This window comes from Lampetra fluviatilis, chromosome 24 (genome assembly GCF_964198595.1).
Source record: "Lampetra fluviatilis chromosome 24, kcLamFluv1.1, whole genome shotgun sequence".
NCBI lineage: Eukaryota > Metazoa > Chordata > Hyperoartia > Petromyzontiformes > Petromyzontidae > Lampetra > Lampetra fluviatilis.
The window spans coordinates 4649258-4937615 of NC_136298.1; the positions used below are offsets into that span (position 1 = coordinate 4649258).

General features: G+C 47.8%; 2 protein-coding genes across 4 annotated transcripts; one reads left to right on the top strand and one right to left on the bottom strand.

Moving 5' to 3' along the window:
• Positions 1–320: 320 nt before the first annotated feature.
• Positions 321–36869, top strand: TMEM38A (transmembrane protein 38A). Its single transcript, XM_078867551.1, has 6 exons — positions 321–792; positions 12365–12521; positions 31643–31827; positions 33204–33291; positions 34437–34554; positions 35433–36869. The coding sequence occupies exons 1-6, from the start codon at positions 669–671 to the stop codon at positions 35637–35639; spliced, it is 879 nt and encodes a 292-aa protein (XP_078723677.1). The 5' UTR covers positions 321–668; the 3' UTR covers positions 35640–36869.
• A 10737-nt stretch (positions 36870–47606) lies between these two features.
• LOC144941090 (multiple PDZ domain protein-like) lies at positions 47607–219218 on the bottom strand. Of its 3 annotated transcripts, none has more exons than XM_078867554.1 (42): positions 218913–219218; positions 213915–213979; positions 211007–211218; positions 209782–209952; positions 208501–208637; positions 206305–206470; positions 202147–202272; positions 200912–200986; positions 198421–198630; positions 197098–197200; positions 196442–196521; positions 192895–193102; positions 192048–192133; positions 181303–181395; positions 177404–177683; positions 176668–176819; positions 174211–174295; positions 170788–170836; positions 166533–166619; positions 165445–165628; positions 156676–156786; positions 152221–152301; positions 150314–150584; positions 103569–103771; positions 99490–99581; positions 92025–92130; positions 89154–89249; positions 88215–88310; positions 84980–85054; positions 81438–81579; positions 77478–77617; positions 72466–72549; positions 60799–60998; positions 59680–59827; positions 58953–59039; positions 56802–56982; positions 55789–55841; positions 54980–55102; positions 53676–53780; positions 52602–52714; positions 49405–49528; positions 47607–48433 (listed from the first exon to the last, which is right to left on the bottom strand). In XM_078867554.1, exons 2-42 carry the CDS (start codon positions 213928–213930, stop codon positions 48287–48289), a joined length of 5298 nt encoding a protein of 1765 aa, XP_078723680.1. In that variant the 5' UTR covers positions 213931–213979; positions 218913–219218; the 3' UTR covers positions 47607–48286. The 3 variants fall into 3 exon arrangements, with proteins under 3 accessions (XP_078723680.1, XP_078723679.1, XP_078723681.1); XM_078867553.1 differs by having other exon boundaries at positions 150299–150584; XM_078867555.1 differs by lacking the exon at positions 152221–152301 and having other exon boundaries at positions 150299–150584; positions 218913–219217.
• Positions 219219–288358: the final 69140 nt, after the last annotated feature.

The window sequence follows — 288358 nt, forward strand, 5'->3', positions numbered from 1 at the left end:
TCATTTAGCAGCTTTAACTACAGCGTGACGTCACGACGACTGTCACTCCTCGGACAGGCGACATAATATCCTGCAACGCCCCGAACTTGTACGCTGTGTAATGACGTCATTTCGTATCACGATTGATGGCGCGCGCGCGATGAGAGCAACGTCAACCGGGGGGCGGGAGAGGGGGGGTAATGACATCACGCGGCGACGCGATGACGTCATCCGGACGCAAGGGCGACGTTGCAAGCACAATCCCTGTACGCGTTGACGTCACCCCCCCCCCCACTACGGAAAGCGCGGTGGGGTGCACTGGCACGCGCGAGCGAGCGATCGGCTTTGCCAATTTACGAATCGCGGAAAACCTGTGGCCGGTCGCGACTGGGGGCTGCTGTTGCGTGGATAGCGAGACAGAGACACAGACGTCTTAGCTACTCGTAGAGACAGGGACACAGATACGTCTTAGCTACTCGTAGAGACAGGGAAACACAGACGTCTTAGCTACTCGTAGAGACAGAGACACAGATACGTCTTAGCTACTCGTAGAGACAGGGACACAGATACGTCTTAGCTACTCGTAGCCGGCTGCAGGAGTTTAATTTTGTTGTGTTGGTCGAACGACCCCTTCACTTGAACGGCGCCCGAGTGAATTTCGCGATTTCAAGAGAACAAACAAGAGAGCGATGGGGCTGATGTCGGATTTCGGGTTGGAGGACGTGGCTGGGCAGTTCGCGAGGTTGCCGATGTTCCCGATATTCGACCTGATGCACTACACCCTCTCCATCATGTACCTCAAGCACGAAGCAGGTCCGCCGCCTAAATTAGTTCACCACTCCGGCGATGCCCATAATTGGGCCTCTGTTTGTGTGATGTGTCTCTGTGTGTGTGCGAGGGAGTGTTGTTGCTGCTTGCTTGCGAAGCCTTGTTTGTTAATTGCACGCGTTAAGATGAGAGAAGTTTGTTACGTTGGTTTGCAAGTTTGTTGCATTGGTGACGGACGAACGCACTTTGGTGATGGGTTTAGTGGTGGATGGGGGTGTAGTTGCGTGGTTTTAAATGTCTAATCTATTTTGTTTACAAACGAGTCGAGAGAAAAGTTGCTACGTGTGTTTGATGAGTGTGTTTGGTTGTGTTACTTACAATCGTGATGTTTGTCATTTCACGTTTGGACTGAGGAGATTTAGCGTGAAGTTGTGCGTGGAAGTATGTGTGTAGCGTGTGTGTATGTTTCACATTTAAAGTTACATTTGTTTAAAGTTGAGAGAAAAGTTGCTACGTTTGATAAATGAGTGTACGTTGTATGACTAAATATGTTGTGTTATTTAGAATCGTAACATTTGTTACAACTTGTAATGCACACGTACAACACAACTTGAAACTATATATCCCCAGCACTTGAGGTCAATTGTTTTAAGTGTATATTGTTTATAAACCACGAACAATCGAGGGAAGCAAGAAAACCAGGAGAAAGTCTTTGCAAGTGTGACATGTGGGTCACCAATATTACAAAAGCTAAAATAAGTTAAAGTATAGGAATGAAGTTAATATAATTCTGAGCTATTTGACATGTGGTATGCAAGGTTAGATGTATATTTAAATAAGCTGGGTCTTTTAGGATAATGCAAAGTAGATGAACTGTTTTTGGGTAAAAAAAATGATGTCCAGTATTTAAATAATGTGTTTGTTTCTTGAGCGGTCTGTTGTGTTGTTTAAAATCCTAACATTTGTGGCATCTTGCATTGTTGAGAGTTTGAGGAAATTAAGATTGGAGTTGTGGAGTTGTGTAAGTGTGTGATGGTATTCAAGTAGATGCAAAGCAGGATATTTGCATTTTAATCAACCAGGTTCTGTGTATATAAAATAAGAAAAGTTTTTTAGCTGCTGTTGGGTAAACGTGTGCTTAATTGGAATACCCTTAAGCACAAGTTTCCCGAATAGTTTTCGTTTAAATTATTAGTTGTGTGTGGTGCGTGTGTGTTGTAAATTATGGTGTTGATGGGCAAGGCTGACCTGCGTGGACATTTTAACAAGCCAAGATCTTGTCTTTAAAAAATCGAATCATGAATCCTAATAAATAAAAATATAAAATAAAGCATTGGTTGGAGAGGCATTCATCCAGCAGTGGGTGATGGATGTTGATGAACATGTATTTTTACCCAAGTTTATTCCAGAAACCTTTTCGGGGTTAATGTTGAAATATTTCTAACCAGCAAGTGAATTTACTAATGCCTTTCAAAGTATTCATAGAAATAATGTGAAACATATTAACTTTTTCGTGGTTAATATACTAAATTCAAATCTAAGTATTGATGGGTTCAACTTAGTTTTTAAAATGTTTTCGTGTTAATATTTAACTTTTCGTCGATTCTTTTTTAAAAGGTTAATGAACTTTGAAATGTGCATCGTTGTTCAATGTAGAAGTTGTGTGTTTTGTGACTCTTACATTGTGTCACTACCATCGCAGAGATGGAGCCGTGAAATCAGCTCGTGTGCATGGCGATTTTGTTCACATCGCAGTGACCATGAGAGATAGTGACATGGTGCTTTTATCCAGCAGTGGATTGATCATGGCTGCTGCTGATGGTGATGGTGATTAAGTGTGCCATTAATACGTTAATAATGAATGGCTTGTGCCTTGCAATCACTTTCTCCTGCCGTGGGAATGTGGAATGTGAAGTCTCCACCATCGGCTTAGGGCCGTAAATATGAGCTGAGTGCCGCCACCCCCAGCCCATAATCGTTTCAGCAGGAGGACAAGCGTTTCACTTTTGTACAGAGGATTTACTCTAGTACACGCTACTTTATATGCTGCCACGATGTTTTCCCTTCTTCTCAAAACCACCCCAATGACCCTCATCCAACACTTTCATTGACGAAGCGCTGTAACGTGTACATTTAAAGCCACGTAATGTACCCGAATGTGCACCAACGAAATCATGCCTTTTAACACCGCGACACGGTGTGCTGTGGATTGCAACTTGTGGGTGACATGGGTGGCGCGTGAAATCTGAACCCTTTCTGGGCCACCCTCCCACCCCGTTTTACTAACCTGGACTGACCAGTTTTGGTTAAAGTAAGATCAAACAACCTTCGTGATCGACAGAGAAGAGGCCTACATCCATCATATTGCATATGAATGTGTATGGCGTTTTTCAGCCCTTTACGATTACATGAGTTAAAGGGCAAAAAATTCGACGAAAGAAAAGTTAGTTCCGCTTGCAGTGGATGGACTATATTCCGATATTGAATTATATACAGGGTGTGTCTTATATAAGTATATGCTTTTAAAGGGCTACACCCAGTGTTGAGCTTTAATACAATACAGTATTCGACTGATGAATAATGAATTCCGCACGCAAAGATATGCCCTGTAAATGATCACGGCACATACAGTGGAGAGATTAGCTCAGCAAATCGCGGCGTGACCGGTGTGTGTAGTTTTGCAAGTTACACTCATCTGGGTGTGAGGTTGGTGGTTATTGTCATCCTGCGGACTGATGACTGTCACTTAGATGCCCTCTCATTTTTGTTTATCTCGCCACCGTGACGTGAGTGAGATGTTAACTACCTCGCCTTGTATGCGGGAGGTTGTGGGTTCGATCCCGACCCTGACCCCTCTATATTTGTCTCTCTCACCGTGGCCGCGTGGATTTTTCTCCGGGTCCTCCGGGTTTTCCCTTCCACATTTAGAAACACGCGTTTCTCGTATTTGGCTCCGTTAACTGTCGAGAAGCAACTTCACTGAGCTATCATTTGTGATCGACAGGTCGCCTTATAGCTCAATGGGCCTTACCCGGTAAAGTAAAAATAGTAAGAGATACAGAACTCTGTAGGGTTCCAAACCAGTATGCGTACCCAGCAGTGGTACCTGAACAATCTGCTAGGAACAGGCCAAATAGTATACAGGGTTATGCTGCATGTGCTGGAATGTGTTCATCGGTGGGTCTATCTGTGTATGCGCTTGCATCTGTGCATGTACGTATGGCATTTTATGTATTCGTGTACTGTATTATGTTACCATTTGCACTTGGAAAGGCATGAGTTGCGTTTGTGTATGTACATATGTACAATATGTATGCACGCATTTTACGTTTAGAATTTTGTATAGTAAATTTTTATATTATTCGGTCAAATGTGTATATAAGCACGCCTTATATACTGTGTATATAATGCCTGATCATGTATCCATTTACAGTACAGGAATTGTGCTTAGTAACTAAAATATTGCCTCTGTTCATGTGAAAAAATCGCAGGTTACTAATAAGATTACACGTAAAAAAAATATGTGGTAATGTACGTGAAAAAGTTAACTTTTCTAATATTGAATTTGGGGAAAATGCACAGCTTTTTCCACTTGTGTGCTCTAGACCCAACAACTCTCGGTTCATTTTAATGCTGCACATTCAACAACCACATTGAAAACAATTACTCGTCGTTTTCGGCCTCTTGTCAATCCACTGCTGAAGGACAGCTTTTTCCCTACCCTGCGTTCGTATTTTGGGTGTTGTTTGACCATGCTTGACCATGCTGTGTAAAAAGAACATGTGCTTTGGGAATTCCGATGACTATGATGGTGAAGCGACAGGTTAAAGATGTGGGAGCATAGAAGTGCAGGACAGAAATGGATTTTACTGCCCTGCCCTCTGTTACCCATCACGAAGCCCAACAGCCTAAAACATTCTGCTGTGCATAGTGATTGCCCATCCAAGCACATATCAAGTCTCAACTCTGCTTAGTTTCCGAGATATAATATGATAAGGGAGCATTCTGGGTTACTTGTTCGGAGGCATTGATAATAATCGTTATGTTGTATATGCACAAAATATATCAGCAATAACGTCTGCACTGGCTTCCTGCAGGGACTGCCTTGCGCGTGGTTAAAGTTAGTCTTTTCGGTGACTCGTGTGCAACGACGCATATTTTGGGCAGCTCCCATGTCCTACGCAGCAGTCATCTGCTCTGCAGCTGTTCACTCCGGCTCCAGACCGGCATTTTCAAGAACTGGACCCGCCAATGCTCTGGGAGGGGGGGGCAGGTTGCCAGCATCTTAAATATCAGTTTTACAGTTCTCTTTTAACAACGCAACAACTTTAGATCGGTAATGCACGGTAAAAAGTTGATTTCTAGACAGCGTGACGGCATAATTGTGACCAAAGGATTGGTCCTCGTGTACCGTACCGACCTTCATAGGTGCTCGCTAACAGCACTTTCCCCAACAGTCTTCAGGCCACACAGAGTGTATATATGTACGCAGCTTTTTGTTAGATCACCAACTGAAAAAGTAAAAATGTAGCCTTAAAAAATTATAAGTTTTTTTAAAATACATATCGCGTTGTTCAAGCAAATTGCATCGTTCATTGCTGAGGAACCACAGACAAGCAGGAAGGCAGCCATGCCACAATTTTGACTCGTTAGAGTTGGTGGACTAAATCAAGACTAGAGTACGGTTGTGTCATGTGACATGCAAGGCATGATGGGGGAAGTCATCCTATGGTTACAAGTAGGGCTTTTTGCTGCCTAGAAATCAACTTTGATCTGTGTGTGTGTGTGTGTTATGAGGCTTATTTACGTCCTGCCTGTACGTAATTAGCTGTTTGATGAGTTTAGACGAAGTGTTAGATTTGGTTCATCGCAAAAACGTACGCACCAGCGTAAGATGAACTTGAATATCGACTACGTTGACGTTTGGAGCACATGGCAACAGCACATGGAGGAGGTGTTATTTTTAATGTGCGTTTGTTTTTAGCACTGTTAGAGCAGCGTCAATGATGCTTTTAAATGAATGGTAGGTCCCCTACAAACTCGCATTGCTGCAAAGGCTCAATGAGAACGTTTGCTTTTATTTAGATAAACCTTTAAAACTTAGTAGAAGCTGTGGAGTCATATTAGCAGTGTACGCCAATACTCATGCGAACCCTCTAGTTTTTTGTGTGTTATATAGAGACTTATATTCACAAGCCAAAAAGTGTGCAAAGAAGCATGCTTGGAATTACACCGAGAGACGGGCAGAGCAATACGTGGATCGGGAGATCATTTACAGGAGACATAGTGTGGGCGGTGGAAAAAGAGTGAGCGAGATCAGGACCAGACATGTCGCTAGAAGGGACGCTTGGCCAGTGGTCGAGGCTAGCGATGGAGTGGCAGCCGAAGGAGGGAACGCGGCGTGCAAACCTGCTTGTCACTCCCCACACCATGCGGTTCTGTGACCTGCACCGCCCTGGTCAGTGCAGGGTTGGTGAAGGCAGGAGAGCATACACACGGAAGTGCAGAAGTACGGTACAATAATGGGTTTTGCTGCGCTGTCCAGTGTTACTCTGACGGCCACCACGTGGCATAGCGACGCAGCGGCCTCTTCACAATCTTCTTTGCATGGCGGTCACACATCCAAGCTTCATACAGCCTCAAATCTGCTTAGCTCCTGAGATCTGATGAGATCGAGCACATTCCAGTTGAATTAGTCAAAAGCGGATTTTAAAATATAACAATGTTAATAAGAAGTACAGTAACTCCAAAGACACAATGTGATTTTTGTTACTAAATTGAGCTTCAGCTGCTTAAGAAAACTATCACGTGCCCAAGCTGCATATTTACATCATGGGTCCTGATATTATTATTGTGAGGTATTATTTTCGAATTAATGCTTTCGTGACTGCAGGGATTCATATTCTTGGTTCTTTCGGTAAAGTCCTTTATTATTTCCCTTCTACGTAACTTTACCGAAAGAACCAAGAATGTGAGATAGTCATTCGGTAATCAATAGATTGTCCGCCTCCCCAAGTTGAATGTGTGTGGTGTGCCACTAAGTTGAACGCGAAGCGTGTTCACATGGATGAAATGTCGCTGCAGCAAGACAGCTGTGGCACGATTCATTTGACCCCTTAAGGCTTCTCTGCGATGCGAAAGCATTGGCCGAAACGCTCGGGTGTCTACTCTTGTGAATTACATCACAGGCTCTGCAGTGTAATGTTTAAAAGTGGACACCAGTCAGTGCAGAATTCTCCATGGAAAATGGCTCCGGCTCTTGTGGCAATCAAGAAAACTGTCTCGTGGTGTCCAGTGCCCGGACCATCAAGGCCCCCCGGCTGTCCACTTCAATCAAAACAAAACCTCTGTTGCCATTTGCCATTCAGTTTCACTGTAACGTCGCATACGCAGATTCGTATTCCACTGCTCTCCAAGAACTATACATCCATCCACCGATGAAACATTTTGTTGACGCACATAATAGAAAGATTGGTTGGTTGGAGGAAATGTACTTATAGCATTGCTATTTTATATATTTATAGTTGTAATAATGTGTTAATCCACTTCTGGATGAAAGCCTCCGCACAGCAACTCGGTTATGAAGCTTCGTATGATTGTTCCTCACCATGCTAGTGAGTGCGGCTTGGTGAAGGCCAGTGCGGGTTCGGGTATCACTCGCCACTGATGTTAGGGGTGGCCAGGTATCAAACTCAGGTCACCAGGTTCAAAACTATCGCATCAACTGCTGTGCCACCACTCTGCTTTATTGATACACTTAGTTAATGCTATAATATTTAAATATTACAATAAATATTTCGAGGACAATTATTTAACATGGTGCAAACAGTTGACCGTTCTTTCCTACGTTTAAAAATCCGCCGCTCGAAATAGCAAATGGATTTTGGCGACATTTTGACAACTGCAATAGTGCAATGATGATTATTATGATGATGGTGTACATCTGAGCATACTCTGTCCCCCGTGTTAAAAATAGTCACGGAGCAATGAAAATGCTCATGTTGGCTGTAAGTTTAATTGCGAAATAGCTCTCTGGAATTAGTTTAATGTGGCAATTGAAATCAAATTAAAATAAAAAGGCAATCACTGAGAGAGTAATAGACAGCCTTAATATTCATATTCACATAACACAGCCTCGCTTGTGATGCAAGTCAGAGCGACAACCGAAAGCCAAGCTCACAGTCGTTGCACTCATTTAAATCTGAGTCCTTCGGTGTTGCAATTAACTTTGTTCCTTAGACGATCAAGCTCGTGGCTCAGATGTATGCAACCACAGTGCTTCAGATGAGTGAATTTGACCTTCAGAATATCAATTCATATTTGGATATGAATTGAGGAGCAACTATAACATCGATATCTCACAATCAGAATATTTAGAGTGAAAGAATCCAATGAGCTGTGAAGGTTGCACACCCGTAGACAAACAAAGAAACCTTCCTGATGGCTTTCTGATGTTATTTGTTTCTTTCGGTTAAGTCACGTCTAAAGATAAAATAATAAATTAAATTAAATAATAGAATACGACGTTTCGATTTCAACACAAGCAATCATCATCAGGTATAATGAAATAGCGACATAAAATCTAACCAGAAAACTATAGACAGACATATTAGCAGACAGATATCACCAAGATACATAGCGAGAGCAACACAGGTAAGAATACATTTCAAGGGGTGATATGCAACACGTGGGAGCCAAGCTGCTGTGGTTAATGCACTTCTGAATTTGATTCCCGGCCATGGCTTAGATTAAGTGGTGAACCGGTTCTGCCCTCCATCTCCTTGACCAACCCACACTGACCAGCGTGATGAAGTATGGTCAAACTAATCCTGTGACCAGCACAATATGTGGAGACCATCCAACAAGTGTATTTGAAAAGGGCTATTTTTTGTTATTGTTATGAAATGCAACGTTACCTTGAAGTCGAGAGTCCTATGCAGTTTATATGCTAACTTAAAGTTATGCAGTCCTGTATTTCAACTAGAGCCTTACATTTTAATTGCGATGTTTCCTTGAACGACTGCACAACACCCTTGGTTTTATCATAACAGTAAAACAAATTCTTCTCAAAGACGACAGCTAAAAAAAAAATCCTGTTAAGTATCCCAACGATAGTCTTTAACAAGCGATTTTACTCCAAATTAAAGGGAAATGGCATCTCCCTCATGAGCACTTGAGGGGCACGTGACCGCTCCTCTAACCACGCACCGCGTCCAGTTCCCCCCCTGTCGTGTGAAACTCGGGCTGTCCAGCAAGATTGCTTTCTGTGCTGTTGCACACTCGGCCGGAATTTGTCATACACGATTAATATTTTATATTGCTTAAAATGCCCGGTGCGCCACAGGTTTTCTGCTAGAGCGCTGCACGGGCAATGCACGTGTTTGCCAAACTGTGCGGTATCTGTGCTGTCCAGGAGGCAAACTCCACTCGCGAGAGCAAAGTTCGTCGGCGTGTGTGGCTTTTCTTCATTGACACCGTGTCATTGTAGCGATGGCACCTTCTTTATGCTGTAATTGGTGTTTTTGTCGTTGCCTATATGCTACCCGTGTGTCAATCGACGCCCTGGTGGACATGCTTGCAAACGAGATTATACATCTCAAGGGAATTTACAGGTGAAATATTAAAATTGAATAAAATGAAAAAAAGTATGACGTGACCGTCGTGATGTAGAGCTCCTCTCACACGTATTGCTTTTGAACCGAAATTGGCTGGACACGTATTGTTGCGGTGTCCTAAGAATCTTGATGTTTGTGTGCATCCTCGTGTGTGTGTGTGCGCACGCATGTTGGTGTGTCTGTATATGGGGGTTGTAGTGGTTATCACTGCGCTATGAACCCGACTGCCCGAGTTCGATTCCCGCTCATGGCCAACACCAGCGACGATTATGTGAATCAGTTCTGGGCCTCCCCTAGGTCGACTCAACCTAACATGAGTACCTGGTGCGGTGTATAGACACCACCACTGGAGATACAAAGGCGGCCGGGCGTGTTGGCCACCCACCCCGTGAGCTGTGCCGGCCTTCATAGGTGCTCGCTAACAGCACTTGCCCCAACAGTCCATTCAGACTATAGGGGCGACCTTTGTGTTTGGGAGGTTCCTATAAGTCGTCTAAATGCACGAGGGGGCAAGGGCCTTCCATTGGCATGCTCCCTGCCTTGGGAGCCTCGATTACAAGTCATTTCAGGGAAGTTGGCACAATCAACTGTTTGACTTTCAAATTTTTATTTTGGAGTTTAGATGAACAAATTATTTGCTGTGTTGGCAGTGGTGCACACGCACACTAACAAACAAAACTCAACACGTTCATCAATAACGCTGCCTTAAGATGTATAATATATAGATGTGACGATGTTTTGGGTAATGGCGCTTCTTCATATCACAATTATCCCCTATGAAAAAAGGGACCATACCAAAAACGGTGCCTATTATATATATCTTTTTTATTTTAAGGTAGTGTTATTGACGAATGTGAGGGGGTGGGTTTTATTGGTTGGTCTATGCATTGTAAAGTACCCTGGGATGCTGCGCATGAAGAGTGCTCTGTCGACATCAAACCTTATTGTGCTGCCTTGGTATGTGTGTGTGTGGAGGGGTGGCGCAGTGGTTTGTGCAACGCACACTTTCCTGAGTTCAGTCACCCGAGCGTGAGTGACATCACTGGCAAAATGTTATCTGAAGTTGCCCCAGGCTTGCCCTCGGTTAACTTGGCCACAACTGATTCGTGATTGCCCTGTGTAAAAACATCGCTGCTGAACGCACGACCTTACTCTGTGAGTTACGCCTTCTGCCACAGTGCCACCTGAGTGGAAACGGACAGATTCATTTCTATATGTTCATGAGGATTTATTATTATTTTGCACTGTTATGAAGTACTCCATGCAATGGCGGAGCCAGGATTTTCAGGAATACGGGGGGGCAACCCCTCCAGCAATGAAAAATGATAAGAGTTGTGAGTAAGTAAGGACTTGTCCCTTGATTTTTATTTGACGAGTGTGCGGCGATGGCACAGCCATCGATCGAGGGTCGAATTCGAACCGTGTGTGATCAGCATCGTGCTCACTGAAGGTGAATGCCTTCTGTGAATCACCTATAACTGCTTGGCCGTTACTTATTGCCAATTATGGACTCAGAATTTTGTCCTATCATCTCATAGAGTCCCTGGCACGTAATAATATGCTACACAGTGGCAGTGGGGGTCGCAAAATGCCGATTTATTACTAATAAACCCCAATGATCTGATCGAAATTAGGGATTTCGATCAGATCATTGGGGTGGCACGTGCCACCCCCCCCACTGGCTCCACCAGTGACTCCATGCAATAAAATAAATAAAGATCCATCAATTTCTCACTCAATATTTGCTTGCTTAAACTAATACGACTGGATAACATTTGTCTCACAGGCCCATAGGCTAATGGGCTGAAACAAATATTTTATTTTATATGGAGAGATGAATAGAAATCTGACTTAAAAATCCAAGAGTTTTCATAGAATGAGAATGATACAGCTATCGTGCTGTGACGGTTCCACCTGAAGACGGAAGCTTGTGTTGCCTCCGAAACGTCGTGATTTTTATTTTATTTTTAATTTTACTTTTATTAATTTAAAATTTTTACCTATGTGACTTTACCGAAAACCTTAGAATATGAATCCTTGCAGTAACGAAAGCTTCAAATCTAGAATGAGAATGTCCCTTATTTTTTAAGTTTGCGTGATCATTGTGGTATCGTGACGCTCAACTGTATTGTGATGCTCACCTCTGGAGGCGAGGGTTGGTGGGTCACTCGGATTTGTGAATCTCCCAAACCCGCTGGGCCGTGTGCTTGGCCAGGAGACGGTGGCGGCAGCAAGTGGGTTCACGATCCCATCTGTGTGGACCATTGAATGTTACTCCCTCATGTGAATCGTGGGCTTTCTCCGGGTTCTGCAGTGTCGTCCTTTGTAAAGTAAATCTGAGAATATATATGCAGCAGCGTTGAGGGCCTGAATAACAGTGTTTTTATATGTGACCACCAATGCACCCAGGTTGTCATAGGGTCGGCAGACGGCAGTGCAGCAAAATCCATTGTTCTACCGTATGCCTATCGCCCTCGCCACCCAGCACCGACTGGTGTGGTGAAGTATGGTCACGCAATCCCTGTGACCAACACATTGGCGCGTCCTAAATTCATCAATTGATTGAGAATGGCTGTACAGGTTTGACGATGTGTTTGTATTTTGTCGTGTAAATTGTCACGTGTTGTGTGCGTATGCTTGACGCGTGCTTGTATGTGTTGATGTGCTATGAAGAAGAGGCCATTGCCTAAGGCCACAGTTTCGATTTAAAGCTTTCGTGACTGCAGGGATTCATCTTCTTGGTTCTTTTGGTAAAGTCACGTAGAAGGGAAGTAATAAAATAATAAAAATAAAACTTAATAAAATAATTCTCACGACGTTTCGGCCACAACGCAAGCAGCCGTCCTTCTACGTGACTTTACCGATAGAACCAAGAATATAAGGCCACAGTGTTATTGACGGACGCGGTACGTTTTTTTTTGTTCGCCTAGTTATTTCTGCCAAACGCAGCAGCAGCAGCAAGCAGCATCACCAAATTATGTGTGTGTGTGTGTTGTGTGTAGGCGTGGTGGACCTGTCCCGCAGGAGTCCCATCACCTGCTGGGTGTGCAGCATGTTGTGCTGCTTCGGAGGGGGGATGCTGGCGGCCGCGATGCTCGGGGAGCCCATCCTAGACCCCTTTGAGAGCAATATCAACGTCTTCCTCGCCTCCGTCATCTGGTCAGTCCCCGTCCGCCTCTCTACTCCCAACCCTTGCCCACCCCCGCCGTCTTTTAGCCACCCAAGGGTGAACGTTGCCACTGTTTCTCGCTGACCTGCCTAATCTAGGGGCGGTGTGACATGGCCTGGCAGCAGCGTGTTCGCCACTGGTGGTTCTAATCTGGCAGGCCACCCTGGTTATTGTTGCGGGTGTGTAATCGTAAAATACGGGCCATCTGTTTGACAGTGAGCGTTAATGGTCTCTGGACAAAATACGAAATGAGAAGGCTATTAAGTGCTGGCGTCGTGATCCAAATAATATCAAAATACCTGTAAGATACTCTGGATTACGATTACATAAAGCACTTGAACTGCTGTAAATTCTGTGAAACAGATCCTTTCTTTTTGATAGCCTTGTGCTATGTGAATGTCGCAAATACCAAATGGACTCAATCATTATCATCATGAGTATTAAAGCAGGGTTTACCAAACACAAATACGCGCGTGTGCAAACATCAGCACTGGTCGGATAAAAGCGGTCGGTGTGGAGTGTTGTTGGCCACCCACCCCTTCATTTACTATGCCCACCTTTATAGGTGTTCACAAACAGCATTTACCCCGACAGCCTGTTTAAGTCTGTATGGGAGATCTTTATCTTTGTAACTGTGTGTCGCGTGTAACGCGGAGAGCATTGATTCAAATTAATAAAGAGATCTTGTGTATGTGTGTCCCCCATGTGTGTCCCACGTGACGTAGATAACGCTAATTCAAATTAAGATAGAGGTTCTTGTGCGCATTTGTGTGTGTGCGTGCGTGTGTGTCTGAGGAGCGGTATTGTAGTAGTCAGCACGCTGCCCTATGAAACAAGTGAGCTGAGTACGATTCCCACTTCCAGCCAACGTCGTTGAATATCTGAACCAGTCCTGGGCCTCTAGGTTGATTCAGATTTAATTGAGTACCTGGTACAGTGTGTGAACATCAACACTGGGTAGACAAAGGGGGCTGGGCATGGTGCTGGCCACCCACTTGGGAGTCTTTCTCTTTGTCCCATGTGACTTAAAGAGCCAGATTGATATTGATATAGTTATTGTGTGTGTGCGTCTCACGTGCTGATTTAAATTAAGATAGAGATCTCTGGTGAGTGTGTGTGCATTTGTGTGTGTTCCATGCTTTGGTTCATAGAGGCAGTGCAAATGTAGACCTGGGTGTAATACATATAGAAGTGATTGTGGGCTTCGAAGCTGGAAATGATTTTGCTACGAGGTAGGAGATGCGAGTGAGAAAGGAAAAAAGACCAAGGATGGAACCTTGTGGAACACCATAGCATAGAACAAGGGATCTCTGAGAGGAAGATGGTCCTTGTATGGAAACGTAGGAGCAGCAGCAGAGGAGGGTATGGAGGGAATCGTGGTCTAAACAGAGATAATTGGGGGGAGGCCTTTTACCACGCGTATAAGAGCAGTCTCGGTGAAATGTACTTGGTGGACACCAGATTGTACTGGAGATTGTGGAGACTGTGGAGAGGGGGAGGTGCTTGGAGAGGCGGAAGAAGATGACCTTTTTTAGGACATTTCTAAGGCAGGAGAGGTTTAGACAGAGCTTTGCAGGGGACTAGTTTAGATTTATTTTCAGGGTCGGATTCACAAGTTGAGGGATCTGGGGGGGGAATAGTACCGTATGTATGTTGAACTTCTTTTGTACCGTACGTAGCCAACCGTGCTAATCGGAGGTGCGGGAAATTGAGGCGTTGACGAAGTTGGCGTGGGTAGACTGTGAGGGATGCGTTTGGTGGATGGAATTTGCCTTTTTTTACGTTAAAGATGATTGTAGTGCTGTCGGTTATGGTGGGTGGTGGGGGAGAGACAGAAGGAGAGGCAACAGGAGGAGCAGAGGCAGACACCAGAATGTCACGTGTCATGCAGTATTCTCACCGTTTTCAGTGATGTCGGACGTTAATTCACGCACGGCAACTGACGGGGATTGAGGATGGAACCGGTTTTAGGAGCTGTGGGAGCTAAGTTTACAGTATTATAATCGAGAGCTGAAATTTTTCACTTTCAAGATAATCCGTTAATCTGGGGTGGGGGGCAGTGAAACTCTTTTTGAACATGGGGCTCAAATTTGGAATTTTCCGATCTCCATGCAGATTGCTGGAGAACGTTTCGTCACGTTAGCGAGAGAGCTGTGCCTCTCGTTAGCGACATTGGTGACACGTTTGCTTACGACAGCGGGCGTGGTAGCATGATCGCGCGACATGCTGATGCTGTTCAAACCCCACCCTGCGGGCCTGCAATTTGCTGTCGATTACAGCTCAAATGACTGGAATAAAAAGCACAGAATTAAATTTGCATGGAATTTACATGAATAGATTTCCTAGGATTTGGGTGCCGGTTAATTGATTACGAAACATAAGTGGTTCTTAATTTTAATAATCGATTAATAGTTTCCAGCATTACTAAAAAAAATGCATTGTTTTAAATATCACTTCAGCCCTTGGTCTTTCCTCTTTCTTCTCCCTCCCCATATAAATCCTCACGTCCCTACGCACGGTCCCTACTTGGCTGGGGCAGCGAGCCCAATTGCACCCCCCCCCCCCCCACTTTGTACAGTTCCGCCGCGCCGAATTCGAGTCGCCGCTGGCGTAGTTTCAGTTTCCCTCCAACGGCGGTCGGCGTATCGTACTGGGCTCGCGTTGTGTCGCAATAAAAACATTAGGAAACAAAAATGCAAACTGACGTCGTTGCTCCAAAAAAAAATAACACATGGGCTTTTTCTCGACCAATATTAACCTAATTCTTGGTTCTTTCGGTAAAGTCGCATAGAAGGGAAAAAATATATGAAATATATATTGTTTTACATTTTTTTTTTATTTCCCTTCTACGTGACTTTACCGAAAGAACCAAGAATATGAATCCCTGCAGTCACGAAAGCTTTAAATCAAAATATTAACCTTAATAGAGGCTTTTATTTTGGGTTACATTGCGTAAATGTTAATGTGTCGTCAAACCCGCCACCACCCGACACAGCCAATTAGTAAGTTTGTCACATAAACAAAACGTGCCAATTCGTCACTAGTTCAGCACACTGGTGTGTTGGAGAATTAACCCGCAGCATTTACAATTCGAGTAGGACTTTTCGCCGGTAATTACAGCCAGCCTCATCAGCGACAGCCAGAATTTGCTTCTTGTAGGCTGAGCCACCACACACACACAATCATGGAGAGCATCCCTATCACTGGGCATGCGTTGTAAACGTCCTGCAGCACGCACGTGCACATGTACGGCCCTTAGCCACCTCCCCCACTGGATGAAGCTCTCTCTGCCACAGCACATGGGTCGTGGGTCTTATTTGACCATACTTCACCACGCTGGTCAATAAGGGTTGGCGAAAATGGGGAACGCGTATCTGACGATCGGGCGCATTCCGAGGGATTTGGTCATAAGCTTGCGTAATTAACTTCTGCGCTTTTGGGAGTTCAGACAATGTAATTATAAGAGTAACGGCCTGTATTTATAACTGCACAACATTCGAGAATGGATGACGTATCCGAGTGCAATTAATTTGGAGGAATGCCAGTCTAAAATTAAGAAACTAAAATATTTTTTATTTATTTACCAGGTAAGGCCCACTGAGCTATGTAGCTGTCTTTCAGAACCGACCTGACCACAAATGATAGCTCAACGAAGTGGCTTATGTGGAAATTTATAGCAGTTAAAAAAATACTTTAAACTCGTGTTTTTATGTGGATGAAAAAAACTGGAGGACTCGGAGAAAAGACCACGGGGAGAGAGAGACATACAAACTCCAAATATACAGCAGGCTTCAAGGTTGGGATCGAACCCACGACCTCCTGCATACCAGACGAGGTAGTTAACATCTCGCCACTGTGACGCCCAAATGACATGATACATTTACATTTTAAAACTGTCAATAGCACCCATCTTCAACCACACTCCTCTGTTGACCTTTCTGCCAGCCATTGTGGCTATTCAAAGCGTGTGCATGCGTGTGTGCCTTGTCTCTATTGTGGGACCGTTTCTTGAAAAGTCACGTTTCTGCTGGACACTGCTTTTGCTTGTAAGCAAGCAGCGTGTACGTGTCCTCATTTGCAAACGTGACCCAGGTCACTCGTGCAAATTAGACTCACCCTGGATCTCCTTCAGAACTCACCGAGTCAAACAAAATAGTTTGAAACGGTTTTGTCGACGCTTCGGCCGAGAATGGATGGAAGACAATTGGCAACTATATCAGGTCTGGATGAGTTAATTTTTTATGAATGCTAAAGGGAAACCTGTGACCAAACCACCTGTGGAACACGTCCCGGTCTCATCAGATCTTGAAAGCTAAGCAAAGTTGAGCCTGAATAAGTGTTTGCATGGCTGATCGCCATGCATGACAGATGTTATAGGCTGCTGAAGTGCTACATGATGGGCAACAGAGGGCAGTGTGGAAAAAGAAACCTTGGTGTACCATAAAATTAAATGAATTTGATGAAAAAATTACATGCAATTTGCATACGCTTTTAATCAATAAATTTCATTCTGCACAGAAGGCTAAATAAAAATTTCAACCCAGGATTTGGCTGCCTATTAATTTATTACAAAGCATAAGTGGTTCTTCAGTGTAATCATTAATTGATTATAAATAAATAAACTTCATAATTGCTTAATCATTTCGGAATTACTGCAAACACTTTTGCACGTGCGTCTATGCTCTCCGCCTTTTAACAACCAGGCTGGCCATCGTGGCGACGTACGGTCCATAAACCGCCACAGCACGACACGGCATGCTGGGGGGGGAGGGAATCCCTGCATCGACAAACTGGGGGGGCTCTTAAGTAATTTACGTGCGAGATTGGCTGCCGCGCTCTTCGCACACACGTGCACTTCAATTCAGTCGTCACTTGGAGGGAATATAACGTTGCGCTCTCTCCCATGTGGCGTTCCCCCACGAGCGCTGCGTGTGAATGCCCGTGTAAATTGCCAGGACCGCCGCGTGTATACGTTAAAAACGCCATTGTGGATTTAAATGGGTTCCCAGAGCTGGCTGGGAGAGAGAGAGGGGGGGGGGCATTTCGCTTGGGAATGAGGCCAAGAGAAGGCAGTGCATGCCACTTTCCCAGAGCAGATACGGGGTGGGCGGGGAGGGGGGGCAGCAGAGGCTGGGTAGTGTGGGGAGTGGCGCTCGCTATCTGCGTTTTTTAACCCAGAAGTTCAAACTCATTTTCTCCATTTAAAAAACACTTAAGCAACAGGGTTCCGCGTGACATGCCGGACATCCCCTAAGGCCCCCCCCCACACCCAGCAGTTGCCCCGGGAACGGCTGGAAGGGGGCGTCGATTTAGGAGCCCCGTGGGGGCTGTTGTATCCTAACCCTTCTTCCAAACTTGATATTTTTATATATTATCATCATTGATATATAATGAATGAAAACACCCCAAAAAGCAGCAAACTGCAAAACACCAGGTGTTGTTAAGTAATGAACTGGAGGAGGGCTAGGATGACAGAATTTGCAACCTTGCTTCAAGGAAGGAGGGGGCCTGATGAACGGGCATATGTCACCCGTGCAGGCGGCAGAGACAGTGGGAGAGTCAGCCAGACATAATTAAGGAAAAAAGCCAACCATCCTGCATGGTTTTAAGGAATTAAATTATTAAATCCAGGGTGAGTGGTCAAATGAAGTGGGTCAGCAACGCTGTGTGCACAGGGGAGGGAGCTGATTAACAACCCTGCGCGGCTGAACCGTGAGGGGGCCTTTGACCTGAAATTAAGAATAACACTCCCAGAGCAGAAGGTTGGATGACCACAGTGAGACGAATAAGAGCGTTGTATATCAAGGATGCAGACTCAGCTGAATAACAAGGCTGCGGAGGTCACCAAAAGTTCGTGTTCGCCTAGTTAAGTCGAAAAGCTCAATTATTCTGTATTGCTATTAAAGCAACGTTAAAATCAGAATTTAACAACAGGGTAGGCTAAAGTTATTGATATTCACACCCACTCCAATTAAACCAGGCCACAAGTTACGCCTACTGAACCATCACCATCATTAAGTCAATATGAAATGTTATTTCCATACTTTAAAATACAACTCGACCCAAAGCATATGACAATCAGAACCTTCCTAAGTCAAAATTGAATCGCACCCAGACAGGAGCGAATAGTCGATATAAGGTTGAAGAGGGAAGGAAATTAAGAGCACGGCGAACTGCAAACGTAAGCGAAAAGCCGGGAACAACACACAGCCAGCAACAGCGAGTCGGGCTTCGACAGGCCATAAAGTAGGAATGACAACTCCCGGGGTCAGGGGACATCAGAAAAAGCAAGCAGACAAAAACCAGAACTGACTCCAAGGTACAACCGCCCTCACCTACAAGGAGTGACGGAAATTAATGAGGCCTTGAGTTAACGGCGTCAGCTGGACAGCAACAACAACGGCGAGCAGAGACAGAGTGAGGCAAAAACCTGCGAGGCTATGAAATGCAACTTCATGTCAGTGAAGCCTGACCAACAAGTTAAGTTAAAGACATCACAATACATAATATCGTACATAACATCAATGTTAACGCTATTCACCGTCAACTATATTCCGCTTATATAACCATGCAGACACCAAGGAATACGAATTCCTAGGATCAAGAAACTTACCCCTTAACCTAAGATATCGGAAATAAATTAATAATAATAAGCCTATGCATGAAAGACAAAAGTAAAACTTATGAAAAGCCAGGATAGCGGGATAAATCACCACCAGGTCGAAATAAAGTACATAATAAAGAGCGATGTTAAACCCAGGGTCGGAGAGAAAGGGAGATCCCGGCCGTCTTTGTATCCCCGCAGCACGGGATGGGAGTGTGTATGTGCTCGGGGAGGCACCTCCACTTGAGTCAAGCACCACGATGGGAAACGACACACCTGAGGTTACATACAGAATCATAACTGGGAAATGGTAAGGGACAAATGTTAATTTAAAACTTTTTAACCATGTCTTTGTGTGCTGTGAGGATCGGAGGGAGTGTGCCCCTCCCTCCAGGTCGTGCAACACGAACAGAGGTGCCTATGAGACGATTTGTAACGTCTGTGTTTTGGTTCATGAAGGAGGCCAGACAGAGAGACGACTTCGAGGCAATTTGTAACATCTGATTGTTTGCTCATGGATTTTATGGAGGGAGTATGACAACGGAAGATGCCGTGGGTGATGCACACAAGCACACGGACGTACGGACACACACATGAACACACCTACACACGGACAGATCCTGACACAGTAAATCAAAAGAAAACCCCGCCTTGTGGGCAGGACCCAAAGGGATTTTTCGGCATAAAAGAAAGGACCCTGAGCATTGGAAACCAGTTGGACCAGGAGAGTCAACTCATCACGAGGGCGACCAACGGGTCGACTCATGAGCGAGCTCGACCGGAAGGGTCGGCTCGACTCATCAGCCGAGTTCGACCAAGAGGGTCGAACTCACCAGCCGAGCTGCGACTAACGGGTCGGCTCGACTCTTCAGCTTCTGGGACTCAGCCGAGTTCAGACGGCTCTCGGGGCTCGACTCAAGCAGCTCCCCGTCTCCTCTGCAGGCGGGCAAGACCCGCTTGACAGCTCAACCTGCCGCGTCAGAGGCCCCTGCTGGCAGCCAGGGTCGCGGTTGGAGACGAGAGGACGACTGTGTGCTGCGAGCGAGCTGCGGGCGCCACCTACCGACCGGGTTCCGAATTACGACAGCGTGTCAACGGACATCCGAACCAAATTCACCACGGCGACAGAGGAGCGACTAATACGTATGACGCGCACCGCCCCCTCACCACACGACCACCTGGCGTCTGTTTGACATAAAGAACCGACTCCGAACACTGACTATTGAAGACAACTCTTACCACTCAAACCCACTCGAACCCATAAGCCATCCGTGGCTGTGAAGAAAAACTCGAGACCGAGTGATGGCCATCCGTCATTTGTAAGAGTATTATCTTTAATATTTAGTGGACTGTACTCTTAATCGCTTAAATTCCCAGCAGATCTTCGGAAAAGGAGCGCCGTTGCAGGCCTTTACTCCGAGCATTCTGTTGTCAGATAACCTGCCGATGTATCTGTTGAGATTGGTGCCTTTAAGAATAATAACTGTTTTTGATTGTGTTTTATCGCCGTATAATCTTTCAAGTATAATCATTCATTAACGTTAAGGTTTTCTTAGCATAGTATTTGCATGTTTTAACGACTCTCTCTCACTAACAACCATCGCGTTACGCGGGATCCATGTGCCGTTGTCAAGTGAAATCAGACAATCATTGATGATACTGTATTGATGCCGTGTTGACGTTCCGGGATTGAGAGTTCGCATACTATATCATAGTTGAGGTTGAATTAGTAATAAATTGATTAATACAGAAGTGGTTGTGTGATTCTTTCCTGAACTATGCATAAGATCTGCTTCTGCGTTGAGATCTGAACTTGGTGACCTTAATAAACACACTAACACATACTCAGTAAATGTTAAAGCGATAACGGGGCGAACCGGGGACCTAAATAAGCGAGAATGAGACGAACCTAGACAACGAGGCCGAGTTAATCTAAGTTAATCTTGTATACTTACACCACACCTGCATAACTGCATACGATTAATTGCCTTATTCCGATCGATAACCCACCCTCGTCACCGAGGCGGGGTCTGGTTATCATAACGACTTGCATTATCATAATTACACCCACTCGCATAATTACTACAATTACCTCTCGAATTGGCATAATTAAATGTGCGTAATTACATGGATTAAAGTATTTCCGGATAATTACACCTTTGGCCAAATTTCGATTGATTATTATTATTTTCACTGAATATTCATAACCCACATATACAACATAATAATTTCACCCACGCACGCATACAACACATCAAAATTTTCACACCCAACATATACAACATAATGGGGGCGTCGCCCGGGATTTCTCGCAGACAGTTTATGCATGAATTCAGGAACGAATCACTGTTGTGTTAATCAAAGTGTTGTGAACTGACGTTGCCTTGTGATTGTAAACGGGCGTAAAACAAAAAAACGCGCTCTGAAGGGAAATACCAGAGTAGCGGAGTATAACAAAGACAGCTGGGCTGAAATTATTTGCTCGAGTTGAACTGACGCATCCTGTGATACAATTGTGTATAAGTACTCTGAAAAGGAATGTCAAAGTAACTCCTGCCACTTGAGATGATAGGATTAAGAATAATTTTTGAATGGGTGACGGGGTACGGGGAACTCGTATTAAAACGTACCGACCAATCTGTTACAAAACAGTACAGTCAGAGAGACATATGGGGAGGGAGCTGTATCGATAACACGAACACACCTCGGAGGAAACTAATTGACTGGATAAAATGTAACAAAGGCGAACACGATGCAAAAGCTGCAGAGAAGGCAGGACAGGACTCATTCCTCCTCACACAGGCATACAGTCAGGGATGGTGGAATAAAGGAAAATTCGGAAAGGAAACAGGAGAGAAATCGTCTCTAATAAACGAGGGAAAATGTCCTCACACCATCGTAAGGGAGGAGAAATCAGGGCTCGCGACACCAGCGAAACTCACAGACGTGTATCCACAGAATAAATATGGAAGTAACATTAAATCACACTCATTCGAGAGAAGGGATGGAGAGATACATATGCAAACAAAAACATGTGAGATTGACAACTTCACAGATAGAGGGAAGCAAAATGTTAAAGTAAAGTTGACAGGACGTGCTCCGCTAAGGGCAGAGGCAAAAACTGAAGGGAAATGGCAACACGAGCGACATGGCATTGGGCACGCACACAGGAAATGCACACCGCTTAATCACGCCCCACGCAGAACAGATAAAAGTGACAGATTGCCTGATGATAACTTGTTTGATGATGACGCTGACGGCGATCAACTTTCGGAATACTTTTTCAACAGTAAAACCCTTAAATTGATGGACAAGGCTCTAGTCAGAATTCCCGATTTTGACCCCCACAATAAGACTATGGATATCCACACACATATCGCAACAGTGGAAGAGGAGGCAATGATTAGAGGGTTGATGAGACGGGATGAAAAAGCGAGTTTGTTGAAACGAAGCTTAAATAAAGATTCTATTACATGGGTAAAGTCACTACCACACAAGGTTAGAAATGATTTTAAACAACTGAGCCTGGCAGTGATTCGGAAGTTTGGAGAATATTCGACACTCACTGAGGGGTTTTATGCTGTAAAATCGATGACCCAGGGCATGGACCAAGATCCACGTGACTACCTCGTACAATTTAAAAGAGCGTATTACGCAGGCGATGTGAATCAATACCACGAAGGAGATAAAATGTTCAAAATTATGTTTTTTGAATCCTTGAGCCCAGAGATTACAGAAAGGGTGAGAATGGTTTTGAATCCAGAAACCGCATCCTTACGCCGCATAGAGAGCAAGGCGTACATGGCGTGGTTATACAGAGCTAAGAATCATAATTCGGATCCAGAACACAGGGAGAGGGATAAGGAACCCAGCCTCTCAGAGAGGAATAAAAATCACCGAGCAGTCCCACAATGCAGGACGGAGCAAACAAACACGCACACATGGCAAAATAACCCAGAGAGAGGTTGGCACGAGGATGAGAGCGGCACAAAGCCGGACATTCAGAGGAATCGCAGGAGGGGGAGGTTCGGAACAGAACCATACCAACACCCCATGCCACGACACACACGAGGCCAAAATTACGCACAGAGATGGCGAGATAACCACCTAGCGGGAAGGTGTTACACAGACCGCGGAGGTATGGATGCGAACATTCAGAGTAATCGCAGGATGGGAGGTCAAACACAATTGATCCAATTCCGACCAATTCCTCCACCGGCTATACCAGGAGGGAATAGAGGAATAACACAGAATGCGGTCCAAAGACATGATGAACTACCCACAGTGAGCGCGAGCAAGCGGCCAACACGCGTCCCACCCGCCGAGGTATTAAACCCGAAACTCAATGAGAAATACAGGCAGGCTGCAGGTGACAGGGCGGGCAAAGGCGTGGACAGTACTCCCGTAAATGACGCGCGGATCGAATACAAGGACAGGGTTGCATTGAAGCGTGATCGGACAGTACAAAAACCGACAGCAGGGACACGCCCTGAGGAGCGCAGGCATGAGCCTTTGAATGGAAAATATCCAAGGGAAACCAAAATTTATGTGGATCGGAGTGCTAAAATGGAGACGAATGTCCATGACGTATCGGGAATGGTGTTGGAATCCAACACACTCGTAAAAACAAAGAGGGCAACATTACGAGGGACAGAATTAAATCGACACACTGACTCGGCAAATGTGCATGTAATCGCAGAGAGAGCGAATGCCAGTGATGACGGAGTAGAGAAGTTGGTTGTGTGCGCGAATTCTGATTATGTGCAGCACAATTTTACACCCCACACTCCCACGACGCGAGAGAGTGAGAGGGGAAATTACAAAAACGAACCGGAAAACCGTGATCGAATGATCAAAGTGATAAGTGGTAAACCAGACACTCAGAACTTGGTAAAAAGATTGCCAGGATGTAACAGGAGGGAAATAACGCAAAAATGCGTTCGAAACCGCTACATAGCGTTTCCCAGGATTTAACAAAAACAGGGAAAAATTAATATCCGTCGGAGTTATGAGGGATGAGAACCATGTAACTGGTGATATCGATGTTAAAGTTTTGTGGTATTTTTTTTTTTTTGCTTATTTCAAATGTAACCTTGTTAAGATTGTGATACATGCGCGCTTTGGAAGGAATGCGTTATGGATTAGTACCGATGTTTAACGTGGTGTTTTATTTTTTTTTGCGCTTATTTCAAAGTAACCATGTTACGATGGTGATGCATATGCGCGCGTCGTAAGAATAACCGCCGAGAGTGAGGGCGGCTTATAGATTCATAACACAAAAGAAAGGGGCATTTACGTGGTTTGAAAATTCGCCAGTGGCCAAATCGACCCCTGATGATAATTTTCAAACGGGCGGATTGTTGTGTCTATTTTTTTTTTATTAAGAACAATTCAAAAAAATATAATAATTTTTTTTTAATTTTTATATATATACCTTTTTTAATTAATTAATGAAAACAACTCACTTCTCCTCACAAGAACACCAGGAATCCATGAAACATGGAGGGCGGTTAAAGTGTTGAGAGTTCAGTCACAAAGAGGTCATGGACATCCAAATGGACAAAAGATGTATGGACTAGCCTCCCAAGACATCTAGAGATACAGATAAGGGCAGAATAAATAACGGTTGAAACTTCGCGTTTTCTTAACGTTTTCCGTACCGAAAAGTAGAAACTTAACAAAGATAATTAACCAACAAACAATAATTTTTATTATTATATGTTTCCTACCTACACGACCTTCCAAAAAAATAAAAATAAAAACTAAAGAGTACGAATTCCAGGAAGCTTAAGTGCATAGTACACTTAACCTTAGGACATAAAAAATTAACTCAGAATAAAACACCAATCTCTGGGGAACTAAACTAATGGGCATATCACCCTACGATAATATGTAACATGTTTTCCAGGAAATGGCAGCCCTCCTGCTCACGCTCCTGCTAACGTACCTTGCCAAGCTAGAAGAGAGCCAAGGCCTGATGATGCCACCCAAGAATAACCGTAGAAACTATATTTTTAACGATATCTCCTATAACACGTAGTCAATAGAATAATTTCTCCCTCCCTTATCGTGTTACCTTCCTTTAGAATTTTTTTTTTCCTCCTCTCTCTTGTCACATATAACCATGTTAAGTTGTGACACGTACGCGCGCGTTGTAAGGAAATAGCAGCAAAACTTGAGGACAATCGATGGTTCATGATGGAAGAAGGGTATACATTTTTTTAAAAATAACCCGTGGCCATTTGACCACTGGCCATTTTTAAAAGGGCGGAATGTTGTATCCTAACCCTTCTTCCAAACTTGATATTTTTATATATTATCATCATTGATATATAATGAATGAAAACACCCCAAAAAGCAGCAAACTGCAAAACACCAGGTGTTGTTAAGTAATGAACTGGAGGAGGGCTAGGATGACAGAATTTGCAACCTTGCTTCAAGGAAGGAGGGGGCCTGATGAACGGGCATATGTCACCCGTGCAGGCGGCAGAGACAGTGGGAGAGTCAGCCAGACATAATTAAGGAAAAAAGCCAACCATCCTGCATGGTTTTAAGGAATTAAATTATTAAATCCAGGGTGAGTGGTCAAATGAAGTGGGTCAGCAACGCTGTGTGCACAGGGGAGGGAGCTGATTAACAACCCTGCGCGGCTGAACCGTGAGGGGGCCTTTGACCTGAAATTAAGAATAACACTCCCAGAGCAGAAGGTTGGATGACCACAGTGAGACGAATAAGAGCGTTGTATATCAAGGATGCAGACTCAGCTGAATAACAAGGCTGCGGAGGTCACCAAAAGTTCGTGTTCGCCTAGTTAAGTCGAAAAGCTCAATTATTCTGTATTGCTATTAAAGCAACGTTAAAATCAGAATTTAACAACAGGGTAGGCTAAAGTTATTGATATTCACACCCACTCCAATTAAACCAGGCCACAAGTTACGCCTACTGAACCATCACCATCATTAAGTCAATATGAAATGTTATTTCCATACTTTAAAATACAACTCGACCCAAAGCATATGACAATCAGAACCTTCCTAAGTCAAAATTGAATCGCACCCAGACAGGAGCGAATAGTCGATATAAGGTTGAAGAGGGAAGGAAATTAAGAGCACGGCGAACTGCAAACGTAAGCGAAAAGCCGGGAACAACACACAGCCAGCAACAGCGAGTCGGGCTTCGACAGGCCATAAAGTAGGAATGACAACTCCCGGGGTCAGGGGACATCAGAAAAAGCAAGCAGACAAAAACCAGAACTGACTCCAAGGTACAACCGCCCTCACCTACAAGGAGTGACGGAAATTAATGAGGCCTTGAGTTAACGGCGTCAGCTGGACAGCAACAACAACGGCGAGCAGAGACAGAGTGAGGCAAAAACCTGCGAGGCTATGAAATGCAACTTCATGTCAGTGAAGCCTGACCAACAAGTTAAGTTAAAGACATCACAATACATAATATCGTACATAACATCAATGTTAACGCTATTCACCGTCAACTATATTCCGCTTATATAACCATGCAGACACCAAGGAATACGAATTCCTAGGATCAAGAAACTTACCCCTTAACCTAAGATATCGGAAATAAATTAATAATAATAAGCCTATGCATGAAAGACAAAAGTAAAACTTATGAAAAGCCAGGATAGCGGGATAAATCACCACCAGGTCGAAATAAAGTACATAATAAAGAGCGATGTTAAACCCAGGGTCGGAGAGAAAGGGAGATCCCGGCCGTCTTTGTATCCCCGCAGCACGGGATGGGAGTGTGTATGTGCTCGGGGAGGCACCTCCACTTGAGTCAAGCACCACGATGGGAAACGACACACCTGAGGTTACATACAGAATCATAACTGGGAAATGGTAAGGGACAAATGTTAATTTAAAACTTTTTAACCATGTCTTTGTGTGCTGTGAGGATCGGAGGGAGTGTGCCCCTCCCTCCAGGTCGTGCAACACGAACAGAGGTGCCTATGAGACGATTTGTAACGTCTGTGTTTTGGTTCATGAAGGAGGCCAGACAGAGAGACGACTTCGAGGCAATTTGTAACATCTGATTGTTTGCTCATGGATTTTATGGAGGGAGTATGACAACGGAAGATGCCGTGGGTGATGCACACAAGCACACGGACGTACGGACACACACATGAACACACCTACACACGGACAGATCCTGACACAGTAAATCAAAAGAAAACCCCGCCTTGTGGGCAGGACCCAAAGGGATTTTTCGGCATAAAAGAAAGGACCCTGAGCATTGGAAACCAGTTGGACCAGGAGAGTCAACTCATCACGAGGGCGACCAACGGGTCGACTCATGAGCGAGCTCGACCGGAAGGGTCGGCTCGACTCATCAGCCGAGTTCGACCAAGAGGGTCGAACTCACCAGCCGAGCTGCGACTAACGGGTCGGCTCGACTCTTCAGCTTCTGGGACTCAGCCGAGTTCAGACGGCTCTCGGGGCTCGACTCAAGCAGCTCCCCGTCTCCTCTGCAGGCGGGCAAGACCCGCTTGACAGCTCAACCTGCCGCGTCAGAGGCCCCTGCTGGCAGCCAGGGTCGCGGTTGGAGACGAGAGGACGACTGTGTGCTGCGAGCGAGCTGCGGGCGCCACCTACCGACCGGGTTCCGAATTACGACAGCGTGTCAACGGACATCCGAACCAAATTCACCACGGCGACAGAGGAGCGACTAATACGTATGACGCGCACCGCCCCCTCACCACACGACCACCTGGCGTCTGTTTGACATAAAGAACCGACTCCGAACACTGACTATTGAAGACAACTCTTACCACTCAAACCCACTCGAACCCATAAGCCATCCGTGGCTGTGAAGAAAAACTCGAGACCGAGTGATGGCCATCCGTCATTTGTAAGAGTATTATCTTTAATATTTAGTGGACTGTACTCTTAATCGCTTAAATTCCCAGCAGATCTTCGGAAAAGGAGCGCCGTTGCAGGCCTTTACTCCGAGCATTCTGTTGTCAGATAACCTGCCGATGTATCTGTTGAGATTGGTGCCTTTAAGAATAATAACTGTTTTTGATTGTGTTTTATCGCCGTATAATCTTTCAAGTATAATCATTCATTAACGTTAAGGTTTTCTTAGCATAGTATTTGCATGTTTTAACGACTCTCTCTCACTAACAACCATCGCGTTACGCGGGATCCATGTGCCGTTGTCAAGTGAAATCAGACAATCATTGATGATACTGTATTGATGCCGTGTTGACGTTCCGGGATTGAGAGTTCGCATACTATATCATAGTTGAGGTTGAATTAGTAATAAATTGATTAATACAGAAGTGGTTGTGTGATTCTTTCCTGAACTATGCATAAGATCTGCTTCTGCGTTGAGATCTGAACTTGGTGACCTTAATAAACACACTAACACATACTCAGTAAATGTTAAAGCGATAACGGGGCGAACCGGGGACCTAAATAAGCGAGAATGAGACGAACCTAGACAACGAGGCCGAGTTAATCTAAGTTAATCTTGTATACTTACACCACACCTGCATAACTGCATACGATTAATTGCCTTATTCCGATCGATAACCCACCCTCGTCACCGAGGCGGGGTCTGGTTATCATAACGACTTGCATTATCATAATTACACCCACTCGCATAATTACTACAATTACCTCTCGAATTGGCATAATTAAATGTGCGTAATTACATGGATTAAAGTATTTCCGGATAATTACACCTTTGGCCAAATTTCGATTGATTATTATTATTTTCACTGAATATTCATAACCCACATATACAACATAATAATTTCACCCACGCACGCATACAACACATCAAAATTTTCACACCCAACATATACAACAGGGCAAGCCTGCTTGCCTTTGTGCGCGATAACGACCGCGGGTGGCCGGTGGGAAGGTGCGCAATAGATCGGTCTCATCGCCGAAAACCCGGCCCGTGAGAAAATCCCAGCGTGCGTTTATTGGTACAGTATCATTGACGTGTGTGTGTGTGGAGAGCGATGGGGTTGTGATTTGTGCACTGCCCATCCGATACCAGTGTATGTATAATTATAGAGGGTGAAGCGGAGGTGCAGTGGTTTCTGCACTGCACGAGCAACCCATTTGGCCGGCGACCTCTAAACCCCTCCTGTGCCTCGCCCCGGTCGACTTGGCCTGAAAACGAGCATCTGGTGCAAGTGTGTAAAATATCAGCAGCGCAGAGACAAAGGCGTCCTTGGCATGGCGTTGGCCACATCACCTGTCCTGCGCGATGCTGACCTTAATAGGTACTTGCGAACAGAACCTGCCTCCAGCAGCCTGTCAGGCTAAGTGGAGGGCATTTGTCATTGTGGACACACGCACAAAGATCCCCCGTGTAGCCTGAACAGACTGTTGGGGCAAGTGCTGTTAGCAAGCACCTATGAAGGCCAGGACAGCACATGGAAGTGTGGGTAGCCAGCACCACGCCCGCCTTTGTCTCCCCATTGGCGACGTTTACACACCGCACCAGGTACTCATTTGAGGCTGATTTGACCTAGGGGAGGCCCAGGACCGTTACAGATAATCGTCACTGGTGTTGACCGTGAGCGGGAATTGAACCCAGGTCCCCGAATTCGTAGCGCAGCACTACGCACACACGTGCGCACGGGTCTTCCTTTCTTTTGCTCATTACCAGATCAGTGCATGGTGCGATACAAAAGTTTATCCGACCGATTGCCCAATTGACGTTTATCACCCTTCCTTGATCTTGGTGCCATCTCATCATCAATACCATTCACCACCCGCCCTCCCCCACTTCGCCCTTCCCTCTTGGGTACACTCAGAACACCACTTTTTAAATTTAGCCGAAAGATTGTGTCAGGACTTTGAATGTGCAAAAAATAGCGGCGCGGGAGCACGGGGGACAGCTTTTCCGCGCAGTGTCGTGTGTCCGAGGAATCCGAGAGCTCGTCGCGGCCTGCGCCGTAAAGGGATTGGTGCCGTCGACGGCATGCGCAGCCCTCCCCCGCTCGCCCGACTCTGCGCTCGGTTAATTTTAAGCAGGCGCCGAAAATGTATTACGTAACACGGTCATTGTTGAACGCGCACGCACGCAGTGGTTACGCAAAGCACCGTGCATTTTATTTTCTCGAACTGGGGTTAAATGCAAAGTTTGTGGTGTTTTTTAAAGGCTTTAAAATACATCATCTCTGCCCCATACATTTCGTCTGTCCATCCATCCTTAACAGCGGTTGGGGGGGGGGGCACTATGATTCTAGATTTAAAGCTTTCACTTCATACAGTAAATTTAGCTGTGACGGTCCCACCTGAAGACGGAGACTTGTGTTGCCTCCGAAACGTCGTGATTTAATTGAGTTATTTTCATTTATTATGATTTTTTTTCTATTATTTTTTACCTACGTGACTTTACCAAAAAAACCTAAGAGTATGGGGCACTATAACTTTCGTAAATATAATCCAATATTAACAAACCCGCAGAATAAAGGACTTGAAAATCGGCTAAATTGATCAACGGGTTATTGCCTAAAACTTGCATACACACAACAAAGCAAAACGGACTCGCGTATTTCCAAATATGCAAACACAGTTTCTTTGATGACCTCCCGTCGGCTTATCCTCTTCTATTCCCCCATCTGATTGAGCGGTGAGAGCGTGGTTGTTTCTTTCGCACTTGCCTGTCGCTGTGCTGTGTCTTTTAACCGAGACGGTTGCCATCGACGTCCATTCCCATCGTGGTCTTCCTCCAGTGTCCCCTCTTGTCACCATCCTTTGCAGCCTGTCACCATTCATCCTGCAGCCTTGTCTGACATATTGCAGTTTTATATACCTGCCATGACTTAGGGGGTTTCCTTCTGCTCCACTCGTGAAATATACCTCACCAGACAAACACGTTTTGAAAAGCGTTATGTAACCCGTGCACGATTTACACAACTAGTGTTTTTATCTTAAGGACCTCCGTTGATGTGTCTGGCCATGTGTTCATCGCCACATAGCTGAAATATGTTTAGCGCCGTATGGAATCTTCCATACTCCCATTGACGTGAGCCAAGATTCAGTTTGCAAACTTGAACTTCTAGTTAGACTGGATTTCATAAATTAATATTTTTTCTTCACTTAATTTTGGCGAGCCTAGCTCCAAGGACTTAAATATATATATACCGCATGACTGCAGGGCTACTTTGTGAGCAGCAGAGGGGCAGTGGTGCAACATCCAACATTGTGCAGAACTATGCTCCGGTGCCTATACACCCCTGCGTTCACTTGCCGTACGCGGAGCGAAACAGTTCCTGAAAAGCTCCAAATGCAACGAAAAGCGAAAAACGTCAGGCAATGTTCCCAACAGCCCGATCACATATGCCATACAGCGCAACCGCAAACACCTATGCAGCGATGTATATATGTTGAACTTCTTTCGCATCGTTCGTAGCCACCCATGCTAATCGGAGGGTGCGGGGGAAGGACAACAATGTCGAGAAATACATTTTCAATCGAGATGTTACAAACGTACTCGCTCTCCGCCCCGGTCCGGGTGCAGGTACATGATCTTCTACTTCCCCAAAGACCTCTACTACCGCCTGTGCTCGCTGCTGCCCGTCAAGCTGTTTGTGGTGGCCGGCAAGGAGGTGACGCGCGTGCGCAAGATCGCCGCCGGCGTGGCGCACGCCCACCACGTCTACAAGCGCGGCTACGTCGTCATGGTCGCCGTCGGCATCGCCAAGGGTGGGTGGCGGTGCCACGCGCGCGTCTATTTGCGATCGTTTCCGTCCCGAGCCAGTCGCCTAAGAGTCCCCACATTACTTGCGGCGGGTCGTCGTTGCTCGCGTAAATATACCACGGGGGGAGAGGTGAGAGGGATGATGGGCCTGTGACTGCGATTTGAACGCCCCACCTTGTGATTTATGAGTTTGAGTTTTCTCAATTCTTTGCCACCTGCCTGAATATTTTCATTATCAGCAGCAAGTGGCATAGCGGGATTGGCTTGGCAAAGAATGAAATGGGGTCCCATATCCACCTTTCCCCCCCTGACCCCTCCGAGGCTCTTGGTTCCGCGAGCTCTCGCGCAGTTGCACCGTCTGCACACCCCATAGCTACACCACTGATGATAGTGATAGCTATTTTGTCCCGATTGTGCAATCAGTGTCATGTCATGCGATGAATCCCATTGGGATCTCTCGCACAACCCTTAGTGTTAGAGAACGGCCCACGGAAGCAGATGTCAGAGGGCTACCTTCAGAACTACCTCTCCTGGTCTGCACAGTAGGGGGCAGCACTTTTCCACCTGCCCTTCTGCATAGTGTAACGTTTGTCGCACGACAGCAAGAACGATATTTTACATTCTCAACGCATGATATTCTGTGCGGTCAACGATGGCCGGGCTGAGACCAACAACTTGCTACACTTGAGAATCGTATTTAATCACAGGTGGTCATCTGGATTTGAAACTCATGATCTTAGCGGTGCCCTGACCTCTGAGCTACCAGGCTTCCGGCAGAGGCTTAACTTTTCATCCTATGACGTCGCGGTGGTGAGAAGTTAATCTCCCACGCCTGGTATGCTGGAGGTTGTGGGTTCGATCGAGACTAACGCCTGCATATTTGGAGTTTGCATGTTCTCCCCGTGGTCACGTGGATTTGTCTCCGGGTCCTCCGGTTTTTCTCTCCACATTTAGAAACATGCGTCCTGGGCATTTGTGGCCAGATCACTTCTGAAAAAGAACTGTCGAGCTCAATGGGCCTTCGCTGGTGAAAATAAAGTTTTGTTTAGATTCCGATAGCACAATCAGGTTAACTTAGGAGTAAAGGGTAACAAAAACAACTAAAAAGGTGAAGAATCTTCCAGTTCCAATGAGCATGTGGCGTTCGCCACCACGAATCGTTTCCGCTCAAGAGTGAACAAGAGACCAATGATGTTGCACATTGTGCACATTCACAGTGCGTGTAAGGCGACTTCATTTAGCGATGGGTCCAAACTTTCACCTGACAGCACCGCCCCACCCTCCATCGTATTTTCTCCGGCCACTCGCTACCACTCCCTGCCTCCCGGGCCGTTCAGTGGTGCGCGTGTCCGCCCTGGTGCGTGTTGATGCTTGTCTGCAGGTGCCGGGAGCGGACTTCTGGCGAACCTGGAACAACTGCTGCGCGGAGTCTGGAAACCCAATACCAACGAGCTGCTCAACATGTCCTTGTGAGCGCCGTGTGTGTGCGCACGCTCGTGCGCACACGCCGCACGCACACACACTCAAACGGACACGCACGTACTCTGGGAAACGTGTGACTGTGCACGGGTCCACACGCGGGCGCGCACGAACGTTCGCACACACACACACGTGCATGCATGTACATACACTAGCGAATGCACACGCGTGTGCACAAACATCGCTACTATGACCACATACACCCGTGCGCGCACACACATACACTTGGACATGTGCACACATACCATGGCTAACCAAACAAAGACAAAGATCTACCTGTAGGCTTAACAAATCATTGGGACAAGATATGTTAGCGAGCACCTATGAAGGCCAACATACGCACTCATGTACACGCACGTATGCATTCCCAGCACTTATTAAAATAGACCAAATATTCCAATGCATAATCGTACTGAAGAAGTGTATTGAGACACAGTGAGTAAATGAAGAGATTACTATATATTTTTTTATATAGACCAGAAAATTTTTAATGTCTTTGTATTTGCAAAGGCATGCAATGTCAAACCTAGTAGCGCTCAGCTCTAGCGGTAGACAGCGAGCGTCTTGCCATGCGAACGCCAAGCAGAGGTCAGAGCTGACACCGCTGAGATCCTGGGTTCACATGCAGGCAACCGACTGATAAACCAGGCAATCGAGTGTAATGACTCACCAATGACTGCACAGCAACAACAAAAAAGCTATTGCCTTGAAATTTGGTTCGGAAATTTTCTGTTTAAATTCCAGCTCTGAGAATTAAAAATATTGGTTGTGACTGCCGTGCAACGAACGTTGACTCTCATATGGCAGGACGGGTGGGAGAGTGCTGCCCCCTACTGTGTGGACCAGAAGGCACTTGGGGGGGGTGGGGGGATCTCAGAGGTGGTGGCCTTGTGGTGGCATTCTCCAAGACAAAGGGGGTGGACTGCTCTGCGAGAGATCTGAATGGGACACTTCCTCTCATGCCATGATAACTACTGCACAAATGTGATAAAATGGGGGATTTTTTTTATATATATGTCAAAAAAGTATGCCACTGAGATTTCTGGCGATGTGAGTGGCAGGGGGCTGCATAGATCGTCTGTGTTGTGTAAATAACGACTGTCGCTGCCCCCCCCCCCGCCTCCCGACCTCATAGTCCCACTAAGGCGACGCTGCTGGGAGCCGTTCTCTTCACAGTAGAGGCCGCCGGATGGCTGCCACTCTCCGAGGAGTTCCTCATCCTGATCGTCACCATCTTCCTCGTCACCACAAAGGTCAGGGAGGACGCCGGTGACGTTTTATGTTCAGGGGGCGGTTGTGTGCGGTTGAGTTCCGAGGTCATTAAAGGCCAAGTGTCGCCCCATACTTAATGATGTTTAACGCGGGCTATTGGCCATGAGTTATTGAGAAAGTCTTTGAATCGCAGTGAGGTCTGCTGCTGCTATAGCGCTTTAGTGACATCACTCTGTCGATGTTGTGTTGAAATTTACATGAATGATGTCACTGGGGTGTAAATCTCTTTGCCATGGTAATGGCGCCGGTGATTGTACATATCCAAGTGGGATGTGGGGGCGCGCCTTGGTTTTCATGCATTATGCCACCTTACCATATATGACGGAGGTAAAATTCCTGGTCATTAAAATAATTGGAAAATTGTACGCGAATCCCTCCTGGTCCTCCCCTCCGCGTAAAATAAATGCCTGGCCCTGCGCGCGTGAAGGGGCCTGATGTTGGCCATGCCGCCCTTTTACAAGCGTAGGCTTGCGGGGTTAGGCCGCGAGCATTTTTTATCTCAAACTTGCACCACGACCGACTGCAGGCTGGTCTGCTTCAGTTTTAGACAGGCAGCTGTCTTCAAGTCCTCGTCAGGGATGAAGAGTTGAAGGTGCCCGCAAATAGTGCGTGATGAAAGCCCGAGAGAAGAAATGCTCAAAACGTTGCCCAACCCCGAAAAGGGCACTTGAATTACGAACAGCTGCGAAAAGCTACGCGTTAAGCACACCGCTTACCCATCGTTGCTCGTGGCCTGCTCCATAGAACAGCTGATCCGTATAAGAGCGCTCGCTGTGACAGACCAACACAGACTAATAAGACAAAGCCCCTCTGTGTTTCCTCTCGTCCTGCCCGTGCGTGCGCTCGTGGCATGCGACAGGTGATGCTCACGGCCATGCACTCGCACGCCTCGCCCTTCGACCCCATCGAGACGCCGCTGTGCGGCTTCCTCTTCGGCGCGGCGCCACCTGACTCGGAAGGCCACGGCCACGGGCCGTCGTCGGGCCCCGCCGCGCCGGCCCAGCAGGGCAAGGCAGAGCCGACGGAGCCGGCGCTGCGCAAGCGCAAGAGCAAGAAGGCGGAGTGAGGTGGTGCCGTGCGCCAGCTCGCGGAGAAACATTGCCTCCGCCGCCGCCACCGCCGTCGTCGTTTTTTGTTGTTGAGCGACGAGGTCGGTCGTTCAGGTAGCGCGGTTCAAACCCCCCCCCTCCCCCCCCCCCGTCCCTCCTGCGCAAACAACTCCAGCGTCAGTGGAAAGTTAGGGTTGCCGCGATGTGGCGATGCTACGGTACGTTACACGATATAGGATTCACGATAGTCGAACCGTCAATTGGGAAAAATGTTGCCCAATCGTGATGATCGTGGCTCACTTAATTTACGCTAAAAGTTTACATTTCCTGACAATTTATGTGAAATAACGATAATCAAAAGTTCACGATCATAATAACAGAAAAGCACTAATTACCTGTTAGGTTAGCGCTTTGTGAAATGCTTTCCACAATAATTAACGGCACGGCAGTTATGAGCGTTGCGCAGTAGATTGTAGAGTTCCAACGATTTGAGGAGATGTATGGCAGGAATATGTTGAGTGAACTACTGTTTAGTAATTATCAATGGACATTTATTCGTACTTGAAGTACATACAAACACGAGACGGTAAAATATTTGAAATGCATTTACCCAATTAATGGAAACTGATAAACATAAATAATTGTGAAGTTGAATGCCGTATCAAAAAGTGTAGGATGATATCGCGGCAACCCTGATAAAAAAAAACCTTGTCTGTTTGCATGAATGATTAATGTTCCTTTGTTTTTCTTAAGATCACCACTACAGCACAGGCAGCAAAGGAGTTGTGTGCAACGTTTGTTTTTCGTTCACCTGTTGTGCCATGTGAACAGGGCTACGTTGAAAGTAACGATCCGTCGATTAAAATATTCTCTTACACTTAACGGCACGCGGTCAGGCACACACACGGAATCATGCGTGTTAGAATCGGTAATTCATGGGCCCGATGAAATTCTAGACAGAATTGTCCAAAAAAATTGCCGACAAAAAGGATTGACTGTTATGTTGAATCGCGACAATTAATGATTAGAGGCCACAGAGTATTATGAGTTGTTACCTGCCTATGAGTTGTGTTGTCTCCCAGCACCACTGTAGGTGCGTGCGGCAGCAGTAAGGTGGCACCGGCTGCCTCTGTGGCTCCATGCTTATTCTTACACTTTGCAGAACTCGTGTTGTAGTGCAGCTACCTCTGCAGGCGGATTATATGTCCACAATTGAGGGGGAGGGGAGAATCGGGGGGGAATCACATGAATCGTCATATTGAGTGGGGGCAGTTCAATGAATTGTGGGCTGGAGTGTGATTCTAAACTTGTCGAGAGCTGAGATTTAACACACAGGAGTGCAAATATATATTGGCCAATTCCATATAGGTGGTGGCATCGGTGAAGTTAACGTGCTAAGTTTAAATGTTTAAGCACAATGGTTTCTGTGCATCGCTGTCTTGCATAGTTAACAAAGCGTATAATTCATAAAATCACTGACGTTGAGTTTGTTTGTTGAAAGGCATTCAGCTGGCAAAGGGGAAGTGAGTTTTGAGTGGTAAAGTGTCGCCACCGGGTATGTGACTGGCATGTCGTGGAGTTTAACCCGGTAGCTCAGAGGTCAGGGGACACGAGACAAACGGGTTCCAGTCCGTGTTTAAGTCAGCCGTGGTTTTTAACTGTTTTTTCAAGGGTAGAGAGTTGATGGTCTACTCCCAGCCACAAATTACTGAACAAAGCAATATATATATTTTTCACCTGGTATGGCACATTTGAGCTCTTAAAAATTCAACATTTTGGTTGAAATGCCATTGTGACTTAACGCTCTTTTGGAGGGCATATAAAGGGTTTGTTTTAGATAAGACGCCTAGGCAAGTGACTGAAGTGACTTCAAAAGTAGTTGCGATGTACTCCGGGGGCTGTTCTGCGATGACACAATGTGATTTGACTCGTCTCTCTTGTGAGCTTTCCTGATGGAGATCTCTGCATTCTCATGGCATGAATAGCTCAATTGTAAAATAATCATAATTTACAGTCTGTTGTCAATCCACTGCTGTATGAAGGCCTTCTTCCATGCTGCATCCTGTCAGTTATGGAGGTTGTTTGATCATATTTCACCATGCTGCTCAGTGCAGGCTGGTGAAGGTGTGTGGGGAAGGGCAGAAATGGTTCGGATATCTCTGGCCACTGATAGCGCTGTCCGTGGCCGGGAAATGACCTCAATTTGACTGGGTTCATAGCGCGTCGCTCCAACCAGGGCGCACCGACGCTGTACCCAATTTAAATGTAATTTGGATTCAGAATATTAATTGAGTGAAATGTTGATGCCCGTCTATTATAGGTCTTGTGGGATGAACACATTTTCATCTTGAATTATTCTGGGAAATTTCCTTTACGGGGTTCCTCTGTGCCTTTTAAGCTTCATCTCTTTCAACTTGGAACGACACTTAAAGGACGTAACGTAGAAACATAATTGCCGTTTTTTTTCTACCGTGAGGCAGACTCACGAATTAAGTATTTGTAAAGGTTTGCAGCGGGGACCTATGATGTTTTAGAAAGGCAAAATTAATGACATAATTCAGGGGGAAAAAAGTATTGAAGCTGTGTTTAAACGTTGTCATCTTTTCATGGATAAGATATATTTTTTGCACTGATAAAATATTTTGTAGGAACAGTACTTAAGCAATCTATGCACATTTTTAAATTCACTAATGTCATGGCCAGAGAAATTGAAATGTTTCATCAGGATTTCGTTTTTTTCTAATGTAGACGTTTATAAGCCATCGTTTGTAAGTAGATATTTTTACTAAACGTTTAAATCTTGGCACGCTGACAACTCTTCGGGACAAAACGTTGAATGTGTTATTTCGTGCAATCCTGTGTCATTTTTAACAACAAAATATCTGCGAAACGTAAGCAAGGTGCCCTCTATACCTTCGCAGTGGCTTTAACTGAGATTAGCAAATGCAGGTGATCAAAATTCTGAACTATTATTTTTTTGACAGAGATCAATATGTATATGAAACTGCACAAGTAGTTGGCGATGATTAAAACACCCGGGGCGGTCAACAGGCATTGTAGTATTTGTTGCCTGGTGTTTGGCCTTGCAAAACTACTTTAGTTATTTTTCGATTTAAAGCTTTCGCGACTGCAGGGATTCATCTTCTTGGTTCTTTCGGTAAAGTCACATAAAAGGGAAATAATAAAATAATAAAAATAAAACGTCGTGAGAATTGTATTTTATTATGTTTTATTTTTATTATTTTATTATATCCCTTCTACGTGACTTTACCGAAAGAACCAAGAAGATACTTTAGTTATTTTTTGTGATTTGTTTATCAAAAAGAGGGGAGGGTGGTGGTGGGGGGGGGGGGGTGACCCCCTGTTGACCCCCCCCCCTTCCTCTGGAGCACGGCAGAGGCAGCCGGCTTGTGAACCTGGCGCAGGCCTGCGGCTTACGACGACGCCGTGGATGACGCTCCGTGCTCACGTGTTTTGCGTGTTTGGAAAACATTTTGTGCAGCTTTATTCGGGTTGGGGTTTGCGGGGCTTGTAGGGCTTGTTGTATACGGCACTCACGCGCGCGTTAACGTGGCAAGTGTGAAAGTGCAACCGAGGCCCACCCCAACTGGTGTCGACTACGGTTGTACAAAAACCACGTGGGCTTTGTAGCGTGTCCGGTCGCCAAGTCAAGTCCGGTTTGTCCCTCCCCCCCCCACAACCTCCCCAAGCTCAAAACGAACGTCGTTGGGTGGTGCTATTAATGTCTGCTGGCGGTCCCGAAGCAGTGATGGAGAATAACATTCCTATCTTCAGGGCCCACCCAGATTCTCCACACAGAGAGACGGACACCGTGTTGGAATGTCGAAATTACATGTGGCGGGGGGGGGACCGTAGAAAATCTTGACTGAAATGAGACAACGTTAGATTTTGAAGCAAATTTTTATTCGTAGTCTCTGTAAAATGAGCTTGGTATCCTGCTTATTGGCTAACCCTAGACCAGGGGTCGGCAACCAAAATAACAAGAAGAGCCATTTCTTTCCAATTCGGTACAAAATTCAGTATTTCAAGAGCCGCAATGCATCTATGTACATACTGTACATACGTACATATCGTCAAGAAGCAGCCCGTAAAGAGCCGCATGCGGCTCCGGAGCCGTAGGTTGCCGACCCCTGCCCTAGACCTATGGCTAATCATAGCCCTATCTCTAAGCCCTCATCAAGCCCGAGTTCTATGCCACTGATAGGCCCAATCCCATGCGAATCGTAGTGTCTGATTTGGAGAGCGAGTGACTTCTTTGTTAACACACAATGTCGAGATTCGCTTAGCCTCACCCGCTCTCATGGACAGGGTGATCCACGTATAGACACCCCAACAATGTTCAATGTACCTTTTAGTTGAAATTGCCATTGAAGCTGTAAGCAAATCGCACCGGCTACAAGGCCTATCTCGAGAGGGTTAACACATGTGTAATAAGTCTCCATACTGAGTTTGGTGGGAGACACGCAGAGGCTTTGAAAATAAAAATGCTGGCGTCTTACATGTTTTTTTTTTCCATTCTAGTGGGGTGTCTCTAAATGGATCGCCCTCTGTAGAGTATCCGACTTTTAATTGCCACGCTCATGGCCACGTGTAGTGACTGCACTCGATCTTGTCTCACCCTTGAGGCGCATTGCATTCGACGCGACCGACGTGCACCCTCGTGACCTGTGCCGCCTGCCACTTAGGCCTTAATGGATTTAATTTTTATGCTCGGTGATGGCGTTGATTATTGGTATGCTGGCACGCGAAATGCATGTGCGCAGGTTTTTTTTGGCTTTGGTGTGAATTTATGTGTTTTGCCTGTTCGGGTTAATTGCTGAATGTGAATGTTTCATGTAGATTGTAGTAAGTTAACTAGAGGAGTTGACATTTTATTTATTGAAATTTAAATAAAAAAGGTGCATTTTTGAAATTGTCAAGTCAGAAAATAAAAAAAGGATTGTCTTGGTGTGTCTTTGAAATGACTGGGTTCTGATAAGGTACGGCAGAACAGCCCATGAGGTTATTATTTTCTTGAACTCATGCTGATTTAAAGCTTTCGTGACTGCAGGGATTCATATTCTTGGTTCTTTCGGTAAAGTCACGTAGAAGGGAAACAAAATTAAAAAAAATATAAAACAATAAAATTATCCCACCTGATGATGATTGCTTGTGTTGCAGTTGAAACGTCGTGAGAATTTTATTGTTTTATATTTTTATTATTTTATTGTTTCCCTTCTACGTGACTACCGAAAGAACCAAGAATATGAACTCATGCTGTAATTGTTATCGTCTCCAGATCATAAAACACATTCCCCCCCCCCCCCCTGCATAATACAGCAAGGGTTGTGGTGTGTTTGTGTGTCTTAATCTGGTAGATGTGTGTTGTGACCAGATTGTGTCGCTTGGTGCCGGGCACATGTTTGGGCGTGTCCTAATCTCCAGAGCGTCTTATAACCTGGGGAATGCAGTGCAGACGACAATCACACGAGTATTTTATACCACAGCGTAGACAAGGCTACATGTACTCCCTACCATTGCATTTTCAATGTATCGTGTTCCTTGTCAGTAATAAAGGTGTTTGGAAAATCAATATAGTAGGACAGAAAAAAAATATTTTCCTTATTTTTTTACCTACGTGACTTTACCAAAAATTAACCCGTAAAAACAACGTTTTTCACTCTAAATCCTTTATATGCGTGGCGGCTAGAGTCATCTCGTCCTCTGGCTTGAGATGGCTGCCACCTATGGGTCAGATGATTGTCTGCCACCATTAAGCAATTGGTAATTAAATATTTAAAAAAATTTCCCTAAACAGTGTAAAATTTTGGAAAGAAAATTTTCACGAAAATTAATTGTCACGCACAACGAGTCTGTGTGGAAAATGTCAGCTCGATTGGATCACGGGAAGTGGGTTAAAAAACGACCGAAAGATTTGCACGGTCGTAAGCAAGCAAGCAAGCACGCAAGCAAGCAAGCGAACTTAATATAAAGGATTTTAAAAAAACCAAAGAGTACTTCAGGATATATTTAACTCAAGACGATATATTACTGTAAAGATCCTGCCGGGTGGTGGCTATGCGTGTCTGTAATCCAGCACCACAGCCCACTGCAGTGAATGTGCAGCAGCAGCAGCACCATCGTTCAATCCAAGCGGACTTTTAATAGACATTTTAATCTCCACGGCCACGAGTTTATTAAAGTCTCGCCTCTTGCGCACCACAGTCTTGCGCGTGTTGTAAACTGCATTATTGTTGTTTGAAGGTGCAGCGGTGTGACTGTTCACATACATCCAAGTTACCATCACGAGGGGGTTGTGGGTGGGTGGCCAGCACCACGCCCACCCTGCCTTTGTATCCCCAGTGGCGATATTCACACACCGTACCAGGTACTCGTTTGAGGCTGAGTCGACCTAGGGGAGGCCCAGGCCCGGTTCAAATCATCGCCACTGATGGTGGCCGTGAGCGGGAATCGAACTCGGGTCACTGGGTTTGTAGTGCGGCGCGCTAACCGCTGCACTGCAGCTCCCCACACATCCCGTTAGTTACATTGCCGCTATACGGCTTGCACACGACCCGTAGACCTATACATATGCACCCGTATACAGAGATCCATGGACTTAACATCGATGCCAGAAGTTCCACTACGGCATGGGGTCAGCTGCCCAGATGTGTTTTCCTCTCGTCACATCCACTGCATCTTCTGGATGAAACTCACCCTCCCTCCTCGCAAGAGAGGCAATGCTTCTGTCGTCTCGTGCAAAGAGCTCGTAACCACACCCCGGCTTCGATATTTAAACGACCCAATGTCAGATTCACAAGCACGAAGGGGGCATGAACCACACAATACCTCGCTGATCTTGGCAAGGAGCATCAACCACCACGCGAAGTCCGGTCGTCCTCACGGCGACTTCTGACTTGCCTTCGAACAAAGGCGGGCACCGCATCGCGTGCTTTCAGGTGCGCTCCTGCGGCCGTCTGGAACGTTCTTCCGATATTCGGAAGCTTCCTGGAGCTATGCACATTTTAAATCTAGATGGATAACATTCATTTCGAACAGATTTTTTTTGTGGTTTTTCTCCCGCACACCTGATTCGCACGGTTAGCTACGTACGGTGCGGAGGAAGTTCAGCATACACGGACATAAATCACGGCAAACCACTCCGCTGCCCCCGATTGCAATGATCTGGCTCAACCACTGCGATCTAAAATAGCGGGCGTTTCTCCACTGCGTCGACATCAGCCACACGAAGAGGGGTTCACGTCGTCCCCTGGATAGATGACGGAAGCAACAAGGGGATTTTGGTCGCAACAAAACGTCGCACTCGAATTGTAAACGTTGTGGGTTTGTTTTGTTTAAGCACACCCGTGTGCTGAAGTAGTCACTAATTGGAACCTTTTTGTTTACGTGAGAAAACTCATTTGCTGTATCGGAGTGGTGGCGGCGGGTTTAACGACACCGCATTTATATGTTCGCGATCGAACTCCCCAAAACAACCTCTTGTGAACAAAAATCTGGGGGCTGTGCAGTTCCCAAATCTAGCCACTGGGTGGCAGAATGACAACACGAACAACCTCAAACCCAACGCATTCGTCAATAAGCGTGACCTTTCGATTTAAAGCTTTCGTGACTGCAGGGATTCATCTTGGTTCTTTCGGTAAAGTCACGTAGAAGGGAAATAATAAAATATAACATAATAAAATAATTCTCACGACGTTTCGGCCACAACGCAAGCAGCCGTCCTCAGGTGAAGAACAGGTCTGTCGAAAAGACAGCGAAAGAACCAAGAAGAAGTGTGACCTTAAAAGGAAAAACATAATAGGCGACGTTTCGGGCAATGGCCCTTCTTCGTTACATTTGTACGTTTCGGGCGATGACCCAGTTGTACCAGAACCGCACAAAAACTTCACCAAATATATATTTAGCATTTTAAGGCGACGTGAACGAGGGTTGAGTTTATTATTTTGTTATTTTTGGTGCCTTTGCACCACTGCCAACGCAGCAGCAGTATCACCAACTATTTAGCTTTACACTAAACGCCAACACGATGTATACGATGTGAGTATGCTTTGATGTGCGCACTATCCTTGAAACCCATTGGGCTGCACCAGAGATGGCCTCTTTTTATGGCTTCAGCGGTGCGACAGCCCAAAGGTCGCCAAAAGGCAAATAGCACATGGACGATGCACCCCAAGCATTAGTAGCTCAGGTTAACACATTCCTGCGGAGGGAGCTGGTAGGAACGTTGGGTTGCTCGGTCAATGGCCAGGGTCAACGGCGGCGTGGTGTATTCCGCAAATATGCCCGACTGTGAGGGCGGGCACAAGCCGGCGTGAGTATGTTAAACGTTGAGTTTTATAAGGGCACCACGAGGTGACCAGCCCCTCCCCACCCAGCCCACCCCTCCCACCCAGCCCCACCCTCCCACCCAGCCCCACCCTCCCCACCCAGCCCCTCCCTCCCCACTCAGCCCTTCCCTCCACGACGGACGGATGGACACAATAATCCCCTGTGGGCTGGTGTAACCAGGAGGTTCCTACCAGTAAGAAGTTATATATCTATAAAACCCTTTTGCCACGATCATCATGCGCGCTTTTAGATGCACTCTTCCGATATCAGGAAGCCACTGCAGCGATGCACTCTTAAATCATCTAGATTTAAAACTCGCTTGATTAGAAATGCGTTCTGTCTTGAGTTTATGATTCCCCCGAACCTCCGATTATCACAGTTGGCTACGTGGAATCATTCCAACCAGCTTCGGGCGTTTTTGTTTTACGTGACAAACATTAGGAATTTGCTGTGTCGGGTGGTGGTGGTCGGTTAACGACACAATATTAATATTTACGAGATCTAACCCTAAAAAAAACCTTCAGCAAGAATATTGGTCGCGAAAGCCGTCACGTGTTGACCTGTTCGTGGTCGTGCATCCGGGAGGAACTGTAGAGATTTACGAGGTGATTAAGCAAAACCGCGCAGTTTAATAAAAAAAATACATACACCACATTAAAGTTTTATTATTTTTTAATTAAAGAGAAATGTTGAGATCATGCGAGACAACACAAATTGTCTTCAAAGAATGAACGTGGAAATTTACATCTTCACCACTATACACACGCCCGTCCCATCGCAAAACCTTTTTCTGCCAACCCATACATTACATTCAAACAATTACATTATACACCAGCCCAATTGAAACAATATATTACAGAGCCACTACACAACAAAAAAATACCCGCCACATCTATGAAAATCAAACTAACGAAAATTACTTTAGAAAAAAATATAAAATAAACTTTCAAATCAACGAATGTAATGAGTGGTTTGTCAACAGTAGTCTTGCTAGAGGCGTCCGAGTGAAAATCTGAACGCGCGTCGCTTGGCATCGCATCACCAGCCATCCACAAAATCGCTGCCAACACTCCGCTTGATGAACTTGCTCAGATGACAGAGTTCAAAATGTAAACCACACTGTCCGTCGAGTCCCACTGGCTTTCATGCGGAAGGAAACAAACTGTAGTTTCAGGAAATCAATATTCAATGGTATCATCAAAGTGGAAAAATGGCCAAATGAATTAACACGACCTTCAAAGTGCCTTTGTGCTGTTGTGGTATGTATGATCTTCATTATAATGGTATATTTCCACGAAATTATTATTCGTATGACACCTTGCAAATCCTTTTCGTTGTACGAGACTGATAGAAGTTTTTTTTTAAACAGCATGGGAATGATACAAAAATACACAAGAAAACCCTTCAATAAACACCATATAATCCGAGATTATCCATCAGCTGTTTATGCATTCAGGCAGACGGTGAAATATAATTTTATTTTACATTCACATTTAGGAGAACAGCAACTTAAATAAGACATCTAAAAGTAGTCCTGGAATCCATCCATACCCAGTGCAATAATAAAAAAAAAAATCACAAAATAATTTATACAATCCCAGGGATGAAATTGTGTTCCTGTATAAACATGAACAACATCTTCAAAAGCATCCTCGTCACCAGCAGCAGCGTTCTCACCAGGCAGATTTACTGGGTAGGCAGGAAAAAACAGACCTTGGACCGTCCCCGTTGCATTGTCACGATTCCATCCTTTCCGACAAAATTTTTCGAGATTTAACGAAATTACCTTCGTCCGTCATCAGTAACCCTTGAAAAAATGAACCAATGTGAATGAACCCGGAGAAAAACAGTTGCGCGTTACCATGCCGGGACTTGTCGGCCCAATTGAAACCACCTGGGCAAATTTCATTGGAGGGTTTGCCCCCCCCCCAAACCTGGAGACAAACCCCAGAGCAGAGAGGATGATGCCTTTCGTGACAATTCGTGCCGAAGACTTCCGAGGACGAACGCGTGGTGGGAAGCGTCACGTAATCTGTGCGCGTTCGCGCGATTGCCCCCCCCCCCCCCGCAATGCTCCCGAGACAGCTGTAGACCATGCTCTTGATAATGCCCCTCAAATTTCATTGGAGGCGTCGCAATCAAAACTAACGATTCCCCTAAGCAAATGTTGTGGTTAATCTTGGCTTGGCTGGACAAGGAGCTGTGTCACAGTAACGGCACACAGCACACGACGCATGAGCGCGCATGGGCTCATATCGCACTTGACAAGTGCGCACATTTATTCAAACCAACCGAGCGTCGGGGTACGTTCGCGCTTACGTTGGGACAAGTGTGCGTTGGTCTCAGTGCCCTGACGATGCCCTGGGGGCTTGCTGGCGCTGCCCTGGTTGCCCCTGGGGCTCGTTGTTATTGTTGTCGGTGTCGGTGTTGATGCTCGGCCCGCCTTGCTTGGCACCAGGTGTCGCTCCGTCTCCCCCCGGCCACGGTTCCCGGTGCTCACACCCCTCCCCCCCTCTCGACACCAACTTCTACCCGGGGATATAGTTTTATTTAGTGAATGTATTTGAAACATACGATTGCATTTAGTAGTTGTTGATGTAAAGATGTAGCCAGGGCTTAATTTCTCAATAATTTTCCACGTTGCTGGTAGAGCGGAGAAGGCATGTGACCAGCAGCCACAGCGGGAAATATACTGGATATGGTGTGCCGGGCACAGATTCTGTTTTTGGGTCGCTATCTCAATACAAACTCAGCTGAAACTAATCCCGGATGTAGGCATGGTTTGGAGATGATGGACGGGGATTATAACCTAAAGTTGACCTCTATCGAGAAGGGAGCCAGACGTCATATATTCACTCTTACATTTCATCTCCTGTGCATACTTGTCCAAGCACAGGATGTCTCCCAAAGGTAAAGATCCCCCGTGTAGCCTTTCACAGTTGGAGCAAGTGCTGCTAGCAAGCACCTATGAAGGTCAGCACAGCACACGAGGGGGTGGATGACCAGCACCACACCTGGCCGCCTTCATTTGCCCAGTGGCGATGTTTACATATCGCACCAGGTAATTATTTGATGCTGAGTCGACCTAGGAAAGGCCCAGGACCAGTTCAGATAATCGCCACACGTGTGCTGTTATGCCGAAACCCTTACGAGCTCCGTCAGCGAGGTTGCAGTAATTGGGATGACTCCTTGTTCTTTTTTTTTACAGATTACATTTTAAAAAATGACAGGAAATTAAACGTCATGACCTTCCCCGCTGCCATGTGCTTGCAAGGCGGCTTAAGAAATTCCGCAAACGACTGGCGAACGCTCAGTAGCAAAAAGGCCGAACCACGAAAAGTTGGCTCCACCGAGTTCAACATCGCTGTTTAAACCGCGAATAAGTTCATATATATTTTGATATTTTCGTATAATATATAGCACGTTTTTGTATTAATTTAATCGTTTGCAAAATGGTTTTGATTTCGTCTGTTGGCATAACCCAGTGTTCTTCATTGCAAGGCCCCTGGTGGCCTTTAGTGCGGCCCCCTGACATATGCCCCCCCCCCCCCCGACAATACACAAAGACTGAAAACACCCCCCCCCCCCCCATCATCGTGCTGCTGTCAAACCCCAATGGTTTCAAACGCGTGATGGCCCTCGCACCCTGATGAGGTCTTATTGGCGAAAGTGCCCCCCCCCCCTGCCGCCGCCCCACCCCCCATTAAAATGAGTGAAGAACACTGGCATAAACAGTCCTATTAGCCGGTCGCCGCTACTGCCGTTCACAATGGCCACCCACACAAGGCTCACGTGCTGCATAAACGTAAGCGGGGGTTTGGGGGACGCGGGCGAGGGGGGGGGCAAGGGACGGTCGATGGTGTCGCCGTGCAGCTCGGCGCACCGTGGCGCTCGCTGCGGCCGAGGCGAAGCCCCGGTGGTCACCGCGCGCTTGTAGGACGTGGCGCTCGAGGGTTAAGTGTTACAGCAGCTTAGCCGTCAGCCCGTCGCGCAAACAACCACGATGCGCGACGTCACCGTCACCGACAACGCAGGGACGGCGGCAGACTCTACGACTTGGCGTGGCTGTGGTCGCAACTCGGCGGTGTCGGAAACGGGCCGGTCGGCGAAGCTGCTACCGGCGTCACCTCTTTGGAAACTTTGTCGCTTGCAGCCGAAGGAATTTGGCGGTTGCGCCGATTGGCGATTGCGCCATCTCTTCCGTGGTCGTGGTGGCGCCCGGTGGCGCCAGGTGGCGCCAGGTGGCTGCGATTGGGAGGGGAGAGCTGTCAGTCGTTGCAAGCATCGTCATCAACGTCGTTGTCGTCGCCGTCACCTAGGACAGCAACGTGAGCGTAACGGGGCCCCTCGCCCTCTTGAGCGCTGCTACCGCCTCCTCGTGGGTCACCCCCTCCAGCGACTCCCCGTTCACCGACACGATCTGGTCCCCTCGCCGGAGCCTCCCGTCGTGACCGGCGGCACCCTGCCCAACGCGGGGACGGAAAAACACAATTAGCGTCACCGGTGTTGTTACGTGAGCGTAAATTTAATTTGGGTCGCCGGGTTCGTCGAGCAGCTCACGTACCACCGCGCAACCGCTCCCCACTAGCAGCAGTGCGCAAGTACACAACACACATATAAAACATTCGTTAATCAAGCTGCAGGTTTCACCCTTTCCTGCTCCAAGACAACTGCAAGTTTCATGGTGGGTGTCCCGTTAACTGCTGAATCTCGGAATGCGCAAGCAGCTCCGTGTTAATTTTATTTAGAGATGTAACGCCGTTTTTGTTAAAGACAATGCACTCAACGCAGAGAACCGAAGCGACACAAACGCACTCAGCGATAGCTGGTGCCAAACTGTGCCACATGCCCTCCCGCACGGCCTTGTGGGAGCCTTGGTACTGAAAAAGTTATTTTATTTTTGTTTTTCTTACGGTTCCGTTCCTATGACTTCCGATGTTCGGCACCAGCCATCGGAACTGAATCGCAATAAAAACTGATGACGTACGTCATTGGAATGGGAAAGGGTAAAAATGGAATGCAAAGGGCGATGTTTTAGGCTTTGGCCCTTCTTTGTAGCACCGGCGCTGTAAAACAAACCTGTTAGGTTTCCTGTTATGTCACAGAACGAGCGTGGCCGTGATTCGCGAGCGCGCGGACGACCGCGTACCTTTCCACCGCGTCAAATTCCTTTTCGCAAAGTTCACAAAGGCTACGCCGAAATGTTACAAAGGAGGAGTGGGGGGGCATTGCCTGGAGAAGTCGCCTATTATATTCAGGGTGTCCATAAACTCTCTATCCATTTCTCTATTTACCATTAAGTTCAATGAAATAGGGACTTCATGGACACCATGCATTTTTCCTTTAAGTGCCACGCGCCTGGTGTGTAGCTGACGGGACGCATTGGGCGCCGTTTGACGTTTGAGCCGCGGTGTTTGTGCCGCTGGCGCTTGCCTTGTTGAAGACGGTTTTGACGTAGATGGGGAGGTCGCCGTGGGGGCTTCCCCGACCGCCGACGATGCTGAAGCCCAGCCCGTCGGGCCCGCGCTCCAGCACTATCGTCTTGTGCTGCTGCGGCCTACAAGCAAACATCACCGTCGTGAGTTGTCAAGTCGGAAGTCGTCGTCGCCGGTCGTTGGGTTCAGCTCGGAATGGCAGACAATTGAGTGAGGATGGTGAAACGAAGTGGGCCCCAATTTATTTAGGCAATGCTTTTACGCGTGACTTTCGCACCAGATGCACGAGAAAAATAATAAAACACATGTAGTATGTCGATGTTACGCGTGAGTGGACGTCAGCCCATGTTGCCACAGAGTCACGTGACAGCCTCCTCCTGCAGCACATGAGGGCAACAACCAGTCCCCGCCCAGCACGCCCTGACGCACTTCACTGCCGGAGACGATGTGCGGCCATGGTCTCCTGCTCCCCGCATTCCCAATTTTATTTAATTTTTAAGAAATGCATGAACAGACAACGCTCTGTTTTACGTCATCAAACAAATACAAAAGAGTGCGAAAGTCCATCAGCTGATTGGCCTTCCGAAGCAACGTCCTACAGCTGCAGCATCAGCTTAGGAAGTAACCATCAGCATGTTACTTTGTCCTACTCTTTCAACGATCTCTTTTTTCAATTGAAACTATTTTTACGACTATTTTTATTTTACCAAGTAAGGCCCACTTGAGCTATGTAGCTCTGTTCCAGAAGCTCAATGATGTGGCTTATCACGTGGAAATTTATATCAGCCAAATACTCTAAAAAAAACAATTACCCTCCCCTGGCTGCAATCAACATGCGTTAGTGTGGAATTTGACTATATTTTTTAAGATTAGGGCTAAAAAGTTGTGAATTGAGTAAACAGACTAGAGCCATGAGAATAATCAATTCGGATAAGTAATGGGGCTCGGAGCTGTGAATGAGTGCAAGGGTTTGGGATAATAGGTCAGGATTATAGATTGTAAATTTGCATTGATAGCTGGTCACTGGATTAAGATTAAGAGTTAGGCTAGGGCCAAAGAGAGAAGTTATCTAAGGGCTCGGGGATAGAGTCCATGTCTCAATAGGAATGGAATAGGGATCACGGTTAGGAGCTATGGCTCAAAGTTAGGACGAATTACTATGGGTTTGGGTTTTACGGATTAGGGCTAGAATAGTAAAACATCATGAAGCCAACTCGCTGTGGACTGAGGAATCGGCGAATATGTGAACATGTGGGATATGTGAACATCAGGACACAGATACTGCATTGGGTGCGGGTGGTTAATTTCTTGAGAACAACTTTTTGTGTTTAGTTTGGTGTCCTTCCCCCCGCACCTCCGATTAGCACAGTTGGCTACGTACGGTGCAAAACAAGATCCACATACGTACACACATGGTCACAGGGCGGATATGCGACGATTCAGCATTGCTAAAGGACATTAGGGGCAGGGCCGTCCATAGGGGGAGGGGCCCCGGGGGCAAATGCCACAGCGTGGGCCCCTACGAGGCCTTCAAACTTAACCGGGAGTGTAACGGCCGACACCGTGACGTCGAAGCCCCCCCCCCCCCCCCAATGTGCGGGGCCCGGGGCAGTCGCCCCCGATTCACCGTGTCACCCCTAGGGGGCGGCTCTGATTCGGGAAATGGGAACTGAGTGGGAGAGAGCTGGACCACAAAGCGAGCAGTCGGAATAGAAGTAGCTGGCATTTCGAGCGGAAGCGTCCGAGGTGGGATGCCGGGAATTTGCCGGCGAGAGAGGTGAAGCAATGCAAATGTGGGGAACAGAACACGTGGCAGGGCGAGTGTTGTAGATATGATGAGGCAAACCGGCTTCGCAGGGTGGGGCGTGTAAATACAGGATGTGGGGGAGGGTGGCGATTTAGATCCCGTGCGCTAACCACCAGATATCTCGCTCGTCGGTACCACCTGAGGTCGCATCTCTTTGGCCGTTCCAGTTTCTCTATGTGGCCAATAACAATGAGTGATGTGATAACCATTTGAAATCAGTGGAGTTATCAAATCATTCACTTTTCATAATGAAGGTTTTTTTTGGGGTTAGATTGCGTGAATGTGTCGTTAAACCCGCCACCACCTGACACAGCCAATGAGTAAGGTTTGTCACGTAAACAGAACGTGCAAATTAGTTACTATTTCAGCACATCAGCGTGTTGGAGCGTAACCTCTTCTTGGCCATGCAAATAAATGAGAAATACGAATTGTTCACGACCTTAGGTGATAGCAATTTGTGCCCTGGCCCGTGGACGTGACTGCCAAGACAGACAATGGAGTGTCCTGGTCCGGCGACCAAGGGCGAGGGGAACACTTAAGGATCAGAACGCGGGGCACTGTCAGGCCAGATCGTGGGTGTCACTCTGTGTGTCGACTCTGCAACAGCTGGATGCCACGTTGGCTAGGAGATGTTAACTGCCTCGCCTGATACACAGGTAGTCGTGGGTCCGATCCCGACCCTAATGCCTGCTGTACATTTGGAGTTTGCGTGTCTTTCTCCCCGTGGATGTGTGGCTTTTTGTCCGGGTCCTCCGGTTTTCCCTTTGCATTTAAAAAACATGCGTTTAGAGTATTTGGCTGCTATACATTTCCAAATGATAGGCCACTTCGTTGAGTTATCATTCATGACCAGTTCGATTCTGAATAAGAGCTATATAGCTCAGTGGGCCATACCTGCTAAAATAAAGAAGACATGGTTGAGTTTTCAGTTTAGAATGCGTTGGCAACGAGGTGCAGGTGGTGGTGGTGGTGGCGTCGCCGGCTTTGGGGCCACGAAGTCACCTTGATCTGGACCAGCGGTCGGGCAACCTGCGCCGCCGGAGCTCCATGCGGCGGCTCTTGAAAATAAAATGTTTTTAAAAATCTTTTTATTTTGGTTACCGACCCCTTGACCATGGAAATCTGGGTTTGCCACAGAAGTCCAGTTTACGAAGGGAGTCGAGTTTACCACGAGCCGGGGGGGGGGGGGGGGGGGGTCAGCAACGTGCGGCTTCATTAACGACCGCTTCGTGACGTTATTTATTAAGGACCCACCGTCGCGTGTTCACCACGTGCGTTGTTCGAAAAGAAAAATGGCACTCCTTGTTGTTTTAGTTGCCGACCCCCCGACGTGGATGAAGCGCCGGGGCTGCGGGGCAGCGGCGACGTGGGGCGGGGGGGGGACTCACCCAAGGTCCGCAGCGGCGATGCCGGCGCCCGATTGGCTGGAGGAGCTGCCGCTACTCGACTGAGCGCCGTCGCTGCGGTTGAAAAACCGGCTGAGGTCCGTTCCAGCCACAACCTGCAGCGGCAGTCAGAAGCAGTCAGCGGTCGCAGCAGCAGCAGCAGCCACGAAAGGTACAGGACCGCCGCGGGGGTTAAAGAGAGCGGTTGGGTGCGCATTCGTTTCTGCGCGTGTGTGTGTTGAGTGTGTTGAGGGTGTTGACTGTGTTGAGTTCGTTGTGTGCGTTGTGTGTGTTGAGTGTGTTGTGTGTGTTATGTGTGTTCCACCGGGCCTGAACAGACGCTTGAGGACAGAACTTGCGCTGACATTCTTGTACAACTAAACAGGGGATGTTTGCCTTTGTACTGGCGGAGAGGTGGTTGTAGTAAAGTGCACTGAGGAGAAGTGCCCGACGCGCGTGCACACGCACACAAAGACAAAGATCCCCCATATAGCCTTAACAGACTGTAGGGGCAAGTGCTTCTAGCGAACACCTACAAAGGCCGGCTCGGCACACGAGGGGGTGGGTGGCCAACACCACGCCCGGCCGCCTTTGTCTCTCTAGTGGCGATGTTTACACACCGCACCAGGTACTCATTTGAGGCTGAGTCGACCTAGGGGAGGCCCAGGACCGGTTCAGATAATCGTCACTGGCGTTGCCCGTGAGCGGGAAACGAACCCGGGTCACCCGGTTCGTAGCGCAGCACACACACACACAACAACAACACAACAACAACCGCCATTCGCCACTAAGTGGCGGTGACGTCACCACGACGCTTGTGCCAGGGCAAGTGCACCTTGAGGCCACGTGAATTGTCGAACGCCCGCTGGCAGGAGGTCACGGGGCAGACCCAGGTGCCACGGGTCGACTGACCGAGATGACCGAGATGACTGGTTGATGCACTACCTGTGCCCCCTACTGTACCAACTTGCTTTGCTTTAGCCACCCGCACACACACGCACACACGCGCATGCGCACACGCACGCACGTACAAACACGCACGCACGCACGCACACACACACACACGTCCGTGCTCACCTGCAGCCGGAGGATGCAGGGAGACTTCTTGAGAAGCCCCACCACCTGCGCATGCGTCAGCCCATGCACCGCCTCACCGTTGACGCTTATCAGCTGATCTCCCACCTGCCCGACACAAAGACAAAGATCCCCAACCGATGTAGCCTTAACAGACTGTTGGGGCAAGTGCTGTTAGCGAGCAGCACCTATGTATGTTGAACTTCTTTTGCATCGTACGTAGCCAACCGTGCTAATTGGAGATGCTTATGAAGGCCGGCACGGCACACGAGAGAGTGGTTGGTCAGCACCACGCCTGGCCGCCTTTGTCTCCCCAGTGGCAATGTTTACACAACGCACTAGGTAATCATTTGAGGCTGAGTCGACCTAGGGGAGGCCCAGAACTCGGGTCTCACACACACACACCCGGCTGCTTTTGTCAACCCAGAGCTAACGTGAACATGCTGCCAAATGCATCCATTTGAGGAAAGGTTCAGATTCAAGTTGCCGTCGGTGGCGTGCATCTGCAAGTCACAACATCAGCACCAGGGATACAAAGGCAGCAGGGCGTTGTTACTGGCCGCACCACCCCCTCATCGGGCTGAACAGGCCTTCACAGGTGGTCGCTCACCACGCTTGCCCCAACAGTCTACGTAGGCTACATTGGAACTGGCCTTTCCACAAATTCACGACTCGGGTCCCTATACCTCGTGCTGACCACGTGGTGTAGGACGCGGTCGGGCGCCACGGTGGCGGAGATGTTAACTACCTCGCCTGGTATACAGGACGTCGTGGGTTCCATTCCAACATTGACACCTGCTGTATATTTGGAGTTTGCTTGTTTCTCTCCCCGTGGATGTGTGGCTTTTTCTCCAGGACCTCCGGTTTTCCCTCCACATTTAAAAACACGCGTTTAGAGTATTTGGCTGCTATAAATTGGCCAGGTCGATTCTGAAAAAGAGCTATCAAGCTCAGTGGGCCTTATCTGGTAAAATAAAAAAACATAGTTTTTAGTTAAGAATGCGCCGTGGTGGTGAGATGTTAACTACCTCGCCTGGTACACAGGAGGTGTATTTGGAGTTTGCGTGTCTCTCTCCCCGTGGTCGCGTGGATTTTTCTACAGGTCCTCTGGTTTTTCCCTCCACATTTAGAATCAACATCACTAGCTCAGAGTATTTGGCTGCTGTAACATATCCGCGTAATGAGCCACTTCGTTGAGCTATCATTTGTGGTCGCTTCTGACCAAACAGCAGCATCGCTCAGTGGGCCTTACGTGCTAAAATAAAAAAAAACAAGTTTAATCGTTTAGTTTGGTACAGGGAGCTCACCTTGAGCTTCTGCGTGCGGGCGGCAATCCCGTCGGCCTGGATCATGGCGATGAAGACCGGAACGTCCCCCAGAGGGCTGCCCATGCCCCCCGCTATGCTGATGCCCAGGGAGTCGTTGGGGTCCTGCGTAAGGGGTTAGAGCTTCTAGTTTAGTTTTGTTTAACCAGGCGATGACTTCTTAGGGGGCAGGATGAGATTCCCTTGCAAGCGGGAGGCACCCAAAAAAAATAGACATCGGAGCGAAAAAAAGTGTGTTGCAAGAAAAATTGAAAATGCTTCACAAAACATGAAGAAAATACAGCTACTGTTGTATTGAAAGCTGGCGTGGACAGGCTGGAGGCAGAGAGACATCCAGGTATGTGTCTGTATGGGTGTGTATTAAGAGATGAGTTTCAGAAGAAAATTTCTCCAGATATTGCATTTTGGGATCTAGAGGCCAAATTTGAGATTTTATTTTCTACTTTATTTTCTAATTTCATACTTTTGGATGTAAATGCATTCCATTGAATGCTTTGCATTTAAATCACATTCATTGTTTATGTATTCAATTGAATATGTGTATATGTACGTGTGTATGTATTCATGGGCTGAGTACATGGGCGTGATGTGTAAACATCGTCACCAGCAAGACAAAGGTGACATCGGTACTCGCTAAAAGCACTTGCCCCAAATGGCTGTTAAGGCTATAAGGGAATATTTGTCTTTAAACATTAGCACTGGGGAAACAAAAGTGGTCGGGCATGGAGCTGGCCAACCACCCCCCCCCCCCTTGCTAACTAACAGCATGTTTGTACGCATGCATCACCCACCTTGGTCAGTTCCACAGTCCGTATTTGTTGCTGCTGCTGCGGTGTTTCCAAGCCTGAAGGGAGCCAGGACAAAGGACAGGCCACGGGAAAAACATGCAAACGCCAAATATACAGCAGGCGTCAGGGTCGGGATCAAACTCCCGACCTCCTGCATATCAGGCGAGGAAGATGACATCACGCCACCGTGGCGCCCCTTGAATAACTAAAAAGTAAATAAAGAATATAAGTTCAAATTGCTGTATCCCGTGTGCACCGAACCTACTTTCTGAAACGATTACCGTACACATTACTCCCCGTTATCACTGGCTTAGGGTGGTTGGTATGGGCCCTGGTGCAAGGAATGAAATGGGGTCCCCCTCCCTGTCCAATTCCCACTGGCTACCCCCCCTGCCCACACACCCCCTCACTCATTATAGCCAAGCACCTGGGCCCATCAGCCCGTGGGCCGTGGTGCAGCTACACTGTCTGCACACTCGATAGCTACGCCACTGCCTAAGGGGTTTCACGAGGACGATGCGAGGCTGCCTATTGTGGCACTGCCAGGATGACAGCCTTTGGGACGGTGTCAAAGTAGTGTCACGTGACCCGTCAGAGCCGTTCTCTAGCTAACCTCCCCACCCCTACCCCACCCCCGATCGCTTCTACGGTGCCGGCACCACCCAAACTAAAAGATTTAGCCGACAGCCACCGCCGCCACCGGCAGCTTCGTTCCCATCAATTCGGCCGAGACGTTTGGTCGGCGCCCCACCCCCCTCAGCCCACCCATATTGTTATTATCACATTTCTATTTCGCTTAGAACTCATATATACTTGTGAGTGTAGTTTTATTTTCACATCCAGCCCTTTCGCATACTTCAACATAAAAGGCGCTTTACAAAATAGAGATTATTATTATTATTCAATCTGCCCGATCCATCCGGCGAGCACATCCGGCCCCGCCCCACCGTTGCCACATCACACCGACGGGTTCGGCCGACCACGGCCGCCGCTCGTGGCCGCTCGTGGCCGCTCACCGGACGTGGCCTGCGAGCTGGTGGGGGACAGCGTGCCGTCGGAGCGGCTCGGCGTGGGCTCGCTGCTGCTGCCGCTGCCGCTGGCGCTGGCGCTGGCGGTCGCCGTGGCGGCGGCGGCGGCGACGCTCGACGTGACGACGCCGAACGGCGGGGGCAGGCTGTTGGCGCTCGCCTGGCTCACCTGCGCACAAAACCAGAGCGGGGAGGGGGGGGGGGTAGTAGGGGGAGTATTGGGGGGGGGGGTAGTGGGGGGGGGTATTTGGGGGGGGTAGTGGGGGGGGTAGTGGGGGGGGGTAGTGGGGGGGGTATTTGGGGGGGGTTGTGGGGGGGGTAGTGGGGGGGGGTAGTGGGGGGGGGTATTTGGGGGGGGTAGTGGGGGGGGTAGTGGGGGGGGTAGTGGGGGGGGGTAGTGGGGGGGGGTATTTGGGGGGGGTAGTGGGGGGGGTAGTGGGGGGGGTAGTGGGGGGGGTATTTGGGGGGGGTAGTGGGGGGGGTATTTGGGGGGGGTAGTGGGGGGGGTAGTGGGGGGGGGTAGTGGGGGGGGTATTTGGGGGGGGTTGTGGGGGGGTAGTGGGGGGGGTATTTGGGGGGGGTTGTGGGGGGGGTAGTGGGGGGGGTAGTGGGGGGGGTAGTGGGGGGGGTAGTGGGGGGGGTAGTGGGGGGGGGTAGTGGGGGGGGTATTTGGGGGGGGTTGTGGGGGGGGTAGTGGGGGGGGGGTAGTGGGGGGGGGTATTTGGGGGGGGTAGTGGGGGGGGTAGTGGGGGGGGTAGTGGGGGGGGTAGTGGGGGGGGGTATTTGGGGGGGGTAGTGGGGGGGGTAGTGGGGGGGGTAGTGGGGGGGGTAGTGGGGGGGGGTAGTGGGGGGGGGTATTTGGGGGGGGTAGTGGGGGGGGTAGTGGGGGGGGTTGTGGGGGGGGTAGTGGGGGGGGGTAGTGGGGGGGGGTATTTGGGGGGGGTAGTGGGGGGGGTAGTGGGGGGGGTAGTGGGGGGGGTAGTGGGGGGGGTTGTGGGGGGGGTAGTGGGGGGGGGTAGTGGGGGGGGGTATTTGGGGGGGGTAGTGGGGGGGGTAGTGGGGGGGGTAGTGGGGGGGGTAGTGGGGGGGGTAGTGGGGGGGGTAGTGGGTGGGGGGGGGGACTGTGTGCTGTCTTGGTCTGGTCTGGGACCGTTTTGTTGTTGTTCTTGCTTGTGTAATGCGGGCGTAAACGGCTTCGCGGATATGACGTCATGGGGGGGAGGAGTTAGGTCACGTGTGAGAGAGGGGTGAGGTCTTAAGGGAGAGATACCGGAAGAGACGGGGAAGTGTGGGAGATAGAGTTAGAGTGAGGCCACGCAGGGCGGAGGTCGAGGAGTGGCGAGATCGCCACACACACGGAGAGTAAGACTTGGCACCGTCGGCCAGCGGTGACCAAGCACGGAGGAACGACGGGCAGCGGTGGAGCTGCAGTGAGGGCAGCGGTGGAGCTGCAGTGAGGGCAGCCGGAGGACTGCACAGGGGATCTGCAGCGGAGCTGCAGAGGTGTGGAGGCTACGGGAGCGAGTGCAGCTATGGAGCTGCCAAGGGGAGAGCTCTGAGCGAGGGCCGTGTGGGAAAGGAGCTGCAGAGGTGTGGAGGCTACGGGAGCGAGTGCAGCTATGGAGCTGCCAAGGGGAGAGCTCTGAGCGAGGGCCGTGTGGGAAAAGTGTAAGAACCCGAATAAAGGACAACGGAGACAGACCCAGGATCGAGTCCTTTATTACACTTGCATTGCCTAAGCGTGATAAATCGGACGTATATAATTAATTAATTACTTTCTTATTTGCTTATGTTTAGTGACCTGCTCATCTTTTTCTTTATTCTGCACTGCCATCGGTTTTTATTTTATCGTTTGCCGTTGTAAGTGGTTGACCCGCCCATACTGGACATCTGTGGAAAAAAAAAGCTTCACAGCTCATCGGATTCCTCCAAAACAAACAATCGATCCGATTCTGAATCTGGAACCCCCGCACAAATTGTCGTGAAACTCCCTTCAACCCGCGGGTGTCGAGGAGGTGCCCGCGCCCCTGGGCTCGCCAGGAGACAAGCGGCGCTCGGCAAGTGCGGACTAATCTCCACCCCCGTTCCACCACCTCGACTGCGGTGAACGTAGCCGGGCGGCACGTCCGAGGGGCTCACCTGGCTGGTGTCGGACGTTCGCCGGGAGGAGAGCAGGGAGCCGACCTTCATGCGCCCCACCTCCATCTTCACCACGCCCTGGGCGCACTGCTCGGAGACCATGGACACCACAACGACTCGTTAACTTGCCCAGTGTGTGTGTGTGCCTGTCTGGGTGTGTATGTGTGTGCCTGTCTGGGTGTGTGTGTGCCTGTCTGGGTGTGTGTGTGTGTGTGTGCCTGTCTGGGTGTGTATGTGTGTGTGTGCCTGTCTGGGTGTGTATGTGTGTGTGTGTGTGTCTGGGTGTGTGTGTGTGTGTGTGCGTGTATATAGGTGCTCGCTAACAGCACTTGTCCCAACAGTCTGGTAAAGGCTATACACGGGGGATCTTTGTCTTTGTTTTGTTCGTGGGGAGCGGTGGCGCAGAGGTTAGCGCGCTGCGCTACGAATCTGCTGACCCGAGTTCGATTCCCGCTCACGGCCAACACACAGTGACGATTATCTGAACCTGTCCTTGGCCTCCCCTAGGTCGACTCAGCCTCAAATGAGTACCTGATGCGGTGTGTAAACGTCGCCACTCGGGAGACAAAGGTAGCCAGGCGTGGTGCTGGCCACACCACCCCCTCGTGTGCTGTGCCGGCCTTCATAGGTGCTACTCGCTAACAGCACTTGCCCCAACAGTCTGTTCAGGCTATAGGGGGGACCTTTGTCTTCGTGTGTGCGTGTGAGCCCCTGGTGTCCGTCGTGCCTTGAGGATGGCAGCGACGGTCTCCTGCGAGGCAGAGCGCACGTCCTCGCCGTCCACCGACAGGATCTGGTCGCCCTGCGTGAGTCGTCCGTCAGCCTCGGCCGCCCCCCCGTGCACCACCTCAGACACAAACACCCCGTTCCCACTCCTGCGCAGCGGCCACGACAACAACAACAATGAGAACAACAACAACGACGGTAGTGAATCACACCTGTAGAGCGACTGTCTTCGACAAACCACTGATGTTTAAAGACAAATATCCCCCCCCCCCATAGCTTTAACAGGCTGTTGGGGCAAGTGCTGTTAGCGAGCACCTCTGAAGGCCAGCACGGCACACGAGGGGGTGGTGTGGCCAGCACCACGCCTGGCTACCTTTGTCTCCCCAGTGGCGACGTTTACACACAGCATCAGGTACTCATTTGAGGCTGAGTCGAGCAAGGCGAGGCCCAGGACCGGTTCAGATATTCATCACCAACTTTGGCCGTGAGCAGGAATTGAACTTGGTTTGCCGGGTTCGTAGCGCAGTGCGCTAACTACTGCACCCGAACTCCCCACGACAGAGTACAATATACACACACATGGTGTGTCGACATCACTGACACTATGTTCAGTTGAGAGGCCTCCGTCTAGCAGTGGGTGTGCGTGCATTTGGGCGAACGATCAAGCAACCGGATGAGTAAGCAGGAAGGCAAGCGGTATTGTTTTAGTTGGAGAGTGGGTGAGTGTTATGAGCCGCTGCGGAGAGTGGCAATGCGGGTGAGAACACAGGTGGGTGGGTGAGCTCATCACCGAGTGAACAGGCAGGCAAGCAGGTGACCAGGTATTTAGGTGATCGGTCTACCAGTTAATTGAGTGAGCGATTGTAAGATGCTGTAGTTTATTTTTTGCGGGGCAGGTAAGCGAGCGAGAGAGTAAAAGAGCGCACAGGGCAAGTGGGCGAGAGCCAACGAGTGAGCGAGGTCGGCATTTGGCAATCGATCGATCGAGCGATTGGACGACCGAGCAAATGAATGAAATAAGCGAGCAGGCCAGGCGAGTGGCGTTCGCGACGGACAAGCGAACAAGCGAACGAACGAGCGAACGAGCGTGCGCGCGGGTTGCTTTAGCCGGCGTCCGTACTTCTTGCCGACGATGCTGAGGCCGAGGCCGCGGCCGGCCTTCTTGAGCAGCTCCACGGTAAAGACGTGCAGCGCGCTCTCGTCGTCGCCGCGGTAGCGCGCCTCGTCGCGGTACACGTACAGACGCACGAGCTGCGGCGACGCGCGCAGAGCGTTGATGGCGTCCTCGTGCGTGGCCGAGCGCAGGTCCGTCCCGTTCACCTGCGCAGGCAGTGACACCGTTCAGGTGATTCGTCGCCGAGGACCGAATACACTGGTCAACACACTTTTAAGGTAATTTTGGGATGCTGATTCCAAATCTGGCATTAGTTTTTGTCTATCACATCAAGTTTTTGAGATATCAAATATTGCTTTTTCAATAAAAACTGCAGAAGAAAAATATTAAATAAATGTGGATATTTACATAAAATGATATTATAAACACACTATCCTAAAAATACAGCACCATATTTTAACACTAAAGCAGTCACTGACTCGCAACAACTTGCAATCAAATGTGACAGAGTTAATTTCAGGTAAAATCAATGAAAATGGGGTATGCCGGTAGCATAAAATGTGATGTGATAGAGCAAATCTGAGATCAGATTTCGAATCAGCACCCTGAAATTAGTCTAAACAGCTGCAAAAGTCCAGGCCAGAAAAAAAATAATTTGTTGACCAGTGATATTTTTTCCATTTTCACGTGGTTTAGGGTTTCGTGCCGTTCCGCTTCATGTCCGATGTTTCGCTCCCAGTGCCAGTAGCTTCTTCAGGAACCGGGAAAACACGTCGGAGAAGAGCGGCCGAGGATTACTGCCCAAGTACCCCGGTTGACCTTTTGCTCGCGGGAAGGTCGCACATCGTCCTCTGCTGGAACTCGCTTCCCCCAGCGAACGGTGGCGCTTAAACTCTGGGTGGATGTCGTAACGATATAATAGGATCCGGAACATACCGAGGAACACAGCACGTGGGGGACAATTGATGTCTGACCCTAATGGGAATGGATCAATGCGGGCAGATAATTAGTACGGTCACGTGACTAATGGGATAATGCGGCTCTGACCTTTAACCTTTGCTCAGTGGCAGCAACGCTCATTCTCCTCCGCGGTCCCCCTGGTCTGGAACTTCCTTTTCTAAGTCCACGGTCCAGACTTTCCTTTTCTCCTCTGCCTGTGACCGACTGCCTTCATAAAACTAATATGAATATAATCAATGCAGACCATTGATGGATTTTGCTGCATTCCCCTCTGCTGCCAAATGCCCGAAGCAGCCTATAGCAACCTGTATATGCATGGGGGTCGCCCATTCAAACAACATGCAGGAGATCGGGTAAATGACAGGTGATTTGATCAGACACGATTAAAACCTTAGACTATTTAAGAAAGTGTTGTTGTTGTTGAAATTATTGAAATGACCTTTCACATAATCACGGTGGTCTACATAGGAGCGCCCACCAGCAATAACAACGGACAAAGATAAGAATACATGCCACAGGCAATGTGGCCGTATTAAAGACAGTGGACGTAACGTCCTCCGTGAAAAAAATTATACCTATGATGACAAAAAGTCATCACGTGATGAAAAAGCGCTGTGATTGCAGGACGGCGCGAGTGTGGAGCGGATGCGCTTGCTCGTGCGAGGATGTGTTTGTTTGGTTTCTACGGTGAACTTCTTTCTCACCGTACGTAGCCAGACGTGCTAATCCTCGGTGCGGAGGAAGGACAACAAACTAAACACAACCAGCAGTTCTAAATAAATTCGTTAATAATCGAAATTTAAAAGTGCAAGGCTCCAGTGGCTTCCTAATATCGGAAGGAAGAGCGTTCTAGACGGCTGAAGAAGCGCATCTCAAAGCACACGATTCGGTGACCGTCTTTTGTTCGATGGGCAGCCAAAAGCTGCTCCGAGGATGACCGGAGTTCACGTGGTGGTCTATGCTGCTTGACGAGATCAGCGAGGTGTTGTGGTTCTTTTGTGCCAAGCACTTTGTGTCTGATGAGTGCGACCTTTTAAAAGCTCCAATACGGCCATCTACGCTCCCCCCTCCCCCCCCCCACTAGGGCTGAACGATTTGGGGAAAATATCTAATTGCGATTTTTCTGACAGATATTGCGATTGCGATTTGATTTGCGATTACATTTTTTAAGTCATGCTTCAGTTCAATATTCACTGTATGATGGATTTAAAACATGTGATGGAGCATTACCACATGATACCATCAAAAAATTAACTGCTCTATATATTATAATGCAAGGATGAGAACTGAAAAGACATGAATTGCTTCCAACATGTATTTATTAAAATGTTTGAATTGAAATAGTAAAATCAAACATAGAACAATTGTTAAGTTAAATAAAGTTTTAATAATAAATAAAATTCCAATAAGAAAGCAATAGGACTTTTCAAATCCCCAAAAAATCGCCGCCTTTGCGATTTGCTAATGACATCGTTTCAAATTGCGATGTCGATTTGAAATCGATTAATCGTTCAGCCCTACCCCCTACCCCCCACGGTCTCATGAGAGCTGCGATGCCACAATGCCCCCTACAATATAAAGTAGGTAAAGGGCACAGCCGTGCAACTGCTTGCTCATGCCAAGGCTTGGCGGAACGGCCTCCACCACAGCACCCCCCTCCGCTCCCCAGAGGGTGTTTGGCCTCATCTTGGGAGAGGTGCGATAATAAACTCCACTAAACGCGACCTGCTGATCGATCGATCGACCGACTGTGCGCATGATATCACGTGCGATCGCAAACTTCCGTCCCGGTAAAAATATCGTCACATCTTGAGTAACGGTCGCTCATTTCATTTTTCTTACATATGTAATTTCTTGACAATCTATGTAGGAAATAACAAACTAAATAGTTAATGGTCTCTATAAATAACTATTATCCATCAAAGTAATGCTTTGCAAAGCGTTTTTCGTAGTAATTGACGGCACGGCGTTTATTTGACATCATCAGATCCGCGGTTAAGTAACTTGTGTACTTACTTGCGTGCAACTCGTCATAGATTGCTAAGCTGTGACGACGAGAAGACTCGGTTGGCAGGCTTACGCCAAGCGGACTGCAGTCGAGCAACTTTCAGATAAAAATCTTTATTTTGCACAGCGAAGCGCAGCAAACGATAAACGTGTGAAATACGTCCATACAAAGTTGCGGGCAAGGGGTATGAATACTCTTAGTTCTTTCGCTAAAGTCACGTAGGTAAAAAATGAAATTAAAATTAATAAAAATAAAACAATAAAAATCACGACGTTTCGGAGGCAACACAAGTCTCCGTCATCAGGTGGGACCGTCACAGCCGAATTAGCTGCATCAAGTGAGGCAATGATTCAAGAAGTAATCCCTTATAAGCAAGTGCTGTCTTCTTGGTTCTTTCGGTAAAGTCACGTAGAAGGGAAGTAATAAAATAATAAAAATAAAACATAATAAAACAATTCTCACGACGTTTCGGCCACAACGCAAGCAGCCATCCTCAGGCGAAGAATGAAACACCCCAAGCTTGGAGCGTATATTTAAGCTGGGTTAGAGGGGGGGGAGGTGGGAAGAAGAGCGCCTAAACAAAATAATTTGCATATCAAGAGGAATTCAGCATATGGAAAATGCGTAGGAGGTGGGCGGGGGGGGGTTTCCAAATCAATACTATGCCCGTGCATTATGCAGGATTAGCAGCATCAAAGGGGGGGGGGAAGGGGGGGAGCATTAACAAAGGAAAGGAATGTTAATAGTATGTAGCTGTAGTTACTAAACAACCACGTAAAAAACTACAGTATAAACTGCATGACAAACTAAAGTATAAACTACATAGCATCATCAGTAAACTTACTATACTCTACAATAAGCTGAGTTACTAACAGTAAGTAATACATGAAAAATTCTACGTTGTAAAAAATTATATAATATGCTTCCATCTAAACTTTATTCTCTTACATCACACGCGTCTATACCGTACTATATACTTCCATAGGCAAAACCAACATTAAATTACATACTGTATTGCTATAAACCACCCTATACCTTATACATTTTTAATATAACACTATGTATTATTCTACCCACCCTAATGTGTATCAAAATGGTTTATTACGTCCTTCCAGTGATTGCTAAGCCAGAATCCATCTTCTCGGTTAAAATTGTCTCTGTGTTTGTAAATGTGGATCGCCTCATGTACGAATCTCTCATGATAGCCAGATGGCTTGCAGAGAACCTCTGTCTTGGAGAAGTCAATGTCATGTGAGCCCACTGAGTTGTAACAGTGATCTGCCACGGCTGAGGTGTTTGTCCTACAGTGTTTCAGGTCAGCTTTATGTTCACGGATGCGGTCCGAGACATGTCGTTTGGTTTCCCCAATGTAACTGCTACCACAGAGGCAACTTAGTTTGTAGACACCAGGGTACTGTATGTCTGGAACCACATCTTTTACAGACGGTACCAGATCACGGATTTTATGTACTGTGTTGAATCGGACCTGGATCTTGTGTTTAATCAGGATTTTGGAGATCTTTTTTGTGACCCCAGCAATGTAGGGTAAGGTGATGGTCTTGAAAGGCTCCTCAACAGGATCTTTCTTAGTGGTTGGAGTGATGGCTTTGCGGATTGTGTAGTCGGAGTAACCATTAGCCTTAAGAGCTTGGCGTACGTGTTTGAGTTCACTGGAAATGTGTTCATGGTCGGAGATGCATTGGGCTCTATGATATAGAGTCTTGATGAGAGAATTCTTCTGGGATGGATGGTGGTGGGAATCCGGTTTTAGATAAGCATCCGTGTGGGTGGCTTTCCTGTAGACAGAGTGGCTCATTGAACCATCAGGTCTCCTTTTGATTAGGACATCCAAAAAGGGTAGCTTGCCATCATTTTCGACTTCCATGGTGAATCTGATGGCTGGGTGTATGGAATTGATATGGTCGAGAAATTGGTCTAGAGCAGGCCGGCCATGTGGCCAGATGACAAAAGTGTCGTCTACGTACCTCTTCCATAAGGTCGGGCGTAGAGTCGCAGTCTGGATGGCGTCCGTCTCAAATTTCTCCATGAAGATGTTGGCTACAACCGGAGATAAGGGGGAGCCCATTGGGGTGCCCTCAATTTGCTTGTAGAAGGTTCCATTCCAGGTGAAGTATGTATTGGTTAAGCAGTGTCTCACCAGGGGGGGTACCCCAGCATTCAGTCCTTGATGAACCAAGTCTTCAATGATTGCGATGGTGTCAGGCACAGGCACCTTGGTGAACAAGGAAACCACATCAAAACTGACAAGCAGGTCGTCTGGGGACAGGGCAATCCCCTTGATTGTTGATACCAGGTCAGTAGAGTTTAGTACTGCAGAGGTGGTTTTTCCAGTGAAAGGCCGTAGGATTTCGGACAAAAAACGAGCCAGTTTGTAAGTCGGGGAGTTGATAGTAGAGACAATGGGACGAAGAGGTGTATCTTCTTTATGTATCTTTGGCAAGCCGTACAATCTTGGTGGCCTGGCTGCAGAAGGTTTCAACGAGAACTGTTTGGTCTGATCAATTAATGCGGTTGAAGCAGAAATGATGTTGTTGGTTTTGGAGACGAGGCTGTTGGTGGGGTCTCTTTTTATTTTTGTATAGCTGCCATCGGTGAGTAGTTCTTGAATTTTGTTGTTGTATTCTATTTTGTCCATGATGACAGTGGCATTGCCTTTGTCGGCTGAGAGGATGACAATGTCATCCCTCTTTTTTAATTGAGCTAATTCAAAACGCTCATCTTTGCTGATGTTGCTAGCTGGCATCTTAGCGTTTTTGAGGGTTACAGAGATTTCCGATCTTGCTACGTCTGCAGCGATGTGACTCAAGCCCTTGAGAGCTACATCTACTCGAGCAATTATATCATTAACTGGTATGTGTCTAGGTGTGACTGCAAAGTTTAGTCCTTTAGCTAAAACGGATTTCAAACCTTCAGAAATAGGACTGTTACTGCGATTAATTACGACTTTGTTAACATCTAGCTTTTCAATGTGTGGGTCCGGTTTCTTGTTTGAGAGGCGGTTGAATTTGGAAATCAAGTTGTCCTTACATTTAGTCGACATAGCGGCAGCTGAAGAGGCAGTCATTTTTTCCACATGTTCCCAATCCGATGTGGACATTGTTGCACTCAAGGATAAGTGTGATTTGTAGAGTGTCTTGTCTAACTGATCTAGTTCGGTGCGCGTAAGTCTGATTTTCTCTGAGATAAGAGCTAAGCTAGTTCTAGACAGAATTCGTTTCGCATTAGAAGAAGTTACAGCAGCAGACGTTAGTGTAAATGCGTTCGGTATTACCTTAGAGTCGCGGCATCTCTTCAGAAAGGTGAGAGACTCGATTAGCTGAGCCTTCTTGTCCCGGAGCTTGTTGAAGGATCTCAAAGTTATGTGGAAACCCTCCCCGTAGAGGCGGTTAAATTTCGATTTAAAGCTTTCGTGACTGCAGGGATTCATCTTCTTGGTTCTTTCGGTAAAGTCACGTAGAAGGGAAGTAATAAAATAATAAAAATAAAACATAATAAAACAATTCTCACGACGTTTCGGCCACAACGCAAGCAGCCATCCTAGGCGAAGAATGAAACACCCCAAGCTTGGAGCGTATATTTAAGCTGGGTTAGAGGGGGGGGAGGTGGGAAGAAGAGCGCCTAAACAAAATAATTTGCATATCAAGAGGAATTCAGCATATGGAAAATGCGTAGGAGGTGGGCGGGGGGGGTTTCCAAATCAATACTATGCCCGTGCATTATGCAGGATTAGCAGCATCAAAGGGGGGGGGGGAAGGGGGGGAGCATTAACAAAGGAAAGGAATGTTAATAGTATGTAGCTGTAGTTACTAAACAACCACGTAAAAAACTACAGTATAAACTGCATGACAAACTAAAGTATAAACTACATAGCATCATCAGTAAACTTACTATACTCTACAATAAGCTGAGTTACTAACAGTAAGTAATACATGAAAAATTCTACGTTGTAAAAAATTATATAATATGCTTCCATCTAAACTTTATTCTCTTACATCACACGCGTCTATACCGTACTATATACTTCCATAGGCAAAACCAACATTAAATTACATACTGTATTGCTATAAACCACCCTATACCTTATACATTTTTAATATAACACTATGTATTATTCTACCCACCCTAATGTGTATCAAAATGGTTTATTACGTCCTTCCAGTGATTGCTAAGCCAGAATCCATCTTCTCGGTTAAAATTGTCTCTGTGTTTGTAAATGTGGATCGCCTCATGTACGAATCTCTCATGATAGCCAGATGGCTTGCAGAGAACCTCTGTCTTGGAGAAGTCAATGTCATGTGAGCCCACTGAGTTGTAACAGTGATCTGCCACGGCTGAGGTGTTTGTCCTACAGTGTTTCAGGTCAGCTTTATGTTCACGGATGCGGTCCGAGACATGTCGTTTGGTTTCCCCAATGTAACTGCTACCACAGAGGCAACTTAGTTTGTAGACACCAGGGTACTGTATGTCTGGAACCACATCTTTTACAGACGGTACCAGATCACGGATTTTATGTACTGTGTTGAATCGGACCTGGATCTTGTGTTTAATCAGGATTTTGGAGATCTTTTTTGTGACCCCAGCAATGTAGGGTAAGGTGATGGTCTTGAAAGGCTCCTCAACAGGATCTTTCTTAGTGGTTGGAGTGATGGCTTTGCGGATTGTGTAGTCGGAGTAACCATTAGCCTTAAGAGCTTGGCGTACGTGTTTGAGTTCACTGGAAATGTGTTCATGGTCGGAGATGCATTGGGCTCTATGATATAGAGTCTTGATGAGAGAATTCTTCTGGGATGGATGGTGGTGGGAATCCGGTTTTAGATAAGCATCCGTGTGGGTGGCTTTCCTGTAGACAGAGTGGCTCATTGAACCATCAGGTCTCCTTTTGATTAGGACATCCAAAAAGGGTAGCTTGCCATCATTTTCGACTTCCATGGTGAATCTGATGGCTGGGTGTATGGAATTGATATGGTCGAGAAATTGGTCTAGAGCAGGCCGGCCATGTGGCCAGATGACAAAAGTGTCGTCTACGTACCTCTTCCATAAGGTCGGGCGTAGAGTCGCAGTCTGGATGGCGTCCGTCTCAAATTTCTCCATGAAGATGTTGGCTACAACCGGAGATAAGGGGGAGCCCATTGGGGTGCCCTCAATTTGCTTGTAGAAGGTTCCATTCCAGGTGAAGTATGTATTGGTTAAGCAGTGTCTCACCAGGGGGGGTACCCCAGCATTCAGTCCTTGATGAACCAAGTCTTCAATGATTGCGATGGTGTCAGGCACAGGCACCTTGGTGAACAAGGAAACCACATCAAAACTGACAAGCAGGTCGTCTGGGGACAGGGCAATCCCCTTGATTGTTGATACCAGGTCAGTAGAGTTTAGTACTGCAGAGGTGGTTTTTCCAGTGAAAGGCCGTAGGATTTCGGACAAAAAACGAGCCAGTTTGTAAGTCGGGGAGTTGATAGTAGAGACAATGGGACGAAGAGGTGTATCTTCTTTATGTATCTTTGGCAAGCCGTACAATCTTGGTGGCCTGGCTGCAGAAGGTTTCAACGAGAACTGTTTGGTCTGATCAATTAATGCGGTTGAAGCAGAAATGATGTTGTTGGTTTTGGAGACGAGGCTGTTGGTGGGGTCTCTTTTTATTTTTGTATAGCTGCCATCGGTGAGTAGTTCTTGAATTTTGTTGTTGTATTCTATTTTGTCCATGATGACAGTGGCATTGCCTTTGTCGGCTGAGAGGATGACAATGTCATCCCTCTTTTTTAATTGAGCTAATTCAAAACGCTCATCTTTGCTGATGTTGCTAGCTGGCATCTTAGCGTTTTTGAGGGTTACAGAGATTTCCGATCTTGCTACGTCTGCAGCGATGTGACTCAAGCCCTTGAGAGCTACATCTACTCGAGCAATTATATCATTAACTGGTATGTGTCTAGGTGTGACTGCAAAGTTTAGTCCTTTAGCTAAAACGGATTTCAAACCTTCAGAAATAGGACTGTTACTGCGATTAATTACGACTTTGTTAACATCTAGCTTTTCAATGTGTGGGTCCGGTTTCTTGTTTGAGAGGCGGTTGAATTTGGAAATCAAGTTGTCCTTACATTTAGTCGACATAGCGGCAGCTGAAGAGGCAGTCATTTTTTCCACATGTTCCCAATCCGATGTGGACATTGTTGCACTCAAGGATAAGTGTGATTTGTAGAGTGTCTTGTCTAACTGATCTAGTTCGGTGCGCGTAAGTCTGATTTTCTCTGAGATAAGAGCTAAGCTAGTTCTAGACAGAATTCGTTTCGCATTAGAAGAAGTTACAGCAGCAGACGTTAGTGTAAATGCGTTCGGTATTACCTTAGAGTCGCGGCATCTCTTCAGAAAGGTGAGAGACTCGATTAGCTGAGCCTTCTTGTCCCGGAGCTTGTTGAAGGATCTCAAAGTTATGTGGAAACCCTCCCCGTAGAGGCGGTTAAATTTCGATTTAAAGCTTTCGTGACTGCAGGGATTCATCTTCTTGGTTCTTTCGGTAAAGTCACGTAGAAGGGAAGTAATAAAATAATAAAAATAAAACATAATAAAACAATTCTCACGATGTTTCGGCCACAACGCAAGCAGCCATCCTCAGGCGAAGAATGAAACACCCCAAGCTTGGAGCGTATATTTAAGCTGGGTTAGAGGGGGGGGAGGTGGGAAGAAGAGCGCCTAAACAAAATAATTTGCATATCAAGAGGAATTCAGCATATGGAAAATGCGTAGGAGGTGGGCGGGGGGGGTTTCCAAATCAATACTATGCCCGTGCATTATGCAGGATTAGCAGCATCAAAGGGGGGGGGGGAAGGGGGGGAGCATTAACAAAGGAAAGGAATGTTAATAGTATGTAGCTGTAGTTACTAAACAACCACGTAAAAAACTACAGTATAAACTGCATGACAAACTAAAGTATAAACTACATAGCATCATCAGTAAACTTACTATACTCTACAATAAGCTGAGTTACTAACAGTAAGTAATACATGAAAAATTCTACGTTGTAAAAAATTATATAATATGCTTCCATCTAAAACCGGATTCCCACCACCATCCATCCCAGAAGAATTCTCTCATCAAGACTCTATATCATAGAGCCCAATGCATCTCCGACCATGAACACATTTCCAGTGAACTCAAACACGTACGCCAAGCTCTTAAGGCTAATGGTTACTCCGACTACACAATCCGCAAAGCCATCACTCCAACCACTAAGAAAGATCCTGTTGAGGAGCCTTTCAAGACCATCACCTTACCCTACATTGCTGGGGTCACAAAAAAGATCTCCAAAATCCTGATTAAACACAAGATCCAGGTCCGATTCAACACAGTACATAAAATCCGTGATCTGGTACCGTCTGTAAAAGATGTGGTTCCAGACATACAGTACCCTGGTGTCTACAAACTAAGTTGCCTCTGTGGTAGCAGTTACATTGGGGAAACCAAACGACATGTCTCGGACCGCATCCGTGAACATAAAGCTGACCTGAAACACTGTAGGACAAACACCTCAGCCGTGGCAGATCACTGTTACAACTCAGTGGGCTCACATGACATTGACTTCTCCAAGACAGAGGTTCTCTGCAAGCCATCTGGCTATCATGAGAGATTCGTACATGAGGCGATCCACATTTACAAACACAGAGACAATTTTAACCGAGAAGATGGATTCTGGCTTAGCAATCACTGGAAGGACGTAATAAACCATTTTGATACACATTGGGGTGGGTAGAATAATACATAGTGTTATATTAAAATGTATAAGGTATAGGGTGGTTTATAGCAATACAGTATGTAATTTAATGTTGGTTTTGCCTATGGAAGTATATAGTACGGTATAGACGCGTGTGATGTAAGAGAATAAAGTTTAGATGGAAGCATATTATATAATTTTTTACAACGTAGAATTTTTCATGTATTACTTACTGTTAGTAACTCAGCTTATTGTAGAGTATAGTAAGTTTACTGATGATGCTATGTAGTTTATACTTTAGTTTGTCATGCAGTTTATACTGTAGTTTTTTACGTGGTTGTTTAGTAACTACAGCTACATACTATTAACATTCCTTTCCTTTGTTAATGCTCCCCCCCCTTCCCCCCCCCCCTTTGATGCTGCTAATCCTGCATAATGCACGGGCATAGTATTGATTTGGAAACCCCCCCCGCCCACCTCCTACGCATTTTCCATATGCTGAATTCCTCTTGATATGCAAATTATTTTGTTTAGGCGCTCTTCTTCCCACCTCCCCCCCCTCTAACCCAGCTTAAATATACGCTCCAAGCTTGGGGTGTTTCATTCTTCGCCTGAGGATGGCTGCTTGCGTTGTGGCCGAAACGTCGTGAGAATTGTTTTATTATGTTTTATTTTTATTATTTTATTACTTCCCTTCTACGTGACTTTACCGAAAGAACCAAGAAGATGAATCCCTGCAGTCACGAAAGCTTTAAATCGAAAAGCAAGTGCTGTCTTTGAGCCCCGCCCCCCTCCCTCCCGATACGTTCCATTCATTGGCTACCACATTCTGATGAGCTCCGCCCCCCTCTCCTCCCCCCTCAACAGTATGAATCCTTGCAGTCACGAAAGCTTCAAAATTTAGAATTAAAGGGGTATGATATCGCGATAATCATCTGAACGCGGACGACGATGGTAATGTCGCGGCCACCTGAGCTCTCACCTTCAAGATTTGGTCTCCGGCCCACAGCCTCCCGTCCTTGGCAGCAGCTCCTTCTTCGTAAACCTCGTGAATCATGATGGCTCCCTGGAGACAAATGCCATCATAGTCATATATTTGTATATATATTTTATTTTATATATTTTATATATACATCAGGGCGCTTCAAAAACGTGTTAACACTTATATGGGACTATCGTTTTAAATGGAAAAAGAACAGATACTACACTAGATTTGAAGTTTTCGTGACTGCAGGGATCCATACTCGTCGATTCTTTCGGTAAAGTCACGTAGGTAGAAAATAAAATAAGTTAAATCACGACGTTTCGGGCGCAACACAAGCGCCTGTCATCAGGTGGGACAACCCTTGCTGTGGTTGTGATTTAATTTATTTTATTTTATACCTACGTGACTTTACCGAAAGAGCCAAAGAGTAAAGATACTACACTGTAACGTCATAACAAATGTCATGTTAATAGCTTCAAAAAGTCTCCACTTGTTCACCACCATTGTCAACGCGTGCCTGGATTCTTCTCCGGAGGCACATTTCTTGTGGTGTTGTTGCAAATTCTCAGAAGTGTTCAACATTGATTGAAGCACCCTGTATAGTACTTTTCACACAAAAAAAAATTCACCAAAGCGCTGTAACCACGAGACGTTGGCATCACTCTACCTGATGATCCATTTGTAGACACCCCACTGAAACCACAATGAGTGAGCACAGGTCAGAACACTACTCTGCCCCCGAATGAAAACGCACGCGTGACGGACGACGTTTCGAGCAGAGGCCCTTCTTCAGAGCGGCGAGGAGAGATGCCACGCTTTGACGGAGGGTCCCACTGCCCTAGACGTCGCCCCTCTCCCCCCTGTGCCAGCCCCCACCCTTCCCTGCACGCCACAAACCCTCCCCCCTCTCCCCCTTCCCCCCCTCCCGTACCGATATAAAGTCACAACAGCAGATAATTTTCTCACCTGAAGACGGACGCTTGTGTTGCAACAGAAACGTCGTGTTTTCTTTCGTTATTTTTTCTATCTACGTGACTTTACCGAAAGGACCAGAGAGTTTGTTATTGAGATGGTTTTTGTTTCGTTTATGTTCAGCGCAGTGTTGTTGAAGAATGTGTTATTAATGCTCGTAAACCGCTGGCCAAAGCAGTATCAATAAAAACATAATTTTGCTGACGCATATTTTGAACGTGAAATGAGCTAATCACACCGGTTATGCCGGACGAAGCGTATCAGAGGCAGAGTGTAAACACATGCAAGTGCGTGATTGACATCAGTGGGAGACATGTAGAGCCTTTGAATTAACACGTGAATTGCTCCGATCAATTATCCAGCATGACTTGAGCGGGGCATCTACGATCGGATCACGGTGTAGTATAAAATACTCCACCACGAAAAACGACGACTGACCGTGCCACTCAGCACTTCCGTCACGCCTCGCCACGGCGCTCAAGATGTCTACATTTTCTATTTTTTTTGCTTTTAAGCATTTGTTTTTAACGATCAATGGTTTACATTTCATCGGGGGGGGGGCAGGGCAGTGGGAGAGATATCGCATTACCCTGGTGAGAGCCATCGCGCCAAAAGCAGATTACATTATTTAAGTTGCGGTAATATTCTCTCGGTCGATGCAACTGCGCAAGTCAGATCCATTACACTATGTAACACAATTTTTGCTCCTGGGTAGTAAGTGTTATTTCGTAAATGCTTATGCCTAAAAAGTTATAGAAAATGGCCATTATTCCCCACAAACTTTACTTTTGTGACCATGGCAGTGATTTTTTTAAATTTACCTATTTTAAATGAAAAAAGGGGCGAACTTGTGTTTTTTCGTTCACATAAAGTTAGAAAAAAATTACATATGAATAAAAATTAACATGTATTTTTACTAAAGTAATACAAAAATTACTACAAAAAAGTAGGAGTAGTTTTTCGAGATTTACGATTAAACTGTAAATCACTTTCATGAATCAGCCCCCAAATGTAGTCTCCCATCATGTTCTCGTGATAATGCCCTTTGTAGCGGTGTTCCAAGTCCAGTATATCCTCGTGAAAGCGCTCGCCTTGCTCCTCCGAGTACGCTCCCATGTTCTCCTTGAATTTATCAAGATCAGTATCAAGGTTATGGACTTCGAGGGGCATCCTACAGCTAATGGTGCTATAGTTCTTAACCAGAGTCTCAACCAACTCCACGTAATTTTCGACCTTGTGATTGCCCAGGAAGCCACGAACCACTGCGACAAAGCTGTTCCTAGCCGCTTTCTCCTTACTAGTGAGCTTCTTGGGGAAGTCGTTGCACTCCAGGATCTTCTTTATCTGTGGTCCGACGAAGACACCGGCTTTGACCTTTGCCTCTGACAGTTTAGGGAAGAAGTCTTGAATGTACTTGAAGGCTGCCGACTCCTTATCTACAGCTCTGACAAATTGTTTCATAAGGCTCAATTTGATGTGCAGTGGTGGCATCAGCACCTTCTGGGGGTCCACCAGTGGCTCCCACTTGACGTTGTTCCTCCCCACAGGGAACTCGGTCCGCTGTGGCCAGTCCCGCCTGTGGTAGTGCGCCTTGGTGTCCCTGCTGTCCCAAAGGCAAAGACAGCAGGGAAACTTGGTAAATCCGCCTTGGAGACCCATCAGGAATGCCACCATTTTGAAGTATCTGATGACCTCCCAGCCGTACTCATCATACTGCTAGGCATCCAGCAAGGTCTTGATGCTGTTGTAATCCTCTTTGAGGTGCACCGAGTGAGCCAGGGGAAGAGACGGGTACTTGTTACCATTATGGAACAGCACGGCTTTGAGGCTCCTGGATGAGATGTCAATAAAGAGGCGCCTCTCATTCTGGTTACAGGCGATTCTGATTGCCTCGAACAGACTGGTCACATTGTAGCAGAAGCAGAGCCCATGTTGACGGGTGAAGAAGCTGCAAAAAGGTTGGTGACGCTTCCTCTGATCTGCGACTTGCACACTTTCATCCAACAAGTTCCACTGCTTCAGCCTAGATGTCAAAAGCTCGGCATTGGACTTGGTGAGACCAAGATCTCTGATCAAGTCGTTGAAGTCTTTTTGGTTGGGGTAGTATGGGTTTCTCTCCTCTGAAATTGTCATCTGGATCTACAATGTCTTCCTCGCTCTCTTCTAAAGACGGCTGCTCTCTCTCCGGAGGAGTGGGTACGAGGAGCTCATGGCAGTGTGGCAACGGGGCGATGGATAAAGGAAGGTCCGGATACGTGATAGCAGGTGTATTCTTGCCAGTCCGACGTTTGGAAGGGTCTACAATGTAGAAGTAGCAGTTGCTTGAGTGGTCAGTGGGTTCCCAACAAATTCTTGGGATAGTGAACTTCATGGCTCTCTTTTCCCCTCTGTACCATCCTACAAAAATACATTTATTTCACCCATGACTAATGTGTAAGAGATTCTCGCAATATTTTTCATATATATGATATATTTTTCAATAACGTTGAAAATCGTAAAACATTTAAAAATGAAAAACTCTAACAATTGAACAGATAATATAACATAAAATTCAGAGCAATAATTGTCCATCTTACCTTCCAGAGTTTTTTTGCATTGCTCGCAGATGAAATGAGTTGCCCAGGGTTTGTCTTGATCCCTGACAGGCATGCCAAAATATGTCTCGCACATCTTAGCAGATGCTTCCACAGAGTACTGTTTCGCTCTTGTCTTGATAAATTGGCCGCAGACATCGCAAAATGCGTCTGCCGGATGCTTGCAGCCTCTTGATGCCCTCTCAGAAAAATGCAGATATGTATCCACTTAGGCAGTTGGAACTACACTAAACTGGTGGGCTTAAGGCCCGTGTATTTATATTACTATTTGTATTACTGTAAAGTTCTAGAATGTTCTAGAAGTTACTCCAAGTTTACTCAACACTGAATCTATCTGGAATGTTCTGTAAAATAGGTAAATTTCAAAATATCACTGTCCTGGTCACAAAAGCAAAGTTTGTGGGGAATAATAGACATTTTCAGTACTTTTGAGGCATAAGTAATGAGGAAATAACACTTATTACCCAGGAACAATTTTTTTTTGTTACACAGTGAATTATCAACCAGATGATCATCTCCCTTTGTTCTCAAGTCCACCGAGCTCATTGTCCCCGGCCGGGCCACTAACAATGGTTCTAGATTTGAAGTTTTCGTGACTGCAAGGGTCCATACTCTTTGTTTTTTTCGGTAAAGTCACGCAGGTAAAAAAGGAAAAAATCGTGACGTTTCGGAGGCAACACAAGCTTCCGTCTTCAGGTGGAACCGTCACAGCAAAATTGCTGTATCAAGGCAATACAGCAACAATGGCTTCACTTAAAATATTCCTGGTCTAACCAGGGTTGAAACCTGGTTGTAAATGCAACCGGAGGTGGAGCAGTGGCACGGTGGTTAGCGTACTGGACGGTGAACCCCGGTGGGTTGAGTTAAATTCACTGGCCACGGCTAACACCAGTGGTGAGGAGTAACTTCACCGAGCAGACTGGTGACATGTTGTCAACTGGCCCCACTGTGAAACGCATGGTCAAGGGAGGCTTTCACCCAGCATTCGATTGACTAAATAAGCTGTATGTGTAAACTAAACTACTCAACTTTTTTTTATTTTACCAGGCAAGGCCCACTAAGGTATACAGCTATTTTGCAGAAGCGAGCTGGCCACAAATGATAGCTCTAAACGTGCGTTTCTAAATGTGGAGGTAAAAACCTCGAGGACCCGGAGAAAAATCCACGAAACCACGGGGAGAGACACGCCAACTCCAAATATACAGGCGTTGGGGGGTCAGGATTGAACCGAGACGTTAACTACCTCGCCTGCGTACCAGGCGAGGTAGTTAACATCTCGCCACCACGGCGCCCTCTCCCATGTACACGAGCAACGTGGGCAGGAGAGTGTCAGATGGAAAGGTTGCAGGGTTGAGGGTGAAGGGGAGAGTGGAGAGAAGCTGTCATCCAGCAGTGGATTGAGAGCATGGCTGTAGATGTTCGCACGAGGAATGCGGCGCTGACCAGAGGGGTGTCGACGCCGCCCACGACGCTGAGGCCCAGGCCCGTGCGGCCCTTGCTGATCTCGACGGTCGTCTCGCGGCCGGCCACGATGGCGCACGTGGCGGGGTCCAACTCCTCCGCCACGCGGGACGACGTGACGCCTGCACGCGGTGCAATGGTAGAGACGTGGGGGGGGGGGGGGGTGGAGAGCGGTTGGTATGGGTAACGCAACCGGGGGCCGGGACGGTGAAGTTGAGGAAGCCGGATCGATGAGTAAAACATCGCAACGACCGCGGTTTTTGTGCTGGATTACTCGGGCCCCATTTTCAAATGTCGACCTCCGCCCACATCTTGCCTCCCGAAGGCTGGAATCCGCTCTACAAGCCAAGACTAGTGTGACAAGGCCGATGACGCCGATGACATCGTCAAGCTCCGTGCGTTACCTCCCGTCCAGCGGCACACTTGGGGGAACAGATGGGCGAATGTGTATTTTCCCAAACTTATTCCACCACTCTCCTATAAGTTGCAAAATCGACTGCTTAAATAATTCATGAGATAGCCCAGCTCTAGACTCAACCCCGTCTACGCTGCGACTCGTACGAAGATGCCCCGTGACATCGCTTCTTCTTCTTCATGTGGCACGCGAAGCCTATCCGGTGTTTACATGAGTCAAGCTGACTGCGATTTCGTGACGCAATTCAATACCAGTTTCCAGTTCGTTATGCGCAGCTCAGATACACGTTCAAGTCTGTTGTGCTCATCAGACGTGTTTTCCGGTGTCTTAGACGCTGACCAGACGTGTTTCAAAAAGTATTGCGCACTCTCTTGATGAACTGTGGGTAATAAAATCACGACTACGACCAATATACCCAGAGGGCCCATAGGCTGACGGATCTAAATGTTTTATATGTATTAAACTCAAACAAGACACCTTTTGTGTGTTAATTGCATGCGAGAAGGCAGCCCGTCCTATGGACGGGGTGAAGTGACACGGACATGACACTCACATGACCCTCGCCAGACATTCACCACTCCCCTGACCTCACCACGCACCAAGTCATCAACTCATTAACATAACCTTCTCCGCTCACGCTGCACTCTCCGATGTTTACCGGTTTTAAATCCCTCACATTAACATAAGCTTATCCGTCTTGTGCCCCGCCCACTCCGTTCTGACACTTCGGCTACGCCCATTTAAAACCTTTATAAACAGTTTGTCTTTAGAGGCTTACCCCCCTTTTTCTCTCCACCTGATGACGATCGCTTGTGTTGCGATCGAAACGTCCTAGTTTTTTTTATTGATTATAATTTTTTTTAACCTAACTACGTGACTTTACCGAAAGACCCAAAGAATAAGTCATCAACTCACCTGACCTTCACCATTCACCGGTTTGTCCAATATAGTGGGAAGCACTTGAGATTCTATGGCTCCTCCTGCTCCCATACAACGGCATATGGCTGCCCGTTGTATGGCAGTTCGTAATGGGGTTGTGGGCATTGTGTTCCGTGCCAAGCGATTGCTTCAAATGGTGGAGTGGATATAAGCAGCTCCAGGACTGCTAAGTCGAATTATCAGGTCAGAGGCTGATTGTTGTCATAATTTCGAGATCTTAAATTTCGATGTAAAGCTTTCGTGACTGCAGGGATTCATCTTCTTGGTTCTTTCGGTAAAGTCACGTGACTTTACCGAAAGAACCAAGAATTTCGAGATCGTTTGCATAAATTACAGATCACAAGCTTCCCAGTGACCCCTCATTCATTAAAATTGATGAAGCGGTCAAGAAGCAATTCTCCAGACTCTGATAAGTGCAGATTAGACACTTCTTATTAATAGTTTCTCACCGAGGTTGAAAACGTGTATGCATTGGCTCTGCCCGTCTGCCTCCGGTTAGCACGGTTGGCTAGTTACGTTGCGCGAAAGAAGTTCAACATACATACGTACGTACATAACTACACCGGTCATGTAGAAACTGTACTCTGTATTCATAACGCCAATAAAGTACTGTTTTAAAAATGCATATATTTGACCAGGTGATTGAATATTGTTGCATACGACCAAGTCACCCGCAACGTGCCTGATTTAGTCAACGCTCGGGAGCTACTTAAGAATTGAGCCTGGACAGTGCTTGGATGGGCGGTCATCGTGCGTGCCAGGTTGTGATGGGTGGCTGTGGGGCCCTGCCATGTGGTGGTGAGCAGAGGGCAACGAAGCTAAATCCATCGCCTTTACAAACACGCACTCACCAGGGTTGGTGAAGTACGGTCAAAAGAACGCCAAAGTGCCACACGGCGTGGGTGAGGCCCCTCATCCAGCAGCGGACTGCCAACAGGGCTGCCCACGTGTTGAATGTGGGTAATGACGGAGAGATTACGACGTCGGGTGTTTCAACTGCGCTGCTTTGCGACCCGGGGCCTCCGTTACAAAACAGGGAGTGCCGGTCCCAGTGCACCAGTGCCTGTGGCTTAAGTGGAGGGTTTCTCTGCAATTCCACGGTAAGGGAATTACAGCACAGTGGGGAGGGGGGGGGGCACGGTTTATAACCATGAAACTTAACAAAAGCATAATTTTGGGCTTTTATGGTTGCTAAACGTTCTGACTCGGCAGCTTGGCGCGGTACATGAAGTCAGCCAATTTCACCGCCATGTCCAATTTGCCTACAATTGCTCCGGCGGAGCCGTGACTCCAGAACGGCACTTTCCTGACAAGCGACAGTGCGCCGTGCGCACAACACCCACAATGCAAGATACCTGGCCAAGCAACCCACAATATAAATGAACCACAATACCTCACTGATCTCATATTGGGGCATAAACCATCATGCAAACTCCAGTCATCCTCGCAGCGGATTTTGCCTACCGTCGAATAAAAAAGGCCACTGCATCGTGCGCTTTCAGATGCACTTTTGCGGCCGTCTGGAATGCTCTTCCTTCCGAGCTGTGCACTTTTAAATCATCTAGATTGAAAACTAATTTCTTTCTAACTGCTTCTTGTGTGATAATTGGTTTTTTACCCTTCTATCTGGCAACAAAACTGACACCTTTTTACAAGGAGTCATGTTTGCATAGACCACAATACCTGCAGTCATAATACAAACAAAAGACATAACTCTGATAATGTGCACTGTCCTTGAAGTTGATTGGTCCACACCCGAGACAGCTTTCCTTAGAGCCTAGTCTCACATGGGTTGGACCAGATGACGCCAAAAGGCGCACAACTCAAAGACAATGCACCATCAGAGTATGAGAGCTCGGGGCAAGCATCTACACTATGGGAACCTCATTTGCCAGTAAAAATATGATAATTGGTTTTTTACCCTTCTATCTGGCAACAAAACTGACACCTTTTTACAAGGAGTCATGTTTGCATAGAGTTGTGCGCCTTTTGGCGTCATCTGGTCCAACCCATGTGAGACTAGGCTCTAAGGAAAGCTGTCTCGGGTGTGGACCAATCAACTTCAAGAACAGTGCACATTATCAGAGTTATGTCTTTTGTTTGTATTATGACTGCAGGTATTGCGGTCTATGCAAACGTGACTCCTTGTAAAAAGGTGTCAGTTTTGTTGCCAGATAGAAGGGTAAAAAAACAATTATCATATTTTACTGGCAAATGAGGTTCCATAGTGCTTCTTGTGTGTTTAGTTTGTTGTCCTTCCCCCGTACCTCCGATTAACATGGTTGGCCTGGATAACCGATTACTGACCAAAAGAATCTGTCATGTGAAATTTAGTTCTCGCGCTCGATTTGGCTAAATTCTATCTCTAAAAAATGAACAAAAAATTCAATTTGCCTTGTCAAGCGACGAACATTACTCTCTGTAAGCAGGGTGGGTGAGATAATCACTGCCGCCCTTATTGCGTGGACCGGAGATCAATTGAACGGCCCTCAAAAGTAGATGTTTCTGCAATGTCCACTTCTGTTGGCCGTTCCCGTCCACGAAAGGTCACAACTTCGTCTGGTCCGGGCGTCGGCGCAATAACTCACTGGGGGCAGCGGAAGGCGGCGGCTGGGTCGTGGTTGGCGGCACGGCGAGCGTGGTGGGCACCTGGGGGAAGTTCCGCTCGTCCCGCGAGCTCACCGTCAGCGTGACCGACGGGTCCGGGTCCTGCCGCAGCAGCTGCTGCACCTGGTGCCCGCGGTCGTGGTGGGGTGGGGCACAGGATAACCAGAGGCAAAGAAAATTACATTCAGATCTTATCGGCCCTCGTGTGCAAACGTACCCCCCCCCACCCAGCCCCCACCCCGCCCTTCGCCCAGGGACATCGTCTTAAACGAGGGGAGTGCAGAAACCTTTCCCCGGGCGAACAGCATTTTCACATACCTCTCGCGGGCAACCGCGCGTTAATACACACACGGCGGCTTTATCCAATGACGTTATCCAAGATTGCAAACGTGGGTGTTAACCTGCCAAAAGTATTTTGAGGTCCGATCATGCAAAAAAATATAACATTCGTGTCAACCGAGATGAAACAGGCCCCGCCCCCGCCCCCCCTTAAAGTGAGATGTGTGTGAGCGTGCTAAAATCACAAACGCAGCGCGACCGGGAAGGAAAACTATTCCCCCTCCAGTAGCCGCGATTAGCAGAGCTAAGATTCTCGCGGTAGCAGATCAATAATGCTTGCGGGCCGTTTCAAAGAGCCAGATCTCACGTGGCTGGCAGGCAGAATGAAAGAGTCACGTGGGCCACAGGTCCCTGACCCGCGTCTCAAACTCTTAAACGCCGAGCTGTCGTTGCCGACTGGCAGGTCACGGATGAAATTAAAAAAACTGTTCGTCGGAGGCGAGTGGATGGCTCGTGGGGGCTGTGAGACCCAGGTCAAAGCAATGAGTCTCTCAGTCTGAGCTGCAGAGTTTAAACCCCATGCTGAGCACTTGGGGTGAAAGGGCATCCTTGTGTGCAATGGCTTTGATGGTCTCGGCAAGGAAGCCGTGGTGGCGAGATGTTAACTACCTCGCCTGGCATACAGGAGGTGTATTTAAGAACTTGCATCTTGGAATCCCTGCCTCACTTGATACAGCAAATCTGGCTGTGACGGTCCCACCTGATGACGGAGACTTGTGTTGCCTCCGAAACGTCGTGATTTTTATTATTTTATTTTTATTAATTTTAATTTCATTTATTACCTACGTGACTTTACCGAAAAAACTAAGAGTATACAGGAGGTTGTTGGTTCGATCCCGACCCTGACGCCGAGATTTGGAGTTTCCATGTTCACCCCGTGGTCGTGTGGATTTTTTCTCCGGGTCCTCCGGTTTTTCCCTCCCCATTTAGAAACATGCGTTTAGAGTATTTGGCTGCGATACATTTCTGCATGATAAGCCACTTCGTTGAGCTTGTGGCCAGGTCGCTTCTGAAAGAGAGCTACATTTTCTCGTAAAATTTTAATTGTAAAAAAAACAAGGAGCAAAAAAAACTGCAGTGAACGTGCTCCAGTGTTTCTGTGCGGCATCGTGAGATTCAGTTGCCCACAGACGCGATATGAACCCCGCCGATTGGAGTGCCTCTCATGAGATATGTATAAATAATGTGGATCAGAGAATAAGATAGCCAAGTTAGGTGCATCGCGTTGAACCGTTAAGAAAAGTGGGCTTGGGTAGGACACGTCGCTCGGAGGGATGATGGCCGATGGTCAAAGTAGCGGCGAAGTGGCAGCCGAAAAGTGGAAACATGCCCGAGGAGGAAGGCAGCCACGGAGATGAAGCGATGACATCGGCTCATGTGCGGGTACCAAATGGATCGCTGCATTGCATGACAATGACAGATGGAGACAGCTTGGGGCGGCCTGCATCCAGCAGTGGATTGATGATTGCATTGCACTAAAAGCTGGTATGTTGATTTATTATCATTGTTTCATTTGGTCACCCAAAAGATTAACTGGTCATTTTCCAATGTAGGAATTTGGAATTTCCACCACTGTCTCAACGCTGCCTGAATGCCTAATGCTCATTAGCATTAGGCATGAGAGGGGTTGTCATGTTATCCGCTGCTGTGTTGTCGTTGTTGCCGAGTGGCAAATCAATTTGGGGGGGGGGGGGGAAACAAATTGAAAGCAAAATGGACTTTGAAATAAACATTCAAAGACCATCCATCAGAGGGCTCCTGCAAAGGGTTATTTCACCACGGTACAATTTAGCGTCGCGTACATTATTTATGCTGTTAAATTAATGAAAAACCTTCAACATGTATTTTTTCCCTACATTAAATATATAATACCCATATAAATGCAGAATGCAAGTATATACTTATCAGCTGGCAACACCTTGCCCTTTAACTCAGCACCCTGTTTAGCATTTTATCATGAACTCATCAATTTATTGTACATTTACAGCTCTAGATATCAAATCCCGACCGTCGGACGCATGAAAGATGAGAGTGCTTTAAACCCACGATGAGTCTGCACTTGCACCACATCTCATGGCCGGAATGCCATCTCCTTCCCCTGCCAAAACCTTCTCTATTACTGTACAATTATCACCACGAGATACACAGAGGCAGAAGGTATTCATTCTAGATTTGAAGCTTTCGTGACTGCGAGGATTCATACTCTTAGTTATTTCGGTAAAGTCACGTAGGTAAAATTAATAAAAAAATTTAACAATAAAAATCACGACGTTTCGGAGGCAACACAAAATATCTGTACCCTATATAAGGTACAGATATTTTGCTGTGACGGTTTCACCTGAAGACGGAAGCTTGTGTTGCCTCCGAAACGTCGTGATTTTTATTGTTTTATTAATTTTACCTACGTGACTTTACCGAAAGAACTAAGAGTACAGAGTCAGAATTTGACTCAAGTTGGAACAATGTCCTTTCACGTGTGGTGTGGTGGAGCACTTGGTTGCGACCACAACCGGACTTGATAAAACGATCCAGCACTCGTCCATTCATGCCAGTCACTCGCAGTGTCCTCAATCGCCACGACCATGGTTACACACACTCTCCGTGGACTTCGCTCATTGATTCATCCACGCATGTTGAGCACGTTTTATACCAGGCTGAACGTTTCGTCTCATCCACCACACTGTCTTCAACCACCGCACTACAGGTGATAACACTCACTCACCGACTCAGTCACTCACGTACCACACTATAGGTCACAACAACACTCACTCACCGACTCAGTCACTTATTCACCCACTCACTCACCGATTCAGTCACTCACCGACTCAGTCACTCGCTCACCCACTTGCTCACCCACTCACTCACCCACTCACTCACTCACCGACTCAGTCACTCGCTCACCCACTCGCTCACCCACTCACTCACCCACTCACTCACTCACCGACTCAGTCACTCGCTCACCCACTCACTCACTCACCACACTGCAGGTCACAACACTTCTCTTTCTGAATCTTCCCTCGCACCTTCGAATTCCCTCCCATCGTCTCTTATAACCTTGCTCAATTCAAGACACTTATTTCCTCTTGTCCATTAAACCTTCAGGAGTTCTATTTGTTGCTGGCCACGTGGTGTTTTGGAACCTGTGCTCCAGCAAACGTGGTTGAAAAAGTACAAAAACTATCACCTTGTCGGCCGTTTGGCCCAGAACAGGTTCCCCATTCACGGCCAGGATGCGGTCTCCCACCTTCAGCCGGCCACCCTGTGTGTGGGACACGACACAAACACGGCCACGAGGTCATCGCCATCATCCTCACCACCACCACCACCACCACCATCGCGGCCTTGATCTAGCACCTGCAGGACGCGTCACTGCGGAGGGGCCCCGTCAGCCGGAGGAGGGGAAACGAGCCCGAGAGGACGTCCACCGCGAAAGAGACGGAGCGAGAAAAGAAGCGGGACCGATTGTTGCGTCGCACATCCGGAAGTAAATTTTGCCGCGCCTCCGATTGCCACGGTTGGCTACGTACGGTGCGGAAGAAGTTCAACACGCGTACACACATCCAGGAGAGCGAAGCGTGGTGATGGCTTGCGGAGGGGGCCCTATGTTCGGCAGTGTGTAGACGACGGCTGATGATGTCATTATTGCAAGTGGTGTTTTTTTATCTCCATCAAGACTGGAATGGGTGGCTTTTAACTCGGGACGGTCGTACCGATAGCAATTAGAGGCTCCACATACTGGAGCACACTTCGGGCGTATGAGGATAATTGAAGGCTGATCCTAATGGAAATGGATCTATGCTCGCAGGGATAAGTGGTACGGTCACGCGGCTCCGGATAATGCAGCTTCAACGAGGGGTGGCGGCAGACGTGGCCCAGCGGCAACACAACAAACCCAACGCTGTTCGTGAACAACACCGTGGCGGCCCTGAGAGTATATAATAGGGGATTGTCTAAGGCAATGCCACTTCTTCACGGCACACAGAGAGGCCACAGAGGTAGAGTGGATCAAAGTTGGAGACGGCACTTTTACCATATACCACGGCGCCTGAAAAAAAATAAATTATAAAAATTCCTCCCGACTAACGGCGGTGGAGTGTTCTGCAGAGGTTCGAATTCAACGGGCTGCCCCGGTTAGCGCTGCGGGTGGACTAACCACAGGATGCGTGTCATCCACGTTCGAGATGCCGTGATGTCGTTCGAGGAAGCGTAGGCCATCGTGTGCCGACGTCATGGTTCCAAATTTGCTAAATTAAAAAAAATCACTCGCAAATGATTCACTCGGGAAGCACGGGGCAATTTCCGCCCCCCCCCCCTCCTACTGTGAAAAACGATCAGGGCTCTCGCTGAATGAGTCTTGAGACTCATTGAGCTTTCCTGGGGAAAACGAGCGTGTATCTACATATGTATGTGGAACTTCACTCGCACCATATGTAGCCAACCGTGCTAATTGGATGCTGCTTGAGAGCCTGGTTAATGCTTGGATGGGGGACCACAGGCCTTGCGAGGGTGGCGGAGGGGCGGGGGTGGGTGGAGGGCCACGTGGTAGACAGCGAAGCAAAATCCAAGGTTGTATTGTACTGTACTTCTATGCCTTCACCACCAACCCACACTGACCATGCGAGCACATTCACCGAAGTGGGCAGATGTGCGGACCCGAAGTGAGAAAACGGAATCGGATCGGCGAAGACATCTTTTGAGAAACGATTAAAACGACGGGGCAAACCAAAGTCGAACGACGGACAGGCGAGCGAGGACGCAGGCGCGGAACGCTCCGGCAGGCGTGGTGGGGCGAAGAGCTACGAGAGCGGATGTTGGATGGCGCGGAAGGATGAGACACGCACGGCATGTGGTTGTCACTTGGAATGAGTCAGACGGTGCGATGGGAAGGTGAAGAGGTGGAGAATGCCAATGGCTCCAAGCAAGGTGTGTACTGGGAAGTGGAATGATAACGGAGGAGGTGTCATATGCGGGGGCCATATCTAAGCACAATTACGATGAAGATTCTGCCGGGGAGAATGGAAGTGATTGAAATTACCTGTCAATGGGCACCGACTCGGCTCAGACGATGTGACATGAGATATATTTCATAACAATTGCATTTACTGGGCCAGAGTGTGTAATCAACGTGGGGCACTTTGCACAACAGCTTACAGTTCGATTCCCCCGGCAGGGAATTGGCAAAGCATATCATTTGTCTATACAAAAGTGTACGTTTAAGACCGCTTGACATCATCACTCACGAGGGCAGGCCACTGAGAATTCGTCTGTTTGCAGCTTGACGGATCAAGTTTTGTGAAGCACACTACTGTGTAATGACGTAGATAGAACGAATGATTAACATGAAGGTAAAATAACCGTCAGTAAAGGGGTGAAACGATTACACAAAGTGGCCGGAAAAGGAAAAGAGTTTATGACGTATTAGAACGTCACCGGAAAACTCATTTCTTTAGAACTGCATTTATTTTTTGGCCTTCCCCCCCCCCCCCATGCACCTACGATTATCACGGTTGGCTACGTACGGTGCTAAACAAGTTCAACTAACACACAAACATACGACTGTGTAGATACAGTGCTATATAATAAGAAGGTATGGTCATGGCAGTGGGGAGCGGTAGCGTAGCGGTTAGCACACTGTAGTATGAACCCATCAAACTGAATTTGATTCCCGGGCATGGCAGGCGAACACCATCGGCAATTTCCTTCTGCACATCCGTGAAAAAGAGCTGAAGAGCTTATCGGTTTCCTCCAGTCGAAATAAATATTCAAATTTTGGGAGATATCGGAACCGGCCCTGGGTGTACCCTTCACCAACCTGCACTGACCATTGTGATGAAGTATGGTTACATTTTTTTTTTTAAACAAAATCTGTACATCTCTCTGGCGGGGCTGTCCCCGCGTTTCAGTTTTAGCTCCTCGGAGAAGCTTCCAGCACGTGGAATGAAACGTTGGACATCACGCCGAACAGCACACGGGGAGGGGTAGGGGGCAGCAGCCGGTAAACACACGGGAGAGCGAGCGTGAAGCTGTGTCGGGAGTGTTTTGATATAATCTTACGAGAAGTCTGATTGACGTCTTGCTGTGTCGGGCACTGCGGTGGCGAGATGTTAACTACCTCGCCTGGTATACAGGAGGTTGTGGGTTCGATCCCGGCTCTGCCGCCTGTTTACTTGGAGTTTGCGTGTCTCTCTCCCCCGAGGTTTCGTGGATTTTTCTCCGGGTCCCCTGGTTTTCCCCTCCACATTTAGAAACAACGTGCGCTTAACAGTATTTAGCTGACTATACATTTCCACATGATAAGCCACTTCGTTGACCTATCATTCGTGTACAGGTCGCTTATGAAAAAGACTTATATAGCTCAGGGGGCCTGACCTGGTAAAATAAAAATAGTTGAGTTTTTGTTTAGTGCCGTATCAGCTGACCTTTGCAGCAGCTGTGTTCTGCTCGAGGCTTTTCACTGACAATCCCTCGGTCGATCCCTCCTGGCTCAGAGAGACACCGATGCCTCCACTCTCCTCCTGCAGCAAGGGTGCAGCAAATTGTTTACAACAGCACGATAACAACAATGGGCACCACTCAGAGACAGTGACGTCACCCGCAGCTCCTGTGTCAGCCTAGGTGAACTTTTGAGGCTACGTGAAGTGTTTCCAAGGCTCGCCGGAAAGAGGTTATGGGACAGACCCAGGAGTTAAGGGTCGGCTGACTGAGATGACAGGCAGATGCAGCACCACCTGTGATTCCCACTGTTCCAAGTTGGTTGCCGGAGGGCGGCTGCCACCAACTGCCCAGTGGTGTATATAATAAAAGAAAAAAAATCCCCCGTATAGCCTTAACAGACTGTAGGGGTAAGTGCTGTTAGCGAGCACCTATAATGGCCGGAACGGTACACGAGGGGGTGGGTGGCTAGCACCACGCCCGACCGCCTTTGTCTCCCCAGTGACGATGTTTACACACTGCACCATGTACTCATTTGAGGCTGAGTCGACCTAGGGGAGGCCCGGCACCGGTTCTGATAATCGTCACTGATGTTGGCCGTGAGCAGGAATCGAACCCGGGTCGTCAGGTTTATAGCGCAGCGTGCTAACCACTACACTACGGCTCCACACAATACACACACCAACACGTGCACACACTGACAAAGACAAAGATCCTCCGTATAGCCTTAGGGGCAAGTGCTGGTAGAGAGCACCTATGAAGGCCAGCACGGCACATGACGGGGTGGGGGTGGCCAACACACACACACACATTGCTCGTGCATAAACATTTTCAACTTTGGGTGGATAGCATAACATTTTTTTTTACTAAATAACCCTGCACATCACCGATGCGATTAGCGACATTGACAACGGCTGCACACTCACCTTAGTCACAACGACATCGTGCACGTCTGGGAAGGAGGAGAAGTCCCCTTTGGGTCGTAGGGGTGCCTGGCCTGAGGAGGCTGCCGAGCTGTGGCTCTGATAAGAGAGAGAGAGGGCAGACAGAGAAGGGAAATGCCACGGGCGAGAGAGATGGTGACGCCAGGCGACTGTAGCCCAACACGTAGCAACTGAGAGAGAGAGATGGTGACGCCAGGCGACTGTAGCCCAACACATAGCAACTGAGAGAGAGAGATGGTGACGCCAGGCGACTGTAGCCCAACACGTAGCAACTGAGAGAGAGAGATGGTGACGCCAGGCGACTGTAGCCCAACACGTAGCAACTGAGAGAGAGAGATGGTGACGCCAGGCGACTGTAGCCCAACACGTAGCAACTGAGAGAGAGAGATGGTGACACCAGGCGACTGTTGCCCAACACGTAGCAACTGAGAGAGAGAGATGGTGACACCAGGCGACTGTAGCCCAACACATAGCAACTGAGAGAGAGAGAGATGGTGAGGCCAGGCGACTGTTGCCCAACACGTAGCAACTGAGAGAGAGAGATGGTGACACCAGGCGACTGTTGCCCAACACGTAGCAACTGAGAGAGAGAGAGATGGTGACACCAGGCGACTGTTGCCCAACACGTAGCAACTGAGAGAGAGAGAGATGGTGAGGCCAGGCGACTGTTGCCCAACACGTAGCAACTGAGAGAGAGAGATGGTGACACCAGGCGACTGTAGCCCAACACATAGCAACTGAGAGAGAGAGTTGGCTCAGTGGCAATTCCTCCTGTTTGATAATACTTCTCTTGTCCGTATGCATCTGTGCAGATAGGTTATTGTTTTGCGGTTAAGCCATAGTCCCCACATACTGCTCGTATCAATGCGGATAAGAGGAGCGGCGACCCACTGCTCTGTAGAGTAACATTCGTAGAAACGCTTGTTACAATATGAACAGCGCATTGAAAACGCGTACTATTTTATGTACTTTTTATAAAGTGTGTTCACAAATCCACACTGAGAAACACGATGATTGACAGAGGGGTGTAAATTATTTTTTCGATAGTGTATTTAAATAGAGGTACTGCAGGTAAGTAGTTTTCAGTTATAAAGGCATAGCTTAACAAGACAACACTTGCCACCATCCTTCAAACCCATTGGTGAAAAAGAGCCAAGTTTTTGTTTACATTATCATGTAATGTTTACGCGAGAGCTGGGGCCTTATGGGACCCCGGGGTCCCGCCATAAGGTGAATTTGTTATCCACTCAATTGTCTGTTTAGAAGTAGAGGAGCTCTCGTCCGTTCCTCCTTTAAAGGAGAGGGAAGACAGCAGCAGCAGCAGCGGAGGATTGTTTATGAAGCGCATCCACGGTTTGGGATACGTGGCCGCACCACTCGCATGCCGCCTAATCTTTGATGCGCCATTTGCGCATCAGGTGACCGCATCAGGTGACCGCATCGGCCCATTCGCTTCATGGTTGACCTCTCGGGCTTCAACCTTCCACGCCGCCAATGGTCGACCGACTTTAATGAGGGCGATATCGGCAAGTAAAATAAAGATCTCGTGATTGGTGATCATCATCCATCCATCATCATCATCCAGTGCAGTGGTTCTAAACCTCTGGGCCGAGGAACCCATGGTGCTCTGCAAGGCAGCGGGGGAAGCGGTCCATGGAACTGTTGCAGATAACATTTTTTTCACAAAACACCGGATTTATCTTGTTGCGTGAAAGTTCACCAACACCTACCTCTATTGAGAGTTGGCAATGATCCACGGGTTCAGCACGGTTAGGAATCCATAATAGTTTTTTTGGGTTAGATCACGATGATAGAAATGTGTAGTTGAACTCGCCACCACCTGGCACAACCCATTAGTAAGGTTTGTAACGTAAACAAAACATGCCAACGTTACTAGTTCAGCACACCGTTGTGTTGGAGAGTAAACCCACAACATTTACAATTCGAGTACGACGTTTCGCCAATATTATGGATTGTATTGTTTGCGAAAGCCTACGTGTTAAACTGATGGTTAGGAATCACTTATTATTTGATTTGTTCATCAACTGCTGGATGAAGGCCTCCCCTCCCCGAACCCGTGCCGTCACAACCACCCCCCCAATCCCCATGAATGTCAACATACTAAGGTGGTTTTGCATTAAGATGCTCAAAGAATCAATATTTGAATTCCTGTGCGAGTTATACACGGCACTATTTAATTATTCATCCTGGAGAGTGGCGATGTAGCGGTTCGCAAACTGTGCTCCGAAACCGCTGAAGCGAGGTTCGGTTCCCTGACCACAGCTCACGTCGTTCACAAACGACGGATGAACCGGTCAAGTAAGCAGCCCACCGCCTTCCACCCCCTCCGTCAGCAACCCACACCGACCATCGCGGGGGGGGGGGGGGGGGCGAAGCACGGCCTAACAACCCGCACAACCGCCACGGTATCATTGAATGCATGTTGAACTTCTTTCGCACCGTACGGAGCCAACCGTGCTAATCAGAGGTGCCATCATCCAGCAGATGACTGAGTGGAGGCTGTATTCCCCCCCACCCCAGCCCCGCCTCACCGCCCTACTATAAGTCAGCCTGTGGATGAGCATCAGATACCGGTTAAAAAAGCGACAGTGGTGTGAGACTAAGCCGCTGACCTATTTAAAAGGGAGCGAGCGCGCATGTGCAACAGAGCAACAGAGCGAGCGAGCAAAAAAAAATGTCAGGGTCATCGTTCAAAAACGCCTGCATTTAGTGTGGGGGGGGGAGGGTGGTGGGGGAGCACAGGGGAGAGGGGAGGGGGTGTGCGCGGGGGGGGGGAGACCGGGCACGAGAACGACCAAGTGCAATCCGGAGCAATCTCGAGGAAAACCTCACCTCGAGTGATCTCGCCCCGGAGTGAGCGCTGGACGGGGCGGAGATGGAGATGGGAAGGGGGCTCCGGATGGGAGGCACGGCCATCTGGTTGAGGGCATCCTTGTTCCTGCAGCAGGAGGGCGCGAGGACATGAGCGCACATCGTCGACAGCGGGGTTTCCAACCGCGCTCTTTCCCCCGCTCCAGCTCGGGCAGGAGCCGCGTGAATAATAGATGCACATGTGATTTATTGGGTTTCGGTGAAGGTGATAAAAAAAAGAAACGGCTCGAGGCTCCGGCGAGTAACGACGGACGGGCTCCCGGAACGAGAGCGAGTTGGGGCGCTGGGACGCTGTGCAAGCTGCTAGGATGTCCATTGCATGTGGGTTTTTGTTTTTTTTCAAAGGCCAATTTGTGCCGCTCGGTTGCTTTGTGTACTGTATGCGGGGGCTGTTTTACAACGGCCGTCACATGCTTTCGAGAGCGCAAGCTCAGCTGTCACGGGTCATTTTTTTGCAGAGACATTTGGGTGGCATAGCGCGCGTACGCTCGCGTAAGCAAACGTCACGAGGCCTTGGATTCGATTCACACGGCGTGGTTTCTGTTCGCCAACGAGAACCAATTCGGATTACAAAAGCACGCGTCTTACGCGCACGTTAGAACCCTGTAGGAAAACACAGGTGGCTACGGCATGGCTCTACTGCAACGGATTTTGGAACGTATCTGCGCAGAAACTTTTCAGTGTTGTCGCCAGTTTGCTACACGGTACACAGATGTGGCAAAACATCTCATTGTAGGACGCTCTGACAGAATGAGCCTCGGTGACTCTTTGGCGAGGCTTTTCTCGATAAATAAAAACCACTTGGATGAATATCATATCTAAAAAAGCAAACATCGCAAAATGCTACAATTACTGTTACAAGGGCCATTTATTCCGGCTCCGTTCCCATGACAGACCAAGGCTCCCACCAAGGCCGTGCGGGAAAAGCACGTGGCTTAGTTTGGCGCCAGCTACGTGAATACAGTGTCTGTAAAAACAGCGGCGCTGCGCCTCTCTCAATAAAACTAACGCGGAACCGCTTGCGCGCTCCGAGATTCAGCGGTGAACAGGACACCCTGCAACTCGGAGACGTCTCGGAACGGGAAAGGGTTAAGTTGCACGCAGCAGCCTAACAACGCATTCAGTCGTTGAACACAACCGCGTGACGCGCGCACACGGCCAAGTTAGTCTAAACAGGTGGCTTTCAGTCGCACGCACGCACACACGCTCTCGCACAATTGCTCACATGCGGCCTGAAATAATTTCACGCGTGAAAAACGTTGCATTTTTCTTTTTTTACAATGTGATTTTGGGGCGTGCGTGCGCGCGCATACGCCCAAAAACAAAAATGTGTGTAGCCTTAACTGACTGTTGGGATAAGTACTGTTAGCTAGCACCTATGAAGGCCGGCACGGCATACAAGGGGGTGGCCAGCACCACACACGGCCGCCTACACACCGCACCAGGTACTCATTTGAGGCTGAGTCGACCTAGGGGAGGCCCGGCACCGGTTCTGATATTCGTCACTGGTGTTGGCCGTGAGCGGAGATCGAACCCGGGTCGGCGGGTATATAGCGCAGCGCGCTAACCACTACACTACGGCTCCACACAATACACACACCAACACGTTCACACACTGACAAAGACAAAGATCCTCCGTATAGCCTTAGGGGCAAGTGCTGGTAGAGAGCACCTATGCAGGCCAGCACGGCACATGAAGGGGTGAGGGTGGCCAACACACACACACACACATTGCTCGTGCATAAACATTTTCAACTACACACCGCACCAGGTACTCATTTGAGGGTGAGTCGACCCCGGATGAGTTTAGATAATTGTCACTGGTGTTGGCCGTGAGTGGGAATCAAACTCAGGTCGCAGGGTCCATAGCGCAGTGAGCTAACCACTACACTACCGCTCCCCCCCTCACGCGTGCACGCATGCACAGCGTGGGAAGCTGATTTCAATTTCGTGACAAAACGTTTGGTGGTTGCAGGCAAGCCGTCTCCAGTTGGGTGTGAACGCGAGCGCAAGCGAACGGACGAACGAACGAACGAACGCATGTCGTTCGTGGGAGGCGGTTCTGGGAGGGCGACGCACGGAGGAGGGAGGAGGCCATGTCTTGCATCCATTTCCTGCCGGCCACCTTCTGTGCGATGGCAAACCAGGAAGCGAGCAGGCACCTTGGAAATTGAAAATTGACCACGGAGAAACGCACCGGCTCAATCGCTCTCTCTCTCTCTCTCACCCCCCATTGTCACTCGAACCCAGGCACTACAAGCAAGAGCAAATGTAAGTCGACCTCCGTTCTGTCTCACAAATGTGAACATATTTTTGGTTATATAAAGTGGGATTTGTTTTAACAAGCAAACTCTGGACCGGTTTCCAACTTTCTGGGTCTCAATAGCAGTCGGGTTTGCAAAAATAGTTTTTTTGAGTTTTCAGATGTTACTTCTAAGAGCATTCCATCTAAATTATGGGGCCCTGTTAATTGCAAAGAAGCTAAATTGTATGCAAACTACCTGCACCCAACTACTTAACCCGACTTCAAACATCATCCCCCAGCCAAAGCAAAAAAACAAACCGCGGGATTTAATTTAATTAGCAGCTAGCGTGCAGACAGCTCCATGGAATGGGCTGCGTATGATTGACGGCGTCAGAAAAATGACAGCTGCTTTAACATCTCAAAAAAACCCATTGTGAGCGTGTCGATCCGGGTGGAAGCGACAATATAAAATCGTTAAGGAAACATGTCGACACTTTCACAAAAGCCGGGCTTTGTTTTATTTTCCCCCTCTCTCAATTAACGAGGCTGTCAAATTTGCAGACCCGCAGCTCTTTCCTCGTGCCTTGCTGCGTGTGCGCCGACACAAAGCACTCGGGGGCTCCTTCACCGTGAGCGCGGCCCGTAATTTTACACGCTAATTGCACGCGACGCTGCGCGGCCACGGTAACGCGCACACGATTCCACGCGCAGCACAAACGACCTCGGTGGACGCTCGCACGCGGCGAAGGTACGTACCCGCCCGCGCAGCAGAACGTGGAGAGCAGAAACATTGCCGATCGGATTCTGAAACGTCGATTTTTTTTTTTATTGCTTACTTGCTACGAGCCACCCCGCTCCTCCTCCTCCTCCTCAAAAATGGAGCGTCTTCATTTTTACTGCTTTGGTTTATTTCGCGGGGAAAAAAAACGACGGCAGAAATCACGCGAAACACATGCCCTGAAATTAACGTGGCAGGCCCGAGAATGATCCTTGAATACGGTTTAAACCGCACGATCGCCGGCACCAGTCAGGCTTCCCCGCCGTTCCCCGACGATGGCACGATTTGCGTGGTTTTTGTTCCCCCCCCCACTATCAGATGACGGCGAGCAAAAGGCTGCTCCCGCTCAGACGCACGCGGGTTCTTTTGCCTGCAGGGGAAGAGCGCAGCGCGGAGACAACCGGCTTCCAAAGCGCCACTCGATAAATTAAATCTCAAAGAGTGCTGCTCGTCTGAGCACACCCTTCGCGGGAAGCTGGTGACGTCAAGCCGAGATGATATGATAATGCACTTTCCCCCCCCCCACCCCGCAGCTCTAATGCACGTAAATATTAAGGGAGGTTTAACCCGTTTTTCTCTGTGTGCGGTGGGTTGCTGCAGCTGTTGGTGCGGGCCAATTTTCGCGTGAACCTGTCGTCAGGTCTTTTCGAAGCGAGGTCACAATTTTAAGCGTCAACCAAAAATGCGCGTCCTTCATTGAAGACGGGCTCTCCAGATGGTCCGTAATGAGTTTCCTTTTTTTTTCTCCCGGCTCCAATATTGAAATTTAATTGAAAAATAACTGCAGATGTTTTTTTTTTACAAGTGTGCGTGCATGTGTGCGGCTGTGCGTGGACGCATAATTATTGCGCAGAGTGTCTCTTGGGCAGCACCTCGAAAACTCAACTTCACAGATGGCGCGGTGACAACTTGACACCGCCGCAACTTCACGTTCCATCGCGTCAACGGCACGTCGCACAGATGGTGATTTCATGTCCGGCGCGCACCAGACCCCTTTTTACAACCGCAAATCCGTTGCAACTGCTAATCACACTTTCTTCAGATTGTGCTACAGCACTGAGACTAAAGGGACACAGAAGAGATTGCAATCTGCCACTGTCTTATACAGAAGAGAGAGAGATCTCCGAGAGGAGAGCATCAGTGTTTCCTCTTTAAGTCTGATAAACACCGGGCTGGAGAGGCACCCAGCTGTCCGCTTCCGGCACGCACAGCAGGCGAAATCCAATTTTGTTTTTCGTTTTTCGGAAAGGCAGTAGAAGATGTGGCAGAGGCGGAAAAAGGAGGTGGTGGCAGGGGCTTGCACAATTTGGAAGCCACCCACCTAGGATCGTGGAACGAGGGCAGATGGCGAGATGTTAACTACCTGGCCTGGTACAGGAGGTTGTGGGTTCGATCCCGGCCCTAATGCCTGTATATTTGGAGTTTGCATGTTTTAGAATCAACATCAGGCGTTTAGAGTATTTGGCTGCTATAAATTGCCACGTGATGATAAGCCACTTCGTTGAGCTATCGTTTGTGGCCAGGTTGCTTCTGAAAAAGAACTACATAGCTCAGTGGGCCTTAGCTGCTAGAATAACATTAGTTAAAATAGTTTTACATGCTTGGAATAGGCACTGTGAGAGGGAACGTGGAACTCGGAGTCAGGGAACACACGTAAGAGATTGCGCCGACCGTCAAGAGATGGGAAAGTGAGCTGCGCGAGGACTCGTCATGGCTGGGAGGGGATGACCGTCACCGATCGAAACTTAACGGCGGAGTGGAAACTGAAGGGGGTACCGCGTGACGAGAGCACATCCGCCGCGGAGATGGAGCAGATTAAAAAATCGGCTAGTGCGCAGGTTCTAGATGGCCTATTTGCATTTCGACAATAGTGAGGCATGGTGGTGGTGGTGGCTTTGGGGAAGCCTTCATCCAACAGTGGATTGATCCTAGATATGACGATGAGTATGATGATGATGATGATGCCAACAGGATGAATAAGCCTCCTGTAGGGCGGTAGTTCCACAGCGTGGCTACTTCTCACTTCTCCGCCAGCCGCCAACCACTACACCGTGACATTTTGATTTTCCAATATATATTCATACATGTATTAACAATTCTGTTATTAATATTTAATGAAGCCTCTAATTTTACCCAAAAAAGCTCTTATTCTGAAAGTTCAAACAGAATTCATGCCTATTCTTTCCAAAAAAGTTGTCGTAATTTTATTTTAATCCAGCCGAATATAACGCCATGTGAGATATCAGGCAGTGTAGCGGTGGTTTCCAAATGTGCGATTCTCAGACCTCTGGTGGTTTCGATTGCACGGTTGGCCGGCGAATATTGTTTGAGGGGTGACTTTGGTCCGTGGGCACAGGAAGGTTGGAAACCACTAGTGTAGGTGAGACGTTTGGAGATGTTAACTACCTGGCGTCGTATACAGGAAGTTGTGGGTTCGATCCCAACCCTGATGCCTGTATATTTGGAGTTTGCATGTTCTCCCCGTGACCATGTGGATTTTATTCTGGGTCCTCATTTAGAATCAACGTGCATTTAGTAGTACAGTAAAACAAACCTTGGATTGCGAGCATAATTCGTTCCGGAAACGTGTTTGTAATCCAAAGCACTCGTACATCAGTTGTGATCACGTGACGCTCGGCAGACAAAGCGTATACACGCACTACTCGTATTGCAAGAGCTCGCTCGTTAATCTAATTCATATTTATTAAAAAAATTTGCTCGTCTTGCAAAACACTCGCAGACCAAGTTACTCGCAATCCAAGGTTTTACTGTGTTTGGTTGCTATAAATGTCCACGTGGTAAGCCACTTCGTTGAGCTATCATTTTTGATAGCCAGGTCGCTTCTGAAAAAGAGCTGTGTGCAGCTCAGAGAGCCTTACCTGGGGTAAAGCGAAACAATAATTGTTTAGTTTCGGTTGAAGGAACGTAAAAATCGTGTACAAATTGAGGATGCAGCGGATGTTTGGGGAGTCGATGCGAAAACAGACGGAAGCAATGGAGACCTCAGGGAAGGGAGGAGTCAAAGGATTTCCTGTTGCATATCAGTCAGTTATATTTTTAAAATCCAACTGTAGCCATCACACAAACACACATACATTCAACAACAAAAATCGACCCCCGCCCCCATTTGGAATGCTGTTGGCAAGCACGTATGAATGCCGGCATGACATGTGACCGATTGACGTGGTCAACACCGGCGTCTAGACCCCCTTGGTCTCCCCAGTACTCATTTAAGGCCGAGTCGACCTAGGCGAGGCCCAGCACCAGTTATTACATGACTCGCTACTGATGCTCACCATTGGCAGGAATCGAACATGAGCTTCCGGGTTCATATATATACATCTACGAGCTTTACGATCTGGCTTCGCCCGGGACTTGGATTCACCACGCCCGGCCGCCTTTGTCTCCCCAGTGGCGATGTTCACACAGCACACCAGTTACTTGTTTGAGGCTGAGTCGACCTAGGGAAGGCCCAGGAGCGGTTAAAATAATCGTCACTGGTGGTGGCCATGAGCGGGAATCGAACTCGGGTCGCCGGGTTCGTAGCGCGCGCGCTAACCGCTACACTACAATGCGTGACGCTTCCACATGCGCGGGTCACATGACAGATGTGACGTCACAGCTCACTTGCCGTGCAAAAAATATATGCATTATTGAGCTCCCCCCCCCCCAAAAAAAAAAAAGTGTATTTTTATAATTTTTGCATGGTGTACAGTTTGGAAAGTACCCACATGGCAAATTTAAAGTTTGTTGCATGTCGGGAAGTACGCTAAACATTTTGAACAGACACACATAATCACAACTTTGTTCTTCCATTTTGGAACACTTTTCACACAACGCGGGATGCGCGCCGATGTAAGGCGGAGCGTGCCGCTGTAATGCGGGGCGTGCGCCGTTACAACGCGGTTTTTAAACGGTCAACGACGAACTACTTTCTTGAGCTCCGCAGCTGAGCGGTACAGCGATTCAGTATGTGGAACGATACATTAACGCGAAGGCGTACCCTCAGTTTTCTGTCCCGCCATCTCGCTGTGTGCGCGTACATCGTATCTCGGCAAACTTTATCGTCATTACATTATTTATGGGGAAATTCTTTCCACTTTACGTGTTTTTCGCTTAACGCGGCATTCAGGAAGGCACCTACCACATTAAACGAGTATGTATGTGTATGCATGTTGAACTTCTTTCGCACCGTACATAGATAACAGTGCTACTAAGGCAATGACAAAGATTCCCCACCCCCGCCCCCCAGCATGTAGCCATGTTGCGGTAAACGTTATTCCACAAGCACGCACAGACAGCACTCAGGCTTAGGATGCAATCGGTGTAAAGCCAAAGCCTGCGCCATATGCTGGGCAGCTTTAAATAGTTCGTTAGGTTCACTGAAAGAACACGACGCTCACCGAAGAAGGACCACTTTCACTTTGGACGGCGTGCCTTTGATGATGGCCGACGCGTTCTGGTGGCTTCTGCCATGCAAGATCTGCCCGTTAATCTGTAACGAGACGAACAAAATGACGAGCAAAATCGAGCGGCGCGAGGTTTGTTGTCGCTCGCCAACGAGCTGAACGCGGTGCCGACAGAAATCACTCACCAACAGGAAATGTAAATATTATGAATTGAAAAGTAGCCCTGTAATGGTGCTTATGATGGGTAATGGGTTCCATTAGTGCTGTACACGTTGCCACTGCCAAGTGGCTGTGATGGAACGTCAAAACTATCCATGCACGTATAAAATAAAGACTACAGTGTTACAGTTTCATATTACAGTTTCCATCTCGGTGTCTTCCTCTCTCTCTCTCTCGCTGAATACGGGAATGTTTCACTTTGCGTGCAATAGTAGATCGATGTAATTTGGCTGTTTAGATAACAGCATGACCGCTTGTATTTTTAGAGCGGTCCTGGTTTTATCCAACAGCTAATGCCGTGAACATTTTTTTGTAAACCTAAAGGCCCTGTAAAGAAATGTTAATATTAGTGACGACAATAATCATACCGTGATTTTTGTGCGACTAATGCCAGTGGCGAGTGATGTCCATGAACATTCTTTGGTCCCTTCCCACCGATGCTACACTGGCCGGTGTGAATCCGGCGTCGGTGAAACAAAAAAAAAACCTCAACAATCAATACGGTGTGGGGGGGCAGGCGTTGTTCCAGCAGTGGCATTGCAAAGTGCCCTCAATTCCTATCATTTGTCTTCTGATTGTGACTAATTTCACATCGAGTACAATGACCCGATCATACAAGCGTCCCGGGCAGAACAACCTGCATAAATTACAGGGTACATTCTTGAAGCACTGCTGTGAATGTCACTTGGTAATTATGTCGAAGTAGAATGACAAAATACGCCACAAAGCCACAAAAAACACGTTGCTTGCCAGGACAGAACATTGTTCCGCAAAGGCCGACAAAGCACTCAATCCGCACGGCAGATGCACCCAAAACGGAATCCCACGTCGACGAGTGGCCAAGAGAACCGTGGAGGCCCCTCCGTCGACCGCTTCAGAGCGGGACGTAAAAGACGACCCCCCCCACCCCCTCACGGCGCGGTTACCGTGGCCACCCGAAACCGCACGACGGGTGACGTCGCGAAGAGCCGCATCGTTCTGCTACGGCCGCTCCCCGGCGGGCTGGACAGCGTGAGCCGCCATACTAGGGGGCCAGGAGATGTTAACTCCCTCGCCTGGTATGCAGGAGGTCGTGGATGCGATCCCCGACCCTGACGCCTGCTGTACATTTGGAGTTTGCGTGTCTCTCTCCCCGTGGGCGCGTGGATTTTTCTCCGGGTCCTCCAGTTTTAACCTCCGCATTTAGATCCACGCGTTAGGATTATTTGGCTGCTATAAATTTCCACGTGAAAACCCACTTCATTGGGCTATCAATTGTGACCAGGTTGCATCTATAAAAAGAGCTTCATAGCTCACTGGATCTTATCTGGTAAAAAAAAACAATTATTTGTTATTTCCGAAGCTATCATCGCACGGCTCGCAAACCCAAACCCGGGTGTACATTTCACACAAACTTTCCCTGCGGTAGAAGAAGAAGATCATCGGTGAGTTGCCCCGACAGAACCAGCAAGAGGTACATATCAGAGGAGAGGCCACTTAGGGAGGGGTGGTGGGGGGGGTGCAGAAAGTGCAGACTGGGGCACCGCAGACGCGTTTTGATTGCTCGTGGGAGGATGCGAAAGCCTTGCGCGCGTAAGTGCGCGGGCGTGCGCTCGCCCTCAAACGGCCCCGTGAGCAGAATTCCTCCTCTCCACCCCTCCACCCCTCCACCCTCCACCCCTCCACCTTCCACCCGACACTCTCCTAACCCTCTCCTGCTCATCATGGGACTTGCCGTGTAAATGTACGGGCTATGTAGTCAACCCGTTTGCCGGATGAGTCTCATGATGTAGCTGCTCACACAGAGCTATAAATGCCCTGATAGTGGCATTGTCTTTCGTGCTGTTCGCCTTTGGGCGTCCTCTGGTCTAACACTTTGAGACTAGGCTCAAAAGAAAGCTGTCTCTGGTGAGGACCAATCCGTTCTGCTGCGCCCAGAGCATATTTTTTGTTTGCATCTTCACCACAAGTACGTGTGGTTAATGCAAACATGATGCCTTGCAAAAGGTTTCTGTTTGGTGTTTTAACATGTTAACGTCTGTTTTATTGCCAGAAACGTTAAAACCTACTCTCCATACTCTCCTGCTCGCTGCGCTCCCCTGCTGTTCTTCCGAGTAAATGTCCGGGCCATGCAGTCAACCCGTTGCCGGATGAGGGCCTCGCAATGCTACATGGGTCATGGGGGGGGGGCGTGGTTTGTATGACCAAACCTCACCGGGCTGCTCAGTGCGGATTGGTGAATTCCGGCGGTACTGTAGAGGTGGGAGAACAGAAGTACAGCGCAACAATGTAGGGCTTTGCTGTACTGCAGTCTTCACCGTACTGCCTGTGACGACCTGTCGTGCATGGTGGTCACCCATCCAAGCATTATCCAGGCTCAGCTGCGCCCATCTTCGGAGGTCTGATGAGATCGGGCGAAACCCGGCCGATTTTGTCAGATGCATTCCGCAGTGAGCTCCCCCGCTAATCTGGGAATGCCTCGCCGATTTGAAAAATAATTCGGTTTAGTGCCACTGGTTTGAAGAAAGCGTACGTATATAAGAAAAGAGCTTCAATTATTTATTTCTGTCAGTGTTGCAAAGTGTAACCGGATGCCTCGCCGAGGTATTTTTAATTTCTTCGAAATATTTGAGTCAACTACCTGGCCTGGTTGCGCTAAAACGGATTAATATTGTCGTGCAAAATAAGGTCTATTGGACTTCTAGACTAATTTTTGCGGATGGTACTACCAGCGTTTAATTACATCTTGTTCATTCATTCATTCTGTTCGTGTCCATGAAACAAACTTCATCACATCAACCAGGATCATTTGCGGGGAGGAGGAGGAGGTGGTGGGGCAGAAACAGGCCCCCCAGCAACGGGACTTGAGTGATCATTGACTGGGCACGGCTCCTTGAGCAGACGACACCGGAGCAGAGGAGCGAGCAAGCATCGTGCGCTCTACACCGGAGAGGCAGATCGTGTTCCGGGCCTGGAGACGCCACAACCGTGGCTCTGGCTACGAGTCGCGTGCCGACTCCCGTCGGCCAGAGACCCGGAAAGTGTTCAGTGAGAATTTAAACGTCGGGTACTATGTTGGGAAATGAGACCCGTTTTATTTTGTCATTCCTTCCGATATTCGGAAGGCACTGGAGCCGTGCACTTTTAAATCATCTAAATTTAAAACTAATTTCTTTAAGGAACTGCTCTTTGTGTTTAGTTGTCCTTCCCCCGCACCTCCGATTCGCACGGTGTGCTACGTACACATAACACATACTTAAGAAACTAGGAGGACTGGTGGAGAACACGGACAAGAGAAGTGTGCTCAATTCAATAAATCATTGGCCTACATCCATGTGCACTTATACAATCGTCCTGGATTTATAAATGTACCAAAACATAACTGTCCTGGGTTCATAAATGTACAGCACTAACATTATTTGCGACATGTGAGGGGTTGTGGGGGGAGTTCGGCATGTATATATGTTGAACTTCTTTCGTGCCGTACACAGCCAACCGTGCTAATCTGAGGTGCGAGGGAGAGACAACAAACTAAACACAAAAAGCAGTTCTAAATTAATAAGCTCTCCATCTACGTTGAAAAGTGCATAGATCCAGTGGGCTTCCTAATATCGGAAGGAAGAGCGTTCCAGACGGCCGCGGAAGCGAATCCAAAAGTGCTCAACGTTGCGACCGTCTTTGTCCGACGGCCAGCTGCTGCTGCTGCAGCTGCTACTGCTGCGGTGACGACCGGCGAGGCATCGCAGTTCATTTGTGGCAAGCTTCGTCCATGCGCAACGAGCACGACATAATAACGCGCGTTCGTTCGGCAACGCGGGAAGCCGATGCGCCTCTGCGAGCGCCGGACAGACGGCACGGCGCGGCACGCATCGCACCTCCAGCAGCTCGTCCCCGATCTGGATCTGTCCGTCGTGGGCCGCCGCGCCGTCCGGGTGGACGCCCACGACGAAGACGCTCATGCGCGAGCGATCCTTGTTGCCCGCGAGGCTGAGGCCCAGGCCCCCGCCGCCGCGGCCCTTCTCCAGATCCAGGGACAGCACCTCGCCCGGCAGGTGGCCGTAGCGCTGCCGCAGCTTGTCTGTGAAGACAAAGGTCAAAGGTGAGTCCCCCCCCGTCCCCCCGTAGACGCTTAACAGATGTTTGGAGCAAGTGCTGTTAACGCGAGAACCAGCGATGGCCGGCAAAGGACGCGAAGGGGTGAGTGACCAGCACCGTCATCTGACCTCCCCAAGTGGCGATTATTACACGCGCGCCACGCACGCACGAAGGCCGAGGTAGGCCCATCGCTACCTGTGTAAGAGTAAGTTTGCTGGGAGCGAGCGCCTGTATGTATTTACGTTGAACTTCTTTCGCACCGTATGTAGCCAACCGTGCTAATCAGAGGGGGGCGAGGCATACGTATAGTGCATGGAGACTGTTGGGAAAAGTGCTGTTTGCGATGACCTATGAAGGCCGGCACGGCGCATGATGGGTGGTGTGGCCAAAACCGACACTTGGCCGCCTTTGTTTTTGTCTCTCCAGTGCTCATGTTTAAACTCGGCATGAGGTACTCATTTAAGGCTGAGTCGACCTAGGGGATGCCCAGGACTGTTTCGGACATAATTCTCCACTGATGTTAGTCATGGCCAGGAACCGAACTCGGGTCGCAGGGATCACGGTGCGTTGCCCTAATTAATTCATGCGTGCACAAAATGAAAAGCTACCCTAAAACGGCAGGGACAGGTGCTGTTAGCAAAGGCCTATCTAGGCCAGCGACTATGCTGTAGCCATTTAAGTCCGAATCTATACACGGGCGCCACAGTAGAACAAGAATGACCCAGGCGGGTGGTTGTAATGCTTGCTTAGCTTGCCTGACTGCCCAATAAGGGAAGAGTGTGCCCCTATGCCGCTCTCTTCAGCATTGGAGACTGTAATGGTCGTTGCTGCATTTTGCCGCCCCTGTGCGCTGTCAGTGCTTGCTCACGAAACACAAACGAGCGGGTGGTGTGGCCATGGTCAAGTGCAAATAAAGATTCCCCGTATAGCATTAACAGACTGTTGGGGCAAGTGCTGTTAGCGAGCACCTATGAAGGCCGGCACGTCACACGAGAGGGTGGGTTGCCAGCACCGTGCCCGACTGGCCTTGTCTCCCCAGATACTCATTTAAGGCTGAGTCAACCTAGGAGAGGCCCAGGACAAGCAAAGCCAAGGGTGTTAAGATAATCGCCACCAGTGTTGGCCGTGAACGGGATTCAAACTCAACGACAAATAACAACACAGCTGGGGACTGATTTCGGCTGGCACCGATGTAGTATTCATATGACAGGCAGAGCTCTACATAAGGGAGTCGCAAGACAGCAGCCTGTAGTCAGGTAAATGTCCCGGCAAAGTGGGCCCCCCCCGTGTGGTTCTGTTCACAATAATAACAGGAGGGTATCTTTCGATTTAAAGCTTTCGTGACTGCAGGGATTCATATTCTTGGTCCTTTCGGTAAAGTCACGTAGAAGGGAAATAATAGAATAATAAAAATAAAACAATAAAATTCACCGACACTTTTTTCAAATGTTCTTGCTGTGGTTTTCACACCTGATGACGATTGCTTGTGTTGCAATCGAAACGTCGTGAGAATTTTATTGTTTTATTTTAATTATTTCCCTTCGCGACATTCTTATCGCGCGCGCAAGGCTATCGCGAAGGAACGCCGCGAGGTTTCACAGACACAGCCCGCAGTAGGTGGCGGACAATGTTGCTTGTGTGTACCGTTCTTTCTTCTTTCGTACGGCTCATGTCAGATGCACAGCATCGACGACAATTTCACATTCAGGTGGTCAAGCCCAGATAACCGCGTCAGGAGCAGCGCAGGGAGTGCAGCGCCACGGCGTCCGCTTCGCGTTTGTGGATCGGGCACTGCGTCGTTAGACGTTGCACGGTATGTTCTGGATGACCGGAACAGTTCAGTAATCTTTCGATTTAAAGCTTTCGTGACTGCAGGGATTCATCTTCTTGGTTCTTTCGGCAAAGTCACGTAGAAGGGAAATAATAAAGTAATAAAAATAAAACATAATAAAATAATTATCATGACGTTTCGGCCACAACGCAAGCAGCCGTCCTCAGGTGGAGAACAGGTCTGTCGGGGAGACAAGGCCGGCACGTCACATTCATTCAGACGCTGTCTCCCCGACAGACCTGGTCTTCACCTGAGGACGGCTGCTTGCGTTGTGGCCGAAACGTCGTGAGAATTATTTTATAATGTTTTATTTATATTATTTTATTATTTCCCTTCTATGTGACTTTACTGAAAGAACCAACAAGATGAGTTCAGTAATCCCGAGTATATTTTTCGGGTAAGTTTCTAAGTTGAGCAACTTTGGACCACGACACCGGTACAACAATGGCCCACTCAAGTTTCAAACGGCGTCAAAGGGGACCTTTAACGCCCACTGCGAAGCAGACGGCCTGTCTTTTGCGGTGAATCCACAAGCAGCGCGGTAATAACCGGGGCGGCCTGCCGGGGTCAAAAACCGCGAACGTTCGGAACAAGCGACGGATCGCGCCACCCAACTCTAGGTCGGCGTCTTTGCAACCAGTGGCATTTTGCACGTGAATAAAACTCTAGATCTCTGTTCTTGTCAGGTTAGAGGTTTTACCTCGAGATTTCTAGTCAGACCAGAGATTTTTACCTCTGGATATCTCGTGCCAGGTCATAGGTATTACCTCTAGATCTATCATGTCAAGTTAGAGGTTTTACCGGCGGAAATATTTGCTTTTGTCAGGTCTCTCTGATGTTTATGTTTAGTCTGTTGTCCTTGCCCCCACACTTCCGATCAGCACAGTTGGCTACGCATGGTGCAAAAGAAGTTCAACACACACACGTACATACATTCCAGCGTGACTGCAAACGTCAGTTCATCCACGTACGTCCGGCACCATGAGATTTAAAGAGCAATTTCTCCATTTTTCTTGGGTCTTTAGGTAAAGTCACGTAGGTAGGTTCAAAGAAAATAACAAAATAACATTATTGAGAAAGGTGAACACATTATATACTATGCCCAAGAAATAAGCCAATTCACAATCATACTAATGATTACCTGCATCATTACAGTGTCCAACATCTAAGTTGGACATCATGGAACTGAACTTCTTCAGTTATTGTTTTCATACACAGTATTGATCGTGCATCTCAATCGCAAGGGACCTGTCAAACTAGGTTTGAACGCAATTATAAGGTTCATTAGAGGTTTTTTTGGTTTTGGGTTAGATCACGTAAATAAATGTGTCGTTAAACCCGCCACCACCCAGCACAGCCAATTATTAAGGTTTGTCACGTAAACAGAACGTGCCAAGTCGTTACTAGCACAGCACTAGAACAGCAACACCAGCCTCATCAGGCGACAGCCAGAGTTGTGGATAATTCGAGGGATAAATGTGACGTCATCACTTGTGAGCCAATCAGGTGCCAGGACCAGAGGGGAGGGGGAGGGGCGGTTGGGTAATGTCACCTTTATTTACGCGATCTCACCCAGAAACCATCTATTACGGATTTCGGTCTCGAACGCCGCCCACGTGTTAAGGCGACTACCGACATGCGAAAACAAAAACAACAACAACAACAAAACCTCGATAAAGACAAGATGGAAATTAAATGCGCGTACGATTCCTTCCGCGGACTCGCAACGTAAAGGGCACGAGAGCGTTTGCGGAGAAAGTGCAGCGGAAGCCGTTGCTCTCATTCGCATTCAACACGCCATCAACAATCGGCCGTGATGCCAAGTCATCCATTCTTAATGCCTGCAAAGGGGAATATATTTTGTTGGAAGCAGCACTATTGCAAAACAGTGGTTGTCAATAAGCACTTTGCTGGGTGTTTGCAGCCCTTGTCGGCAGGGCAGAGGCGGGGTGCAGCAGTGGGAGAGGGATATCCAATCGGAGATGTAAAGCCGAGACGTCACGTTGCTTACATGAATCGTTAAATAATAAACGTGTCTAAAGCCTTCCAATCCAATGCCGCTGAACACATTTGATATGTGCGCCATTCAAAGGAAATGTTATCACAGAGGCGCTGTGTGTCACAGATGGGTATAGTCTGCCAGTATGGGGCGATGTTGATATGCGGTTTTACTCAATTATAGCTACTTTGCAGGTCAATTTTAAACTTTGCCAAACTTGGGCCATGACGCAGGAGCACACGTAGCTTGCTCTTCGATAAAATCAAGTCACGGGGAGGACATTTGACGTTCGTCGCGGATCGGACGTTGCGTGGATGTTTTTGATCAAACCTCGGGGCCTATGTTGGGAAATTAGTCGCGTGCCTACTCCTATCTCTCAGAGACCCGGAATGTGTTCATTGAGAATCTAAACCTTCGGTACTATGTTGGGAAATCAGACCCGTTTTCTTTTTTTCCTTCCTTCTGATATTCGTAAGCCACTGGGGAGCTATGCACATTTTACATCTAAATTGAAAACTCATTTATTTAAGAAGTGCTCTTTGTGTTTCGTTTGTTGTCCTTCCTCCGCACTTGCGCTTCGCACGGTTGCCTACGTACACTCCGGGGAGGACAACATGGCCAGCAGTATTAAAACGGGGCGGGCGTTGCGTTAGAACTGCAAACCTCAGAACCGAGTGGCAATCGGGGCTTTTCCGCTCGGCAATTACATGGCCCCACACTCCGAACCGCCGATTCCCTTGCATCAATATTCAACTTGCGTTTTTGACAAATTAAATTATTATATTATACATGGCTTGTTTTTTTTTTAGCAGCTGATCAAAGCCCCTGACGGGAATATTCATCCAAATAGAATTTGATGCCGCCGCGGAAATTCTTCTATCAAGGCCACGAATCGTTTGAGAGAGCGAAAAAAAAATTGCCCCCCCCCAACCCCCTCGTACATGGTGGAAGCTCGTTATAATAGTGCTTGCCCAAACAGTCTTCTCAGGCTGCATGGTAGCGTATGTCAGAGATCGCGCGTCTCACCTGTTACCCCCATGAAAGTGATTATACAAATCCACGCGTGTAAAGCGAATGAATAATTCATGAAAAAAAAAATTATATCGGAGCCTTTTAAAATATACACTTGAAAGCAAAACAACAACATGTTTTGATGACACCACCAAGAAACTGCAAGACAACAACGGGAACTGAATTCACAAGCCACCCCCCCCCTTCCATCTGCGTTTCACATTTCACTTGAGGTTGTAGTTGTAATAAAACTTGAATACTTTGGCTGCACCCATTGTCGCGATTGCCAATTAGCTCATCGCGGCTTAGGGAAAACATCTGAACGCCCTTGGCTTTACGTGCAAATGAGGTGGCCGGGTGGCACAGAGGTCAGAGTGGGTGACCCAGGACCGTGGAAGACCTGGGTTCGACACCTGTGATTAAACCGGGTTCTCAAGTGCAGCGAATGGATGGTCTCAGCCCGTTCACCAATGACGACACAACGCAACACAACCCACCACATTCGATTTGATTCTGCACTCAATTTGGCGAAATGCCAGCTAAGAATTTTACAAAAAAAGATCATTACTTCGTGTGGCAGCGTAAGTGTGAAACTGCTGTGCGCCCCGCCCTCCCCGCCAAGGTCGCTTGAAGGGATCTCTGCGGAAGCTCTGCGATCTTCGCTTCATTTGGGCCTCGAACACAACGAGAGAGAGAGAGACGCGGAGGGGGTGTTTCGCTCATCCCCCTGGCGTGGCGACAGCGCAACGAGCATAACATTGGGGAAGAGGACAAAATAATTGGATGTTTTTATTAAAAATACACGCGACTCCTGTTTAAGGATGAGAGGCCTCCCCCCCCAGTGCCCCCCGAAGTTCCTAATCGACTCTCCGCCCTGTCGTTCCCGCACCGCTCCCCACCGTTCCCGTACCGCACCCCGTCGTTCCCGCACCATGCCCCGTCGTTCCCCCACCGCGCCCCGCCGTTCACGCACCACGCCCCGTCGTTCCCCCACCGCTCCCCGTCGTTCCCGCACCGCGCCCCGCCGTTCCCGCACCACACGCTGTCATCCCGATGGAACGCCGGCAAGCGGTTTGACCTTGGCGAACGTTTCCTTTCCAATTCTTTTTTAATGTATAGAGCTCACGAGCGTCTATTTTTCCCCGCTGTGCAATTGAATTTAAAATACGCAAATGGCTGTTTAAATGTGTTGCGCATCACGTAACGCGACGATTGCGTGTTGATGCTCAATTCTCTGATGAGCCGCAATTTATATAATGGATTTAATATCGTTAACAAACGAAAAAAAAGAGACAACTTTGGATAAGCAGGTTACAGGCAGAATTATCACCAACTGTCATAAAGATACTGTGGCAAAGCGGTGATATATGAATTAATGATATAGGCTATTCGTCAATGTACGTGTAGATACTGGAATAAAGCGTGGGCACTCGCACCTCTTCCAAGCTGTCTAGCCAGCATGGAAGAGTAGGCCAAATATCATCTAGAGGGGCTCTCTAGAGCTTTCTTTACCAGAGGCCCGTCTGTTGGCAGTGGTGTGACACCACTACCTTTAACCTTTTTAATACGTTCATCATCATCATGATTGTGATCTCTCATGACAGAGTGAGTCAATTTCTCTGCCCTCTCTCTCCTATGAAAAATGGTCATTGTCTGTAAAGCAAGCCGACTATAAGCTTGTCTGTTGTAAGGCAGTGTTCATGACGATGTGGTGACTTTGTCGTCTTAATGTAAACCACTCCACAGTCAGTCATCCATCAATCTGTCAGTCACAGTGTTTGCCGAAATAATGTTTCTCTTTGCCGGGCCCAGTAAGGGCTCACTCTGACCGGAATGAAACGTTGACCGACAATCTCAACGACGAATGACGTTTGCTCATGTGATCTCTGACCTAGGTACAAAAAAAAACTCTTGGCAATGTCCCACTCATCGCAGAGAGTTGCATGCCGTGCGCTGGACTCACTGCGGTATTGCACTCTATACAAATGCTCCCCCGTGCACCCTACTCGTGGGCAGCTACCGGTTTACGGAAGTAAACGGGTGAGTGGTGCGTGTCTGGTGAGAGTGTGTGTGTGTGGCTAAAGCACAGCAAGTTGGCACAGTAGGGGGCACAGGTGGTGCATCAGCCATTCATCTCGGTCATCTCAGTCAGTCGACCCGTGACACGTGGGTCTGCCCCGTGACCTCCTGCCAGCGGGCGTTCGACACTTCACGTGGCCTCAAGGTGCACATGGCCTGGCACAAGCGTCGTCGTGACGTCACCAAATGTCTTCGTGTAGCCGGGGTTGTTATAACTTTCTGACCCATACAGATTGGACATTTGTGAAAAACAGCTTGAAAGCTCATCGTATTCCTCCAGTATGAACACAGATTCTGATGTAGGCCTGTAATGCAGCACGATTCAATCGACATACATACAAGACTGTGGAGGCAGCGGCGAAGGTTGGTGGATCGCACACAGATGTTGTGAAACTCGCTTACAGCGGGCATCGGAGTGCGATACCCTGGCACGCCACAAGGCGGAAAAGCGAGTGGACTAATCGCAATCTGTTTCCATCTGTACGGGGATAGAGCGATGCACCCGCGCGTGTGTTTTCTTCGGGTTTCCCCGGTTTCTTGCCCAGTTGTATAATAATAATAATAAACCCAACTCATCATTGCATTGGCTGAAAACATACTTTTAAAGAAATAAGCAAGTAAATAGAAGTGTGAGTGGTGTCAGGTGTCTTGGGTCAGGCAAGGGGGCTGGTGAGCATTGCGTATCTGGTGTATGGTGAGTTTCTGCTAAGTGGTGAATGTGTGCACGATCAATGTCAGCTGAATGTCAGGTCACTGGTGAGTATTTGGTGAGTGTCAGGTGGCCGGTGTCTGGTGACGGTAGTGTTGGTGGTCTGGGGTGAGGAGTAGTGGTGCAGCGGTTAGCTCACTGTGCTCATGAATCCAACGACCGTTGTTCTGCCGAAATGCGTGGAACGATATCTTAACTGCCCCTGGACCCCTCCTTTAACAAACCCGCACTGACCAGCAGGTTGAAGTACGGTAAAAAAAACCCCATAACTTACAGTGTGTGGGGAAGCCTTCCTATCCAGCAGTGGATTGACACAGGCTTGAACATTGATGATTGATTTATACGCAATTTTGAGACTGAGTGGTGGGGCCAAGTGGTTGGCACAAAGCAAGAAAAACCCGGAAACGAGAGTTCGATTCCCTGTCGCGGCTAAATCGGTGATGAACGACACCTGAACCGGTCCTGGACCCCCCTTAACGAACCCTATAATGACCAGCATGGTGAAGTATGGTCAAACAAGCCCTGTGGGTGGCAAAGTGTGAGGAAGCCTTCATATAGCAGAGGATTAACAAAGGATTGTAAGTTGTTATTAGTGTTTTATTAATATTTCCTTTACGTATGTACGTTGAACTTCTTTCACACCATACGTAGCCAACCGTGCTCAATCGTAGGTGCGAAGATGTGCATATATATATATAAAAAATGCATAATTGTATATCTACTTGTTCTTGTTGAGTGGGCAAAACAACATCTGGACTTGCCACCAGGTAACTTTTGATGGCACCACGGCCTAAACAGGGCACTGTGTACTAGTGGCGATTACATCCATGACCAGGTGTGTGTGTGTACGCATGCGGCAGTTTCGCGGTTAGTGCGCTGCGCTAGGAACCCGGAGACCCGAGTTCGATTCCCGCTCGCGCCCAAAACCAGTGATCATTATCTAAACTGGTCCTCCCCTAGGTCGTCTCAGCCTCAAATGAGTACCTTGTGCGGTGTGTAAACATCGTCACTGGGGAGACAAAGGAGGCAGGGTGCGGTGTTGACCACCGACCCACTCGTGTATCGTTCTGGCCTGCATCGGTACTCGCTAACAGCACTTGCCCCAAAAGTCTGTTCAGGCTATACAGGGGATCTTTGCCTTTAAACATCACCACTGGGGAGACAAAAAGTGGTCGGACGTGGTGCTGGCCACCCACCACCCCCTCGTGTGCCGTGCTAGCCTTCATAGGTGCTCGCTAACAGCACTTGCCCCACAAGTCTGTGAAGGCTATACGGGGGATCTATGTCTTTGTGTGTGTGCGCGTGTGCTCGTGTTGTTTTGATACTGCCTGCCGACACCTGCGGGTGTTTCTCCGTGTGACGTGCGCTCCGTTGCCAAGTGGTCCCCCCTCCTCTTTTGTGTCTTCTCGTCTCCATCCCTCGTGCACCCGCCCACGCCTCCAAACCTTACTTAACCCCCCCCCCACCACCGCCCGCACGCTCCCCCCAAACAAAGAATAAGCGGCCTCTCTGTCCTGCCATACGTGGATCACATTCCAGTCGCTATGGCGACGGTGCCCCGTTTCCGGGGAGAAGTGGTGCGCCAGTGGTGGATGTTGCCTAGCAACAGTTTGGGATGATGTGGGAGCAATTGCGGTGCTTCTTACGTAAAGCCGCCCGTCGGAGATGCGTTCATTTCTTCTTGGATTTCTTTTCGGTGGAATGTAAAACCCGTTATCAATCCACTGCTGGGTGAAGTCCACCTCACACTTTCTAGATTTGAAGCTTTCGTGACTGCAAGTATTCATATTCTTAGGTTTTTTCGGTAAAGTCACGTAGGTAAAAAATTCAAATTCATAAAAGTAATGTCCTGGCCCATCCCCCCCCCCCCCCCCCTCAACCAGTATATATACGGGGTAGTATCTCTTGGAATCTCTCATTTACTTGATACAGCAAGCGTGCTGTGACGGTTCCACCTGAAGACGGAAGCTTGAATTGCCTCCGAAACGTCGTGATTTTTATTTTATTTTTATTTCACTTTTATTAATTAAAATGTTTTACCTACGTGACTTTACCGAAAAAACCTAAGAATATCCACCTCACACCTTTAGATCATGTGGTTGTTGTTTTTTACTATAATTCACCGCGCTGGTGAGTGCAGGTTGGTGAAGGGGAGCGTTCGGGACCGGTCCAGCTGTCGCTCGCCGCTGTTGTTAGCCGTGGCCAGAAATCAAACTCGGGTCCGTCGGTTTCCATAGCGCAAGGCAGAGGTGGGACAAAGTCATTGTTATGCAAGTCCAAGTCGAGTCGCAAGTCATCAAATTCATGACTCGAGTCTGACTCGAGTCCAAGTCACATGACTCGAGTCCACATCTCATAGGTGGGACAAAGTCATTGTTATGCAAGTCCAAGTCGAGTCGCAAGTCATCAAATTCATGACTCGAGTCTGACTCGAGTCCAAGTCACATGACTCGAGTCCACATCTCATAGGTGGGACAAAGTCATTGTTATGCAAGTCCAAGTCGAGTCGCAAGTCATCAAATTCATGACTCGAGTCTGACTCGAGTCCAAGTCACATGACTCGAGTCCACACCTCTGGCGCAAGGCGCCAACTTGCTCCACTGACGTTTTTAGTTTAATTTCATTCATCTACTCCGCGTACAGATCACCACCACCAGCAGCAACCAACGAGCTGAACAGGAAACAGACGCGGCTAACAGAAACTAATAATTGGCAATCAACCGCTAAGTTGCGGTGCGGTGCAACGTCAAGTTTGTGTTTTTGTGAAGAGGGACATTCTGCAGAGCGGTTTCAATGAAAACCAATTTCTGCCGGCTGGCTTTTGTTTATTGAGCGGACACAGCAGTGAGCATCTGGTCCCAATGATCCGGTCGCCACACGGCACGAGTTTTATAATTCTCCTACTACTACCTGCACTGCAACCACGCTGGAAAATGTCCACTCAAAATTACTTTTCGGTAGTGTTTGTCGCGTGTGTATTTGCTTTAGTCAATCAGCGGATATGTGTGTGTGTGTGTACATTACGACTCATCAGGATCATCATCAGCCATGCTCAAATCCACTGCTGGATGAAGGCCTTCCCCCCCCCCCCCCCAAGCTGCCATCACTTCTCACGATTCTGTGATGTGACGGTCCACACAGCATCTGCACGTGACCGGATTTTAATGCTCCATCTTTTTGGTGGACGACCTCATCTCAGACACATTCCAGTCCTTGGCTATATAACAAAGACAAAGATACCCCGAATAGCCGTAATAGACCGTTGGGGCAAGTGTTGTTAGAGAACACCTATGAAGGCCGGCACAGTACACGAGGGGGTGGGTGGCCAGCACCACGCCCGACCGCCTTTGTCTCCCCAACGGCGAAGTTTTTAAACACCGCACCAGATACTCATTTGCGTCTGAATCGACCTAGGAAAGGCCTAGGACCGGTTCAGATGATCGTCACCGTTGTTGGTGGCCGTGAGTGGGAATTTAACTCGTTGGGTTCGTAGTGCAGCGCGCTAAGCGCTACACTACCGCTCCCCACCCTTGGCTATATATACACACAGTAAGTGTATATACATACACACACTCAGTATGTATATATATGCCGAGAGAGCAGGCATCTCTGATGCTTGCCACGGTGAGAGGGCTTCAGCAGAAAGTACGTGTCGTTTTGCTGATCCTCATCCATTGAAAGCGCGCAGGCCGCAGTGGTTTACTGTGCGGTCGACAGTGTGGGTTGAATGGCCACAATCGCACTGCCGTGGCTCGTCAATAACGCAACTCTACAATTAGGTTTGTTTTTTCGGTAAAGTCACGTAGATAAAAAAATAAAATAAAAAATTAATAAAAGTTATAACAGAAATAAAATAAAATATAAAATAAATATAAAATAAAATAATTTCTATTATTACGTGACTTTACCGAAAAAGAAAAAAAACCTAAGAGTATGAATCTTTGCAGTCACGAAAGCTTCAAATCTAGAAACGCATCTCTATGCATCTCTACGTGTCTCTATGTCTCTACGCGACTCGACGTGTCATCGCGACGTGTCTACGTGTCGCTGTGTATCTCGAAGTGTTTCTGTGGGTTTACTGTACTGCCCATAGTGTGGGTTGAATGGCCACGGTCGCACTGCCGTGTCTTGTATTTGGTGTATCTCTACGTGTGTCTCTACGTGACTTTACGTGACGTTATGTGCCTGTGTGTCGCTATGCATCTCGCCGTGTCTCTGTGGGTTCACGATATTGCACAGTGTGTGCGTTGCATCGCCACAGTCGCACTGTGGCTAGTCATTTATTTTTCACTGGGGAGACAACGGGTGTTTATACAAGCCGTGGTTATATATATAGATATCTAGACCATGCCGCACATCAATCATGACAACGTTCTCATGATGCATGCATTCAATCGTGCGTGAAAAAATTAGAGGGAAATATTTATTTATTTGCGGATATGCTAAAGAGTTTTTTTTCTCTTTAGGCCGACGGCAACGAAGAGGACGGGTCGAGTGAGACGTGCAGGAACGAGACACGGTAACGGAGGGGGGCGGGGCACAAACGAGACGTCGCAAACAAAAAAGTCAACATGATAAATAAAAAACCCGATTTGAATCTCGACTTGAATCGCATGGGAGGCGAATTATTACAGCTATAATAGATGGTCCTCAATGACAAGGCCGACTGGAACCAAGGTGGCATTGGCGGCGGCCGACAATTAGTGGCGCAACGAAGCGTCGATCCACCGATCAAAATAAAAAAAGACTCCACGCTCTTGTCAACAACACTGTCGTCTTAAATGAACAAAAATATATATAATCGGTGACATTTCGTGCAATGGCCTTTACTTCGTAGCACAGATTCGAACGCTCATTTGAAACGCACTGAAACGAATGTCAGCGAATATTTTCTTTCCTTCAAGTTGTATATACCTTGAATTTATAATCTGTTTACACGTCACCTGCACTGCCACGAGGGGTCTCGACATTCTCCACTGCCACTCGAGGCCACTGCATTCGCCACAAACGGCACATTCTTGCGTAGAAACGCAACCCAGAATTATCGCAATCGATATAATTGCATTATAGACCACTATGTCTGGACAATGTGCCTAATTAGGCTACGTACTTATGCTTCCCAGAAAACGCATTCACCGTTTGCTAATTTTCTAATCGCTGTTAAATGCGAATGGACATTCAATATTTGTCTATGTGCAGTGCTCCACTAAAAGGAAAAGAGGGGATGGGGGTGGAAAGGTTTGGGGAGAGAAACAACCCGCTGGTTAGGAAAATACATGTTGCGTGAAGAAGCAAATCGCCAACGATGTGCCAAGACCATCCATTATTCAGGCTTCTCAGGATTCATATCGAAATGTTCCAGACCCGAATAGCCCAACGATGGTGGCAACCTGTCTAGAATACGATACAATGTTAAACTATAACTTTCCTTACCAGGAAAGGCCCACTGAGCTATATAGATATTTTTTTCAGTAGCGACCAGGCTACAAATGATAGCCCAACGAAGTTGCTTATCACGTGCAAATGTATAAGCAGCAAAATACTCTAAATGCACGTTTATAAATGTGGAGGGAAAAATTGGACGACACGCAGAAAAAAAAATCCACGCGACCGCGGAGAGAACATGCAAACTCCACATATACACGCGTCAGGGTCGGCATCGAACCCACAACCTCCTGTATACCAGGCGAGGTAGTTGGCATCTCACTACCGAGGCACCCATTTCATTAAAGCAGTGGGAGAAAAGACCCAAAGGGGCGGGGCGGCCCCAGATTGTCCACCTTGGTGCTGTTTGATGGCGTGTTCGCGATGACCGCACGGGCCTGTGCCCGGTTTGGGAAACGCCACGGCATGCGGCGGCGGCATGCCACACCGGCACTTCTTAGAACACCAAGCGTGTGCCAATCGGCACTATTCAGAAGGGTTCCTACACCACGACGTTTCCAAAGAGGGGAAAACGACAGTGAACGTCAGCTGCAGGGTGAACAGGTTCCATGCCAGGACGTCCACATTTCCATTTTAATGTTACATTTTTTGAATACTATTTTATTTACCAGGAATAGCTGATAGAACTATTGGCTCTTTATCAGAGGCGACCTGGCAACACACGATGGCTTATCGAAGTGGCTTATGTCATGTGGCAATTTAAAGTAGCAGCCAAATATGTAGGAGCTAAAAATAAATGTATGTCCCTGTGGCGTTCTTGTTCTGCTGTAATGTGCACCGATGCCTACTTTATTGAAGGCGATATCGGCACATTACATACAAATTTATTGAGTAAAATAATCAAATTAAGATATAATCAAAACGCATGCTTCTAAATGTGAAGGGTGAAACCAGAGGAGCCTGGAGAAAAACCCAAATGACCACAGGGAGAGAGAACTCGTGAACTCCAAATATACAACCAGGCATCGTCACGACCGGGATCGAACCCACGACCTCCTGCATACCAGGCGAGGGAGATAATATATGCAAATGAGTATCATGCGCAGGTGCGAGGTGGATTATTACATCGCAGCATGAGCGGTGGCGGCTTGGCGAGGCCTTCGTCCAGCAGTGGATTGAACATGGCCGATGATGATGTGTACTGCGCTTTTCTTAAAAGCGCAGTACACATACGTTTGCCGACGTCCGGGCTCCTAGCATATTAAGCCAGGGCAGAGAATAACATTGATCGCCGAGCGATTCTATTGACCTTGCTGAACCTGGCTAAAATACGTGGGGGGGGGGGGGGGGAGAGGGTGTTAAACCTCCCTATTCTCTATCGAAGAGCACGAGGAGATCTTTGAATGCGCGGTAATTTCCTTCACAAGCAGAGATAAACGGAAGCCCCCGATGCACGGCGATCGTCACGAGGGCACAGAGCAAGCGTTGAGTGGCTACGCTGGGAAAGCAAATTTAGCAAAACATAATAAACGTTGCCTCTTCAGTGGCCATACGTGTGCTGATTAATTAGAAGACTTAATCAGATCAGCCGCAATGAAATGCTTTGCTCTTTTTTCGGGTATCTTAGTATAATTTAAAGACCTTGAACCAGACGGAAGGGATCATTAAGATTCATTATACTTCTACAGCTGTGGTTGAAGTCAATCAGTGTTCCCTATGTAGACAGGCTTTATATCTACACGTAAAAACACAGACCCCCGTATAGCCTGAACAGACTGTTGGGGCAGGTGCTGTTTGTGAGCACCTATGAAGGCCGGAATAGCACACGAGGGGGTGGGTGGCCAGCACCACATTCGGCTGCCTTTGTAAGCCCAGTGGCGATGTTTATACACCGCACGAGGTACTCATTTGAGGCCGAGTCGATCTAGGGGATGCCCAGGACCGGTTCAGATAATCGTCACTGGTGTTGGCCGGGAGCGGGAATTGAACTCAGGACGCTGGGTTCGTAGGGCAGCGCGCTCACTGCTACACTACCCAACAAACTGATATATATACATATTATCACTTTTCAATAAATCTAACAAATACATATAGCCACATTTTTTTTTACTGAAAATGCTTCGTCTCGTAATAAACTAACTGAACAATTTTTTTTATTTTACCAGGTAAGGCCAACTGAGCTATGAGGCTATTTTTCAGAAGCGACCTCGCCACAAATGGTATCCGTAACGAAATGGCTTATCACGTGGAAATCTATAGCAGCAGCAATGACTGGTTACCACCAACTATATACATCATAAACAATCTATCGGCTTTCTATATATATAGATCTACAGTATATAGACGCTATTATAGATAGACCTATGTTGACTATTTGGACAACTGGTCTATACAGATATATATAGAGAGCATTACCACCCTCCATGTGAAATCTATAGAACAATGCCTGTTGACCAAATCACCTGCAATGCACGCGATCCCATGAGACCTCGAAATCCAAGCATGGGCTGAGCCTGTGTAGCGCTTGGATGGGCAACCACCATGCATAATAGGTGTTATAGGCTCTGGGGCTAAGGGGTGGGCAGCAAAATCCACTCACCAGCGTGGTGAAGTACGGTCAATAATTATCCTCGAGGTTGGGAGTTTGTGCCTCTATACTCTTCCATACAAAACTAAAAACTATTTTGATTTTACCAGGTAAGGCCCACTCAGCTATGTAGCTCTTTTTTACTTAAAACTTTCGTGACTGCAGGAATTCATATTATTGATTCTTTCGGTAAAGTCACGTAGAGAGAAAATAAAAACAAAATTTGTATTAAAAATAAAAGCAAAAAACCCACGACGTTTCGATCGCAACACAAGCGGTCTTCATCAGGCGGAGAGAAAAGAGGGGGGGGCAAACCTCCAAATGCAACTGCTTATGAGGGTTTCCAAAGTGAGTGGGCGGGGGACGAGAGCTGGGAGGAGGAGGGCTGCGCGGCGTCAACAGCACGGGCAGGGCAGTCAATCAGCTAGTGCCAATGTAGGAGTAGACAATGAGTGGAGGAAGGGGAGAGAGATAGGGGGAGAGAGGGGGGGGGGTAGAGATGAGGGGAGAGAGGTTTGTAGAGATAGGGGGGGGGCATTGCACCTCGCTACACACATCCACACTGCTGACGGTAGAGGTTGACAAGAAAACACACGCAGCTCTCTTCCTCGCAACTCTCGTCAACTGCCCACTCACTTTGGAAACCCTCATAAGCAGTTGCATTTGGAGGCTTGCCCCCCTCTTTTCTCTCCGCCTGATGAAGACCGCTTGTGTTGCGATCGAAACGTCGTGGGTTTTTTGCTTTTATTATTTTTTTATTTACTTATATTTTTTTATTTAAATTTTATTTATTTTTATTTTCTATCTACGTGACTTTACCGAAAGAACCAAGAATGCGTAGCTCTATTTCAGAAGCGACCTGGCCAAAAATGATAGCCCAATGAAGTGGCTCGTCACGTGGAAATGTATAAGCAGCCAAATCCTCTGAACTCACGTTTATAAATGTGGAGGGAAAAACCGGACGACCAGGAGAAAAAAGTCCACGAGACCACGGATGGAAAACATGCAAATTTCAAATATACAACAGGTATCAGGGTCAGCATCGAATGCACGACCTCCTGCATACCAGGCGAGGTAGTTAACATCTCGACAACGAGGCACCCCTACACATGTACATGCACATGTTTAAATGTATAACTATATGTAGTCCTATTATTACCATCATACTTATTTACCGAGGACAGGCTCACGGAGTCTCAAGGCTCTTTTTCAGGAGGGTCCTGTCGAGTTTTCACACTAGCGGGCGATCTTGCTGGTGTGTGTAATCACAATTGAGTAAATTTGGGGGTTATTTTTCAACACTGGGATGTTTGGCCCAATAGCAGTCACACTGTACGGTTTTTTTGTTTAGATATTGGAGGATATTGGAGAACCCGGAGTGGAAACCAATGCAAAGGAGGGGGAAAACGTACAACCCCCACGCAGAGAGGTGCCCGGGTGAGGAATCGAACCAAGGCCCTTGTTTCTGCTCGGTATGAATTTTACCACTGAGGCATCCTGGGCTCTGAGTGAACGAGACATGGGGCGTGGCAAATAAAATTATTTCCACAACATTGCCTGCGCAGAATAACAATCGCAATGCAAAACTGTAGCAAATCAATCGCAGTGACGATAATGTTGGCAAACATGTTGAATTTCCCCAAGACCAATTACTAGGAGAATACATCCTTTCACTAAAGGAACACAATTAAACTATTTTCATCATTCCTCCTGCCGCTGATTTCCACCATTTGACAAAATGACTGTCATCAGCAAATCTGGGATTTATATTTTAATACATTTCTACTTGTTCATGCCTTCGGGAAGACGTCTTTATACGTTGCCGTGAATAACTTGAGCGAGAGTTTGTCTTTATCTCTCAATTCGCTTCTAATATGCAATTTGTTACTTTGATCAAGTCGGCACGTTTTTAGAAAGTTTTTTTTAATCTAAATATGTATTCGATTAGGATCTTAGTTTGTGAGAGCCTGTACGGCCGAATCGATCTCCAATGAGTCAAATGCCTTTTCATAGTCTGCAGAGGCCTAGACGTAATGGCATTTGGTATTGATTGAATTTCCTTATTAAAAAAAGGGCTGCAATATTTGGGTTCAAAATAAATACGAGAAAAACTAAAGTCACGTTCAACAAGAATCTGTTGGAGGAAAACAACAGGAATATAAATCAGTGTGTGTGTGTTTGTACATACAGCCGTTATTACAGGCAGGCTGGGATCAATATGATGAAAAATGAAGGCAGATGACAGCGGTTTAAGAGTGCTTTTTGAAAACGAAATTTAGCAATGAAAAGCAACAAAACCAATGGAGCTGAATACATATTTACGCATTTTCAATCCGTGCATGTTACCTATGATGTAATTTTTTTTTTTTTGAACTGACAATTGAAAAAGAAGTTACAAAGAAAGACAAAGAGACCAAGCCATGGAACAGAGAACAAACACAAACTAGAGAGATTCAATTGAGCATTCCGAAAATTCAGTGGGCTTCGGCATCACAAGCCGAGAGACGGAATGACCGCCGGTGGCCACAACCGACAACAGAGTGGCAACCAAAGGAGGACACGCAACTGAGAGTACGTCAGTCGCGGAGATGGAGCGATGGAATCAGCCCGTGTGAGGTGCTAGATGAATTGTTGCATCGCGAGAGAAGTGAGAGTTGGCGACGGCTTGGGGAAACTGCCATCCAGCAGCAGACGTGTCAATGCTGCTGCTGTTGATGATTATGAAGGGCACCATAAATTGGCCGCCATGGTGGCAAGATGTTAACTTCCTCGCCCGGTATACACGAAGTTGTGAGTTCGAACCTGACCCTGACCCTGACGCCTGTATATTTGGAGTTTGCGTGTCTCTCTCCCCGTGGTCGCGTGGATTTTTCTCCGGGTCCTCGAGTTTTTCCCTCCGCATTAGAATCAACATCACGCGTTTCGAGTGTTTGGCTGTTGTAGATTTCCCACGTGACAAGCAACTTCGTTGAGCTATCATTTTTGGCCAGGTCGCTTCTGAAAAAGAGCCATATAATAAAACTTACATTTTATATAGTGTCATTCATGCTAATAGAATGCCACAATGCTGTACCATGATTATACATGAGGACCAAATCCGATATACAGCCTCTACCAAGCAAATCAAAACCCGATTACCAAGCAAAAAAAAATCAACAAACTAAGAAATGGCACCAAAACTAAAATCATATATGGCTCAGTGGGCCTTACCTGGTATAATAAAAAACGGCTGCGTTTAAATTCATAGTTTGTTCATGGCATCCCTTCATATATGGCTTGTGAGGGGCATGCTGTTGTGTAACAGGATTGCTGCAGACTTTGCAGGCAAGCCGTGATTATATTGCTCCAACCTTGCCGAACACGAAGCTGATGTCACACGGAATACAAGCTGTCAAATTCCCCATCTCCCCCTCCCACTTGGTGATGTAAACACAAAGAACCCTCCCCCCCATAGCCTAAACAAACTGTTGGGGCAAGTGTTGTTAGAGCACCTATGAAGGCCGAAGTGGCACACACGAGGGTGGGTGGCCAACACTTCGCCCGGCCCCCTTTGTACCTCTAGTAACAATGTTTACACACTGTACCAGGTACTCATTTTAGGCTGGGTCGACCTAGGGGAGGCCCAGTACCGGTTCAGGTAATCGTCACTGGTGTTAGCACGGGTTCATAGCGCAGCGCGCTAACCACGAAACTACCGCTCCCCGCAGGCATGCAAAGTGCTGTTAGCGAGCACCTCTTAAAACTGGCATTGCACACTCGGGAGCTTTCCCTGATAAACAAAGGCCATTATTATTGTACTAAATTTTTATTTGATATATTGTACAAAACAAATCCTAACTTATGAACATCATTCGTCTGTGTAATCCATTATGGCTGGCTTTTACATTTGTCAGGTCGTTTTAGAGGTGCCTGAAACTACGATCATTCTTATTGTTGTTACTCTTAGCTTTTCTCGGCAATTGTGAACCTTCACGGTGAATGCTCGCGTACCTCAGCGGTGAAAAGCACAGCAAGAAAAAAATAGATTCTGCGTTCAGCAAGCACACGACTGTGTGCAGGGGATCACGTGGGAAGCCTGGAACGTAAACACCATCACCTAAATCAAATTCATGCCACGGCCCATCCGTGGACAAAATCAACACCTCGTTAACAAATATAAAAAAAATCCCCGTGTAACCTACACAGGCTGTTGTTGCAAGTGCTATTAGTGGGCACCTACAAAGGTCGACACGGCGCACGAGGGGGTGGTGTGGCCGTCACAACGTTTGGCCGCCTTTGTCTCCCCAACGCTGATGGGTACCCACAGCACCGGCTACTCATTTACAGCCGAGTCGACCGAGAGGAGGTCCAGGACCGTTTAGAATGTCACTCGCCACTGATGTCAGCCACGAGTGGGAATCGAACCCAGGGGTCGTCGGATTCGTAGCCCATTACTACGCTAACCACTACGTCACCGGCTCCCCCACCCAACATACGCACATGATGATGTACACGCACACACATAGAAGCACGCGTGGGCGCGCGCACACACACACACAACACACAGCGGGTGGACTGGGAGGAGTCCTGCACAGCCCATTTACAAATAATCAGCCTTCTCCCAGCTCTCGCTTGCAGCTGAGAGCAGCCGCACCGCACACCTGCCGATGCACAGACAGCGTGCGCAGGAGCTGCAGACTCAAGCCAAGCTTCACAGTCATCGCACGCTGGCACAGAGGCTGGCACAGAGGCTGGCACAGTAATTGCTATTTTATCTTGAGGCCGCATGCCAATCAGATCTGTGCGTGTTTCAAATCATAAACTCGAGAAAATGATCAACGATGTTTGAATTGAAACAACGTACAGCCCCTCTGTCAAGCCATCACTTGGTGAAGGTCATGTTGGTGATCGAGGGCTGTTGGGCTACGCTTCACCGTGCTGGTCAGCGCGGTGGAGGCGAGAAGTAGTGGTGGCCCAGGATCTGTTTGGGAACCACTCGCCGCTGACAACAGCTGTGGCTGGGAATTGAACTCAGTTCGCCGTGCTGATCGTGCCATGCGTCAATCACAGCGCCACCGCACAGCATAATAATAATAACTGACATTGAGCTGTCCATCTGAGAACCAACAGGTCACTATTTATGCAAATTCGAAACGAATTCGCCTTGAGGAAAATGGAACAAAAGACAAAATGTAAAGGACAGATATAATACAAAATTAGAACGCCAAATCTTGACATTTCATTGAATCTATGAGAGAGGGGTGGTGTGCAGTGAGTAAAAAACACGCCTCAAATATTAACTGGCGGTGGCCTTGGTGCAGTGGCTCACGCACAGTGCCAGGAACCTGGCGTCTCGAGTTCGATTCCCGGCCAAGGCTACTGTCGGTGACCGGTGATTGCTGAACCGGTCCTGTGGGCAACAGAGGGCAGTGCAGCAAAATCCACTTATTGTACTGTACAATGCTATCACGTCTATGCTCCCCATCTTCACCGACCTGCACGTGACCAACGTGGTGAAGTATGTTCAAACAACCCCCCAATGAATGACATGGCACGGGGATGGCCTTCGTTCACTCTATGCATTTATCTATGCATTTATTTATTCATAACATTTACTACAATCGAAGTGTGAATGTCATTAGGTGATTGCGGGGCTGTTTACTGAGCGCTGTAGTGCAATGGAAAAAAAAACTGGACCCACCTTCCATGTGGACCGGATCCATGATTTACAGGTATGATGTGGTCCCTTCTGGCCACTCTCAACTTACAAGCTCAGGGCTGTACCTGCCAAATAAATATGACCATGAAGTCCATAAGCTCGGATGAACACTAAAGCCGATGCGTCACACCAAAATATTAGGCGCCCTTGAAATAGCAAGTGCAGCCTGCGATTCCGTTAAATGTATCCTTGTTATCATTCTTTTTTCTTTAAACAGACAGATTTTGAATCACATGGATAGCAAAGCAAAAGGGGAAAAGGTAAGGGTGCAGCCCTGCGGAGTGCTCGCTCACGCCCATGCTGGCGGAAGGGTCTGCACCTAAGAGGGAGCTCTGGAGAGAGCCCCTCCTACGGAGGGTATTTAGGCCGACGACTCTTCCACACGCGAGCACGACGTCCTTGGAAGAGCTGCGAGTACCCACACGCGACTAACTGTGGTGTACCTTATTATCATGCCAGTGAGTCGCAGGTGGCGGAGGGGGTGAGGGGGGGGGGATTAAAAAAAAAACTTCCCCAATGTTTCAAATGCCGTGCCAGGAGATCAAACTGGCGACCCCTGGATTGCAATTCCGGTCGTCTCTAGCAATTACACCGCGGCAGCGTGCAAAGGATAAGTCAACATGGCACCATAAGACGTGACATCTGTTCCTCCACAAAGAGCACGGAAGATACACTAGCTACTGCGTAATTTCCATGCAAAGACATGGACTTGGTGTTACCAGACATAACAACAGAAACATAAATGAATGGATAAAATGGAAAGCCGAAATGCGAGCACATGTTGCCCATCAACGACAGGCTAAAATATAACTGGATGGGGACATGCGGATTGATGGACAGCAGAATATAGATGGGACAATGAAATTCACCTTCTGGAAAACGCAAGAAGGCAAAAGATACACGGGAGGAATGAGATACCAAAATGTGCCGTCAAGTCGTTACATCTCAGAACCATGAGTGATGGCGACAGCTTGGGAAGGCCTTCATGCAACAGTGGATTGATCATGGCTGATTCAGGCCAATTATTCACCCAGTAGCGTTGACGGCGTTATTACTGCAGCAGTGCGTTCGGCAAAACTGATTAATGATATTATGATTTCATTTTCATGTTCGATCCACTGCCGGATGAAGGCCTCCGCTAGCCATCGCCGTCTCTCACTCTTGCGATGCAACACTCCATCTCGCTCGGGCGCACGAGCCGAGCCGATCGCTCCATCTCCGCGTCGGATGGTGTATATCTCGGGCGCGTTCCCACTGTTTTACGAGAGAAGGGGCCTTTTTTTATTAGCTCATAAGCAGCTTCGTGGATTACCATGATTATAATAGTGATTAATATTAATACAAAACATGAATAAAATATTAACAGCAATATTCGTGTAACATTATTAATAGAGTAATGTATGCGAAAGTGACATGAGCACTACTACAACAAAGAGTCGCGCTCTCCTCTCATCAGCCTATCTATGGTTAATTTGCAATTCCTAGTTTTCAATTATGCTTGTTTGTTCAATAAACAAAAAAAATTAAATGACAGCTTATATAATTAATTATTTACAAATCCTGTAATCGTAAAAAGCGTATGATTAATATTAAATCCAAAATAGATTATGGATAAGAACTAGACGTGTCTGTCATTATACCTTCGCTAACGCAATTCAAGTGAATATATCTATTTTATATATAGAAAATGAGGAGCGGTAGTGCAGTGGTTAGTGCGCTGTGCTACGGACACGGCGATGCAAGTTCGATAACCGCTCATGGCCACCAACACCAGTGATGATAATCTGAACTGGTCTTGGGTCTCCCTTAGGTCGACTTAGCCTCAAATGAGCACCCACTGCAATGTTTAAAACATCGCTACTGGGGAGAAAAAGGGTGGCCGGGCACCAACTCATGTGCCGTGCTGACCTTCATAGGTACTCGCTAAACAGCACTTGCCCCAACAGTCTGTGTAAAGCTCTACGGGGGATCTTTGTCTTTGTGTGTGTGTATGTGTACATACAGACACATACATTGAGCCGTGGAGTGGTTACCAAATTGCACTATGGTCCCAGGGACATTAGTTTGATTCCCAGCCACGGCTAACATCAGCGGTGGGAGATGTCCGAACCGCCCGCTATCATCAACGCACTGCTCAGTGCGGTGAATTAGAGTAAAACCGCCCCCCCCCCACGACCTGCAACGGCTTGGAGAAACGCTCATCTCTGGCAGCGGATTTGACGAAAGCGGCTGTGCCTGCACATCCACGAGACGTAATAAAGCTTTCCCATTAAAATATAACTATTCAGGAAACGGGGCCGGGGCTCCCCACACACCGGAGCACAGGGCTTAGGAGCTATTCCTGTTAAAAAGTGTTTAATTAAGAGGCTGCCGTTGGCGGCTGAAGAGTATAAATCATTTTATGCTTGGGGAAAGCTCCGGAGGATATCCCGTCCCCGGTGCGGTGCGGTTATCGGAGTCGGCCATCAGCTCAGGCGCGGGGATTTCCGAAGCATAAACGGAGCGAGAAGACTCGCAACTTCCTGACCTCGGCCGCCCCCCTGACCTCTCCGTCTCCCGGTCCCCCCCATCAGTGCCTCCGTCGCCGCTCTGACTGGGCACAACGCGACGTTCCCGCGGGAGCGACCGGTTCGGCGGAGTGAGCGGCGGCAATTAAATCGGTGCCGTGAGCAATGCAATCATGCAGCGATGTCTTTCTTTTTTGGGGGGGGGGTGGGGGCAAGAGAAGGATGACCCCTCTCTCCCGGTTCGCCGCGGTCTTGGAATGGGAGAAAGTTGCACCGCTCTCCCCCCACCTTGACCACCGTAAATTTCATGTCTCCCGGATACGTGTCGTCGTGCATACTAAAACCTTTTCCACCGCAGTGTCCAAAACCGGCTGTGTCAAGGACTGCGATGCCATTGCTGCAATGCTCGTGCCTCGCCGTCCAAACGCCGTCAACGAGTGCGATAGACTGGCGAACGTGCTTGCACGGTCACTAATTGGGAAGGTTTTTTTTTGGTAAGCGATTTCTTTTTTAAACTGTTTACTCAAGATCCAAAGGTGCAGACGGAGTAACGGAGAAAGGGCGAGATGGCATGTAACAGGCGCACGGTTGACATAACGAGTTACTACAGCTTCTTGGTTCTTACGTTAAAGTCACGTAGAATGTAAATAATAAAATAATATAAAAACATAATAAAATAATTCTCACGACGTTTCGGCCACAACGCAAGCAGCCTTCCTCAGGTGGAGAACAGGTCTGTCGAGGAGACAAAGACTTCAGACTCTGTTTCCTCGACAGACCTGTTCTCCACCTGAAGACGGCTACTTGCGTTGTGGCCGGAACGTCGTGAGAATAATTGTATTATGTTTTATTATTATTATTTTATTATTTCCATTCTACGTGACTTTACCGAAAGAACCAAGAAGATGAATCCCTGCAGTCACGAAAGCTTTAAATCGAGAGTTACTACACCCTCGCGAAAATAGTTAACGGGCGAGAGCCCTCAGGCTCGCCGTCCTGCCATGGCCGGGGAAATAATCGGGAGCAGAGGGTTTCAAGGGGGAGGGGAGGAAATAGGGAAGGGGGCAAGGAACTGATATTTTTTAAGTAGCTGAGGGATACAACACAGGCCTCGTCGTGAGGAGAACTGGTCAAACGTTACTCATTGAAGGCCGAGTTGACCTAAGGGAGGCCAAGGGCCGGGTGGGGCGCCACGGTGGCAAGATGTTAACCACCTCGCCTGGTATACAGGAGGACGTGGGTTCTATCCCGACCCTGACACCTGCTGTATATTTGTAGTTTGCACGTCTCTCTCCCCGTGGTCGTGTGGATTTTTCTCCGGGTCCTCCGGGTTTTCCCCTCCACATTTAGAATCATCATCACGCGTTTAGAGTGTTTGGCTGATATAAATTTCCACACGGTAAGCCACTTCGGTGAGCTATCATTCGTGGCCAGGTCACGTCTGAAAGAGAGCTGTATAGCTCAGTAGGCCTTGCCAGGTAAAATACAAAGTAGTTCAGTTTCGTAACTGGCGAGAGGTGAGAAAAAGAATGAACTATGGAGTGGAGGCCGAGAGAAGGGAACAGAAGCAGAGGAAGATGGCAGAAGAGAGGGCGGCAGCAGCAGCGGCGGGAACAGCAGCAGCGGCAGCAACGAAATCAAATAGTTCCAAGGCCACGACCTGATGGGAGCAACTCCTGAAATAAAGGGATGGAGGTAATGGGAGAGGCTTTTGCTCAGGAGTGAGAATTTGCAGGCTGACAATAACAACGATGCATGACTTGGCTTTATTATTATTATATTTTATTTGACGAGAGCCAGGTAAAATGTAAGGAATCTTAATAAGGGAGGTGGGTACAGAAATTCTGTGGACCAAAGCCCGAACTCTCGGGTCCTGGGAAGGGGAGGAGATTGGGCTCACCGCCCCACTCACGCGGGGGCTTGCGAGCCAGAGCGTCGGTGAGTATACGGGGGAGGGAAGGCAAGGGAAGAGGACCAAGATAAAGGGAAAGAGGGGTGAACGCTGCTTCTTAAATCACAGCACTGGCTTCCAGCTTAAATTCAGGATTTATAAAAAAAAACTATTAGAAAGCCCTTAATATTTACAGAATTTGTAGACGCCTTTTCCTCCGAGCCGCCTCTAAAGATGACCACATTCCGAATTCTCGGTAACTCAAGGCGAGACCGGCCTTGAGTTGACATGCTGCCTGCTGCGGGAACTGTAATCCAAATCATATCAGGAATGCTGCTGGCGCAATGAAACCATTTAAATTAAATTTCTAAAAACAGATCTGTGCTGGATGTATTGGCCAATGTCTTTTCGAGTTGAAATTGTCAAACACCCTGGGATGCTCCCCACGAAGAGCGCTGCATGAAAGCCAATTGCATTTTACATTGCATAAAGGTGCATATTATGCAACATGAAAAAATATTTACCAACAAATAACTATACGAAACATTTTTTTCCCCCCAGGAAGGATCACCGAGCTATACAGCTCTTTTATCAGAAGCGACCAGGCACAAGTGATAGCTCAACGAAGTGGCTTATCACGTGTACATTTATAGCAGTCAAATACTCTAGCAACACTTACAATTAAATACACTTACAATAAAAAATACTCAAATTCAAAGTGGTTTCCTGCTCAAATGTAGGTGGGGCGGGACTTATCTCCTGCTTAAAGCCCCGTGGCCAGTGGTGGAAATTCCAGAGTTCTATTCATAGCACCACCACAGGAGGATTTCTCCACAAATCTGGCTGTCGCCTGATGCAGCTAGTTGTAATCACTGGCGAAACTTCGTACTCCGATTATAAATGTTGTGGATTTGCTCTCCAACACAACGGTGTGCTGTGCTAGTGACAAATTGGCATGTTCTGTTTACGTGACAACCCTTACTAGTTGGCTGTGTCAGGTGGTGCCAGGTTTAACGACACATTTATATTTACGCGATCTAACCCAAAAAAAACTACGTGTTAAACTGACAACCACTCTCTTTACTTCACCACAAAAGCCAACACTGAGACCTGAGACCCACCGTCAAGAAATGATCAATTGCAGTTGCTGCAACCAGGTTTCCACGAGATCTGCAGCGGGTCCAGCTGTAGGCCTTACATAAACATAATCGGACCCCCCCCCCTCCGGCTTGCCCTCCACTCCCCCCCCACAACCTCCGCCATACAAGGCGAGGACTTCCCACCCGTAACACATCCCCCCCCCTCTTTGCTTTTACGATCTCCGACACAGCCATCACCCCCCCCCTCCCCCTCCGTTCTGAAAAAAAATCCCGAATTTTCTCCCGGCGCGCGATTTTTCTATGTAAACGAGACAATAGTTTTGCTTTCCCCATCCCCCGGATTGCCCCCCCTCCCCCCCCCCCAATATCCATCAGGACGCGTCAGGGACATGTCCCTGACGCATATTCGCGTGCAGTTGTTTATTGTCACCCAGCGTTCTGCAGCGGCCCTTTGTTTCATGCGTGCAGCAAAAAATCTAACGAAAATAATAATAAGCGGCCGCGATCAACCCACTGCTGGATGCAGCCGTCAAGCCGTCTCAAAAGAAACCTGCGATGTAAAGACCCACTCCCAAGCGACTGCCCACCAGCTGATGGCGTCGCTCCATCTGGCCAGTAGTCAACGTCGTCACGGGCAAATTTCATTCCCTGGCTGCGATCACATCGTCCATCGCCCCCTTTCTCGTCGCGACGTGCCCAGCCCGACGAGCCCCCATACTTTTCTCACGTTCTCTAATCCACGTGGCTTCTCTTTCCATCTCTCGCTGTAACGGCGAGCGCGCATATCTCTCGATGCTCGTGTTTTTTTCTCTCTTCGGGCCTTTGTTGAAATTTGTTGCCGTTAATAGCCGTGTTTAGAAAACCACATGCCACACGTGAAGAAGACTCAACACTTATACGAGGGCCAATAATCTCCAGACAAAAACCTGCACAAAGCCCCATCACTCAAACGTTAACAGCTTGATTACTCAGGAGAGCAACGAGACAAGTGAGCAGCTGTGGGACTCGGGGGATAAAGGAAGCATACACAATATGAGTTCACTGCCTGAGATGTTGTCATGGCTTTAGGTCTGCTGTATCCTAAATCCAGGTCTGAATGAGGGGACTTTCCGTCTCCAAGCCACCGACATTTCCGCGGAATCCATACTCATCAGAGCCATCGATCGCCGTCTGCCACCCGCCACCCGCCCACCCGCGCAGCGTTGCTCCGGGCGAAAGCGGCCGCAAACATTTGATGGGCGCTGTAACGGTGGACACTAAACAAATAAATTGCATCGGGCACGGTGGCATGTAATTTCATATTTTCTTGTTTTTCATGCGCGTGCCTGTGCGTGTGTCCCAAAAAAAACGGCTCTGCAGCTCCAAATCAGCCGGTGACGTACAATAAAGTTACATTGCGTCCAGGCGGGGGGCGGAATTCAGAGGCGTATTCCAGCGAGAACAGTAAGCCAGGAATTATGACCAAGCCCCTCGCTCGGTGGAGACGCACGCACTGTCCCACGCGCTCATTGGCATGCACGGGGCTTAGGACCGACGAACGCCGCTCCACACACAACCGCACCGGCCGACAGGCCTGCGGGAGCGCATCGGCGTGCGTGTGAAGGCGATCAGCGGTGCGGGACCTGCGACTAGCCTGCAGATGAAAACCTCCGCACAGCCAGCGGCACTGCCGATGCGATTTTTGATTCGAGTTCCAGAGGCACGCAGCGTGGCAACTCGAGAATAATAATGTTCAAATCATCTCAATTACAACCGTTACGGAATCACAATCTCGAAATTGAATTGTACGTGCGTACGTATGTTGAACTTCTTTCGCAACGTACGTAGCCAACCGTGTTAATCGGAGGGGCTTCGTTAAGTGTTCAAGGGCCTGCCTTCTCGACACAGCGCTAGAGAGGGGGGGGGGGTATTGTGTCCCAATCGTCCACGCCGTCCGGAACCCTCGCGAGAGGTGGAAGAACCCCCCCACCCCTCCCATTCCGTGCAACTCATTTATACTGCTGGCTGGGACAGAGGTGGGGGGGGGGAGTGGAAATTCAGACACTTTGCACCCCATTGTTTTTAACTTTCTGCGCCAGGAGACGGAGTCAAGCCGGCGACCTCTGGATTGCGAGTGCAGTGTGCCGACCGTTACACCGCACTGCTGTGGCAGCATCCGCATGTTTAGTGCGTGCGTGCATGAATGCGTGTGCTCAAGAGTTACGTCGTAATTTGTGCTCGTGCCTCCCAAAGCAGCATACGAAAGGGAAAGTGCGCAGCTACTAGTCGTATCCCCAAGCTCGATGATAATAAAAATATCATGATGCAGTCCGTTTCAACAGTGATCACGTGCACAGTGGGCTGAGCGTAACTGCTGAGATCCAGCTTCACTGGTCGACACTAATAGAAACACAAATTGAATAATATTAATAATGACCCTTCCTTTGCACAAACAACATCTCAATTCAGTCTCAAGACTGTGCATTCGTAAAGGTCATAATTGACATGATTTGAAAATTATTCTCCAGTAATTTCAGGGAACGGATATCATCATAGCGTGCTAGTGAGGTTTAGCCTCTTACGAGAGGACGCGGTGATTATCCAAACAGGCTTCAATTCAAGTCTCAGAGACTTGGATTTCAGAAGGTCACACAGTTTGAGACAGATCTGCCAATTCATTACTGGGTAATTTTAAACAATTGAAATAATGTAAGCATGCTATTGGGTTTCCACACTGATTGGTGTGGTGAAGTATGATCAAATAACCCCCATGGACTAGGTGTGGGGAAACCTTCATCCGTCGGTGCAGTGAGAATGGCTGGAATTGCTATTTTATTGGCTTTTACACGCTCAGCTATTGCAGTTGAGCAGGTATTGTAGTTCAGCAGGGACAATACATAGAGCCTGCAATTTTATTTGCAGGCGGCATGTGTGCTGGATGGAGGGCGGTTAGGTTACAGAGAAAACCATTGGAGTGGCAATCAGAGGTCGCCAACTCAGGGCCAAGGCCTAGAAAGTAAATAACAAAATAAATATTGAATCCCTTTATTTACCCAGGAAAGCCTCGCCAGAGTGTTTCAACCCAGACCATGCCGATGAGACTGTAGGGGGCAGACCCCCGGAGGTCAACTGTCAAAATTCGCAAACCGGCTACGGGATTTTCTCCTGGCGGTTGTGTCGAGGTGTGATGTGGTGGGAGCCAGTGGTCGGCCGAGAAGGCCTGCGTTTGGGCACTTGGGAATATAAAAAAAAAAACCCTGGGATTTTACTAAAACGAGTGTGAAAGAGCGTAATATTTGAGCATTGCACTGGAGATTCTTTGACGCCCTCCACGCGGCAGATGGTGGGGCCCTCTAGCAGTGGAGGCCTTCCAAAAAAAACGGGCATCCGTAGAGAAAACGGAGCCATCGCGTGCGTGCAAAGGGGCCCAAGTGTTTAAGTACGCTGCACTAATAGGCGCTAAAAGCAATTCGTGGGCAACGCGTATTCAGAAAAAAATTGGTCCACTTACAACAGACACGGTGGAAAATGGAACACTCTTAAAAGGGGCTACGTCAACTTCCGTGTATCGCTTGTCATTTCCTATCCCAACATCACAAACAGAGCGGGATCGTCTTTGGAAGAAACCCCTGCTTAAAGCTTTGAGATTTTACGCTAACATTTTCAGAGTTAACATTTTTGTCCGCAAGTAGAGCTAGAACAGTTTGTCAAATAAGCCGATTAAACGACGAAAAATTGCAATGGACTGCTTTTGTGTGTGGCCCATTACTCGGGGCACCTTGAAGAATGGCGGCAGACCCCAGCGTGACGCGGCCGATGATTCTGATGACATTGATCACCAAGCCCTTCCCCACCACCTCCCGTCCACCGGCACACGTGGGAAGAGCTGAGACTTTTTTCCAAGACTATTTGTGTTATCAGATTAATCCAAGTTATTGAACCGAAAATCCGAAGAGTAATTCATTTCTTTGAAAAATCAGAGGACCCAGCTCTAATTACGGGTCATGCTTACAACAACAACAAAGTATATCCCATTCTAATATAAGGATTAGGAACTTTGATTAAACTGGAGGAATCCGATGAGCTATAAAGCTCCCTCTTCGATTTAACACGATCCTAGTTATAGCACATTTTCTAAAAAAGTGGAAAGAAATCACCATGAATGATGCTCAAACAATAGCCTAAAATGGGCCGCATTTGCAAATAGATCATCCATCTAATGGCAAGTTGTTTAGAGAGTGATACATCATCCTTATACAAAGCATTTAGAGCGCATGGAATCTATTCCATCTGTATTGACCGGTGAGGCTGCACCAGGAATTATGTTTCAATGGTTTTGGCGAGAACAAAATCTAACGTTTATCTTGTAATCAGAATACAAAGGTGAGGCAATGTTGCACATCTTAAGTCCAAACGTTTCCGTGAAAACGTAGTCCTGAAGCCACGCGTTGAGCTTCATGGTGAGAAAGCTTTCACCAACAAACACATGGTTCTCTAATTGAGGCCATGGGCCTCTATGCGAGTCAAGGGTGAGTAGGCCGAGGCCATCAGCCCATTTAGAGGAACTCTCAAGGAGCGAAAGAAGTGCAACTCTACGTGTTAAGAGAATAGCCGACGAACGCTAACAATTGTCCCGAGACAATAAATAGGGTTCTAAAATCATATTCCTGGAGCCATTCTCCTTAAGACATGACCGAGCAATTTAATCCTTAAGCCATTCTCCATCAATACATTATTAACTAAGCTTCAGCCCTCCCGTTTTGCCTTAAAGCCATGGGCCTAGCTGTAAGGTAAGCCCTCGCCTAACACGTTTTAACACAACGCATTTTCGCTAATCCCACGGTTCTTCTATTTGGGAACACATTCTGCAACAACGTGGAATGCGTACCGTTAGAACGCGGTTTCTAAGTAGTCGAAGGCGAACTACTTTCTTGACCTGCGCAGCTGGGCGGAGTGATACAGTGCACAGTGCACCCTCATCTCAGTTCGTTGTCTCAGCCATGGGATGACTGCTGGCTGATTTTACAGTTCAAATGCGATTCAGTCACGGTAATGTGCATATGTTTGTTTGCATGCATGTTCACCACAAGTACGTGTGGTTAATGCAGTGACATGATTCCTTGCAAAAGGTATCCAAGTGTTGTTTGAACACCTGTTTTATTGCCAGAAAGGGTAAATCATATTCTTATTTTTTCATGTACATGTGTATTTTTTACTTCTTTCGCACTGTACGTAGCCAACCGTGGTCATTGGAGGTGTGGTAATTCATCGCTGAACGTGTGTTCGCTTAACGAGGTACATTTCAGGAATGCATCTATACCGCATTAAATGAGGAATTACTCTTGCAGGCATTAAGCCATATGTACCTGCAGTATGGTCCTTAAGCTATGATCCGCTGGCACGGTTCCTAGCTCAAACCCCGGAAACATTGAGCTCCAATACAATAGCACCTATGAACTATACCTCCAATACTATAGCAAAGTTAAGCCTGGTGAGTGTTCAGATCGGTGACCATTAATCAAAAACGCGTGTTACAGGCTGCAGGATGATGTTGTGGTCAGCAACAGAACGCACTGCTGTAATGTACTATACTTCTTTGCTCACACGTCTACGCTCCCCGCTTTCACGCACCAAAGCGCACTGACCAGCCGTGCGTGGTGAGGTACGGTCAAGTAAGCCCCACAACCCACACACCACGGCGATGTTCCTTCGCGCAGCAGTGGCCTGTACATGCATGGCATACGAAGCACCGAAACGGAAGACGCAATAAGCCAACTGACATTACGTTTCCATTGAAGCTTCTCTGTGCCTGCAATGTCACTGTATTGTTGGCCTTGGTTGTTGTGGTGTCTCGGGGGTTACATTATGGAACTACGCTGGCGAAGTGCACCGTCTTACACTCGTGATGCAATCTGTTCTGGAGAGTCGAGTTCTGTCGACCAGAGTCCGTGTTTGCAGGAGGTGCCCTGCTCACGTGGTGACGAGCATGAGGCTCTTGCGTCTACTGCGTTGATAAACGTCCCAAGTAGGTTCATGAATATCGGCTCAACTCCAGCAGACCGTTTATTAAGAATCTTCTTGGGAAAAAAATAAGTATTCTTTCTTAACACTTAGAGATTTTCCTGGACAAGCAAGAAACCATTGTTATCACCGTTATTATGAATTACATTTTCGAGGAAATTGTGTTCCTTTCACGGTAAACGCCCAAAAAATATCCTCAGGGCAGGAAGGAGGAAAAAAGAGAATGTTTCCGCATTTCTCAAGCGTACAACCGAGTGCCGTGGATCGCGGGGGAAGATTGCATGTGAACACCAAAGTCTAAATCAAATTCACGTCATGGTCCATCCTGTGTGTGTGTATGTTCAACTTCTTTCGCACACTATGTAGCCAACCGTGCTAATCGGAGGTGCGGAGGGGGGGGTAACGACAACAAACTAAACACAAAAAATAAGTTAGAAAGAAATGAGTTTTTAATCTAGATGACGATTTAAAAGTGCACAGCAACAGTGGCTTCCTAATATGGGAAGGAAGAGCATTCCAGACGGCCGCAGAAGCGCATCTGAAAGCGCCACGCGATGCTGTAACCATCTTTGTTTAATGGCTCGAAAGAAATTCCTGGCCTAAAGCAACACTTCACATATAAAGACAAAGACCCCCACATTTAAACTACTCATGCTGTTTGGGGCAAGTGCGGTGAGTGACCAGACACGATAGCCATGGGGGGGGGGGGGTGGTCAATTGGTAGTGGTTCGGCCACCTGAGTCTATCCCCAGATTAAGGTTGAGACAACCTAAGGAGGATCCAGATGTTGGTCACGAGCAGGAATTGAACCAGGTTTCAAGTACAGTGCCACTAACCCTTCCACCACTGCCCCTCACAATGTACACACACACACGTAAGAAATCCACGTCCTCAATTCAATAAGAAATCATTTAAGCAGAGTAGTTTCTCCGCGACTATATGCTGGATTTTTCGCCCACTATTAAAACCAATATAACCTGCCTATAAATGATATGCATATCAAAATGTTACAGATTAGCCATGAGCTTAAAAACCCGATCTTGATTCCTGGCCACAGGCATCATGAGTGGTGAGTGGTATCTGAACTGGTCTTGGGTTCCCACCCCCTTCACCAATCTGCACTGACCAGCATGGTGAAGTATGGTCAAACACTCCCCGATGCCTGACACAGAATGGAGTGGCGCTCATTCAGCAGTGGATTTACGAAGGGCCGTAAATTGTTATTATATATTTATTTGAATTATCATTAAGTGACCACAGTGAGTAAAGACTGACTTTAGTAAGTGACAGTCGCTGGAAGAATGGTCAGAGCAGTTATTATCTTTAATGAGATATAAACTGGACGTTTAATAGACGAGCGTGGATAATAATAATAATATCAGCTACGCTGCAGATGCACACAACATGAACGATTGTGCACTGCGAACTAAATTGGCCGGGGCTTCTGTGGCAATTTATTAGAAACGCAGAGGTGAGCAGCACCAAGATTACGCGCGAGAGAGAGAGAGAGTGGGAAGAGTAACGGTGAGAAACACAGAGAGCTCTTCGGGATACCGAGACAAGAGCGACGGAGAGACACGCAAGCGCGCAAAGAGGAGCGAGCCGTCGGCGAAATTTGTACGTTATGTCTGCGACGGAAAAGACATTTGCGCATGCCTTTCGGGAACGTCGAAGTGATGCGTGGCGGCAAAAAAAAAAAGGTGGCATGGAGACAAAGCGGAATGGAAGTGAGTAACGACGATAATCAGTGGCAATGTTTAGGGTCCCGGAGCAGCAAACGGGCACGTACGCTGTCGGAAGAAACAGATGCGAGCGGCACGCCACGGTCATCCTTGCGATTACGCTTGCGCGATTATAAAAGCGCGGCGGTTTGCATTTACTTTGACGCGCCGCGGACGACTGCCCTTTTTAAAGAGCAGGAGTGAAAGCGAAAAAGAGCACGCGGGGGGGGGGCGGGGGGGGGGACGAGTAGCCGTAGAGGGAAAGGGGAGTTTGATATTATTACGGGCCACTGTGACAAAATTGTATTGATCTTACCGGGATAACCATCTCCTTGCACCATGACGCGGACAAAAAGATTCCCAGGCTGAAGCAGGAGCAGCGGCAGCAGCAGCAGCAGCTGCAGTGACAACAAGGGTACGCTGGTCCCGCGCTATATACCGGTTAACCAATCGCCAGTCGCGCAATCAGCTGTCCGAAACGAGGAAGGGAACCGAACCAAAAAAAATGTAATTGAAAACAATCGGTACGACGACCCAACCGCTGCGGAGCAGAGGGGACCCCCCCCCCCCGTAATTAGGGGAGTGAGGCAGGATCCAAAGACGGAAGTGAGGAAGGGAAGTGGATGGGTGGGTGGAGAGCGAGGAAGAGAAGCAAGAGATAAAAAAAAGAGAGAGAGAGAGGGGAACGGATTACCAAAGGGGGATTTTTTTTTTACGGGAGACGGAAGGACGGGATGCGGCGGAGGCGAGGGAGAGAGCGCGACGGCGCGACGCTGGGGGCTGCCGCTGGAATCCACCGCAGCGCCGCCACGCCGCATTGTTAAAGCGAGGCGAGTGCCGGCGTCTGCACGTGCGGTCGGGGGGAGATCGATCAACGTCCCGCAGGGGCGGCGAGTGGGTCCTGCGCATGATCCACACGCAGATTGGCATGGTGTCCGCACGCGCGCATGCTGGAGACCTCGGGGAGATGGAAGTGGGGGGGGCGGTCATGGTGGAGGAGGGTGGAAGGGAAATCGACGGAAGGGTGGGGAGGAGTTAAGAAAGCGGGGAGTTGGTGGTGGAGTTGAAGGCATTTAGGCAGCGAGCCTGTGGATATGCCTCGAGAATCGCACGCGGAATTCCATTCGATTTATCTGCTTTGTCTTTGGTCGGGATGAACCTTTCTTGTATCAGGAATGCGTCCCCCGTTAAAAGAGCGGTCACAGAAGCGGGCATCGAGACGTAAGCGACCGCCGCTTGATCACAACCCAAGCGAACACGTGCTTTCCAGCGCGCCGCCGCTTGAGAAGAATAATAATACGGTGACGATGAAACGGTTACAGGAATGCAGAGCGAGTGCCAGGAGACCGACCGACCGCCCGGCGCGAAAAACCTTTCCGAACAATGACCTCCCCCCCCCCACACCTCGAGTGCTACAACCAGAACAGACCTCTCCACGCCTAATCTGGAATCCATCAGCGTCATCGTTCGTCTGAAGATGACAACGCTCCTTCATGGCCTCTTTTTACAAATCGGCCCGTGGCATTCAATGCGAGCGTCCACAACACGAATGCAAATCGCTGGAATGTCGCGAGCGCTGCCTGCTTTATCCGCGATGCCTCGGTACGTCTTTAAAAGCCAGGCTCTAATTGAGTTTTTTTTTTAGATGAGTTGGGTGGTTGGGTGGTTGGGTGGCTGGGCGGGTAGGTAGAGAGGGCTTGGCTGATATACATGTGGTGGTGATACCATGGGTGGAATTGTGTTCGAGGGGAGGGCTTTTCACCTTACCAGCACACATGTGTAAGAAACACTTGTGCACACGCGCATACAACGGCAACAATAAACAGCCGCCAGTCTCTGACAAGTGCCGGTGATGTTACCACAGAGCTTGTGCAAGGCTAGGTGCACTTTTGAAGCCACGTGCTATGTCGAAGGTCAGCTGGACGGAGGTCACAGGAGAGACTCAGGTATTGAGGGTTAAATGACTGAGATGATTGGCAAAATATATCACGTGTGCGCCCCCACTATGCCACAAAAGGTGGCAAGTACACACACAGAAGCAAACATATGGGCACAAATAAATATAAATGCGTCGTTAAACCCGACACAGCCAATTAATAAGGTTTGTCACGTAAATAGAACGTAGCCAATTCGTTACTAGTACAGCACACGGTGTGTTGGAGAGCAAATCCACAACATTTACATTCGAACGCCGCTTAAAATGGGCACAAAGATACAAAGATAACCCATATAGCCTTAACAGATTGTAGGAGCAAGTGCTGTTAGAGAGCACCTTTGAAAGCCTGCACAGCACACGAGGGGGGGGGGGGTGGCTAGCACCATGCCTGGCTGCCTTTGTCTCTCTGGTGGCTATGTTTACACACCACACCAGGTACTCATGAGGCCAAGTCGACCTAGGGGAGGCCCAGGACCAATTAAGATAATAGTCACTGGTGTTGACGGAGCGGGAATCGAACCAGGGTTGCTGGGTTTGTAACGCAGCGTGCTTGCCGCTGCACTACCGCTCCCCACAATTATACCCACACGCACACAAATAAGGAAGAGTGCACGCGTATCTGCCTGCAAGTACACGCACAGAGCTTTCTGTGACATGGGCATACAGACACGTACAACAAAAACCACATACACACTCACACCGAGTGTGGAGGGGCATTCATCCGCGCACACACAAACGCAGGCGCGCACGAGGGCATGCAAACACACACGCACGCGTGCACGCGAGAGTGCGGACACAACTGACGCACCGCGGGGACCATCAATGGGCGTTTGGCGCAGTGAGCGAGAGGGAGCGGAGGAAGAGAGATGCAAATGAGCAACGCACGATATGGAACGCCGAACGCCGAGATATCGACAGGCATAGCCACTGAAGATGAGATCTCTACTGCAAGAGGCACAATCAAAGGCACAGACAATATATTTGAGGAACAGTGGGAGGGGAGGGGTGGGCGAGGAGAGAGGAAAGGACAGAGAGATCGACAGGCATAGACATTGAAGATGAGATCTCTACTGAAAGAGGCACAATCATAGACATCAACATTATATATGAGCAACGGTTGTAGGGGAGGATTATAACAGTCCAGTTGAAATGAGCAATGTCCCAGAGGCTGGCACAAAGAGATATCTACCCCACTGGGAACCAAGCGTGTTCTTTTGCTCAGCCTCAAATCTCACGCTTTGACCGCCGCTGCACAACGTGGAGAGGAACAAGTCACAATTACGTCGCGTTTGTCTATTGCACACGCTTCCTACGACGACGGGGGGGGGCGGCCAACGAGGCACACACGCACACACGCACACACGCACACACGCGGGCGGGAGTGGGCGCGCAGGCAGGCAGGCACCGATGCACCTCGAGGGGTCCCCGCGCTCGCAGTCACATAATTAGCGGAACATGCATGAGCGCCGTGATCAGCCTCTCCAGCCACGGTCAAGAGTCACCGAGTGGAGGAGGAGGAGGCACGTGACAAGAGCACGCTCGAGGTCGCCGTGAGTTTGAACGCAGATTCGCCCGGGCTGCATTTGAGGGTTCTCGGGCCGACTTAAGTTGCGGTCGACCGCTGATGTCTGACAGCCGCGTGTCGCGAATCACGGCCAGCAGAGCAAAAGGGCCATGTTTGGAGCGATTATCCTCATGTGTGTGAAGCTAAGGCTGCAGAAATGGTGATTATTAGATTATAAAAAAAACAACAAAAATTGTGTTGATTGTTGATTCGTTGAATATGCTACATACAATCAGTACTGATCCACTGCTGCATGAAGGCCTCCACACGCTGCGTGTGTCGTGAGGTTATTTAACTGTGCTTCACCATACTGGTCGGTGCGGGTTGGTGACAGGGGCCCCCCAGGAGAAGTTCAGATATTGACCGCCACTGGTGAGAGTCGGAGCGGGGATTCTAAAACTAAAGTCACCCAGCCCAGCGGTGAGCCAGTGTGCCACGGCTTCACCCACACATATTATCATATCATTTGCATGGATTATAAATAATCAATGTGTGTATGTTGCGAGTTTAATAATGTATTTAAATTGATAAATCCGTTAAATACTGTATGTCTCGTACTAAAATAAAGTCCAATATTCAGGAATTCCCACAGAATCTCAAGACACCTTTTTAAGGAGAGTAATGAATTGGGAGGATTGGATAATTCCTTACTGAAGTATCCGGAGAAAAGCCGCACGCACGACAGAACAATGCTTTCACCAAACAATCATTTTTTGTATCAACAGCAGAAGCAGCAGCATCACCATCGGCAGTCATCATAATCATCATTGGTAGCACCGTCCTTAAACTGCAGCAGCAGCAGCAGCATCAGTCTTCAGCTGCAACAAATTTACCATAATCATCATCATCCCCAGCAGCATCATTACCATCACCAACAGACAACCACACAACCATCAGCACCCGTAGCAGCAGCATCATTACCATCACCAACAGACAACCACACAACCATCAGCACCCGTAGCAGCAGCATCATTACCATCACCAACAGACAACCACACAACCATCAGCACCCGTAGCAGCAGCATCATTACCATCACCAACAGACAACCACGCAACCATCAGCACCCGTAGCAGCAGCATCATTACCATCACCAACAGACAACCACACAACCATCAGCACCCGTAGCAGCAGCATCATTACCATCACCAACAGACAACCACACAACCATCAGCACCCGTAGCAGCAGCATCATTACCATCACCAACAGACAACCACACAACCATCAGCACCCGTAGCAGCAGCATCATTACCATCACCAACAGACAACCACACAACCATCAGCACCCGTAGCAGCAGCATCATTACCATCACCAACAGACAACCACACAACCATCAGCACCCGTAGCAGCAGCATCATTACCATCACCAACAGACAACCACACAACCATCAGCACCCGTAGCAGCAGCATCATTACCATCACCAACAGACAACCACACAACCATCAGCACCCGTAGCAGCAGCATCATTACCATCACCAACAGACAACCACACAACCATCAGCACCCGTAGCAGCAGCATCATTACCATCACCAACAGACAACCACACAACCATCAGCACCCGTAGCAGCAGCATCATTACCATCACCAACAGACAACCACACAACCATCAGCACCCGTAGCAGCAGCATCATTACCATCACCAACAGACAACCACACAACCATCAGCACCCGTAGCAGCAGCATCATTACCATCACCAACAGACAACCACACAACCATCAGCACCCGTAGCAGCAGCATCATTACCATCACCAACAGACAACCACACAACCATCAGCACCCGTAGCAGCAGCATCATTACCATCACCAACAGACAACCACACAACCATCAGCACCCGTAGCAGCAGCATCATTACCATCACCAACAGACAACCACACAACCATCAGCACCCGTAGCAGCAGCATCACCATCATCATTATTACGTACGTGGCCTCCGCTGATTAAAAAGGTATTTCAAACAATCACATGTGCATATTCTAACTAATGTTTAGATCATCGATTCAAACGCTTCGAATAGCGGCGTGCTGCTCAAATGGGCATTGAGGCAGTGCTCATCTCCTGTTAGCGGCCCTGAGGCAGTGGTGAAAATTCCACATTCACATGACGGGGGCACGTCTATCCATAGGATAACCATTGCTGAATTTCCTCACGAAGTGGTACTCATTTACTGACCCAGTGGGGATGATGGGCTGGGTTAACCACCAATCAGGAGTGTGAACTCACAACCTTCCCATCATGAGACACTCGCTCAACTGCCATGCCAAACGGCCGGATACACAACGCATGCCACCTTTGTTGGAACATTTGTCATGAACTTCAATAGGTGTCAATTTCACACCTGGCTATACAGAGACACGGAACACCACACTGGGACCGAAGGATGCCGTGGGTATTATTCCATTAAATCTGCAGGGCCTGGAACGAAAGCGGATTATTAAAACTTCCCCACGAGGCAGGGCTGTCCAAATGTTTCAACCTTTCTTCAAAATAGGGTCCTCCGTAAAAATTACATGCAATGCATCTGCTCTGGTAAATATCAATAATAATAAAACATTTAATCTGGGTTTCACGGGAGGGGGATGGTGGAGGTAGGGGGATATCACCCCAATCGCCCCAGATTTGGATCCACCACTCGGCCCCGTAACGTATTGCCCTGCTACAGCTTGTACGAAGTGGATATTTTAAATCGCATTACGCGAACGTTGCACAGTACTCGCGGGCTATCCTGCCCGAGATGGGGAAAAGAAAAAAAGATGGCTGCAGTCAAGTGGACAGCTTTGTAAATTAAATGCATTCATCTATAACGTCAAGTGGAAATCTGATTGTGACATTTGCCGGGATAAGAGCCCTGCAGCTGCTGCTGCTGCTACGCGGTGGAAAACTCCAAGTGCCACCCCCGGATGCAATCACTGAGGCGGCAGCAGCAGGGGCAGTCCATTGGGTGAAGAGCAAAGCATTTGCTGGATTAAACATTTTAGGCAAAGTTGGCAGCCCCGCAATCGCTTGCTCACGCCACTGCTTCGAGTGACAACTTTACCCCACAACACATTACTCGCTGTTCAACTTTGGTCTACCCATGTATGCTGCTGGGTGTAGAGAAGTTGGGAGATTTAAGACGAAACATTAAAAAAGACGATGTATTTCCTCATGGGACCTCCTTTGCCAGTACCAAAATATGATCATAGGTTTTTCCCCTTTTTTCTAGCAACAAAACAGGTGTTAAGATGTTAAAACACCAAACTGAAACCTTTTACAAGGAATCACGTCTGCATTAAGCACAATGCTTCTGGTCAGAATGCAAAAAAAAAGATAATATAAGCATTGTCCTTGAAACTGATAGGTCCACACCAGAGACAGCTTTCTTGATTCCTTGTGAAAAGGTTTCAGCTTGGTGTTTCAACATCTTAACACCTGTTTTGTTGCCAGAAAAAAAGGGGGAAAAACCTATGATCACCATGTATTCCTCTTCTTGAAGCAGTGGAATGTTTTGCCAATCCCTCAATAGGTACGTGTGTGTCAGGAGGATGCCGGATAACTTGGGAGGAAATAAATGCGTATTGGACATGAGCGCTTAAATATTGCACAGATAGATCAATGGCCTGTTCGGGATACTGCAACCTCACAGCACAGTAGGTTGTGAGTATCCCAGCCCATGCACCAGAGTCATTCATTTGTTTTATCATGTTTAGCTTCTTTTTTCACACGCTGGTTTCCTGCTTTAAGTTTTACCCACCAAGCAACGTAGCAGGAGGCTGTTTCTTCCTAACCTTCTTTTTTGCTTTTACCATCTACATGTCAGGGACTCGGTCCCATTAGCAGCAGCTGCATTTTAACAACTCTGGCACCACCCCCTCTCAGCCAGTCTACATAGCAAAGGCTCAGTCCTTTGTTATGTAGACTAGCCGTAGTTTCAGCCGCACCAACCTTACCATAATAATAAAAAGGGGGCCTGTCCTGGCTCCTCCCCCCTCAACTAGTATATATACGGGGTCGGATCTCTTAGAATTTCTCATTTACTTGATACAGCAAGCGTGGTGTGACGGTTACACCTGAAGACGGAAGCTTGTGTTGCCTCCGAAACGTCGTGATTTTTATTTTATTTTTATTTTACTTTAATTAATTTTAATTTGATCTTTTTTACCCACGTGACTTTACCGAAAAAACCCAAGAATGTCATCCATTAAGGCTGTACTATTTTTTTGTTTTCAAGAAACTCAAAACAGAAGCAAAAATGACCCACGTATCCCCAAATCACACAATATAAATGTCCAAACCCCAGAGATCAACCGCCAAGTGCTGGGCAAGATCCAGCTTCCTGTCGAGTGAAATCACATCAGAATGGATCTGGATCTGAGTGGAACAGCTTCTGGGATTTGGGTCGTACCATTTTACTGTGGAGGCCGGGGGGTGGGGGGGTGAAGGGGCACCAGGGGTGTTCACGCAGATATGGGTCATACCATTATGCGGTTACCGACGGGTACACATGATGCAATTGCACTTTTGAAAATGTATTCACACGTGATATGGGCACTAATGCATTGGGGGTTAGTAAAGGTTCAGCAGTACAGAGTACTGCCTGGTAGTGGTGGTGATGTAACAAGGATATTATAACGTGGATTATGCCATTGCATACCTGCTTAAAGTCTATATGATGATCCCGGTCTATGATTTACATACCATGGATTTAAGCAAAATGTTAATGTGCTACAAAACATTATTGGCCAAGGTGGATTCGTAAGGAAATGATAGCATAGCGTACGCAACATCGTACCTGTCTATGTTGTAAATAATAACTAATTCTCTACCACTGTATCGATATTTCTCTGTTTCATTTATGAATCATGGGCATAACTAACATGTCCAAGTCCTCGAAGGCACTATGGGCCCAACTCACATTTTCAAACGTCGCTTTCATCCCATTTTTGCCAAACACGCATCGACATCTCTATCATGAACAATGGACCAAACTCATAATCTGTCTTTATACTGGAGAAATCCGATGAGCTACAAAGCCCTTTTTTACAGATGCACGGTCAGGGAACGGGGTAAGAACGTTACAACAACAATCGCAAACGTTACGCGTTTCGACTGTTTTGACAGACCATGATTCTCTCCTTCTGTGCACACCTCCTGATGACAATAAGCACAGCAAACAAAACAGACAGCCAAGACAAACACCGACTTCACACAGGACATTGCAAATCCACATCCCTGCGCTAAACAAAAACTCTGACAGCAAAGCCCCAGGTGACAGGTGACACGAGCGAAATCTGACATGCACTACAAAGACAAAGCTCCACCGTGTAGCCTGAACAGACTATTTGGGCAAGTGCTGTTATAGGGAGCACCTATGAAGGCCGCCACTGCGTACAAGAGGGGGGAAAGTGGGGGTGAGTTTTCTCCCCAACGCTGTTGTTTTTCCATACCGCACGTTACTCCTTTAAGGCTGAGTTAATCTAAACGAGGCCCAGGGCCGGGATGGGTGCCACGGTAGTGAGATGTTAACTACCTCGCCTGGTACACACAGGAGGTCGTCGGTTCGATCCCGACCCTGACACCTGTGTATTTGGAGTTTGCATGTGTCTCTCTCTCCGTGGTCACGTGAATTTTTCTCCGGGTCTATACATTTCCACGTGACAAGGCACTTTACTGAGCTATCATTTGTGGCCAGGTCGCTTCTGAAAGAAGACCGATGCAGCTCAGTGGGCCTCACCTTGTAAAATAAAATAAAAAAATGTTTAGCAGTTTTTCAGTTTAAATAGTTTCGGGTATCCACCATTGATGGAAAGCTTCGGTCAGGACTCGAACTGGAGCGATCGGGGTTTGCAGCGCAGTACGCTAACCACCACGCCACCGACATCCACGATAATCACTGTGTAAAGCCCCACCACATTGTCACATTGGCAGCAAATTGGCTGCTCATTTGTTTTCTTTCCACCACTGGGTAAATGCCATGCCGCTTTTCAAAGGACGCACAGCGGGAGCACTTTGCTGATTTGAGAGTTCGTGCGGAGCTTTTGATTCGGTTTGACTGGCTCCATCCTCCTCCTGCCCCTCCCTTATCATCCCGCTGTCATTGTGAAGCAGCGTTAAGCCAACTCACCTTGCATGCAAAGCACCCTGATTCTAACATCTATTGAAATTATGATCGGAACGCTGCACAGCTGTGTGATCACAGCAATGCTCTGGTTAACAAAGCATCAAAATACAGTCCAATGTTCCTTTTGAAACGTAACACACAACCCACGCACGCAAATTACTGTGTCGACGGTTAACAAGGCAAGGTAGAAAATATGCGCGTGTGTGTGTGCCAAACGATAAGTAAGATTAAATATGATCGCGTGGTATAATTGTTTTGATTATTGTTACATAATATGCTCATTACGCACACGCACAATTATGTAACAATGCATTACATCACAAATCAAAAGACGATATTTCCCTGCTCAAAATACAAATGGGGTGGTGCTCATCACGAATGCACATTCTCGTGGCAATGACTAGTCCACAGGAATGATACGCTGTATTAAGTTCACGTTCAAACTAACAGTACAATTACAATATATAAATGCTTATTTTATCCGTGCGTTTAATATAATGCCTGCAACTGCACGAAACTGCTAGCAGAAGGGTCTCCACTAGAGGGAGTTGGAGAGAGCTCCCCTTACAGCAGAAGGTATTTGGCCTACTCTTCCACGCCGACCAGACGTCTGCCAAGAGATGGAAGTACCCACATAATACCCCACCAGATGCGACCTGCTGATCCAATCAAGTGACTTTTATACCAATCTGGGTCACGTGTTTGCTTTGCACTCTGCATCATTTAAACTGCGGCGGATTATGCAGTTCATTTTACGAACAGCAACAAAATCCTGACAAGAAAAGGTTCCGTATGGGAAAATTAATCATAACCACACCTTTCCGCAAATATCTTGTTTTTCCCAAAAGTATTTTATGCAGAAAAATAGAAACCGGGCATGTCCCACTGGGCGAAGACCCCAGGGTGTCTGCCCAGGACACGCTGGCAGGAGCGATGTTGCTCGGCTGGCCTGGGAACGCCTGGGAATTCCCCAGGAAGAGCTCGAGTCTGTCGCCAGGGAAAGGGAGGTCCGGAATTCCCAACTCAACATGCTGCCGCGGCGACCCTCACCGCGGCGACCCTCACCGCGGCAAGCGGACTGAGAAGTGAAGGAACGAACGAATATTTAGGTGCACCACGGAGGATGTAGGAGGGGGTTGGACATGAGCACAAACACATTACGGATGACAGCGTGATGGGAACCTGTCTAAACCGCACGTTTCAATAAACTTTTTCAATAAAATGTACAACCCCCTGGTGTCTTCCCAAGCTCTGATACCCCTGTAAAAGAAGGTTAACAAGGAAGGGGGGGGGGGGTGTCCAAAGTTAAACTCACGTTACTGATCCCCCCCCCCATCACCTTGAGACAACAACAGACTACCTTGACGTGCGACCGGGATTTGAACTTGCAAACTTCTTGACTGTCCTAACCCCCATCGGCCCCCTGGCCCGACGTGGCATCACGACGCGGCGTGTGCATTGTACACGGCCCTATCGCCCAACCACAGCTGGATGAGAGCCCCGTCACATCGTGCGGGTCGTCAGGGTTGTCCACACTTCACCACACGCCGGTCAATGGGCGTTGGCGAAAGCGGGAAGAACAGGAGCCACGTGACACAGCACAACGGTCTCTACTGCACTGCCCTCCGATGCCCACACCACCGCACAACCCCACGTACGCCGACAAACAAGACTGGTGCGCATGTAGGTCGCCCATCTCAGCACTATCCAGGCTCGAATCCCCGACGTTAGCTTCTGGCGGGATCGGGCACAACTCCGGGTGATGTGGTCACAGGCGATCACAATTAGTCTTATATTTTTTCGGTAAAGTCACGTAGGTAAAAAATAATAGAAATAAAATAATAATAAATGAAAATAAATCAATTAAATCACGACGTTTCGGAGGCAACACAAGTCTCCGTCTTCAGGTGGGACCGTCACAGCTAAATTTACTGTATCAAGTGAGGAGAAATCCAAGAGACAAGATCAGAGAGAAATCCAAGTTTAGGGGAGGGGGGAGGGGCTTATCTAGGATTGGATTTCTCCTCACTTGATACAGTAAATTTAGCTGTGACGGTCCCACCTGAAGACGGAGACTTGTGTTGCCTCCGAAACGTCGTGATTTAATTGAGTTATTTTCATTCATTATTATTTTATTTTTATTATTTTTTACCTACGTGACTTTACCGAAAAAACCTAAGAGTATGAATCCTTGCAGTCACGAAAGCTTCAAATCTAGGATCACAATTAGCTTCGCGGTAACGTCGAATTTCTTTTGTACGGTACGTAGTCCAACCGTGCTAATCGGGCGGTGAGGAAGAAAGACAACAACTGAACACAAAAAAGCAGTTCAAAAACAACCCCAAAACAGGCGCCGATCGTACCGTCGTGCCAGCCGTCGGGACACCTCACCTTCTGTGAGCTCACCCAAGTCCTGCTCCCCAAGCTCCTCTCCTTCACCCTGGCTCAGCCCCGCAGAGCCGGCTCTGTCCCCTGGCTGCTGCTCGTCCTCCTCCTCCTCGTCGACGTCCACCTCCTCATCGTCCTCCTCGAGGTGGGACAGAGGAGCGGTGGGCGATCCCCGCTGCGGCTGGGCTGGGGCGGGAGCGCCAGGCCCGGCGCCCGGCCCCGCTGCGGTGCCCGGCTGCTTGGGGGCGCAGTCCGCCGCGTCTGCCAGCTGCCCGGCGCGCGCGTGCGCCTGTCCGTTCGTTCGCACGCCAGCGCCCATAGTCACAGGCGGCATACACACGGTGGCCGTTCAGAATCAGTGTCTCTATTCATACCGGAGCAATCCGATGGGCTGCTGGAGATCTGTGAAAAAGAGCTTTATTTGCTCATTGGATTCCTCCAGTATAAATCAAGATTCTGATTCTGATACAAAGATATTTTTCAGATATCCAAGAAAAAAGCCCACAAAGGCCCCCCCCGCCCCCTAGAGCCTGCTCGGGCTGTTAGGGCAAGTGCTGTTTGCGAGCACTTATTAATGCAAGGTGAAAATGTTACATCTTGGTTTGCCTTCGACATCATCCAGCAGTGGATTGATCAATGCTGGTCCTCGATGAGATGGGGGGAGGGTGGTGTGGCCAAAACCACACGCGCCCCCCCCCCCTCCCCCATTGTCTCCCCAGTGCTGATGTTAACGCACTGTCCCAGGCGCTCCGTTAAGGTTGAGCAGACCCAAGGGAGAGCGAGGAATGGATGACAAGGCTGGAAATGGAGCAATTTCTCCGGGATCATGGCACAGTGCGTTGACCACTTTTCCACCACCGCATATGCAGGAAAAACTGGACAAAACGCAAACTTTCTATTTCGGGTCAGAGGATGCGGCGGATCATTTAAAAGTGCCTCAAAGAGCCAATGAGCAATGCTCGTTTCCGTTTATGGTTTTAAACCAGGAAAGGGAATTTCCACATTCCTATGTTTGAGCCAATCTGTCCATGACGGATAACCACTGTGGAAGTGCTCTTAGTTAGTGAGCACCTATTAAGTCCGTGATGACACAAAAGGTGGAGGGGGCATGCAACACAAAGATAAATATCCCCCGTATAGCCTTAACAAACTGTTAGGGCAAGTGCTGTTAGCGAGTACATGAGGGCTGGCACGGCACACGAGGGGGTGGGTGGCTAACCCCATGCACGGCCACCTTTATCTCTAAATGTTAATGTTTACACATCGCATTAGGTACTCATTTGCGGCCGAGTCGACCTAGGGAGGCCCAGGACTGATTCTGAAAATCGTCACTGTTGTTGGCCATGAGCAGGAATCGAACTCGGGTCGCTGGGTTCGCAGCGCAACACGCCAACTGTTGCACTACCCCACACACCACACACACTCGGCCACCTGCTTTGCCTCCACAGTACCGGTGCTGACCGTACCGTCAGCACCTGTGTCTGCGTGGAGGCGGAATGCACATTGTTCGCTTACGAGATGTGGATTAGAAGCATTGACAATGACGAAGGAAATTAAACAAACGCTGAAATGTTAATAAATAAGCGCAGGGAGGGGACATGCTGGGAATTACACTGAGAGCCACACAGGAAGACATCGCACTGACGGTTACACAAAGTGGGCTTGGGCAGGAAGATAGGCTGGTTGACGGTTAACGCTGACGGCACAGCGGCAGCCAAAGGGGTGAACAGCCCTGACAGGAAAACCAACCGCGACAGACGACAGAGGGAGCGATGAGGTCAGCTCACGCGCGAGATGGGCGATCGCGATGGCCTTCATCCAGCAAGTGGACAGACGACGGCTGATGAAGATGACAATCACGATGGGAGGCGGGAGTTGGCAAATCAAGCAGAAAAACGAGGGCTTCACTGTTGCCACTCAGTCACCTGTGCACGATGCACCTTGACCTCCACCTGCTCTTCTTGGGGCAACTGCGGAGCCATCAGGAGGGTGTGCACGCTGTGCGGCTGCCGACACGGAGACAGAAATATGAGAGGGCAGCGCTTGGGAGTTGGCTGGGTGGCTCGAGGTGAGAGCGCTGGGCTGCAACCGCTGAGATCCCGGATTCGAATCCAGGCAGGGACGACCATGGCCCAAGACCGTCGGCATGTGTGTATGCTGTATGGACTGTGGGGAGTGGTTGTGTAGCGGTTAGCACGCTGCGCTATGAACCTGGCGAACCGAGTTCGATTCCCACTCACGGCAAACACCGGTGACGATTATCTGAATCGGTCCTGGGCCTCCCCTAGGTCGACTCAGCCTGAAATGAGTACCTGGTGCGGTGTGTAAACATCGCCACTGGGGAGACAAAGGCGGTCGGGCGTGGTGCTAGCCACCCACCCCCTCGTGTACCGTTCCGGCCTTCATAGGTGCTCGCTAACAGCACTTGCCCCTACAGTCTGTCAAGGCTATACGGGGGATCTTTGTTTTTGTATGGACTGTATGTACGATGAACTTCTTTCGCACCGTACGTAGCCGAACCGTGCTAATTCGAGGTGCGGGGGGGGACAACAAACTAAACAGCGGTCGTGATCTTACCATCATGCTAGTTGTTGAAGCAGGCAGCTGCCTCTGATTAAACACAGAGGCAGCTGCCTGATTCGACCCCTGAGACGTCCTGTAACTACCGCCCACTGCTGATAGTCTTGGGCTGTGGTCGTCCTTGTAGAAGTACTCATTAGCTAATTGGGATGCTCAGGTGTAGCGAGTTTATGGTCTAAAGCCTGGTCATCAAGGGCTGCACAAACTATCACATTAAATATGGTTCCACACTTAATTTGGCTAAATATCAGTTCTAAGAACTGATATTCTAAGAACTGATATTTAGGGCGAGAAGGAAAGTGCTGCCCCCCTTCTATGCGAACAAGAGGTCACTTTGAAGGGATCCCTAGAGGGAGCTTGGAGGTATTCACTTCCTGCGGGTCATTCTCAAAAACACAAAAGAGTGCACCGCCCTCCGAGAGTTCTGATTGGATACTTCGTCTCACGACATGACAACGACGGCACAATTCGGATAAAATTGTGGAAAATAGACCAAACCAATATTTAAATTAATACATGTGTATTGTATGTTGAACTTCTTTCAGGCCTTATGTAGCCAACCGCGCTAATCGGAGGTAGCACGGGATTACCCAACTCTCAAAGCAAACAGATGTTATGTTGTGAACATAACATCTGTTTGGCCAATGTTATCGCGTGAAAATAAGAGCCCTTTAAAGGTTGACTTTTAGGTTCTCCGTGATAGCGCTCTCATGACGTCACTGCAGCCGCGTCCCTCGCGAGCTGCTACGGCTCGGTTCAAACCCAAGTAAAAGCCTTTCTTTCTCACGAACGAATCTTCAAACGTAAGACGTAGTCAAGGGAGCAAGGGGGGAGACAGGGTCGTGGTGTGTATCTGGACAATTCCCAAAACATGAGGCAACCTCAGTCAAAAATTACACAATCGTCCAGACAATACATACGGGGTGCCATTCTGCAGAAGAGTACAGAATATATAATTGTATAAAGCATGACTTATTAATGGAATGAGTCAAATCATTTGACACGCATGAAACTCAATGCACCGTCACACATCTCGGCACGGATGTAAACGTCAGCTTGCGGTCGGGATTAAAGGAACATATTTCCGTAATCGCGTAAAGGGGACACATTATTTCGATCGGAATTGCAGTGCTATTTGATTGATGTACTATGCCCAGGTAATAAAAGAAAAAAAGACACTGCATGATTACACCAATCATTACCCAACATCTTTCAAGCGGCCCACTGACATGTGCGTACAGACACGCGGAACCGCTCTTGTAGAAGGCTTCAGCTGTGTACTTTTTGGGTAGGCATCTTCCTTTAACACCCAATGCACTGCCAGGAATGCCCCTTTGCAGTCATACTTGACATACGATGAGACGGGAAATTTTGCAATGTCGATGAAACACGAATTGCAATACCCGACGGTAAAATAACAATTGTTTAACTGAAGCCGTGAAAAGGCAAAATGCAAAGCCCTGGCTCAAATGGTGCAAGGGGTGGTTGCACACCTCTGTTAATAGCCCTGAGCCAGTGGTAGACATTCCACAATCCTATGGCAGTGGGCAGTTACTCCACAGGACAACCGCTTTTGACTTTCCACAAAGTGCTAATAACACTGGTCAACACACTTTTTCTGGCATAAAGTATTCCAACGGTTTTAATGTAATTTTGGGGTGCCGATTCCAAATCTGGTATCAGTTTTTGTCTATCACATCAGGTTTTTGAGATATCAAATATTGCATTTTCAATAAAAACTGCAGAAGAAAAATATTTTTAAAATGTGGATATCTACATAAAATGATATTATAAACACACTATCCTAAAAATACAGCACCATATTTTAAGACTAAAGCAGTCACTGACTCGCAACAACTTGCAATCATAAGTGACAGAGTTAATTTCGGGTAAAATCAATGAAAATGGGGTATGCCGATAGCATAAAAATGAGATGTGTTAGAGCAAATCTAAGATCAGATTTGGAATCAGCACCCTGAAATTAGTCTAAAACAGCTGCAAAAGTCCAGGCCAGAAAAAAATGTTTTTTTTTGTTGACCAGTGTAATTGTATCGGCCTCAGAGATGAAAAGCCGAGTCGACCCATGAATAGGATTTGAACGCAAGCCCTTTCAATTACAGGTCATACACTAGCCTGCCAGTTTGTGAATAGAACCAAATTAGGATTTATATCGAGTCTAAATCTAACCACATCTCAAGATTCTGCAAAGAAAGAGTGAGCAGATTTATTTTAATTAAGGAAGCAGTCGGTCATGGGTGGTGGAAAAAAAGGAGGTGCTGAGTCTGGACTTGAACAGGGGCAGGGAGTTGACAGCACGGATGGCTGTGGGAAGGTCAATACAGATGAGAGGCGCAGCAGAGAGAATGAGCAACCTCCCACTCAAAGGTTGACTGGGGGCTTTGAAGAAAGCCGTGATTGCTGAAGCGGAGGAGAGTAGAGTGAGCATAAGTGGTTCAAAAGTGAGCCTGACTTTTGGTGAGACACCGAATGTAAAATGCGGTCCATCATTTGCTCGTATTGAACCAATGCTACTGAAACGATGACCTCCCAAGAAAGCAGCATGGCTGATGTTACGTGTAAAAAAAGTGATTTTATTTTTACACGGGAGGGGCAGATAAGCGCGGCATTATCCGCTTATTTATTCCCAGGCAGAGGAACAAAATACCGGCGTACGCATGGTTTTCTATCACAAGCAATGCAACTCTACAGCGGGAGGTGTTTTGGCAATTCCACACAATACAATCAGGTGGCTGTGCATTTCGAGGCAACAGACCAATTCAAAACGAACCAGAGGCCAATGGGACTGCTCAACTACCTTGGCAGCAAAGGGTCAGAGCGCACGGTGGCTTCATAATCACGATCGTCAAGTAAAGGCCGGTCGTCGCTACTGACGGACTACAATCACGGAGGGAAAAATGCAAGTTCATTTTAATCAGCGATGCCTTAAATCACACTACAAATTGCTTCCGTGCTGCCCGTAGATAAATACTCTCCAATGTAAATTACAAATGAAAGTCAAACAGCAGGTTAAGGTTTGTGAATTCACAAAGACTGCTCAGCATACACAAGGACCGACCCCACACCTTCCCCTCCGATGAGCTTTCTGGACGTACTGCGAGTTGTTTGACGATTTTCGATGTGTGGTGTGTTTTTGGGGTTTTGTATAGTCTCACGGATTTCTGTTATTTGTGCTTGTGTACCACCGCCAATGCAATATCACCAAGTAATTTGCTTACACCTACACAACAGGTGTTATAGGCCGTCAGGCTCATTCCGTGGGCAGCACAGGGAGGCGAGTCCAGCAAAATCCATTAACGTACTATGCTTCCATGCTCCTGGCCTTAACAAATGTAATCAAAAACCCTAAGCAGGTGCGGCAAATTGCTTTGCCTGGCAGCACAGCCGTAGTAAAGAACCCAACATGAACTAATAGGGTTTTTCCCCTTTTTTCTGGCAACAAAACTGACACCTTTTGCAAGGAATCATGCTTACATGAACCACAATACTTGCAGTCAAATGCAAACAAAAAACAATACTCTGATCATTTATGCATTGTCTTTGAAACAGATTGGTCCACACCAGAGACAGCTTTCTTTAGAGCCTAGTCTCATATGATGTTCGACCAGATGACGCCAAAAGGCGCAAGTATTGTGGTTAATGTAAGCATGATTCCTTGCAAAAGGTGTCAGTTTTGTTGCCAGAAAAAAAGGGGGAAAACCCTATTAGTATATTTTGGTACTGGCAAAGGAGGTCCCCATGATGTAACCCCACGTGACTCACTCACTCGTTCACTCACTCACCCGTGGGACGGTCACGAGGGACTGCACGGTCAGCACGAGCGGGCTGCCCGAGCGCTTCAGCAAGGCCGCGGCCTCTGCATGCGTGACGTCCAGGAGCCGCACTCCGTTGACCTGCGCCGGGGTGCGGACGCAACCGACAATAAACGAATGCACGCACACGCCAGCAAAGAGGTCGGCGTGTGGACTCGCAAGTGGTCGGAGCAAGTGCTGTTGGCGAGCGCCTATTAAGGAGCACGGTGCGAGACAGGGAGTGGTTCGATTGATTGGGGAATAAACAAGTCGGTTCTCGTCAGGATCGCACCACATGTCGCCAAGCATGCCTCATCTGCAAATGCAGACGAGCACTCACCATTGAAATCCACACACAATACACACACGGCAACGCAATGACCCACATTACACAGACACACACACACACACAAAAGTACTAAACAGCCATACAGCGTACTTTTCGGGCAAGTACTGTTAGTAAAATGCCTATTAAGTCTGGAATAGTGCACAATGGGGTGATGAGGCCAACACCACAGCCTTCGTCTCCCCAGTGCTGATGTTTAAACCCTGCACTCGGTACTCATTTTAAGGCCGAGCCGACCTAGGGAAGGGCCAACCAAGTTCAGATATCAGTGGCCAATTAATGTTGGCCATGGCTGGGAATCGAATGCAGGTCGACAGGGTTATAGTGCGTTGATGAGCGCACTGCGCTACAAACTACCGGCGTGTGTGGGAGCATGCAACACGTAAAAACACACGCAACTCAGCAACGACGAAAGCTATCTCTGCCGACAAGGAAAGAGCCACAGGGCGCACCACGGAGTGAGCACCGAGCTGCAATACGTGCAAGATAAGGCACGCTCCAATGTGTACTACTGTAATTACTTTGGGGCGGTTGTAAATGCAATGCATTTTAATCTCCCTTGTAAAGCAAACATGCCACTGGTTCACAACGTAAACATGTGCAATCGTATTCTTGGTTCTTTCGGTAAAGTCACGTAGAAGGGAAATAATAAAATAATACAAATATAAAACAATAAGAATTCTCACGACGTTTCGACTGCAACACAAGCAATCATCATCAGATGTGGATTTCACACCTGATGATCATTGCTTGTGTTGCAGTCGATTTCACACATGATGATGATTGCTTGTGTTGCAGTCGAAACGTCGTGAGAATATTTGTTTAATATTTGTATTATTTTATTATTTCCCTTCTACGTGACTTTACCGAAAGAACCAAGAATATGAATCCCTGCAGTCACGAAAGCTTAAAATAAAAAAATGTGCAATCGTGTTGCTGGAAGCTGCACATCGATTATGTGCAAAAAAATGAGGGTGATGACGACGATTATGATACCATTGCATGAACCATCTTGTCTGCCTTTGACAAGAAAGTGTCTGGATTGCTGCCAATATTCCCCCATAATGCATCTGCAAGCATTCTTGGCAATGAGCGCCAGAGCAGCGCTGGCTGCTCTCATGACACGGAGCTTGTGAATGCGGTGTTGGTGGATCACACCGAGATGGAACCATGATGCGCACGAGACGCTTACCTGCAGGGCACGAGGCACCTACGTGTGGCAGTTCAGCAAGTAGGGTGTGTTCTGATGGGGCTATCTGCACAGTAGAGTTTGCGTTATCATCTCAACGGTGTAAGTTTTACCAGGCCATTCCGGTCTCTGCTTTCTGTCAGAATTTACTCAACTATAATCTTTTAAAAGATACTAAACAGGGATCCCTAAAATCATGTTGGGCTCAGGAAGCCTTTCCTGGGCATAACAAGGTCACCAAGTTTCAAATCATGGGCGAAGTTGTCGCAACACCACCGCCAACTTCTATCACTCGCCGGCAGTATTTCATTCACGCGGCTACTCCCGAAGCCGTCCACTTTTCGACTCGTCAACCTCGACGTGGACGTATTAACGACCGAGTCCCCGCCGTACGGACGTGGAAGATCACAACAAACCGTGGAGGCCGATTTTAATTGTCATCCTTAGTAGGTCAACATCACTGGGTGGATTCCAACGAAAGGGGGGCCAAATTAATGGGGAGACGTCTGTCGACTTTGTCAAAAACTCGAGCTTAAGCTCATTTCATTTAAACATCCTGGCAGCGCGCGCCAGGGAAGGGAGCCCCCCCCCCCCCCCGCGTCTTTGTTTAAAGACTGCGTCCTGCACGACAAAAACCCATTACACGCAAGAAGCTGGAGCCATCACAGCTGGGTCCGACGCTGTCATAATTCATTGCCGCGAGGTTGATGCACGAGCAACGTAGCGGCGAGGGTAAACGAGTTCGTACTCGCTCCAATTAAGGGCGGTCGCAGACCGGAATGTGCACCCGACAGAATAACAGAGCTCGTGACGAAATAACCCATCGTAATCGTTGTCAGCCACCATCGTGTATGCTAATGTGCCATTTTATTGAGGCTGTGTGTTGTCTTGGTGTGGTCTGGGACTGGTTTGTTGTTCTTTTTGCTGCATTGCCCAAGCGTGATAAATCGGACATGCAGTGACTCGCTTACCTTTTTCTGTATTTTGCACTTCGATCGATTTTTTTTATTGTTCGCTGTCGTAACTTGCCGACTCGCTCATACTGGACATCTGTGGAAAGGAGCTTCATAGCTCATCGGATTCCTCTTGCAGTCTAATAAAGATTCTGATTGTAATATCCACTGCTGGATGAATGTCCCACACACACACAAACACACGCTGCCGTCATTCCGACCGATCTAGCCAAGAAGGCAATGTGGCTCACGACTGCAATCCAGCATCGAGGGTGGCAGCGAGGTTGGTGGATCACACAAATGTTTGCGAGTCTCCCAAAACCCCCTGGGGGCTGCGAAGTCGCCATCTCCTGGCTCGCCAGAGTAAGGCAGTACAGCAAGTGGGAATAATCTCCATCTTTTGGGGGACTGAGTGTATCCCGAAACGACCACAAATACCAGCTATTAAAGCAAATCCTGGAAGGAAAAATCGAAGGGAAAAAACGACCAGGACGGCCAAAAACGACATGGCTCAGTAACATCAAAACATGGCTACAATTAACAACAGCAGCACAAACTCTACACGCCGTGCTAGACCGGGACCAATATCATCGTGAAGTCGCACACGCCGTTAGGCAGCACTAAAGAAGAGAAGAGTGTATCCGCACCCTCCCACTCGCATGCCCGGGTTTTCTCCGGGTACTCCCGGTTTCCTCCCATGGAGTGGGCTGTAACATCGCGATTTAGGGCCAGAGAGCTTGGGGCAAGTGTAGGTTATAGCATCGGTTCTGGCTGCCTTCCAGCTTGCCTGTGGTTTCCGGCAGCCTCCGGAATCAAACGAACCGTGTGCACGTTCCAAGTTTACGCCGTAGTTCCCGGACACACAGAGGCGATTTCATCGCTTCCATCTCCGCAAGAGGCCATCCCGTCAGATGCGTTCCCTCCATTGGCGGCCAACCCGTCGTCATCCGGACCGTGACCCATCATCCCCGCTCGCGACGACGTGTCCCTGCATCAGAGGTCGCAACCGGGTACCCGATACCTGTACCCTACCCGATACCCGGCTACCCGTACCTGGCCGGGTACGGGTACCCGTTTGCGACCCTGGTGCGGCCGGGTACGGGTACGGGTAGGCCGTGAGTCACTGGTAACTGTTTGTCACTCATTTCCCAACGTCTTGTCTCTTCTCACAATTCAAGTTCCTAGAATCAACCGACCCGCGCCTGCAACATGGCTTCATCCCAGAGGTCGCAATCAGGTACCCGATACCCGTACCCTACCCGTACCCGGCCACGGGTAGGGTATGGGTACGGCCGGGTACGGGTACCCATTTGCGACCCTGGTGCGGCCAGGTATGGGTACGGGTAAGGAATCAAAACCCGTTTGCGACCTCTGCCCTGCACTCGCCCCTCTTTCTTTCCACGGGTCAACACGACGGCTCAAAATTGGTGTTTGCTCCCCGATCCGTGTGTTCACCTTTTTCCCGTCGCTCAGTGCATTTCCAAAGTATACTTCGCCCCCACGATTTTTTAAAAAATAAATCAATGCACAGATAAAATGACACGTGCAAACATTTATCTCGAAAATATCGCGTGCAGCCGGAGCTCACCGAGACAAGATGATCTCGCTGTAATTGCCAAGGCCTCCTCCTCCCCCCTTTTGCCATGACAAGGAATTTAATAATTTAATGAAATACATTTTCGATTACCAAACTACGTCAGGCTTTTTTTTATATATATTGGATTAAATAATATTGAGAATTAATTTACCCGTCACAGACAGATGATGGGCTGTCTCGATCCTTAACCAGGATTTTAATTCACTGACCTTTCCAGCCACCCAAATAAAAGCTTCACCATACCTTAGCCATGAAGTCTGTTTGACCATACTTCACCACACTGGTCAATGCTGTTTGGTAACAGTGGAGATACTGCTCACCAATGATATCAGTCACAGCCAGGAATCGAACTGGGGTCTCTAGGTTCAAGGTACAGCGTGGCAGATACTGCACCACAGGGCAAGTTGTTTCTTCATCCCATACATACCATGCACGTGTAGTGGCGTAACGCGCGCAGGGTTGCAAACAGCGGGTGCATTTCAGGGCGAGCAGGTGCAAGCGTTAGGACATGGAACAGCCGCCAGAGAGGCGCCAGCAATTAAGGGGAGAAGCGGTAATTCGGTGGGTGCATTTGGGGACAGGCAGGTGCAAGCATGCAAACATGGAGCAGTCGCCGGAGAGACAGGAGGTGGAGATGATAAGGGAGAGAGAGCACGTGCAGGAGGTGCCGTGGAGGCGCCGGCTTAATAGGGGGCAACTGAGGACCCTTAATGAGGAGGGGGATATAAAGGGGTGTGCGGAGAACACGCGTTGGTTGGAGCCGAAGGAACGAAGAGGACAAAGAGCCGGAGACAAGAAGCCTGGGACCTCGCCCTCCACACCTCGTCCACCCCAGCGGTGTTGGCTGATCCCCCGCTGGGGGCACGGACGAGGTTGGAGGTGTGAGAGAAGGCTGACAGACTGGCGGAGTGTGCTGTAACATGCTAGCAGAGTATTAAGTGGCAGGCGAGCGGAGTAAGAGAGAGAGTTCGAAGCAAGAGTGCGTTGTGTAAAGAGCGAGGAGCATCCGTGTGGGATGCGAAGTAATACAGTGACACAGGAGAAAAGCTGACAGTGTCCGTGTGAATACACCACTACACGTGTAACGAGTCGGTGATTATAATTATTTGTTTCGCAATACATGTGTAGTGACATAAAATGGGTCACTACGGCGCGTAGCGCTGGTTACTGGTAGAGAGCGGGATCGTGGGTGTAGTAGCCCGGTCTACCAGCAGGGAAGGTGAAGTGTGCCCCGAAGCGCGTAGCGCCAGTTGCTGGCAGTGAAGGGCATTTAAGGATACAGCGGCCGGTCTGCCAGTAGGGCACGTGATAGTCATGGATGTAGGGTAAAGGTGACAGAGAGGACACATGGGGCAGAGCCCAGAACCTTCAGGTAGGTTCCAGAAGGGGGCGTGGCGGAGGGCGGATCCAGGCCACGCGCCGGAGGATAAAAGGTAGGCCCCGACGCTGGGTCGGGGCTGCTGCAGTTTGGGAATGGAACCCGTCGTCTTCACAAATCTTCGTCCCCGTCTTCACCTCCTCATCGGTGTTGGGTCAGGCAGTGTGCCGGCTGTCCTGACCCATATATAGTTATCCCCTATACTGTGGAAAGTGTAGAATAAACGTGTATGCCTCTTACTATTATTCGTGTCTCTGAAGTGACTTACTACACATGCAAAAGAATTGTGTGCAAGTCAACTACACTTTATGAAAAGAAAAAGAAAAGATACACATGAAGGCTAATGTGACGAATGGAACTATATAAAACTGAGTTTTACTCACTTAAAAAATAAGATGTTTCAATCAAATAATGACCGTGAATCGTAACAATTCATCCAAACAGCGAGGGGATTGGGTGGCATTAATTGTTAAATACCAACTACAACAGCGGCCATTTGTGTGACATCACCACAGCACTTGTGCCGAGTTATGTGCACTTTGTGGCCATGTGAAATCTCCAAGTCACGGGAGAGACCCAAGCGTTATGGGTAAATGCTCCCCACCGTGCCACCTTGCTCTGTCGGACACCCGGCACTCTCCTCGTTGTTGTGAGCATCGCTCCTCTGCCTTTTGTTGTTGCTGAATAGTGGCTGCCTCCAATTACCTAGGAGCATCCTTTTTGAGCCTCCTCCACAGAGGCCAATCTTGCAGAGGTGTGGAGTCATGTGACTTGGACTCGAGTCAGACTCGAGTCATGAATTTGATGACTTGCGACTCGACTTGGACTTGCATAACAATGACTTTGTCCCACCTATGAGATGTGGACTCGAGTCATGAATTTGATGACTTGCGACTCGACTTGGACTTGCATAACAATGACTTTGTCCCACCTATGAGATGTGGACTCGAGTCATGTGACTTGGAATCGAGTCAGACTCGAGTCATGAATTTGATGACTTGCGACTCGACTTGGACTTGCATAACAATGACTTTGTCCCACCTCTGCAATCTTGTCACTGTTGGCAGCAGTCGTCAGTAAATCCACCAAGCTCCGATCTTGTCACTGCTGGTAGCAGTTGTCAGCAAGTCCACCCAGCACCAGGTTCTCCCTGCCACATCATGTGCCATGCCCATTGAACCCCGTTCAGCTAGCTATACAAAAGCTGCTTGGACACGAACTGGCTGGGCATAGAGGGTACATGACACAGTCAATGCATCATCTCCTGCCAGATAAGCTCACTGGTGGGACTGTCTAGATTTTCACAAATTTGTGAGCTCCTCAAGCAATCCAGTATGGTTAAACCCAGGGTGGATCGCAGACAGGCAAGCCCAAATGTTTCAAACCGGCTCAGGTGTTCCTGCAAAAGTAGCCACGTTTCTCAAGCATAGAGAAGGCAGGGCACTGTTGATCCCGGGAAGACGCAAAGCTTGGCATGGAGAGGCCGGGGCTGCTTCCACACCACCATTACGCAATCGATGAAAAATATTAATCCGCTCCACTGATTCGGACCTCCACTGGTAAGCTGCCGCTGGTGATAGGCACCCTCGCTACCTAGATATGGGAACTTCTACGCCCTCTCCACAGCTACCCAATCACTCATGGAGGAGAGTGGAGAGGATGGTGTGTTTTATGTCCAGGCATGTGCTTTGTTTTGGTGATGCTGATTATAACACCTCACCCTCTTAAACAAACTAAACTATGAACTGTTTTTTTTATGTTACCAGGTAAGGCCCCACTGAGCTATATAGCTCTTTTTCAGAAGCGACCTGGCCACAAATGATAGCTCAACGAACTGGCTTATCATGATGAAAATTTATAGCAGTCAAATACTCTAAACGCATGTTTCAAAATGTGGAGGGAAAACCGGAGGACCCGGAGAAATATCCACACGACCACGGGGAGAGAGAGAGAGACACCGCAAACTCCAAATATACCCCAGGCATCAGGGTCAGGATTGAACCCACGTCCTCCTGTATACCAGGCAAGGTAGTTAACATCTCCTAGCCACCGTGGCACCCATTGGTGAGCTCCAGTTTCTGGTTGGAGCAGACTCTCCCACCTACTTTTTCGCACAAGTAGAAAGTATAAAGTTAGCATCATAGGTAACACGTGCACCAGTGGGGAGCCATCCATTGACCGCACAGGGGCTTCGATTAGCCTCCTGTTTTATCTGCACCAAATGGAAATTTCGCCGCTACAGCCAAGGAAAACTTCTCAACCTATGCGGTCAAAAAAAGAAAAACGTTCAATAGTTTTGGAGACAAGCGAACAGAGAATGGTTCCGACGCACAGCATTACTTTGGCCAGTCCATCGCCATTAACACAAACTAATCATTAGCGTAATTGTGGATATCAATTACAAAATTGATAAGTAGACAATATGATGCCTCCGTGTGTCTATCCATGCAAAAAAATGTCAAACATTTCGTACACAAACCATCGGCCCAATGGCCATCTGCAAGTGCACAATTTCATCAGCATTGGTTCAGTACAAGCACAGGCTGGAACGGTTTCAAAATTCAGTGTCTCATCAGCAGTTTCTGGAATCAATGCTGGTTAACTGCCAAATATTTTAAGCAAGGTATTTAATAATCCTAACAATGGGGTCAGGAACTCAAAAACCTGAAAACTACACAAAGCCATGGCCCCATGATGACATTATAGGCCAGGTAAATGAAGTTGAGGTTTAAGTCCTCTTAGCAATTCCCTACACACTGCTGCAGTTAATGGGGCGCCACCGTGGCGAGATGTTAACTCCCTCGCCTGGTATGCAGGTCGTGGGTTAGATCCCGACCCCAACACCTGCTGTTTATTGGAGTTTGCATGTCTCTCTCCCCATGGTCGCGTGGTTTTTCTCCATGTCCTCCGCGTTTTCCCTCCACATTTAGAAACGCGCGTTTAGGGTATTTGGCTGCTATACATTTCCACATGATAATCCATTTCGTTTGAGCTATCATATGTGGCTCGGTCGCTTCTGAAAAAGACCTATGTAGCTCAGTTGGCCTTACCTGGTAAAATAAAAAAAATAGTTAGGTAGAGAATGTGAGGTCCATGCATGAACACCCCTGCCTAAACCCACACTAGGGTACCATAGGCGTTGGGTATGATGGTGAGTACCAAAGACTGTGCGTATGGTGGTAAGTACCATAAACCTTGCGTACTATTAGTAACTTGTTGGTCATGCCGGGTTAGTAGCGCAGCACCAATAACCATTACGCAACCGCTCCCCACAATGCCTGATACACAGATACTTACAGCAGCAATCTTGTCGCCAGCACGCAGGCCAGCTGTGGTGTCGGCCGGGCTGCCCTCCAGGACCTGTTTAATGAAGATGCCGGCATGGAGCGGGTTGACAGGGGCGGCACCACCGCTGGCCTGGTCACGACCGCCCACAATGCTGATGCCCAGTGGCACCCCTGGAACTCGCCGTAGCTCGACCCTGCAGTGCCCAGGCAGCACCAATGCATACCACACACATCATGCACCATATACACAAAGACAACAGCAGCCGCCATTCGCCACGAAATGGAGGCGACGTCACCACGGTGCTTGTGCCAGGCTAGGTGCACTCCGAGGACACGTTAAGTGTTGAAGGCGCGCTGAGAGGCCACGGGACAGACCCATTAAATGAGATGACTGGCAGATCTAATATATTTCCACAGCATATACCACATGCACACCATACATACACACACCACACGCATTCCATACATATACCGCACACAAATACACCGCACACACCATACACAAACTGCACAAAACACACACCACATACACCATATTTCTACACCGCACACCTCACACATCATACACATACCACACACACACACCATAATATACAAAAAAACACACACAAACAACGCACATGCCACACACTCCAGTCCTTTGCCATGCACATCGGACACCCCACCCCCTTGTGCGCCGTGCCAGCCTTAACAGAAGCTCGCTCACAGGACCTGCCCCAACAGTCTGTTAAATGCCATATAGGGGAATCTTTATCTTTGTGTGTACGCACATGTGCCAACAGGAGTGTAGAGGCTCGCGCACTGCGCTATGAAACACAGCGAGCCGAGTCCGGTTCCTGCTCACGGCTTACACCAGTGACGATTGCCTGAACCGGTCCTGGGCCTCCCCTAGGTTGACTCAAATGAGTACCTGGTGCAGTGTGTAAACATCGCCACTAGGGAGACAAAGGCGGACGGGCGTCGTTGCTGGCCCCCCAGCCCCCTCCGTTCGCCAACACCGGCCTTCCATAGGTCGCTCGCTAATAAAGCACTTGCCCCTTCCCCCTCGACAAAGTGTTAAGGCTACACGGGGGACCTTTGTCTTGTGCGTGAGCAGACCTGCGTGGGGGGCCCCAGTGTCGGTGTCCGCCCGAGTGCTGCACTTCGCTCTCCTGGCCCTCGCCCTCCTCCCGCTCCGGCAGCTCGCTGCACACGCGCGGCACCACCGCCGCCGCCACAACGACACGCCGCAAACGCTCCCGTTACTCCCCCGCGGCGAACGCAAACAACCGCGCCGGGGCACAGCCCGCGGACGGCACCGGGTGCGCCCCCGAGACAGCACCGCAGATCACCATCTCATGACGGAGGGCTCTCACACACACACACGCATACTGCTCTCGATTTTGGCCGACTCAACCGTTGCAAGAGACAGTGTTGGAAACGTCATTAATTGATTATCCAGTCAACGATGTGGTCAACAATGCATTTCATCGACTCGAATGCTCGTCTGTTAACGTTCTTGTTTTAACATAGCTTTGTCGAAAGTATTTATGTCATGCCATGGACGGATTAGTATACACATGTTACAGACGAGAAGCCCCACATTCATCAATAAGTGGCCGTAAAAAAAACTAAGCAAGAGGTGATGTTTTGGGAAATGGCTCTTCTTCGCAGCACGTGGGCCAATGCCTGAAACGTCACCTGTTATATATTTTTAAGGCCACAGGATTGTTGACAAATGTTGAGTTTTTTTGTCACTTGTGCTTGTGCACCGGCTGCCAACGCAGCAGCAGCACAAATAAGTTCAACATACATACATAACATCGCCAAATAAAGTTACACATAAACAAGGGCTATTTAAAAGATACTTCTCCTTGGAATGCAGAGGTCTAATAATTCTAAGTGGCTATAACACGAGAGAAATGCTTAAGCGTTTCTTTAAGTGCGATGAATAATTCTCGAACACAGCTCTCAAAAAAAGCTTGCTTTCAACACCCTCTCCCACCGAGCCACTCCAAGGGCTACGTTGTTTACCTGACCCTCCTTGTTTAACTGACCCTTTTTGAATCTGATAATCTTTTAAGTAGAACAACAAGAGGATCAAACTAAGGAAGACAAAGTTTAATTTAAACGCACCGTATCACACAAAAGGCACATTTCGTTTTGTATTTGGCAAAGACCCAGGCATTGCATTACATTCTACGATTGCAAAACAATGTCGGTAATTACAAAAAATAATAATTTATTAGACGGCAGAGAATACGCGAGAGAAACGAACGTAACCGGAACAAAAATGCAAACAAATAACATCTTACCTTGAATTGTTGTGTTTCATGATAATTACTGGTTTTGTGTTTCAAAGAATGGACAGGGACACTTCGAATGAAAAGAGGAGGAACAGAGACACGCGCGCGACGCAACACCAACAAGATGCAAGTGGAAGGAAGAAAGAGCCATTGATTCTGGATGCTTTTCTACGTGTTCATTGAGAAGTAAATTAATTAATGCCATGACAACGGCTGCAGCCGAGACGAATAGGAAAATGCTAAATATAATTGTGCAGTTAATGTATGAACAACACAGACACCGGTTCATTCGGCACGTGTGTGTTCGAGCTGGCGGTCCAAACCACAACGTATAAAAGGGATCGTAGAGCAAGGCTGGGGAGGGGGGGAAGGTAGGAGAGGAATAGCATCCAAAAAGGTAGACATGTGGAATAAACAAAGACCACCACCACCACCACAAACAAAACAAAAAAAACGCTTTAATAATAAGTAACCACGCAAAATGCAAATAATTCAACCGATAAACGCGGAACGAACGGCAATTTATGACGGATAGAAATAGCCGGGCGAGCGCACGATCGTCACACACACACACGCACGCGTGGGTGCACGCGCACGCACGCACGCAGACGCGCAGGCCGCCCACGCGTGACTCGTCAGCGCTCGAGTCATGGGGCCCCTGAACAATGCACACAACCTTTCGCTCACCCGGCAGGGGGGGGTGGGACACGTGAGCGGACCGTTCGCTCGCGCGCCCGTAGACACGGCGTTTCCCCTGCCCAAAGTCGACCATTAAATAACAACGACAGGAGCGCACCAACAACAATCGACACGACATCGTCAGCGCCTTTCCAACGTTTATTTATTTTTTTCCCCCCTACAAAAAAAATATATAATTAGTATCAAATTAAACGTTAACAAAAAATATCCCGGGTTCCCAAACGATCCGGAATCCGCGTTTTAACAGTGCGTTCCCCCTTAACCGACAAAAGCCAGCCCCTGCTCATGCTTGGCTGATGCGTAATAACAGGCGGCAGCAAAATCCAGTTGCTTTGAAAGCCGAAGAGAGAGAAAAAAAACGCGTGTTTGTCGTAAGCACCGTGGTGGAAGGGGGTTGTGAGGAGGGTGGGGAAGACAGGCAATAGCAGACGACGAATGGACGTTGGCTATAAATTTACAGCCGACCAGGGGGCCAGCAGTGCAATAGGTTACATTCAGCAGCACTTTGCAAATGTGGTGTCATTGTCATCGGCAGGATGTGGATATCATTGTCATTGTTATCACTGTAGTGCAAAACCAATGTAATCAGCTGTTCCTTTAAGAAAATCTCCATCATATGAGAGTGATTTAGAACAATGCTTATATTAAAGATTTCAGAGCATATATATACACACTGTACTTTGTACACTATTGCATTTTTATGCATTTTATGCAAACAATCTCTATGCTCATACAATGCTATAAACCAGATATTAGCAAATAAGATATAAAAAGTTTCAAACGTCATTATATTTAATTTTTCATAAAGCAATCAACATCATAGCACTACTTGTTGTTATGGTTAGAAGGCTTCAAAATTAGCCCAATTAGGCTATTGAGACAAATATTACCATTAATATATATTTTCTTTAAACGTTTGAGAACCGGCTGCATTAAAACATACACATTTAGAGACACATAAATCCACATTGCTTACACAAACAACTGGACTTTAAAACGAGTAAATCACCAACTCTGCTTTATGGAATGTAAGAAATAAAAACTGGATTTGACCCATCCGCACAAATGTAAAACAGTATTTAAGCTCCACTTTACACTTGCAATTTCTGCAAATTATTGCGCAGCTGCAGGGAATACATACAAAGTTTGAATGTAATGAATTAAACCACGCGATGGTATTTATGTGCTTTTTGGTGACTTTTCTGAAACCACTACACTTGGGAACCAGGCTTTAACCACATTTGGCTGTGCAAATTTCACCTCTGTGGATATGCAAACTGAATTTGTAATCACCAAAAACATCAATCCTTGACTACTCCTGCTTAAAATGTATACAGAAGGCAAAGGTGCAGCCCTGCAACTGCTCGCTCACGCCACTGCTGGCAGAATGGCCTGCACTAGAGGGAGCTCTAGAGAACCATTCTAAGAGGGTAAATTGTCTACTCTTTTTCCACACTGGCCAGACGTCTTAGAAGGGGTGAAAATATCAACAATTACCCCACCAATTGTGACCTATTGATGAACTATGCTAATACCCATTTCTCCTGCTGGGTGGACCGAGGCAGGGGTTGGGATTCAGTAAACTTCCACATTGTTTCAGCTGCCACTCCGGGAGATCAAACTGGCAACACCAAATCCAGTGTGCTCACCGTTACACCGTGATGGTGTCCCACACTTACACATAATGGAAATTATTCTCTACTGCTCTTCAAACGAGCACTGCCTCGCCAGCCTGAAGAGGCTCGAATGCCTAGCAGAGCTGAATAGCTGAAGTAGAAAATAGGGGCACCAAGAGCATTCAGGTAATCGGTGAGAGGCGAGATGGAATGAATGGCTCACAGGTGACGACATCACATTTATCCCTCTATTTAAGACAGAAACAGAAGGATTTCTCCACAAATCCCATCTGTCGCCTGATGTTGCTAGTTGTAAATACTGGCGAAACATCGTACTCGAATTGTAAATGTTGTGGGTTTACTCTCCAACACACCGGTGTGCTGTACTAGTAAGCAATTGGCATGTTTTGTTTACGTGACAAACCTTACTAATTGGCTGTGGTGGGTGGTGGCGGGTTTAACGACGCATTCATATTTACGCGAGCCAACCCAAAAACCTGTATTATGGAGACAGAATGAGTTTCCTTTACCAACTGGCACTGACCGGTGTAGTGAAGTATGGTCAACCGCCCCCTACCGTAATGACCCATGCGCAGAAACGATGACGATTTCCTAAAGTTGATGCTCCGCATTAGAAAAATTAGTGTTTCGTTAATTAGTTACGCAAGCACAACCATGATCAATGTGCACGCTTGCTCAATCGCCGTTAATCAGTGCGTCTCGCGTCACACCGATGGCTTTTCACCTCTTTACCTGTACTGAAATTGCCGTGCGTGCCCGCCTTCCACTTTTCTTGCGGAGCCTAAACTTATAAAAGAGCAACAACACAAGAAACAGAGACTCATTAATCCTCACGATATTAACTTCCAAATGACGCGTTGAGAAATAAGGTGCCAACATTTCAAGCAATTTATTTGAACAGCCATTAATTCTGTTTTAATAAAGCCACACCGCCAATCCAATTATTAGCTCTCGGCCTTACCTTCATGCCTTCCTATCAGTGATAGCTTTAAAAAAAGAAATTCAGAGCCAAAAACAATAAGGAGTCATCAGGCACCGCACACGCACAAGTGTGATAACGTAGACACTAAATGGGTAAATTAAAAATAATCAGGTAATTTACTGCTACTTAAGAGGGAATTCAGATATCGATGTTTTGAGCACATGGCCTTCTTTAACCAACAATTACTAGAGAAGGTCGGTTATCAAAAACAGAGTGGGGGTCAGGTCAACTGAAATGTCAAGATGTTCCTTTTATTTCCAATAAAACCATTTAAAACCTTCAGTGAACCTGTTCTTCACTGTATGTGGTACTGCAGTCGGCAGTGGTGCAACAGCACAAATAACAAAAACGCAACATATTAATCACGAAAAATATTGCCCAAAAAGTAAAACGTATGTATGAAATAGGCAATGTTTCAGGAAATGGCTCTTCCCAATCTCTTTGCTATAATTAAGAGCTATTGCCCGAACTGTTCCTGTCATGATGTCTTTAGGGCAGGGCTATTATTGACAAGTGCTTTGAGCGTTTCTCTTCTTGAGGGGGGGTAAATGTAAGTGATGAGTAAATTCCCAAAATTCCATAACCACGATACAATTTGTAATGCTAACCCATGGGATATGTATTATCTAGAGCCTCCCACTGTAACTGCAATGTTACTTTATACAACTACAGTAAAACCTTGGATTGCGAGCAACTTGGTCTGCGAGTCTTCTTGTTCTTTCGGTAAAGTCACGTAGAATGGAAATAATAAAATAATAAAAATAAGACAGAGTCTGCATTATCGACAGACCTGGTCTTCACCTGAGGACGGCTGCTTGCGTTGTGGCCGAAACGTCGTGAGAATTATTTTATTATGTTTAATTTTTATTATTTTATTATTTCCATTCTACGTGACTTTACCGAAAGAACCAAGAAGATGAATCCCTGCAGTCACGAAAGCTTTAAATCGAAATTGGTCTGCGAGTGTTTTGCAAGACGAGCAAAATTTTTAAATAAATATTAATTTGATAAATGAGCGAGCTCTTGCAATACGAGTAGTGCGTGTATACGATTTGTCTGCCGAGCGTCACGTGATCACAACTGATATACGAGTGCTTTGGATTACAAATACGTTTCGGGAATGAATTGTGGCAAACCAAGGTTTTACTCTATGCAAAAACAAAACTTTGTATAATTGTCCAAAAATCTGGTCTTGCAAAGCTGAAAGTTTCTCATTGAGAATATTTCACAAATGTGTTCACTTTACATACATATGAAAAATACATTTTATTTGTATTGAAAAATAACCTAATACTACGCTGTGGTGTAGGGGTGCACAATACGGAACACCCCGTCACAGACTCCACGGATCACATGAGCGGCACATTCACCGCAAGTGGCTCAGTTTTTGTTTCTGTCACGCGGACCCAAGCTTAGCAGCACAACTGCCATGCGTATTATTTTTACTCATTCCATTTAAATGTCGTACGTAATTCGAATGTGTTAACGTGTAAAACGCTCCAATATGCAGATGATCTGGAGCACTGAATGTGAAAATGAAAGGCGTTTGACTTAGAAACCCAGATTTACGTTTTCAAAAAGGGCTGCTGTCAAACTTCAAGAGGGCTCAACTTCAAAACGTTTCTCAAGTATATATTATTTTCCTGGATTGATATTTCTACTTAACGTTGCACCTTATAATGTAGTCACTATCATCAAGGGCAGTTCCATGATTTTGGAGTAACATTTCTGACACCAATAATATGATTATAAAGTGACTTTTTTTTCTCTTTGGCAAATCAAGTCAATCAATTGGGGCTGTAATTCAGATGGAATGTGTCCACCTTTCTCGGTAAGGAAAAAATCATCGTAATATAATGCGGTGTCAGATGTACGCAAAGAAACTGTAGATTTCCATCCATGCTGTGATGTTGGTGGTGGTGCCAATCCATTGATTTGACCCATAAATAAACCACATTTTCCAAAACTATAATTCCCATCAAAATCGTACCTCATGTCTTATTAGGAAATGACACATGTCAGGTTGCCTAATTTGTGGGACTACCCGTATGGTTAATATAAAAAAAATGTGCCAAAACCACCAATGCTTCTACTTAAACATATAGGATATTTAAATACATAACTACGCATTGATTGCATTATGCTCAATTGCATTTAACGTGGGAATTAAAAATTCTGAGAATCTATATCACTACCATATGACAGCAGAAGTGCTCTGATATAACATGCATTATGGAATTTAATTGATCCAATGCCCTTCCAGTTTCATTTATTCATTCATAATGGATACGCATTATACACAGGAAAAGATCAATTTCACATTAGCAAACCTATTTTCAGGATCTGCATCATTTTTCGGAGGCTCAACTATCCACTGAAAATTATCCTCAACATCACTTCAATCAATACGATGCATGATGAACAATCTGGCCCTTGCTCAAAGACATACGATTCCCCACGTAGGCTGTTACATACTGTTGGGGCAAGTGTCGTTAGTGGACACCCATGAAGGCCGGCACAGCATACGAGGGGGTAAGTAGCCAGCATCACGCTTAGTCCCCTTTGTCTCCCTCGTGCTAATATTCACACGCAGCACCAGATACTCATTTAAGGCCGAGTAGACCTAGGGGGAGGCCCAAGACAAGTTCAAATATAGACCACGATGTTATCTGTGGCTGGGAATCAAACTCGGCCCAACGGGTTCATATAGTGCAGTGCTCTGGCCACTCGCACTCATGGAACGGTGGCGGGGCAAAGGGTGGCGCGTGCTCCATGCGTTTGCCACCATGAAGGGGGATTTCGATTTTATATATAAGGGTCCTGCGGTGGCGAGATGTTAACTGCCTCGCCTGTTATGCAGGAAGTTGTGGGTTCGATCCAGACCCTGCCGCCTGCTGTATATTTGGAGTTTGCGTGTCTCTCTCCCTGTGGTCTTGTGGATTTTTCTCCGGGCCCTCCAGTTTTTCCCTCCACATTTTAGAAACATGCGTTTCGAGTATTTGGCTGCAATACATTTCCACGTGATAAGCGACTTAAGTCGAGCTATCATTTGTGGCCAGTTCACTTCTGAAAAAGAGCTAAATAGCTCATTGTGGGCCTTACCTGGCAAAATAAAAAAATAGTTCAAATGTATCGGTCGTGCAATGAAGCAGGCAGGCTGTGTGTAGACATACCAAGCTGCTGGGGGCTCCTGTGGGGAGGGCTGTGGCTGGCACCGGCTGTAAATTTCACAGCACCACTTCCATCCACAGAATCCTCCTACGAGACAACGTGCAGAGGGAAACACGGCAGCAAGGCTTTGTACGACACCCCTTCCTTTGTCCCACTGGGGATAATTAGACCCAGTGTTGCGACGCGCACAGCAACTCACCGCTAACACACAAGAGGCAAAGATGACTATCCACACATTAGCCTACGTGGGATGGGGGAGCAAGCGCTGTCAGCGGGCACGTTTTGAGACTAGAAACACAATGGGGTGGTGGGGGCCAGCACTACACACACAGCCCACAACTGTCGTCTCCCCAGTGCAACTTGTTGGAGAACATTAGATTAATTCAACATTAGATTATTACTTTGATTCATATATTCATATACTGCATTAACCACACACACGTGTGGTGAACATGCATGCAAACAGACATGCTCTGATAAGTATATATGCGTTGTTTTCTGTTCTAACACTGGTGAGACTAGGCCATGAAGAAGGCTGTCTCTGGTCAAGGCCAATCAAGTTGCAAAGACAATGCATATTATTATTTTTTTCTGGAAGACTTTGGAGTTTTTCTTGGATTTTTCTGTTTGCGCATAGTCACATAGTCACTTTAAGATGTTTTCTTGTTCATGTTTTTGTTTTTTGTTTGTTGCGGTTGCACCCGATTCGAGAGCCGAATGGCTCACAGGGCTATACCAAATAAATGAAACTGAAAATTATCAGAGCATGTTTGTTTGCATGTTTACCACAATTACGTGTGATTAATGCAGACTTGATTCCTTGTAAAAGGTTTCTATTTGGTGTTTGAACATCTTAACACCTAGTTTTATTGCCAGAAAGGGTAAAACCTACTCTTATTTTTTATACTTTGATACTGGCAAAAAGGTCCCATGATATATTCATAGACTGTAGCTCTCGATTTAAAGCTTTCGTGACTGCAGGGATTCATCTTCTTGGTTCTTTCGGTAAAGTCACGTAGAAGGGAAATAATAAAATAAAACATAATAAAATAATTCTCACGACGTTTCGGCCACAACGCAAGCAGCCGTCCTCAGGTGAAGAACAGGTCTGTTCCCCCCTCCAACCCAGCTTAAATATACGCTGCCAAGCCTGGTGGTGCCCATTCAGACGCTGTCTTTCCGACAGACCTGTTCCTCACCTGAGGACGGCTGCTTGCGTTGTGGCCGAAACGTTGTGAGAATTATTTTATTATGTTTAATTTTTTATTTTATTATTTCCCTTCTACGTGACTTTACCGAAAGAACCAAGAAGAAGACTGTAGCTCATCAACCCGAGTTCAATTCCTGGCCACAGCTAACATCAGAGGCGAGTGATATCTGAACCGGTCCTGGTTACCCACCCCGCCGCCAACCCACCCTGACAAGCGTGAAGTTTGGCCAAACAAGCCCCGTGACAGACATTAAAACTAAACAATTATATTACCAGGTAAGGCCCACTGAGCTATGTCGCTCTTTTTCAGAAGCAACCTGGCCATACATGATAGCTGAACGAAGTGGCTTACCAAGTGAAAATGTACAGCGACCAAATACTGCAAAAGCATGTTTTTAGATGTTGAAAACATACAGCAGGCGTCGGGGTAGGGATCGAACTCACGACCTCCTGTATATAAAGCGAGGTAGTTAACATCTCCACACTGCTGCACCCCATGGTCCGGGGTGGTTTAAATCCACGAGTGGACTGACAAACATTCGTTGTTCTTCATTAGACCTCCTTTGCCAGTACCATAATATAATATATTATCATAGTATGTTTTTTGTTTGCATTTTGACTGCAAGTATTGTGGTTAATGCAGACATGAATCCTTGTAAAAAGGTTTCAGTTTTGTTGCCAGAAAACAAGGGGAAAACCCCTATTATTATGTCCGTTTTTCTGTGCTCTGCAACCACCCTTAACACATTTTAACCCGAAAAGCTGCAGGAGTAAATTGCTGTTCGTGAACACCTATCAAGCCAGCATGGCACATGAGAGCATGGTATGGAGCAGCAAAAAATACCCAATTGCCACTGTCTCCCTGTCTTACTGCTGATGATGTACCATGTAGATATTTAAGGCTAGGGAAGACCCATGACAGGTATAGATACTACAAGTCACATATGTTGTGATCTGGAACTAAACCAAAAAATGAAAGCACAGTGTGCCGATAATTACAGATGCCCACAGACACACAGAAACTTTCACTTGCCCGCTCGATTACATTGACAGACTGCAATAAGTACTCATTGTAGGCCGAGTCACCCTAACAGAGGTCCAACTTGGCTTCAGATATCAGCTGGCTCTGCAGTTGTGGGTCATAACCAGGAGTTTAACATAGGTCTGAAGGATTGTAATACACTGCATCAAATCACTTGGGCTGTGCATGCGCGTGAGCCCTGCAATCCGAAAGCGATCGCGGGCGGACCTGCGAGCTCCTCGCTCGGCTCAGGAAGTCGTCCAGGTTGACCTCCTCGTCGCTGGACGTGCCGTCCTCCGTCCGTGACACCGCCGCCGGCCTCCGGGGTTGGGGAGCCCCCGGCATCCCTTCGTGATTATCGCGCGCACGCACCCGGCGCTCTGCGGACGCACGGAGACACGGAAGCGCGGCGCCTACAGCGAACCTGCCTCCAATACAACCGCCGGGCGCGGTGGCGCACACACCTGTTGATCCCAGCACCTCGGAGGTACGGTTGCTGGATTAAATTCGAAAACAAACACTAAATTACTTAAATACTCGATTGGGATTACACAGTCGGAATCAAAATATTTGTTCCTATTGCAGGAGGAATCCCATGCGCTATGAAGCTCTTTTCACAGATGTCCAGGCGGGGGCGGGGACGGGTGAGCATGTTACGAAGTAATCGCCGCCCTCGACTGGCAGACGAATGTCCACGTGCAGGCCGATGCCGAGTGACCGTGTGCCGCATCCGCGCCACGCTGCCATCAGGGGGTTCCCCCCCCAAGAGCAAGAAGAATGACGCTCAGAGACCTTTCTAGAGGCTGTTTCATACCGGATCATCTTTACCAGAGTTATACTGCCCCTCCGGTATGGAATTACAAATGGACAGATGGACAGAGCGAACACATAAACACTCTAAACTTTAGTTGGGAAGCATTATATTTATTTCTAGAAAATCCTTGCAAAAGCCGCCAGCAAGAACCTGCAAACTGGGGGATGAGGCTCTGCGTTCTGTCGTAGATCGCCGGTTCCATAAAGTCGTCGTCGTCGTCATCGACGGGCATCTCCAGCTCGGCCCCGCCCCCTTCCTGCCCCGGTCCCGTCACCAACCCCGCCGATTGGTTGCCGCCGGCCCCGACGGGCGAAGCCGCGTCGCCGCCGCTGGCCTGCGTCGTGACCCTGGCGACCACCCCGTAGGCGGTCCAGGTGAGGAGGGGCTCGTTCTTGCGAAGCCGCGGCTCGTCCGCCGATAGTTCCACTGGCTGCACAAAAGACAAAGATCTCCCATATAGCCTCCACAGACTTTTGGGACAAGTATTCTTAGGTTTTTTTTCGGTAAAGTCACGTAGGTAAAAAAAAATTAAATTTAAATTAATAAAAGTAAAAAAAATCACCACGACGTTTCGGAGGCAACACAAGCCTCCGTCTTCAGGTGGAACCGTCACAGCACGATAGCTGTATCAAGTAAGATACATTTGGGACAAGTGCTGTGAGCGAGTAGCACCTATGAAGACCGGCACAGTATCCAAGGTGGGAGGTGGGGCCAGCACTGCGCCCGACTGCGTTTGAGGCCGAGTCGACCTAGGGGAGACCCAGGACTGGTTCAAATAATCATCACTGGTGGTGATAGCCGTGAGTGGGAATCGAACTAAGATCACCGCGTTCGTAGCGCAGCGCGCTAACCGCTATACTACAACTCCTCAATGCGTACATACACATACACAAAGACAAAGATCCCCTGTATAGCTTAAACAGACTGTTGGGGCAAGTGCGGTTAGCAAGCACCTATGAAGGTCAATTGCAACGTCGTAATTTGAAACGTCGTGATTTGTTTCGATCGAAACGTCGTGATTTGTTTCATATTATTTTATTTCTAACTACGTGACTTTACCGAAAGAACCAAGGAGTATAGGTACACATACATTTGAGGATTTACATTTGTTTGTCTGGAACGATCTGGGATTGCCATGGTTGCCAGGATAATATTTTATCACCATCTATATAAATAAAGACCTTAATCTGTATGTCTCAAAAACCTCGAGAGTACTTCCCGACGAGTTAGAAATAGAAATGTGGTACATAGGTAGCTTTTAGGACACAAACAACAGGAAAAATCAGAAAATCCGAGATATTTTATTTTAAGGTCCCCAAATCTCGGTATTAAGTGCTCCATAATAATTTGTGGAAAAATACACATTTTTTGAGTAGTTATTAGTGTTTGATCGTAGATACAAAATTGTTAAAAAAAAATAATATATTTATTGAAAACTTTAGCCTGGCGAAGGACAGGCTTCATGAACTAGTGAGGCATAAATAAAAATCAAGATATGGCGATTATTGCGAAATCAGTTTCCCAAAATATCATCATTGTATTTCACGATTGTATTGTTTTTGTGTTCCGCTGTACTTCCAGTACATATAACGATCACTTACTAGGTTTTTTTTTATTTCACTTAAACATAAGCTATTTAATCATTGACATTTTACAATCTATAATGCTTATAAATACACATACTGACAGTTCAGTTTAGATATCACTCGCCACTGGTGTAAGCCATGGCTGGAAATCGAGCATGGTGACCAGCTTGCAACAACAACTACGCCACCACTCCACCCCACTCCATGTGTGTGTATATGTGTTATTTCTTCAGATATTGCCACTTCCTCCCGAAGGCAAGAATACTCAATATTAAATTAGCCAGATAAGACCCTCACACATCTAAAACCTTCTTGAAAAGGAATCTTGAGAATAAATGTTTTTTTCGAAATAATGGCCATATTAATCATAAGTATTTAATTTGATAACATCTGACAATGGTAGTTGACTAATTATCCACCCTGTGTCTGGAAGCCTGAAGCTAAATATTTTAAGACCGGCATCCAAAACATGGCCGAAGAGCTCAAAAAAATATTTTTAGCTCAAGCAAAAGAAGGTTCTTCATGGACGTAACTTATTTTACAGTAAATAAATACGTGAAGGTGTCGCAAAAATAAACCCATCACATGCAGTAGCCAGCAGATGGCTCCGCTAACATGCCATAATTTAAAATGTTTTACCAACGCGCCGTTGCACTCAACGATGCCAGCCTGAAACCGAAGATTTTTCTCTTATCCGAGATGCTGTGAACCAAGGCCTTGTCACACGTGCGGATGGGCAACTTTTTCAAGCGCACGTTCGGACGTAGTACAGGATTTGGCTGAAAAGCTCGCAAGCCACTCGGCGACATCACACGAAGTAATCAATCCCTCGTCTTACGCAAATTCAATCGGAGGTGTAACTGGTAGACTTGATATCAATGACATGTGATTTAACGCAGCACAGCAATGCGATTGCTTGCCAAGGACTTGGTTTAGTGACGCTTGCTCATCTGCAATACGCTCTAATTCAGGCCACGAATGTCTGGATTCCCAGAAGATTTAAGCGAGCTTATAACTCGTAAGCCACATGGGTTCAAGTCTCCTGGAGTATTAAAAAGTATGTATGTATGTAGAACTTATTTCGCACCGTATGTAGCCACCCGTGTTAATCGGAGCTGTCACACACTGCTTGAAATGAACCGTGAGATACCTCGGCAACTAGACGCATGGAGAGGTGCATGTTTTAAATGACACTGAAACGAGGAGCACGTGGATTAGAGAGCGTGCAGAAGTTAGAGAGAACGTGTTTACTGTTAAGAAAAGTGGACTTGGGCAGGACATGGTGCTGGAAGGGATGAAGGTGTTTGGTCGAGACGAACAGCCGAGAGGACGCCAACCTCAGAGATGGAGCGATAATATCAGCTCGTGGCACAGATGCCAGACGGATTGTCGTATAAAAGGACCGTGAGAGATAATAACAGATTGGGGAGGCCTTTAATCAGGAGTGAATTGAGCATGGCTGAAGATGATGAATTAAATACATGCTATAATGGGTCACTCCTTACGTGATACATTTTAATATATGCATATCCTGTATTAATTTGAAGACCCATTTCTTTAATTTGGCCATTCTTACAATAGTATACGTAAAGGCCAAATATTCCTCTTTACTTTAATCATCCATATGTTACACTTCATAGTTGAAGTCCTCTTCGGATTTTAAACTGATCTGTCAAGATTAACACGGTGATGGATTAGCTCGATTGTAAATTGCATTTTTGCATCGGTACCTTTCATTTTAAAAACCTCATTTATTCTTGAATGAACGAATGCGCTCCGAGATTCTGTGCCAGAGGGAAGATCCAATATGATGGTAACCTTTACAAGTCAATTACTGCTGATGACGACGAAATATAAAATTTATGTAAAACGGTAAAAGGGTAAAGGTGCAGCCCTGCAATTGCTTGCTCGCGCCACTGCTGGCGGATTGGCCTCCACTGCAGGGAGCTCTCCAGACAGCCCCTCTTCGTGGGTATTCATGGCCTACTCTTCCAAGCTGGCCATACGTTTTGAAAAAGAAAAAAAAACACACGAGGACCCACGGGTTATCCCAAAACACGTGACCTGCCGATTGAACGATTGCGGTGAACCCAAATAAACTGGAGGGTGAACAGAGATGGGGAGGGGGGGGGGAGGGTTATTTAAGAATCAGAATATTTATTTATACTGCAGGAGGAATCCAATGAACCATAAAGCTCTTTTCCACAGATGTCCAGTCGGGGTGGGTTAGAACGTTACAACAACAAACAACAGACAAAACTGCATCGCAGTGCAAAGTATAGGAAAGGTAGAGGGAAGAAACTTGCCCTCCTGTTTTAACCTGCCGCACTGAGAGACCAAATCGAAGCTGTGACCTCTGGGTTTCAAGCACAGCGTGCAGACCGTTGCAACGGTGGCAGCATCACCCCCGTGCATGAATTTATGTATTCGGGTGAAATGTACACAGGGGCAAACGGGGCGTACCGGTGGAGGTGTGGCAGCAGCATCAGCTCCCCGAGTTTCCACCACGGTCGTCTCCTGTTCATCCACGAGCACCTCGGGCCCCAGTGGATCAGGCTTCATCGCACACGACACACAACGACAATAAGACGTCGCCCCATTTACTCTGGTAAGACCGTTGGCGCCAGCACTGTTAGCGAGCACCTGTTGCGCACAAGCACACCAGCGTTACGTAGGTGCGGACCACTTGCACGTCCTCACTGTTGATGACGCACCGTACCAGGTGTACATGTGCCGCCCCCTGACAATCCACTGCTGGATGAGGGTCTACCTGAATCGTGGGGGTTTTTTGACCATATTTCACCGCGTTGGTCAATGCTGTTTGGTAACAGTGGAGATACTGCTCACCAGTGATTCTCAGTCACAGCCAGGAATCAAACTGGGGACGATTCCTGGCTGTGCATTGATGTGGGAACATAGGAAAAGTATGACAACAGATTGTGATTCAGTGTCCTCTGCCACACATCACACAACACCTATATAACACCTTATATGGATGGTGGTCACCAATCCAAACTCTATCCAGGCTCAGGCCTGAATGGCTTCCAAATTCTAGTCGCATTGGTCACAGGAATGTAAAATGCACAACGGCGAAACGCAAATTGGATTCATTGCTCGTTTAACGCGACGTGTGCGACTCGGGATCGAAGCAGGTCTGCCGGAATATACTACGATACTATTATTTAATTTTACCAGGTAAGGCCCACTGAGCTACATTACTCTTGTTCAGAAGTGACCTGGCACCAAAGTAAAGCTCAAACGAAGTGGCTTATCACGTGGAAATGGAGAGCAGCCAAAAACTCTTAAACGCATGTTGCTAAATGTGGAGGGAAAAAAACGAAAAATCCACGCGACCACTGGGAGGACCATGCAAACTCCAAATATATAGGCATCAAAGGTAGGAATTGAATTCACGACCTCCTGTATCCCCGGTGAGGTAGTCAACATCTCGTCGGCGTGGCGCCTAGCGGAGGTGTGCTAATCGCTCAGCGCCCACTTATAAACGAATCCCGGCTTTGCCCCCTCAACGTAAAACACACGCAGAGTGACACCTATTCAATGCGTTAATTATGGGCAATATGTCATTCACACGGGAATACGTCGTTTACTGGGTGGAATTATCTCGACGTTCATCAACCCGAAGGTCAAATACGAGACCGTGAATCATAATATAAATAATAAAGCTGTGGCTCATGTCTATGTGCCTCACAATTCCCCACTAAGCAATAAAGAGTTCATCTTAGAATTCCCTGTGCACTGCCATTTCAAATATCCGATAAAGTCAATATACGATTACAATACACGAGTCATGTGGCAGTCCATTCAGCTGAATGTTAATGGAAAGCAGATTAGTTCCATTATTTTGGATGCCATTTCGGTTCAGTGGATATGAAAAGTATTTCGTGCAGAAGACTACGCGCTTTACAACCCCAGCATGTCTGTACAATGTTGTATGAAGTGTCATTTACCATACGTAGAGTTCAGTATATTAATTACTTATGACTCATTTACAGCCCCTTAGTAAAACCACTGCTGGGTTCAAGACCTCCCCAGATCTAGTCTGTCTTGGGGGTTCTAATTCTAGATTTGAAGTTTTCGTGACTGCAAGGATCCATACTCTTTGGTTCTTTCGGTAAAGTCACGTAGGTGAAAATAAAATAAAAATTAACTAAATCACGACCTTTCGGAGGCAACACAAGCTTCCGTCATCAGGTGAAACGTCATGATTTAGTTATTTTAAATTTATTTTCACCTTTTCTTAGGTTTTTTCGGTAAAGTCACGTAGGTAAAAAATTTTTTGAAAATTAATAAAAGCTATCGTGCTGTGACTGTTCCACCTGAAGACGGAGGCTTGTGTTGCTTCCGAAACGTTGTAATTTTTATTTTATTTTACTTTTATTAATTTTTAAAAAAAATTCACCTATGTGACTTTACCGAAAAAACCTAAGAATATGAATGCTTGCAGTCACGAAAGCTTCAAATCTAGAATTATTTTCACCTACGTGGCTTTACCGAAAGAACCAAAGAGTCGTGGGGGTTGCTTGGCCATACTTGACCACGCTCGTCAGCACACGCGAGTTAAGGAGGGTGGGGGGCCCACGACTGGTTCAGATATCACTCGCCATGGCCAGGAATCAAACTCACGTTGCCAAGCTCATCGTATAGTGTGCAAAGTGCGGCCCCCCCCTCTACTCCACTGCTCTAATTTAACAAACAAAATGGATTTTCCAATCTCTATGACATTGGAAAGTCCCACCGATGGTGGTTGGCTCAATAAATAAACGTCTTATTTTATCATCAAATAAACCGGTGTCGTGAACACGGCCTCATAAACAGAAACAAATAAGCCAAATGTTGAAGATGGTTACCCATCTTCAGAGCAAGAGATGGCAGCTCGTTTGCCTGTCTTACAAATGGAGAATGCACCTCACAGAGCGATGCATTGAAACAACCCAGAGATTTTGATAAGAGTCGATACGGACAAATTTACATTGAATGATAAAAAAAAGGATTTACCCTCTTGTGGCTTAAATACAGGTGTTAAGTGTGCGACCGTGTCCACCAATTCGGTGGAACGATGAAAACCACTCGAATGCAAGGAGTTAAACAAATTGTGGCACCGTAGGTCTGTGAGAGATGGCAATGGGCTTGAGTAGGCATCAATCTATACCGAACCGAACAAAAATAATATGCAGGGCCTACCATGGCTCCTCCCACCCTCAACCAGTATATATACAAGGACTGATTTCTTGGAATTTCTCTCACTTGATACAGCTATCGTGCTGTGACGGTTCCACCTGAAGACGGAAGCTTGTGTTGCCTCCGAAACGTCGTGATTTTTATTCAATTTTTATTTTACTTTTATTAATTTAAATTTTTTACCTACGTGACTTTACCGAAAAAACCTAAGAATATCTATCTATAATGTTATAGAGCAAGCAGATGAGCAGCAAGGCCTGGCGCACACGATGGCTTTTCATGTGATGCCACTGAACATGTTGCAATGGCTCCACTGGCTCTAAGAGCGGATGGATTGGGTTAGGGTATTTAATTGGTGAATCCAAAAGTCTGTGATTTCCAGCTGTATGACCGTTTTGAATGCGCTCTTTGCAGGCAAGGCCAGAGCTTGAAAACACTAATTGCGCCTGGTGGAACGAGTTAATAAATATATAAATCTAAATCAATAGTCCTGGCTAAAGGAAATTGATTGCATCATTTGTCAGGCCAAGGTGGTCTTAACGTGCTATATTAGATTAGTGGCAACTTATTTAGTTTTGTCCAGAAGAACGTAAATTGTATTACTGCTATTATTATATTCTCTAACTGTTTTTGTGCTTTTTCTCCCAGATACATTACAAACGTTCAATCAGCATCAGGAGAAATTTATATTTGGCTGATGTGTAACCCTTTCCTGTACTTTGCACTCCTGTCAAGTTTTTGTATTGTTTGTTGCTGTAACGTTCTTACTCGCCCCGACTGGACATCTGTGAAAAAGAGCTTCATGGCTCATCTGATTCCTCCAGTATACCTACTATAATCACCCAGGACTGTCCTTAACGCACGTGACGTCACTCCACATCGACCAGCCCCCCTCATTAATAATCATGAGCAGTTGACGTCCTCCAAATGGACACCCTCCGACCCCTCCTCATTAATAATCATGAGCGGGTGATGTCACTCAACATTGAACAGCCCCCCTCATTAATAATCATGAGCCCCCCCCCCCCATCATTATTACCTACTACAATGAGCCAAGAATTCCTGTGTGCATCGCTTGTGATGTCACTCCACGTCGACCAGCCCCCCTCAATAAAGATTAACAGGTTACGTCCTCCACATGGACCCCCCCCTCCTCATTACTAATCATAAGCAGGTGACGTCACTCCACATCGAACAGCCCCCCTCAGTAATAATCATTATAAGGTGACGTCCTCCAAATGGACACGCCCCCCCCCCCCCCATTCATAATAATTAGTGGCTGACGTCACTCCACATGGGGGGCCGAGGCGCCTCCTCCCCCTCCTCGGCGTCAACTCACAACCCTCACTACAAAGGCAGAACCCTCACGTCACGCGATCTCCGTAACGCTGTTGTTGAGACATCTAAGTAAAAAGGACGTCATGATGAACAAGGGATTATAACCTTAAAATGAAATAAGTCTGTGTCACCGCGCCCTTACAAATTGCACAAGAATGGATGCAATGAATATCACGTGGCGGTCTGCTATTTATTTGCAAGTTTTAGATTTACTGCAATACACCCGTCCTTGGACGGGCAAAAGACTAGTTAATACATATTCTGATTCTGATACGCTTTAAATGCCCTGGAAAGATTGTTCGTCACATGGCAGGTCGTCATCCAGCAGTGTGAATAAATAGAACGGTACAATATCGCGTCGTGCATACCATCATATAGTATAATATTATACAATCGTAAATGTATTGTTTATAGGACAGTATTTTTGTCATAGGGGTTTGCTTGTGCACATTGGTGAAGGTTGTGCCCAGCATCAGTTTAGATTACACTCGCAACTGATGTTGGCCGTGGCAGGCAATTGAACTCAAGTCGCCGATATAATTTACATAAATCGTAATTGATCCTCACACGAGTCGTTCGATGCACATACGTCCAGTGTGAGAATCCATTTAAAGTCACTATTCTGCACTGCTGCATCGCGGGGTGGCGAGAGACGGCGGCGACTTGGGTAGCCCCTCATCCAGCAGTGAATTGACCATGGTTGAATACAAATCTGCACATCGCCACACACCTTCAACCGTAGGCTCTTCGGTACGAGTGGCACACCGGTGAAATAATCAGCTTCCAAGCCAAAATCCTGTGAGGACGAGGCATGGTTATAATCTGTGGCCTCGCGGTTCAAGAGTGGCGCCACCCGCTTAATGCCTAAGAAGCTTTCACGGCACGCATCACTCGGTGCTACGGGGCCTCCCGCTGACGCGCACTGTAACGATGACGCGTGTCGGGCGGCTATTCCCATAGATGCACACGTAGTAACGGATGTGAATCATTTGCGCGATTGACAGGAACGGCTGGATTTAGCTGCATCGTGCCTGCAGGAGGTCCAGTGAGGTTTTTATGTTGGATCGACCTATCGATGCACTGGTTTTAGATTAATTGATTTTTATTTCTCTCCCACTGATAGCGTATTCTCCAGATTAGAGGAGACATTTTGTGTCACCTGTATTTTAAAGCAAAGTTTGGGGGTTGGTCTTATATACTGTTAGGTACGTGTTGTATATGCGAGACCAGATTTGTATATCCTTTTGACATTGGGCATCATTTTGGGGTGCGTGTTATTTTCCGGAGAGTCTTATAATCCGAAAAATATTTAATATGTTATCCAGCAAGGTGGTGCTGTGGTTAGATGTCTCGACTAACAATGAGAGTTTTAAGTTTCAAGTTCAAGTTTGCATATTTAAATCAACATACTAGGATAGTCTAATTTGCAAGAGTGACTTGGGGCATTCGTCTGCCAGTAGGGGGGCGATAATTGCGACGTATCATCGTCCCACAAATGGGTACTTTGTGGGTAAATTAGACTAGGACACCGATACACAATGGCCTACTCTTGCGAATGACTTAACGGAGTCTTTAACGTCCACTGTGCAGCAGCATACTATTAAGGTGATTACACACGCAGTAATAATCAGGGCGGCCGCAGGAATTTAACCGTGAACCTCTACAACAGGGGGCCAATGCGCTACTGCTAGGCCATGTCACCCCGTCCCACTCCACGCCAGTCAGGGGTTGACTCAACCTATCATCCCTCCAGCATCACTCAAATAGATACCACTTGGTGGAAAGTTAGCAGTAGTTGTCATAAGAACAAAATCGTCTCCAACCATGGGAATGTTAAAACGTCCACAAATAGTTATTCTGCCTTCCGTGGAAAAGTGGCCCTGTGAAGAGTATTGAGCCATCAAGGCTGAGATCCTTGGTTTGCATCGAAGTTACACAGCCACACATGATGGAACTAAGCTTTCAAGTGCAGCAGTGAGAAACCCTGAGCCTATCCATCAATGACTGTACACACAAAGAACCCGCAATAAAAGTGAGTTATTCACTTAATTTGGCATATTCCACCGACAACAATTTAGAATGTAGGTTTGATTGACATACATCAATCTTTAAAAGGTTTATAAATGGTGTGCCCGTTTTTAGAGCTGCAATTGGACGTGTCTCATGCCAAGATGCCAAAAGCACAATTCGAATTAAATAATGAAAAAGCTAAAAGTAGAGATTAGCACAGCCATACTACTTGTTTGGCCAAGGGAATATGTTGATTAGGACTTTAATATAACAAATAACATACTATAGGGGGAGTGGTGGTGCAGCGATTAACACACCGTACTATGCACTGGGTAATTCACATTCGATATCCGGCCACGGCTAACGTTGGTAACGAGTAATATCCAAACTGGTCCATGTCTTCACCAACCTGCACTGACCATTGAGTCAAGTTTATTTGTTTAAACCAGGGTAAAGAACTCAAGCGACAGAGATAGTCAACTTCTTGGTTCTTTCGGTAAAGTCACGTAGAAGGGAAGCAATAAAATAATAAAAATAAAACATAATAAAATAATTCTCACGACGTTTCGGCCACAACGCAAGCAGCCGTCCTCAGGTGAAGAATGAAACACCACCAAGCTTGGAGCGTATATTTAAGCTGGGTTGGAGGGGTGGAAGAAGAGCACCTTGACAAAATCATTTGCATATCAAGAGGAATTTAGCATATTTATGGGAGATGAATCCTTGCAGTCACGAAAGCTTTAAATTATAGATAGTCAAATTTTCGTATGTGTGTTGAACTTCGATTTAAAGCTTTCGTGACTGCAGGGATTCATCTTCTTGGTTCTTTCGGTAAAGTCACGTAGAAGGGAAGTAATACAATAATAAAAATAAAACATAATAAAATAATAAAATATTTTATTACTTCCCTTCTACGTGACTTTACCGAAAGAACCAAGAAGATGTGTTTGAATTTGTTTCACACCATATGTAGCCAACTGAAAATCGGAGGTGCGGGCAAATTTCACGAGCGACTTGAGCTGAAGTGTGGTCAAACGAGCAGTGGAATAGCCCAGTGACTTTCCTGCTGCTACTCATGAAACTCGGGGAGAAGCGGTACACAGAGGTCATCTGGATCAACTCAACGGACCAGCAGATATATCCAAACGAAATTGCAGACTGTGCAGCCCATGATTCATGGCCTTAGACGGAGCTGGCTCATCGCAATTTAACATTTTACCCTTTCTTAGAAAGCTGGCCCTGTGATGCACTACACAAACCCCAGCGAATGCCGTTTCATGTAAGCCTGCATTAAAGCACCCTTTGTATTCTTTCCAGCCACCTGCACTGTCATCGAGCTCAGGGTTGCCAATTGCAAAGCGCACCGCTATGGCAACAATTTGGATTCACAAAGTCGAAATGGAGCAACATCTCAAGATGCTGCACTTAACATTGGAACCTGGGCAAAGAATGACGCTGTATTTGGTTTTATTTAAAACTATTTGCGTGTCTCCGGGTCAAAATATATTAAGTATATTGTAATCACAGTTCTGTTTCACAGTTAAACCACGACCATTAAAAATGGCACAATCGGTCATTAAAATACATCCAACTCTTTTGGAAGCATTGGATTTAGACGAAGAATGTCAATGGGATATTTGCAATTTCTCTATGGTGTGTTGGAAAGGCGTGTTGACTATTCTCGGTCAATATCGGCATTGGAGAACCTAAGGTGACCGTGCGGTGTTGGCCACCACCATCCCCTCTCCTGTACAATTTGTGGGGTCTTAAACCTTTCCCGTTGCGATGACGTTGGTGTACATCATCGCAACCGGATCGGAAGTAAAAGGCCATGCGGCGGGACATATGTGGCATAGTTTGGAGCCAGCTGTCGTAGAGCGCGATCGTGTCGCTGCGGTTGTCACTAATCTGGCTGTCGCCTGATGAAGCTAGCTGTAATTACTGGCGAAACGTCGTACTCAGATTGTAAATGTTGTGGTTTGGCTCTCCAACTTACCGGTGTGCTGTACTAGTGACGAATTGGGTACGTTCTGTTTACGTGACAAACCTAACTAATTGGCTGCGTGGGCTGGTGGCGGGTTTAACGACACATTCATATATTAACGCGATCTAACCCAAAAAACCTGTATTATGTACAATGTCTTTAAAAACAGCGACGCTACACCTCTCTAAATAAAATCAAACGCTAACCGCTTGCACGTTCAGAAATTCAGCGGTGAACGGGACACCCACCCTGCAACGTGCAGACGTCTTGGAACGGGGAAACGGGTTAACGACGAGATGTTCAACTAATCACAATTTCCCCGGCACACTCTGCAGGCTAAAAGGAAGACGGCGCTTGGCTTTGGGCACGAGTGCACTTACAAACAGTTAAAAATAAACGAAAGAAAATGATTAAGGAGCTGGTTAGTCACGTTTGAAACGTGTAAAGTGGCTGCCCCCCCCCCCCAAGCGGTACGTGCAGATGAGATGGTGGGGGAAAGAAAAAAACTAAACAAAAAGGATGTTTCCTCTCCTCAATTGCGGCGCTTGCCATCTTTTTGTAATTACACACGTGGGCTTAGCTCATTAGGCCTAAATCATTAGTCTTGGGCTTCAGTCATTATTAACTCTGACTGCCCGAAGCTAGAGAAGCGCCGAGTGCCGAGTGGAATAAAGTATATTTAATTTTGCCCTGCCGTAATTACAGACAATGTGTCGGCAAAGGCACAGGGAGAGGGTGGGGGGGGGGTCTGATTTTCTCCAGGCGATTGTACGCCACGCTGAGACGATATTAAAGCTGGAACTCAACGGGTGGAATTGCGAACGTCCCCGCTCTCCTGTTCAGCCCCTTAACCCGCACTCGATTTGCATACAAAACCCATTTGGCCGGGGCAGGCCGTACACAGATTAACAAGAACAGTCTGCACTGAATATCCGTTGTTGTGCTTCGTTGTGTATGATGATTTTATTGTTTTTCCACGCAACTTTTGGTGCTTGGTTTTTCAGTAACAGTGGAACACGAGATGAGCAGCGATCCACGAAATGGACTTTACAGAATGCACTGCAAGATTATTATTGTAGTTTTCTTATTTTTATAGTTCAGTAGCCTATGACAAAATCACCCAGAATGCACCCGATCTGAAGCTGAGCGGAGTTGAGCCTTGTTAGCGCGCTTGGCTGGGTGACCACTAACGCATGCCAGGTTGTCGTTAAGCGTCCGTGGCGCTGTGCTACATTCTGGGCAGCAGAAATCGACCAACGTATTTGTGCTTCGATACTCTGCCACGTCTGAGCTTTCCCGCATCCACTGATTAACAGACCAGAGTGGTGAAGTATTTTAAAGTAACCCCCACGATCCAAATGACTTGGGGAGGGCCTCATACAGCAGTGGACTCACCAAAAAAACCTTTACATATCCAATATAGCGGTGGCGTTTAAAGCAATAGTTTTCGCGACGGCACATTTTCAAAGCATGGCCGGGATCCACTGAACCCATCATCCGTCTTGGGTCAGCTACAGGAGTACCAGCTGGTGAGACTGCAAGACTTGGGGGGCAAGTCACCAATTGTACATTACAGAAATAACGATTCCCTGAACATTCATCATCATTAGTCATGGTCTGAATAATGCCAGAAGAACACCTCCTCGGGCTGTCACCATCTTTCATCACAAAGTGCTTGCCACAAATGAGAGCCACAATCTCGGCAAGGAGCATCAACCATCACGCAAACGCCGGTCATCCTAACAGCAGCGGCTTTTGGCTGGCCATCGAACAAAGACGGGCACTGCATCGCGCACTTTCAGACACGCTTCTGCTGCAGTCTGGAAAGTTCTTCCTTCCGATATTAGGAAGCCACTGGAGCTATGCACTTTTCAATCTAAATTAAAAACTCATTTCTTGAGAGCTGCGTTTGTGTTTCGTTTGTTGTCGAACCACTTCCAACAGCGATTAGCACGGTTGGCGACGTACGGTGCGAAAGACGTTCAACATACATACATCTGTTACCGTCTTGCAATGTCTCAATCCAACCCACTCCTGATCCCGCTGGTGCACATGTGCCCACTATTTTTATATTAATTAGAAAGACGGGTCACTGACAAAGGAAACGGAGTTAAAGCAGGAAAATGGACAGAGAAGTGTGGAGAGGCGCATGCTTGGGATTGCACTCAGCAACAGTAAAAGGACCACATGGATTAGGAAACAAAAAACATATTGGAGAATACAGCTGAGACAACAGCATATCGACAGTTAAGAAAAGTAAGTGGGCTTGGGCAGGACACACCAATGGTCACGACAAATTACGGAGTGGATGGATAATGTCCAAGAGGGCATATCCACTGTGGAGGAGGTGCAAAGAAATCATCTTGTGTGCCGGTACGAGACGGATTGTGACATCGCAGGTCCATGGGAGATGGTGAAGACTTCAATCTGGCAGTAGATCGACGATGGATAACTACAATGACTTCTTCAAGTCGGCCAATGACTGATTAGTAAATCTCTGGAGTTACGCGCTTTTAAATCTAGATTGAAAACTAATTTCTTTAGAACTGCGTTTTTATGTTTAGTTTGTTGTCCTTTCACCTTTCACCGCAACCTCCGCTTAGCATGGTTGGCTACGTACGGTGCGAAAGAAGTTCAACATACAGTACATACTAAGGAACAACAAATTGGCCCTTACCTCGGTGTTGAGCGCGAGCTGGCTCTGCGGAGCGTCTGAATCGTAACTCCGGAGCAAGGCCATCGCTTCCTCCTCCGTAATTTGTCCTGCAGATGATGACATATACTCGTTTAAAATAAAACAGCACAACCAAATTATTTGTTGTACAAATACAGCTAAATAGTGACAGCAAAACGCCATAACTGCATTGGCCAAGTCAGAACTTCTGAGAGCAGTGTGGGCTCATGCAGGAAATGAAAGGTAACCCGTGAATTACATTTCCAGTCATTAAATAAAAAAATGATTTCTGAGCACTATTTACAAAACGATGAGAAGCTCGTCAGACTGAAAGCTGTGCACTTGTTTCAGCCTGCGCGATGTCATAGCGCCATGTGACCTCTGGTCCACACAATACGGGGCAGCCCTTTCCCACCCACCCTGCCGCCTACACCAATGTTTGTCCCAGTAAAACGCACATTTTTTTTAACTCGTACAGCTAGAATGGAGCCAAATTGAGTGCGGAACCAAATTAAACGCAACGGATTGTGTTTTTGCAGTCAATGATGACCAGTCTGAGACCGCTAACTCAATAACACTTTAGAGCTTGGTTTAATCACAGGTGGCCGTGGATGGCTTCGAACCCAGGATTGTTTGCGGTTGCAGCCCAGCGCTCTCTTCACCTCCAAGCCACCCAGGCAACTCCAAACGCTGCACTCTCACATTTATGTCTACCGTGTCTCCCAGCTGTGCGGCGTGCACACCCTCCTGATGGCGGCGCGGGTTGCCCCAATAAAAGCAAGTGGGGAGGTCAATGTGCATCGTTGCAGGTATTTACGGTGTGCTCTTAAAGCCAGGAAACACTGCTCACCCACGGAGGATTGGTCGCCTGTGTGCGTTCCCCGCTTAGCGGGAGAGGTGGCGACGGGCGCGGCGGATGTCGGGGATGTTCGCGTGACTCTTGCGTCACGCTCGCTCGCGCGACTCTTCACCAGAGACAGGCATACTGTGCGTCCCGTGGAGCAAAGAAGACCAAGGGCATCCGTGTTGCTCAGCGCCCCGATGAATATGCCGTCCACCTGGCCGCACACCACATATTATTTTTGGACCGTTTCCGCGCAAGTGGCGATTCCGAGTGGTCGGTTCAACAAGTTCGGCAAGCTCGCAGGCAAAATGTCAAGATCATCGTAATAGGAAATGTGCTAGGCCTACGATTTAATCCCCCAAAATGCACCCCGTCTCATCAGATCTCAGAAGCTGAGCAGGTTTGAGCCTGGATAGCGCCTGGATTGGCGACCGCCACGCAGTAAACGGGTTGATAGAGGCAGCTGCAGAGATAACATGTGGGCAGCAAAAGGGCAGTGCTGCCAAATCTGTTCATGGCCTGTACTTCTAAGTGCCCACGTCCATTCTCCCCCACCGCCTTCACCAGCTCGCACCGACCACTTATTCCCGTCCCTCCCCTGCCCTTTCGTAACCCCTACGCACCCTCTATCACGGTCCTTGCATGCCGCTCCCGTCTAAATCATTAATTTATTATACCGTTTTTTTGTTACTATGTTAAGCACCTCGAACAAAGGTGCTCTATAAATATTAAATAAGTGTGGGGAGGTATGGCCACAACCCCCATGACCAGCAAGGTGTGGGGATGATGCCGTGCGGATCATGGAGCTTATTTGGTCAATCCACTACTAGATGAAGAGGAGGGGGGTGGGGGTGGCGGGATTGGTTCCGATATATAAGTATTGTTCTAAATTAAATGTCAACACTGCCCGAGGCAAAACCACACATCAAGTTATACAGCAGAAATTCTACTTAATATATTACATTATATAAATAGTATTTATCGGTACGATCATAAATAGATCTCTAACGCCGCTTGAATTTTTTACTTCCTGTTGACAATGTAAGACATTAAATCGGGAATTATAACTTGACAAAACCAAGAATGAAAACCTTTCATAATATCCATCACTAAGAATGGAACAAATCATCAATTCACATACATTCTTATGCTCAACATACATGCATTGAATTGTCTGTCTGTCCAAGAATGTCGCATTTTCAATTCATACAAAGGATACACAAATTTAATACAAATTATTATTTGAGCTAACAATAAAATAAGCGAATGTTACGACTCTACATGTGTCCCTCCATAAACAATAAAAGTTATTTTCTTACAGACCTCATCAGACACACACGCCCTTCTGGGAGTGCATCATTTCAGCAGCATCTGTTCAACACTCACAAGTTTTGGGCTAGTTGACACTCAGTAATAACTCGCCACTGAATATTCTCCACAACGACGTGAGTGGCTATTTCGAGAGGAACGTGACAGAGCAAACAAGACTAAGCCTACGAGACGGACAATTCAAATGAGACACTACGAACAAGACAACAACAAAAAATCCATTCTTATACTGCATCGTAACACTTCACCGAGTCGCCAGGGGGGCCTCAAATACACCACGCTCTTCTCCCCTCGCATCAACCCAAACAGATCGCAAACGCAAGCTGCCGCGGAAACCCTCACATTGAGCAGAGGGTCACGGCAGTGCAAACCTTGTCTCAATGCACAGTGCAATAAACAAGGCAGATCAGCCACACACACACACACAAGCCAGTGCAAAGCGTAAACACCATATGCCCTGCTTCGCGTGGACCTGTCTCTGGGGCAGCTTCACATGCAGTATTATACTCCGCAGGCTAAACCCATCTGGCCGTGCGGAGCACAGCGGCGAATATTGCGCGCACACAGCACATGTGCCGAGCGTCAGCGCGCAGGGGTAAGGTTTCTTACACTCCAGTCCTCGCAGCCCCTTACACAGACGGCCCTGCATTTTTACACATTTACCGGTGATCTCCGTTCCAAATGTAAATTAAGTCCGTTACTTGCTGCACGCGCTGCATCATTGCTGAGCAATAGCGTCGTGTGTTGTGGACAGTGCCAATTCTAATTAAGGGCAATTGCCAAAAACATTACCAATAATAAACGTTTTCCTTTAGCTGCAAAATAAAGCTATCACATTCAAATCGATTTTGCACTCTATTTGGCTCATCATTTCCAGCTCCGAATATGAGAAATATCAGTTCAACTTCTACACGACGAACATTCATATTTAGCAGACTGTGCGAAAAGGAAAGAATGCTCTCGATTGTGGATAAACAAAAAAAGTAACAGAAAAGGCAATCAAGACAGGTTCTGCCATATCTCATTCTGTGGGCCGTTCTCTACCACGCAGGGTGGCACGGTTTTGCGAGCGCTCCGAACAGATCCTTCATCTCATGAGCCGACGCCGATGGCGCACAGGGAACAAACTTTTAGAGAAGACGAAACAAGGAGAAAGTAAAAATCTGAAACGAGAAGTTAAGCGGTCGTGTGCACTCAAGAATAATACGTTTTAGAGAAGAACAAAGTTCCCGTTACCCAAGGCACGAGTATAAAAACAGAAATGTAAGACAATCACGTGACTGATCGAAAGTAGTGAGCGGCAGGCTATTAAGGGAATGCAGCGATGCAGATTCACAAATTACCTCACAGGACACATGCCCAGATTTCTGGCGTGCGATATTTTAATTACTTACGATTCGTGAGAATGTTATGGACATGATAACCGAACATAAAGTGTAGCCTAAAAATCTACAGGCGAGACAGAATGCACAATAATAGCAACGAGATGACACAGTTTGGTCCAAAGCGAGAAACAATTCACGAATTCAAACCAAAATTGTGGCAATTCATTGCAATTGCTGCGGTTGTGATGAATCAATGCTGAGTGCCCGCTGATTACAAATGAGGAGCAGAAATATATAAAACACCAACTTTCCTTTATAAATCAATATTACTGCTGAAATAAGTTGCTCTTATAAACGTACTTCCGCAAGCAATATCTTACCACTTTAAACCCTAATGCATCGTGTTCTACGCGGTGACCTGCTATGATGTATATCACTTCCATGACATGATACGAAATATTTTCAGTACAGTAGAACACCCCTCTTAACGACGGTAATTGGTTCCAAAAAACTGGTCGTCAAGTGATTTGGTCGTTGAGTATAGGAAATGCACGTTAAAGGCTTAATTAGTTCCGATAGCATTGAAAGTTACCCTTTTTCACCCAAAAAACGTACTTTAGAATATTTAATGGCCATAAATACAAAAAGATACGAACAACTTTGACTTAAAACTTTCGTGACTGCAGGAATTCATATTCTTGGTTCTTTTCGTTAAAATCACGTAGATAGAGCGTACGACACACACATTGGCATTTTACGCAATCGATCCGAGCCGAAAATCAATTATTAAAATATTGGTCGCAAAAGCCTACATACGTGTTACATTCTCTTCACCCGGCTTTGGTTTTTTCCCGCTGCGATTCCCCAGTGGAAATCGTTATGGGGTTGTCGACACTCACCGCCACGATTTGATCGTCCACGCCGATCCGCCCGTCTCTTTCGGCCAGGCTGCCGGGTACCATGCTTCTCACGACAATCCCTGCGGAAAATAACAGCGGCCACAAACGGCGTACTTAATTTAGCTACATTTGTTTATATATATATATAAATAATGGTGCACCCACGTTTGAGGCACAGCTGCAACCTCGGCTGTAATGTTTTTTGGGTTATCTGACAACGGTTCAAACATGGAAGCGTTTGCAACCACATTAAGGAAGCTAAACGTTACAAATTTTTTTTTTAAAAAGCCACCACTACGGCCAGAGAGGGAAGTCACGGCATGCATGTGCCTCGCACGGTTATTTTTGTTCACTGGCGGCAGCACAAATAGTATTCAATCATTTAAGTTCTTTAATTTAACGCCGGACTGCTCTTGCTCTACACAGCGGAGGGTTTAATTTGCTTGATTTGGACTGGGATATTTTTATATATATAAATGTTTTATTGTCATTAAAGAACCCATGATTCAAAGTTAAGACTTCAAGAGGGAGGAAAAAAAACAGCATACAACAAATTAAGAAACTCCACGTGATGCGCCATCAGGACTGGAAGCACGTTAACTTTAGCGTGGTGGCGATGGTGGTGGTGGTTGTGTTGCTGGGCATGCACCACCCACTGTTGTCGCCTGTGCTGGTGAGATTGATCCCCAGGCCATGGCCACCCTTCGTGAGCTCCACATCGTATACCTCCACGTCGTCATCAACTCCCTCCTCGTCCACCTGTGGGCAGAAGCGATCACCGTCATCACTGTCATCACGCTCATCGTTAATCGGCAACTATGATCCCAAAGAGGTCGCCATCTCCCGTGCTCCCAGGATCCAACTCGGCATCTATTTAACATGTAGGCTTTTGCACCTGATAGGCTCACAGTGATGACATCACCGTACTCTATTTAAGACTGGAAACAGGAAGACTTCTTCACAATTCTGGCAAAACTCGCCCGATGACGCTGGTTGTAATCGCCAGCGAAACGCGAGTTTACTCTCCAGCACACACCGGTGTGCTGAAGTAGCAACTAATTGGCAAACCTTACTAATTGGCTGTGTCTGGGTGGTGGCAGGGTTAACGACACATTTATATGAACGCGATCTAATCCAAAAAACGTTTATTATGGAGGCATCTATCTTCCGTACAAAAGGCGGATTTCATCGCTCTATCTTAGCAATGGGTGCTCTCTAGGAAACGTTTCCTCTTTTAGGTGCCACTCTGTCATTAGCCTTGAGCACCAATCACACTTTATTGTGACACATCCTGCCCCAAGGCATCTACTCGGACCAGCAGAAGTTTTCTCCTCCACATATTCATCATTCTTTCCCACGAGTGTAATTTCAAGCGTACAATCTCTCCACGCTCCTTTGCGCACATTTCCGCTACGGTTGCAATTACTCTGTCGATGTCCGCGTATCTGATCCGTTTGTCATAGCAGATCATATAAAATGATGGAAAAACTTTTCTGGGTATATTGCTTTTCATTATTACGCTAACAGGATTATACATGCTGCCAGATGCATATGCATACAATGTGTAATGGGTAGGAAGCAGATTTTTGAGACGTCATAAAAAAATAAAACTTCACGTGCAACATATGTTAACATTAGTGACAAGCAAAACCTGTACTGGCCCTGGGGCCCCATCACTTCACCAACCAACACTGACAATTGTGGCAGTCAAAGCAGCTCTCCAAGGGGGGAGGGGGCCATCATCCAGCAGTGGATTTACAAAGGTGTCCGTAAATGTAACGTACATATGTCCGTATGTGTGTGTTTAACTTCTTTCGCACCATACGTAGCCAACAGTTTTCAATACAGACAATTTAAAAGTGCACAGCTCCAATGGCTTCCTCATGTCATAAGGAAGAGTGTTCCAGACAACAAAGCAGAAGCGCATCTAAAAGCGTGCGATACTGCGACAGTCGTACTTGCGCGCACGCGCAACTCACGCTGCTCTCGCCTGCCCAGGGCTCGGACGCGCCGGCACGGTCCGCCGCCAAGGAATGCGAAGCCTCCGAAGGGATGTAGTCGACCGGCGGGAGGTCCGGAGGAGTCTGAGCGAGTGCCGGCGATGGGGTGGCAGGGAGCTGCTCGCCAGGCTCTCCGTGAGCAACCAGGAGGAGGACGCGCGTACCACACTGGCGCAGGATAGAGATCACCTGCGAGTAGCAGCAGCATTTACAGATTAGGCTCAATTATCCGTGGGCGGATTATTTGGGTTGTGGATTCAACTAAACTTAAACTATATTTGCATTTTATTTTACTAGGTAAGGCCCACTGACCTATATAGCTCTTTTCCAGAAGCGCCCTGGCCACAAATAATAGCTCAAACAAAGCGGCTTATCATGTAGAAATTTATAGCAGCCAAATACTAAAAAAAATACTATTCAGAGCAGCCAAATACATTGGGAACACTCTTGTGCACGAGCGCATGCGATTGGTTAGCGCACCGCACAATGAACACAGCAATCTGCTTTCAATTCCTGGCCATGGCTAATATCAGTGGCGAGTGATCTGAGAACCGATCCTGAGTCACCTTCACCAACCTTGACAGAGAAGGGCAATATCTAAATTAAATGTAATTCATATTTGTCATTTTAATAACATATATAGTGGGTTCAACTGAGTCGCAGACGTAGACTTAGAGGCAACACATGTATTCAGTTTCAACACATGGGGTAACTTCCCCTGAACAGAATAACAACCTAAGGTGATGACCACCAGGCTAACTACACCAGTTACTACACTAGTAACTACACTAGTTACTACACTAGTAACTTCACTAGTTACAACATAACTGCTACTACGGACCGGGACCAATGACTTCGGCCCGGGTCCACGTGTTGGAGACTCGTTGAACGGTGAACGTAGACGAAGGGTTTCTTCCAGAATGAACAACAACCCTGGTCTCCCTCGGGACCCGGCTTATATTCTCTGCGGCGTGGCCGGCTCCACCCTTGGCCACGTCCACCTTCCAGAATCCTCGGGAAGGATCTGGGTCCTAATCACGTGATCCCCCCCTAGCCCCATCTTGGGGCCCCTCTGTCAACTTAACCAGTCACGTGTCCTCCCGCGTCAACCAGTGCAATGGCCTGACACAACCTCATCCTTCGGTCGGCACCCACACACCTTCTCCTGTAGGGTCGGCACTGCACTTAAAGCGTGGTGCCATCCAGCGCTATTATTCAGCGCACACAGTGCCCCTCTAGGGCCGGTACTACACCCACAACATTGTGGTATCCGGCAATGTCGCTACATCGCACGCCATGCTCCTCTAGGGCCGGTACTGCACCAACAGCCTGTTGAATCCAGCGATGTAACTACACATACATCATTTGTTACTAAAGCACACACCTGAAAATAATTGACAACTTCTATCTAAATGACATAATGTACAGGTTACGCAATAATTGGTAACCAATTACATTTCCTCCAGTAATTTGCAAAGTGGTCGCCACGGCGGCGAGATGTTAATTACCTCGCCTGGTATACAGGAGGTCAGGGGTTTGATCTCAACCCTGACAATGCCTGTAGATTTGGAGTTTACATGTTCTCCCCATGGTCGTGTGGGTTTTCCTCCGGGTCCTCCAAATTTTCTCTCCACATTTAGAATCATGCATTTCGAGTGTTTGACTGCTATAAATTTCCACATAAGCCACTTAGAATCATGCATTTCGAGTATTTGACTGCTATAAATTTCCACATAAGCCACTTCTTTGAGCTATTACACTGGTCAAAAAAAAAACATTTTTTTCTGGCCTGGACTTTTGCAGCTGTTTTAGACTAATTTCAGGGTGCCGATTCCAAATCTGATCTCACATTTGCTCAATCACATCATTTTTATGCTATCGGCATACCACATTTTCATTGATTTTACCCGAAATTAACTCTGTCACTTATGATTGCAAGTTGTTGCGAGTCAGTGACTGCTTTAGTGTTAAAATATGGTGCTGTATTTTTAGGATAGTGTGTTTATAATATCATTTTATGTAGATATCCACATTTATTTAATATTTTTCTTCTGCAGTTTTTATTGAAAATTACCTTAAAACCGTTGGAATACCTTATGCCAGAAAAAGTGTGTTGACCAGTGTTAGTTGTTGCCAGGTCGTTTCTGAAAAATAAGTTAATTAGCTCAGTGGGCCTTACCTTGTGTAAAAAATAAAAATCACAACTCTGCAGGGCAACCAGCACTGGCTGGCATGATCAAAGTACCGTCACACAAATCCCATGACTGACACGGTATAAAGGGAAGGCCTTCATCCAGCAGTGGAATGGCAAAGCGGCTGTGAAGCAGTGCAAATGATTATTGTAAATGGCGTTCACTACGGCTCGTCGCTCATGCGAGACTGCAGCTGACGGCTGCTTGGCTTAAAAAGCCGTGATTCGTGAAAAATGTGCAAACTAAAATATAAAATCAAATCCAGTGTAAACGGTTACCTCCTCGCTCCCCTTGCCCCGCACGTCCATGTCGCCGATGCGAAGGATCCGATCGCCCGTGCACAAGCGCCCATCCTGATTTCGTCAGAGTTTTTGGGACCAATATAGAACCACAACAAGTGAGAATGGAAAAAAATGTTGGGCTTTATACGCTGTGGGAGTCAGGAAGCACAAGAGGTTATTAACAATAATCAATCACGTAACGATTCACACCCCCACACCATTGTTGCATGACTATTAATAAACCGCATTATCTAAACGTTTTATTTTCTGGATTTCTTCGAAAAAACAACGATTTTAAGTGAATACTCGCAAACCATACGTCCAGCCATCCAGCCAAACTTTTATTCTTATATCGAGCACTGTCTCTCTCTAATGGTTCAAAAACAAGAAAATATTTTAAGGGAACATTTATTCAGTGCACTTTCAGCATAGATCATGGCATCACCATGCTACTGATGTCATCAGGCTATGCTACCGTGTGCTTTGTTCTGCTCTATCACAGTCGATGGACAACATCTGAGGTCTGCTATCCCACAATGTGGGTTCAACTCTTTCCCTTGTTGCTCAACTATAACCTCTAGAGAATAAATTTTAAAAAATCAATAATAAAAATAATATAAATAATAATAGAAATAAAATTATAAATCACGTTTCGGAGGCAACACAAGTCTCCGTCATCAGGTGGGACCGTCACAGCTGACTTGTGTTGCCTCCGAAACGTCGTGATTTATTATTTTATTTTTATTTCTATTATTATTATTGATCATTTATTATTTATTTTTCCCTACGTGACTTTACCGAAAAAACCTAAGAGTATGAATCCTTGCAGTCACGAAAGCTTCAAATCTAGAATGTAACCTCTAGGCTCCATGACCCCAATGCTGGACTTGTGATCCACCCATCACCACCTCCTCTCTCCTTGCCACATTTTATCCTGAACTCCCATGTAATTTACTCTATCCTGCCGTGAAATTTAAAGCGTCTTCCGCATTCGCGGATATCGAAGTGTATGAACAAGAGTGGCTGGGGACAATCACAATAGCCACTTGTTTTTTTTACTTACCACAGACACTTCGACTAAAAAAAGGCGCAAGAAAAGAATGAAATAATTGCCAACTGAAAATGAGGAACAGGAGAAAAGCAAAGGGGAGGGGGGCCTGGGGAAACCAGGTGAATGGCGATGAATAACGATAAATGGAGATTCTAATCACACAAGCAGCACAGCATCTTACCCTGTCAGCGACTCCTCCGGGCAAGATTGTCTTGACGGTGATCCCTGTGGCTCGGTTGCCCACGATTCCAAAGCCCATTCCACTGCCCGTAGTCACCAACTCAATGGTTTCAGTCTGCTCCAGTCCCTAGAGTAGCAGCAGAAACGGCGGCAATTAATTGGAGTTTTGGCTGAATCCGGCAGCGTCTATTGTACCCATGTCTCACCGGCCAGGCGGCATGGCGCACGCCTGTAATCCAGCACCGTGGAGGCAAGGGTTGTTGGATCTCATACACGTTGTAAAACTACCATCCCATCGGCACTGAGGTGTCATACCCTGATGTGCCGGAATGTGGTAAAGCAAAGTGCGGGGCTAATATCATCCGTCCCCCCTGTATGGGATACAGTGTTTCCCCCTCACATGCGTGAGTTTTATCCGTGTGCTCAGGTTTCCTCCCACGTGTATAAAAACTCGTTAATTGGCTAAAAACATCTTCACAAATAGAGGACTGCAGAGCTTAGGCAATTGTTTGGCGCCGGCTCACCGCCTGGCTGTCTTCCAGCTTGTCTGTGGTTGCTCAACGATTGTGAGATACAATTTGTATAAACGACGCTGTATACAACTAATCAGAATTTGTTTTATTTATTGCAACGGTCTCCCTGACCGTATCACTGCAGCAATGATCTTGGATCAATTCAAGAACAGATTTCGACTTATTTTCTTCAAATTCACCTAAGAACACCGACTCGTGTGTATGGCCTGATGAAACGGAGAGTCACTGAATGGTTATTGCATTACATTTATACATTTCTTTGTAAATTGGTTGTTGCGTTTCTAGATCTGTGTACGTTTGGTTCGCGTGCTGAACCCTTTTGTATATTTGAGATTGCAGTGAGATGTGAAGCGTGGTAAAAATATAAAATGTTGATGATTATCCACCCGTGTGGCAGAAAACCACATAACCATCATGTAAAAATCACACGCACATATGTAAAAAAAAAATTTACTCAAGGCATTCATCAGTAACACTGCCTTAAAAGAATAAAAAATATATAATAGGTAACATAACATGCTTCATGTGCTATAAAGAAGAGCCATTTCCCGAAATGTCGCCTATTATATATTAAGGTCCCAGTGTTATTGATGAATGTGTCGAGTTTTGTTGTGAAATGTGAACCACTGTCAATGCAGCATCACCAACATTTTTTGTTGCATTATGAATCCGTGATGTGTTTTAAAATAGAACATGAATGAGGAAAAAAAATCAGCGTACGCATGGATTATGTAACAGCTATGCAATGTGCGTTTATCGATGGAGGTATTTAATGAGCAGTACGGAAGCCATTGGGGTGATGGCAGAGAAAAACGTGTCTTTATATCCGCAAACGGCCCCTCACGCTCCCGTTTGTCCATCCACATTTTGGGCAATAACCCTTTGATTAATGTGGCCAGTTCCAAATTGGCAAGGTCCAGAAGAGAAACACAACATCGGACTAAAAGTTTCGCCCATATTGAACCATCTTTACAAGAGAAATGCGTTGCGGACGGATCGATGTACGGACAGAGCTGATGCACAAATGCTTCCGACCCGAGTTATAAATCTTTACATAAAAAAACTGAGAGATCGAAAAAGGAAGGAAGGGAGGGCTAAGCCCCCCCACCCCTCCCAACTACTCCCAACCCCACCCAACCCTTCCCCACCCCACCCCTCCCCACCCCTCCCCTCCCCACCCCTCCCCACCCCACCCCTCCCCTCCCCTCCCCACCCAACACCTCCCAACCCCTCCAACCCCTCCAACCCCTCCCCACCCCTCCCCACCCCACCCCTCCCAACCCCTCCCAACCCCTCCCCACCCCACCCACCCCACCCCACCCCTCCCCACCCATCCCCACCCCTCCCCACCCCTCCCCACCCAACCCCTCCCAACCCCTCCCCACCCCACCCACCCCACCCAACCCATCCCCAGCCCCTCCCCAGCCCCTCCAAACCCCTCCCCACCCCCCCAACCCCTCCCCCAACCCCCCCCACCCCTCCCCACCCCTCCCACCCCTCCCCACCCCTCCCAACCCCTCCCCACCCCTCCCCACCCCACCCCTCCCCACCTCTCCCCACCCCTCCCCACCCATCCCCACCCCACCCTTCCCCACCCAACCCCACCCAACCCCTCCCAACCCCTCCCCACCCAACCCCTCCCCACCCCTCCCCACCCCACCCACCCCACCCAACCCATCCCCACCCCTCCCCACCCCTCCCCACCCCTCCCAACTCCTCCCCACCCCTCCCCAACCCTCCCCTCCTCAGCCCCTCCCCAGCCCCTCCCCTCCCCAGCCCCTCCCCAGCCCCTCCCAACCCCTCCCCACCCCAACCAACCCATCCCCAGCCCCTCCCCAGCCCCTCCAAACCCCTCCCCTCCCCACCCCCCCAACCCCTCCCCCAACCCCCCCCACCCCTCCCCACCCCTCCCACCCCTCCCCACCCCTCCCACCTTTCCCCACCCCTCCCACCCCTCCCCACCCCTCCCACCCCTCCCCACCCCTCCCACCCCTCCCCACCCCTCCCCTCCCAAACCCACCCCACCCCTCCAAACCCCTCCCCTCCCCACCCCTCCCCTCCCAACCCCTCCCCACCCCTCCCCACCCCACCCCTCCCCACCTCTCCCCACCCCTCCCCACCCATCCCCACCCCACCCCTCCCCACCCAACCCCACCCAACCCCTCCCAACCCCTCCCCACCCAACCCCTCCCCACCCCTCCCCACCCCACCCACCCCACCCAACCCATCCCCACCCCTCCCCACCCCTCCCCACCCCTCCCCACCCCTCCCCACCCCTCCCCTCCTCAGCCCCTCCCCAGCCCCTCCCCTCCCCAGCCCCTCCCCTCCCCAGCCCCTCCCCAGCCCCTCCCAACCCCTCCCCACCCCACCCACCCCACCCAACCCATCCCCAGCCCCTCCCCAGCCCCTCCAAACCCCTCCCCTCCCCACCCCCCCAACCCCTCCCCCAACCCCCCCCACCCCTCCCCACCCCTCCCACCCCTCCCCACCCCTCCCACCTTTCCCCACCCCTCCCACCCCTCCCCACCCCTCCCACCCCTCCCCACCCCTCCCACCCCTCCCCACCCCTCCCACCCCTCCCCACCCCTCCCACCCCTCCCCACCCCTCCCCTCCCAAACCCACCCCACCCCTCCAAACCCCTCCCCTCCCCACCCCTCCCCTCCCAACCCCTCCCCACCCCTCCCCACCCCACCCCTCCCCACCTCTCCCCACCCCTCCCCACCCATCCCCACCCCACCCCTCCCCACCCAACCCCACCCAACCCCTCCCAACCCCTCCCCACCCAACCCCTCCCCACCCCTCCCCACCCCACCCACCCCACCCAACCCATCCCCACCCCTCCCCACCCCTCCCCACCCCTCCCAACCCCTCCCCACCCCTCCCCACCCTTCCCCTCCTCAGCCCCTCCCCAGCCCCTCCCCTCCCCAGCCCCTCCCCAGCCCCTCCCAACCCCTCCCCACCCCACCCACCCCACCCAACCCATCCCCAGCCCCTCCCCAGCCCCTCCAAACCCCTCCCCTCCCCACCCCCCCAACCCCTCCCCCAACCCCCCCCACCCCTCCCCACCCCTCCCACCCCTCCCCACCCCTCCCACCCCTCCCCACCCCTCCCACCCCTCCCACCCCTCCCCACCCCTCCCACCCCTCCCCACCCCTCCCACCCCTCCCCACCCCTCCCACCCCTCCCCACCCCTCCCCACCCCTCCCCTCCCAAACCCACCCCACCCCTCCAAACCCCTCCCCTCCCCACCCCTCCCCTCCCAACCCCTCCCCACCCCTCCCCACCCCTCCCCACCCCACCCCTCCCCACCTCTCCCCACCCCGCCCCACCCATCCCCACCCCACCCCTCCCCACCCAACCCCACCCAACCCCGCCCGACCACTCCCCACCCAACCCCTCCCCACCCCTCCCCACCCCACCCACCCCACCCCTCCCCACCCCTCCCCACCCCTCCCAACCCCTCCCCACCCCTCCCCTCCTCAGCCCCTCCCCAGCCCCTCCCCTCCCCAGCCCCTCCCCAGCCCCTCCCAACCCCTCCCAACTCCTCCCCACCCCCCCAACCCCTCCCCCAACCCCCCCCACCCCACCCCTCCCCACCCCTCCCAACCCCTCCCCACCCCCCCACCTCTGTTGGGGGCGTCTCAGTGTCGTGGGAGAAGCGGGCGACCGCGAGCTGCACGGGCCCCGTGGTCGTCTGCAGCAGCCGCACCGCCTGCTCCTGTGAGACGCGCTCGTCCAGCGGCATGCCATTGATGGCCAGGATCTGGTCTCCCTCTTGGAGACGGCCATCCCTGGGGGTGCCGCGGTGGCGAAATGTTAAATACCACACCTGGATTTTTAGTAACTCAGCTTATTGTAGAGTATATTTAGCATACTGATGATACTAGTTGTTTACGTGGTGGTTTTAGTTACTGCAGCTACATACTATTAACACTCCTTCCCTTTATTAATGCTACCCCTATCCCCTCCCTTTGATGCTGCTAATCCTGCATAATGTACGGGCAAAAGTGGTACTGGTCGCATACCTGCATTTCCCATGGGTATGCTAGATTCCTCTTGATATGCGAATTCCTTTGTCGGGGCGCTCTTCCCCTTCCAACCCAGCTTAAATATACGCTGCCAAGCCTGGTGGTTTTCATTCAGACGCTGTCTTTCTGACAGACCTGTTCTTCACCTGAGGACGGCTGCTTGCGTTGTGGCCGAAACGTCGTGAGAATTATTTTATTATGTTTTATTTTTATTATTTTATTACTTCCCTTCTACGTGACTTTACCGAAAGAACCAAGAAGATACCTCGCCTGGTATACAGGAGGTCGTGGGTCCCGTCCTGACCCTGATGCCTGCTGTATATTTTTGAGTTTGCATGTTCTCCCTGGGGTCGCGTGGATTTTTCTCCAGGTCCTCCGGTTTTTCTCTCCACATTTAGAAACACGCGCTTTAGAGTATTTGGCTGCTGCTATAAATTACCACATGATAAGCCACTTCTCGTTGGGCTATCATTTGTGGTCAGGTCGCTTCTGATAAACAGCTTTATATCTCAGTGGGGCTTACCTGGTAAAATAAAAATATAAATTAGTATTCAATTGTAAATGTTGTGGGTTTACTCTCCAACACACCGGTGTGCTGTACTACGAATTAATTGACATGTTTTGATTACGTGACAAACCTTATTAATTGGCTGTGTCGGGTGGTCGCGGGTTTAATGCCAAATTTATATTTACGCGATCCAACCCAAAAAAACACTATCATGGATAGTTTTAGTAGTTTTAGCAAAAGGATTTCAACAGCATTCGCTTTCTCAAGTCGGGGTCTTGGGCTCGTTCCAACGCAACGTAGCAGGGTCCTATAAAACTGTCTTAGATCAATTTAAAGCTTTCGTGACTGCAGGGATTCATCTTGGTTCTTTCGGTAAAGTCACATAGAAGGGAAGTAATAAAATAATAAAAATAAAACACAATACGTCGTGAGAATTATTTTATTGTGTTTTATTTTTTATTATTTTATTACTTCCCTTCTACGTGACTTTACCGAAAGAACCAAGATGTATTAGATCAGAATATTTATTCGTACTGGAGAAATCCGATTAACTTTAAAGCTCTTATTCACAGATGCCCAGTATGATTTTGAATTTATCACTGCTGTATCATCACTATAATATTCCTTAATGTGACCACTGAGTATCTTTAAGATATTTCCATGAGGATACTCTACTCTACGAGATTGTGACCTGTGGCTACATCACTCTTGATGATGACTTTTTGAAATTCGACCAACAGCATTGAACCCTAAGAATCCTAAATATGCCTTTGCCAGAGCGCCTCGGGTCAAAACAGTGATGCCTAAGAATCTTAAAGCGGCCTTATTCTGACCGCGAGTATTGGGGCAATAACCGTCTAATCCTAATGATCAAAACAGCTGCCTCAGTTTGATTCTATGGGTCAAAGGTAACGTCTATGACCCCTAAGAACCCTAAAAATGTGCCTTAGTTTGACTCGATAATGCTCGAGCAATAAGGTTAAATGCCCCCTAATTCTAGAGTCGAGCTCTCCGTGGAACATATTCATACACGCCTTATGTAATTACGTCACGAGCCCTGTAAGCCAGGAAAGAGGCTCCACATTCACCACATCGGCAAAAAAGGCAATCATATTGTTGAGAGGACCTGCTTGTGCTCAGAGTTGCAAGAACTCATCGAACTGCAAGGGGACATACGGAGGTGGTGGTGGTGGCAGTGGGACCTGCCTGCGCCCAGAGTTGTGATAACTCATCGAATTGCGAGGGGGCAAGGGGGGGGGGAAGAGGCGAATCGTCACACGCCCACCTGCCGACGATGCTGTCCGCGTGGATGGCCTTGATGAAGATGCCGTTGTGTCCATTCTCGCTCCTCACGCCCATGACACTGAAGCCCAGGCCGACGCCCTCAGGCTTGTCGAGGTCCACAAAGTGCACAAGCCGGCCCTGCCCCGTTGACGACAACACAGCAACGCAATTAGCGTAGCGTTTAACAATAATAATAGTTTTGTGCAATTGGTATTAGCGTCATTCTCATAGTACAAGGCTATCGTGAAGGGGCTACGTTTCACGTAGTCTGCAGAAGTTTTACAGTTGGGGGCGATGGTGCTGGGTGTAATCCCAATTCAGTAATGTGCAGGTAACTTTCACAGGTGGCAAATTTGGACCACAATGCTGGCACGCGACAGCTTACCCTCTGGTTTTTTCCTCCACATTTGGAAACACGTGTTTATATTATTTGGCTGTTCCTATACATTCCCACGTGATAAACCACTTTGTTGAGCTATCGTTTGTGGCCAGGTCGCTTCTGAGAAAACTCTGTAGGCGTTATCCGGTACATGAAATAGTTGTGGTACTTTACCTTGGAATCATTGGCACATAACTGTAAATGATTTGTATCCCAATGTTTTTGATATATTATAAAATTATTACAGTTTTTTCCCCCGGCTTAGTTTATAGTTTTAAAACGAATTGATAGTTTTAATAGCATTGTTTTTTTGTTGCAAATATGCACATGGGTACACGCACATTTGAGAACAATAGGAACAATGACATATTGTATATTTTTTACTATGATTGATGACAAGATAATAATGATGATTCTGGCTATTGATAATGATCACAATATTGCTATTGGCAGGTACCACTACATGATGCTGCACGCTGCTGGCAGCCAAGAGGAGGGAACATGCGAGATGATATCGAACAATGAGAAGGCCCGATGAAATTGGTTTGCATGCCGATGATAGATATGTAGTTACATTTCAGTACCGAAAGATGGCAATGGCTTAAGAGGCCTTCATCCAGCAATGGATAGGCCATGGCAGATGATGATGACTACTGCTGCTGTTGCTGCTAATGACACTGCAACTGCTACTGCTAGTTACGATAATATAACCATTTGGTGATTACGATGACAAATATTACTCTTTAACCATGAAGAACGATCATAATAACAAAACACGATGATAATAAAGCAATTGATGACAACGACGATGACAATGGTGATGACATCGTCAAACATGACGATGTTGACAGTGAGGAACAATAATTAAGATCATAATAAACGACGATGACGATGAGAACCCACCTGAGCTAGATGCTTCACCACCAGGGTAAAGTCCTCATCATCCACAGTGGGGGGCAGTGGCGCCGCTGGGAGCTGGATAATGGGAACGGATGTTCCGTGCTCCTCAAACACAAGCTCGCCCGACGGCGAGAAGTCATACTGGGACACCCTCCTGCTCGGCAGCGAATCCAGCTGCAGGAGAATTACACAGGTAACACATGTAACGTCAAGTTCAAGTTCATTTATTAGGTATAGCCCTGTGAGCCATTCGGCTCTTGAATCGGGAGCAACCGCAACAAACAAAAAACAAAAACATGAACAAAAAACATCTTAAAGTGAATATGTGACTGAGTGCAAACAGAAAATCCAAGAAAAGACAGCAAAATATTGCAGAAAAAAGCACCGTACACCAACGCTGTGTGCAAAAATCCCAGTGGGATGCAAGTCAAACAACAACAACAACCACAAGACAACTTAGATTAAGGCCATCAGTCTAACTCTGTACTACAACAAACAAACATGGCTAAACCAATACACTTTTCGAAATCACCAAAATAAAGCCATGAAAGCAATGAAAAAGCAATCATAGGAACTGTGACGGAATTTTCACAATAACGTCGAAAATAGCGGTGGCGCTGTGTCATCAAAATATCAAAAAAAACACCAAATATTCAAATGGGACAAGGTGCCAGCCCTGGCATAATATATTAAATTTGGATGCGTAACAGAAGCCGGGTATTCACCGCCACAGGATCACACGTAAGTTTACTTTCCACATCAGTTTGGGAAATATTTTACTTCAAATGTAGCCTACAAAGGTGTTAAATAATAATGAACAGCCCTTTGTCAGTTCGTTGCTGGCTAAAGGCCTTCTGAGAGTGTTATGGGCATGGGGGAGATTTGACTATACTTCACTATGCTGGTTGGTGTGGATTGAAAGTTGGCCCAGAACCAGTTAAGAAATCACTCATCACCGATGTCAGCCGTGGACGTGACTCAAACTCTAAAGTCACTGTTTTCATAGCTTCCATGCCACATCGAAGATACGGTCGCATAACCTAAAGGCAGCAGTAGACACGTCACTGCTCCATTGTTGTCATCATCACATTAATACACATACCAAGTATATCCATTTGTCCCAACTACAGAACCATTGTCAAGATCACCAACAGAATGTCCCCTGCCCCACCCCTCCTCAACTCCCGAGTGTTAAAATAGCGATGCACTGTCAGACGCAGAGCCAGACCTGCTTGTCAAGCTGCGCTATGGAGCCCTGCAGTGCAAAGATGCTCCGGAATGTCGAACTCTGCAGGGTGTCCTTGAGCAGTCTTAGGTGCGCTTCGTGCGACGCTACATCGACCTTGGCCCGTCCACCAACGCCTACGCCGCCGCTCCCGCCCGCCCTCTGTCGCAGGCGTTGTTGCAGTCGCTCGATGGACTGCACAGCCTCCTGCACATCTGCACAGCGGCAGCAACATCCTCTTGAGCAATGTCACGGTGGGGCGGGTTCCAGGATTTTGGACGTGCGCGTCGAGACACTACGCCGTACACACGAATCCTCCAAACAACCGCACCGCATGCGCAGTGAATGGACGTGGTTGCAGAAGGCAGATGGGTGGGTCGGGGGTGAGATCACAGAGACAGAACTGTTGTGCACCTGTGTTCGATTTGGCCTTGCCACGTGCGATTAACTCACATTCTCACGTGCAGTGAGTTGATGGTCTCAGGTTGGTGACCAATTAGTGTACGTAAAATGTAATTAGGTTTTTCTATCACTCCATCTGGATACATTCCAGCCATCACAAAAAAAGATATCAGTTTGACTGCCATGAGCCACAGTATTCCCCTTCGTATATGCGTGTGTGGGGGGAGAGATGTACATACAAATATAATTCAGTAGCAGTTCTGTGATGTCCATCTCTGTGGCCTGTTCTCTGGACTATTTTGCAAGGATTCCAAATAGCGACACGATTATGAACACACACATCAGACACATTAAGGATTTTGATGAGCTTTAATATAATCGCTATATTTATTTGATTACTTGTATATATAGCATACCAACCTTTTTAGGATTGCAATTCAAACATAAATAATCTGTACACTTTTCATGATAAGGAAAAAATGCTCATAAAACACACACAATTGTGGACGAACCTGGCCAAACCTTTTCATCCATGCCAAGAAGCGATTCTGCATTCTGTTTCAAGCCAATGACTTATTCCATGATTAATCCTTATTTTCGAAAAATATTGATATTACCTTCAAAATCACTCCCCATATGCATTGTTATGATGACCGATTAAAAAAATATTAAACTGAGGTTTCCTAATCTGCAGAACTTCTCAGTGGGTAGCTGAATATCCAAACGTGTTCTACCAGAATCCACCTAAACATCAGCAACAACATTCCTGCAATGTATCCGAGGCAAGATGTAGCCAGCCTGAATACATCGGGTTATGATATATCAAGATAACACTGAAAATTTTGCTTGCTACTTGTAGGCTAAAATACTGTAATCTTGGTCCTAGAAGATAAAGAGCTGTAAAACATGATGAAAATATAACAAGAAGTTTTACCCTTTCTGGCAATGTTAAGATGTTCAAATACCAAATAGATACATTTTGCAAGGCATCAAGTCTGCATTAACCACACATACTTGTGGCAAAACATGCAAAAACAATGCTCCGATAAAATATGCATTGTCCTTGAAACCAAAAGGCCTACACTAGATACAGCATGGCCTTGTCTGACATGTGATAGAGCAGAGAATGCCAAAAGTCCAACAGCAAATACAATACAAGTAACAGAACACGTAACGCTCGGGTCGAGCAGTTACATCTATGGCAGGGGTCGGCAACCAAAATAACAAGAAGAGCCATTTCTTTCCAATTCGGTACAAAATTCAGTATTTCAAGAGCCGCAATGCATCTGAGTACATACTGTACATACGTACATATCGTCAAGAAGCAGCCCGTAAAGAGCCGCATGCGGCTCCGGAGCCGTAGGTTGCCGACCCCTGATCTATGGGAATATTTTGGCATTATCCAAGATGATGAAAAATGTATAGGTTTTATTATCCTTTCTGGCAATGGTAAAACCTATGCTTATGTTTTGGCATTGCCAGAAACAGGTAAAACCTATACAGGTAGTCCTCTGCTTAAGATGGAGATGCGTTACGACGACCCCAATGTAAGTGAAAAATATCGTAAGTCGAAGATGGCCTAGCCTACCCAGGAGTCTTAAAGAAAGGTGATAATTTAGCAAAACAGAGCAATTTACAGTACCGTACCGTATAAACTATATACTGTATGTATTTATTAATTACAATACTGTATTGCACAGTAAAATGTGAAGTAAAAAACAAGGTACATTCTTAGCCTACCTATATGAACTTTAATTTAATAGAAATTTTTTTCAGGAAACAATCCCATCTGCTATAAAAACTTTTAACATGCATTGAAAGTATCGTATCGTGGTAACCCTAAAATGAAAACGCTAAAGCTACGTATCATACATGCATTGAACGTATTGTAACATATCATATTGTACTGTACTCGCCAAGATTCGTACGCTGATGCGTTTGCCTGCCGCACGAAATTTAAAATATTTTACAATTTTGTCGTATCGCCATCGTAAGGTCGAAATATCGTAAGTCGGACCATCTTAACTCGGGGACATCTGTACTTATTTTTTCATGATCTTGGATAATGCCAAAAAGATTCCAAAGCTGTAAAACTAATTTTAAGTCCCAAAAATAGGCCTAAACAATGCATGTTGCTCATTATCAATGCCTCAGCATAAATATATATTCTAAAGACAATCATCTTAACATGCTTCCCCTCATCTACAACACCCACATCCAACCCCCGGCCTACACCAAAACAAATTAAAGGTTAATTAAAATGAAGCCCTCCGTGAGAACACCCCCACAGTTTCATTGCCTCTGAGAAATATGGGTTTGGTCTAGATGGGGTGATTCGAAATGAATTCATATTAACCAGTGCAGTGGCCCCATATACACAAGTCCATATATTAAACCTTGTTTTGAACCATTAATTTTTTTTATATAAATGACCATTCAAAACCGATCAATACCGCAAAAGGAAATAAACATCACACTTGCTCCAACATTAATAACGTGGGTGAAATACCTTCAATACTTGGCATGGCAGCGTAGGCTCAGAGTCATCTTTTTAAAAGCAGCCGCATGATAAACCTGCGATCCGACACACCAATTAAATAGGCTGACACGTTGTACTTTGACTAACCTCCATTTCATGCTGCACACCAATCAAAGTATTTAATAGGACATGCATTAATTGAGTCTGGTAGTGGAGCATTAACACAACCATTAGAAAATTAATCTGCCTAAGCGGGGTTTTAAAAAGATGTACAAGCACTGATCCTTTCACATCGATTCGTTTACATTATATCACCGCTTCATTACAAGTGACAGTCAAGGGATGGAACACCTCTGAGAGGGCGTCCACCGATAAGATGGAGTGGGACGAAATTAGCTCGTGCGCAGGCGCTGGCTGGATCATTGCATTGTGAGATTGTAAGAAATGGAGACGTTGGGGAGGACTGCATCCAGCAGTGGATTGATCATGGCCGATAAGGTTGTTTCTCTGTGGTGGTAAAAAAAAGCCACTTTTTTCAAATTTTCTTGCTGTGGTTTTCACACCTGACGATTGCTTGTGTTGCAATCGAAACGTCGTGAGAATTTTATTGTTTTTATATTTTTATTATTTTATTGTTTCCCTTCTACGTGACTTTACCAAAAGAACCAAGAAAATGAATCCCTGCAGTCACGAAAGCTTTAAATCGGACATTGTGTCAGTTTTTACCGAAAGAACCAAGAAACTAACAAAAGTAAAACAAAAAATAGGTGACACAAATATATGTATGTTGAACTTCTGTCGCACCGTACATAGCCCATCGTGCTAATTGGAGGTGTGGGGGAAGGACAACAAACTAAACACAAAAATCAAAGAGAAATCAGCACAAAAACAACGGTGTCGCTTGAGAAATTGAAAGTCTTGCACAAACAAGACGAAGACCTCTCTCCAAGCTGTCGCTATCCCTCATGGTCCTGTGATGTCACAGTCCGCTCAGCAAATGCACACTCGCTGATTTGATTGCTCCATCTCTCTCGGACACGTCCCATCTCTTGGCTGTCATTCCAATTATTATTCTTGACCATCGGTCATCATCGCTTCTCGCAATGTGTCCTGCCCAAGCCCACAACATCATTTAGTATTTTTAGATTAACGGAAGCCTCTTTTGCAGGCAATAATATAAATTATATGATTTTTCACCGTGTTAAAATTCAGTTTATAGAAACATTAGCCATAAAAAACATCCCCAATTGAGACAGAAGTGTGACTCATTTAACAGCAGCGTTAAAGCATTAATACATATTATAAAAACTCATTCAAAGTCCAATACAAATAATATCGGCAGTCTTTTAAAAGTGCAAATAAAAACCACACTATATTTGGTAATGACACTGTTTTATAACAGGGAGCATTGGTGCAACGGTCAGCAACACTATGCTCTCAACACGGCAACCCGAGTTTGTTTTCTGGCCATGGCTTAACATCAGTGGCAAGTGATTTCTGAACTGGTCCTATACCAATCTTGATTTGAAGCTTTCGTGACTGCAGGAATCCATACTCTGGTTCTTTCGATAAAAGTCACGTATTGAAAAATCAAATAAATCACGACGTTTCGATCGCCAGCCAGCACTGAACAGTATGGTGAAATATGGTTTAACAGCTGTAATGACCTAGACGGCATGGGAATGCGTTCATCCAGCATTGTAAATTATTTTTACAGAACATTCCGAACAAGTGAATTTAATTTCACTGCATTGCACAATTACAATACCGCAATGACACACGCTCAGAAATGATCACAATAATTATCAGTAAGAGAATAAAGAGAGTGTTCCTCCAAAAGTGCACAAGTGTACACGTTTTCAAATGAGTGCCAATTCCAATTAAATTCACTAATTGGAATGAGACACATCGGTGGACATGCAGAGCAGTAATAGCACTGCTGGAAATTCATGGGATTTACACGATTATTGTACATTGGAATGCAAAGTGCGTTATAAAATTTATCATAACACAGTTGTGCATATGTTCCATTTGTGAAAACTGTTGCACTTACAGTAGTTGTGTTGAATTAGCTTTAAAAACGTGGGCTACACTGTTTATTTTATCTAAGCAAAGAAAAGCATTAAGATTGTACGAGTTCCGCCAAGTTTGAAGACGGATCTGCCTCTTAGAGCTGTGATAGCTACAAAAAAACCAAGTTATATCAAACCGCGAGCCCTGTAAAGGTGTAAAGAAAATGTGGCCACGTTAAACAAAACGGTGGTTATGATGATGGTGATGATTATGATGGGATGCCACATCACACTCCAGTGGCACAACATCAAGCAATATCCTTGTTGATCCGCAGATGTTTCTTGCTGACAAAAGGAGTTACCTACACACCTCCTATTGGCACGGTTAGCTACATACAGTGCGAAATAAGTTCAACATGGATACATAAACACACATTAGGATCTGTAAACAGCATAACTACATTTCGATTAAAAGCTTTCGTGACTGCAGGGATTCATATTCTTGGTTCTTTCGGTAAAGTCACGTGGAAGGGAAATAATAAAAATTAAACAAATCAAACAAAAAAATTCTCACATTTTACTGTTTAATTTTTATTATTTTATGATTTCCCTTCTACGTGACTTTACCGAAAGAACCAATAATAGCATAACTACACTTAACTGAAGTGTCAGTGTACACTTCTCACACCTCAGGACTTTGCTATGTTTTACATTTGCAAATATAAGAACATGAACGATGCTTACCCACTGTTTTACTCCATATTTCTCCTAATAATCTATACAATTACAAGCGCTATGAAATTTCCCTTTTGTATGTAATGTCAATATGCGATCAATAACACGGGAATCTACAACTGTGGCAATATGCCAGATGTGGCTCCATACAGGGTGTCCAATAATGCCCCATCTCAATGACTTTTCCAAGTTAAAGTACCTTGATAAAAGATTAAAATGAGAAGTATATTTTAAAAAAAGTAAGTCAACTTATTTTAAAATGTATTTAAATGGGTTCAATCGTCTATTTCCGATGAGGAATTGTCAGATCTGTCAACCCCTTATCACCTTATTACAGATCAATTCAGACCGTATTGGTCACCCCGTGTCCTTATAAATCTCAACGTTCATCCTACACAGTCCCATCAGAAGGCAGAAACACAAACAAATAGACACATTAAAACATGTTTTTGCTGTACGCCGTATGGACCTGAAAACTCAATTTCCCTATAAAAGAATACGAGGTAAACCATAAGGGTTTACAGGTTATGATTTGTTTATATTAATCACGCATCGTCTACAACTGGGTGAAATCTACCACACGCGTAGCTGATTTTGAATTAAAATGTCATCAGCTGCGTACAAAATATCTGCATTAAAAACAAATACATACAAAGGAAGTAACAATATTTAAACCTCTTCGCATGTGGGTTACGTTTTATCGGGATAGCATTGAAATTTTTATTCCATCTTATAGAAATGTCACAATAGATTCGTGTATAAAAGCTTGGACATTTTTAAAATGCGCCTTAAAACCTATTTATACGCTTATTAAACTTTAATTTGAGTGTCTGCCGCTGCTGTGTCCTGTACAACGCTTTGAGGCCCTTGATGCAAAGCGAGAAATGTTATTATTATTAATCTTTGGTTCTTTCGGTTAGGTCACGTAGAAAGAAAATACATTAAATAATAGAACACGACGTTTCGATTTTAACACAAGCAGTCGTCTGTGTTTATCTCTCAAATTTAGCGAAGTTCTACCTGATTACGACTGCCGGTGTTGCAATCGAAACGTCGCGTTCTATTATTGAATACATTTTCTTTCTACGTGACTTTACCCAAATAAACCAAAGAGTAATTCCTACAGTCACGAAAGCTTCAAATCAAGTTTAAATGTAATTATTATTGACTTGAGGTTGAAAGCGTCCATGCAGCATTATTGGCCCCATCAGTGATGTTTGGGCAAGAACATCTCAACAAATCTGTCAATAACATAAAAGCCTTAGAGACTAAATGAATACATATAAACAGACGACGTGTTGGGCAATGAACCTTCTTCATGACACGATTGATTAGTCAATTATTATATAATTTCCCTTGAAGGTCACCCGTGAAGTGTGCTGTTAATTGTGCTTGTTAAAAGCGCTGTAATCACCGAATAGCGTTGAAGAGCGTTACAGAATCCCCGTGGTATGCACGTCTGTTTAATTGTTTGACTTTCTTCTTTAAATTAAAAACAACAGCAAGGTGCAGCAGTCTTAGCTTGCACAGGGAGTGACTGTTTTGATTTATGTTTAAACCTACGACCGCACCGCGTTGCATATTGTACAGCGTTACTCGGTCAAAGGTTTGGACACGTTACTTGGTCGCCTCACAAACTTGTGAGAAACTACTTTTTTACAGATATAAACACCGCGATATCAAATTTCACAATTTGCGAGCGTAAGGTTTAAACGTCTGTACGATATTAAGGCAATGTGCAGTACATTATATCCATACATTGATGCAGTACTTATGCACGGGTGTAACAAGTGTAAAGTATGCGGTAAAATTAAACATTAAACATCATCCCGGAACGTCTTCAAACGAGTTATGCAACAAAAAAGGTAAAGTTAAACTTTAATGATATCTTTACAGCGTGGCATATTGCCTCTCGGCAAGCCCCGGGCTCACCTAGAACGCCCTACCCACTCGAAACCAAATCCTCCGGTAGGACCAACCAGGCGAGTAGGTAGGCCCGTAGGACCGCTAGGCCTTAACAGAGTTAAAATAAAAATTAACAAATAAACTTCAACAAAACTTTAATTCACACAACGAGTGCATTCAGTACACTACCAAGACTTCGCCCAGCTGATATCACTTCGGTCTACGAAGCGACAAATATATTAATTGCTAAACCCAATCAATGCATTGTTGGTGCCTTCGTGAGGAAGCAAGTAGCTTAAACAGAAGAAAAAAAAACCTTGCGTTTAATTTAAAAATACTAAAAAAAGCAAGAAAAAAACAAACAAACAAAGCTCACCGGCGTCGGGCCGAACCCACACTTGTTGAGGACGTTCGCGTCGAAGCGACGTGGGGTTTTTTTTAGTTCGCCTAAGTAATTAACAGCTAGCAAACACGGCCGCGGAATGCGTCGTGCGGCGTGCGAGAATACTTCCTCTGTTGATGGAGTTAAAGCGAGTCGGGCCCCACCCCACAGAGACTTTGACACTCAACAGTCAGCAACACATCATCACGCACGACACATTACCACCACCACCACACACCACCACCACTCAACGACACATCACCACACACGACACATCACCACACACAACACATCACCAACACACTACACATCACCACCATCACCAACACACGCCACATCAACTTCCTTACCTGCGTGATCACCTCTCTCTCTCACGCGCTTGAGAATTAGTGGAGGGTTTGAGGTTTGTTTTATTATCTTTTATCATAGACACTTTAACCAACGAAACCTGCCTCACTCCTGTGTTACCTCACTCCTGTCTAGTCTCACACCTGTCTCACCTCACACCTGTCTCACCTCACACCTGCCTCACCTCACTCCTGTCTCACCTCACACCTGTCTCACCTCACACCTGTCTCACCTCACACCTGCCTCACCTCACTCCTGTCTCACCTCACACCTGTCTCACCTCACACCTGTCTCACCTCACTCCTGCCTCACCTCACACCTGCCTCACCTCACACCTGTCTCACCTCACACCTGCCTCACCTCACTCCTGTCTCACCTCACACCTGTCTCACCTCACACCTGTCTCACCTCACTCCTGCCTCACCTCACACCTGCCTCACCTCACACCTGTCTCACCTCACACCTGTCTCACCTCACTCCTGCCTCACCTCACACCTGCCTCACCTCACACCTGTCTCACCTCACACCTGTCTCACCTCACTCCTGCCTCACCTCACACCTGTCTCACCTCACATCTGGCTCACCTCACACCTATCTCACCTCACACCTGTCTCACCTCACTCCTGTCTCACCTCACACCTGTCTCACCTCACTCCTGCCTCACCTCACACCTGTGTCACCTCACACCTGTCTCACCTCACACCTGTCTCACCTCACACCTGTCTCACCTCACACCTGCCTCACCTCACTCCTGCCTCACCTCACACCTGCCTCACCTCACTCCTGTCTCACCTCACACCTGTCTCACCTCACACCTGCCTCACCTCACATCTGGCTCACCTCACACCTGTCTCACCTCACACCTGCCTCACCTCACACCTGTCTCACCTCACACCTGTCTCACCTCACACCTATCTCACCTCACTCTGCCTCACCTCACACCTGTCTCACCTCACTCCTGCCTCACCTCACACCTGTCTCACCTCACACCTGTCTCACCTCACATCTGTCTCACCTCACACCTGCCTCACCTCACTCCTGCCTCACCTCACACCTGTCTCACCTCACACCTGTCTCACCTCACACCTGTCTCACCTCACTCCTGCCTCACCTCACACCTGTCTCACCTCACACCTGTCTCACCTCACATCTGTCTCACCTCACACCTGCCTCACCTCACTCCTGCCTCACCTCACACCTGTCTCACCTCACACCTGTCTCACCTCACACCTGCCTCACCTCACTCCTGTCTCACCTCACTCCTGCCTCACCTCACACCTGTCTCACCTCACTCCTGCCTCACCTCACACCTGTCTCAACTCACTCCTGCCTCACCTCACTCCTGCCTCACCTCACACCTGTCTCACCTCACACCTGTCTCACCTCACACCTGTCTCACCTCACTCCTGCCTCACCTCACACCTGTCTCACCTCACACCTGTCTCACCTCACTCCTGCCTCACCTCACACCTGCCTCACCTCACTCCTGCCTCACCTCACACCTGTCTCACCTCACACCTGTCTCACCTCACACCTGTCTCACCTCACTCCTGTCTCACCTCACACCTGCCTCACCTCACTCCTGCCTCACCTCACACCTGTCTCACCTCACACCTGTCTCACCTCACACCTGTCTCAACTCACTCCTGCCTCACCTCACACCTGTCTCACCTCACACCTGTCTCACCTCACACCTGCCTCACCTCACTCCTGCCTCACCTCACACCTGTCTCACCTCACACCTGTCTCACCTCACTCCTGCCTCACCTCACACCTGTCTCACCTCACACCTGTCTCACCTCACTTCTGCCTCACCTCACACCTGTCTCACCTCACACCTGTCTCACCTCACTCCTGCCTCACCCCACACCTGTCTCACCTCACTTCTGCCTCACCTCACATCTGTCTCACCTCACACCTGTGTGATCTCAAACATTGCCTCACACCTACCTGACTTCACATCCTGTCCTCACACCTGTGTCATGTCACACTTAATGTGTGAATCGCACGTTTCCTTCCAAGGCCGAAGTGGTCTAAGTAGGCGGAGACTTGCATCCCACTGGGATTTTTGCACACTGCGTTGGTGTGCGCTGTTTTTTTCTGCAATATTTTGCTGTCTTTTCTTGGATTTTCTGTTTGCACTCAGTCACATATAGTCACTTTAAGATGTTTTTTTGTTCATGTTTTTGTTTTTTGTTTGTTGCGGTTGCACCCGATTCAAGAGCCGAATGGCTCACAGGGCTATACCTAATTAACGAACTTGAACTTGAGTTTTCGATTTAAAGCTTTCGTGACTGCAGGGATTCATCTTCTTGGTTTTTTCGGTAAAGTCACGTAGAAGGGAAATAGTAAAATAATAAAAATAAAACATAATAAAATAATGTCGGAAAGACAGCGTCTGAATGAGACGCTGTCTTTCTGAATGAGACGCTGTCTTTCTGACAGACCTGTTCTTCACCTGAGGACGGCTGCTTGCGTTGTGGCCGAAACGTCGTGAGAATTATTTTTTTGTTTTATTTTTATTATTTTATTATTTCCCTTCTACATGACTTTACCGAAAGAACCAAGAAAATAGGTGGAGTTTTATTCAGAAAGTCTAAATGTTTGCAAATGGGCTTATCTGCAGTTCTAACAATGCTTTCATTTATCTTACACGTGGCTTAGCCACACACGAATTGGTCTTACCGCTTAATCCGTGTCATTATCTAAATCTGTAAAAATGCCTTCTCCTAAGCCTGTTTGAGTAGGGAAGTTAATTACAATGTCATTAAATACAAAACTGAGCATTACAATAAAATGTTACAGAGCATCAGACTATAACGGCGGTGTACGTGCAGATTAAATTAAACCGTGTCGGTTTCTGCACGCGGTGATGGGGATGCAGCGCTCATCGTCTTTGGGAGCACTCTGCTAGCAGTGGAAATTCCACATTCCCATGGCAGATACCGGTCTTCACAGAGGACGGCGACGATCTTACACACTGCTCTATGCAACAAAACCCGTGACGCGAGTACTGTAAGACACTATTGTTACACGTACTACACGCACGTGTTCAGAGAAACGTTGACGTTAACAAAGATAATGGAACGTAAAGACTTGGCTGGAAAGTGCACGAAGAAGCGTGGGGGGGTGCATTCTTGGAATTGCATTGAGAGACAATGAGAGAGAGAGAGAGTAACACGTGGATTAGAGAACCTATGCCGGTTGAAGACAATACAAAGTCTTTATACTGGTAGGAACCTCCTGGTTACACCAGCCCACAGGGGATTATTGTGTCCGCCCGTCGTGCAGGGAGGGGCTGGGTGGGGACGAAGGGGCTGGGTGGGGAGGGGAGGGTGGGGAGGGGCTGGGTGGGGAGGGAGGGTGGGGCTGGGTGGGGAGGGGAAGGTAGGGAGGGGCTGGGTGCGGAGGGTGGGGCTGGGTGGGGAGAGGCTGGGTGGGGGGTGGGAGGGGTGGTGCTGGATGAGGAGGGGCTGGTCACCCCGTGGTGCCCTTATAAAACTCAACGCTTAACCTACTCACGCCGGCTTGTGCCCGCCCTCACAGTCGGCCATATTTGCGGAATACACCACGCCGCCGTTGACCCTGGCCATTGACCGATCAACCCAACGTTCCTACCAGCTCCCTCCGCAAGAGGAATGTGTTAAGGGCGGCCTGGGGCAGTGACACGTCGATCGAAGAGATGATGATGATGATGACAAATGGTGAAGAATAGTGATGGAGTGGCGGCCAAGAGATGGTACGCGTCCGAGAGAGTACATCCGCCGCGGAGATGGAGCGATGAAATCAGCCCACGTGCAGCATTATCGCCCGCAGGATTGCGAGGGATGGCGACGCTTTTGGGACGTCTCCATTCAGCAGTGGATTGATCATGGCTGATGCATTAATCCATTTTGTAATTTTGAAAAGGTTGAATTGCTCACTGAGCTGTAGAGCTCTTTTTCAAAAGTGACCTGGCCACAAATGATAGCTCAACGAAGTGGCTTATCGCGTGGAAATGTATCACAGCCAAATACTCTAAACGCGTGTCGATTCTAAATGTGGAGGGAAAAACCGGAGAACCTGGAAAAAAATCCATGCGACTATGGGGAAAGAGACACACAGACTCCAAATATACAGCAGTTGTCAGGGTTGGGATCGAACCCACGACCTTCTGTATGCCATGTGAGGTAATTAACATTTCGCCATTGTGGCCCTCACCTTTGGTTATCTCACCTGTGGTCGTAACCTTGCATTGCCTCACCTGGCCAGGAGACACACGGTTAAACAACCTGGGTGTGTGTGTGTGCGCGCAAATTTTACTCATGAACTTTGGAAGCAATATTTTACCAACAGCATGAAAGGCTGGAGGGGTGATTTGCCAAACGATCATAACTCCCACGTCACCGCGTCCCACACACACATATATATGAAGCAACCGCATTTTACAAAAATGCACACTCGACTGCGTTTTCTGTTTGCTGCACTCACCCCATTAACTTTACACGAGCACCAACAGTACTTAATGATATGTGCATGTAGTTCCAACCAGTGTCGGAGTGTGGTTGGCATTGGCACTGGTGCAATTAATAACAGGTCCCTGCGGGGTGGGCTGGTAGGAACGAACAAATGAATGGCTATAATAAAATGAAATGGCGGGGGTACGATACGAAGGGAGTGTTTGAGGTCTGGTTCTAGGCTTTAGGCCTAGCTGTAGGCTTTAGGCTGCTGTGAGTTAATTTTTAATTTAAATGTTTTAATAATTAAAAACTATCTCAGGGAATTATAAGGGAATGTTACACTTGTTTAGCCAGGAAAGCCTCACTGAGTCTAAAGGTTTTTGTAGGGTCCTGCCAAGTGTTTGCAGTAGGGGGCGATGTTGCTACACCTAATCGGACATCGGACGGACGGACGATATAATCTATTGTAGGCTGGTTCACTTCGTTCCTACCAGTGAAATGTGGCCTTCTGTCTAATTTCCTCACCCCCCACCACTCCCCTCTCTTTGTAGTCTGGAACCTTGGCCCCTCTGCCGCGGTTCGTATGCGTGTATGTTGATCTTCTTTCGCACCGTACGTAGCCAATTGTGCTAATCGGAGGTGCGGGGGATTGACAAAATCAAAAGAAGAATCTTAATTTAGACTGGAGGAATCGGAGGAGCGTACTGTGTGTGTGTGGTATGGGGAGCGGTGGTGTAGTAGTCAGCGCGCTGCACTACGAACCTCCGCCACCCGAGTTCGATTCCCGCTCATGGCCAACACCAGCGATGATTATCTGAACCGGTCCTGGGCCTCCCCTAGGTTGACTCAGCGTCAAATTAGTACCTTGTGCGGTGTGTAAACATCGCCACAAGGGAGACAAAAGCGGCCGGGCGTGGTGTTGGCCACCCACCGCCTCGTGTATCGAGCTGGCCTTCATAGGTTCTACCCGCGAACAGCACTTGCCCTAACAGTCTATTGTTGTGAGTGTGTGTGGTTTGTGTTGTTGAGTGTCACTCAGTGGCACCACCTGCACACTCGATAGCTCAGCAAATGTTCCAACTTTGATGATGCCTTATTATTTACATGCAAATGAGTGTTCCTTCTATTCACTTTCGTCCGAGGTTTTAAATCGTTGAACGTCTAAATAGCCCACTCAATTTAAATTTAAAATCTCAATTTCATCGTATTTCCATAAGAACATTTTTTTTTTAGCTAATGCTCACTGAGCTATGTAGCTCTTTTTCAGAAGCGACCTGGCCATAAACGACAGCTCAACGAAGTGGCTCATCGTGTGGATCTTTATAGCAGTCAAATACTCTAAACGCACCTTTCTAAAGACTTTTTTTTAATTACGTTTGATGATCGTCATTGTTTTTTTGTCAGTTATGTTTTTAACATTTTTATTTACATTTTTTTTTACATTAGTGGAAGAGTGGTGGCGCACAGCAGTTATTGAACGTTCCCTCTGAACACGGTGACCTCAGTTGACTTCCTGGCCACATCGGCGGCGAGTGATATCTGAATCGGATTGTTGCATGGCAACGTGAACTTGCGGAGGACACACATCGAGCCGTAGATAGATCACACCCTGACAATGATGAATTGAAATTGGGCTGTAGTGGTGGTGCAGTCGTTAGCGTACTTGTGCCATGAATCCGGTGTGCCCAGATTTTATTCGGGACTATGGCTTAAACATCAATGGAGATTGATATATGAACCGATTCATGGCTCGCATCCCATTCACCAACTCACACTTACCAGCGTGGTGAAGTATGCTCAAATAGCGCACACAATTCGAATGGCGCGGGGAGGCTCTCATCCAGCAGTGGATTGACAAAGCGCTGTACATCTTCACCCCTTACCCTAAGTCATAATATTTATAACTATTTTGATGTCTCATATTGTCGACATCTTTTGACCACCAATATCATACCGCAACAAAAAAAATCCAAAATAACCCCGGGCAGTATTTGCTGCCCTCTAGCGCCAATGGTGCCATGGGCGTGTGTAGAGTCCACGGTGGAAGCGAATGAAGCTTGCTCTATGAACAATGCACACCACAAGTTCCATGGGCGTGTGTGTAAAGTCCACGGTGGAAGCGAATGAAGCTTGCTCTATGAACAATGCACACCACAAGTTCCATGGGCGTGTGTGTAAAGTCCACGGTGGAAGCGAATGAAGCTTGCTCTATGAACAATGCACACCACAAGTTCCATGGGCGTGTGTGTAAAGTCCACGGTGGAAGCGAATGAAGCTTGCTCTATGAACAATGCACACCACAAGTTCCATGGGCGTGTGTGTAAAGTCCACGGTGGAAGCGAATGAAGCTTGCTCTATGAACAATGCACACCACAAGTTCCATGGGCGTGTGTGTAGAGTCCACGGTGGAAGCGAATGACGCTTGCTCTATGAACAATGCACACCACAAGTTCCATGGGCGTGTGTGTAGAGTCCACGGTGGAAGCGAATGACGCTTGCTCTATGAACAATGCACACCACAAGTTCCATGGGCGTGTGTGTAGAGTCCACGGTGGAAGCGAATGACGCTTGCTGTATGAACAATGCACACCACAAGTTCCATGCGCGCGTGTGTGTAGAGTCCACGGTGGAAGCGAATGAAGCTTGCTCTATGAACAATGCACACCACAAGTTCCATGCGCGCGTGTGTGTAGAGTCCACGGTGGAAGCGAATGACGCTTGCTCTATGAACAATGCACACCACAAGTTCCATGCGCGTGTGTGTAGAGTCCACGGTGGAAGCGAATGACGCTTGCTCTATGAACAATGCACACCACAAGTTCCATGCGCGTGTGTGTAGAGTCCACGGTGGAAGCGAATGACGATTGCTCTATGAACAATGCACACCACAAGTTCCATGCGCGTGTGTGTAGAGTCCACGGTGGAAGCGAATGACGCTTGCTCTATGAACAATGCACACCACAAGTTCCATGGGCGTGTGTGTAGAGTCCACGGTGGAAGCGAATGACGCGTGCTCTATGAACAATGCACACCACAAGTTCCATGGGCGTGTGTGTAAAGTACACGGTGGAAGCGAATGAAGCTTGCTCTATGAACAATGCACACCACAAGTTCCATGGGCGTGTGTGTAGAGTCCACGGTGGAAGCGAATGAAGCTTGCTCTATGAACAATGCACACCACAAGTTCCATGGGCGTGTGTGTAGAGTCCACGGTGGAAGCGAATGAAGCTTGCTCTATGAACAATGCACACCACAAGTTCCATGCGCGTGTGTGTAGAGTCCACGGTGGAAGCGAATGACGCTTGCTGTATGAACAATGCACACCACAAGTTCCATGGGCGTGTGTGTAGAGTCCACGGTGGAAAAGAATGAAGCTTGCTGTATGAACAATGCACACCACAAGTTCCATGGGCGTGTGTGTAGAGTCCACGGTGGAAGCGAATGACGCTTGCTGTATGAACAATGCACACCACAAGTTCCATGGGCGTGTGTGTAGAGTCCACGGTGGAAAAGAATGAAGCTTGCTGTATGAACAATGCACACCACAAGTTCCATGGGCGTGTGTGTAAAGTCCACGGTGGAACAGAATGAAGCTTGCTCTATGAACAATGCACACCACAAGTTCCATGGGCGCGTGTGTGTAGAGTCCACGGTGGAAGCGAATGACGCTTGCTCTATGAACAATGCACACCACAAGTTCCATGGGCGTGTGTGTGTAGAGTCCATGGTGGAAGCGAATGACGCTTGCTCTATGAACAATGCACACCACAAGTTCCATGCGCGTGTGTGTAGAGTCCACGGTGGAAGCGAATGACGCTTGCTCTATGAACAATGCACACCACAAGTTCCATGGGCGTGTGTGTAGAGTCCACGGTGGAAGCGAATGACGCTTGCTCTATGAACAATGCACACCACAAGTTCCATGGGCGTGTGTGTAGAGTCCACGGTGGAAGCGAATGACGCTTGCTGTATGAACAATGCACACCACAAGTTCCATGGGCGTGTGTGTGTAGAGTCCACGGTGGAAGGGAACGAAGCTTTCTCTATGAACAATGCACACCACAAGTTCCATGGGCGTGTGTGTAAAGTCCACGGTGGAAAAGAATGAAGCTTGCTCTATGAACAATGCACACCACAAGTTCCATGCGCGCGCGTGTGTAGAGTCCATGGTGGAAGCGAATGACGCTTGCTCTATGAACAATGCACACCACAAGTTCCATGCGCGCGTGTGTGTAGAGTCCACGGTGGAAGCGAATGACGCTTGCTCTATGAACAATGCACACCACAAGTTCCATGCGCGCGTGTGTGTAGAGTCCACGGTGGAAGCGAATGACGCTTGCTGTATGAACAATGCACACCACAAGTTCCATCGGCGTGTGTGTAGAGTCCACGGTGGAAGCGAATGACGCTTGCTCTATGAACAATGCACATCACAAGCTCCATGCGCGTGTGTGTAGAGTCCACGGTGGAAGCGAATGACGCTTGCTCTATGAACAATGCACATCACAAGCTCCATGCGCGTGTGTGTAGAGTCCACGGTGGAAGCGAATGACGCTTGCTGTATGAACAATGCACCCCACAAGTTCCCTAGGCCGCATGCCAGCGGTGCTCAGCACGTGTGTTGAGCCATTCGGGGTGGTCGAGGAAGGGGGTAATCCAGGCTGCAGCGTGGATATCGTGCAGGAGAAATATCGAATGTGCGCGGAGAACGCCAGCGCCACTTAGAGAACTTATTGGTGTGTTTAGTTTGTTGTCCTTCCCCGACACCTCCGATTAGCACGGTTGGCTACGTACGGTGCGAAGGAAGTTCAACATACATACGTACTTGCCACGTTGCGGAGACGAAAACGCACGAATACACAGAATGAAACATAAATGCCTCGTTGACCATGAAGGTTTGATTACACCAAGCATTTGTGCTTACGTTCCCGTACTTACACTGTGAGACCTCCTTTACCAGTGGCAAAATATAGTGATGGGTTTTTACCCTTTAAACTGGTACAAAAACTGACACCTTTATACAAGGCATCATGTTTGCAATAACCACAACACAAGCAGTCAAAATGCAAACAAAATGAAACAACTCTGATGATGATGATAATGATAAGGACAGTGGATATCATTATCATCATGCATATCATTGTTTCATTTTGTTTGCGTTTTGACTGCTTGTGTTGTGGTTATTGCAAACATGATGCCTTGTATAAAGGTGTCAGTTTTTGTACCAGTTTAAAGGGTAAAAACCTATCACTATGTTCCCGTACTTCATTTGTGTTTTCGATTGTTTACCTTCAAAAAGATCTGGCCACGTCTCACACCCCCAGAAAGGGCATCTCTCATCCCCAGGTGCGTGCACCCCAGGTTAAGAACCACAGATTTAGATTATTTTTCCACTATGCATTTCCACATCATGCTCCGCTTTGTTGAGCTGTCATTTGTGGCCAGGTCGCTTCTGAAAGATGAGTTAATATCTCAGTGGGCTTTACCTGGTAAGATAATATATATAGTTTAGTTTTCGATTTAAAGCTTTCGTGACTGCAGGGATTCATCTTCTTGGTTCTTTCGGTAAAGTCACGTAGAAGGGAAGTAATAAAATAATAAAAATAAAACATAATAAAATAATTCTCACGACGTTTCGGCCACAACGCAAGCAGCCGTCCTCAGGTGAAGAACATGTCTGTCGATAAGACAGAGTCTACATGACACGTCTTAGGCTTGCAGTGTCTATTTAAGCTGTGAGGGAGGAGAAAGAGAGCCTTGACAAAAAAAATTGCATTTGAAGAGGAATAAATATGCTAAATTCCTCTTCAAATGCAAATTCTTTTGTCAAGGCTCTCTTTCTCCTCCCTCACAGCTTAAATAGACACTCCAAGCTTAAGACGTGTCATTTAGACTCTGTCTTATCGACAGACATGTTCTTCACCTGAGGACGGCTGCTTGCGTTGTGGCCGAAACGTCGTGAGAATTATTTTATTATGTTTTATTTTTATTATTTTATTACTTCCCTTCTACGTGACTTAACCGAAAGAACCAAGAAGATAGTTTAGTTTTACTTATACGTATATAATTTTAACAGTGAATTGTTTACCTTTGTAATACTTTGCACTCCTATCGTGTTTTTCTATTATTTGTTGTTGAAACGTTCTGACCCGCCCCTACTGGACATTTGTGAAAAAGAGCTTTATAGGTCATCGGATTCCTCCAGTGTAAATCAATATTCTGATGCTGATTCTGAACAAAAAATACTCAACGAATTCGTGAATAACAATGTAGCTTTAAAATGAAACCCCCATATATAATTGGCGACGTTTTAGTCACCGGCCCTTCTTCGTAGCACGTGGGCTATAAAAAAAAACTAAACGGCTTACTTTTTAAAAAGTCAACAGCGGTTGCTTTGTAGATGGGAAAGCCCCTGCCGCAGAAATGTGGAATTTCCACCACCAATATTCTTTCGGTAAAGTCACGTCGATAGGTTCATCGTAGATAGGTTCAACCTATCTACGTGACTTCACCGAAAGACCCAGAGAATATGAATTCCTGCAGTCACGAAAGCTTTAAGTCAAGATTCCACCACCAAGTTCATCACCACCAAACAGGGAGGTGATGAGGTCCATTGGTTCATACGCAAACGTTTTAACAACAGGTGGCGCCAAACATCTGAGCAAAAGCAAGATCGCAGACGTAAAATAAACAAATAAAGTGCGCCCATTTATTATCGATCCACCAATGCGTGAAGGTCTCTCCGCGCCGTGTCGGTCATGGGTGAGTACATACTTCACCACCCTGGTCAGTGAGAGTTGGTGAACGGAGTTGGGGGGGAGGGAGGTGATTACAGAGCCGGTCAAGATATCAAATGATTGTCTGCTGCAGCGTTGGCAATGGTGCACAAAGCACAGTTAACACACGCAAGACAAACGTACCACCTTCCATCAATGACACTGCCTAAAAAATTAACCCGTAAAAACAAAGTTTTTCACTATAAATCCTTTATATGCGTGGCATCGGTTTTATTTTATTATTCATTTGTGTTTTTCTTGAGTAAGAGTTTCATTTTCATCACATTGGTATTTTAAATTAAATATGAAAAAAAATGTTCCTAAAAAGTGGAAAATTTTGGAAAAAAATTTTCACGAAAATAAATTGTCACGCACAACGAGTCTGTGTGCAAAATGTCAGCTCGATTGGATCACGGGAAGTGGGTTAAAAAACGACCGAAAGATTTGCACGGTCGTAAGCGCGCAAGCAAGCAAGCAAGTGAACTTAATATAAAGTATTTAAAAAAAAAGAAATATATACTAGGAAACGTTTTGGGCAACGGCCTTGTGTCACGAAGAAAGCGCTTTTCCCGGAACGCCGCGTGTTTTCTATTCTCTAGTGAGGCTGCAGTGCTATTGACGAATGTGGTTCGGATAAACACTCGCCGCCGATGTTCAACAGGGGCGCGGGATTCAAACTCGGGTGGCCCGGTTCCTAGCACAGCGCGTTACGACCGCAGCCCACACGAGTTAAAACGACGACGTCCTCGTCAAAACTGCGTCTGACGAGCGGGGTGATCACACAGGACGCCGCGTTCGTCTCGTTTCAATGCCCTCAAATGTGAATGTGAGGTCACCGAGCATTGCGTCACTGGCCCCTTCGACGAGTGAGGAGCCGCTCATAATTAAATCAGCACCACCACCATCGTCATCATCGTCATCATCGTTATTTTTCTCGTAGATGAGGGTTGACGTTTACGTGCGATCTTTTACACACGTTCGCCATCTGAACGTGTGATAAAGGGCGCCACGGTGGCGAGATGTTAACTACCTCGCCTGGTATGCAAGGGGTCGTGGGTTTGATCCCGACCACTGACGCCTGCTGTATATTTGGAGTTGGCGCGTCTCTCTCTCCCCGTGGTGGCGTGGAATTTTATCCGGGTCCTCCGGTGTTTCCCTCCACATTTAGAATGAACGTGCGTTCGGACTATTTGACTGTTGTACATTTCCAAATGATAAGCCCACTTCGTTGAGCTATCATTTGTGGCCAAGCCGCTTCTAAAAAAAATAGCAAAATAGCTCAGTGAGGCCTTACGTGGTAACAATAAAAAAATAATTAGTTTCATTGCTTATCCTTCGTGCACCGTCCACCAGCTGATTCGCTCTCTTGCTATCGTTCCTTCGACGGTTTCCTTGCAGGGCCAATATCCATTCATTCTCCAGCTCAGCCTCTTGACGGCGTGTGTCCTGCACACGTGCACTCCCCCCCACATTACTTCTCATTCGACTCCCCAGTAAATTCCTGCTCGCCGTATCAATTCCCCGCGAGTACCACCTCGTTTGTATCTTTAAATTTAGATTTAATTCGGGTGGGGGGGGGGCAATTGTATTAATCTGCGGCATAAAACACGTGCACACAGAAGCCCTCTTGTTGTTATTATTTTTTCTCCCTGGGAACATTTCTAAATAATTGCAGGTTTGGTTAAATTGGCCATGACACAAGCACGAAATTGACCCACCGAATGATTAGCGTGCCATATGGAATGTCACTTGACGAGGTCACGTTTATCCTGTACGTTATTATCATCATCATTATATGAATTTTAAATTACAGTCGACAAAGAACGTGGAATGAAAGCTCGAAAGTGTCGCAAAGTAAGCGTGGAGAGAGGCACGCTTGAGAGTTAGAGGGACAGGAGGTAAGGAATACCCGGAGCAGATATCAAATGCAAATTATATAAATCACCTTAAATGAAAAAAAAATGTATTCATCAATGCATTTATGGACGGAAATATGGATTTTCACAAAAAAAATTTTAACAAAAAAAGATGAAAAGTGAAGAATAGAAACACGGAGCAGTGCAAGCTTTGAGTTACACCGGGAGACAGAAAGACACGTGCACGCTTGTACGTAAGTTGAACTTCTTTCGCACCGTACGTAGCCAACCGTGCTAATTATAGGTGCGGGGGAAGGACAACAGACTAAAGACAAAAAGCAGTTCTAAAGAATTAAAGTTTTCATTGCTAGCAAAAAGGTGAACCTTGATGTTGATTTTAAGCTTTCGTGACTGCAGGAATCCATACTCTTTGGTTCTAGTGATTCATTTTAATTTATACCGACGTGACTTTACCGAAAGAAGCAAAGAGTATGAACCTTGATGGTTACGTGGATTGTCCGTGGTCGAGACTCAGGACAGAGTGGCAGCCAAAGGTGGGAGCGAAAGAGAGAGAGCATGCCCGAGAGGACATCCACCATGTGGATACATTTCGGTAAAGTCGGCTCGTGTGGAGAAGCTTGACTCCCAGATGGCGGATCGTTGCATGAGACGATTTTTTTTGTCCTTCCACCCGCACCTCCGATTAGCGCGTTTGGTCACGTACGGCGCGAAAGAAGTTCAACGTAGTACTAATCGCATATCTGCATTTCCCATAAATATGCTAAATTCCTCTTGATGTGCAAATTATTTTGTCAAGGCGCCCTTCCCCCCTCCATCCCAGCTTAAATAGTCGCTCCAAGCCTGGAGTGTGTCATTCAGACTCTGTCTACTCGACAGACCTGCTCTCCACCTGAGGACGGCTGCTTGCGTTGTGGCCGAAACGTCGTGAGAATTATTGTATTATGTTTTATTTGTATTATTGTATTATTTCCATTCTACGTGACTTTACCGAAAGAACCAAGAAGAAGTCCAACGTACACATGCAAGATGTAAATGGGGGAGACCAGTGGATAGGTCACAGCTGATGAAAGTGATTGAAGCGTGAATTGTTGGTGAAGGGCTGAGCCCCCCCCTCCTCCCTCCCCCGTTCACCCCCCTCCTGACTCGTGGTGTGCTGCCCCCTGCCTGTGCCGGCTGTCCCTGTCCTTCGGAAGTGCCGAGTTGTCTGCATTGACATTGGGCCCCTGGTGACTTCATGCCCCTTTTGGGAGAGGCCTTCACCCAGCAGTGGATAGATCGTAGCTGCTGATGATGTTGCTGCTGCTGATGATGATGATGGGCACGTGACTGCAAGCTGGAGAGGCTAAGCTTTTCATTTGTGGCCAGCTCGCTTCTGAAAAAGAAGAGCTGAGTGAGCCTTACCTGGCAAGATAAACATAATAATTGTTTAGCTGTATTTGTCTATATTGATTTGTTTACCTTTGCTGTACTTTACACTCCTATTGTGCTTGTTGTATTGTTGTTGTCACGTTCTGACCCGCCCCTACTGGACATTTATGAGAACAAAGAGCTTTACAGCTCATCGGATTCTGTTCATGGTTACGTGGATGGGTCGGTTGTCGAGCCTAACGACGGATCGGCCGCCAAAGTCCCGAGGGGGGGGGAGAAATGAAGATTCTCGCCCGACAGGATTGTCAACTGGGATGACATCAGCCGTCGGCGCTTAGACGATGGGCTCGCTGCATCGCGCCAAGGTCGTGAAGAGATGACGACGATGATGATGACGATGTGACGATGATGATGACGACGACGATGATGATGACGATGATGATGTGATGAGGATGGTGAAGACGACGATGACGACGATGATGACGACGATGATGATGATGTGACGGCGATGATGTGACGATGATGATGACGACGAGGACGATGACGATGATGACGACGATGATGATGATGTGACGGCGATGATGTGACGATGATGATGACGACGAGGACGATGACGACGACGATGATGACGACGATGATGATGATGATGTGACGGCGATGATGTGACGATGATGATGTGACGAGGACGATGACGACGACGATGATGACGACGATGATGATGATGTGACGGCGATGATGTGACGATGATGATGTGACGTGGACGATGACGACGACGATGATGACGACGATGATGATGATGTGACGGCGATGATGTGACGATGATGATGACGACGAGGACGATGACGACGACGATGATGACGACGATGATGATGATGTGACGGCGATGATGTGACGATGATGATGTGACGAGGACGATGACGACGACGATGATGACGACGATGATGATGATGTGACGGCGATGATGACGTGACGATGATGATGTGACGAGGATGATGACGACGATGATGACGACGAACGTTGGCGAGCAACGATGCCCCGCGCGCTGCGGAGGTTTCACCTGGGAGTTGTTTTTGGAGACGGCAACACCGTGGGGGGTGGGGGGGGGGTGCGGACGTTCGGCCCACGTGGAGATGCACGCCCGTGCAGACACGCGGGGCCCTTATGCAACGCGGTTGTGCGGGGGCATGCAGGCCGCTTCATACCTGCCAAGGGTCCCTCCTCACCCAGAGCTGCTGCTGCTATTGCTGCTGCAGCCTTGGCACCGGTGAGGAATGTTCTTTACAGGGAACGGTGGGAGAGGGATGGGGGGAGACGGAGGGGAGGAGAGGGCCGCCAAAACGTAAAGGAAGACAGAGTCCTAAAACGAAGGGTTGAAATATCGTTGCGATATAAACAACAACTCTTATGTATGTATAGATGTGTACGGTACATGTATTTCACGAAAACGCACTGACCGCCATGGTGAAGTATGGTACAAAAACACCCCGACATGACCAACATTGGTATTGGGAGACCTTCACATACCACGAGTCTAGTTGTCTCTTCTCGTCTCACTCTACTCCCCTCCACGCACTCTCCTGCCTCTCCCCTCTCATCTCACTCCACTCCCCTCCACGCACTCTCCTGCCTCTCCCCTCTCATCTCACTCCACTCCCCTCCACGCACTTTCCTGCCTCTCCCCTCTCATCTCACTCCACTCCCCTCCACGCACTCTCCTGCCTCTCCCCTCTCATCTCACTCTACTCCCCTCCACGCACTCTCCTGCCTCTCCCCTCTCATCTCACTCCACTCCCCTCCACGCACTCTCCTGCCTCTCCCCTCTCATCTCACTCCACTCCCCTCCACGCACTTTCCTGCCTCTCCCCTCTCATCTCACTCCACTCCCCTCCACGCACTCTCCTGCCTCTCCCCTCTCATCTCACTCTACTCCCCTCCACGCACTCTCCTGCCTCTCCCCTCTCATCTCACTCCACTCCCCTCCACGCACTCTCCTGCCTCTCCCCTCTCATCTCACTCCACTCCCCTCCACGCACTTTCCTGCCTCTCCCCTCTCATCTCACTCCACTCCCCTCCACGCACTCTCCTGCCTCTCCCCTCTCATCTCACTCTACTCCCCTCCACGCACTCTCCTGCCTCTCCCCTCTCATCTCACTCCACTCCCTTCCACGCACTCTCCTGCCTCTCCCCTCTCATCTCACTCCACTCCCCTCCACGCACTTTCCTGCCTCTCCCCTCTCATCTCACTCCACTCCCCTCCACGCACTCTCCTGCCTCTCCCCTCTCATCTCACTCTACTCCCCTCCACGCACTCTCCTGCCTCTCCCCTCTCATCTCACTCCACTCCCCTCCACGCACTCTCCTGCCTCTCCCCTCTCATCTCACTCCACTCCCCTCCACGCACTTTCCTGCCTCTCCCCTCTCATCTCACTCCACTCCCCTCCACGCACTCTCCTGCCTCTCCCCTCTCATCTCACTCTACTCCCCTCCACGCACTCTCCTGCCTCTCCCCTCTCATCTCACTCCACTCCCCTCCACGCACTCTCCTGCCTCTCCCCTCTCATCTCACTCCACTCCCCTCCACGCACTTTCCTGCCTCTCCCCTCTCATCTCACTCCACTCCCCTCCACGCACTCTCCTGCCTCTCCCCTCTCATCTCACTCTACTCCCCTCCACGCACTCTCCTGCCTCTCCCCTCTCATCTCACTCTACTCCCCTCCACGCACTCTCCTGCCTCTCCCCTCTCATCTCACTCCACTCTCCTCCACGCACTCTCCTGCCTCTCCCCTCTCATCTCACTCTACTCCCCTCCACGCACTCTCCTGCCTCTCCCCTCTCATCTCACTCTACTCCCCTCCACGCACTCTCCTACCTCTCCCCTCTCATCTCATTCTACTCCCCTCCACGCACTCTCCTGCCTCTACCCTCTCATCTCACTCTACTCCCCTCCACGCACTCTCCTGCCTCTCCCCTCTCATCTCACTCTACTCCCCTCCATGCACTCTCCTGCCTCTCCCCTCTCACCCCACTCTACTCCCCTCCACGCACTCTCCTACCTCTCCCCTCTCACCCCACTCTACTCCCCTCCACGCACTCTCCTGCCTCTCCCCTCTCATCTCACTCCACTCCCCTCCACGCACTCTCCTGCCTCTCCCCTCTCATCTCACTCTACTCCCCTCCACGCACTCTCCTGCCTCTCCCCTCTCACCCCACTCTACTCCCCTCCACGCACTCTCCTACCTCTCCCCTCTCATATCACTCTACTCCCCTCCACGCACTCTCCTGCCTCTCCCCTCTCATCTCACTCCACTCCCCTCCACGCACTCTCCTGCCTCTCCCCTCTCATCTCACTCTACTCCCCTCCACGCACTCTCCTACCTCTCCCCTCTCACCCCACTCTACTCCCCTCCACGCACTCTCCTGCCTCTACCCTCTCATATCACTCTACTCCCCTCCACGCACTCTCCTGCCTCTCCCCTCTCATCTCACTCTACTCCCCTCCATGCACTCTCCTGCCTCTCCCCTCTCACCCCACTCTACTCCCCTCCACGCACTCTCCTGCCTCTCCCCTCTCATCTCACTCCACTCCCCTCCACGCACTCTCCTGCCTCTCCCCTCTCATCTCACTCTACTCCCCTCCATGCACTCTCCTGCCTCTCCCCTCTCACCCCACTCTACTCCCCTCCACGCACTCTCCTACCTCTCCCCTCTCACCCCACTCTACTCCCCTCCACGCACTCTCCTGCCTCTCCCCTCTCATCTCACTCCACTCCCCTCCACGCACTCTCCTGCCTCTCCCCTCTCATCTCACTCTACTCCCCTCCACGCACTCTCCTACCTCTCCCCTCTCACCCCACTCTACTCCCCTCCACGCACTCTCCTGCCTCTCCCCTCTCATCTCACTCCACTCCCCTCCACGCACTCTCCTACCTCTCCCCTCTCATCTCACTCTACTCCCCTCCACGCACTCTCCTGCCTCTCCCCTCTCATCTCACTCTACTCTCCTCCACGCACTCTCCTACCTCTCCCCTCTCACCCCACTCTACTCCCCTCCACGCACTCTCCTGCCTCTCACCTCTCATCTCACTCCACTCCCCTCCACGCTCTCTCCTACCTCTCCCCTCTCATCTCACTCTACTCCCCTCCACGCACTCTCCTGCCTCTCCCCTCTCATCTCACTCTACTCCCCTCCACGCACTCTCCTACCTCTCCCCTCTCATATCACTCTACTCCCCTCCACGCACTCTCCTGCCTCTCCCCTCTCATCTCACTCTACTCCCCTCCACGCACTCTCCTACCTCTCCCCTCTCACCCCACTCTACTCCCCTCCACGCACTCTCCTGCCTCTCCCCTCTCATATCACTCTACTCCCCTCCACGCACTCTCCTGCCTCTCCCCTCTCATCTCACTCTACTCCCCTCCACGCACTCTCCTACCTCTCCCCTCTCATCTCACTCTACTCCCCTCCACGCACTCTCCTACCTCTCCCCTCTCATATCACTCTACTCCCCTCCACGCACTCTCCTGCCTCTCCCCTCTCATCTCACTCTACTCCCCTCCACGCACTCTCCTACCTCTCCCCTCTCACCCCACTCTACTCCCCTCCACGCACTCTCCTGCCTCTCCCCTCTCATATCACTCTACTCCCCTCCACGCACTCTCCTGCCTCTCCCCTCTCATCTCACTCTACTCCCCTCCACGCACTCTCCTACATCTCCCCTCTCACCTCACTCTACTCCCCTCCACGCACTCTCCTACATCTCCCCTCTCACCCCACTCTACTCCCCTCCACGCACTCTCCTACATCTCCCCTCTCACCCCACTCTACTCCCCTCCACGCACTCTCCTACATCTCCCCTCTCACCCCACTCTACTCCCCTCCACGCACTCTCCTACCTCTCCCCTCTCACCCCACTCTACTCCCCTCCACGCACTCTCCTGCCTCTCCCCTCTCATATCACTCTACTCCCCTCCACGCACTCTCCTGCCTCTCCCCTCTCATCTCACTCTACTCCCCTCCACGCACTCTCCTACCTCTCCCCTCTCATCTCACTCTACTCCCCTCCACGCACTCTCCTACCTCTCCCCTCTCATATCACTCTACTCCCCTCCACGCACTCTCCTGCCTCTCCCCTCTCATCTCACTCTACTCCCCTCCACGCACTCTCCTACCTCTCCCCTCTCACCCCACTCTACTCCCCTCCACGCACTCTCCTGCCTCTCCCCTCTCATATCACTCTACTCCCCTCCACGCACTCTCCTGCCTCTCCCCTCTCATCTCACTCTACTCCCCTCCACGCACTCTCCTACCTCTCCCCTCTCATCTCACTCTACTCCCCTCCACGCACTCTCCTACCTCTCCCCTCTCATCTCACTCTACTCCCCTCCACGCACTCTCCTACCTCTCCCCTCTCATCTCACTCTACTCCCCTCCACGCACTCTCCTACCTCTCCCCTCTCATCTCACTCTACTCCCCTCCACGCACTCTCCTGCCTCTCCCCTCTCATCTCACTCTACTCCCCTCCACGCACTCTCCTGCCTCTCCCCTCTCATCTCACTCTACTCCCCTCCACACACTCTCCTGCCTCTCCCCTCTCATCTCACTCTACTCCCCTCCACACACTCTCCTGCCTCTCCCCTCTCATATCACTCCACTCCCCTCCACGCACTCTCCTACCTCTCCCCTCTCACCCCACTCTACTCCCCTCCACGCACTCTCCTGCCTCTCCCCTCTCACCCCACTCTACTCCCCTCCACGCACTCTCCTACCTCTCCCCTCTCATCTCACTCTACTCCCCTCCACGCTCTCTCCTACCTCTCCCCTCTCATCTCACTCTACTCCCCTCCACGCACTCTCCACTGCATCAACAAAGGCTTTCTGTCGATGCTCCAGGGTCAACCTTCGCTCAGCGGGAGCCATGATGATTCTCCTCTGCTGCCCTCGTGCTCTCGAACTCTCTCCCCCCCAGTCATCCGTGCTGTCGATGCCCAGCCCCTGTTCAAGTCCAGGCTCAATAACTCCGTATTCTCATCTGCCCACGAGTGTAAAATAAATAATTCCCACCATTTCCGAACAGCACCTTGAGATGGTGTCGCCTTTATAGACTCTAGACGAAGCCAGCATGCATGACAATGCATTCGGACAATGGGCGAAGTGAGGGTGTGTGGGTTGAGGGTGACAGTGAGGGCATGGACACATGGGGGGAGGGAAAGGGAGTTGCCCACGTGGCACGGCCCAGGGCCGACGCGACCCCTCGCAAGGGGGGACGGGGTGGGAGGGGGCAGGCAGGCGAAGCCGCCAGGGCCCCCATGTCAATGGCCACAGATCGGCACGAACGAATGCCAGGGACAGCCGGGGCTGCCTCGGTGGGGAGGCGGGGGGGGGGCTTCACCCACTGTTCGAGTCTTCTGCGTGATGATGGCAGCAGCAGCAGAAGCAGCAGCAGCAATGTGTGCAGGGGCTAGATGCCAATGTCGACGTCTGCTGCTGGCCACGATGAGAGGGCTTCAGCAGAGCGAGAGAGAGAGAGAGAGTTCGTGTCGTTCTGCTGTTCCTCGTCCTCCTCCGTTGAAGGAGCGCAGACTACCGAGTGGTTTACCATACGGTCCTTAGTTTAGATTTGAAGTTTTCGTGACTGCAGTGATCCATACTCTTTGGTTCTTTCGGTAAAGTCACGTAGGTATAAAATAAAATAAATCACGACGTTTCGGGCGCAACACAAGCGTCCGTCATCAGGAAACGTCGTGATTTAATGTATTTAATTTTATACCAACGTGACTTTACCGAACGAACCAAAGAGTTTGGTCCTTAGTTTGTGTGGCATGGCCACCATCGCACTGCCGCTTGCCTTCGCTGCATGTTACACGTGCGGCATTTCTACGGGGTCTCCGCGTATCTCTGTTTGTCTCTGCGGGTTTACGAGACGGCAGAGGTGGGACAAAGTCATTGTTATGCAAGTCCAAGTCGAGTCGCAAGTCATCAAATTCATGACTCGAGTCTGACTCGAGTCCAAGTCACATGACTCGAGTCCACATCTCATAGGTGGGACAAAGTCATTGTTATGCAAGTCCAAGTCGAGTCGCAAGTCATCAAATTCATGACTCGAGTCTGACTCGAGTCCAAGTCACATGACTCGAGTCCACATCTCAGAGGTGGGACAAAGTCATTGTTATGCAAGTCCAAGTCGAGTCGCAAGTCATCAAATTCATGACTCGAGTCTGACTCGAGTCCAAGTCACATGACTCGAGTCCACACCTCTGCGAGACGGTCCGTGGTTCGTGTCTTCTGGTCGTTCCCACTTACGTGGGAGGATGTAGCGCGTCAATCCCGCTGATGTGATGCCGCGGTTGATGCCTTTCACCGCGCGTGTCTTCGCGGAATGTCAACGGCCTCGCGCATCGCGGTGGATGAAATTGTCGCCGGGAGGAATGGAAACGATGTCACGCCGACTCGGGACGACGCCGTGGAAGGGGAGAAGGGAGATGTGGGGGGAAGCTAGAATATGAGGCGTACTGCCTCGTTGCGGAAGGAACCAGGTGATCTGGGTGATACAGCTCTGGGACTAAGAGGAGATCTGCAGAGCAGCGGCGTGGTGTGTGAGCACGCGTGCATGTGCAACGAATAGAAGGGCGCCACCCTGTTCCAACACAATACTGCACACAAGGAACATCCCATTAGCCGATGGCTGTTTTTTTTTCTGGACGAATGTAAGACGCATCCCAAGACTTGTGCCTCGTGTCATAAGAAATACAAAGATCCCCCGTGTAGCTTTAACAGACTGTTGGGGCAAGTGCTGTTAGCGAGCAACCTATGAAGGCCAGCACGGCACAGGAGGAGGCGGGAGGCGAGCGCTACGCCCGGCCGCCTTTGTCTCCCCAGTGGCGATGTTTACGCAGCGCACCAGCTACTCATTTGAGGCTGAGTCGACCTAGGTGAGGCCCAGGACCGGTTCAGATAATCGTCACCAGTGTTGTTGGCCGTGAGCGGGAATCGAACCCGCATCGCCGGGTTCGTAGCGCAGTGCACTAACCGCTGCACAACAAAGACAAAGATCCCCCGCATAGCCTTACCAGGTTTTTGGAGTAAGTGCTGTAAGCGAGCACCTACGGAGGTCTACACGGAACAAGAGGGGCACACCCACGCACACGCGCGCCACCTACTAGGCCAGACCCACAACTTTTGCTTTAAAACGCCGGAGAGCGGGGGGGGTGTTTGATAATTAATCCGTGAGAATACGATAACACTTACCCCACTGCGTGTGTCACCTCTAAGTACAAGCATCTGGGGGGGGGGGGGTATCAGTGGTGTCTCCCGATATGAGCATTCATCTGGTCCTGCCCAGTGCACAAAGAGGTCAGGAATCATATTCTTAGGTTTTTTCGGTAAAGTCACGTAGGTAAAAAATTAAAATTAATAAAAGTAAAATAGAATAAAAATCACGATGTTTCGGAGGCAACACAAGCTTCCGTCTTCAGGTGGGACCGTCACAGCACGATAGCTGTATCAAGTGAGAGAAATACCAAGAAAACAGTATTTGTATATTGGTATTTCTCTCACTTGATACAGCAATCGTGCTGTGACGGTCCCACCTGAAGACGGAAGCTTGTGTTGCCTCCGAAACGTCGTGAATTTTATTTTTTATTTTACTTTTATTAATTTTATTTTTTTACCTACGTGACTTTACCGAAAAAAACCTAAGAATATGAATCCTTGCAGTCACGAAAGCTTCAAATCTAGGTCAGGAATCAACGCATTCGGGTGGCGCAATCGCCGACAATCCGCACGGAGCAGAGACCCAAACAGAGATCGGAGAGGAGCTTCATCGTAAACTATTGGCTCGCCGTGATGTACGTATTGTATGTTGAACTTCTTTCGCACCGTACGTAGCCAACCGTGCGGAGGAAGGACAACAAACTGAACACAAAAAGACGTTTTAAAGAAATTCCTTTGTCAATCTCGATGTGAAAGTGCACAGCTCCGGTGACTTCCGAATATCGGATGGAAGAGCGTTCCAGACGGCCGCAGAAGCGCATCTGAAAGCGCCGCGCGATGCAGTGGCCCCGTCTTTGCTCGATCGACATCCGAAAGCCGCTGCTTGTTAGGATGACCGGAGTGTCGCGTGATGGTTTTATGCTCCTTGCCGAGACCGGCCAGGTATTGCGGTTCATTTGTGGCAAGCAACTTTGTCGCGCGTAACGAGTGCGACCTGGCGCCCAGTGTTGAATATTTCCGCCCCTAACATTTAGTGTTCGTGATAATAGTGGCAGAGTGATGCCGTATCTGTGTCTACACGGCTGTCACAACAGTCCCGCACATTGTAAAATGCATGAGAATGAACCGATGCATTGTCTGATCAACGTGTTTTTATTTAAGTAACAAAACCTAAACGCATTCGTCAACAACGTGACTTTTAAAGGGAATATATATGACAGGCGACGTGTATATTTTTTTCCTTTTAAGGCCACAGTGTTGACGAAAGTGTTGAGTTTTTGTTGTTGCTGTTGTTGTTGCTAATTGTGCTTGTCCACCACTGCCAACGCAGCAGCAGCAGCAGCACCATCGCCAAATAATATTTTTAAGGGCGGCTGCGCCCTACCCACAATGCAGTCGCCTCACTTTCAGCAAGCGCCCTTACAATGATGAATTGTGAGCGCCCTCTTGCCAAGCTTACTGATTTAACCAATATCCCGCAGTTTATAAAGGCATTCACTGCACACCGGTGTCCCCTCCCCATCCCTCCTCCCCGCACGCTAATCGTATTGGCTTTGCAAAAAAAAACCAGAGAGAGAAATGTGAGGAAATCTCTTCTTTGGAAACTGCTAATATGCGGTAAAAAGGGTTTACAAATTGGCAGTCTACCTCTTCCACTGGCAGTCGTCGTCGGTACGGCTGGTAAGTAAAGTACAACGTCGCATGAAGGCGGATATGTGAACAGGATGGGATGTGTGAACAAGATGGGACATCATTGGAACCTCATTTGCCAGTAAAAAATATGATAATTGGTTTTTTACCCTTTTATCTGGCAACAAAACTGACACCTTTTTTTTACAAGGAGTCATGTTTGCATAGACCACAATACCTGCGGTCATAATGCAAACAAAAAACATAACTCTGATAATGTATGCACTGTCCTTGAAGTTGATTGGTCCACACCCGAGACCTCGTGTTTTTGAGTTGTGCGCCTTTTGGCGTCATCTGGTCCAACCCATGTGAGACTAGGCTCTAAGGAACGCTGTCTCGGGTGTGGACCAATCAACTTCAATGACAGTGCATGCATTATCAGAGTTGTGTTTTTTTTTGCATTATGACTGCAGGTATTGCGGTATATGCAAACATGACTCCTTGTAAAAAAAAGGTGTCAGTTTTGTTGCCAGATAGAAGGGTAAAAAAACAATTATCAAGATGGGACATGTGAACAAGATGGGAGATGTGAACATCGGCCGCTATGCATAAATGCCGCAATGGGTGTGGGCAGTTAACGAAGGCGGCAAGGCTTGGAGCTGGCCACCCACCCCCTCGTGTGCCGTGCGGGCATTCATAGGCGCTGCTCGCTCACAGCACTTGCCCCCCAACAGTCTGTTAAAGGCTACACGGGGGATCTTTGTATTTGGTGTTGGTGATGATCTGAGAAGAGACGTGGTGGGTGGGAGCGGTGGTGCAGCGGTTAGCATGGCTCTGCTACGAACCTGGCCACCTGGGTTTGATTCCCGCTCACGGTCAACACTGGTAACGATTATTTGAACAGGTCCTAGGTCTCCACTAGGTCGACTCAGCTTCAAATGAGTACCTGGCGCGGTGTGTAAACATCGCCACGAGAGGAGACAAAGGCGGGCGGGCGTGGTGCTGGCCACCCACCCCCTCGTGTGCTGTGTCGGCCTTCATAGGTGCTACTCGCGAACAGCACTTGCCCCAACAGTACGTTAAAGGCTATAAGGGGGTCTTTGTATTTGGTGTTGGTGATAATCTGGGGAAAGAGACGTGGGTGAGAGAGTGGTGGGTGGGAGCGGTGGTGCAGCGGTTCGCGCACTGCGCTACGAACCTGGCGACCCGAGTTCGATTCCCGCTCACGGCCAACACCGGTGACGTTGATCTGAACCGGTCCTGAGCCTCCCCTAGGTCAACTCAGCCTCAAATGAGCACCTGGTGAGTTGTGTGAACATCGCCTCTGGGGGAGACAGGGGACCGGGCGTGGTTGCTGGGCCTTACCCCCCTCGTGTGCCATGCCGGCCTTCATAGGTGCTGCTGCCCGCTAACAGCACTTGCCCTAACGGTCTATTTAAGGCGATGTGGGAGGGTCTTTGGCGTTGGTGATGGTCATGGAGGGGGGAGGGAAGAACCGTGGGTGATTGAGAGAGCGGCTGGTGTCATGTGCCACCAACGCTGTTGTGCTGTGGGAAAATCCGCGGAGAGAAAGAAGAGAGAACAGAGAAACCAAACACACACAAACCCGACGGCACAGATCACTCGGTTTGGGTATGACTGGCAGCGGTTGGCGAGAAGACCCCGGTGGGCATGGCTTTCTGTTCTTCCATTGCCAACCTGCTAAATATATTCAGACCTTGAGCGGCTCGCGAGCCACTTGAAAGCAAACACGCTGCGCGAGCCTTTGCCGAACGCCGCCCAGGCCCAACGATGGATGATGATTCGGGTGATGTCCCTCGGTTCCTCGCGCGTACAGTTACCACGAGGTTGTTTTTGTTGGGCACCCATCGAAAGTTGAGTTGTTTAAATATATTCACTTGGTGGTTGGTGGTGGTGGTGGTGGTGATGGTGGTGCTGCTGCTGTTGCGTTGGCACAAGAACAATTAACAAGAAAAAAACTCACATTCGTGGCAATAACACCGTGGCTTTAAAATAAATATATTTAAAAGACAGGTGACGTTTCGGGCAATTGCCCTTATTCATACAATAGCATGTGCTGGCATAGCATGTGCTATGTTATATATGTTAAGGCAGTGTTGTTGATGAGTGTGTCAAATGTGCAGTTTAGTTCGGGGTGACTGGCTCGTGAATAGACTAAAGTTAGAACAAATACAAATATCCCCCGTATAGCCTGAACAGACTGTTGGGGCAAGTGCTGTTAGCGAGCACCTATGAAGGCCAGCACGGCACACGAGGAGATGGATGGCCAGAACCGCGCCCGAACGCCTTTGTCTCCTCAGTGGCGATGTTTACACATCGCACCAGGTACTCGTTTGAGGCTGAGTCGCCGGGTTCGGAGCGCCGTTCAAGAGGTGGAGTCACGGCTGGCCGTCACGGCACGTGTAGCTGGGGGCAATGAATTCCCGACCACCTTTGTTTCCCTTGTGCTGATCGTGGCTACTTTCCATCGGGTGCACATTATTGGCTGAGTCAATGTGAACCTGTAGCGATGGCTCAAAGCAGGTTCAGGTGCGTTACTGACCGCAGGTAAATGATGTGCGTTATCGGCACACATTGAGCCTTGAGATGGTCAAGGAATGTGATTAATACTCTATAATTATAAATTTCGATTTAAAGCTTTCGTGACTACAGGGATTCATCTTCTTGGTTCTTTCGGTAAAGTCACGTAGAAGGAAAATAATAAAATAATTCTCACGAAGTTTTGGCCACAACGCAAGCAGCCGTCTTCAGGTGGAGAACAGGTCTGTCGAGAAGGCAGAGTCTGAATGGCACGCCCCAGGCTTGGAGCGACTATTTATGCTGGGATGGAGGGGCAAAGAGCGTCTTGACAAAATAATTTGCATATCAAGTGAATTTAGCATATTTATGGGAAATGCAGATATGCGATTAGTACTACTTGTGAAATGCGTAGGAGGTTTGGCGAGGGGTTTAAAGTCATTATGCCCATGCATTATGCAGGATTAGCAGTATCAAAGGAAGGGAGTAAGGTTAGAATTAATAAAGGGAAGGAATGTTAATAATATGGCGACGCAGCAACTAATATGCTTATAGACTATACATTGTAATATTACACTATGTATTATTCTACCCACCCAACTGTATACCACACTGCTGTATATTCACTATACAATTACGATACTATATATTACCTTATACATTGTATTAAACATTACACTTTAATACTATTTATTATTATACAATATGCTATACACTATACCAGGGGTCTGCAACCTTTAAGACATAAAGAGCCACTTGGACCCGTTTCCGAAGGAAAAAATAAACTGGGAGCCGCAAAACCATTGCAACATTTAAAACAAATATAACACTGCATATATTGTTTCTTACCTTATTGCTATATACAGGATCGTGCAGTCAGCTGTCAATCTGAATAAAAAAATGACTTTTTCACTTAACAATGTAAAATATATTTTTGCAAATTAATAGCTAAATTACCTAGTTAATGGGATTTTTGCTCCTGAACCTCAGTGCACAGTGTCTGCACATCAGGGCTGTAAGACGTCACCTTCATTTTCACACAGGCTTGCAAGCTGTCATCTGTGAGGCGTGATCGATGTTTGTTTTTAATATAGTTCATGTTGGAGAAGACCTGCTCACATACATATGTGGAGCCGAAGATCGACAGGACTCCAAATGCATACTTTTTCATGTTTATATAAGTGTTGGGGATGGCATTCCATGTTTCGAATACAAGTTTGTCCTGTTTGGGAAGGTTTTCAATATCACTCCATTTATGATTCTGAGCCAGAATGGCCTTCTGACGGGCAACATCCTCAAGAGTAGCGGTCAAGCATTTGAACTTGGACACCCATATATCTTTGTCGGCTATATCGGCCAGTTCCATCTCAAGATCAGGTTGATATTCAATAGGGATGGATCGATCGCCAGGGGAGTGACAGGGAAGGATAATGTCGTTTTTTCCTCTCTGAACTCACAGAATCGTTTCCCAAACGAACTTTGCATTGTGGTGATTGCAGACTTGAAATATTCCAAATTTATCGTATCATGACTTTGTTTGAACTCTCTCAAAGAGGGAAAGTGAGACAGTGTACCTCTCTGTAAATCTTTGACAAACACTGTCAACTTGCGCTCGAATGCCAAAACCTCCTCCAGCATGTGCAGGGATGTGCCTCCTTTCCCCTGAAGGGTTGTATTTAGCGTGTTTAGATGTGCTGTCATGTCTACCATAAAATGTAAATTTTCCAGCCACTCTGGCTGTTCCAGCTCAGCAAAGGTGAGCTCTTTGCTGCCCAGGAAGGGTTTTACTTCTTCCAAACATGTGACAAAGCAACGGCAACGTTATTGCCTGTCACCGGGCGGGCAGTGTGGAGCGGAGCGGCGACCTGTCAGCAGCGGCAACGCCAGAGCAGGTGTCACAGTGCGCCTCCTCCCCTCGCTAGCATCCGCCCCGGAGCCGCGGTCAAGGTTCAAAAGAGCCGCATGCGGCTCCGGAGCCGCAGGTTGCCGACCCCTGCACTATACCATTGACCGTCGCGTGAAGGTACTAAGAGGAAGCAACGAAATATGTCAATGGGAGAGTGGCGGTAGGAATCTTGCAGCGGAGCAAAGAATCCATTTCCTGCGGAGAATACAAGATACATAGTCATGCCAGTGAGTGGACTGCGGTCTGAAAGTCACCGTAAACGTGAACACAATCAGTTAAGATCCGAAATGGTTTATTACGTCCTTCCAATTATAAATACTCTCACCCTGGCCCGCAGATACATACACATACGAAGACAAAGATCACCCGTATAGCCTTAGCAGACTAGGGGCAAGTGCTGTTAGCGAACACCTATGATGGCTGGGACACGAGGGGGCTGGGTGGCCAGCATTGGTCGCTTTTCTCTACCAAGTGGCAATGTTAACACACCGCACCAGTTACTCATTTGAGGCTGATTCGACCTAAGGGAGGAACAGGGCCGGTTCAGATAATCACTGGCGTTGACCGTGAGCAGGAATCGAACTCGGGTGGCCGGGTGTACACTTGGGTGTGCGTGTGCGCTACGAACACTAATGTTTCGTTTCTTTAGAACTGCCTTTAGTTTGTTGTCCTTTCCCAGCACCTCCGATTAACACGGTTAGCTAGGTACGGTGCGAAAGAAGCCCCACGTTCAACACAATAGAGACACGCATACGCGTGCGTACACAAGCAAGAGGACAAAGACAAATATACTTGTATAGCCTTAACAGACTAGTGGGGTGGGGGGGGGCAAGTGCCGTTAGCGAGTAGCACCAATAAAGGCCGGCACGGCACACGAGGTGGCCAGCACCACGCCGCACACGTGTACACAACCACCAGGGTAGTTGGTTGTTGGTGGCTCGGGGTGGGCTCGTCACTAGCCACCGCTTCAATGTCAGATCACGTGTTTCGTTGGGATGCACGCGGAGTTGAAGGTGCATTGCCCCCGGGTGATGACGAGCAGGGCGACACGTGTTTATTGACTCTGTGGACAGGAAGCGCGAACACCCCTGTTGTGTCTCTGTGTGAAAAATCGACATCGATTTTCGATGTCTCTCTGTTGATTATTTAGCAGGTAAGGCCCTCCGAGCTATATCTTTCTTTTTTCAGAAGCGACCTGGCCACCACAAATGATAGCTCAACGAAGTGGGCTTATCATTTGGAAATGTATATCAGCCAAATACTCCAAACGCATGTTGATTCTAAATGTGGAGGGAAACACTGGAGGACCCGGAGAAAAATCCACGCCACCACGGGGAGAGAGACAACGCAAACTCCAAACATGCAGCGGGCGTCAGTGGTCGGGATCGAACCCAGGTCCCCCTGCATGCCAGGCGAGGTCGATCACATCCCGCCACCGCGGTGCCATTCAGAAAGGCGCCTGGCTTAGGATTACAACCCACGCCCTTCTTGCTCTGCGACACGAGTGTCGCCACTGCGCAAACCCCGCTGGGCTGACATCTGACAACCCAGCGGTGTTTGTTTAACAAGACTCTCTCTCTCTGCTGATGGGTCGAACCTGGTCAGGAGCTTTATTAATTAAACAAATGCCGCTGCTACCGAAAGAACCAAAGAGTATAAATGCTGCTGCTGCTGGATAATATTCGTCTCATTCTGGAAAGCCAATAGGCTAATGGACTACCCATACCCCGTATGTATGTTGCACGGAGAGACGGGACGGATTCCGCTTACATCTGCTCTTACCAGCAATGCTCCACAACGCACAGATGGGGCTGTTGCGTGCGGTGCGTATGGGGAGCAGCCGCACAGCGGTGAGCGCGCTCCGCCACGAGCCGGGCCGCCCGAGTTCGATTCCCGTTCACGGCCAGCACCGGTGATGATTGTCTGAATCGGTCCTGGGCCTCTCCTCTAGGTCAACTCGGCATCAAATGAGTACCTGGTGCGGTGCATGCCTACCAGCTTTTGTTTGGTCGGATCGAGGGGGCTAAACGGGCGCGGCACGGGCTAGAGAAGAGATGGAGTGATGTGGTACAGGAGGACGTGGAGCTGAGTGGACTTGCCGATGACTGGTACCAGCGGTGTCAAGATCGGCCTCAGTGGAGGAGGCTCGTGAAGGACGCTACTGGGCAGTTGGAGGCAGTCGCCCTCCAACAACAACGGAGGGCGGAGGAGCGACGCTCACAACAACGAGCGGAGCGCCGGGTGGCTAAAGCACAGCAAGTTGGCACAGTAGGGGGCACAGGTGGTGCATCAGCCAGTCATCTCGGTCATCTCAGTCAGTCGACCCGTGGCATTTGGGTCTGCCCCGTGACCTCCTGCCAGCGGGCGTTCGACACTTCACGTGGTCTCAAGGTGCACATGGCCTGGCACAAGCGTCGTGGTGACGTCACCGCCACTTAGTAGCAAATGGCGGTTGTTGTCGCGTGCGTGAATATAAGTGCGTGAATGTGTGTGTGTGTTTGAATGTGTGTGATTGAATGTGTGTGCTTGAATGTGTGTGCTTGAATGTGTGTGCGTTAATGTGTGTGCATGAATGTGTGTGCTTGAATGTGTGTGCTTGAATGTGTGTGCGTCAATGTACGTGAGTGAATGTGTGTGTTTGAATGTGTGTGCGTGAATGTGTGTGCGTCAATGTGTGTGCGTGAATGTGTGTGCGTGAATGTGTGTACGTGATTGTGTGTACGTGAATGTGTGTGTTTGAATGTGTGTACGTGAATGTGTGTGCGTCAATGTGTGTGCTTGAATGTGTGTGCGTGAATGTGTGTACGTGATTGTGTGTACGTGAATGTGTGTGTTTGAATGTGTGTACGTGAATGTGTGTGCGTCAATGTGTGTGCTTGAATGTGTGTGCGTGAATGTGTGTGCGTGAATGTGTGTGCTTGAATGTGTGTGCGTGAATGTGTGTGCGTGAATGTGTGTGCGTGAATGTGTGTGCGTGAATGTGTGTGCGTGAATGTGTGTGTTTGAATGTGTGTACGTGAATGTGTGTGCGTCAATGTGTGTGCATGAATGTGTGTGCTTGAATGTGTGTGCGTTAATGTGTGTGCTTGAATGTGTGTACGTGAATGTGTGTACGTGATTGTGTGTGCATGAATGTGTGTGCTTGAATGTGTGTGCGTGAATGTGTGTGCGTGAATGTGTGTACGTGAATGTGTGTGCTTGAATGTGTGTACGTGAATGTGTGTGCGTGAATGTGTGTGCGTGAATGTGTGTGCGTGAATGTGTGTGCGTCAATGTGTGTGCGTCAATGTACGTGAGTGAATGTGTGTGTTTGAATGTGTATGGGTGAATGTGTGTGCGTGAATGTGTGTGCGTGAATGTGTGTGCGTGAATGTGTGTGCGTCAATGTACGTGAGTGAATGTGTGTGCGTGAATGTGTGTGCTTGAATGTGTGTGCGTGAATGTGTGTGCGTCAATGTGTGTACGTGAATGTGTGTACGTGAATGTGTGTGCGTCAATGTACGTGAGTGAATGTGTGTGTTTGAATGTGTATGGGTGAATGTGTGTGCGTGAATGTGTGTGTGCTTGAATGTGGGGAGCGGTAGTGTAGGGGGTAGCGTGCTGCGCTGCGAGCCTGAAGACCCGGGTTAGATTACCGCTCACGTCCACCACCAGTGACAATTATTTGAACCAGTCCCGAGCCTCCCCTAGGTCGACTCAGCCTCAAATGAGTATCTGGTGCGATGTGTAAACATCGCCACTAGGGAGACAAAGGCGGCCGGGCGTGGTGTTGACCACCCACCCCCTCGTGTACCGTGCCGGCATTCATAGGTGCTCGCTAACAGCACTTGCCCCAACTGTCTGCTAAGGCTATACGGGGGATCTTTGTCTTTGTGAATGTTTGAATGTGTGTGCGTGAATGTGTGTGTACTTGAATGTGTGTACGTGAATGCGTGTGTGCTTGAATGTGTGAGTAAATGTGTTTGTGCTTGAATGTGTGTGTGCTTGAATGCGTGTGCGTGAATGTGTGTGTGCTTGAATGTGTGTACGTGAATGCGTGTGTGCTTGAATGTGTGAGTGAATGCTTGTGTGCTTGAATGTGTGTGCGTGAATGTGTGTGTGCGTGAGTGTGTGTGTGTGCGTGAGTGTGTCCGCGTGTGCGTGTGTGCTTGCATATCCAAGTCGCTTACGATGGAGCCATCCTGTGGTATGCTGCGCTGGGGGATTAAACAGAAACAGGTGGAGGGCCCCATATGGCGAGCAGCCACGGCAGATGAACATTAGCAACTGAAAGACTCCAGCTGCTGCAAATTTCGCCGTTTATCACAGTTCAAACGCTAAAGACGGGCTTGGATTTTAAGCGGGAAACCGTGAAAAAGCCCTAACGAATCTCACCTTTGCCGATGTTTTTTGTAGCTCGCTTGGAAATAAATAAATAACGCTGCTGTTACGGACCAAAAAAAATATTTTTAATTTTTTTCTCCTTTTCCAGAGAGCGGATTATTTATATTATTATTATTATTGCAAGATCTGTTTATCCACTGAGCCTCAAGGCTCATTTATCAAGAAGATCCTGCCGGAGTGGTTCTGGTGGCGACCGCGATTGCTGTTTTGTCAATCAAATGATTTTGCAAGCACCGTATGTGTACATTTACATTTGATTTGCCAAATGTCTATGCTACCCTTGTGAAAGGTAGAACAGCACTGGAATTTTTCGGGCAGAGGAAAAAATTATGATTCATTATTATTTAGTTTTGTAACATAATAAAAAATAAGTGAAAGACCCTGAGTAGCGTCAGCACACAGTTTATGTGCATAGACAAATCTAGCAAAGAAAATCCCCACACCTCCTTCCCCCCCCCCACCTCGCCACCCCCCATTCAAATCGCAAGTTTTCTTCCTTATAAGACCACCGCAGTTTTTCTGCAACCGGAAAAAAAAAAACGGCACCACAATTATGCGCACTCACTCGGCCGAGCGAGACGCCTTTTGTGCGGAGAAGGGAGATTAAATCCCCCGCAAGGCCGTACACGAAAATAAAACTGCCACAAGGCAACACTTGGCTCTCTGCACGAAGTCGCTCCTAGGGCTGACGACAAATAATCTCGGTCTGCGACACAGCGCGTGGCAAGCGGTACTCATTTGTCCCACGCGGTTGGTGTTTCCCTTTATAGCGGCCCTTGCCTGCCGTGGGGCGAGCTGCCTCGCCGTGTGCAGTCGGCAAAGGGGTTGTGGTCCATCGCCACAACTGCTTGGTCTCAAGAGCAATATTCCTCTGCGTTGCTCGGCAAGTGTTCCCTGGCGTGGTGTGGGTGGAGAGATGTTGACTACCTCGCCTGGTCGTGGGTTCGAACGCGACCCTGACGACGCCTGCTGTGTATTTGCAGTCTGCTCGTCTCTCTCCCCGTGCTCGCGTGGATTTTTCTCTGGGTCCTCCGGTTTTCCCTCCACATTTAGAATCGGCATGCGTTTACAGTATTTGTCTGCTGTAAATTTCCACGTGATAAGCCACTCCGATGGCCACGGTTTGCCCTGCCGGCCTTAATATATGTTCGCTAACAGCACTTGCCCCAACAGTCTGTTCACGGCTACACGGGGCCCGGTCTTTGTCGATGTTTGGTGCGCGCGTAGTAATTGTCTGTCACCTGGGGGTCTCTCCCGTGGCCTCCTGCCACATGCGAGCCTCGGACATTTCACGTGGCCTCAAAAGTACTGCGACCTCGCCTGGCACAAAGCGCCGAACGCGACATCGCCGCCAACAATTGGCGACCGGCGGCTTCTATTTGTTGTTCGAAACGTCTTGGCAAAGGCTCACCTGTCGTTGACAGATTGCGTAAATTCCACATTCCTACGGCGGGACCGAGTCTATCCACATGACGACAACCACCGTTGACTTCACCGCAAAGCGGTGCTCACTAGTTCAAGTCTCCTGGTTTGAGGTTGACTCCAGCCCATCATCCCTGCCGGGTGGATAAATCGGGTTGTTGGATGTGAGCGTGCGGTGCATATTGACCGATCAAAGCGGTGGGCGCAGCGGTTCGTGCACTGCGCCGGACCGACGATATCTGAACCGATCCTCGGCCTCCCCCAAGGTTGACTTGGACCTTCGAATGAGTAGCTGATGCGCAGTGTAAACATCGCCACTCGCGAGACAAAGGCGGCCGGGCTTGTTGCTGGCTACCCCACCTACCTCGTGTGTTGTGTCGGTCACAGCACTCGCCCCAACAGTCTGTTCAAAGGCTTTTCGGGAGGTGGGAGATGTGTGCCTTGCAGTATGCGCCGGTGGTAATGTTTGATTTATTTTTCATAAAGCAAATTACTTGTTTATTTTAATTCATTAATAGATTTTTAAACCAGGGTGAAATATTGCACTGTGAACCCATCCATAAGAGGTTTTTTGTTTTTTGGGTTGGATCGAGTAAAATATATCAATGTGTCGTTAAACCCGCCACCACCCGACACAGCCAAACAATTAGTAAGGTTTGTCACGTAAACAGAACGTGCCAATTCGTTACCAGTACAGCACACCGGAGTGTGTTGGAGAGTTGAAAAAAGAGCCTACGTGTTGAACTGCATACCCAGTTTGTTACATAAGCGCCGCACGTCACCGTGTGTGCGCGTGTGTGTATGTGCGTGTGTATGTGTGTGTGCGCGTGTGTGTGTGTGCGTGTGTGTGTGCGCGTGTGTGTGCGTGTGCGCGTGTGTGTGCGTGTGTGTGTGCGTGCGTGTGTATGTGTGTGTGCGTGCGTGTGTGTGCGCGTGTGTGTATGTGCGTGTGTATGTGCGTGTGTGTATGTGCGTGTGTGCGCGTGTGCGTGTGTGCGTGTGTGCGTGTGTGTGTGTGCGTGCGTGTGTGTGCGCGTGTGTGTGTATGTGCGTGTGTGGGCGTGTGTGTGCGTGTGTGTGTGCGTGTGTGTGTATGTGTGTGTGTGCGTGTGTGTGTGTGCGTGTGTGCGCTCCAGGGTCTGCTGGCACTGCTGTGGGGAGCGGTGGTGCAGCAGTGAGCGAGCTACGTTATGATCCCGGCCTACCCGGGTTCGATTCCCGCTCACGGCCGACACCGGTGACAATTATCTGAACCGGTTCGGGACCTTCCCTAGGTCGACTCAGCCTCAAATGAGTACCTGGTGCGGTGTGTAAACATCGCCACTGGGGAGACTGCAGCGGCCGGGCGTGGTGCTGGCCACCCACCCACTCGTGTACCGTTCCGGCCTTCATAGGTGCTCGCTAACAGCACTTGCCCCTACAGTTTGTTAAGGCTATACGGGGGGATCTTTGTCTTTGTGCGCTCCAAGGTCTGCTGACACTTTTGACCGTGAGCCGAACCCGCTGCTGCGCCTGTGGACAAGTGGAATGGGCAATCTGCGTCGTTTGTTTGTTTGTGCAGCGCAGGGGGTATGGTGGTTATCGTGTGTTGAACGCGCACTTTGGAGCGCGTCTAGATTACGCGCGATGCTGCCGAACAACAATTAGAATACGTCTTTATACTGATAGGAACCTCCTGGTTACACCAGCCCACAGGGGATTATTGTGTCCGTCCGTCCGTCGTTTATCACGAGAGATGATGGCAGATTGGGGAGGATTTAATCGAGCAGTGGAATGACCATGGCTCGTGATGATTTACGTGTACTGGGTGCGGTGGCGGTAGTGGCGGTGGTGAATGCACCCCTCTCTAAAGCCAGGGACGTTGAAGGAGGGGGTGTGGTTGGTTCATCGCCAAAAGATGAAGCCCTTGGTGAGCCGTGCACTCGATAAAGAGAGGCGGCATTGGGTTGGTGCTAGATTTGAAGCTTTCGTGACTGCAATGATTCATATTCTTAGGTTTTTTTTCGGTAAAGTCACGTATGTAAAACATTTAAATTAATAAAAGTAAAATAAAAATATATAAAATAAAAATATATAAAATAAAAATAAAATAAAAATCACGACGTTTCGGAGGCAACATACCATACCCCCTGCACCGCACAAGTGATACAGCTATCGTGCTGTGACGGTTCCACCTGAAGACGGAAGCTTGTGTTGCCTCCGAAACGTCGTGATTTTTATTTTTATTTTACTTTTATTAATTTTAATTTTTTACCTACGTGACTTTACCGAAAAAAAACCCTAAAAATATTGGGTTGGTGTTTGTGTGGAGCAGTGTAATCGGCGATGTTTGTTGCTCTGAAAATCGACGTTCGTTCGCCGTGTTGATGCCATTCGTCGCGATTTATCACGTTTCACAGAGTGCTTCCATACCCCTCATTCCCAGGCCAGACCTACTCATTGCCCAACTCGAACATTGTGTGTCTCAGCAGCCGTGTCTCAACAGGATCTTCTCTCCCCCTACTCCACACCACCCGCCCCCTGCATCTCTCCTCCCTGGCTCCGCCCCCCCCCCCCCCTCTTACCTTATATAATCGCTTGTCACAAACAGGTCTCTTTGCCCACTACAGCAATTTGTTGTTTCTTACTGTGGTTGTCCCACCTGATGACGGAAGCTTGTGTTGCTTCCGAAACGTCGTGATTTAATTTGATTATTTATATTCTTATTTTTTATTTTTTTCACTTACGTGACTTTAACGAAAGAACCAAAGAGAGTGGATCCTTGTAGTCACGAAAAATTCAAATCGAGAGTGGAGCTGCTGCTGCGTGAAGTCTGTCGACGCGGTTGTCTGGGCTCAATCGCCTGAATGTGAAATCGCAGTTGTTGCTCTGCATCATCATCATCATCGTCATCGTCAAACTCCACGGGCAGAAAGCCCGCAGGTGTCCACTGCAATTATTTCCTTTTCTGCCACTTCCTCTACCCTGTGCCAACGTCCTGAGGCTACGCCACATCTCTCTGGCACCAATCTCTTATTAAGTCATCCAGCCATTCTCTACAGGGTCTTCCTCTTCTTCCACTCCCCTCCACTATTCCCATCATTACAGTTTTTGTTTTATTTTACTGTCGTTCTCCATCCTGCACGTGTGGCCCAAACAAGCTCACTTTCATACTCTGATGGTGCATTGTCTTTGAGTTGTGCGCCTTTTGGCGTCATCTGGTCCAACCCATGTGAGACTAGGCTCTAAGGAAAGCTGTCTCGGGTGTGGACCAATCAACTTCAAGGACAGTGCACATTATCAGAGTTATGTCTTTTGTTTGTATTATGACTGCAGGTATTGCGGTCTATGCAAACGTGACTCCTTGTAAAAAGGTGTCAGTTTTTGTTGCCAGATAGAAGGGTAAAGAACCAATTATCATATTTTTACTGGCAAATGAGGTTCCCATAGTGTAGATGCTTGCCCCGAGCTCTCATACTCTGATGGTGCATTGTCGTTCAGTTGTGCGCCTTTTGGCGTCATCTGGTCCAACCCATGTGAGACTAGGCTCTAAGGAAAGCTGTCTCGGGTGTGGACCAATCAACTTCAAGGACAGTGCACATTATCAGAGTTATGTTCTTTTGTTTGTATTATGCCTGCAGGTATTGCGGTCTATTCAAACATGACTCCTTGTAAAAAGGTGTCAGTTTTGTTGCCAGATAGAAGGGTAAAGAACCAATTATCATATTTTTTCATTGAGACCTATAGACATAGAGCCACACAGAGGCCCATAGCGAGACATAGAGACACGTTGGGATGCATTAAAGACACGCCCCAGCATTGCAATGCAACTCAAAGTATGGACCATATTACTGGTAGGAACCTCCTGGTTACACCAGCCCACAGGGGAGTCTTGTGTCCGTCCGTCGTGCATCCAAAAATGGGAGGGGTGGGGCTGGGTGGAGAGGGGAGGGTGGGGAGGGGCTGGGTGGGGGGTGGGAGGGGTGGGACTGGGTGGGGAGGGGCTAGTCACCCCGTGTTGCCCTTATAAAACTCAACGTTGAACCTACTCACGCCGGCTTGTGCCCGCCCTCACAGTCGGGCATATTTGCGGAATACACCACGCCGCCGTTGACCCTGGCCATTGACCGAGCAACCCAACGTTCCTACCAGCTCCCTCCGCAGGAATGTGTTAGTAAACCCACTTGTGGGCTGCGCTTCTTCAACGGAGGATGGAAGAGGTTCAGCAAAAAAGACGACGCGAACTTTCTCTCTCTCTCTCTCTGCTGAAGCTCTCTCACCGTGACCAGCAGCAGCCTCGGCGGGGTTGGCATCTAGCCCCTGAACCGTATTGCATAACACGCAGGAATAGACATAATCGATAATCCCCCCCCAACATAACCGATGCGGCTTGGTGGTGATGAAGGCCTCCATCCAGTAGTTGATTGATCATGGCTGTTAACTATACCCCCGCCGCCCAGATCCCCCCACTGTTTTAACGCTCATCACTGCCAGCGTCTTAGCCCCCCCCCAACCCACGAGTGGGAGGGGGGGTGGGGGCTAGACACCCCGCTTAACAACACGTGGCTCCTCACTCAGCAGGGCTCCTGGCTGCCGCCGTGACACCGCAGCAGAGCTCCGTGTTGACTCTCCTGCGTGCCGAGGAGATTGTGCGCGCGCGCGTGTCATCATGCGCGTGCGCGCGCGTGCACACACACACACGTGGTGGCCGGGCGTGGTGCTGGCCACCCACACCCCTCGTGTGCGGTGTTCGGCCTTCATAGGTGCGACTCGCTGACAGCACTTGACCCAAAAGCCTGTGAAGGCTCGACGGGGGATCTGTGTATTAGTCTCTTTGCACGTGTCATCAATACTGGGGGAGCGGTGGTGCAGCGGTTAGCGCGCTGCGCGACGAACCTGGCGACACGGGTTCGATACCCGCTCACGGCCAACACCGGTGACGATTATCTGAATCGGTCCTGGGCCTCCCCTAGGTCGACTCAGCCTCAAACGAATACCTGGTGCGATGTGTAAACATCGCCACTGGGAAGACAAAGGCAACCGGGCGTGGTGCTGGCCACCCACCCCCTCGTGTGCCGTGCCGGCCTTCATAGGTGCTCACTCACAGCACTTGCCCCAACTGCCCGTTAAGGCTATACGGGAGATCTATGTTTCATCAATGCTGTGCACGTGTCACTGGACAAAACCCTGGACACCGATATGCTCCACATTCGAGTAATTTTTCGAGTGAAATGTGTGTTTGTTTATTTGTTTTAAGATGCGAGAGTTGGTGTTTGCAAGAAGTGTTGTAACTGTGGCCGTCGGGGGAAATGATATGCACAGCCACGTGCAGTGAATACAAGTGAAAGCGCAGCCCCTGCAATTGCCTGTTCCGCTTCGCTGCAGGCGGAAGGGCCTTCACTGAAAGGAGCTGTCGAGTGGCATTTGGTCTCCTCTTCCACGTGGACCAAATTGTCTTCGTAAGAGGCGGGAGTAGCCACCAGTGCTGCATTATCCTCGTAGCAAAAGCAGCTGCATATGCTACGGGACCCGCACTTTCAAGGGCCCCGCACTAAATGCTTTCAAGCTATCAATTCCGGTTAAGTGATTCTGCACTTGCTCTGTTACTATAGTACGATACCGCCTTCGACTTTTATGAACGACTGGGTGTTTAAGGTTAGCGATTTGTCGTATTGTCTGGCTGTATAGCAAATGAACAAATACAATTACTATATTTCATTAGACCTCCTTTGCCAGTACCAAAATATAATAATAATAGGGTTTTTCCCTTTTTTCTGGCAACAAAACTGAAACCTTTTTACAAGGAATCATTTGTGCATTAACCACGATACTTGTGGTCAAAATGCAAACAAAAAACACACTCTGATAATATATGCATCGTGTGGGTGGCCAGCATTTAGACCACAAGTATTGTGGTTAATGCAAACATGCTTCCTTGTAAAAAGGTTTCAGTTTTGTTGCCAGAAAAAGGGGAAAAAACCCCTATTATAATATCTATACTATGCAAGTAAAAAAATGTGTGTTTTAATATTTACGTGTTTTTTTTTTATTTAGGGCCCCTTTATAACAGATGCTACAGGCCTCGCACTAGCTTAATCCGGCACTGGTACCCAGACTTTATCCCACTACACGTGACCTGAAGGTCAATAGGCCATGGAGACTAAATGATGGTTTTACTTTAAGGTGTTTTATTACTTTAATATTGTTATGAGACGTTTTATTTTCAAGGATGTGTATTTGAAGACGAGCAAAGTGCACGGACGTGGTCGTGCCGTGCCAGCCAGCCAGCCAAACTTCAAAAAAAAAAACATCGTATGATACAGAGCGTTAGGTGGTTATTAAATTCCTTACGGATTTATTTCGAGTGTGGGGACCCCCCAACTAGTACAAGGGAATGAAACAAAATATAAATCCATACAGAGGTCACTAACTTATTTGCTGTGCAATACATCAAAGCTGGAAACTTTAAATGTTTTTTTTTTGCTGCAGCAAAATCGGTCATTAACAGAGTTTGTTGAGATGCCTCGACAACGCTAAACTTAATAATGCATTGCGCTATTGATAAAACGACACTGAGAAACATTGATCGCGAGAGCCAAGCGGGCCAGCGGACAGAGTACTCTCTTTTAAGTGATTAAACAACACATTTGTTTTCATTTTAACTTCGCTTCACGTAGACGATGCCCAATTTCCCCCGAACATCGGCTGCCGTCTTCAAAGTTATTTAACAACGACGGTAATCAGGACTTGGTTAACACAGCACCGTCATCATCAGCATAATCAGCAGCAGCCATCAATCAATCAATCAAACTTTTTTTCTATAGCACTATTCGTACAAAAAAATCCAATACATAGTGCATTACAGGTATGAACAATAAAAGTTAATTTGTAGGCAAAAATAAAATCACGTTGTAACAAATTTCTAGCAAAGACATAGTAAAAATAATACATTAAGAAAATCCTAATTAAAAACAAGTTTAAAAAAGCAAGTTTTCAGATTTATTTTAAAAGTGCCAAATTATTCTGAAGCCCTCAGAATCATGATCATTCCACTGCTGGATGAAGGCCTCAACCCACGCTGAATGAACTTCGTTGCCCCATCTCCGCGGCTTTTGGTCTGCCCCCCATAGTCATGTCTCGTCCTTTGCCTGCCACTCGCTCACCACGTGCTCCCTTCTATCCGTGCCCTGGCCCCGAGCCCTCTCACTCATTCACTCGCTCACTCGTCTTAAGTCAACGCAACATCATCTCGAGCTACACCAGGGGGGGAGGGGTCGGCAACCGAAATAACAAGAGGATCATTTTTTTTATTTCGGTGATTTTTTTTTCTTCTCTCTCTCTCAATATTTCAAGAGCTGCAATGCACTGTGAATACTTACACCACACACACACAACCACAACAACCGCCATTCGCCACTAAGTGGCGGTGACGTCACCACGACGCTTGTGCCAGGCCATGTGCACCTTGAGGCCACGTGAAGTGTCGAACGCCCGCTGGCAGAAGGTCACGGGGCAGACCCAGGTGCCACGGGTCGACTGACTGAGATGACTGAGACGACTGGCTGATGCACCACCTGTGCCCCCTACTATGCCAACTTGCTGTGCTATAGCCACCCGGCGCTCCACTCGTTGTTGTGAGTGTCGCTCCTCTGCCCTCGGTTTTGGTTGGACGGCGACTGCCTCCAACGGCCCAATAGCGTCCTTCACGAGCCTCCTCCACAGAGGCCGATCTTGACACCGCTGGTACCAGTCATCGGCAAGTCCACTCAGCTCCACGTCCTCCTGTACCACATCACTCCATCTCTTCTCTAGCCCATGCCGCGCCCGTTTAGCCCACTCGATCCGGCCGAACAAAAGATGTTTAGGCATGCGGAGGCTGGGCATGCGGGCTACATGACCCAGCCAACGCAGCCTTGCCTGCCGGAGGAGCTCACCGATGGGACTTTGTCCAGATCTTTCAAGGATTTGTGAGCTCCTCACACAATCCAGCCTAGTTAAACCCATAATGGATCGTAGGCAGGCCAGCCTAAATGTTTCTAACCGGCGAAGATGTTCCATTAGGGGGGTCCACGTTTCGCAAGTGCAGAGAAGGAAGAGAATGACTGTGGCCGAGAAGACCTGAAGCTTCGTGCGGAGCGACAGACCAGGTAGCTTCCACAGCGTTACGCAACCGATAAAAAGATAATTCCGCTCGGCTAATTCGGAGTGAGACCTCTGCTTTTAAACCGGAGCCAGTCATGAGCACGCTGCCCAGGTATGGGAAACTCTCCACTCTCTCCACAACTGCCCCATCACCGATTGGGAGTTGTGGGGGTGGAGTGTCCGATGGTACAAAATACCCAGGCAGGTGCTTAGTCTTGGTGGGGCTGATGGTAAGGCCCCACCTCTTAGTGGCAAGCTCCAGGTTCAGCAGCAGCACCTCCAACTCCTCCTCTGAGTGGGCAGCAATGACCAGATCAGATCATCGGAATACATAACATGGTTGAGCAATAGGGAGCCATCCCTTGACCGCACCCGGGCATCGATCAGCTTCCCATTATATCTGTACCAGATGGAAATTCTTTCGGGACAGCTATTGAAGGCTTCACGAACTACGTGGTCGAAATAGATGTTAAATAATGTGGGAGCCAGAGGACATCCCATGTCGCACCCCAAGGTGTACAGGGAAAGGCTCCGACTCCCGGCCACGTAGTTTTACCCGGGCCCGCTCACCATCATGAAGGTCCTTAATGATCGTGAGCAGAAGGTCAGGGACTCCGAAAGCACGAAGAACAACCCAGAGGCCAGGCCTACTGATGGTATCATAGGCCTTGGCCATGTCAATAGAGCAGAGATGTAGGTCTTGTTGGAATTCCCTACACCTCTGCTGTAGCAGACGGACAGAAAATATGGCATCTGTGCAGGATCGCCCTTTCCTGAAACCGCATTGGGGCTCCGCAAGCCTCTCCTCAGCGTGCCTAGCAAGGCGATGTTGAATAATCTTTGTCAGGACCTTTCCCGGCACACTGAGGAGTGAGATGTCCCTGTAGTTGTTACAGTCTGTGCGGTCCCCCTTCTTAAAGAAGGGGGGCACCAGGGCATCCTTCCAATCATGCGGAACCCGTCCAGTGGTCCAGACTGTTATTATGATGTCATATAGGGCAGTCTGTGCACGAACGTCACCCTCCCTCAGCATTTCGCTTGGGAGATCATCTCTGCCCGGTGCCTTGGTCTCAGACTCTGGATCGCCTTCAGTACTTCCTTAACAGATGGCACCTCAGCCATCCACTCACAGGGGGTGACTTCTTCCAATATTTGAGGCACCGCAGCCTCGGCTGGGTCATCCCTACTTTGTACCACGTTGTTATCCAGGCTGAGGGATATCCCGTCCCCCAGGACCTAACAGAAATGCTCAGCAAATCTGCAAACTTGTTTCTGGGGGTCGGAGAGTGCCTCACAACCCTTGCAGCTGTGAGGCACGAGCGTTGTCACTTTGCCACCGAGACGCCCGATGGTAGGGTGAGAGTCACTCCCTAGCGTAAGCAACAAATAAAGACAAATACCCCCCGTGTAGCCTTAACAGGCTGTTGGGGCAAGTGCTGTTAGCGAGCACCTATGAATTCATCAGCCGCACCTTAACAACTCTTAGAACCTCCCAGTTCAACCAGTCTACACAACAAAGGCTCATTCCTAACAGCGTGCTTCAGCCGCACCGAACCTCACAGAAATAATATCCAGGGCCTACCTTGGCTCCTCCCACCCTCAACCAGTATATATACAAGGACTGTTTTTTTGGAATTTCTCTTACTTGATACAGCTATCGTGCTGTGACGGTTCCACCTGAAGACGGAAGCTTGTGTTGCCTCCGAAACGTCGTGATTTTTATTTTACTTTTATTAATTTTAATGAACATTTTTTACCTACGTGACTTTACCGAAAAAACCTAAGAATAAGCACTTATGAAGTCCGGCACGGCACACGACGGGGTGGATGGCCAGCACCACGCCCGACCGCCTTTGTATCCCCACTCGCGATGTTGACACACTGCGCCAGGTACTCAGTTGAGGCCGAATCGACCTCGCATAAGCACAAGACGAAATACGCACATATCCTGACATGTCTTTTGAGAGAGAAAAAAAATACGTGTTTTCAATCGTCATTTTTATGAGTACGTGGAATCATATATCTCTATTGCCGTACAAATACTGGAGGAAGGGCCTTTGCTATTGATGCCCCCAGGGTCTGGAATGCTATTGCCAATAAACTGCAACTTGAATCACTACCTATGAGATCTTCACTCAAAACTGCTCTAGAGGAGTTGTACATCCCTAGCTGCCACTGCTATTCAGTGGCCTAAAATAAAATAGAATGTTTTGCTCCGGATGACCGCTGCAAAATATGATCTGTGTTTTGATTTAGTGTGCTGATCTTAAAGGTGCATTGAAAATGTTTGATACTCCGACTGATGCTCATGCTGTTGTGGAGTGACTCATGCAGCCAGCTGTGGCTGCATGGTTTGGTGGTACATGTTGTTTATGTCGTTTATTGTGAAAATTCGGTCACAGTTCCTATGATCACTGTTACATTGCTTTTATGGCTTCATTTTGGCGATTTCGAAAACGTTAATTTGGTTTGGCCATGTTTGTTTGTTGTAGTACGGAGTTAGACTGATGGCCTTAATCTAAGTTGTCTTGTGGTTGTTGTTGTTTGACTTGCATTCCACTGGGATTTTTGCACACAGTGTTGGTGTAAGGTGCTTTTTCTGCAATACTTTGCCGTCTTTTCTTGGATTTTATGTTTGCACATAGTCACATAGTCACTTTAAGATGTTTTCTTGTTCATGTTTTTGTTTTTTGTTTGTTGCGGTTGCACCCGATTCAAGATCCGAATGGCTCACAGGGCTACACCAAATAAATGAAACTGAAACTGAAATATATCGTGTCAATCCACTGCTGGATGAAGGCCTCCCCACACTCCGTTGGCCATCTGGGTTGTTCACCAGACTTCGCCGTGCCGGCCACTGTAGGATTGGTAGAAGTGGAGGCGCACAGGACTGGTTGAGATATCACTCGCCACTAACGTTAGCCGTGCCCGACAATCGAACTCAGGGCGCAGGATCCACAGCGCGGTTGCGTTTAACCACTGCGCCACCGCTCCACCCACACAATGGCACGTGACCAAAATAAAAAAAATAAAGCCGCAACTTCTTTAAGGGGAGATTTAGCGCAAATCGATTTTGTACATGCTTAATAATTAATTAACTGTTACGTATTAATGCCATTTCCGAACGGGAGTGCCGTTATAAAAGTTTCAGGCTCATTAATTAGAAGAAAATCGATCGTCCGTTCGATAGCACAATCGCCGTCTTCACATCGTCATCAGCCATGGTCACTCCACTGCTGGATGACAGCCTACCAAAGCAGCCACCATGCCTCAGTAACGCAACGTAGCGTTTCGCGAGCCGATTCCACTGCTCCATCTCCACGGCGAATTCACTTCTTGGGCGCGTTCCATCTCCTAGCTACCGCTCAGTCGTTGCTCACAACCACCGGGTGACTCCGGTTGACGATAAAGGCGCAGCCCTGAAACGTCTTGGACACACCACTGCTGGTGGACAGGCCTCCACTAGAGGGAGCTCTAGTGACCCCCCCCCCTCCACCCCTTTAGAAGGGGGTCGAGAAAGCCCACGCTCAATTTCATCCTTTGGGGGGGGGACTGTCACTGAAACTGAATTGATGAAGGGGTCGTCAACTATGAGCATCACTCATCATACAAAGGGGGGCCGCGGTGGCAAAAATGTTAACTACTTCGCCCGGTATACAGGGGGTCGTGGGTTCGATCCCGACCCTGACGCCTGCTGTATGTTTGGAGTTTGCGTGTCTCTCTCACGGTGGTGGAGTGGATTTTTCTCTGGATCCTCCAGTTTTTTTTCCCCTCTACATTTAAAATCAACAACACGCGTTTAGAGCATTTGGCCGCTATACATTTCCACGTGATGAGCCACTTCGTTTGGATATCATTTTGTGGCCAGGTTGCTTCTGAAAAAGGGCTGTACAGCTCAGTGGACCTTACCGTGTAAAATAAATAAAACATAGTTTAGTTTAGTTTTAGTATCCTGCAGTGCCGTATTATCCTCGTAGCAAAAGTAGCATATTCTACGGGCCCCGCACTTTCAAGGGCCCCGCGCTAAATGCTTTCAACATATCAATTCCGGTTCAGTGACTCTGCACTTGCTCTATTACTATAGTACTATACCGCCTGCCTTCAACATTTATGAACGACTGGGTGTTTAAGGTTAGCAATTTGTCGTATTATCTGGCTCTATAGCAAATGAAAATTGACAATTACTTTACTATGCAAGGTAAACATTTACGTGTTTAAAATATTTAGTGTTTTTATTTAATTTAGGGCCCCCTTTATAACATATGCCACAGGCCCCACACTAGCTTAATCCGACACTGGTATCCTGGTCGGTACGTAACAAGTGCGGACGAGAAGGCCAAACCGCTCAGCTGACCGCATCACTTCCCAGCGCAGCCCTTTAACTCCCGGCTCACTCCGTGCGGACGCTCCAAAATTCAAGAGGCAAAGGTGAAACATCTTAGCAGCCTCATTAACCGCATCAGCTCCGAGGGGAGATGTGCCCCGTTTGTGTTTGGAGCGATGCGGGTGCGCTAATTGGCAGGCAATGACGAATGAGACGGTAACAGTTCAGCCCGGCAAGAGGGCTTCCCCTCTGGGGGACGTTCTGGAGGAGATTTTGGCCTACTCTTCCGCGCTGGCCAGACGCCTTTGAAGAGGTGGGTGTACCCACCCTCTACCCCGCCACACGCAACCTGCCCCATCGACTCACTGTATCCATCCACGCTGCATTTGGTTGGACAGAAGCGGAGATTTGAGAAACTTGCGCCGTTGTGGAAACTGCCGCTCCGGCAGATTGAACTGAACTGGCGAGTCCTCGTGTGCTAAGGGGCCGTCCATAAATGACGTCACGCACCTGGGGGGTGGGGGGTCAGACATTTGTGACGATGTGTGACGAGGGGGGGGGGGGGTTGAGAAATGTGACGTCACATCAAAATGCGCAACTTTAAATAAATATAAACAACACGTTCTACTTAATTAAATATACTTTTTAATACATGTTTTCTCCTACAACATCAGAGTGCAGCGCCACATTAAATACGCACTACAATGACAATAGTTTAAAGCGATTTGAAGCATGTTTTATTTTCAAAATAAGAAATATGGTTTTGGGGGGATGGGAGCAGAGATTTGTGACGTCATATTTGAGGGGGGGGGTCTGCCTTTTTGTGACGCCGTGTGACGAGGGCGGGGGGGGGGGTTAAAAATAATCAAAAATCGCGTGACGTCATTTATGAACGGCCCCTAACCAATACAACCACGCCGGCATCCCTAGCAATGAATTACAGGCACTGACCAGCGTGAGGAAGTATGGCCAAACAACCCCCATGACTGACAGCAGTGGATTGACAAAATGCTGACATTCCATTGTATTGATAGATTTCCACGTGAAAGTTAAGTCAAATTGTGTATTTATTCAACAGAGCAATGCATCAGCACTCATCTCTACTGGCAGACCTGAACCAGAGCTGGAAATTCCACAATCCTATGGTGGGTGCCAGTCCCTCCGTAGCTTGACCAAACATAGTTAAGGCCCAAACTCTTGAAATTGTATCACCAGTCATGATCGACCCACTGCCGGATGAAGGCATCCCTGAGTCATCTCTCCCCTTTCTCACGGGCCCATGTGAAATTGTAGTTGTTGCTCTGCATCTACATCGGCCATACGAAAAAAGTAGAAGAAGTAGAACAAGACGAAGTACAAGAATAACTATGAGAAGAACACGAAAAAGAACAAAACGAACAAGAAGAACAAAAAGAACAACAACAACAAGAAGAACAACAAGAAGAAAAAGAAGAACACGAACAATAAAAACAAGAAGAACAAGAATAAGACCAAAAGAACAATAAGAACAACAACAACAAGAACAACAAAAAGAAGAAGAACAATAAGAACAACAATAAGAACAACAAGAAGAACAACAAAAAGAAGAACAATAAGAACAACAACAAGAACAACAAAAAGAAGAAGAAGAACAATAAGAACAACAACAAGAACAACAAAAAGAAGAACAATAAGAACAACAACAAGAACAACAAAAAGAAGAAGAAGAACAATAAGAACAACAACAAGAACAACAAAAAGAAGAAGAACAATAAGAACAACAATAAGAACAACAACAAGAACAACAAAAAGAAGAAGAACAATAAAAACAACAACAAGAACAACAGAAAGAAGAACAATAAGAACAACAATAAGAACAACAAGAACAACAAAAAGAAGAACAATAAGAACAACAACAAGAACAACAACAAGAACAACAAAAAGAAGAATAATAAGAACAACAATAAGAACAACAACAAGAACAACAAAAAGAAGAAGAACAATAAGAACAACAATAAGAACAAGAACAACAAAAAGAAGAACAATAAGAACAACAATAAGAACAACAACAAGAACAACAAAAAGAAGAAGAACAATAAGAACAACAATAAGAACAACAACAAGAACAACAAAAAGAAGAACAATAAGAACAACAATAAGATCAACAACAAGAACAACAAAAAGAAGAAGAACAATAAGAACAACAATAAGAACAACAACAACAAGAACAACAAAAAGAAGAACAATAAGAACAACAATAAGAACAACAACAAGAACAACAAAAAGAAGAACAATAAGAACAAGAACAAAAACAACAAGAACAAGACAAAGAAGGCGAAGGGTCCAGCGAGAGGGGTCCAGCACCGTCAATCGCTCCATCTCCAGGGTGGACGTTCTCTCTCTCTCTCAGGCGCGATCCCTACCGCTCCAACGTTCGTCTCAACCACCGGGCCATCGGCATCCCTCCTAGCGACGTTCCCTGGGCCCCAAGGCACGCTCGTGTTTCCTTAAATAATTGAAGCTGCGTGCGTGTGTGTGTTTTTTCTTCTTTCTCACGACGAGTCCTTGTGGAATATTCTTTGATGCCTCTACGTTTTCATCTCCGCGACGCTCGTTATGCCACAAGACACGCGCGTAAGAAAGGCGCCCGCAAAGCTGCGTACAATTATTTCATTTTCGCTATTGATTCTGTAATCCATCATTAAAATTAATAGTACCGTTTAAACTTTAACGCAACTTGCGGGGGATCCCAACTTGATCACCGTCGAACGGTTTTGGATTTCATGAAAGATGCATCAACGCCGACGTTGACGATGCCGCTGTTTGATGAAAGGTAAAAAAAAATCCGCGCAGTTTTTGGGGTTTAGATCGTCGATTGCTGTCTTTTGGACCGAAAAGAAACCTTAAAAAAAGTATATATATATAAAAAAAAATGTCGGCCTTTCATTTACAATTCCGATTTCGTGATGGCCATGAGACTAAGACTCACTGAGCAGCGTGCATCGCCTCTGTGTTTGAGAATGGTCCACAGAAGTGGGCGTCACCGAGCTACATCCGAGATCCCTTCACGTGACCTCTGATCCCTTCACGTGACCTCTTCACGTGACCTCTGATCCACGCACGACAGCCCCCCCCCCCTCTTCCGACACATTTTGCCAACCCGCCCTGCCGGCTGCAGAGAGTTGTCTTTTTTCGATGTAAAGCTTTCGTGACTGCAGGGATTCATCTTCTTGGTTCTTTCGGTAAAGTCACGTAGAAGGGAAGTAATAAAATAATAAAAATAAAACATAAAACATAATAATTTTTATTTTTATTATTTTATTACTTCCCTTCTACGTGACTTTACCGAAATAACCAAGAAGAAGAGTTGTCTTTGTCACACGACCGTCACGGTGATTTATTTGTTTTCATTCTCAGAGCTCGAGTTTAACCAACATTTAGTGGCAAGCCACATTTTGATGATTGGTTTTTTACCCTTTTATTTGGCAACAAAACTGACACCTTTTTTTACGAGGAGTCATGTTTGCATATACCACAATACCTGCAGTCATAATGCAAAAAAAGCATAACTCTGATAATGTATGCACTGTCCTTGAAGTTGATTGGTCCACACCCGAGACAGCTTTCCTTAGAGCCTAGTCTCACATGGTGTTGGACCAGATGACGCCAAAAGGCTTCATCTAAAAAAGGTGTCAGTTTTGTTGCCAGATAAATGGGTAAAAAACCAATTATCATATTTTTTACTGGCAATGAGGTACCAAAGCCACATTTTATCAGGTCGGGTTTTGTGCAGTGACTGGACTGAGATCATCAACTCTCAACTGCACTTGAGAACCCAAATTAGCACGGTTTGCTACGTACGGAGCGAAAGAAGTTCAACATACATGCAATAATGTGTGGCTGAGATGCAGATTCAAACCCTAGATCTCAGCTCTAATTGCCAAGTCGCCTGGCTAACTCATTAATAATGTATTTCAGTATTGCAATTTGATTCGGTTTACAATCATAATTGGGGTGGGGAGGTATATAAAATCAGTAACACTTTACGAAAGTCAACACGAAGGACTGATCCTTGCCATATGAATGTGGAATTGTGAGCGTTCGGGCTTAGGGGCAACCCATGGAGGTGAGCAACACCCAATGCCTGCTTGAGCATGGAGTCGCTATTTTGAATTTTTAAAATCGCAGTTTTACTTCGCAGCGTGGGCATTTATGAATTGCTCGCTCTCCCTGTGTGTGTGTGTGCGGTGCAATAGCAGGCGTAGAGGTGTCAGCAAAGAAGAATGCGCTTGTTCCGTTATTTATAATCTTGTGGGGCGGGAGAGTGGCGGTGTAGTGGTTAGCGCACTTGCATTCTAAATCCGGTGCAATAGGGGGCCCGTGTGCCCCCCCCCTCAACGCCTTCAAACTAAACCGCCAGAATTGCGTCTGACACGTGACGTCGAAGCGCGGGGCCCCCCAAAGCGCGGGGCCCGGGGCGACCGCTTCCTGTTCACCGTTACCCTCGGGACGGCTCTGACTGAGACAAATTCGCGGCTACGGCTGACGTGAGTGACAACTTTAGTTTTAGTTTAGAGTTTAGCTGCAGTTTAGAGTGTAATTCTAGTTTAGAGTTTAGTTCTAGTTTAGAGTTTAGTTTAGTTTAGAGTTTAGTTTAGAGTTTAGTTTAGTTTAGAGTTTAGCTGCAGTTTAGAGTGTAATTCTAGTTTAGAGTTTAGTTCTAGTTTAGAGTTTAGTTTCAGTTTAGAGTTTAGTTTAGTTTAGAGTTTAGCTGCAGTTTAGAGTGTAATTCTAGTTTAGAGTTTAGTTCTAGTTTAGAGTTTAGTTTCAGTTTAGAGTTTAGTTTTAGTTTAGTTTAGAGTTTAGTTTAGAGTTTAGTTTTAGTTTAGAGTTTAGTTTCAGTTTAGAGTTTAGCTGCAGTTTAGAGTGTAATTCTAGTTCATGGTTTAGTTCTAGTTTAGAGTTTAGTTTAGAGTTTAGTTTTAGTTTAGAGTTTAGCTGCAGTTTGGTTTTAGTTTAGAGTTTAGTTTCAGTTTAGAGTTTAGTTCTATCTCATCATGGGGCCTCCTTTGCCAGTACCACAATATGAGAATAGGTTTCCCATTTTTTCTGGCAAACAAAGCAGGTGTTAAGATGTTAAAACACCAAACTGAAACCTTTTACAAGGAATCACGTCTGCATTAACCACAATACTTGTGGTCAGAATGCAAACAAAAAACATACTCTGATAATATAATATATGCATTGTCTATGAAACTGATTGGTCCACACCAGAGACAGCTTTCTTTGGAGCCTCGTCTCAAAAGGTGTTAGACCAGAGGACGCCAAAAGGTGTACAGCACAAAGACAAGCACTAATCTTTGTTTACTTTGTAATGATGTTAATATATAATTTACTTTGTACTGACGTACAAAGCTAGCAGACTTTCTCAACTCGCTCAGCAATCATCGACTGGACCGACGTAATTTGCTAACGAGATGTGGGGGCCGTGCATTGCACTTTGATGGCACGTGGCATGCGTTAGGCTGGCACAGTTGAAGATTGTTCTGCCCATTACATCTGCAGACCGTGTCAAAGCGATCAAGCGAGGAACACTGGAATACGTTCATCGTGTGTGTGTGTGAAGTGGTTAGCGCTACGCTGCGCTACGAACCCAGCGACCCGAGTTCGTTCCCCGCTCACGGCCACAAACACAAGTGACGATTATCAGAACCGGTCATGGATTCATCTTCTTGGTTCTTTCGGTAAAGTCACGTGGAAGGGAAATAATAAAATAATTTTAATGAAACATAATAAAATAATTCTCACGACGTTTCGGCCACAACGCAAGCAGCCGTCCTCAGGTGAAGAACAGGTCTGTCGGGAAGACAGCGTCTGAATGAAACACCCCAGGCTTGGAGCGTATATTTAAGCTGGGTTGGAGGGGGAAGAGCGCCTTGACAAACGAATTTGCATATCAAGAGGAATTTAGCATATTTATGGGAAATGCAGATATGGGAGTAGTCACTACTTGTGAAATGCGTAGGAGGTGGGCGGGGGGTTTCAAAGTCATATTATGCCCGTCATGGATCTTTGCCTTTGTTTACAACTGCCCAGGGGTGAAATAGCGATCAACAATAACTCACGTGCTGCATCTACCACCTGGCTAACGTGATCGTGGTAACGTGATCGTTTCAACGTGATCGTGGGTAACGTTATCGTGGTAACGTGGCGTGCGCTTTCTTTCCTTCCGTCAAAGCCCCCATCAGGTGCCACTTCCCACCCACCGTCCCCCGCGATTCGCATCTTCGCGACGAGAGAGAGAGACAGAGACTTTGTTATATTTTGTTGTTGTTGTTGTTGGTCCCTCCGCACCAAATCATCTCGCCCCACGGACGACCGCCGCAGCGTTAACAATCGCGACGTGCAGCGCTTCTAAGCCTAGTCGGTTTACGCCAAACCCTCACTTTTGTTCCCCTCTCTCCTTCCTCTCTCCTCGCTCTTTCCTTTTTTTTGCGATCAGAGGAAACAAGAAGATGCTCGGTTTAGTCGGCGATTTGCTTGGTTCATCATTTCGGCTTTTTTAGTTTTTTTTTCCATTGCGTTGCTTTATGTGCTCCCACCACCCCCCTTTGAAAATGAAACATTGCACGTATTTTCCCACTGTGGAACAAAATCAATCTGTGCTACTTTCTTCGTAGACACAAACATCACCACGAAGAAGCACGATCTGCTTCCCCTCCTTACCCATTCCCTATCTCTCCACCCCCTTCTCTCTACCCCCTCTCTCTACCCCCCCCCCCCCTCTTTCTAACCCCCCTCTCTCTACCCGCTCTCTCTACCCCCTCTCTCTACCCCCTCTCTACCCCCTCCCTCTACCCCCACTCTCTCTACCCCCTCTCTCTACCCCCTCTCTCTACCCCCTCTCTCTCTCTATGTTCCCCCTGTTTTCTGTGATTTTTTTCTATAACTACAACAAGTGCTGCATCTGCACCCAGAACTCGCAGTCCTATGACCTCCGACGGTAGCTCATATCACCCCTCTCTCTTCGCTCTCTCTCCTTCCTCTCTCCTTCCTCTCTCCTTCCTCTCTCCTTCCTCTCTCCTCTCTCTCTCTAAAAGCGCCGTTGCTTTGCCAACACCGATGCAGGATTAGGCTGGGGGGGGGGGAGCAGTGGGGGGGGGGGCCCTGCTCCTGTTAAGAGACTTTGCTTTTTTAACAACGTAGCCACATTCATGGCACGCAGGCCAAAGGCGGGCGGGCAACGCGCGAGATTTTTAAGGAACACGGCGCTTTAATGACGGGGGGGGGGGGGCGCCCCCCCCCCTCCCCCACCGCTGTTGTAATTCTCACGCGAGCCCCGTACTTTATTTTAGTTTTAAGCTGCTAGTACCCAGGAACAAAACGTCGTGTTACATCGTGAATAATATAGTCCCAACTGGCCCCCTCGGCCTCGAATGAGCACCCACGTTGCGGGTGTGAAAAACTAAAAAAACGTCGCCACTTGGGGGGAGACAAAGGCGGCCGGGCGTGGCGCTGGCCGCCCGACCTCTCCGTGTGCCCTGCCGGCCTTCATGGTCGCTACTCGCTAACGGCACTCGCACCCCACACGATCTCTTTGCGTCTAGGCGGTGCAGGTGCTTAGCGCGCCTTTGTGCGAGTCGCTGCCACTGAGCTTTGCTTGGTGGTGGTTGGGGGGAGAGGGGTCACGGAAGATGGCAAGGTCACAGTGTGCCCTACAGGTGCCCTGCGAACCCCGCGGTTGACCTTCCGCTTGGCCTTTCTTGCGAGCTTGTCCGCATTCAGAAACGTGCATTGAGATCATTTAGATTCTGCTGCTGCTGCTGCTGCTGCTTTAGATGTCCACATTGATGGGCCACTATTTTGAGCTCGCAGTTGCGGCAACGTCGCTTCTGAAAGATGAGTTAATGCCTCAGTGGGCTTTGCCTGGTAGGATGGGGATGGGTTTCGTTGTATTTGTACGTGTTTGGGTGATTTTTATTCACCTTTCTTGTGTTTTGCACGACTATCATGTGGTATTACTGTTTGTTGTTGTAACGTTCTGACCCGCCCCTGTGAAAAAAGAGCTTTATAGCTCATCGGATTCCTCCTGCAATGATTCTGATGTTGACTCTGGATGCACACGCCGGACGGTTTCGACATGGACGCATCACGCGGGTGAAACCCCACGTGATGATGTTGCTCGTGAGTGAATGAGTGGGTGGGTGAGCGAGTGGTTGAGTGGGTGGGTGAGCGAGTGGTTGAGTGGGTGGGTGAGCGAGCGAGTGAATGGGTATATGATTGACTGGGTGAGTAAGTGGGTGAGTGAGCGGATGGGTGAGTGAGTGGTTGAGTGGGTGGGTGAGCGAGCGAGTGAATGGGTATATGATTGACTGGGTGAGTGAGTGGGTGAGTGAGCGGATGGGTGAGTGAGTGGTTGAGTGGGTGGGTGAGCGAGCGAGTGAATGGGTATATGATTGACTGGATGAGTGGGAGAGTGGGTGGGTGAGTGAGCGAGTGAATGGGTATATGATTGACTGAGTGAGTAAGTGGGTGAGTGAGCGGATGGGTGAGTGAGTGGTTGAGTGGGTGGGTGAGCGAGCGAGTGAATGGGTATATGATTGACTGGGTGAGTGAGTGGGTGAGTGAGCGGGTGGGTGAGTGAGTGGTTGAGTGGGTGGGTGAGCGAGTGGTTGAATGGGTATATGATTGACTGGGTGAGTAAGTGGGTGAGTGAGCGGATGGGTGAGTGAGTGGTTGAGTGGGTGGGTGAGCGAGCGGGTGAATGGGTATATGATTGACTGGGTGAGTAAGTGGGTGAGTGAGCGGATGGGTGAGTGAGTAGTTGAGTGGATGGGTGAGCGAGTGGTTGAATGGGTATATGATTGACTGGGTGAGTAAGTGGGTGAGTGAGCGGATGGGTGAGTGAGTGGTTGAGTGGGTGGGTGAGCGAGCGAGTGAATGGGTATATGATTGACTGGGTGAGTGGGAGAGTGGGTGGGTGAGTGAGCGAGTGAATGGGTATATGATTGACTGAGTGAGTGAGTGGGTGAGTGAGCGGATGGGTGAGTGAGTGGTTGAGTGGGTGGGTGAGCGAGCGGGTGAATGGGTATATGATTGACTGGGTGAGTGAGTGGGTGAGTGAGCGGATGGGTGAGTGAGTGGTTGAGTGGGTGGGTGAGCGAGCGGGTGAATGGGTATATGATTGACTGGGTGAGTGAGTGGGTGAGTGAGCGGATGGGTGAGTGAGTGGTTGAGTGGGTGGGTGAGCGAGTGGGTGAATGGGTATATGATTGACTGGGTGAGTAAGTGGGTGAGTGAGCGGATGGGTGAGTGAGTGGTTGAGTGGATGGGTGAGCGAGTGGTTGAATGGGCATATGATTGACTGGGTGAGTAAGTGGGTGAGTGAGCGGATAGGTGAGTGAGTGGTTGAGTGGGTGGGTGAGCGAGCGAGTGAATGGGTATATGATTGACTGGGTGAGTGAGTGGGTGAGTGAGCGGATGGGTGAGTGAGTGAGTGGTTGAGTGGAGGTGTTAGTGAGTAAATGAGTGAATGGGTGGGTCGAGACGGGGCTCACTCGAGCCCACTCTCGTGGGAGGCACTTCCAAAAAGCTGCCCCTCGGCTGGACATTTGTGAAAAAATGCTTCATAGTTCATTGGATTTCTACAGGGTGAAAAAAAACAAAGATCCCCCATATAGCCTTAACAGATTGTAGGGGCAAGTGCTGTTAGCGAGCACCTATGAAGGCCGGAACGGTACACGAAGGGGTGGCCACCAACCACGCCAGACCGCCTTTGTCTCCCCAGTGGCGATGTTTACACATCGCACCAGGTACTAATTTCAGGCTGAATCGACCTTAGGGGAGGCCCAGGACCAGTTTACATATTCGTCACCGGTGTTGGCCGTGAACGGGAATCGAACACGAGTCGCCAGGTTCATAACGCAGCGCGCTAACCGCTACACCACCGCTCCCTACACACACACACACAGACACACACAGACACGAGTCGGTGGTCACGTGGCGTCACCCCCGCTACCAAGCTTGCCATGTACCCAGCTCTTTCAAACGTCACAATCATTGCCAAATCGCCGGGAGACATTTTTTAAAAAATATATAAATATATGTATATGTATCGAGAAGATAATGAAATGGTTAATCCTGCGGGTGTACCGACCATAAACTAGGCTCGGTCTGCTTCACAGCGGGCCCTTAAGATGCCGGGACGTCATTTTAAAGAGGCCACTTTGTGTGTGCCGGCGTCATGGATACAATTTTTTCATTTTACAAATTTGAAAATAAATATTCGCAAATCAACTAAATCGGGAAAAGCAGAGCAATCGCCCCCCCCCGCCCCAACTGCACAAACCCTTAGCAGGATCCTCCTGTGAATGAGTCTTGAGACTCAGTGATGCTTTGCTGGGTAAATGAGTGGGAATAAAAACAGTGAATAAACACTGACCGTGTCTTGAGTTCATGAGTGACAAAATAAACTAAATGAATGTATAGTCAGACAATAACGTCTCGTATCCACACCGCCGTCGTTCCACGGTATTTCTTTACACATCCCATCAGCAGCATTGGTTCAGGACGCGCGAGCTGTGTGTGTGTGCCGGTTTCAACAAACACGGCGGCCTCATCAGCCTCGCTCCACTCGAATTCAAACATCGTCACGTCAGAGCCAAGGGGAGCCTGAGAGATGTCGCTGTGGCGTACACGTGGATGATGTGTACACGTGGAAGTGTACACGTGGATGGCGTGTACACGTGGATGAGGTGTACACGTGGATGAGGTGTACACGTGGATGAGGTGTACACGTGGATGAGGTGTACGCGTGCATGTGTGCACACAACAGATAGAGAGATCATCCCTCGAGAGTGGACTTCACTGTCAACACTGGATGGCAGTGTTTCGCCTGTTCTGAGCAACGGGAGTCGCGCACAACAATTCCTATCGTCGGCATTGTCTGTTGGGGAAAGTCTAAAGCACGCGCACAGACGTTCAAATGAGCTCGCAGTGAATTCATTCAGAGAACAGGTTTGTCGAGAAGACAGAGTCATTCAGACTCTATCTTCTCGACAGACCTGTTCTCCACCTGAGGACGGCTGCTTGCGTTGTGGCCGAAACGTCGTGAGAATTATTTTATTATGTTTAATTTTATTATTTTATTATTTCCATTCTACGTGACTTTACCGAAAGAACCAAGAAGATGAATCCCTGCAGTCACGAAAGCTTTAAATCGAAACTAATAATCATCATCATCATCTTAATTTTATTTTTACGTTACCCGTTATTTATTGAATTTAACGGAACAAGTCTATGAACAAACAAAAGTCACCGGACAAACAATTCACCGAACAAAATGCCTACTTTGGAACTGTAATCGTCATCACCTTAACGAGCCGTGGTCTATCCACTGCTGTATGAAGCCCTCCGCACACCATCGCCATTCCTCACACTTTTGTGGGACACGGACAATCCATCCCACCCTCGAACGCAATCCGATGTTCCTACGCGTGTATACCATACACAGATACGAATACCATACATGACCACACACACATCGCCACCATTCGTTGTTATATTCTTGTCGATCCACTGCTCACCACCACCACCGGCATCGCCATCACTCGTGATGCTGCGATGCCACAATCCATGGCGCTCCTGCAATTTTGACCGATTGGATCTCGGTAGCGGCACCTCCTCTTGGGTGCGTTCCCTACCTTTGGGCGCCACGGTGACGAGATGTTAACTACCTCGCCTGGTATACAGGAGGTCGTGGGTTCGATCCCGACCCTGACGCCTGCTGCTGTATATTTGGAGTTTGCGTGTCTCTCTCTCTCATCATCATCACGGTGACTAGGAGATGTTAACTACCTCGCCTGGTGTACAGGAGGTCGTGGGTTCGATCAACGACCCTGACGCCTGCTGCCGTATATTTGGAGATTGCGTGTCTCTCTCTCTCATCATCATCACGGTTGCTATGAGATGTTAACTACCTCGCCTGGTGTACAGGAGGTCGTGGGTTCGATCCCGACCCTGACGCCTGCTGCTGTATATTTGGAGTTTGCGTGTCTCTCTCTCTCATCATCATCACGGTTGCTATGAGATGTTAACTACCTCGCCAGGTATACAGGAGGTCGTGGGTTCGATCAACGACCCTGACGCCTGCTGCCGTATATTTGGAGTTTGCGTGTCTCTCTCTCTCATCATCATCACGGTTGCTATGATATGTTAACTACCTCGGCTGGTATACAGGAGGTCGTGGGTTCGATCCCGACCCTGACGCCTGCTGCTGTATATTTGGAGTTTGCGTGTCTGTCGCTCTCTCCCCGTTGTCACGTGCGTTTTTATCCGGGTCCTCCGGTTTATCCCTCCACATTTAGAATCAACATCACGCGTTTAGGATGTATCTGCTGCTATACATTTCCACACGTTAAAATAAAAAGGTCCCATGATGATAAGCCACTTCGTTGAGCTATCATTTGTGGCCAGGTCGCTTCTGCAAAAAGAGCTGAACAGCTCAGTGGGCCTTACCTGGATAAAATAAAAACTAGTTTAGCTTTAGTTTATTTGGCTACCATTCCCTCAGCAGTCTCGTCCACGTTTCTGAACCGTCAACGTGAGATCTACGTATTCGTTCCCTGATCCATGCTCGCGCCGTCGACTGTCATTCCATCACCAGTCTCGTCCAGTCGGTCATCACGCCGTCTGGCCATGATGCGTCCTGCCAAAGCCAACTTAATTTCCATGAGGTCGGGAACACGACAGCGCGTTCGGCCGCTCGTCCTTGCAGAGATTCGCGGTTCGGCACCCAGCGGCCGCCCTGGCGATTACTGCTGTGCGGTATTCACCGTAACAAAAACACGATTTCCTATACTATGGACGGTAAAGCTCCCGTGGCGTCATTCTGAAGAGTTATGCCATTGCGTGCTGGCCTCACGGGTCCACAATTTTCTCGATTTGAAGAATTACACCGCTCATGACTCAACTTGAATCTACACAGATAAATCACCGCCCCCCCCCCATGCGAAACCTTGGCCTCTTGAAAGAGAAGCAGTGAGACTCGACGTGGCTCTGCCGCGTGGACACGAGCGGCATGACAATGAACAATGCGATGTGTCTCGAGACACCGTCCCCCCCGCCGCCCCGATCCACGTGGAGCAATTACAACGCGGTACACAGCAAGGGTTCAGCCCACGTTTTTGGTTTATCCACTGCTGGATGAAAGTTTCCACATGCATTGTAGATTTGAAGCTTTCGTGACTGCCCCCCCCCCTCAACCATTATATATACGGAGTGGTATCTCTTGTAATCTCTCATTTACTTGATACAGCTGTCGGGCTGTGACGGCTCCACCTGAAGATGGAAGCTTGTGTTGCCTCCGAAACGTCGTGATTTTTATTTTTATTTTACTTTTATTAATTTTAATTGTAATGTTTTACCTACGTGACTTTACCTAAAAAACCTAAGAATATTTCCACATGCAATGTCAGTCACGGTGGGGGGTGGTTGTGTGACCGTACTTCACCACGTTAGGTCCGTGCGGGCTGCTCGCCAATAATGTTAGCCACGAGGCTGACCTCCCTGCATCCATCCCACCATCCATCCCACCAACACATCCGCACTGACCAGAGTGGTGAAGTATGGTCAGGCAACCTCCCCCGTGATCGACGCGACGTGGGGAGGAGGCTTCGGCCAGCGATGGGCCGACATCGAGCTGTACATTACGACCTTGCTGTTGTAATAATTTCAACAATTATTATTTCCATTAATAATGAGAATCCACATCGGCGTGAGATGGACTACGGCGGACGCAGCTACAGTAGATTATTATTATTATATGTGCACATCTGTTGCAATGCGTGCGTCGTGTAAGAAGGCGCTGGAAACTTTAGAGGAATTCAGGTCAAGGTGGCTGCCAATTTTTTTTTTAACTGCTCTAAATGTGGATGATGTGTAGACGTGGATGATGTGTACACGTGGATGTGTACACTTGTATGTGTACACGTGGATAATGTATACGCGAAGCTGATGTGTGCACGTGGATGTGTAGACGTGGATGTGTGCACGTGGATGATTAGTACACGTGTATGTGTACAAATGGATGATGTGTACACGTAGATGATGTGTACACGTGGATGTGTAGACGTGGATGATTGGTACACGTGTATGTGTACAAATAGATGATGTGTACACGTAGATGATGTGTACACGTGGATGTGTAGACGTGGATGATTAGTACACGTGTATGTGTACAAATGGATTATGTGTACACGTAGATGATGTGTACACGTGGATGTGTAGACGTGGATGATTAGTACACGTGTATGTGTACAAATGGATGATGTGTACACGTAGATGATGTGTACACGTGGATGTGTAGACGTGGATGATTGGTACACGTGTATGTGTACACGTGGATGATGTGTACGCGTGGATGATGCGTATACGTGGACCATGTGTACGCGTGGATGATGGGAAAAAAACCCATCGCTTCCTACCGCCCGGCTTACCGAAGGCGCTGCCAGGCACGGATTTAAGGCCCACAGTCCGCGCTATCCATGCAAAAAAAGGCACGGTGGAGGGACGTCCTCTGAAAGAGAACCATTGCCCGTAACGTCGCCTGTTATATATTTGTTTTGCTAACGAAGGCCGCGCAATGTTGCTCTCGACGGAATGTGTTGCGTTACTGTCGTTGTTGTTTGTGCATGTGCGCCACTGCCAACGCAGCTGCAGCACCAAATAAATTGTAACAGATTTGGTGAACGTTCCACAAGAACCACTTCACTTAATATCTATTCATCGTCATAAGCAGCAAGCAGTTATATATTCACGGATGGATGACAACCTCCCCTAAAAATGCTGCCGTCAATGTCGTGCCTTGTGAAGCGACGAATCCACCCAGCGTCTCCTGCTAGCGCGAGAGCTGATCTAATCGCTCCATCTGATCTAATCGCTCCATCTCCGCGATGGACGTAGTCGCTGTCGCTGTGCGCTGCTCTGCGAGAGATGCAAACGGACTCGTCCTATCCTGGCATTATACACCTCTAACACGAAGAATTACACGAAACTATATATATTGTTTATTTTAGCAGGTAAGGCCCACTTAGCTATGTCTCTCTTTCGGCAGAAGCGAAGTGGCTTATCGCGTGGAAATGTATAGCAGCCAAATACTCTAAACGCGCAAAGCTGATTCTAAATGTGGAAGGGGGAAAAAACGGAGGAGAAAAATCCACGCGACCACGGGGAGAGGGAACGTGCAAACTTCATTAGGGTGGAGATCGAACCCACGGTCTCCTGGAAACCAGGCGAGGTAGTTAACATCTCCTAGCCACCGGGAGTGGCGGGGGGGGAGATTTCCGAATAGATTCTTTGTCTCCAAACACGACAGTGATCGCTCAATTGGGATACCATTGGGGGGGGAGACAAAAACTAATAAAGAGTAAGTGGCCCTGGGGAGGAAGCACATGGCCTTGACGAGCCATGGTCTCGTAGCTATTGCTGGGCACAGACTCACTGAATAATTGGCCCACAGCTGGAGCAAAACCCAGCTGCAGTGAATAGCGAACTATATTTCCCTGTTTGCTCAAACGTGTATGATATAACAATACAATCACGTGCAGCCCTTCGTCGAGTTGACTGCTGAATGAATCGCGCCCCCAGCGCCACCCCCACGGTGTTGTTCGTCACGGGGGAGTTGTTTTGTCAATACTTCACCGGGCTGGGCCGGGTCAGTTTGGTGAATGCGGAGAGCGGTTAGACACTTGGAGCGCAGTACAGTACAACTTTGACGTAGCCCACGAAGGGAGTTCCGCAACGGCCCAAAACACAACGCCCGACGTATGATTGGTGGCAGCTCATAGGTGCGGCTCGCCAAAGCTCAAACCACGCGTCGTTTACTCACGGGGGAGACGAAGAGACACGCGGGGAGAGAGAGAGAGAGAAAGACCCACGCACAGACACAGAGAGATCTGGAGAGATTCAGGGAGATTCGCGCACAGAGACTCGGAGAGATCGAGAGAGCTACACTGAGACATTGAGACTAGGAGTGTGTGTGTGTGTGCGCGTAATATTATTATGACTACGTGGCCGGGAGTCAAAGCCATTTCTTGTTCACTTTGGGGTACAACAGGGATGTCCTCTGGCGTCTACACTCTTTCACATATTTTTTGACCACGTAGTACGAGAAGCTTTCCATGGCTGTACCGGAGGAATTTCCATCTGGGACAGATACAATGGGAGGCTGATCGATGCTCGGGTGCGGTGGAGGGGATTGCTCCCTACTGGTTAACCTTGTTATGTATGCCGATGATCTGGTGATTGCTGCTCACTCAGAGGAGTTGGAGGCGCTACTGCTGGACCTGGAGCTTGCCACTAAGAGGTGGGGCCTTACCATCAGCTCCACTAAAACTGAGCACCTGCCTGGGTATTTTGTGCCATTAAACACTCCACCTCCTCAACTCCCCATTGATGGGGCAGTTGCGGAGAAAGTGGAGAGGTTTCCATACCTGGGCAGTTTTCTTATGACCAGCTCTGGTTTGAAAGCAGAGGTTTCCAAATCAGTAGAGCGTTATTATCTTTTAATCGGCTGCGTAACGCTGTGTGGAAGCTACCTGGTCTGTCACTCCACACAAAGCTTCGGGTCTTGTCGGCCAGGGTCATGCCCTCCCTTCACTATGCTTGCGAAACGTAGACCCCCTAATGGAACATCTTCGCCGGTTAGAAACATTTAGGCTGACCTGCCTACGATCCATCCTGGGGTTAACCAGGCTGGATTGTGTGAGGAGCTCACAAATCCTCGAAAGATCTGGACAAAGTCCCATCGGTGAGCTCCTTAGGCCGGCAAGGCTGCGTTGGCTGGGTCATGTAGCCCGCATGCCCAGCCACCGCATGCCCAAACAGCTTTTGTTCAGCCGGATCGAGGGGGCTAAACGGGCGCGGCACGGGCTAGAGAAGAGATGGAGTGATGTGATACGAGAGGATATGGAACTGAGTGGACTTGCCAATAACTGGTACCAGCGGTGTCAAGATCGGCCTCTGTGGAGGGACCTCTTGAAGGACGGTGCTGCTGGGCAGTTGGAGGCAGTCGCCCTCCAACAACAACGGAGGGCAGAGGAGCGAGGCTCACATCAACGAGCGGAGCACCGGGTGGATAAACACAGCAAGTTGGCACAGTAGGGGGCACAAGTGGTGCATCGGCCAGTCATCTCAGTCAGTCTGTCCTGTGACCCGCCAGCGGACGTTCGACACTTCGCGTGGCCTTAAAGTGCCCCTAGCAAGGCACGATCGCCGTGGTAACGTTGTTATTATTAAATCACAACAATTACAATTCAACAATTGTATGTGCTACCCCTCCATAACCATCATCGCGTGATGTTCACACCACGCCTCCCATGCATTGTTAGAGGGCGGTAATGTCTATATATCTGACAACCAATGTTGACTTCCCCCCACAAAGTGGAACCCTATGTTCATTGTATCGACCCTGAAGGGGGTTAAAGGACTGAGTCAGCCTCCAGCAGGACGTGAATTCGCAACCTTCTCGACCGCGAGTCGCTGGCTCCTCCGCTGAGCCATCCGGTTAGAGCAGAGAGGGAGACGCCTGACCCCTGCCATAGCCTCGTGCACTCTCTCCTTTGCATTGGCGACAAAGGAGATGCGTGATGGGTGCGGGGGGGGTCTGCGGGTGGCTCTCATCCCAGTGGCGCAGTGTCGGATTAAGCTAGCGCAGGGCCTGTAGCATATGTTATAAAGGCGCCCTAAATAAAATAAAAATATATATTAAAACACAATTTTTCTGCTTGGATAGTAAAGTAATTGTATTTGTTAATTTGCTATACAGCCAGATAATACGACAAATCGCTAACCTTAAACACCCAGTCGTTCATAAAAGTTGAAGGCAGTATAGTACTGTAGTAATAGAGCAAGTGCACGATCACTGAACCGGAATTGATAGCTTGAAAGTGCGGGGCCCGTAGCATGATGTAGCTACTTTTGCTGCCAGGATAATTAATCCGGCACTGCAGTGGCGTAGTAACGACATTATCAACTCAGGGGGTGCGGCAATCGATCAGGGTAAGGCCCCAATATTGTGGTTTGTCTCGCACGGTCGCACCCAGGCCCTTGTTTATCGCGGCTTCTCTTGCACAATCACAACACCGCTCCACCACAACACCGCCCCACCACAACACCACCCCACCACGCCACCACCCCACCACAACACCACCCCACCACCCCACCGCTCCACCACAACACCGGGACACACACAGATTTGGCGTCTCGCGCGCGCGCACGTGCTCACTATGGGCAACAACGACAACAAAGACATCGATACATCGGGAGCGCCAATGATTTTTTTATCTGATTCATTGATGGTTTTGATATCGATCTATCCGATGACATGGGAGCATCGATGATTTTGGTTCCGAAACATTGATGGGTTTAATCAGAATATACCGGAGGAATCCGATGAGATATGAAGCTCTTTAACACAGATGTCCACGAAGGGCGAGTAAGAACGTTTCAACAAAATATTTAAAAGGTAAACAAATCACTTAAAACATACAAATTAAAATAAAACGAAACTATATGTCACCTCCGACATGAAGCCAAGCTTTCATTACTACTGCTGTGGAATTATCCACCCCCTCTCCCCACCTCTCACTCACCCCCGGGGTGCAGGGCCCTAAAGCTCATTGTGAATTTCCCTGGGCAAAAGGAGGAATTTTTTCGAGCTCGCTAAGGGGCGCCACGGCGGCGAGATGTTAACTACCTCGCCTGGTGTGCAGGAAGTCGTGGATTCGATGCCGACCCTGACGCCTGCTGCTGTATATTTGGAGTTTGCATGTTCGTCCCGTGGTCGCGTGGATTTTTCTCCGGGTCCTTCGGTTTTTCCTTCCACGTTTAGCATCAACATCACGCGTTTAGAGTATTTGGCTGTTATACATTGCCACGTAATGAGCCACTTCGTTGAGCTATCATCTGTGGCCAGGTCGCTTCTAAAAATGAGCTGTATAGCTCAGTGGGCCTTACCTGGTAAAACAAAAAAGAGTTCATAGTTCAAGAGTTCATAGTTCAAGAGTTCATAGTTCACTCGCACCACCGCAGTCTGGCATCAGAGCGACAGGGAGTGTGGCCTTGACGCGGGTCTCAGACGACGGCAAATGAAGACAAGTATGACCGCCGATGAGTGTATGTGGAACTTCTTTCGCACCGCACGTATTCAACCGCGCTAATCGGAGGTGCAAATGCGACGGAACAAAATAGCGCGGAGGGATGTTAGCGACCGTGCGTGATCCGTGCTGGGTTTGTTGGGTGAGGCCACGCGGACGTTTGATGCCAAAAGTCTTCTCGTTAATCCCTCCACCACCACCTGACAATATTAAAAAAAAAACGTGCTAACACAGATGTTATTTCTTGCACGTGCAGGCCAATGTATCGGCCACATGCTGACGGATGAAGCTTCTCACCACTGGATTAACGATTCTCATCGCTGAATTTTTTAATAATGTTTTTTTTGTTGTTGTAAAGTTACAACCTTCTGGTATTAAACTACGTGACCTAAGCCACAAACAAATACCGTTCAGGATCACTGTTGAGAAAGAGTGGTGCGAGTTTTTTTTTCTTTCTAAAATCATTCTTCCACCGCCGCTTGCCACCACAGCTCGCCGGGCAGTAAGTTGCATGCGGTGGGGGTCACACGGTGCGCACGCACATCTACTTCGCGACATCCGGACGGCGTGGAAGAGTAGGCCAAATAATGATTCAGAGGCGGGGCGGGGGGGAGTCGGGGGGGAGGGGGCAAGGTCGTTTCACCAGCAGTGGGGTGAGCGTTCAACTTGCAGGGCTGCGCCCTTATCTCCGCGACGAATTGCAAAATCCCAAACCGAATCATTATCATGACCCTTATCGTAACAGCGTTCGTTTGCCATATCGTGCAGCTGTAAAAGTATGAGCAAGTTGCAGAATGTCTGGCCCAACGCGTGTTTTGTTGCACAGTCAAGGCTGTCTGGAGCGCGAGTAGCAATCGTGCACCCAACCTTCACACACGTCGCAGAGAAAGCTCACGTATGGCCACGTGAACGTGCCACGACGGGGATATATTTAGTGGCAATGCCCTGTGCGCAGGGCTAAGCCTGGCAAAAAGCGGCATCGGTGAACATTTCAATTCGTTTTCCGTCAAATTCAAAAGTAAATGTTAGGGGAAGTGTTCACTGAAAAATATTTCACGTCAACTCGCCCAAAGGTGCCTTATTTTCTGCTCGGTGTTTTCCTGAACGCTTGCTAGGGCTGACTTGAGACAGGGATTGTCGGCGTAAGGCACTACAACTAGATACACCTAAAGTTACACCTAAACATACTAATGCTCCATTATTGTACCCCATGTTATTATAATCCTTCGAAGAGGTTTCGTAAAAATGTGATGCAGAGACTCACGACATCGGTTTCTGTAAATGAAACCCAAAATTAAATTCCCATCGAAAATAATTCCCTGGAACAGCATTCCGGAATGACAATGCCTATGGGGCCGTCCATAAATGACGTCATGCGATTTTGGACGATTTTTGACCCCCCCCCCCCCTCGTCACACGGCGTCACAAAGAGTCAAACCACCCCTCAAATATGACGTCACAAAGCTCTGCCCCCCCCCCCCCCAAAACCATATTTCCATTTTGAAAATAAAACATGCTTCAAATCGCTTTAAACTATTGTCATTGTACTGCGTATTTAATGTGGCGCTGCACTCTGATGTTGTAGGAGTGTTGGTATAACAAATTGTGTTGTTATAACAATTCTATATTCATTTAAAGTTGCGCATTTTGATGTGACGTCACACTTCTCAAACCCCTCCCCCCTCGTCACACATCGTCACAAATGTCTGACCCCTACCCCCCCCCTCCCAGGTGCGTGACGTCATTTATGGACGGCCCCTATGGCCAAATCCCCGGAGAAATGACACCTCTGAATCTAAGCATGCTAATTGTACGTAGAACTTCTTTCGCGCCGTACGTAACCAACCGTGCGAATCGGAGGTGCGGCGGAAGGACAACAAACGAAACACAAAAACGCAGTTCTAAAGAAATGCGTTTTCAAACTCGATGTTAAAAGGGCATAGCTCCCAGCGGCTTCCTCATTGTCGGAAGGGAAGAGCGTTCCAGACGGTCGCAGGAGCGCATCTGAAAGCGCCGCCCGATGCGATGACCGGCGTCTTTGTCCCATGGCCCAGCAGTAGAAGTCGCAAACGGGTTTTGATTCCTTACCCGTACCCGGCCGCACCTACCCGAAATGAGTGACAAACGGTGACTCACCAGTGACTCACGGCCTACCCGTACCCGGCTGCAGCAGGGTCGCAAACGGGTACCCGTACCCGGCCGGGTACGGGTAGCCGGGTATCGGGTAGGGTACGGGTATCGGGTACCCGGTTGCGACCTCTGCCCAGCAGCCAAAAAGCCGCTGGCCGCGAGGATGACCGGAGGTCACGTGATGTTTTTTGTTTGCTTCTTGACGAAATCAGCGAGGTATCGTGGTTCGTTTTGCAGCGAGCACTTTTCGTGTCACGAGTGTCATCTTACACTATGAGACCTCCTTTACCAGTGGCAAAATATAGTAGTAGGTTTTTACCCTTTAAACTGGTACAAAACTGACACCTCTATACAAGACATCATGTTCGCAATAACCGCAACACAAGCAGTCAAAATGCAAACAAAAAGAAACAACTCTGATAATGGTACGCCTTTTGGCGTCATCTGGTCCAACACCAATGGAGACAAGGCTCTAAGGAAAGCTGTCTCGGGTGTGGACCAATCAACTTCAAGGACAGTGAATATCATTACCATTATCAGAGTTTCTTTTTGTTTGCATTTTGACTGCTTGTTGTTGCGGTTATTGCAAACATGATGCCTTGTATAAAGGTGTCAGTTTTGTACAAGTTTAAAGGCTAAAAACCTACTACGAGTGTCATCTTGCAAATGTATTCGTTCGGCAACCCGAAGCCGACGCAGCCCGGCAAGCACTGGGACGGACACGGTCGGATCTTGCAGTGCCCCTCACGGCAGAAGCTGCAGAGCGAGGAGAGCGGTGGGATAAACCGGGCGTTGTAGTCGGTGTTGTAGGCGGTAGGGGGCAGTGCAGCAAAAAT

Excerpts from the sequence above, each read along its gene's own strand:
- LOC144941090 (XM_078867553.1), bottom strand. Across the intron at positions 192,134-192,894 it reads AGGCGACCAATCCTCCGTGG|GACAAATTACGGAGGAGGAA; the intron begins GTGAGCAGTGTT and ends CATCATCTGCAG. Across the intron at positions 59,040-59,679 it reads CCGTCGCTGCCATCCTCAAG|TGCGCCCAGGGCGTGGTGAA; the intron begins GCACGACGGACA and ends GTCTCCGAGCAG.
- TMEM38A (XM_078867551.1), top strand. The coding sequence starts at position 669 with ATGGGGCTGATGTCGGATTTCGGGTTGGAGGACGTGGCTGGGCAGTTC. Across the intron at positions 793-12,364 it reads GTACCTCAAGCACGAAGCAG|GCGTGGTGGACCTGTCCCGC; the intron begins GTCCGCCGCCTA and ends TGTTGTGTGTAG. Across the intron at positions 33,292-34,436 it reads GAGCTGCTCAACATGTCCTT|TCCCACTAAGGCGACGCTGC; the intron begins GTGAGCGCCGTG and ends CCGACCTCATAG.